We start from the raw sequence: 221,976 nt of genomic DNA, 5'->3' as shown, positions 1-221,976 counted from the left end.
ATGCATTGCTGACTTTGAGTAACTTTGATAGGTCCATGGTTCTCAACAAAAGATATGTCTTTAGAAGCTCTAAATGTGGTCCATAAGTATCCTCAAAAATCAGTACATAAAAATATATTTAAAAAACGCAAGGAAATAAACGTTAGATCGATCAAAGTAGGCTGAACTAGAGAGCGCATTTTCTCGGTTCACCGGTTCATTCATACTGAATGTTTACATACGCGTTGAGACTGCCATGTCTTTTTGTGCGTTATGTTAACATCAAACAGAAAATCAGGCTACTGCATATTAATGGTAGTAGCTTGTTTTCGTTGATATGTAGCGTTAAAAATACGTCACTTTTGAAGTATAGCCTTTGTTACAAGCCTATCTTGTTTTGATTAGATTTTTTCGGTATCGCCAGTGGGAGAAAGCGAAGATGACCAGTGGTTAGCTACTGAAATGTTTTTATTACTATTACGTTAAAATCAAAATCTCACATTTGATGCAGTGGTGCATCCTAGCGGTGAATGCTGGATAGCAGGATAACGTCAAAAAATCATACGCTCTGTCGACCAGCCTACTTTGATCTAACTAACGTTTATTTCTTACGAAACCGTTTTTATAAATATATTTTTATATATTGATTTTTGAGGGATTATTTTTACACACATTTAGAACTTTTAAAGCAGCACCTTTTTGATGAAAACCCATGGACCTAGCTCGTTTATTTACGTTATAGCCTTTTCGATTAAAACATTTTTTCAAAATGAAATAAACGCTTTAACAAAAAACGCTCTCTCAGTTTTCCCACCATAAACGCAGAAAAGTGTGAGCTTGAAAGAACCAATATATTGGAAATCGGTTTGCTCCATTTTGAAATATACGCATAGAAAAAAATGTTTTTATACAAAAAACTCGAATAACTTTTTGTTATAAGAGATAGATCCATGGTTCTTAACAAAAATGCGTCTTCAAAATCCTAAAGTGCTCGAACAAACATGCGAGAAATTAATGTATAAAAGTTATGTAAAGAATACCGATTTTAGGGACCGCCCTAACGTATTTATTAAAAAGCTATAACTTGAACTATAAGTGATAGAAAATGGTTTTTTCGGCAAAGTTGCTTAAAATATTTGCTCTACAACTTTGGGAACATTGCACAAGTCTTTACTCGAAAAATTTAAAAGTTGATATTATGAACTTTGAAATATAGGTACCAATCTAATTTACACATGGAAAAAAATCGTCAAAAAATATGAATTTTTTTTCCAAAGACACTATATATCTAAACTTAGTTTTGGCAAACATTTTGTTTGCTAGATTCGATCTGACCATTGTGCTTACACAAAAATCCAATGGATTGGGAGATGAGTCGCTCAGTATGTAATGTTACTTAAGTTTCGCTTTGCCCAGCTCAACAAGCAAATTTAGCATTTGAAGTGTGTCTACAAATATTGTTTTCATCCAGAAGTCCAAATCAAAGTTTTTCTTTACTACCTGAAATTTCAACAAAACCGGTATTCTATCGGATTACTCGGTATTGACTCATCAATACCGAAACCGGTATTTGACAGAAATGGCTAATACCGACCACCCTAATTGGCGGATACAGACGGGATCTAGCCCAAGACTACGCAGCAGCTGGAACTGTTCCCAACGGAAGAGCAGCTAGGCGTAGCTCTCTTGAAGATGGCTGGAGAGATTCGATCCGCCATTGAAGCACACAACCGCTGCACTAGGCACGGTGCCCCAAATCAGAGAAACGACTGGTATGACGGCGTATGTGAGCATTGCTGCACTCCGCACAAGGGCGAACAAGGTACGACATAAACGGGCGCGGAACAGACAGAACTCGATTTTCGAGGGGGAAAGCGCCAGCAGGAAGATCGAGACCGTGAAGAGACGGAGCATGTACCGCGCTAATAACGCACAAAAGTTCTATGAGAAGTTAAACCGTTCACGTAAGGGCCACGTGCCACAGCCCGATATGTGTAAGGACACAAACGGAACCTTCTTTCAAACGAGCGTGAGGTGATCCAAAGGCGGCAGCATACGAAGAGCACCTGAATGGTGATGTGGCAGACGACGGTGGCGGTATGGTAATGATGCTAGGAGCACGCGCGCAGGACATGCGGCTCGAATTCCAGGAAATCCAGGAGAAGATTGGCCGGCTAAAACAAAAAAAGGAATGTCGCAAGAGAGAAGTCCAGCCCAACAATTGAAATTGAATAGTGTTTTGGCTGAATTTGCTGAATAAGTGCTATATCAGCTTCCAATGTTTGTTGGAGAGATTTATTTACGGTTTACAATGAGAATGCAGGTTCTCATTGTTTCCTGGCTTTCAGAGTGATAAACTAAAGAAACCCCTGCTTGTCACTTTTATTCAAAAGAGGGAAGTCGGTGAAAACCTTACTTGCGAATCTGCCCTTGCTCCAGATAGAGCTTGGATTTTGTTGGTAAGTCCGAAAATTGTTTGGCTTAATATACTACATTTGGCTGAAGCCATCTAGTCCAAAATTACTTTGCCTAATGTTGAAAAACAGTTGACCGAATAGCTCAATTACCCGAAAGCGTCATTTGGTGTATAAGCACCGACGAAAGTGTCGTTCGGTGAATTGGTCATTTGCAGAAAATGCAGAATATTTGTTTTGCAGAAAGAACATTTTCAGCCAATTTGGCTAGAAGACTTTTGAAAGGTGTTTGGTCGAATATGTATTGGCTGAACAAACTATTAAGCCAAAACCCAAACGGCCAACAATTTTATTTAGCTGAAACAGATACGGCCGAAAAGTCACTCAGTCGATCGACCAAAAGTGTTTGACTGTATGTCTTTTACAGAAAGGTATTGGTCAAAAAGTTATGCTAAACGGGTGGATATTTTGACCATATTACCGTTCAGTAATTAACATTTTCGATCAAATGACCCTTTCTGTTGAAATCTAATTTTGTTTGTGATGTCTACATTTTGAATAATCGCTCCGGAAAATCTTAAATTTTCGTGTAAATTTGAAGAAAACTCAACAGAAACTTTCGGGATTTTCCGAACATTATTCTTAGAAACTGAAACAATTTTCCTTGGAAATTCCACAGTGCCTTTGGAAATTCAAGAGAATTATCAAAACTTCAAAGTAGTTGCCTTGAACGTCCGAAATAATTTCAAATTAATATTTTGGAGAAACTCAAAGAATTTTCGAGAGTTCATCAGATTTTTCCGACGAAATTAAAAGATTCTCCCGTTGAAGTCTTGAAACACAGAAAAAGAAAAAAGGAAAAACCTTAAAAACAAACGTTAAAATTTCCACGGCGATTCACGCCGCCGCCGCCGACCAAATTTTGACAAACGCCGCCGCCGACGATTTTCGGACCGGCGCACGCCTCTATGTTTGGGTCACAATGACGAACCCGTCCACCCCACGAAATTGTTCGTCTCACTCCCACATCGAAAGTCACATTGGTCGACTGGTGAACATGCGTCTCCACCACACCAGCTCAATTTCACCTCTCTGTGAAGGAAAGAACCGGCCAAATGCGAAAAGGAAAACGCCGTAATTTCAAAATTTCAAAATTTTATGCCGTTGACTAGCACTAATTGACGACTCGGACTAATCAACACATTTTGATGAGCTTGATGACCGTGTACTCCATGATTGATTATAGTAAAATATCAAATCATAAAATCGTAATTGCGCAGAGAACTAATTATTTGAACCATGGAGGCTTCCCAAACTCAATGTCACAGTCCGAGAGCTCCAGTATTCTAAATGGTCGATACGTTGGCTACGCCCTCACGGTCAATCGGGATATGAAGGAATTGATGATGCAATCGCTCGCCCACCTCAAGCCGAGAACACCTCTGCACCTCTACACTCTGCAGCTCATGCGGCATTTAATTTGAAACTGGGGTTAGGTTCTATGACATAGGCTTTTCAACGGTCATCGACTTTCTCCACAACTGGATTAGATTCACCCAATACCCTTACCTGGTCTCTACAACCACCGACTATGCCACACCCAATTAAGATTTTCCTGATCCAACCATGATGATAGTGATTCCAAACATCAATCAACCAGAGTTGAATTTGATTGGCTAATCTAGGACCGTAGTGAGATCAATCACCGATAGACCCATCTAGGGAAAATCCGTAAAGTACGTCACACAAAAATTAGCGATTTAAAAACCCTCTTCGTCACACTTTTGTATTAAACTTGAAAAAAGTGACTCGTCACGTGCTCGAACCCCCTCCCCCTTAGAAGCGTGATATACTTGTGGATGCCCCCTAGAGAGTTTTCTTAATCCGAACAGTTCTAAAAGTGAGGAAAAGGGAAGAAGATACGTGATAAGAGATAAGAGAGAAGGAGATTAGATAAAGGAAAAGGAGGAGAGAGAAATGTAGGAAGAAAAAAAGAAGAATAATGAAGAAGGAAAAGGAAGGAGAAGAAAAAGTGGAAGGAAGGAGAAAGAAAGAAGATGAAATGAAGAAGCAAGATAAAAGAAAAGAAAAATGAAGAAATAAGGAAGAAAGAAGAAAAGGATGAAAGAATGAAGAAGAAGGTACCATGGAGAAGGGAGAAGGAAAAAGGAGAAATAAAAAATCAAAGGAGAAATAAAATAGTAACAGAAGAATAAAGAAGAAGAATATAGAAAGAAGGCAGAAAGTAAAGCGTAGGAACAAATAAGAAGTAAAAGAAGGAAGATAAAGGAGGAAGATGGAAAAGGAAGAAAGAAGAAAGGAGAAACAAAAAAAGAAGAAATTTCATACACTTCCGAACAAAAATTTTGGTTTCGTATTTTGCCAGAATACGCATTTCGGACGAGGATTCAGAATAGCATAGCATCAAAACCTTGCACGTAATCGTAGATGGAGCGAGATAAATATATCCGCGTCATTGTAAATCTGCACAAACTACAACTAAGTGGACCGATTTTCTCCACAACAGACCACGTCACAATGTTTTTTATTTCTAAAAGTCCCATATCTGCTTAAGAAAGCACTCGGACGAAACAGCTTTCACAGATGAAGGAGAGAAAAGAACGCAATTTATATTTAATTGTTTGAGTTATTTTGAATTATATGATGGATATAGTGAATGTACGATTAAATATATGGATGAGTGCTATTCACCGAACAATTTCAATAGAAAACAAAACTATAAAAAACAAAACAAAAAAAAATATGCAACAATATTGTTTTGATCTCAAATTCGTCTGAGGCACGATGAAAACCTTACCTAGATATTTTCTAGATAGCAGGAAGTGCGGAAAAGTGGATATCAAAGTTCAGGAAGTTTAGAAAGCGATCTTGCAATATTAAAACTTGATAAATAATCCAAACCCGTTTGCATGGTGCCATCATCGCATCTAAAAGCCTGAAGAAACATATGTTTTAAATTCTTTACAATAATCAGGTGATTAATCGTATTAACTACAGACGCATTAAAAGTAGGAAGCAATAAAGAGGAAGGAAAGAAAGGAAAATGGAGGTCAATTTCAACTTTTTCTCTTCGACCTTTCTCATTTAAATTTAGTCCCTTTCGAGAGACGAAACTCGCTGGACCTTTTGTCCTTTCCGATCCTCATCGATCTTTTTGTTTTCGGCCTTTTGTCTTTCTACGTTTTATCCCTAACCCGAATTTTATTGTTTCAAAGGGATCTAGTTGTGTGTAGATTCATAAACAAATATTTTTTAGTTTTACTTAGGCCGATACAAATATTGCAATTTTCCAAAATATTGAGGGCAAAACAAATTTTTTTTAAATTATTTTTCAATTTTGAATTTTGCATCACTGTTTACAGACCAGACACTTGTCGAGTATTCAAAGTGAAAATTCGAGCATATATCTTTATTAACATGAATACTTATTCTATATCATATCAGGTCACGAATATAAAGGCACTCTTGCGATTTCGATTTCGATTTCGATATGATTTCGACACTCTATTGTTATCGATATTTGGTATTTATTAGTTGCTCGGTACACGATATAGCGTTTCGTCATCACCAGCCAACTGAGTCGTCTAGGTATTTCAAGGCAAACGTCAAAACAGCTCAAAGTATGGTACATGGTCAATCGCACCACCACAAGATCTACGATTACGTTGAGAAATAACAGTGGAGATAAAATGCATCCTGCCTCTACATCAGCGACTTTCTGAATGGGGTCAGTTAAAGCTGCCCTATCTGAAAATCATTTGCATCAATGGGCGCTACACGGATGTTCGTGATTCGGCAAATCAATTCCTTCCTGGGGTCTCCAGTAGTCTTTGTTGCCAATCCGTAGATAGCGAGTTCGATTCTCGGTCCGGTCTAGGACGCTTTCGGTTTGAAACTTTCTCGACATCCTGGGCAAAGTGAATCCATTGTATTTGCCACCAAGATACAATGGCGGACATAGAAAAGCTTTTAATTAATATGCTATAAGAATACTAAGCTGAAAACAAGGCCGAGTTCCAAATTCCAGTGAATGTAGAACCATTGAAGAAGCCCTGTAGTTAATGAACAGCAAAAAGAGACCTTCCACCTTGTTGACCTGCTCCAGAATGATGCGGAGCGTGCAAAAATAGCATAAGTTGCTTCTACATGCACAGACAAAATAGGTAAGCCGTGAAACCTCCGCCGGAAGCCGATCGAACTTGGCCTCTTTAGATTTTGAATCAGATGGTGCTTTTTGAAGAACCCTGGCTGAGACTTAAGATGCTGTTAAAAGTACTCGATCCAACATTTCAGCTATCTGTTCTTCCGTTTCTCTCCTCTACTGTCTCTAAATCTTCCGTTGGGTAACACTGTAATCCATTCTTTTCGTTTAGTCGCAGCTCACCCAAGTTGTTCTGCCGGTTTAGATAGATAGCATTCTTCACTGCCCACTTCTCTTCTACGTTGCTACATTCCAGCACATGTACATACACGAGTTCCAAGTTCTTCAACGAAGATCTCTTCAGTATTCACAGCTGGATCTTCTAGTCGGTCTATGTTAATTTATTGCCAGAGCCTCACCTCCAGCCTCAACTGAGCATGAGTTGCGAATCAGAAGATGATAGCCAAATTCACGATTCAGTCATCTTGGTTTTAATATTGACTCTTCCGAGTTTGTTTGCACTGAAATTGATTTCCCCGTCATATTCTCTTCCATGAATTTGACAGATTAACCCAGTTGTGTATTCATCTTAATCCTGCCAGCAAAAAGTCTGAGAAGTAAGTCAAACTACCGGTGTAGCCGGAGAAGGGTGATAGACTCCCCAGCCGACAATTCAATGGGCGGAAAACTGTAACAACCGGCGATAATAGCCTCCTTTACGATATTTCACGACATCTGATTGAGCAAGGGCAAATTGGTGGATGCCAGAGAAAGACGCGACATATCATCACCCCGATCCATTTGATCAACTAAACGTTGTCTTGACCATAGAACAACTTCTTCAAGTTTTGAGACTTATCCTATACGTATATAGGGACGATAGCCGGCAGGATTCCGCCCCGGATGATCTGTAGAGTTATACTATGCCTTGCATCATGCTGGAGCAAGTCAATGAATTTCAAGAGTCCCTTTATTTGGTACTGATTGACTTCGGATCGTCTGAATACAAGAAAACTTTGGGCATCCATAGAAGCAAGGAGGTCTAGATAAAACCCAGAGTCCTGTACAATGGAGTGCCAGAGGAGGCAAGGATAGATGTATTATATTTCTGTTGTTGTTGCTCATCGTAATCGACGAAACCAAGGGCCAGTAGCCCACCACCATAGCACGCAATCGACCTCGACTCAGATTATGATACTGCTCTACCAACGCAACAACGCTCTACCGAACAGAAAACTGAATAACCTGGTCTTATCCTACTCATCAACGTCAGCAAGACCAAATCGTTGGGTGAACAACCTAATTCCACGGTAGCGGGCAAACAGTGAAGAAGGTCGAAATGCCAAGCTATGGACCAAGATCAACATAGAAATGGAGATCTAATCGGTCCAGACAGTACCAAACCTCGAATACTCAATTCTAACGTGAAATCTGTTATGTTATATGGAAATGTTATACGCCAGTGAGACTTGGTGCGTAGCAGAGATCACATAGATTGTAAGTATTCATCAGTTTTACAGCCTGTCGTAGCTCACAACTGGATCCCGAATGCTGAGCCCCATCGACAACGCCACAAAATCCAATGTCAGCAGCTCCAGTGTAGGCCAGACACACGCCACGTGAGATTTTATTTATTATCAAACTAAGGCCGGAGTCTGTAGCTGCATAAAAGTCTTCTCCATTCAGCTCGGTCCAATGGCTGCACTTCGCCAACCACGCAGTCTGCGGAGGGTCCGTAAATCGTCCTCCACCTGATCGATCCACTTGCCGCTGTGCACCTCGCCTTCTTGTGCCCGTCGGATCGTTGTCGAGAACCATTTTCACCGGATTACTGTCCGATATTCTGGCTACGCCCGGCCCACTGCATTCTTCCAATTTTCGCGGTGTGAACGATGGATGGTTCTCCCACAGTGATGCAACTTGTCGTTCATTCGCCTCCACGTACCGTCGCCGTCTGCACCCCACCATAAATGGTACGCAACACTTGCCTTTCAAAACTCCCAGTGCGCGGTGTTTCTCCACGAGCATCGTCCAGGTCTCGTGTCTGTAGAGAACTACCGGTCTTGTAAGCTTTTGTAGATAGTCAGTTTGGTCGGTTGAACTCTATTCGATCGGAGCGTCTTACGGAGTCCAAAGTACGTACGATTTCCAGCCACTATGCGCCTCCGAATTTCTCTGCTGGTAACGTTATCGGCGGTCACCAGTGAGCCCAAGTACACGAATTCTTCAACCACTCCGATTTCGTCACCACCGGAAACTCGGCTCACATTGACTCTCTTGATCTTCCTATCATGTACTTCGTCTTCGACGGTTGATGACTAGTGAACTGTTTAGCTTCGCTTTCAGTTTTATGTAGGCTTCCTCCATCCTCCTCAAAGTTTCGTGCCATGATATCAATGTCGTCGGCGAAACCAAAACGGACGGACTTCGTGAAAATCGTACCACTCTCAATCCTCGCCCTTCGTATACCCTCCAAAGCGATGTTCAAAGTGACTCGAGAATGCTCTGAAACTTGAACTAGCAATCACCCGATCCATCGTCGCCTTGATCAACCGTATCAGTTTATCCGGAAATCCGTTTTCGTGCATTAGCTGCCATAGCTGGTCCCGATCGATTGTATCATGCGGTTTTGAAGTCGATAAAGATGTGGGGACGTTGTATTCGCGGCATTTCTGAATACCTGACGGGCGAACACCTGGTCTGTGGTAGAGCGTTCAACGTAAATCCCGCCTGGTACTGCCCTACGAACTCTCTTGCATGGTGTTAGTTGACGGCATAAAATTTGGGAGAGATTTTAGGCAGCGTTCAGCAATGTGGTTGCGCGGTAGTTGCTACACAGCTTATCGCCCTTTTGTAGATGGGAACACGACACCTTCCATCCACTCCCGGAACCTCAGAACCTCATCCTCCCAAACGTTGGTAATCACCCAGTGCAGCGCTCTAGCCAGTGCCTCAACACCGTGTTTAAAAGCCTCCCTGGTAGTGGTCAATCAGGGGCTTTGTTGTTTTTCAGCCGGCCGATCTCCTCCTGGATTTTCTGGAGATTCGAGCCGGAAGTCGCATGTCCCGCCCGCGTGTCTTGGTTCATTACCATACCGCCACCGTTGTCTGCCATATCGCCATTCAGGTGCTCTTCGTAGTCTGCTGCCATCTTTGGACTACCTCACGCCTCTTATATGAAGGTTCCGTTTATATCCTTACACATATCGGGCCAGTACGGCCCTTACGTGAACGGTTCAACTTCTAGAACTTTCGTGCGTTATTAGCGCGGTACAGTTCCTCCGTCTCTTCACGGTCTCGATCTTCCTGTGGCGCTTTTTTCCCGGAAAATCGAGTTTTGTCTGTTCCGCGCCCGTTTGTATCGTGTCTCGTTTGCCCTCGTGCGGTGTTAGCAATCTCGCCCGTTGCATTCTTCCTCAACCAACTGCTCACATTCACCATCATACCAGTCGTTTCTCTGATCGAGCCACCGCTTGTGCAGGGTTGTGGTGCCTCCAATGGCGGATCGAATATCTCTCCAGCCATTTCAAGAGATGCTGCGCCTAGCTGCTCTTCCGTTGGGAGTGCCACTTCCAGTGCTGCCGCGTAGCTTCACACGTCTCTGTAGCCGCCCAAGTTTAGCTGGTGGCGGACGCCTCGACGCGTGTTGATCACCGTCGAGAGTTTTGAGCGCAGACATACTGCAACGAGGTAGTGATCGGATTCAATATTCGCATGCGGTAAGTGCGTACGTTCGAGAACGTGCCGATTTGGTTTTTACTTGATTAGGTGATTTCATGTGCCTTGTGGATATTCTTGCGGGGAAGAAAATGCTTCTACCATTCCGCGGGAGGCTGGAAAGTTTATGCATCGTTGTTGGGCCTGCGAAACCTCCTGCTCTCCGGAGGGCCGTCGTTCAGGTCTGTTTAGCGTCCTACCTGACACCAGGACTTGGGCTGTGCGCTTTGAGGCACACGGTCGCTTGGAGCTTACTTGCGGATTCATGCAGCTTTTATAGAGGTTTAACACACATCCTAGGCAGGACACAACTCGCAGATGGCCGCTTCTGCGTCGATCGTCAAGCCCTTGGACATAGTCCCGCTCCCCAAAGCCACGTAAGAGCGGAGACGAAATCTACGCAAGCGCTGGACAGGAATCCGGCAGGACATCGCAGAATAGGCAGACCTGAGATATTCTGGACGAAAGTCTAACAGAGAAATAAACGAAGTCGAAAGGAATCAGACTTGGGCCCAAGTCAAGAGGAGAAAGAAGAAACCAATCCAGTTTTTTAATCTTTTTAAGTGATTTTTCTTAATATCTAAAGAGTTCATCACTGAACCAATCCCAGTGCGTATAGCCTATGTATTGTGTAACAATACCCATCGTTATTTTTACAAAGTATTAGTTTGTTTTAAACTTGTTTTGATGAATGTTTTATTTTTCATAAAATAAGTGGAACTGTAACTCAAAAAGCAAGGTTGTTTCTTGATCGTTCCTTTGCTTGGAGTAAGGTATTAAAAGGCGAATCTGCAAACAGACACCTGAGAAGGCATCTCATATGTGTGGGGGTTGAAGCGCCCAGAAGCACATAGCCCTTTACAAAAAGAAAACTATTTTCTACAGAATTGAGTTCCAGTATTTTTTATTAACATACATTTTTGTGTTAAATTCACTACTGGATAAATATTGTAAAATTCATATTATATTATCGCTTTCTAAACGTTCTTTGCTATACTTTCCATTAATATCTAAAAAAATGCAGAAGAATTGAATTTTGAACTTTTTCGTTTTCATGTTATTTTTTATCCCCCTCGCATCTTCCAAGACCTGCCGGACATAAAATAAATTTAATATTTGTATCGGCCTTATTACTTATGGGTGCAGGTTAACGAACGAATTGGTGCTGTACTACTTGATTCATTGCTGTTAGAAAGGAGCCCATACCACTAACTATCCCAATAATTATGTCATCAACGCGAAGTTGTTATTGAAGCATCTAATAATATCGGAGTGCTTTATGTATGGTTGTTGTGAAATTTTCACCCCTGCGTCCAGTATCTAAATCTATAGTCCCTTCTCCGCTTTTGTGTATGCCATTATACTGAATTGATAAATAATAAATATTAAAATAACAAAGTTTGTGGTAATAAGGACATTTAAAGTGTTACTACTCAAAACTTACGATATTTAATATTGATGATCCAAATATCAAACGGACCACCATGAATGTGTTTCTATAGCCGTTTTTGCCTTAATTGTACAGTGCAAAGGTACGAAAGGCTATCTTCACTTCATTTTGTGTGTGTGTGCACCAAAGCTGGAAACATTAGCCAGGGAAAGCCTAGTTGTTCACTATTGAATTTATTAAATATTGACCATTGTGTTTAAAAGTTATAAAGAAATTGAATATCGAACCATACAAGGATGGTGTCTTAGCTAATTGCGAAAAAGGCAGTATCACTGCTGGCATTAAATTGGGTTTTCATTTCGAAAATGAAAAATTACATCACGGATCTCGACGCATAAGCGGTATATTCTTATTTCACTATTCTCTGTAGACGTTGTGACATGCATCTTAATGGAAGATTCGCTTTAATATTAGTTTGCAATCGAAGTGATTTTCACGCCATTCAAGTGAACCATTTCAACCGTTTTATGAACCCACCGATTTTGAACGCCATTCAGAAGGCAACAATATCCTCCCCACTCGATACCCGGTAGCTTCGTCTTCAAGATTGATTTGAGGAAATGCAATCCGATCCTGCCGGCTTTCGTGGTTCGTTTCATGAAGGGAAAGAATGTGAAAGGCTGAAACCACTCGAGCGCTGAAGCCTCCCCCGATGACTGCTGAACGCAGCAGTCAGAACGGAAAATTGAAATCGAAGGTACCAACTGGAGCCTGAAATCGAACCCGAATCGTTGTTGTCGCGTCACCGACTGAATTTGAAGAGAAACTGCAAGAGGACGTTCTTTTCGTTCCGGTACCGTTTTCGAGATCAAAGCAGGAAAGATGATTGTTTTTCTAGCTGGCTGCTTCATCACCTTTCTACAGTGGCATTCTCAGTGGTAGGACAAGTGTAACCACAATCATACACGTATAGGAAAGGTAGGTACGTGCGAAATGGAATTCAATACGTCGTCGGTAGATGGTGCCACCCACCCCACGGAAGAAAAGTGCAAGGTTATAAAGGGCTCGAAGTGAGGTTTGATGAAGCCGTCCTTTATGAAGGTGGTGTTTTCTGCTTGAACCGTTGAAGTTGCTCATTCGTTCGAGGAACGGTATCCATTTGCTCTTAATGGTTCTCTGTTTTCCATTTAGCCTTCGCAGAATGCCTCTCACATATAGAAGTAAAATACGATATGATGAGATGGCGATGTTGAGTTGATAAACGGGTTGTCGAACAAAATAACTGCACAAACTACTTGTTCTACTATGTCAAAATGAGCTTTGGAATTGTAGGAATGGAAGAACTTTGTATGGAGATCAAATATACAATAAATTTGATCAATCAGAAATAAATGGTAGAAGAATAATTATCGCCACAGATTATTCATGCAGATCGATTTTGAAACATATTACAATTCCAGTTTGATGATTTCTTTTGTCTCTCGCCATGATGTCACAGTTAGCTGCTAGCGGTGACAGTAACATCAAAGCATACAAACCTGACAGGTCTTCAATACTCCGCTCCTTCGGTTCACTGTATCGTTCTTTCGAGCAATCATTTAGAACAGGAAAGGGATATTAATATTCATCCCTGTTGTTCTGACTCCGTCATCTCCGCAGAGCACGCCGCCGGCGATGCCTGTTACAAGAAACGAAGGAAATCGCTAAAAATCGGTTCACCTTCCCGCCTCCGACGACGAGGGCATGATCCGGCGTTTATTCTGGGGAAGTGGAATGGAGTTCGCAGCGTATACGTTGTGTGTATTTGGACGAAATTAAACTGTTCATAATTTATGAACCGAATCAATAGTCTGAGGGGAGGTGTCTGTAAATCTAGCTGTCCATTAATATCTGATGACGCTTGAATTAATTGACGGTGGTCGGCTCCGGATAAAATACGCACGGAGCTCGAACTGCCCTAACAGGAAATTATCCAACACCAAATTCGGCAACTTTTGTGAAATCTTCGAAAGTCGAATGATCATTACGAATTGTTAGGCACACAAAACGTATTAACGGAATGAAGTAGGCAGACTTTAAAAGAGAAAGTAAAATGGAGAAGTATTGCACATGTTTTCGTATAAGAACCCAGATAATCCACCTAGCAGTGCCTCGCATTTTTAAACAATATTTGGTTGATGATGATGATGATGATGATACACCATCCATTGTGGCACGGGAAAGATCTCATTAAAAGAAGACAGGAAGCGTCTTCGACCAGAGGTCGTACAGACTGAACACTTAGCACCTAGACAACGGACAGGACATAATAACCCAGTGGACCGGTGGAGAATTTTTCGATCACGAAAAGTTTTCTCTTTACCGGGGCGGGAATCGAACCCATGCTCCATAACCCATGCGTCTAGACGATTGACGTCGCTAACCGCACGGCCACGAAGCCCGCACGGGTTTTTTTTATCTGTTTTTGACTAGTGAGATCAAAAGTGCGCGACGCGTCAAATAAAAAAAAGTAATTATTAAAACGTGTTAAAAAATAGTGTTAAAAGTATATAATGTTTTTTTGTGTTTCTTTTTTTAGTAAAAACTGTAGAAAAATTATATTAAAAGACACGAACGAGCTAAAATATCAACTTAAGTGGTAGTAGTACGGTTAGTGATTAAAAAGGGGCTAAAAACATTGTATAAATAATCTTAATAACGTGTCTATCCTACAGTTATTTCTTAGCTTTTATGAGGAAAAAGAGTGCTTTTGAAGAAAAAAATAAGTTAAGAAAACAAAAAAAAAGAAAAGGTAAATGAATAACTAAAAATAGAGCTTGAGATTATGGTGTATTTGTTCGGTGTGTAAGGTGGTGCAAAATGGAGTATTTGTGTTTCTAATTTCCCATGTGAAGGTCCAGAACTGGGCCTTTTCTTTTGTCTTTTGGACGTCTGGAGTCCATTTAGGATTTCCGGTAAGGGACAGTAGGAGTTCCGAAGTTAGAGACCAGACCTAGGCCATCGATTACCCGCTGATCAGAAGCGAGCCACTGAAGCACCGGAATTCTCCCGACACCATCTTGGGATCAAGCTCAATCTACCACGTGGCCTCAATTGGGAAATCAGGCGGTTCTTGCTGTTTGGTGGCCAATCCGTCTCGAGAGACCTCAGTTCGGCCAACCCGCTTCATCTTCCGGCCAATCCGCCTCGAGAGCCCTCAATCCGGCCATCCCAGTTTGATGCCCGATCGGAGCCAAATCGCGTCATCAGTTCGGCCAATCCGCTTAAAAAGCCAGCCGACTCATCCGGAAAATCCGTGGCCAACCCGCTTCGTAGACGACCTGTCAGTGGTCGGCTGGGACCATAGGCGAATGATTTGTCATTCTTCTTTTGAATTAACCATCACGCAGTTGGCGAATTACATACCTATTAAAGAGAGGAGGATCATTCACTTTTCGAATGATTTATGTTTTGATCTTGCCCTATTATGAAAATCATCCGAAATTGAACTGATTTGTTCTCCATTTCCATACTGATGTTTTCTTGTTCATTTTTTCCGAGTTGGAGATGGTGCACCATTTTCACATTGGAAGTGTAAATGGAAGCCAGATTTTGGAATTCGCGATTATTACTTCTCGAATTTATTCATCCTATTGTCATGGTAAGTACATTAACGGATATCAATGTAAAATAATCGCTATAACTATATTATTTGTGACATTATTTTCAGGAATCTTTAATGCGAAAGAATGTACCGCGGCTCCAACGAACTAAAATTAAAAAAAATGTACCACGGCTTCAACAGATATATAACGAACGCCGAGACGAACGCCTCAGGAATTTCAGGATGGCTGTTACTCCTAGAGCTCTATCGGAAATCTGACGTAGCTGTTTTAAAGGTGGACGGCAACACTCATATCCGGACAGCGCCTCCAGCAATTCATGGACATATAAACGATGCCGAATCCATACCTCATGCGGTCTTGAGATTTCCCACTGTGTTTTAATTATTTTTGTGTATTGAAGTGTCGATCGAGAAAAGAAATTATAATAAATTAATGAAATCAGCAAATTTATTTCTAAGTTTCTTCCGTATTTTCACCCTAATATTCAATGGCATCCATTCTTAATTGATAATAACATCATCCGATTTCCACCGTCTTCTCATTCGTATATTATTTCAACTTTCATTCATATACTGTGTTTGACTTCATTCGGTTGTTGGATGATTCGCATACGGAGGATTGTCATCCGTACGGGTATGCAACCGAGTGCGTATCATCCAGAAACTGAACGACAATCGTTACGGGGCGGGAGCGAGTCAATTATCAGTTAATATAAAAAGAATGTTTGGGTTCAGGGTAAGTGGCTTTCTGTAACAAAGTTTACATGTCCAGTAAGTTTCATTGAAATTTGCGAGGATGCTGCCAACCAGTGGCACTGGGAGTGGGTGGGACAAGTAGGACCCCAAGCAATCAAAAGTTCACTTTTTACTTAAATTTGTTCCTAACCGAACCAATTAGTTCACTCCTGGTTCACATCGAGTTCCAAGCACCTTAACAGAACTTCAAAGTTCACTTTTACGCTCCAGCCATACAAAAAATAACTTAAAATGCAAGCTGATTAAGCCAAAACATCCCATCTTATCCGTACTTTTGGTTGCTTGGGACATGTCCTACGCATGAAAATATCTGGGTGGGACAGTCGAAGCATTGTAAGTCTTTTTCTTAGGTACAGACATTTTTGCTTCTTGTATTCACATATTGGATTTTAATTAATATCAAAATTTTACTTTTTATGAAATAATTTCAAATGAAGCCTAGAGTATTTTCGTAACCCTCAAGAGTATATTGTTTTTTTTTTTCATATTTATTTGCTTGATAGATAATGAGTTGCCTCCTCTTGGTGAGCCTACGCCAAATGGAGTATCATATAGCTGCATAAGCTATCGTGTACACGGCCTACCACGAAGCCTACGACACTTTTCGTGTTATCTACTATCTCTATTTTAACTGTTCTTGATGCTCTTTTGTCATACGCATGGGATTTGTATCCAGCCCATCACAGTCTGCCGTGTATTATGAGAATAATTACATTTAATGTTTCAAAATTAATGACTTTTTTTTCGAAAAAGTGATCGGAATCGCAGATTTGCAGCCATAAGCAGCTGGAATTTGTTTTAATGCCTTCTTGGAGGTCCAAAGAAAGTCGTAGTGGTAGTCGCTAAGCGAAACTTTGAGAAACTTTTTTTGTATGGAACTTTTAGTATGAAAAAAATTTTTTTTTTCTTCGGGTCATTTTCGGATAACTTTTCCCATAACTAACCCGTTCTTCGCAAGTCCATGAAACAAGCTTTCAGAAACTTTTGAAAGAGTTGGAAAAGAGCTACTGTAGCCGAAGATATTGACAGTTGAATAATGCATTGATTTTTCAAGAACTAAAAAGTGTCTGGCTCTAATGCCTATATCTTGATAACCATATGGCTTAGAGTGCTGATATGCTGGGGTTTAATGCTCTAAAGCATTAGCATTTAGTAGGTCAACTTGAATTACGAATCAGAGAAAGTCGATTTTTTTATTTTCGGCCACCTGATTCCCCATAGTGCGTGTGCCGCTCAAAGCGCACAAGCCCAAGTCCTGATGTTAGGTGAGACGCTAAACAGACCTGACACGACGGCCCTCCGACGAGACAGGAGGTTTGCGCAGGCCCAATAATTACGAACAATATAATCGGCAAAGACCTAGGCGACGAATAAAGGATCACGATTGGAAGCTTGGAACATGGAACTGCAAGTCGCTAGGTTTCGCAGGTTGCGACAGGATGATCTACAATGAATTACATCCCCGCAACTTCGACGTCGTGGCGCTGCAGGAGATCTGCTGGACAGGACAGAAAGTGTGGAAAAGCGGGCATCGAGCGGCTACCAAAGCTGTGGCCCTACCAACGAGCTGGGAACCGGCTTCATAGTGCTGGGTAAGATGAGCCATCGTGTGATTGGGTGGCAGCCAATCAACGCAAGGATGTGCAGGCTGAGGATTAAAGGCCGTTTCTTCAACTATAGCATCATCAACGTGCACTGCCCACACAAAGGGAGACCCAACGACAAGAAAGAAGCGTTCTACGCACAGCTGGAGCAGACATACGATGGATGCCCACTGCGGGACGTCAAAATCATCATCTGTGACATGAACGCACAGTTAGGAAAGGAGGAAATGTATAGACCGGTCATTGGACCGGACAGTCTGCACACCGTATCGAATGACAACGGCCAACGATGCATAAACTTCGCAGCCTCCCGCGGAATGGTAGCCCGAGTTTCAGGGGCATTCTCGAGTCCCTTCGAAACGCGCAGTGGGTTACGGCAAGGTGATGGTCTTTCGTGTCTGTTATTCTACATCGCTTTGGAAGGGGTAATACGAAGAGCAGGGATTAACACGAGTGGTACAATTTTCAATAAGTTCGTCCAGCTATTTGGCTTCGCCGACGATATAGATATTATGGCACGTAACTTTGAGAAGATGGAGGAAGCCTACATCAGACTGAAAAGCGAAGCTAAACGGATTGGACTAGTCATCAACACGTCGAAGACGAAGTACATGATAGGAAGAGGCTCAAGAGAGGTCAATGTGAGCCACCCACCGCGAGTTTGCATCGGTGGTGACGAAATCGAGGTGGTAGGCTCACTGATAACTGCCGAAAATGATACCAGCAGAGAAATTCGGAGACGCATAGTGGCTGGAAATCGTACGTACTTTGGACTCCGCAAGACGCTCCGACAAAATAGACTTAGATAGACATACTCTGAAAAGTCTTTAGGAACAAGTCATCGAAGACATCTTTCGATAATTATTGGTATGTACCTAGGTGAAATAAATAAACAGAACATTTATGAATGTCTATCTGAGTGCATAGTGAGCTGTGATTGCGAAGGTAAATCGTGTGAAGTGTTTGAACTTATTATTAGGTGAATCATGAATTATAGGCAACTCATTGAAGTAAGCTCACGAGGGACGTCAGGTAGATCGCGTTGAAAAAGCTTTGGAATATATCTGCCAAAGCTTCGCTGTGGATAAACAAAAAAAGAGTCAACTCCATACAAAATTGAAAAATCTGCATTTGAAATTTGAAAAAAAATGGCAGGCCGCATCCCGGTCCAAAACTTACTTTGACTCATATAATGAGGAATGGCTTGACACAGAATTTGAATTAGAAGAATTTTATCATGCTGAGCCAGAGCCAGTGGCTTCAACATCTCGTGGAAGGCTATCAAAAAATTTTGAGGATTTAAGTGAGCGTACGAAGCGCACACGGGAAAAAATCCGGAACCAAAAAGTGCCAAAATGAGTCATGATTTCAAGAAAAATGTGTGTTTTTATGTTATGAAAATACACCATGAAAAAAGATCATGAAATCATGACTCATTTTGCTGTAACGCAAGCTTGGCGTTACGTTTTCGATATTTTATGACAAAATGTGGCAAACTGAGTCATGATATCATGAAGTGTGGACTCCGGGACCATGACCTGAAGTCATGAAAACTGAATCATAATTCATGAATCTGGAATCTGTCATTTATGGTTCCGATGAATTTGACGAAAAGTGGAAATTTGGGTCATGATATCATGACGCATACACACTGAAACCATGAACTAAGGTCATGATCGCAGATACATAATTCGTGTATCCGGCATCCGTCATTTATGATTCCAGAGTGTCAGTTCAAATCTTAGAATAAAAATCATTAGTTGAATGGCATAACAGAGAAGTACGGATTTCAAGCATTTCTGATGGCAAACACGTCCACTAGTTCTGGCTCATTATGCAGCGACTCCATCGTCTGATCCAGTTTTAATTAAAAAATGAGTGCATTTGAGACCACAGAGATTATGATGAGGTAAGGGAATTGATGATAAATCAATCCTCCAGCCACAAAGTGAAGCAGGAAAATATTGGGGAAAATAATAGATGTTTTAGTGGAGACGAGCCAGCCTAGGGCTGAAAGTCTCCTTAATGAAGACACAAAAAAATAGATGTTTTAGTTACAAGATAAAGATTGTCGCTATCATCGCTGTCCGGAACATCTTTTGCTGGCGAGGATACGGCGCTAAATGTCAATGAAGGAAACATCCATACGATTTGACAGTTTCGTGCCCAACATGTTCCGGACAGCAGCACAAAGGGAACCGAAACGACAATCTTTATCTTGTAACTAAAACATCTTTTGGGAAAATATACAATGGATATACCTACTGCCATTTTTCCTCAAACTGGTAGAGATCTTGCGTTTAGCACCGGCCGGATGATCATCACGGACGTAACACAAAACAAATTAGAACACGAAGATCATCGTTTGCAGAAGGTAAACAGCTTCCTGGGTACGTACAGCGTAGTGTCGTAGTTCTGCGTTGGATTGTGGAACAGCGTGTACCAATCGCACAGGCGGCGCACCCCGCAGGAATTGATCCGCAGCTGTCAGATTGGATGAGGATGAGTTTTCCAGAAGAGTCCAACCACAGTATAGTTATAGGCACTTTTGCACTGTTTTCTGCACACTATCCCCGATGAAAACCGCGGATCCAAAAATAATAATATTTTCGTCCATAGCAAAATATTTTTGTTGACTAAATCTTATAATTATTCAACTATTTTATTATAAAATTATAACATCTGCAAGGGACGCCTTGACAGAAATGAAATAAAAAAAAACAATTTGACAAGGTTGCGTAACGCAATATGTAATATTTTGACATATTTTCATGACTCTGGGTCATGATTCCATGACTCTGAGTCATGTTTTCACGACTCAGCGTCGGTTTTCATGACTCAACTTCATGATTTCATGACTCAGAGTCATGAAAACATGGCTCAATATCATTATATTTTATTCATGAAAATACGACTAGCATTTTGATAACGCTTCTGGCACATGTGAACTTAGCTCAAGAAAAAAATCAAATGCTAATCGCCGTTTGGGTCATTATATCATGAATTGTAGTCATGATATCATGAACCAACCAGTTTTATGAAATCATGACTTTTTAGTCATGAATTCGGTTACGGATTTTTACCCGTGCAGAATAATTAATGACGAGCTAATGGATCCAAGAGAGGATACCATAGAAAAAGCGCTACTGGGAGCAAGAAGAACTGCCTACAACAGAAGTGATACGAGTATGGTGAAAGTGATAGGCCATATTTTAAAAAACCGAGATCACGCTTCCAGAATGTACACTACTCTAAGTGATTCTCATGGAATGATGTCCGATGAAGAAACTTTTGAATATTTTCTCGATTGTGATATGAGTAAATATGTGTACGAACTAGACCTGTGCGCCGCCGCCGCCGACACTTATTGACGTACGCCGACGCCGGTCAAGGTGTCGGCGGCGCGCCATACGCCGGTTGGCTCCACGCCGCCGAATTTCGTATTTCACGCCGATGTTTGGCCAACACAAAAATCATATTATGCAGTGCGTTTGCATCTGCCAAACCAAGGCAACCTATCAAGCATTAATTAAATAGCTATTATACCTTTAGCAGATTTGTTTACTTTTATCCCTGTCACTTTAACCCGCTTTGGCGTGTTAAATGTTAGGTCATCCAAAAACTTCTTGGCTACATATCTACAAATCAATGAGCGTGACGATTAACTTCTAATATCATATGTAACTTCATGTGGAATAACCTCATTCTGGTCGCATTGGTTGGTTCATCATCTTTTTAAAGGTTGGAATGATACATATCTCGCGTTATTTTTGAAAACGTCATAAGTCCAAAATAGAGGCTCTCTTAGTTTATTTCCTCTTTCGATTAATACAAAACCATATTAACATTTACATCAGATCTGAAGAAAATAGCTTTCTCTAGCGTGCTGAAGTGGAAATATTGCAATAAATACAAAATTAGTTTCGATATTAGTGAAAAAGAGGGTAATGAAAGAGAGACTCTCGTTTGGACATATGAGACATTTTCAAAAATCATGCTAGATATCTTAATTGGTCCAGTGCTTACACACTTAGTTTTTATTTATACAGTTCGGCAAATTCCACACAGCCGTTAGCCCAGCAAAATAAAAACTGATATCCCGGCAAAACTAACGTTTGTTAGCTGGTTTTCGGCAAATAATTTGCTGATTTTCAGCAATTTTGACAGAAATCTCGACAAAAACCACGTTTTCTGGGGCTCAGCTGCACAGCAAATAATTTTGAAAATTCAACGATGTGTAAAATTGCAGCTAATCCCATCAAACGAATTAACATTCGATATTCAATTATATTTTATTTAATTTTACAAGCAAGCACCGTTTAATTTTTTTTCGATTTAAAAGAATAGGTAGATCGATTGAATGTTACGTTTATTTGCATGTTCCAAATAGGGTTTCTTACCCCATTCCCGGCCTAACATGCATACGACTGCATTACTTAATTGATATTTATGACAGGAAGCATTTTTTCCTTAATTTCGTGGGCCGTGCAATACTGCAATGGGGTTCACTTCTGCTTAAAAATAGCTTTTCTTGGTAAACCTCGTTTGAAAAGCCTTTTATTTGATTTAAATTAACGAGGTCCAGCACTAATTTCAGTCATAGCGATTTCAAATCCGACCCACTTCCAAACTAGTTCCCGGCCCAAGCAAAATTTCGCTCAATCTCTCAGCATCTTACTCTCATTCTCTCTCGGGACGGTAGAAAATGCGACGTAAACAAAAATATGCACGTTCAACGTCGACATGATGCCAGATGTTATTATTTATAATAATTTTTATTTGGTTGAAAAGATATATTCGCTCATTCAAATTACTTCCAAACGAAAATTCTTACAGTCTTGATGAATTTCTGAATTTATCTTCGTGGTAATTTCTGGAGGTTTTTCTGAAGGAATCTCTGAAGAAAATCATGAAGGAATTCTACGAGGAATGTCCAAAGAAATTGTTTGAGAAATTTAAGTATGTGAGTAATTCCTTTAGGAGGTCCTTTGGAAATTGCTCTAGGAATTCGTACGGAGATATCTTAAAATTTGTCCTACAGTTTTGGAAGGGAATAGTGTTGGAAATTCCGAAAGAATTACTAGATTAATTGCCGAGGGAATGGAATGTCTTATGAAATACCTAGAAAAATGCCAGTGGAATTGTTTAAATAATTTCCGAAGGAATTTTGTAGACATTTTTCAAAGTATGTATGTATGTATGCATGCGGCTCCACCCAATAGTACAATCGAATTTAATTACCATTCTGTTTTCAATGCACTTCTGTGTGAAGGGCAAGAAACGGAGGTGGCGGACCCTTAACCAGAGACACTTACGCAAAGCCCGCGGGATATAGAGAATCTCCTAAACTAATAAATAGATTCGTAATCCTTTTTGTGCTTTCCGTGGGATGGCTTATTTGAAGAAGGGCACGTCGAATCCATTACAACTGTGGGGAAGTGTACCCATCTACATGAGTAGAAATTATTAAAAGTATTCCAAAAAAGAATTTCTAAAGAAATTCTTAATGGAATGGTCAGTATGAATCTTATATGATTTTTTGAAGGAATTTCCAGAAGAATTCCTTAAGAAATTTCTTAAGGTCCTAAGAAGTTCCGAAGCAATTCCTGGGCGGAATTTAACAGAAATACCTGGTTTCATTTGTGGAGAGTTTTCTAAAGGACTTCTTGAAGAAATTCTTGATCGGATTGCGTTTGATTTTTGAAGGTATTTTGAATGAGTTTCTTGATGACTTACCGAATTAATCCCTGAATATTTTTCCCTGGGAATTACTTAAGGTATTTATGAAAAAAAATCTGTAGAAATTTTCGAAGGAACTCGTGCAGGAAATTCCCAAAGAATTCTTGAGAATGTCCGTATATCTGTAATCTCGATATTCTCGAGTTTCGAAGAAATGCCTGGAGAACTATAGGAATTTCTGTGTACATACCAATAGCTATTTGTTCGGTAAATCCATTAAACATTTCTTCGTAAATTACTTTCAGAATTCTTTCGGATATTCCTTCAGAGATTCATTTTTTTTATTCTTTATTATAGAGATGATGTGATACTTTCGTAATACTTATATGACTGAAAGAGCCGATAGTAGTCAAACAAAATGTATTATAGAAGTTTTCAGCCCTGGTTCACCTCTTTTAAATTCATTTAAAAAATCTGTTAGAAAATATTTTCAGGTTATGTTCCGGTTATTCTTATTTGAAGGAATTTATAAAAGAATTTTCGAAGAAATTTCCAAAGGTATTTGAGCGTTAAACTTATTTTCAATTAAAAAAAAACACTTAAGCAAAGGTTCAAAAAAAATTAAAGGAATTTACAAACGAAATTTTAGAAGATTTCCCAATAGAATGTCTGAAGATATTCTCGAAAGAATTCTTGAAGGAATTTTAAAAGAAATTTTCGAAGTTCTACAGGAATTTTTGGAAGAGTTGCTAAAGGAATTTCCGGAGGAATGTTCGAAGGAATTCCAATAGGAAATTCAAAAAGAATTCCTGGAGAAAGTTCTAAATAAATTCCAGAGGGAAATTTCGAAAGAATACCAAAAATATCTTCTTAGAGTTTCCGAAGAAATTCTTCAAGGAATTACTGGAAGAATTTCTATTAGAAATTGCTAAAAAAATTCTTGGGGAATTAAAATAAAACCAAATAAAATTCCGAAGGCTTTCTCCTAAAGGGATATCCGGATGTATGTATTCCTCTAACTGTGTCCGTAGGTATTCCGATGGAAATTCATGAAGGATTTTCCATGAGTATTTTCTAAAGAATTCTTAAAGAAATTTCCGAGGGAATTCCTAAAAAAGTTTTCTAATGAATTTCCGAAGAAGTTCCCAAAAGACTCCGTAAAGGAATTTCCGAAGCAATCCCTAAAGTAATTTCCAAGGAAATTCCTGAAGGAACTTTTGAAGAAATTTTGGAAAGAATTTCCGAAGCAATACCCAAATAAATTTTCAAGGGAATTCTTGGAGAAAGTTCTGAAGGAATTCATAGGGTAGTTCTAAATTAGTTCACCGAATTCCTTTTTCGAATTTTCTGAGGAATATCTTGAGGAATTTCCAAACGAATTTCTGAAGTACTTTCCACTGAATTTATGTGTTGTGATGCGGCAATATCCTAGTGGAGGATGTAATGTAAACTTTTGCTGTGGAGATACAAGCTATAGCTATTAGCATGTTCACCCTATCAGTCTATCTGTACCTAAAATACCTAAAAAACCTAAAATACAATAAAAGCATGATAGGCCTTGCTGCGTGATTTTTGTTTTCAGCTTAAAATCATTCACGCCGATTCACGCCGCCGAACATTGCTTATGGCGTGACGCCGTCGACGCCGCCGCCGCCGGTTGAAAAATGGCCTTACGCCGCCGCCGTTCATAAATACTTCGGCGCACAGGTCTAGTACGAACAAACACATAAAAAAAATCCTGCAAGATTTCCTACTTACAAAGTGATACAAAAAATGAAAGCGATATGTTCTTCTCCGCTGGATTCCATCGAAAAAACGGCAACAAAAATACAGGTAATGAAAGATAGATCATCTCCCTTGAAATGGAATAATATATGTATTCATATTTTTCTTTTAGGTTAGAATACAATCGCTAATGCAACATACTGTAGAACGAATAGTGAAATCATTGAAACGCGAAATCAATCAATATATGGATGAAAATAACCAGGACTTCGTCGAAATGGTCCTTTTAAGTAGTTGGGGTATGGACGGATCTACGGGATACTCGCAATACCATCAATCATTCCCAGGTACGAATCAACAAGATGAGCAAAACAAGTATTTCACATCTTTTAGACAATAATCTACGATATAAGTGTGAAATATTGCAGAAATGAAATGAAAATATTTTCGGCCACCTACTTGTATGGAGCCGCCCCATAGTGACACGGTCGCTTTGGTGGGGCCTACTTTCGGATACATGCAGCTTTTTATAGGAATTTAACGGGGCCCACTGTCAAACCCCACCACATCCTAGGCAAGCCCCACAGCTCGCAGATGGCCTGGGGAGGGATCGTCAAGGCCTTGGACATAGTTCTTGCTGCCCGCAGGATCGAGCATACTCTGCATGAAAAAAAAATGCAGGATTATCTAGAGTTGACGGCTTATGTGCTACAGAGCTCTCACACAGCAGATGTTCCGCATGAGCTGTTTGAAGATCGGATCAGACTACGGTAAATGGGCACTGTGCCGTTCCTGCAAGGCTGGAACATTACGATGCAAGCACATTATTGTTTGTCTTCCTGCACCTGTGCCAGTAAGTATTGACATGATCGATAAAAATGTTTTCTGAGATTCAGATCAGTTGAATTTATGACGTGCACGAATACTCGACCAGCCGGGGGTTGGATTAGAGCTGAAATCATCCAATGGTGCGCAAAACCAGTGATGCAACTGTGTTGTATTCGACAGCACCCAATTGTTACTCCAGTGCGTATGTAAACATTCAGTTTGAATGTAAACATGTGTTGTCACTACTATCTTCGCACAAGCTGAATTGAGACAATGCTCTACGGTCTCAGAATGCTTACTTTTGTACTCCCAGGGTTCATTCACAAATTACATAACGCTAAAATAGACCATTTTCAACCCCCACCCACCCCCTCGTAACGTGTTTTGTATGAAAGGGTTCTAAAATTTGTATGGGCCGTAACGCTCGGACAGACACCCTCCCACCCCCTAAAGCGTTATGTAATTTGTGAATGGGCCCCCAGTGTCATTTTTCTTACGAGCCCACCTTATTGTCTGTGTACCGTGCTCCGGTGGATACATCAAAAAAGCAAGAGCTTTTGGGCCGAATTTTGAAAGGTAATATACTAGTGGAGTAATGAAGTAGAACTTCCATAACATGAATTTTTGTATATAGCATCTCCGAATTCAGCGATCCAGAAATACATTGCCCATTTTACATACACCCGTAATAAAAATGCAGGAAGATCGAAACAAACCTTGGTGCGAGTTGACGCTTAAATTTTTGCAGCAGTAAAAATATCTCAAATATTTTATCATTTGCAAGGATCAAACCATGGAAGATTCCCAGAACCAAAGTGAAGAACCAGGGAATATTTCCAATAACATCCGAAGGAAAACCAGATACCGTAGAATCAACTCTCGAAACACAAGTACCACGATAGTACCACATCTGAAAGTCTTTGCGAAACACGAAAATTAATCTTTGACAACAGTGCACAGAAATCACTGAAATTAACACCGCTTACTCGGTTACTGGCTAAAACCCATTAATGTGTAAAAAAGTATACATTTTTTTATTGGTCCATTGATCTGTCAAAAAAGGGGTAATCTTAAAAACTGTCAAATGGGTGAAAAAGTACCCATGTTCAAATTTTATTTGGAGAAAAAAAGTATATTTTTTTACCCATTAATGGGTGAAAAAATAGTTGTGAACATTTTCGTTTCTTTTGATTGAAAGGGAATTAAAATCAACTAACTCACGTAAAATGTAAGTAAATGATTACGATCTTCTCAATAATATCAACCATTACTGCTGAATTTTTATTTGCTAGGATTTTGTTTCTAGTTCTTCGCTTGTGGAATTTCAGAGAAAAATAAAGGCTACCATTTTGGATTAATGCCTGACGATTACAAGAAATAGTAAGTTTCTAAAATAAATCTTCTACAATGCTCTAGATTCATTAGAATTTTGTTTAACTACAGGTTATTCCACGACTAATTGATCCGAAGAAGGACCAGGTCTGGATAAACTCAAAGACCACCTGAAATGCGGGCCTCCATTGGAAGCAATCATCCTGAGACGAACCATATTGCCATTCAGGAAGCGGGCATGAAGGATTATTCATATGCGGAGCAATAATTTTCATTAAGTTCAATGTTCATAATAGTTATGTTTTCCAATAAAAAATGTATAGTCTAATTGATTTTTCATGTTCCAAAAAAATATCTGCATAAAATTCGGTATTAAAGCAAATCAAAATTATTTTGGTAAAAATGGGTATTTATTTACCCATTTTGCAGGAAAATCGCTTCGATTTGATGGGTAAAATAATACGCATTTTTTGACAGAAATATGATTTTCCCATTAATGGGTAAACCGGTCTAACTCATTAAATGAGTAGTGGCGGTTTTGGCGAAAATGGGTACCATAGTAGCCATTAATGGGTTTTAGTCAGTAACCGTGTACGGAACACCTTACAAATGTACACTCCTCCCACAATTATGGATCACTTTTGTGTTTGACATTGAATTTCTAGCTTGATATCAATAATATAACACAGGATATATTTTTGTTACATAAAAACACTTATTTTCTAACATTTATTGCAATGGTAGTTTTGCGCATTTGAAAACTTGCTGTTGAGCATCTAAAAAATATCAACATTTTTTGGTGGCTTCACAAGAAGTGGTTCCTTCATTCATAAGCTTTTAAATCGTTAAATTTTTCATATCAAAGTGAAAAAATGGTTCGTACACCAAAGTTAAGGTATGTTTTTCACAAATCACACGGAGTTTACTTCATTTTCGCTTTATTCTGTTGAAAATTGAAGGATATTAAAGTGATCCATAATTGTGACCGGAAACGAGTAGATTCCCACAATTATGGATCACTTTCCATCGAAGTATTTTCCTGAATCTAGTGATTTTCCCACATTGCCGTCGAAATTGAATTTCAATAAGATTTAGTTAAAACCAGCTATCATTGTTTCTCTGGCTTAAGCATCTCATCATAGCGTATCTTCTTTAACTTGCAGGAAACAACAAAAACGGATGCAATACAATTCCGAAGCTTTATAAAAAGCAGCATTCGATGCCCGAAAAAAACGGAAAAATCCGTAAGGCGGCAAAGCTTCACCAGGTTCCTTTCACAACGCTGCAACGTCATCTTAAGTCACCCCCTAAGAATATCAACCCTGGGCCATCAACAGTCTTGCGAGCAAATGAAGATGTTCGCTTGGTGAAATGGAGTTTTTTTTCAGTGATCACCTGTGAAAAAAATATTTGCTACAAAAATATGTCCGTTCTGAGTTCGGTAAATAACTTTTATCGGTGGCTGATATCAAGACACGTTGGAATAGCATGTTATCCATGTTCAAACGGTTCTATGAGTTGATTCTATGTTGATTCTATGATTGATTCAAGCTGCTGTGGAACTACTCCATCCTTCCACACCCCTTCTAACGTGGTTTAATGTATGGATGATCCACCATCATTTATCTTTTACTTTGTGTATTTTTTGCTGTTTCATGCTTTTATACTGTTTTTATGAACGAAGATATTTCTCACTCTAATTTAGGGATTGTCCATAAATATATGGAGGCCATATGGAGATGAAAATGAGAATATCAGTATACTGATCCATAATATGTACCAAATTGATTCTCAATTGTAACCGCTTCCAAAAGTGATCCATAATATGATTTATGACCAAGGTTCAAATATTTAGCTTTTGGCTATATTTTATTGAAATTTTATGCATGAAACACTGTGCCAATCAAAACTTGATTGATAAACGACCCCAGAACCGTTTTTACACTCAAAGTTCCAACCTCCTACTATTTTTAGTGAATTTTGAAGATTGGTTTCAACACTAATTGATCCATAATAGTGGGGGAGTGTGCCCACAAAAACACCAAACCAGCTAGCAGGTTGACTCGAAAAACTCCATCGACATTGTGCCTAGGCAGCGAGCGAAACTGATAAGAATCTGCCAAAATCTGGCTTCTCAGCGCTATTTGTACCTACTGATCCCGTTACGATCCTTGCTTGGACCCGTGCCTTCGTTTTACGTTGGACCCGTTCGCGGAAGTAAAATTCCGACAAGCGGTGGTAATCCTGCAAGAATCCACGCGCAGCAATGATCATTAATAAAAGCAAGAAGAAGGATTCTCTGGATTCTCCACTCTCTTCTTAGAAACAAGGATTCAAGACCGTCCTGCAAAAGCGCGGAAAAATAGAAGGAAGCTGGGGACTTCTAATGGTTTGTTCGGTCTAGTGGCATTCGGTCAAAATGCTTTCGGCTAAAAATCAAACGATCCTTCCCATTTTTTGCGCACATATGGATACGGATTGACAGACGTTTATTTGGTGCTTCAAGCTGAGTAGATTGGTACACAAAACTATGGCCTCTGAGGCTTTTATAAAAACTTTTAGAGTGAAATGATAGCTTGACGATAGATCAAATTCGCAAAAAAAAACTGCCAATGTCGGCAATTCCCCTAGAAAAATGTTCAATTCGAAGCTTAGAACTGAACGCCAAAGAAGCCTTTGCAGCAAACAATAAATAAAAAGCCATAGTTGGAAAATAAAATCATTGCATGAACAGATCGAATTGCAGAGCTTTCTATTGAAATGGGCAATTAGTAGTTTCCACTAATTCTGCGTCCGTATCCGATTGTGCTACACCTACCGCCAACGATTGAGTTACCAACAGCATCTCTCCAACCAACAGCAGAGAGCAGCCACTTCCAAGAGATGAAAATGCGTTGTCATGGGTATGACGCCAGGTGTTATGCAAATATAAACCGTTCCTTCCACACGGGCGGCACTGTTTTGCGAACAAGGAAAGAGGCTCCACCGTCGACCGGTGCGACAACGGAACAGGCAAAAGGTCGTCCGATTCGAACAAAAAGGAGATTCCACGTGCGCAGACACATGACACCCGGATAAATCTGGCTCTCCACCACCAAAGCTTCTATCCCCCATACCCCAGTGAGAATGTAAAATGTTTACAAATATGTCATGTTGCGTTGCGAGGATGATTCAAATTTCACTTCATCCACTCGAGCATATGCTACATGTCGCCGCCGTCCTCGTCACCGCAGCGACTAGGACGATGATGACAACACTGACGACGAGAAGAGGCGAGCTTGCATACGTCGTTCCTACCCTCAAACGAAATTTGAATTTAGCCGAGACGGGTGCGCGAAGGGATGCTTCTCATATTACCATGCCAATTTAAAGAGCGATGGATCCGGAGTCGGAATCGTTTTATTCGTCGAGTTAATTTTCATTCCATATCCTGTTGTTGAGTGGCACCTTCCTTTTTGTGCCACCCACACCTTTTCGGGATTACACAATTTTATACACAACGAACGATGAAAGCGACAGACAGCCCCGGTTTCCTTGACTGCGCTTGTAAATAACTCACTTTGGCGGTGTGGGGATGTGATATCTGTGTTTGTGCAGCATCACGATGATGAAGATAATGAATAAAATATTGCGAATATGAGTATCTTTCTCCTCCTTGAAATGAAATCCATAAATCCAACTGTCGACGACGGTGGGATATTTAATTTGCGAAATTTTCCCGGAAAAGTTGTTGGTTCGCATGTTGCAGACAACGTTCAAAGGGAAATGGATTATTTCCTGGTCTTAGCAGGGATGGAGCGGTCCAAATGATGATGTCAGACGGGTGCTTGAAAGGTGACTGTAAGAGATTGGCGACTTATAAAAGGATTCTCAGCGTGAACGAAAGGCGAGTGATACAGAGGTTATTTTCGAGGATATAAATTTGAAATCTGAGCTTAAATTATTTTTCCGCGAATTGATGTATGAAGTAAAGTGATCAATAATCCAATAAGTATAATTGTTTCAATACATGCAGAAGAATAATGGTAGCCTCCAATAAATTAAGCTATCGTCAACGTCACGCAACACGACTTTGAGGACTTGTTGTATACCAATTGGACAAAATTACGTAATGGCGGATGTAATGCATTTATTTTTATTACCGGACTAAGACTGGAGTGGCCTGTGTAATACATAAGAGTCTTCTCCATTCAGCTCGGTCCATGGCTGCACTTTGTCAACCACGCAGTCTGCGGAGGGTCCGCAAATCGTCCTCCACCTGATCGATCCACCTTGCCCGTTGCGCACCTCGCCTTCTTATTCCCGTCGGATCGTTATCGAGAACCATTTTCACCGGATTACTGTCCGACATTCTGGCTACGTGCCCGGCCCACCGCAGTTTTCCGATTTTCGCGGTGTGAACGATGGATGGTTCTCCCAACAGCTGATGCAACTCGTGGTTCATTCGCCTCCTTCACGTACCGTCCGCCATTAGTATACGTATAGGCTCGTATAGGCTCGGGAAGCCTCCTTTCAAGAGGCTCGGGAAGCCTCCTTTCAAGAGGCTCGGGAAGCCTCCTTTCAAGAGGCTCGGGAAGCCTCCTTTCAAGAGGCTCGGGAAGCCTCCTTTCAAGAGGCTCGGGAAGCCTCCTTTCAAGAGGCTCGGGAAGCCTCCTTTCAAGAGACTCGGGAAGCCTCCTTTCAAGAGACTCAGGAAGCCTCCTTTCAAGAGGCTCAGGAAGCCTCCTTTCAGGAGGCTCAGGAAGCCTCCTTTCAAGAGGCTCAGGAAGCCTCCTTTCAAGAGGCTCAGGAAGCCTCCTTTCAAGAGGCTCAGGAAGCCTCCTTTCAAGAGGCTCAGGAAGCCTCCTTTCAAGAGGCTCAGGAAGCCTCCTTTCAAGAGGCTCAGGAAGCCTCCTTTCAAGAGGCTCAGGAAGCCTCCTTTCAAGAGGCTCAGGAAGCCTCCTTTCAAGAGGCTCAGGAAGCCTCCTTTCAAGAGGCTCAGGAAGCCTCCTTTCAAGAGGCTCAGGAAGCCTCCTTTCAAGAGGCTCAGGAAGCCTCCTTTCAAGAGGCTCAGGAAGCCTCCTTTCAAGAGGCTCAGGAAGCCTCCTTTCAAGAGGCTCAGGAAGCCTCCTTTCAAGAGGCTCAGGAAGCCTCCTTTCAAGAGGCTCAGGAAGCCTCCTTTCAAGAGGCTCAGGAAGCCTCCTTTCAAGAGGCTCAGGAAGCCTCCTTTCAAGAGGCTCAGGAAGCCTCCTTTCAAGAGGCTCAGGAAGCCTCCTTTCAAGAGGCTCAGGAAGCCTCCTTTCAAGAGGCTCAGGAAGCCTCCTTTCAAGAGGCTCAGGAAGCCTCCTTTCAAGAGGCTCAGGAAGCCTCCTTTCATGAGGGTCAGGAAGCCTCCTTTCAAGAGGCTCAGGAAGCCTCCTTTCAAGAGGCTCAGAAGCCTCCTTTAAGAGGCTCAGAAGCCTCCTTTCAAGAGGCTCCAGGAAGCCTCCTTTCAAGAGGCTCAGGAAGCCTCCTTTCAAGAGGCTCAGAAGCCTCCTTTCAAGAGGCTCAGGAAGCCTCCCTTTCAAGAGAGCTCAGAGCCTCCTTTCAAGAGGCTCAGGAAGCCTCCTTTCAAGAGGCTCAGAAGCCTCCTTCAAGAGGCTCAGAAGCCTCCTTTCAAGAGGCTCAGGAAGCCTCCTTTCCAAGAGGCTCGGAAGCCTCCTTTCAAGAGGCTCAGAAGCCTCCTTTCAAGAGGCTCAGAAGCCTCCTTCAAGAGCTCAGGCCTCCTTTCAAGAGGCTCAGAAGCCTCCTTTCAAGAGGCTCAGAAGCCTCCTTTCAAGAGGCTCAAGCCTCCTTTCAAGAGCTCAGAAGCCTCCTTTCAAGAGGCTCGGAAGCCTCCTTCAAGAGGCTCGGGAAGCCTCCTTCAAGAGGCTCAGAGCCTCCTTTCAAGAGCCTCAGAAGCCTCCTTTCAAGAGGCTCAAAGCCTCCTTTCAAGAGGCTCAGAAGCCTCCTTTCAAGAGGCTCAGGAAGCCTCCTTTCAAGAGCTCTGGAAGCCTCCTTTCAAGAGGCTCAGAAGCCTCCTTCAAGAGGCTCAGAAGCCTCCTTTCAAGAGCTCAGAAGCCTCCTTTCAAGAGGCTCAGAAGCCTCCTTTCAAGAGGCTCGGAAGCCTCCTTTCAGAGGCTCAGAAGCCTCCTTTCAAGAGGCTCAGAGCCTCCTTTCAAGAGGCTCAGAAGCCTCCTTTCAAGAGCTCAGAAGCCTCCTTTCAAGAGGCTCGGAAGCCTCCTTTCAAGAGCTCAGAAGCCTCCTTTCAAGAGGCTCAGGAAGCCTCCTTTCAAGAGCTCAGAAGCCTCCTTTCAAGAGCTCAGAAGCCTCCTTTCAAGAGGCTCAGAAGCCTCCTTTCAAGAGGCTCAGAGCCTCCTTCCAAGAGGCTCAGAAGCCTCCTTCCAAGAGGCTCAGAAGCCTCCTTCCAAGAGGCTCAGGAAGCCTCCTTCCAAGAGGCTCAGAAGCCTCCTTCCAAGAGGCTCGGAAGCCTCCTTCCAAGAGGCTCAGGAAGCCTCCTTCAAGAGGCTCTGAAGCCTCCTTCAAGAGGCTCAGAAGCCCCCCTTTCAAGAGGCTCAGAAGCCTCCTTTCAAGAGCCTCAGAGCCTCCTTTCAAGAGGCTCAGAGCCTCCTTCAAGAGGCTCAGGAAGCCTCCTTTCAAGAGGCTCAGAGCCTCCCTTTCAAGAGGCTCAGAAGCCTCCTTTCAAGAGGCTCAGAGCCTCCTTTCAAGAGGCTCAGGAGCCTCCTTTCAAGAGCTCAGAGCCTCCTTTCAAGAGCTCCTGAGCCTCCTTCAAGAGACTCAGAGGAGCCTCTTGGAAGGAGGCTTCCAGGCCTTGAGCCTCCTGAAACCTGAAGGAAGGAAGGCCCTCCTTTCATGAGAAAGGCCTCCTTTCAGAGGCCCAGGGAGCCTCCTTTACAGAGGCCCAGGAAGCCTCCTTTCAAGAGGCTCAGGAAGCCTCCTTTCAAGAGGCTCAGGAAGCCTCCTTTCAAGAGGCTCAGGAAGCCTCCTTTCAAGAGGCTCAGGAAGCCTCCTTTCAAGAGGCTCAAGAAGCCTCCTTTCAAGAGGCTCAGGAAGCCTCCTTTCAAGAGGCTCAGGAAGCCTCCTTTCAAGAGGCTCAGGAAGCCTCCTTTCAAGAGGCTCAGGAAGCCTCCTTTCAAGAGGCTCAGGAAGCCTCCTTTCAAGAGGCTCAGGGCCTCCTTTCAAGAGGCTCAGGAAGCCTCCTTTCAAGAGGCTCAGGAAGCCTCCTTTCAGAGGCTCAGGAAGCCTCCTTCCAAGAGGCTCGGAAGCCTCCTTCCAAGAGGCTCAGGAAGCCTCCTTTCAAGAGGCTCAGGAAGCCTCCATTCAAGAGGCTCAGGAAGCCTCCTTTCAAGAGGCTCAGGAAGCCTCCTTTCAAGAGGCTCAGGAAGCCTCCTTTCCAAGAGGCTCAGGAAGCCTCCTTTCAAGAGGCTCAGGAAGCCTCCTTTCAAGAGGCTCAGGAAGCCTCCTTTCAAGAGGCTCCAGGAAGCCTCCTTTCCAAGAGGCTCAGGAAGCCTCCTTTCAAGAGGCTCAGGAAGCCTCCTTTCAAGAGGCTCAGGAAGCCTCCTTTCAAGAGGCTCAGGAAGCCTCCTTTCAAGAGGCTCAGGAAGCCTCCTTTCCAAGAGGCTCAGGAAGCCTCCTTTCAAGAGGCTCAGGAAGCCTCCTTTCAAGAGGCTCAGGAAGCCTCCTTTCAAGAGGCTCAGGAAGCCTCCTTTCATGAGGCTCAGGAAGCCTCCTTTCAAGAGGCTCAGGAAGCCTCCTTTCAAGAGGCTCAGGCCTCCTTTCAAGAGGCTCAGAAGCCTCCTTTCAAGAGGCTCAGAGCCTCCTTTCAAGAGGCTCAGTAGCCTCCTTTCAAGAGGCTCAGAGCCTCCCTTTCAAGAGGCTCGGAAGCCTCCTTTCAAGAGAGCTCAGAAGCCTCCTTTCAAGAGGCTCAGGAAGCCTCCTTTCAAGAGGCTCAGGAAGCCTCCTTTCAAGAGCTCAGAAGCCTCCTTTCAAGAGCTCTGGAAGCCTCCTTTCCAAGAGGCTCAGGAAGCCTCCTTTCAAGAGGCTCAGAAGCCTCCTTTCAAGAGCTCAGGAAGCCTCCTTTCAAGAGCTCAGAAGCCTCCTTTCAAGAGGCTCCAGAAGCCTCCTTTCAAGAGGCTCGGAAGCCTCCTTTCCAAAGAGGCTCGGAAGCCTTCTTTCAAGAGCCTCAGAAGCCTCCTTTCAAGAGGCCTCAGGAAGCCTCCTTTCAAGAGGCTCAGAAGCCTCCTTTCAAGAGGCTCGGAAGCCTCCTTTCAAGAGGCTCAGAAGCCTCCTTTCAAGAGGCTCAGAAGCCTCCTTTCAAGAGCTCAGAAGCCTCCTTTCAAGAGGCTCAGAAGCCTCCTTTCAAGAGCTCAGAGCCTCCTTTCAAGAGGCTCAGAGCCTCCTTTCAAGAGCTCAGGAAGCCTCCTTTCAAGAGGCTCAGAAGCCTCCTTTCAAGAGGCTCAGAAGCCTCCTTTCAAGAGGCTCAGAAGCCTCCTTTCAAGAGGCTCAGAAGCCTCCTTTCAAGAGGCTCAAAGCCTCCTTTCAAGAGGTTCAGGAAGCCTCCTTTCAAGAGGCTCAGAGCCTCCTTTCAAGAGGCTCAGAAGCCTCCTTTCAAGAGGCTCAGAAGCCTCCTTCCAAGAGGCTCAGGCCTCCTTCCAAGGCTCCTTCCGAGTCTCTTGGAAGGAGGCTTCCAGCTCAAGCTTCCCAGGCTCTTCAAGGCTTCAAGCCTCCTTCAAGAGGCTGGAAGCCTCCTTCAAGAGGCTCAGGCCTCCTTCCAAGAGGCTGGGAAGCCTCCTTCCAAGAGGCTGGAAGCCTCCTTCCAAGAGGCCTCAGAGCCTCCTTCCAAGAGGCTCAGAAGCCTCCTTCAAGAGGCTCAGGAAGCCTCCTTCAAGAGGCTCAGAAGCCTCCTTCCAAGAGGCTCAGGCCTCCTTCCAAGAGGCTCAGAAGCCTCCTTCAAGAGGCTCAGAAGCCTCCTTCAAGAGGCTCAGAGCCTCCTTCCAAGAGGCTCAGAAGCCTCCTTTCAAGAGCCTCCAGGCCTCCTTTCAAGAGGCTCAGGCCTCCTTTCAAGAGGCTCAGAGCCTCCTTTCAAGAGGCTCAGGAAGCCTCCTTTCAAGAGGCTCCAGAAGCCTCCTTTCAAGAGGCTCAGGCCTCCTTTCAAGAGGCTCAGAGCCTCCTTTCCAAGAGGCTCCAGGAGCCTCCTTTCAAGAGGCTCAGAGCCTCCTTTCAAGAAGGCTCAAGCCTCCCTTTCAAGAGGCTCAGAAGCCTCCTTTCAAGAGCTCAGAAGCCTCCTTTCAAGAGGCTCAGAGCCTCCTTTCAAGAGCTCAGAAGCCTCCTTTCAAGAGGCTCAGAGCCTCCTTTCAAGAGGCTCAGAAGCCTCCTTTCAAGAGAGCTCAGGAAGCCTCCTTTCAAGGCTCAGGCCTCCTTTCAAGAGGCTCAGGAGCCTCCTTTCAAGGCTCAGGCCTCCTTTCAAGAGGCTCAGAAGCCTCCTTTCAAGAACTCCAGGCCTCCTTTCAAGAGGCTCAGAGCCTCCTTTCAAGGCTCAGGCCTCCTTCCAAGAACTCAGAGCCTCTGAGCCAGAGCCTCCTGGAAGAGGCTCAGAGTCTCTTGGAAGGAAGGCTGGGAGCTCAGGAAGGAGGCTGAGCTGGGAAGGAGGCTTGAGCCTTGAAGGAGGCTTGAGCTCTTGAAAGGAAGCTTCCTGAGTTGAGCAAGGCTCCTTGAAGGCCTCTGAGAAGGCTCAGGGAGCCTCCTTTCAAGAGCTCAGGAAGCCTCCTTTCAGAGGCTCAGGAAGCCTCCTTTCAAGAGGCTCAAGGAAGCCTCCTTTCAAGAGCTCAGGAAGCCTCCTTTCAAGAGGCTCAGGAAGCCTCCTTTCAAGAGGCTCAGAGCCTCCTTTCAAGGAGGCTCAGAGCCTCCTTTCAGAGGCTCAGGAAGCCTCCTTTCAAGAGGCTCAGGAAGCCTCCTTTCAAGAGGCTCAGGAAGCCTCCTTTCAAGAGGCTCAGGGAAGCCTCCTTTCAAAGAGGCTCAGGAAGCCTCCTTTCAAGAGGCTCAGGAAGCCTCCTTTCAAGAGGCTCAGGAAGCCTCCTTTCAAGAGGCTCAGGAAGCCTCCTTTCAAGAGGCTCAGGCCTCCTTTCAAGAGCTCCAGGAAGCCTCCTTTCAAGAGAGCTCAGGAAGCCTCCTTTCAAGAGGCTCAGGAAGCCTCCTTTCAAGAGGCTCAGGAAGCCTCCTTCCAAGAGGCTCAAGCCTCCTTCAAGAGGGCCTCGGAAGCCTCCTTCAAGAGGCTCAGAAGCCTCCTTCCAAGAGGCTCAAGCCTCCTTCCAAGAGGCTCAGAGCCTCCTTCAAGAGGCTCAGGCCTCCTTCCAAGAGGCTCAGAAGCCTCCTTCCAAGAGGCTCAGAAGCCTCCTTCCAAGAGGCTCAGGCCTCCTTCCAAGAGCTCAGAGCCTCCTTCCAAGAGGCTCAGAGCCTCCTTCAAGAGAGGCTCAGGAAGCCTCCTTCCAAGAGGCTCAAGAGCCTCCTTCCAAGAGGCTCAGAAGCCTCCTTCAAGAGGCTCAGAGCCTCCTTCCAGAGGCTCGAAGCCTCCTTCCAAGAGGCTCAGAAGCCTCCTTCCAAGAGGCTCAGGAAAGCCTCCTTCAAGAGGCTCAGAAGCCTCCTTCCAAGAGGCTCAGAAGCCTCCTTCAAGAGGCTCGAAGCCTCCTTCCAAGAGGCTCAGGCCTCCTTCCAAGAGGCTCAGGCCTCCTTCCAAGAGGCTCAGAGCCTCCTTCAAGAGGCCTGGAAGCCTCCTTCCAAGAGGCTCGGAAGCCTCCTTCAAGAGGCTCAGAAGCCTCCTTCAAGAGCTCAGAAGCCTCCTTCCAAGAGGCTCAGAAGCCTCCTTCAAGAGGCTCAGAAGCCTCCTTCCAAGAGGCTCAGAGCCTCCTTCAAGAGGCTCGGAAGCCTCCTTCCAAGATGCTCCAGAGCCTCCTTCCAAGAGGCTCAGAAGCCTCCTTTCAAGAGCTCGGAAGCCTTTTCAAGGCTCCTCCTTTCAAGAGCCTGAGCCTCCTGAAGGAAGCTTCCGGAAGCCTCCTGGAAGAGGCTCCTCCTTTGGAAGAGGCTCTGAGCCTCTTTCAAGAGGCTCAGAGCCTCTTGAAGGGAAGCTCTGGAAGGAGGCTCTGAGCTCTTGGAAGGAGGCCTGAGCTTTCAAGAAGGCAGGCCTGAAGCCTCTTTCAAGGAGGCTCTCAGGCTTGGAAGGAGGCCTGAGCCTTGGAAGAGGCTGGAGCCTCTTGGAAGGAGGCTTCGAGCCTCTTGAAGGAGGCTTCCAGAGCCTCTGAAGGAGGCCTGAGCCTCTTGAAGGAGGCTTCTGAGGCCTCTTGGAAGGAGGCTGAGGCCTCTTGGAAGGGCCGAGGCCTTTCTTGAAAGGAGCTTCAGGCCTCTTGGAAGGAGGCTTCCAGGCCTCTTGAAGGAGGCTTCCAGAGCCTCTTGAAGGGCCAGGCCTCTTGAAGGAGGCTCAGCCTCTTGGAAGGAGGCTTCTGAGGCCTCTTGAAGGAGGCTGGGCCTCTTGAAGGAGGCTTCTGAGCCTCTTGAGGAGGCTCTTGAGGAGGCTCCTGGGGCCTCTTGAGGAGGGATCCTGAAGGAGCCTGAGGCCTCCCGAGCCTTGAAGGAGGCTTCCAGGCCTCTGGAAGGAGGCTTCGAGGCCTCTTCAAGGAGGCTTCCGGAAGCCTCCTTTCAAGAGGCTCAGGAAGCCTCCTTTCAAGAGGCTCAGGAAGCCTCCTTTCAAGAGGCTCCAGGAAGCCTCCTTTCAAGAGGCTCAGGCCTCCTTTCAAGAGGCTCCAGGAAGCCTCCTTTCAAGAGGCTCAGGAAGCCTCCTTTCAGAGGTTCAGGAAGCCTCCTTTCAAGAGGCTCAGGAAGCCTCCTTTCAAGAGGCTCAGGAAGGCTCCTTTCAAGAGGCTCAGGAAGCGTCCTTTCAAGAGGCTCAGGAAGCCTCCTTTCAAGAGGCTCAGGAAGCCTCCTTTCAAGAGGCTCAGGAAGCCTCCTTTCAAGAGGCTCAGGAAGCCTCCTTTCAAGACGCTCAGGAAGCCTCCTTTCAAGAGGCTCAGGAAGCCTCCTCCCAAGAGGCTCAGAAGGCTCGGAAGCCTCCTTCCAAGAGGCTCGGAAGCCTCCTTCCAAGAGGCTCAGAAGGCTCGAAAGCCTCCTTCCAAGAGGCTCGGAAGCCTCCTTCCAAGAGGCTCGGAAGCCTCCTTCCAAGAGGCTCGGAAGCCTCCTTCCAAGAGGCTCGGAAGCCTCCTTCCAAGAGGCTCGGAAGCCTCCTTCCAAGAGGCTCGGAAGCCTCCTTCCAAGAGACTCAGAAGCCTCCTTCCAAGAGGCTCAGAAGCCTCCTTCCAAGAGGCTCGGAAGCCTCCTTCCAAGAGGCTCGGAAGCCTCCTTCCAAGAGGCTCGGAAGCCTCCTTCCAAGAGGCTCGGAAGCCTCCTTCCAAGAGGCTCGGAAGCCTCCTTCCAAGAGGCTCGGAAGCCTCCTTCCAAGAGGCTCGGAAGCCTCCTTCCAAGAGGCTCGGAAGCCTCCTTTCAAGCTTTGAGGCAATGAGGGTCGGTTAAATCACGGGACACTTTAGTAATGAATCCCATTAACGTGTAGCTTTGGATATAATGAAAGAAGTATGCTTTTTGAAAGATAGTTCTGCGTCTAGAATAATTATCAAACTACTGACCTGATTGACGCCCTCAAGGACATTTCCGTCAATGCAGTATTAGAACGTGATCGGGGTTCTCAATATATGAAACGTAATCACCACACATTTCTCTACGCTAGGTACAAGTTTGCCTAGTTTACACCATTCAGCGAAGGTATTCAGTAACTCTTGTAACCGGCAGCAATCTTCTATTGTCTAGACACCCAAGTAAATTTTCAGGTCGTCAGCGTAGACTACCTTACGCATAAAAAATTTTTTGTTAGCGTTGCTCACGAATACATCCCCTATGATTTTTTTATTGGTTTTGATATCTTTTTTAGTTCTAACAAAGGCATTTCATTTTTCTACAATACCAAAAGAATTTTCTATGATTTTGATGCCTGATATACGGGTACTTCTGGAATATATTTCTCCCCTACATTGACGGATTCAATTCATAGTTTTACCAAATTTAGTCTTCATTGAAAGTGATGTCTCTATGCAAACACATTATTTCGATTAATTGAAATTACCAGTTTTCGTTTTCAATAGCTCATAAACCGGCATCGAAACAAAAAAGTCCAACCCGCGGCAGGAATGTATCCGCTCAGGAAAACAATTTATTGAAAACACATTTATTGTCATGATTGGATTTCAAGCAACAACTAAATATTTTACGCATTTTTCTGTGCATTTATGTGCACACACGCGGTGCCACCCGGTAAACCCATTCATTCGGGCAATCTGCCTCGGGCGAAAATCCTATTCACAAATGGTGTATGAAAAGTCCCCTGCAGTCTACCCGACCAGCCCACCCACCTCTCGAAGTCCACCGTCGGTCGCCGGCGCCCTTTTCCGTCCACAGAACACACACTCCCGCTCGGGGGAAAAACTGCTGATGGCGATGATATGATGGATTCGACCTTTCAGTGAAAAGTTGAGGAAAAAAGTATGCATTGAAAAGCCGTCGTCGTTTGTTGGCACGCGGACAACCGAGCAATAACAGAGAGAAAAAAATCGCCCTTTTATTCTGCAATAACCAATACAACAATAACAGAAAACAGTTTGGTGGAGGCGGCTGTAACGGCGGCAGCTGGAAATTCCTGCACGAGGTTGGAAAATTCCCATCATCCTACCTGTGTGTAGGCCTGGCGGGGGTTAGCGCTATCATCATCATTTCCATAAAATCGATCATTCCCGGGCAGACGACGTATGGAAATGTTCGCCTCCGTTGCTGAGATCGATTGGGCGAGTATAAGCTCGATTTCGATAGTTGGGTTGAAGTTTAATTCGCATCGCGGTTGGCGCAATTTGTGTTCGGCTGTTGCTTTTCTCATGCATGTATACTAAAGCTGAACGCGGCAGGGTTGTTGTGCAATGGTGGCTTTGGCGCTCTTACGAGTTCCACATTGAAAAGAGAATTTAAGAAAACTTTATGGTATTCTGAATGCACTGTTGGAAAATTATTTAATGTTCATCGTTCACATGTTTCCAAAACACTTTTTCTTATCATAGTATAGCTACATGGTCAAGAGCTCCAGCAAGAACTAATTTGTCTTGGGCTCCAGTGACAACGACCAAACTTTGCTAACGAATTTTTTTTCAAGTGTTTTTGCTCCCGGATTCGTCATGGGAGACTCGGTGACCGATTCGGTCGCGGGAGAAGTGCCTAAGCGCACTGCATTTGGAGGAGCGGTTCTTCTTCTTCATGCAACCAATGCCAATACATTTTCTTCCTCAATTGCCAACTGTCCAGATGTTGAGTATTCCTTACCATAAGAGTTTGTATCCATCTCATGTCCATTGTTATTTTTTCTTCATTGACGAAATGTTTAGCACTGGACTGGTTCCCCTCAAATTGTTCATTTTTGCCCTTTATCCATTTTCTGTTATCCGATGGTGTGAGAGGGTGCAGCCTCTACAAGAAATAGCGCATTGCCTCAGCTGCTGTCAGAACATGGCATCATATAAATGCCTTCAGCTCATCGTCATAGATGATTTATCGAACGATTGAGGGGCTGGGAATTAGCAAATCGTTCACCAAGATGATTCCTACAATAAAACTGCCCCATTCATAACTCCCAATGATTACTCGTGAGAGTACAGATGCAGTGCAGGATTCCTCGGCTTTCATCGAAACGAGGTTCATTACATCAAATTCCTCCCAAATCCCCAATTGACTCGGAAGTGGCCGGCGCCGGTTTTGCCTTGCATATAGTTTGGATCAGCAGTATTTACACACTAAGGATTTTTTTGTTAAATATCTTGGCTGTGCATATGCACAGCATATGTTTCGAAATGGACAAATTGATATGAATTTTCGAAAAAGAATCCACGTGTCTTGGAGGGACTCGAACCCTCAACCTCCTACTCTCTAGATAGGCGTGATAACCCCTACACAACAAGACCACTTAAAGGTCACGTTTGCGGAAAAGCCATCAGAATCCGAGTACCAACCTCCACCGCGGTTAGCTCTCTTTTTTGCAAATTGAATATCTTTCGGATGCTTGATTTGCCCAATCTCCACATGTGCTTTACTGTTGTATATCCACAGTTGTATATTCAATTTGCAAAAAAGAGAGCTAACCGCGGTGGAGGTTGGTACTCGGATTCTGATGGCTTTTCCGCAAACGTGACCTTTAGGTGGTCTTGTTGTGTAGGGCTTATCACGCCTATCTAGAGAGTAGGAGGTTGAGGGTTCGAGTCCCTCCAAGACACGTGGATTCTTTTTCGAAAATTCATATCAATTTGTCCATTTGGAAACATATGCTGTGCATATGCACAGCCAAGATATTTATCAAAAAAATGGTTTTCGTACGGCCGAGTTGCCGAATAATATGCAATTAATTGACACTAAGGATGTTTACTGAACCTGAGTATCATCTCCTGGTTCTTTGTGTAACTGCAGCTGATCTGGAAAAATTGAAGTAGTAACCGCAAGCAGTCAATCATGATCATGCTCATGCACTTTGATAATCAATTTACAATGTAATACAATTTCTAATGTATAACAAATAAAACATTATAGGGGGGTCCCGTAGCGTAGTTGGCTACACGTTCGCCTTACAAGAGAATGGTCATGGGTTCGATTCCCAGCCCCTCCACCAAACCCTCGTCAGTCGCCAGATCCGCAGCCCATACGGTGGCGTTTGGGGTACGCGCCTTACCGTCACGGCTGCCTGATGACGACTGACAACTTGTTCTTCTCGGAGGCATTCCTCCAACGTTACCCGGATTAATGGCAACCGAACAATGCAACGATCATTGAATACACGACATGAACAAACGGACACAATGGACTCACGATGAGATGGACTGGCAACGACAACAATAATGGTAATGGAAATCTAAAAATAGATTCTGTGTGGATTCTGTAGAGCAGTATGCCACAGTAGATCTCGGCACAGTAGCGGTTAAGTAACACAGAGTGCCTAACAAATAAATAAAGGAATAAAAAAAAACAAATAAAACATATTTTAATAACGCAGCTCTTAGGTGTACTCATAATTATCAGTATAGTCATCAAATACGAGTTTAGTAATTTTCATTTAATTCCACTTGTTGCCACAAGTCTATTCGCACCAGCACTGAAAGGGTGAACGAGAAGTGACCACAGTGGACAAAGAACGTCATTGCCGCCGTCACCGAGTGACCGATTGTTCCACTGTCATGCATGGTAGAGCGTTGTCGTTAGAGGAGAAATTTCGCATATCATTGTTTTCTGAGCTATATATGATTCTATACAGTGAATATCAACTTAATCGATTATATATTCTTGCTTGCTATTTCCAACTTTCAACTTAAACCATAAATATGTAATTGATGAGAACAAATTCAAATTGGATTGATTAATTACTCAAAACCTATTTTCCAATCAGCTACCTTAGACGAGATAGTTCATGTCTGCAGATTGTTGCTTAGAACTTAACCCTATACGAGCGTAAGAAGCACTAAATTATAAGTCGCATTCATTTATCTTGTTTAAGTCAATCCTAATTAGATTAACCGTTTATAGTTTTGGAGCATCCCGAATTATATACTCTGCTATTAAACTTCAGTACATGGGTTTTCTTACTGCAACAATTCTTCAAAGAATTTATAAGTATGCCTAATTCCAAGGAGATGCCGTCCCTGCTGGGCGCCAGGTTTGCTGTATGACATGTAATAGGCACGATGCAACCGGTAACTTTGTTCAATGCGACGGTTGTGACGCATGGTGCCACTTTTCATGCGCCGGAGTCGATGCATCGGTGAGCGAGCGGCCTTGGGAGTGCGCCAGGTGTGCTGTGGCTCCCAGTTTATCTGGCAAAAGTGGATCCTCGAGCAAAACCGGCTCATCTCTTGCTCGGGAGCTAGAACGCCTGAAGCAGCAGCAGGAAATAGAATTGAAACGTGCTAACTTGATGATGCAGATAAAGTTTCTGGATCAACAACAGGAATTGCTCAACAAGGCCGCTTCGAGAGACGAGGATGTGCAGCAGTCAAACCAGGTAAATCAGCAGGAACATGTAGAAAGACTAGAACATTGGGTGGCCCAAACCGGTGGCGATGCGGAAGAAGGCGCATTTGGAGGCATTCCCCAACCAGCTGCCTCACGATCGAATCACGGTGAACAACCTCTCATCATGCAACTGCCCGATTTATCGAAACAAGCTCCGAAAACCTCCGAAGCTCCGGACCCTCCGCAGACTGCGTGGTTGGCGAAGTGCAGCCATGAACCGAGCTGAATGGAGAAGTCTTTTATGTGCAACACAGGCCACTCCGGCCTTAGTCTGATGATAAATAAATAAATCCGAAAACCACTAAGAACTTTCAGACATTGGCACAGCAGACAGAGACTCGTAAAGAAGTCGCCGAACTACGCGCGCAGCTGGAAAATTGTATGAAGCGAATGGATGAAGGCCTCCATATCAGTCATCCGCCAAAGTCACAAACGCTAGTACCATCGTCGGCTAACCAACCGACACAGCAGAAGGGCGAGCCGAATCGAGGTACAGGTACCATACCTAAGTTGTACTCGAATCAATCAATTCAAGCAGGTAAGCGTCCGGCTATTTTTTACACTCAGAATAAAAACAGCACCAGTTTTTTCGATATCAGTCCTCCCGCGAACACTATCAGAAATCCACCCTCTAACTTTGAATCACTGAATGTAGGCGCATACCCACAATTTAACCCCGGTATGCCCCGAAATAATTCCATTCGTCAAGAGCTTCCCCCCATAAATCCCCATCGAGCCGTCCACGTTGACCCTCAGCTAGGTCCCACCGCTCAGCAGGTTGTAGCACGTCAGTCTTTCTCCAGAGACCTTCCCATATTCAGCGGAGATCCAGCAGAATGGCCTATATTCATCACTTGTCATAAGACGAGTTAATACAATCCCATTGAATTCCACCACTTAATTGTATCTTGACAGATACGTATTTCGACGAGACACTGAAGACGACCTTACTGTTGAGGTCGAAATACGTATCTGTCAAGATACAATTAAGTGGTGGAATTCAATGGGATTGTATTAACTCGTCTTATGACAAGTGAAGACATTCCACTAAAAAGCTCAAAATAATTTTCTTAACTATATTCATCTCCAGTTTCAACTACACTACAGCAGCTTGCGGATACACGAATGGGGAGAATATGATTAGACTCCAACGATGCCTTAAAGGAAGTGCGCTTGAAAGTGTGAGAAGTCGTCTTGTTATTCCCGCCACAGTGCCTCAAATAATAGATGCTCTGCAAATGCGCTACGGACGTCCGGAGCTCCTCATCAATAGTCTTCTTCAGAAGGTGCGATCAATTCCTGCACCTCACTGCAAAAAAATTTGACTTCTACTGGTAATGTAATCAATGAAACTAATGTAAATGCAGATCATGTAATCGTTTTCTCAATGTAACTATGCGTTGAAAATCATGCACATAAACAGAGCATGAGTTAAACCGTATGAATACATTACCTTACCATTATTACTACACTCTGTTGACAACAATACTTTATTCACCATGAAAATTCATTTATAAACCATTAAGTTTACATGATATTATGTGAACCGAAACAAAAGATGGCCACGCTTGCAACGATCTCGGTAGAATTTAAACAAAACAAACAATTCCATCACGGCAGCGGGAAACCTTCGTTTTCGACGACAGTCATACTAAAGTGAAGTTTTTCCGTTACGACTACAAAGCAACATCCATAATGCTGCATTTCATCGGTGTACTTTATCAGGCAATTACACTACGAACTACGAACTACAAATTCTTGCATTCAGTCAGATATTTCCCCTTGACGATGCGCATGCGTTTACTTAGAGCATGTAAATTTGCATTACCTAGACAGGACCCTATCACGACAGGTTTGATACTGGTGTATTTGAATCGCCATAACTCAACATGTTACTTGTTGTGTTGATCATGCGATAGTCCCTTTTGACTTGAAGAGACCTGTGATTGTGTATGCAGAATAAGCTGATATGAAGTATTCCAGAGCTTGTCTTAATATCTACTTTTCTAACTTGTCCATCTGCAGCTGGGTATGCCCTAACCACGCGTCCTCGGAGCCATCCATTACGAACACTTTCATCCACTATAACGACCAGGTCGTCGACTTTTAGCGGGCGCACCTCTGATAACCATTTAGTCCTTTGAGCGATGGTTGGTAAATAAGCCTTGATCCAGGTTCGCCAAAACTGATTCAGCATGAGGTTCAAAAGTTTCCAGTTTTTCTTCAGTGACACGGAATCGTATAATTTTGATGCATTGTTCGCGCCACTCGAGTAAGCATATGCGGTATTTCGAAAAATTTCGTTTCAGGTGGTTCGAAACGAAATTCCGCGGAATTTCGCGGAATTTGAGTATGGCGAAATCTGATTTCTTGATTTCGTTTCGTTTTGTAAAATTGCTAAAATTTCGCTAGAAGAAATTTAACGGGATTCCAGAATTTCGAAACAAATTTAAACTTAAACCATTATATTTTCAAAAATTTTGGCTGCGTAGCTGAACAAAATCTTAAAGTTGTTTTCAAAACTTCAGGTTATACAATTTTTTCTATTTACGCTTGATTCATAACCCCATTCTTAGTCGACAAGTACGTATGTAGTATTCTTCGTTTTCAGTGTTTCCAAGATTCAAATTTAAATTTGATGATATTTTTTTACTATTTGCACAATATGAATGCGGAATCGATCGAGGGACGGCAGCTAGTCCGGGAGAACGCGAAGTGAAAAAAATCTACGTCGCGTAGCAGAAATTTATTTAACCAGTGTGCAATCCATCGTGTTGATGTTGATCACTCCAGCTAGTGTTGGAGAACGGGAAATGATAAAACTAATGTCAGCATCGAAGAGCACAAAATTATTAAGTGAGGAATCGATAGTCTTGTAAAAGCTTATTAAACGAAGCACATTGATCTTGCGTTAGATTGATTTGAAACACAGTCTTCGTCTTCTTGTTTTCAAAATAACTTTGTTTACAATAAATATTTAGTCGCTTACCAAGGGGCTTCACATGAATTACCTTCTCAACTAACCAACGATTCCTTTCCCGTAGCACTCACGGAGATGCAGAGCATTCCTCGGTCTCTTATAACAATGAGTGTTAAACTAATTCTCCGCTCCTAATCCTGATAGTTGTTGACTTCGACTGTAGTGTTAATTTTTGAAATTTTCGGCTATGTCTGGTTTATTAGAAAAATATTTTTTAAAATTTTGTCCCAAAAAATTAAAAATTTGTTCTAAAAAACCAGACTGCATAGCCCAAAAATCTAAAAAATTATACAATAAGAATAACTTTTGAATTGAGAATTAATAAATTAATTTCATTTCCCAAGAATACTATTTATTGGTGAGCTGTGCATATTTGCTGTTTAACGGCCAATCATGATTAGCAACTACTATGTGTAAAATTAATCAAGCTGAGGTCTTTTGAGGTATATTGAGGTCTATTTGACTATAGCATAGCATAGCATAGTTACGGTGTACTTCGTAGATTGAACACTAGTGATACTCATGTTTTTCTTTTGAAATCCTTATTCAGATTGCTATAAGAAATTAAGGTGGGTGTAGTACTTGATTCCAAACTAGGATAAAAATCACAAAAGCATGAGGATTACTACTCCTAGCCACGCCCATCTTCACCGTAACTTGGGAGGGGAAGGAAGTGTTGATGCAGTACTTACTTAACGAGAGGCCCGACTTAGCGACACTCTCATAAGTACCACGGAGTTGGATATTGGGGAAGGTATTCGTTGGGTCAGGATTTGTCTGTAGCTGACAATGTGACCGTGTGAGAAAAAGTATGTTATATGTATGTGCGAATAAGAAGGAATAAGTTTTGGCTGTTACGCCCTTTACAAATGTTGGTCTAGATCTCTATCTGCGTGTACGCCTGACAAATGTGGATACATAATTGAGTATCCCACTAAATAAAAAAAATAAACCTAAGCATTCATTTTCTAATTTTGACTTAGCTCAACACTATAAAACCACGCTGACAAGACAATATGTAGTATGCTTCAGCATAACTACATAATTCTTAAGTGAACTAAGGTTTTAAACGAAATTTGAGTCCGTATATGAAAAATCTCACAATTTCTATATTTTTATATACTTACTGATATAAAACTAATATAAAATTGATCGGATGCGGGAGCTGATTGCCTTATCGCCGATTTATCACATGCGGCAATTTATCACAGACTGCCTTTTCTGTTATTGTAACTCTATTGGTCGTAAAACAGTTATTTGACTTCGAAAAAGTGAAATCAGAATTGCGTACAAAATGTAAAACGAGTTTAATAAAAATCCCGCGGAAAAAAAATTAAAATTTCGTTTCGTTTCGAAAAATTTCGAAATTAATGAACCTTGATTTCGTATCGTTTCGTATCGTATCGTATTCGTTTCAAAGTCTCGAAAGTAAATCTATATTTCGTTTCGTTTCGATCCGAATCAATATAGACATCTTAAATTTCGTTTCGTTTCGTTAGGAAAAAGTGTGTTATCGCATACCCTTACACTCGAGTCCATTAAAAGGAAGCTGTTGGGTGTCAGTACTTCTTGATTGGGTTCATCGAGTGGAACGAATGTCAATGGATGAGAATTGACAATCATTTCTGCTTCCATAAGAAAGGTTGTGAACTCCTCATCGTCAAATTTATCACGGTGACATAACGATTTGAAGGCCTCCTTTATAGATCGAACTTTCCGTTCCCACACTCCTCCCATGTGTGGGGCGGATGGGGGAGTAAAGTTCCACTTTGTTTCCGCATTCGTGAAGGTGGATGCAACCTTGCTGTTGATATTTTTGATCTCCTCTGCTAGCTCACGTGCTGCTCCTCGGAAATTGGTACCGTTGTCGCTAAAAATCTCTTTCGGTGATCCTCTACGTGATACGAAGCGACGAATTGCCATTTTGCACGATTCGGTTGATAAGGAATGCACAACTTCAAGATGCACTGCCCTTACAGTCAGGCACGTGAACAATGCCACCCAACGTTTAACATTTGTGCGACCTCGCTTGATGACCATTGGACCGAAATAGTCCAATCCGACGAAGGTAAAGGGGCGTATGTAGGGTTGAACTCGAGGTTGAGGCAGTGCTGCCATTTTTGGGGGAGATGGAATAGCATTATGTACTCGACACCACATACACCGCTTCACGATCTTCTTCACGATAGTCCGGAGCCTTGGAATATAATAGCGCTGTCTTAACTCATTTACAACGATTTCAACATTAGCGTGTCCGAATCGCTGATGATAGTGTAACACTAACAACTCCGTTACGTGGCATTGTTTTGGAAGAACAATAGGATTGCGAAAATTGAAAGCATAGTATGCCGCTTCAGGATCAACTCGACTCTCCATCCGAAGCAATCCATCATCATCAATGAAGAGCGACAGTTTCGATAAAGAACTTGATTTTACTATACGCACCTGATCGCTTACTGGTAATGTTGTATTCCTCTTTAGTGTTGCAACCTCGTTTGGAAATTCTTGCTCCTGAACCATTCTCCATAAACTTCTCTCAGCAGATTCGTAATCTTCCTTGGTCAGCACTACCTTGACTTCTCCAGATGGATGTCTTGGTTTCAGGTCGCAACATCTTCGAAAATGGTGAAGATATGCAATTCTCTTAAGCAAAGGGTTTAATTGAGAGAAGTTAGTGAAGTCCACAACGGAGGCACATGATATTTGCTGATGAACATTGACTATTTTGAGCTCTTCCGGAGGATCAATAATTTTGGGTTGTTTTATAATCCATTCTGTCTCCGGCTGGAGAAGGAAGTTGGGTCCTCTGTACCATTCACTTTTCGGATCAAAATCAGGCCCACGACCCCATTTTGTTGCCTTATCGGCAATGTTCTTAAATGTAGAAATCCAGTACCATTCACTCAATTCACTTTCAGTAAGTATCTCGGACACTCTAAGCGCCACATATTGCCGATATTTTCGAGGATCTGCTCGCAGCCAGGATAGGACTGTAGTTGAATCTGTCCATATAAAACGTTTGCAAATTGGAAGCGAATGGTTATGTTCAACTGTTTTCATTAATCGAACTCCGATAACACCGGCGTTAAGTTCACACCTTGGGATGGAGAGAGGCTTTAGAGGCGTAACTTTTGTTTTGGCGGCTACTAATGCACATCTTGGAACACCTCGATCTACAATGCGAAAATAAGCAACGGCACTATAAGCCTGGTCTCCAGCATCCACAAAGACATGAAGTTGCAGGGAGTCATAGCTATTTGGATCATAATCCGGGAAGTAACAACGAGGAATTGTAACTAGATTTAATTGTGGAGTCTTCAAAACCCATCGTTGCCAGTTCAAAAAATCTTTCTCGATGATATGATCATCCCAATTGACGTTCGATCGCCAAATATCCTGGAGAAGTACTCGTTCATGGATAGTGTAGTTGGAAATAATTCCAAGTGGGTCGAAGTAACTCATCACAACCCTAAGGACCTGGCGTTTGGTGGGGACAATTTTGCCAGACAGAAGAGGTAGTAGATCTTCTCGAAATTGTGCTGAAAACACAAATACGTCTTTCTCGGTCATCCATGTCATTCCCAAAACACGCTCCGTAGGTGTCATTTTCTCCGACGAAAAACTCTTCGCGACTCCATGAACGTTCTCACCTACTTTTCGAAGAATTTCCTTGGAATTGGATTGCCAATTTCGAAGTTCGAAGCCAGCTTTCAGATTGATCATCCGTACCTCCATCGAAAGTTTAACCGCCTCATCAATGGTGTCTCGGCTACCCAAGAAATCGTCAACATACGTATTGTTGACGATGGCATTAGCAGCATCAGGAAAAGCTTCTCTATATTCTGATGCATTCAAATTTTTGGCGTATTGCGCCGAACAAGGTGAACAAGCTGCACCAAATGTAGCCACATCCAATACATATATTGTCGGAGTAGTGCGAGGATCGAAGCGATACAAGAACCGCTGTACTTGTCGATCTTCTTCTTTGATGATAATCTGATGAAACATCTGACGAATATCAGCTGATACAGCGTATTGGCGTTGACGGAACTGGCATAACACTGCTAACAGAGGCGTCAGTAGATCCGGTCCAGGCAATAGGAGGGAATTCAAGGAGACCCCATTTGTTGTGGCTGCAGCATCCCAGACAACGCGTACTTTATCTGGCTTCCGAGGATTACGTACCACACCCAATGGTAGATACCAGGTGCGATTCGGGTTAGCTTTACGGAGCTCTTCGTCAGTTGCTACATGTGCATTAGACTGGCCCATGAAACAAAAAGTTGGCTAATTCCACGGGGCACCCCCCAGGATTGTGTCTTTGGGTGAGAAAACCAATCTCTGAAAATTTCAGCTCAATCGCTTGATGCATAAGCTGGCGCATTTGATTTGAAGTTTGTATGGGGATTTCAGCCAAAATGTATAGGAAAATACACCTCCGTCACTCATTCGATCTGGAAATTGGTTCTGATTGCTCGATTGACCTCAGAATTGCAAAAACGGCAGTTGGTATGCTACAGAACAAATTCACAGAACATTGTATGATGATTAAATGAACTTTTATATAGGTTTCGGATGATGCGATTCGATCAAAAAACCCAAAAATACACAAATCAGCTCCTAATAAATCAGCCGAAAATTATATAAAAGTTCATTTAATCATCATGCAATGTTCTGTGAAATTGTTCTGTAGCATACCAACTGCCGTTTTTTGCAATTCTGAGGTCAATCGAGCAATCAGAACCAATTTCCAGATCGAATGAGTGACGGAGGTGTATTTTCCTATACATTTTGGCTGAAATCCCCATACAAACTTCAAATCAAATGCGCCAGCTTATGCAACAAGCGATTGAGCTGAAATTTTCAGAGATTGAGTTTCTCACCCAAAGACACAATTCTGTGGGGTGCCCCGTGGAATTCGACAACATTTTTTTCTCCCCATAGTAATCTGGGCCAGTCTAATGTGCATACCCAAGCCTCAAATACTCCGCAATCAAGTCGTCAACTTTCCTTTTCAGCTCCGGTTCCTTTTGTAGCTTTCTCTCAAGACATTGCAGACGCTTTTCTGCCAAGTGATAATTGTTCGGCATTACGACGTCATCATTAGTCCACAGTAACCCAGTTTCAAATTTGCCGGATGGTGTGCGTTTAGTGGTTTCCTGTAGAATTCTCCGAGCGCGCTGATCCTCTAGTGATTCCAGAACTGGGCCGCTTACTCCAAGATTGTCGATGGTGAAGTAATTTTTGACAAGCTCATGCAATGAAGCATCTTGGAAACACTCGCATACATGGACCATGATATTCGCAGATTCAGTTGAACGCTTCGCTCCACCGAATACAGTCCATCCGAGTCGCGTTTTAGTTGCGATTGGTTCTCCAATCCTTCTCTCACGACGAGCCAGTGTTAGAATCAAATTAGCATTGTTTGCACCAATCAGAATACGGGGAACTGCGTCGTGGTAAGTCGCGATCGGAAGACCATGCAAGTACGGAAACTGGCTAGAAAGTTGTTTATAATCCACGCTTTGCCTAGGGAGATCAAGTTTCTTTACAGTTCGAACATCGAACATATCGTACTGAGCTTCTCCATTCACGCTCGAGATGCTCAAACTTACTCGCCGCGAAGTAGCTTCTTTTCTTGTTACATTTCCTGTCCATTGTAGACAGAGGGGAACATTTTCGCCTTCAAGGCCTAATTCGTCTGCCAGGCCTTGGTCCAACAACGTGTGACTAGATCCGTCGTCTAAAAATGCGTAGGTCTTGACGATTTTTCCGGCTGCGTGCAATGTTGCTGGAAGAATTTTGAATAATGTTGACCGTAGCGAGCAATGGTGGGTTGAGACTAAAGCTGATGGACCTGACGCAACTTCAGATTCCGCAGTGTGGATTAGATGCAACATCCTATGGTGCATTTCCATGCAACCATTCAACCCACAAGGTTGTTTTGTTCGGCATGGCCATTTGCCGTGGCCCACTAAACATCGCCTGCACAACTTCTGTTCCTCCACTAGTTTGCACCTTCCTGTTACGGTCAATTCCTTGAATTTGTCACACTCACGTATTTTGTGTCCAGTTCGATTACATGCCGGACAAGGTTTCGCTGCAAAACTCAACTGCTGCAAATCTACTTCCGATGCTCCTGGTTCTTCTGGAGCGTGTGCATTGATGAAACTTGGCTTGTCTTTCCTTCTTGGCCGCATATCTTCTAGATGGGGGAATTCCGTAGGAAAAGAAACGTCACACGCAGCCGTTTTGATAGTTGACATGTATTCGCTGAAAGCTTTAAGTGACGCGTTTGCAGTTGATCTGGAATGTAGTCCCCATTCAAGTCGCAGATTAGGAGGCAGTTTCGATACCAATTCTGAAAGCAGCATAGGGTTTGATAGGTGAGTTTGAAGATTGGCAGCTTCCATGTACGTCACAAGATTATTGACTTCACGACCGAACGTAATAATAGTATCCAATTTGTTCATATTCGGGTGAGGTGTATTCCTAACTTTCATCAGCAAGCAGTATACTAACTGATCAGGTCGCCCACATTCGTCGCGTAGCGTAGACATGATGCTTGGAACCGCAGCTGGTAGTGTAAGAATGCTTTGCACCTTTTCTCTAGCAGATCCAACAAGCGATTTTTGGAGCCTGGCCAAATTTTCATCAGGCTGTATTCCACACAATTGAGTGGTTGTTTCAAAGGCTTGTCGAAACATAGGCCACTCCAAAGGGTCTCCTGAAAATTTTGGCAATTCCCTCGGTACCACCTGTCTAGCAGCAAGTTGCTGTGTGCTAATAACAGCTACTGGTTCCAACAACGGATGCTGATTTACTGATTTACTTTGTGTACAGGAAGGTTGATCAAAAATTTGTTGTGGACAGTCTGACCGATCTTCACCATGATTGTGTGGGTTTGCCTGTTCATCGTGTTGGCCAGCCGATGATTGCATATAGTTGTATTGCCGACTGTTATGGTTGCTCAGATGTCCATTCCACTCACCTTGTCGGACGTGTGTTTGTTCACAGAGAGAGTGAGTTCTGCAGTGCGTATTATATGATGCACATACTGTAGCATGATGATGCCTTGGAGCGGGTATGGGTTTACTACAATGATATCGTTGCATAGTTGGATCAACAACGTGATGCGACTGTTTTTCTAATGTCGATGGTAAATCGACGAATACTTGTTTACGTCCCTTACATACAGGTCGATTTGATTCCGATCTCCGTTGTGTTGCTACAGTAGGTGATTCCGTTTTCTCCTTATGGTTATCCACAGCAATTGATTCCATTATGCCGCATGTATTAGTCGGTGGAGTCAACACTAGTGCTTGACCAGAGGACGATTGTATCGGATCACGACGTTGCAGATTACGGACGGAATGGTTGGATGGTGTATGTATTACATTGGACAAGTTTTCCGTTGTCAGCATCTGTACACGATCATGTGACAGTTGATTTTCTTGCGCGAAATCGTTCAGTTCATAACCCTGAGCACTAAGTCTTGCTGCTCTTCGATGTTCAATCAGAAGATTCGTTGATGTTGAAATGGGTGTTGATTGGACATTGTATATGCCTGTTTTAGGAACTGCCCCTGTTTGTGATGCTGTGTTTGGTATCTTCGCTGGTAGTTCCTTCTCGACCAACTGCAGGCCACCCACTGCTCCTTCGAGTGACAAGTTTTGCTCCGATACCCAATCTTGTAGTAATTTATGACGGGATGAAGAAGTTACAGAATTCTGGCTGTTCGTATCCAAACTCTCAGCTTCGATTTCAGCTTCGAGTTGATGTTTCTGCAACAGGTAAGCGCGATCTCTTTCTGCTTTCTCCAACTGAATACGATCCTCTAGTGCTTTTGCTTCCTGAAGTTGTTGTAGCCGCAGACGTGCGTTTGAGCTCGATGATCTGAATGATCTCGACGATCGGCGACACTCGAGACAGTTTTTGCAAATCCAAGTTTTTTCACTGATTGACGCTTGCACATCAGCGCATCGGAAGTGCCACCAGTTGCTGCACTGGTCACACGCAACCATGTCGTCGACATGAATGGGTTGATCGCATCCCCCACAGCCCACAGTGGGCGCAGCAAGCCAAAAACGTGCGTTTTTTGATTTGCGTGCAAATGGTTGATTTGGCATAGGTGGTGTCTTCGGAAGAAAATTTTACCAAAAAATAAGCTATCTTTTGAAGATTAGGGTGACCTAAAAATTCGCCTGTTAGGGTGATCCAAAATTTTTTTTTTCATCTTCTTTAAAAAAATATTGAGTCGCTACAAAAGTGATAGAGCATTAAAATACAAACAACTTCGTAGAATATACCAACTCTCTATTCGTTAACGGTAGCGAGCTATGATGAAATTTCAAAAAATCGTGTTAAAAACCAGTTTTTTTCAAGAAAACTTTTTTTCTGATTGTTTTTTGACATGGACTTTTTCTACAAAATGAACAAGTACAACAAATCACACGTTTGCCTAAATTTTTTGGATTTTTCGGAAGTATATTAGAGAAGTTATTGAACTTTTTCATATTATATAATGCAATTTTGCTATGTCCATATCTTTAATTGAGGCAAAAGGTGGCAGATCAAACACCAACCATATTAAAGTATAGACATCCAACTACCAAACGCACTCTATTTTATTAGGAGGAATTCGGAGGAAATATTGATTTGACACACATTAAGGTGACTCAAATTAGTATAAAAATATGTTTTTAAATATATTCATGGACCACCCTATTCTTTTATTTACCTTGAAACACTAATGCTATGTACATATTTGCACCCGAATTGTTAAACGTTTTGTCTTCACAAACATTATTAGAAAGTTTTTGGAAAAAATGAGTGGGGAAATATGTATATCTGAACTGTTTTTCATGCATTTTCTCATTCATCACCGCAATTTGCTTAATATCGTTCAAACGATTACAATATAGATGGAAATGTGAGCAAAGCATAAGGACTTTGAGAAAAATGAAATAAAGCTGATTGATATGCCAAATGCATTCTGTTATAATAGAAGCAACTTGGAGGAGCTATTGGTTTGATTTACATAAAAATGACTCAAGCTTATATAAACATGGTAGAACACTATCGTTGGGAATAGTCACGTTTAAATACTTTTTGAGAGCAGATTCCATTTCGATCTGCTTCAAAGCTGTAACATTTCCTAACTTTTAATGTACGAAAAAGGTACAAAAAAGCACAGACAAACAGGCGTAACTCTTCATATAAATTGTTCAAAAAATTATCGTCATACCTTTTTCAGAAAACACTACTGCCATCTATTATCAGAATCGCGAGAAACACAGTCGACCATGATTATTTCCGATTTGACGTTTGCTCCTAACGCATACTTATATGAATCATCATCATCATCGTCATCAACACATAACACATTCAGCAGCATATAAACTAATCAAATGTCAAAGCGATTGAACACTAGCACCTCTCTTGGCACAATCGCGTAACACAAATGAATTTCATATCAACCGTTAAACACGTGAACGATTTTGAAATGAGAAGTGTTACGTCTATTTGTCTGTGATAAAAGCAAAAGAAGTGCCTAAAGCATGTATAAGAACGATGTTAAACTCATTTATGGGAAAATGTATGAAAAATGTTTAGATATATTTCCCAACACATTAAAAAAAATAATTTTGTCCTGTCAAAACGTTTACCAATTTGGATCCAAATATGTACAGATCATCGAGCGAAATAATTAAAATGATTAAACGATAGGGTGGTCCATGAATATATTAAAAACATGATTTTTGAGTTAATGTTTGTCAAATCAATATTTCCTCCGAATTCCTCCTAATAAAATAGAGTGCATTTGGTAGTTGGATGTCTATACTTTCATATGGTTGGTGTTTGATCTGCCACTATTTGCCTCAATTAAAGATATGGACATAGCAAAATTGCATTATATAATATGAAAAAGTTGAATAACTTCTCCAATATACCTCCGAAATATCCACATTTTTTAGGAAAACGTGTGATTTGATGTACTTGTTCACTTTGTAGAATAAGTCCATGTCGAAAAACAATCAGAAAAAAAGTTTTCTTGAAAAAAACTGGTTTTAATACGATTTTTTGAAATTTCATCATAACTCGCTGCCGTTAAAAGATAGAGAGTTGGTATATTCTACGAAGTTGTTTGTATTTTCAAGCTCTATCACTTTTGTAGCGGCTAAATTTTTTTGAACGAAAATGAAAAAAAAATTTTTTTTGATCGCCCTAACAGGCGAATTTTTAGGTCACCCAAATTATCCTTATTTTTGATCAAATTTTCTTCCGAAGACACCACCTATGTCAAATCAACCGTTTGCACGCAAATAAAAGAACGCACGTTTTTGGCTTGCTGCGCCCACTGTGCAGCCGTGTGGTGAAGTGGATACGGATGCCATTGAGCCCTTTCCACTCATCATATTCGTTGCAATTTTCGAGAATGTGAAAACTTGAATGTGAATGTGTGAATGTGAAAACTGAATTCACTAGTCAACAATTATAGTTCACTTGACCTTTGAATAGGAAAGTAGGAGAAAATAGTAATATTTAACTAAGCAAAACTTATAATAATTCCACCATGTATTCACCACTATTGTTCATATAGATAGAGATTGTTTTGACATATCAGCTTATTCTGCATACACAAGCACAGTGCTCTTCAATTCAAAAGGGACTATCGCATGATCGACACAACATTACTCTTTGGGCAACATTGGTTTCAAGAAGTAAAGACGGTAGAGTGGTATCAGAACGGGATATCACTCTGTGAACCTGAGTTCGATTCTCATGTTAACCATTTTTTATTTATATAGCATAAAATAGAACATGTAAATTTAAAACAACACAAAAATTTGAGATGATAAGTGATGTAAAAATAAAATGAAATGTAAATTTCTATCGTTTATCATGCTCCAATTATGTGCATGATTTTTGATGTAAATGTGGTAGGTACATGATTCTTTCGAACAGTGAGAGCCAATCGACTAGAGGGACTCGTCGACTACGGGACCGCAAATCAAGCATTATGTGACCATATTGTAGCAGCAAACAAAATCAGCCACCTATCAAATCCCACGCTTCTCCATGAATTGGTCGCCAAATTGCCATCGGACCAAAAGATGATGTGGGCTGGTTACAAGAGAGGCGTAGGCATTGGCGTAACTACAGGGGGGTTAGGGGGGGGGGGCTATAGCCCCACCTAGGATCTGGCGAGCCCCCCCTAGAAAATTTGTTACTTTGTATAAGTATTGCTCATATCTAGTCCACTGATTATATACGGGGGTAAATGCAGAGAAAGGATTGTCTTCAATATCCAACCTCTCTCTTCGAAACACTACAGCAAGTTGAATCTATTCGCTCAAGTTTTTGAACTTCGAGCAATTTTTATAAGGCTTGCTCATGACAAAATCTGGACCCCTCAAAATACGTTATAACTTGTGAAATACCAATAGAAATACCTCATCAATTACAAGTACTTAATGGATAACAATTCCTTGAGATTTTCAAGTTTTTCCAGGGTTTTGTAAGTAATTGTTATCTAAATCGAGCGTATGATCTTAACCTTCCTAACTAATACCAATCCTAAAAGCTGCTCCGCATACTTTTTAATTCTCTAAACTCCTATTGTCACTGCAGCAATGCAACCAGTGAAAATGTCTCAGTAGGCGTGAAACAGACCTACTGAGAGAAAAGATGTGTTAAATGTTCCTAAGTGTTAACAAATGCTCTTATACGTTAATTTGTTGCATTTTTTTTAAACTAAATTGAAAATTAACGACTAATAAGTTGGAATGGGATCTAAAACAGATTTTTTTAAATCATCCTAGAAGTTATTCTAACAGAAAAGAAAGGTTAGTTTGTTGTGGTCAGATCGCCGTTTGAAAGCTCGTAGGAAATGTCAGGCCACTGAATTGAAAGCGGGCGAAAAGAGTTTGACTAACTAATTTATCCAATATTTAATTTATAATATATTCTAGGTTCGAAGCAAATCAAAAAATCCTTTAAAAATCAGGATCGTGTTTCACATTCTATTTACGGCGAGCGCAACACCTATGGTTTTCTGGTGGTCCTATGGTTTCTTCCTATGGTGGATTTTGGGAATTCTACGACATTTCTTGTAACAGGGCTGAGCGTCGATGAACATGAAATACTTAAGTCGTCCATTGATATCTAGTAGACCAACTTGCGAACAATATACATCAGTTGAATCGAGCGAAAATGGTAAACTTTCTGTGTTATGAGAGTTCAAATAGAAAAGTTTAAAAAGTTAGCCCCCCCTAGAATTTTCCATTAGTTACGCCAATGGGCGTAGGTCAGGTCGATTTGCGGAGCTTTTGTGATTACATGCAGCAGGTGATGGAAGATGCAACGACTGTACTTTCGTGAGAATCAGATGTAAAACGCAGCGTCGGGAAGAAGTCTGCACGCTATAGAATGAAGCTGAAAGGATTCCTCAGCTCACATGCGTGTACTACCGAAACGTTTGTCACCAAGCCGATTGTAAATGTTGAATGTGTAAACTGCAGTAAAATAGGTCATCGAATACGTGAGTGTCAGGAGCTCAAATCGCTTAATGTGGACAATCGATGGCGACGGATCCGTTCATTAGGAGTTTGCCAGAATTGTCTATTCAGGCACGGACGTCGCTCTTGCAGAGTTAATACACGCTGCGGAGTCAACGACTGCCAGTACCGACATCATCCTCTACTCCATTCGAACCAAAGATCGTCCTCCTCAGGGACAGATCAAGTAGCGGAGAATTATACGCATAGTCAAGTAACATCAAATATTCTTTTCGCAGTAACGCTGCACGGAGAGAACGGAGTTGTAAACACATTTGCATTTTTCGACGAAGGATCTTCCGTGACTCTGGTAGAAGAAAGCCTAATGCACAATCTGGGAATAAGTGGAAGTCCATCACCACTTTGTCTACGCTGGACCGCTAACGCTAGTAGAACCGAGAAGAATTCGCAGATCGTGTCAGTTACTATTTCTGGAGCAAATACGCAACAAAAATATAAACTAGTGGGTGCACAAACAGTAGCATCACTAAATCTGCCGACCCAAAGCTTCCACTTCGAAGACGTCGTGAAACGTTTCAATTATTTGAATAATCTCCCACTGCCTAGCTATCACAATGCTACTCCAAGAATTTTGATAGGCGTGGATAACCTACAGTTGGCAATACCTCTCAAAATAAGAGAAGGAAATGGATTCGGACCGGTGACCAGCAAAACTAGGCTTGGATGGTGCGTCTACGGAAACGAGAAGCAAAGTCACATGGACGCCTATAATTTTCACATCTGCGGCTCTAGCATCAACGAGAAACTTCATGAAACTGTGAAACAATTCTTCACGATCGAAGAAGTTGGACTGTCAAAACCCATTAAATCTGCCGATGACAACCGAGCGGAAGGACTTCTTCAGAGTACGACCAAACGAGTGGGTGAAAGATACGAGACAGGGTTACTGTGGCGCACCGATCACGTTGAGCTGCCTGATAGCTATCCAATGGCTGTCAGTAGAATGAAGTGCATAGAGCGGAGAATGGACAAGAAGCCGAGCCTGAAGCTGACAATTCATCAGAAGATTCAGTGGGCTACGCCCACGCGTTAACAAAAGATGAGATGGCCACTGCAGATCCGAGGAGGGTATGGTATCTTCCACTAGGGGCAGTTACAAATCCGAAGAAACCAGATAAAGTGCGTATCATCTGGGACGCAGCAGCGAAGACGGATGGTGTTTCTTTGAACAGCCATCTCATGAAGGGACCTGACCAACTAACATTGTTGCCTTCTGTACTATTCCGCTTCCGACAGTTTGGCGTAGCAGTAAGCGCCGACATTCAAGAGATGTTCCACCAAATACTAATAAATCCAGATGACAAACAGTCTCAGCGATTCCTGTTTCGGTTCGACACTGGCCAAGCTCCTATGGTAAACGTCATGGATGTGGCCACATTTGGAGCAACCTGCTCACCTGCTTCCGCACAGTTCATAAAGAACTTAACAGCTAAAGAATATTCATTGCAATATCCTCTGGCAACTCAGCGTATAATCGACAACCACTATGTCGATGACTATTTGGATAGTTTTGGGGATTCCGAAGAAGCAAAAAAGATCGCGGGAGAGGTACGGTTAGTCCATCGTAACGGTGGATTCAATCTTCGGAACTGGAACGCCAACAGCGATGCGGTACTGAAGTTTTTAGGAGAACAGTCTATTGTAGAAGCTAGGAACATTAATCTGGCCGATAAGGATCATGCAGAGCGAGTTCTCGGCATGTTATGGACACCTAAATCTGACGAGCTACTATTTTCGACCCGAATGAGTGACGAGGTTGCTACCCTAATAGGAACCTCTATCCGACCAACGAAGCGCCACGTGCTACGCTGTGTGATGTCATTGTTTGACCCATTAGGACTGCTGGCCACGTTTCTTATTCATGGGAAGGGACCGGAATCGATTGGGATGGTCAAATAGCAGATCTAGAATTCAAGCGATGGCGCGATTGAGTTAAAATGATTCAGTTCATAGACACGATTCGAATTCCGCGATGCTATTTTGTATCTTGTAGCCTTCGCTGCATGGCTTAGATTATAAATCATGAATTGCTAATCATTTAAGACTTTTAAACAGAATCACGCCAAAATCTAGCCTAGCACGATACGATCATAGTGCGGCGTCATTAAGCGCCTGCGTGATTAAAGTACTCAGCGAACAGCTCCGAAGGTCAAGTTTATTTGAAATCCGCCGAAGATGTTGAGAGAGAAAAGGTCGCGGCTGAACCCGAAACATTAGCGAACGCCTTTCAATGAAGTTCGCGGGAAATGCCGAATTCCTGTTCGGCAGAGATCATCATTCCTAATGTGAGGGTAACGGCTTCAAATTCAATTTCTCCCAAACCGCCAACTGGAGCAAGTGTCGAGCCTTTTTGTCCGTGGTTCGTTTCTTGTTGAAGTGTAAGTTAAGCAACGTGTTAGATTTTCTTAATTTAATTCTATTTATTTTGTTAAGTAGTGCCAAGTTTGCTTAACAAACGTAGTGTGTGCGTTAGGGTCAGTTTTGTGCGTTTCTCGAAGAAATTGTCCAGCCAACCGCTACGTTTGTCTCAGGCAACTGCGTCACACCGCCATCGTTGGGACGGAAGATTCCCGGCATCCGTCGCCGGAGGGGGCCAACCCGTTTACACGTTGGTCCCAATTCCAATCGTGGTCGCCAATTGCCACGCATCGTCGCTGAGAGCGACTGCCGAGCGGCCGACGACCCCCCCCCCCCTGTGGGTGAATTGGCCACGTCACCAACGGCCATTCATCGCTACGAACGTTGATCGATTCCCGCCGTCTACCAGGAGCGCAGCAGTACCGGTAGGCGAACAACAGTCGGTGAGTCAAGCGATCTCTTTTTTGTCGAGTGGGGCGTCCGGTGAGGACGCCTCGGAGGATTTTTTTGTGCCGACCGTAGGTCGATGACTGACTGAGTCAGGAATTTGGACGCGTCCATGAAATTGTGAAGTTGGATGTGGAATGGACGACAGTTGCACTAGTGACGTGATTAATGATCGACCCATCCAACTTCTTTTGATAGTCACCCGGGTGTGAAGCCTTTCGTTGTTTTGTCGCATCGTAGTCGGATTTGTGAATGGACGATACACAATGTATGAGCACATGTAGATAGCTAGAAAGAATAGACAGAAAAAACGCACACACAGATAGGACAATCGTAGTTAGTACATAGTGAAATGAACGAAATACCACATTAAGCATGCTGTTTCAATAAATTATGTACCCCGCTTTACCTACCTATAAATAAAATGGCGTCTTCGTTGTGAAACCAATGGGTTATTGTTAGAAGTGCTACGTATAGTGTTAAAGAGAGAAAGTGTTTTCCCGTTGCTTCGGTTCGTTTATGTTGTTTTTGAATGTCTTCCGCGTGGCGGAATTTGACTGTTTGCGCATGCTCTTCCGCGTTGGTTGCGCCTCTGGTGGACTTTAGTTGAAGTTACCAGTGATGAAAAGAGAACGTGCAACATAGCATTGCTGGTTGCAACGTTGGAGGGTATGCGTGATTTCATACCGTACTTTGGAGAAATAGTTTGGAAGTTTTGAGATTTATGCTGAGGTGTGGTAGGGTAGTTTCCCGAGTTTTTGCGTAGTCAGTAGGCGGGCTGGCTCGATCTCCTCTTCGGAGTTTTTCAAATGGACTCGCCCTGAGGCAGTCTCAACCGGGCAAATTTAGACGCGTCGTGCGGTCTCCGAATGGAGTGGCGCTTAAGCCGCACGATTTTTAGAGCATCGGCCAGCGCCGACTACAATCTGCTACGTATCTAACATACAAGAACGCTCAAATCCATGTCCAGTCGCATACTGCTGCGTCATCTACTATCGTGTGATGGGCATCGAAGGGTATGGACGTTGCTCATTGGTTGCTGCGAAGTCGAAAGTGGCTCCATTGAAGCCCATGTCTATTCCGAGGTTGGAACTACGATGTTGATGTTGATGGATGTTGAAATTCGTTCAAGATAATCACTCTCTTAACATAACGAAGCGATATTTGTGGACCGACAGCACAACAGCTCTTTCATGGATCCGATCCGACCCCAGGAACTATCGCCCTTTCGTTGGTCATCGAGTAGTTGAAGTTTTGGAGTCTACATCCGTAGATGAGTGGAAATACGTCCCGTCGACATTAAACCCGGCAGATGAAGGAACCAAGTGGGGTACAGGCCCCTATTTCAGCCACGACAGTAAATGGTTTGGAGGACCAGAGTTTCTGGCCTACTCAGAAGAATACTGGCCAATTACACCCTCTACAATTGAAAAGGAGAGAGGGGAGTTGCGTGGTTCTGTTATGTATCATCATGTGATCGAACCTATAATTCAGTTCGACCGATTCTCACGATTCGAAAAGCTTCATCGCACCGTGGCTTATGTCTTACGATTCATGAACAACCTGAATTCCAAGCCTTACAAAGTAGTGGGCGTATTGCTGCAACTGGAACTGGATGTCGCAGAAGCCGTTATCATGAAGCAGGTACAGTGGATGAAGAAATGACTAATCTTACAAAAAGAAGTTCATCGGAGGAGTGGCAGGTAGAACACATACCGAAGACCAGTAAATTACACCATCCCGTACCGACATTAGACGAGAGAGGAGTTATGAGACAAAATGGGCGCATTGGATTGATTAGCTAAACAGGCCTCGTACAATCAACGGAACCCTGTAATTCTGCTAAAGGATAGTATTGTAACCACACTGTTGGTAGATAAGTACCACAGAGCGTACAAGCACGCGAACCAGGAAACCGTAGTGAATGAAATCCGCCAACATTTTGAAAGACCACGACTACGAACGACTGTGAGAAAATGCGGGCGTCAATGTTTGATCTGTAAATTTCGAAAGGCCCAACCGTCAACTCCACCGATGGCTCCCCTACCGGCGGCCCGACTTGCCGCGTATTGCCGCCCCTTTAGCTACGTTGGACTAGACTACTTCGGTCCGGTTTTAGTGAAGCAAGGTAGATCAACAGTCAAAAGGTGGATAGCACTCTTTACGTGTCTTACCGTGAGTGCTATTCACCTGGAAGTAGTCAACAGCTTAACAACGTCATCCAGTGTTTCGGCTGTATGAAGGTTCATAGGTCGGCGAGGAAAACCAGTAGAGCTCTACAGCGACAATGGCACGAATTTCCAAGGTGCTGAACGACTATTACGGGAACAGATCGAGAGCGGGTTGTCATCAACTTTTACAAGCGGAAATACGAAATGGCTGTTCATTCCCCCGGGGGCCCCACACATGGGAGGCGCCTGGGAAAGGATGGTGCAATCTGTAAAATCTGCTTTAGGCGAGGCCTATGGGGATGGGAAGCTCGACGATGAGGGTTTGAGTCCACTGATAGTTGAGGCTGAGAGTGTAGTAAATGCTAGGCCGTTGACGCACCTACCTTTATACTCAGAGGAATCGGAGGCATTAACTCCCAACCACTTTTTATTCGGGAGTTCGAGTGGAATAAAAGTACCGGGACGTGACGTAGCTTCTCAATCTGTAAATCTTCAGCGTACATTCGCTTCCATTCAAGACCATTTGGATACTTTCTGGCGACGATGGCTGCGTGAATATCTACCTGTCATTCGACGGCAACCAAAGTGGTTCTCAAATGCAGCCAGGACAATTGTAGAAGGAGATCTCGTTCTCATCGTAAACGAAGGCAAACGGAGTGAGTGGATCAGAGGACGTGTGGAGCGTGCCATTCGGGGACTGGACGGTCAAGTTCGGCAAGCCATCCTGCGGACCGCGAACGGAACGTTGCGGAGACCGGTGACTAAGCTAGCCTTGCTAGATGTTGAAAAGGAAAGTGCAGTCTTAACAAATGAGAAGATGCACCCGGTGGAGGATGTTGCCGCAAGTCTATTCGCACCAGCACTGAAAGGGTGAACGAGAAGTGACCACAGTGGACAAAGAACGTCATTGCCGCCGTCACCGAGTGACCGATTGTTCCACTGTCATGCATGGTAGAGCGTTGTCGTTAGAGGAGAAATTTCGCATATCATTGTTTTCTGAGCTAGATGTGATTCTATACAGTGAATATCAACTTAATCGATTATATATTCTTGCTTGCTATTTCCAACTTTCAACTTAAACCATAAATATGTAAGTGATGAGAACAAATTCAAAATGGATTGATTAATTACTCAAAACCTATTTTCCAATCAGCTACCTTAGACGAGATAGTTCATGTCTGCAGATTGTTGCAAAGAACTTAACCCTATACGAGCGTAAGAAGCACTAAATTGTAAGTCGCATTCATTTATCTTGTTGAAGTCAATCCTAATTAGATTAACCGTTTATAGCTTTGAAGCATCCCGAATTATATTCTCTGTTATAAAACTTCAGTGCATGGGTTTTCTTACTGCAACACCACTTCGTTTTGTTATCTTTATAGATACGTTTTTCGATCTCAACTGTGAGTCCGTCTTCAGTGTACGATAAGAAACAACCTCTTGGTTTTTTGATAGGACGAACATGGGGGCCATAAGATACAGTTTAACTTACTTCCTTTCGGGGAACAACCTCCTATTAAAAAACGAAATAAAAATCGCGCATTACCTCCCAATCATAACTCGGGCTCATGATTGAAAGCTTTCATTGCCAGTTGTTACATGAATATAACTTAGTGAGATAACTTTTTATATGTCGATGCATGTAGAAAATTGGACATGGAAAGCAATTTCTAGATTAAAATTGATTGATGTTGTCATCATTCTAAAACACAACCACAACATGCGTTCGTCTTATTCATAAAGTAAATTCAATCTATGTCAATAAATCGCTTTGCCGCATAACGATGGTTAAATGATGAGGTTTGTTGGCAACGTTGTTCTACAACTCCCTACGGGTCGATGCTTCACTCGTTTCCACTTTACAGCTCAAAGCCTTTGCAACATTCTATCGTTAATAATTATGTATTTCCCTTTTCTGAAGGTTGCCATTTCTCTGCTGTGAAGGAATACGTCCTTGTCAAGCCATCATTTATCTAAAAACGAACTAGAAATCATCCTGATTTCTAAATCCTGATTTCCGTTCAATGGTATCTGTATGGACTGGTCCTAATGTTGTTCGTAGCAGAAGGCGATCCGTTCAATCGAAAGAAAACAAGTTCAATACTTGAGATTCCTCTTGCCAACGTTTGCAATCAGATATGATACACTGCTTCTTTCATACTCCATATCCACTGCCACTGTGTAGCAGACCATCGTCATCAGTCAGCTCTCGGAATGTATACAATATTGTGCACAGTGAGTGTCATTGAAATGAGGAAATGGAAGCTTCGACAAACAAGCAACTTGTTTCCGGTATCGACTGAAGCATATTGTCTGTCCAAAGGAATAGTTTTCCATTCTTCAGATGATGAGCTCTTTGAGAGCCGAGTAACAAAGTCAATATAACTTTTGAGTACGATGGGTGAGTATGTGTGACGGAAACGGTGATCCACTTCCGGTATAAATGTGTAAAAAGTACAGAGAAAAGTCCTCGTGATGATTGGACAAAAATCTGGTCAATAATTGAACAACATAAAAAAAGAGTACTTTTGCACACTTTGTGCAAAAGTATTCACGTTTTTACGTCATTTGTTAGCGTTTGGCTCTAAATCACTTTCGAATTTTTTTGACGTCTTCATCATACAACAAAATTGTACCGAAAGCGGAAAGACCCATAGAGTTATAAACCAAATGAAGAGCTGCGCAAGTGTCTGTCTGTCCGTGTAAAAAGCTAAGAAAAACATTAGACAACTTTCCATATAGTAATCCTTAACCGAATTTCTCGCAACAAGTTTCATTCAATAGGGGCAAAGTAGCAACAAGAACGTCCGCCGTGTGAAATGGCAAAATAAAAACTGATGGAATCATCCCCAAAAATCAGAAAGGTTGTAAATTCGGTTGTCGTCACTGAGAAATTTATCTGCTAAACCTTCTTCTTTGGCCGTTCCCAAACACTAGCAGCAACAAAACCAAACGCAGAATCAATAAGCCCATTGCCAGTTCTAGCAATTGCTAGAACATGAGAAATGTATGGAAAGATACAGAGGAGGGACGGAACGTTCCTGGGATCAAACCCACAACCTCCTGCGTATAAGGCAGAAGTGGTAGCCATACGACCACCAAGCCCGTTTTAGTGCGTCGCAGTATGTATTTATGCAATCCAAAATTTAAATACAATAGGGATTGAAGCTTGGTGATATTAAAGGTTATAAAAGTTTTGCATCAAATTGTTTTGAAAGTCATGTTAATCTTATTTACTTATAAATGTATTTCGTTTTTCTAATAAGACTTAACACAAAACTGGACAATGGCATTTCGGATAATTAACAACTACAGCGGCACATCTTCGTAAATAAACGTGTATCATTTATTTGAATAAATTTTCACTCGGTACCATCAGTTCAGAGGTTTGGAAGTAGAATTTGATTTCGTGTGGCCATCTTTGTGTTCTGGTATTGGTTTTGATTTAAAATGTATTTTTTGATCACCGATCAGATGTGTGAGATTCTTGTAAAATATTGGATCTTTTTTCCAATGATCGACACATTAGATTGAGAAGAGTAGCGTTTTTAAAATTTTTTTTTTATCTGAATCAACACCGAGACATATCATAGGTGTAGAAGATTCCATGTTCATATTAAAAACGATGACAGAGAGGTGCATATACCAGTCGTTTCGATACACTTCAGGCAGTAACGCTGACGATTAATACATGTATACTTCTTATTCATATATATAAAAATGTAGTTTTTTTTTACTAAAACTTTAGTATTTGGTACGTAATTGCAGTTGTATGAACGATTTATTTATACCGGGGGTGTGTGAGGGAGTATAGACATGTGCAGCGAAAAAGAAGTTCACCGGATTGGGAATACACATTTAAAATTCTCCTAAAAGTAAACATTCCTAAAAACACACCTAAAGAAGCGTTTAGCGAGAAACATTCAACATCAAACATCTACTTTATGGTTTTTTGCTACATTTTCTTCTTTCATCTTAATATTCTTCGGTTGATAACTGCAGCAGATGTACACGACGGGTTTTGGTTATTGTGTCAAAAGGCTTAAAAGTACAACACAACACTTTGAATTTATTTCCGCTTTAATTCAACTGTTTCCTATGCCCTAGGTTTAATAGGAGTAGAGGTTGCATACATATGTTACACGTATTCTTTTAGGATGGTCCAAACTTGAGGTTCCCGTTCCATTTGAGTTCTATAATAGCATTTTCTAATTCCAGCTCAATCGATTACGTTTTGCACAATACGTGGGACCGTAATCTATGGAAAGGCACAGGAGAAACAGTAAAAGCTGTTCATGGTTTACAGAGGAATGATTGGACAGATAGAGGCCATAATTGCACAGTGAAATACGAGAATCAAATTGGTAACCAACTAACTTTTCCAACAAGATTTGAATAGTTTTCATTTCAATTTAATTTGTAGATTTATGTTTGCAAAATAATTCAGATTCCACACTTTCTTATGATTATAATCGATTGAGCTTCAATTTTAATGAACAATGACAAAAAACCTTCAATAAAACCCTAAAAAGTACAAGTGCCTCAAATTTGTTCCATCCTGGTATTAGCGTGCATATAAAATGGAACCGAATCGTCGCTAAGCTATCACGCGGCTCCATGGAATTGATTTCTCCAGTTCTTGTTACATTATCCTCACCGATTGCCGCGTGCCACTGGTGGGGAGGAGATGTGACGCTTCCGGATACGAACCCGTCACCGAACCCGGGGCCACGTGGTCTGCCAGCTCTGCGGTGACTGGCATTGTTTGGCCGCTGTCTACAGTTCGGTACTCATTTCGCCAACAATTACTGTGCCCTGTAATTACGTGAATCAATAATGGGGAGAAAAAAGAAAACGAGAGGAGAAAGAGAAAAAAAAATGGACGGAATTAAAAACGGTTAGCTGGCCACTTGGTGACAATTATGTTCGCTCATATGGGAAACAGTTTATGGTCGTGGGGACGGGGATCATTTTTTTTAATTAAAATTTGTTTAATGTGCAATTTTAATAAACCATTGGCTGACCACGAAGCTGAAACGGAGCGATTTTCATTTCAATGGTGGATTCGGTGGAATTGGTTATTTTAAATTCAACAGATTTTATATCCATGAACAAACAAAACTTAAGAGAATAGTCTGTTTTTCTTTATTTAGTATTGTGATATCTAAACGAATCTTGTTGGCTTCTCCTAGAACAATATATGAATAGTGTATAACAATATAACTTTAACCCAAACTATCTTCCCGATTACATTTAGCTTGATGACGAAAAATAACACAAATTTGCATGGTGCTTAGTCCACTCGTATCACACATTGCTATCCCTGTAACCCTTCACACTTAGGATTATATTATAATTATCACATCCACATAGCATGGAACGTGGATTATGATTGCCTTTGGTCGCGTCTTTCCTCATCTGGTATATAGTCCAGATGGTTAGTGCGTCAGTCTAGATGCGCTAAATGTGGAGGGTCCTGGACTCGTCTTTGACCGTATTTTTCAGTAAGGTTGCTGAAGTTGTCGAAGTATGCAACATTTTACTTCTCGATGGGGGAGTGTAATATTAGATTCAATGTAGACACAAACACATAACCAGTTCTTATTTCCTCGTGACCGGAGACCCAATGCAAGGGCCTGCCGTTTACTTAATGCAATCTGTGCATATGTCACAAATTATGGCAAACTGTACACGAAACTAATTCGATATTGCAATAAAATGAATACAAGCAGTGGTCAAAAAGTCACTTCTGGGTCAGTGAAGCCGCTGTATTTGAAAAGCACCAAAAACCACTTTCATAATGATGTTTTCGGCGTCGCTCCGGATGCAATTCAAGTTTCCATAGGCACTTCGTCCAAATCTTCACAAAAAAGTATGTTTTAGAAATTTCATTTAATTAAACAGGGGAAATATTCGACAATTCTAAGGGTCATTATTGAGAAATCCAACTGGAAATTCTTGAGAGTTTCCACTAGACTGAACTTCCACGAAAAAATCTTCGGCAATTATTCGGGAAGTGTTTCGGAATTTTTCGGAATGTTGCCCTGCCAGCGTTGGAACTACTTTTATTCGCATTTTAAAATTTAATATAGAGAATTCATCTCATGGCTCCAATATTCATTCCATTAAAAACAAATCAAATTGATGTGATTTTTTTCAGCAGCAAAACTTGTGATTTTTTTTTTGGCAGTGAGCACGAATGTTGACAGAAAGAAGCGACAAAATTGGTGCTGTATGGCGATGAGATATGGAGATCGGGACAGTTCCAGTTCCCCTATCTTCTTCTTCTTAATGGCATTACATCCCCACACTGGGACAGAGCCGCCTCGAAGCTTAGTGTTCATCAAGCACTTCCACAGTTATTAACTGCGAGGTTTCTAAGCCAAGTTACCATGTTTGCATTCGTATATCATGAGGCTAGCACGATGATACTTTTATGCCCAGGGAAGTCGAGACAATTTCCAATCCGAAAATTGCCTAGACCGCAATTTCCAATCCGAAAATTGCCTAGACCGGCACCGGGAATCGAACCCAGCCACCCTCAGCATGGTATTGCTTTGTAGCCGCGCGTCTTACCGCACGGCTAAGGAGGGCCCCCCAGTTCCCCTATATGGGACTACTAAATAACTTTTATGCTACATCTTTCCATGAATGTCAGTGTCATTCTATCGATAAAAATAATTAATTTTTTATTGTTTTTTGCCATGTAAATAAAAGGTTTACTCATGAAATAAAAGACGTTGGAGACCACAAAAGCATGTTGTACTTTTGCTAATCTGCAACGTAGTTTCCGTTTCGATGAGACCAATGCAAGTGATTTTCGGGCCAAGGAAGATTCTTTGTTATTTAAGGTGAGAAACATGTTTCACCCTTCAACAATTTTCTGCAGAGCTATCCTTGGAAGAGAAACGAAAATCGTGCCTATCGGACGAAATTCTTTTTTCGTTTCACCACTTTTTCGTCTCAGAGATTTTTTTAGTAGAACTATCGTCGAGCACGTTTAGAGGTAATCATATCATCTACCAGAGCTGCGGCAACAAACACGAGCTGAGAACAGCTTTCATAGTGATGGGCGATATGCAAAGGCGCGTGATCGGGTGGTGGCCGATCAATGAAAGAATGTGCAGGATCAAAGGATGGTGATCGGATCAAAGGCCGGTTCTTCAACTTCAGCATAATCAACGTCCATAGCCCATACTTCGGAAGCACCGATGATGATAAGGACGCATTCTACGCGTAGCTGGCACGTGAGTACGACAGCTGCCCAAGCCACGACGTCCAAATCATCATAGGAGATTTGAACGCTCAGGTTGGCCAAGAGGAGGAGTTTAGACCGACTATTGGAAAGTTCAGCGCTCACCGGCTGACGAACGAAAACGGCCTACGACTTATTGATTTCGCTGCCTCCAAGAATATGGCCATTCGCAGCACCTACTTCCAACACAGCCTTCCGTATCGGTACACCTGGAGATCACCACTGCAGACAGAATCACAAATCGACCTGATTGATGGACGGCACTTCTTCGACATTACCTACGTCAGGACATATCGTGGCGCTAACATAGACTCTGACCACTATCTGGTGATGGTTAAACTGCGCCCAAAACTATCCGTCATCAACAATGTTCGGTACCGACGACCGCCGCAACCTGATGTCGCCACTGCATACGCGCAGTATCTCGAGGCAGCGTTGCCGAAAGAGGGTGAGCTCGATGGGGCCCCTCTTGAGGACTGCTGGAATACAGTCAAAGCAGCCATTAACGACGCAGCGGAGAACAACGTCGTGTATATGGGACGAAGTCGACGGAACGATTGGTTCAACGAAGAGTGCAGACAGATTCTGGAGGAGAAGGACGCGGCGCGGGCGGTCGCGCTGCAGCAAGGTTTCCGGCAGAACCTGGAACGTTATAGACGGAAGCGGAGACAGCAGACCCGCCTTTTTCAGGAGAAGAAACGCCGCCTGCAAGAAGCGGAGTGCGAGGAGATGGAACAGCTGTGCCGTTCTCAAGAAACACGCAAGTTCTATCAGAAGCTCAACGCATCCCGCAAAGGCTTCGTGCCGCGAGCCGAAATATTCGGGGATAAGGATGGGAGCATATTGACGGACGAACATGTGGTGATCGAAATGTGGAAACGAGGAATATTTGAATGGCGCTGAGAGTACAGGCAGTGAAAATCAAAGCAGCGGAGCAGATGACTACGTCAGTTCAGCGGACGATGGAAGCCAAACAGCCCCCACCTTGAGGGAAGTTAAGGATGCCATCCAACAGCTAAAGACCAATAAAGCAGCTGGTAAGGATGGTATCGGAGCTGAGCTCATCAAGATGGGCCCGGAAAAGCTAGCCACTTGCCTGCACAAATTGATAGTCAGATTCTGGGAAACTGAACAGCTACCGGAGGAGTGGAAGGAAGGGGTTATATGCCCCATCTACAAGAAAGGCGACAAGCTGGAGTGTGAGAACTTTCGAGCGATCACCATCCTTAATGCCGCCTACAAAGTGATATCCCAGATCATCTTCCATCGTCTGTCACCATTAGTGAACGAGTTCGTGGAAAGTTATCAAGCCGGCTTCGTTGACGGCCGCTCGACAACGGACCAGATCTTTACTGTACGGCAAATCCTTCAAAAATGCCGTGAATACCAGGTCCCAACGCACCATCTGTTCGTTGATTTCAAGGCGGCATACGACAGTATAGACCGCGTAGAGCTATGGAAAATTATGGACGAGAACAGCTTCCCTGGGAAGCTTACCAGACGGTGGATGGTGTGCAAAACTTTGTGAAGATTTCGGGCGAACACTCCAGTTCGTTCGAATCGCGCCGGGGACTAAGACAAGGTGATGGACTTTCGTGCCTGTTGTTCAACATTGCGCTAGAAGTTGTCATGCGGAGAGCCGGATGTAACAGCCGGTGTACGATTTTCAACAGATCCAGTCAATTTATTTGCTTCGCGTGGACATGGACATTGTCGGCCGAACATTTGCAAAGGTGGCAGAACTGTACACCCGCCTGAAACGTGAAGTAACAAAAGTTGGACTGGTGGTGAATGCGTCAAAGACAAAGTATATGCTTGTGGGCGGAACCGAGCGTGACAGGGCTCGCCTGGGAAACAGTTTTACGATAGACGGGGATACCTTCGAGGTGGTCGAGGAATTCGTCTACCTCGGATCCTTGATAACGGCTGATAACAATGTCAGTCGTGAAATACGAAGGCGCATCATCTGTGGAAGTCGGGCCTACTACGGGCTCCAGAAGAAACTGCGGTCAAAAAAGAATCGCCACCGCACCAAATGTGTCATGTACAAGACGCTAATAAGACCGGTTGTCCTCTACGGACATGAAACATGGACAATGCTCGAGGAGGACTTTCAAGCACTCGGAATATTCGAGAGACGGGTGCTTAGGACCATCTTTGGCGGTGTGCAAGAAGACGGTGTGTGACGGCGAAGAATGAACCATGAGCTCGCCCAACTCTATGGCGAACCCAGTATCCAGAAATTAGCTAAAGCCGGAAGGGTACGATGGGCAGGACATGTTGCAAGAATGCCGGACAGCAACCCTGCAACGATGGTGTTCGCTTCCGATCCGGCAGGTACGAGACGGCGTGGAGCGCAGCGAGCGAGATGGGCAGAACAGGTGCAAAACGACTTGGCGAGCGTGGGGCGTATCCGAGGATGGAGAGATGCGGCCTCGAACCGTGTATTGTGGCGTCAAATTGTTGATTCAGTGTTATCTGTTTAGAGGTAGACTAAATAAATGAATGAATGACAAAAGAGTCTAAATGGCAAGGCATTAGAAGCAGTGCGAAGTCGACTACTGTTACCGTCTGCGGTACCCCACATAAGGATGCTATACGGTCGACCAGGAGAACAATTGCTGGATATGCTATTGGCCAAAACGCGGAAGGTAAAAGCGCCGAAAGCTGATCGCATGAATACGTTTATCACATTAGGGATGGTTGTGCAACAGCTAATTGATCATTTGGAGGCGTTCAATCTGCAGGACCCCTTTGATAAACCCGTTGGTGATACAGGAGTTGGTGGAGAAACTTCCGGCTAGCACCAAAATGAAATGAGTAAGACACAAAAGGCAGATCACAAGAATGATGCCCCGCACTCTATCTGATTTTCTGTCCGAAATCGTTAGAAATGCTAGTGATGTTGCTATTTCATAATTTTTTTTTTTTTAAGAAGATCGATTTTTTATCTTGGAACATTTTTGTGACTTGGAATTTTTTTCAGATGATGAACAATTTTTTCATCGAACTTTAACACCGGACGATACGCAAACGTCAAAAATAACTCTCTATGCAAAATTTGAGCTAAATCGGATATGATTTAGGGGTGCTCAAAATTAATCAAAAGTTTTTTTTTCTCACAAGGGGGAAATAATTTTATTGTTTTTTGATGCCAAAGGACTCAAAATGCATGAAACTTTGAGATTTATTCTTTTGAAAAAAATCGACTTTTTTGGAACTTCGAAAAAATGTCTTATGGTGAAAACAATTTTTCATCGAATTTAAAAACCGGACGTTACGCGAACATTTCCTAAGCTCTAAAATTTGCCCTCACGCAAAATTTGAACTCCATCGGACACATCAAAATTTTGATTTTTTTGTATCTTGATCTTCACACGTTGTGTTTTGAATTCATGCGGTTCCTCGTAATAATAAACGTGATAAATAAACCTCGGTTTAATAAACATTGCCTAGCAATCTGATAATTTTCACCGTAGATCTGATCTCAAGAGTTTTCAATGTTACAAAAAATTCAAAACTTTGATAGCAAGATTTTGAGCACCCCTGAATTATGTCCGATGAAGCTCAAACATAATTATCAAAGTTTCATGCATTTTGAGTCCTTTGGCATCAAAAACCAAAAAATTATTTCCCCCTTGTGAGAAAAAAAAGTTTTTTTTGATTAATTTTAAGCACCCCTAAATCATGTCATTATTATTATTATAATCTTTATTAAAGAGGTTTTTAGCCCAAGGCTAGTTCACCTCCGGGCAAAATTATGTCCGATTTAGCTCAAATTTTGCATAAGGGGATATTTTTGGCTACGAAAACGTTTGCGTATCGTCCGGTATTAAAATTCGATGAAAAAAATTGCCATCATCTGAAAAAAATTCCTAAAAATGTTCTAAGTGAAAAAATCGATTTCTTTGAATTTTTTTAAAAATTACATCAGGTCTCGATGTTTCATGCATTTTTAAGTCATTTGGTATCAAAAACAAAAATTCGATTTTTGACTTTTCCTTTATATACGAATTTTCAACTCTAACGTGAAATCTGTGCTGTTATACGCTAGCGAAACATGGTGTGTATCAGTGGAGAACACTCAACGGCTGCAGGTGTTCATTAACAGATGCCTGCGGTATATAATTCGGGCCTGGTGGCCTCACAACTGGATCTCAAACAACGAGCTCCATCGTCGTTGTCACCAGAGGCCGATAACAACAGAAATTCGGGATCGGAAGTGGGGCTGGGTCGGCCACACTCTACGTAGGGGCGGAAACGAAATCTGTAAGCAAGCATTAGACTGGAACCCAGCGGGACATCGCAGCAGAGGCAGACCCAGAGGCTCATGGCGGAGAAGCCTCAATAAAGAAATAAAAGAAGTCGACCGAAATCTAACCTGGCAACAGGTTAAAGCGATAGCCGGGCATCGCTCAGGATGGAGATCTTTCAAGTCGGCCCTTTGCACCACCGGAGGTGTACAGGATCCATAACTAACTTTGGTCCCCCCTTGGGAAAATTTTAATGGGTAAACATTTCAAAATTTTGATGAATTTTAAGCACCCCTAAATCATGTCCGATTGAGCTCAAATTTTGCATGGGGTCATATTTTGGGGTAATGAAACTTGTGAGCAATGTCGTTTTTTGAAATACGATGACAAATTTTTTCCCATTCATTCTATTGGCACCCTATCAACACCTACAGGATCTTCCGGTGGTAGATTATGAAATGGAGCCACCGAAGATTCTTGTAGGTTTAAAATATAGAGTCGCAGATTGGAAAACCAGGGGAACCAAACGCTGTGAGATCTAAGCTAGGATGACCGTCTATGGCTCTAAAATTCATCTGTCATCTGCCAATTTCGAGAACATGGTATAGGTTTTGGTGCTGACATCCGGGAGATTCGACCCGAGGACAGACAAGCGCAAAGTTTTCTTTGTTTTTCGGACAAGTTTTCGTAATGGATTGCGCTATATTCGGTGCGACCTGTTCACCCAGTCAAAAAGTGTTCGTAAAGCATAATAACGCCACTGTGAGTCACAGTTTCCGAAAGCATCGATAGCAGTTGCCAAGGAACACTACGTGGATGACTATTTCGATAGCGCACACGCTGTAAAACTTCCTGTCGTGTGTCCCATCTACAAAGGGCGATAAGCTGGATTATAGCAACTACCGCGCAATCACATTGCTGAACGCCGCCTACAAGGTACTCTCCCAAATTTTATGCCGTCGACTAGCACCAATTGCAAGGGAGTTCGTGGGGCAGTACCAGGCGGGTTTTATGGGCGAACGCTCCACCACGGACCAGGTGTTCGCCATTCGCCAAGTACTGCAGAAATGCCGCGAATACAACGTGCCCAAACATCATCTATTCATCGACTTCATTTCAACCGTGATATGATACAATCGATCGGGACCAGCTATGGCAGCTAATGCACGAACATGGATTTCCGGATAAACTGACACGGTTGATCAAAGCGACGATGGATCGGGTGATGTGCGTAGTTCGAGTTTCAGGGGCATTCTCGAGTCTGTTCGAAACCCGCAGAGGGTTACGGCAAGGTGATGGTATTTCGTGTCTGCTATTCGACATCGCTTTGGAAGGGGTAATACGAAGAGCAGGGATTAACACGAGTGGTACAATTTTCAATAAAATGCGGTGGGCCTGGCAGGTAGCCAGAATGTCGGACAATAACCCGGTGAAAATGGTTCTCGACAACGATCCGACGGGCACAAGAAGGCGAGGTGCGCAGCGGGCAAGGTGGATCGATCAGGTGAGTAATGCTCGCTGAAACCGGTCCACTATTTGCACGAGGTTCTTAAAAATGCCTAAATTTATATTCTTTTGAAAGCTTTCGGCGAGTATATTAAGGATCCGAGTTAAATTCATCAGAAATATGAATCCCTCTACAGAAGGATACACTCTTCCTCTTTCCAACGATATGCTGATCTCTATGATCGGTTGAGAAATGTTGGAGTTATGACAGTTTCGGTAAGTCAAGAATTGACAAAAATCGAGGGGTCCATTAAAATGATTTCGTGTATAACTAACGAGGGGTCCAACTTTCTGATGAATTTAACTCGGATCCTTAATATACTCGCCGAAAGCTTTCGAAAGAATATAAATTTAGGCATTTTTAAGAACCTTGTGCAAATAGTGGCCCGGTTTCAGCGAGAATTACTCAGGTGGAATTCCTTGGGTGTCCAATTCCTCGGTGGCTCTGCAACAGCTGGGTGAAACACAAATGAGCGAAGTGATAAAAGGACAGACACCGAACGGGTTCTAGGAATCGTATAGAGTCCTCCCAAAGATGATTTCACGTACGAATCTTTACAACTGCACGTATTTACAGATGCAAGTTGGAACCGTGTACTATCCCACGGCTAGAGTTGATGGCAGCCGTTCTCGGTACTCGACTGGTGGACACTATTAAAGAGAGGCACAACTTTGTAACAATTTAATCATCCCTAGCCGTATGCTTCGTCAAAGCTCCAATCAGCAAGCTGACGCGCCACCTGTTTCTGAGATATGAGACTATTGAGGCTTTCGCGTTTAAGGTCAAACTTTGAGTTCCGCTAGATCTCATTTAACTTTTTTTTCTTATAGAAAATTGATACCTCACTCTAAACAGGCGCACAACGCATTTGCCGATTTCGCATTGATTTTTTTTGCATAAAAAAATACAATAGCTACCTTCTGTAAATGTGGTGAGCTAGGTTTGGAGAAGCCGAATGTTAAAATGAATAAGAAAACACTACCGATACTGTTCCCTCAAATCCTATTTATATTTAAATATTGATTTATTGTGCGGATTCCGGGTTTTCTGAGTTTTAGAAACGCGAAATCTCCACATTATCTCGGTGGCTCTAGTCCATAGCAGAGTATTTTATAGTTATTGGCCTACAATCAAAGCGAAGCCTAATTCATAGTGCAATTTATTTTGAGTTTTACTACGGTAATTGTAAAAGTTTATTAAATTATTAAAGAGAAGTCGTGACCCGCACCCATCGGTCACGATACAGTCAGCGAAACGCTTAAGAGGAGTCCAGAGCTAGACGGACGATTACTTCACGCCGAACGCCTAAGCATAGGCGAACCAGGGACGTTTCCCAGAAAGGCGATGATCGTCGAACGGATATCATCGAATCGTCGGTTATGGCCGCTACATCCCGAGCTCTAGTATCAGGTTAGGCTAGGGTTAGTAATCTAGTATTAAGCTAAAGTTTTGTGAAACCCAAAAGGGAAAAGTTATAATTAGGTTTAAATATGCATCCGATAAGCGCTCATAAAAATTAGATTATTTTAAAAGGTTTGAATGCATCAATAAATCAAGCATGCCTGTAAGCATTTTGCCTTTGGTCGAAAGTAATTGAGATTTTTATGAGATTTATTTCGAATTAGGAATCCGTCCTTTATCGAGTAGTATTTTTTCATTGATTGTGCTTGGATTAGATTATGGAACGATTCTTTGGCTGACGTTGGAAATTTTGAACAAAGCGAAGTGAGGTCGTGTGTTTGAATTCTATCAACTTGCCCGTTTTAAGAGTCTCAACCGGGTCGAGACAAACAAGCCTCAGCAGCCTCTCTAAGGAGAGTGGCGCATAAGCTGTTGTTGGTGGCAACGAACAGTAAGCATATGTTTCAACTTGAAGATGCATAGCGGCTATCTGGGGACTGATTCGCGCACGGTTCATTCATGGATTAAGTCTGATTTGTGGCGCCCCAAGATTTTTACTGCTCTTAGAGTCGGTCACATCTTACATCGAACTATGGCTTCTGACTAGCACTGGGTGCCAACCAAACTAAATGTAGCTGTTGAGCTCACTAAATGGAACATTAGTCTTCAGTTAGGTCCAGATAGTCGATAGTTTCAGGGGCCACAGTTTTTATACCAGAATTTCTTCCGTTTGAAGTACGATTCCCGATAATTATTCCTAGAAAACATCCGATCACCATGAGGTTAATGAAACATTATCATCAAAAGTTCGGTCACGCAAATTGGTGCATGTAAAAAAGTTACCCAGGAAATAGGCGTAGACTGCAGTGACACCTTTACTGATTTAATCTACCATTGGCACCACATATGGGAGGAGCCTAGGAAAGGCTCGCTTGTTCCGTCAAGGAGGCAATGAAAGTATTTGACGATGGATGGACGTTGACAGACGAGGTTTTACTGACAATGTTAGGTGAGGCAGCAGATTTGATAAACTTCTGTCCATTATGTTCCACAAGAGTCGGCCGAGTCGCTGAGTCGTTAACGCCCAACCATTTCATTCGTGGACTTCCGTTAACAGGCAGAGAAATCTTAAAATCTACAGGCGGAGAAGCACAGGCACTTCGAGACAACTAGGTACAAGCGATCACAAAGACTTGCAGATAACATGTGGAAACGCTGGATAGGCGAATATCTTCCATAAATAAGTCACCGATCAAAGTGGAATTCAGAGTCGGAGCCAATTGTTTAAGATGAGATAGTATTCATAGCCGACGAAGACAACCAGAAATGTTGGGTACGAAGAGTTGTGCAGCAGTTGATTCGTGGTGCAGATGGGCGCGTGCAACAAGCGATGGTGCGCATAATAAAAGGATTATTTAGACGTCCGGTGACAAAGCTGGCGGTACCCGAGGTCAGATCAGTGAACTCTGGCTCTCGCAAGAGTTACGGGGAGGAGCTGTTGAGGTACCGCGCACTGGCAACACGATCAACAATGCGTACCTATACATGAAATGATAGAAACGGAGATAACCTGGAGATATGATTAGGGTCTTGTATACAGGAGAATAAGAAAAGATAAAATATAACAGAAAAAACATAAACAATTTTTTGCCTTTCTCGTACAACAAAGTTGTACCAGAAGGCTATAATTTCACTCCAAAAGCCAAATTTTTATAGAAGGCTCGGAGACCCATACCAATACTTATATACCAATCGACTCAGCTCGAAAAACTGAGTAAATGTCCGTCTGTGTGTGTGTGTGTGGATGTGTGTAGCCCCGGGAATTTTTTTGTTAAACACGTTTCATATAGAAGGACTTGACCGATTCGAGTGCAACTAGTTTCATTCGACGGAGAAACTTTCCTAGTTGGACACTATTGTTTTTGTTTCTGTTCTCATTCTGTTTGAAATTTTTTTTATTTTTCTTTTAACAAATACGCTGTTTACATGCACACTTTAAGTCATTAATCAATTTAGCCGTGACGCAATCCATTACTCTCATAATAGGGTAAAACGTCCTATCGTTGTGGTATGTCCTAATGTTGCGGTAGTGTTAAAGTAGTCCATTCTGGATATAATAGCATTAAAAACAATTGTGGGTACGCTAAAACTCTTCGGATTAACGACTAGAACAGCTTTTGTTTGACAAAATTCCGTTCAAAATGATGAAAAATCAACATTTTTCGTTATAAAATTGAATCCTTTGAGCCTATTATTGCGGTAGTGCTAGAGTCCTATTGTTGCGGTATCGCTCTCCATAAGAATTACCTGCAATACCGCAACAATAGGACTGACCTTCAAAAAATATCGCAACGATAGGCAACTGCGTCCTATTATTGCGGTAGTTTGTTTTTATTGTGACAACACAATTGACGTAATATTTACGAAACTATAGTTAACGAGCATCCTATTCAACTACTACAATGTGGAAATCGACCAACAGGTAATTTTTGAAGAATTTTTGAAATCAATTTTGTTTTGACACGGTGCTTAACCCCTCCATAATAGGTCGTTTTACCCTAATTGCTTAAAAATTACTCAATTATTGAGTAATTTATAAGCAGCGTGATAAGGTTGCATCAAATATTTTAACCGCCAAGATGTAGGCAATTAGCACAGCATTTACAACATTAATTCGAATCCAACATATTGAATCGAGAAAGAATCACCACTTGGGGATAAATTTGGGTTTTTTATTAAGTTCTTCAGGAGGTTTTGTGGAATTTCTTCGGGATGTTCTTTGAGACTTTTTCGGCAAAATTTGAAATTTCTTTCTGAAACGCTTCGGATTTTCATTGGCGAGGATATTCTGTTTTTTTTTATTTCAGGAAAGTCTTCGAGATTTTGTGGGCAAAAACTTATCGTTTTTTTTTCGGTATCTCTTAGGCAAATTCTTTTCATCGGAATTTCCACGGATTTTTTTTTATGCAGAAAATATTAGAACTTTTCAGATTTTCCTCGGCAAAACTCTTTGGAATTTCCACAAGCAAATTTTTTGGAATGCGATTTTTTTTCAGGTCAATATTCAGAACTCAGAGTCCAGAAATTTTGTTCAAGTTCTTTGGGAAATTCTTTGAAGTTTGCACAGAAATTCTTCGGCATTTCTATAGAAAATAACTCGATATTTCTTTGAAATCTTTCTCTGAATGTTTGTGGAATATGAACGGAAAATTCTTTGAAATATCCTCAAAAAAATATTTGCTCTATTTTTTTTTTTTTTTGAACTTCCTCTGGAATTTCTCGGAGTTTCTTCAGGAAATGCTTCGGATTTATTTTCGGAACATTCTTCTCCTCGAAACTCTGTGTCTCTGAAAATGTATCGGACATTTTTTCAAATCCTCCTGTGAAACTTTGCAATTTTATCGGGAAATTGCTCAAAATTTCCTTTGAAGTCTTTCTCCGAAAATTCTTTTTTGGTACTTATGCGGGAAATAATTCGGGATTTTTTCGAAAAATGCTTTAGATTTTTCTCGGGTAAATTGTTCAAAATTTCTTCAAGAAACGCTTTGGACTTTGGTTTTTTTTTTTAATTTCTTCGTGTATTTTTTTGTTTGAATTTGTTCACCAAATTATTTTCTGCGGAATTTCGTTGACAAAGTTCTTTGGAATTGAAACTATCTGGAATTCAACGAGGGTCAGATGGACCCCTGGCTAATCCCCTAGACACTGGTCTAGCCACGGTGTCCGTCTGGGGTGGACTTTACAAGAGCCTCTTTTGAGCGATAGTTAGATTTCGTTACAGGGTCGTTCATTTACCATTCGAGTGAAGGAAAGATTTCATTAATTTCGGTGGACTTACATCCCACTTACCCTTGATTGCTGAGCTAATATCTGTTTTACAATAGAACACTGGGAAACAAGCATTTAAGACAAAAAATAATTTCGTTGGGATTTCTAATAATTATTACCTAAGTCAATTTAGTTCAGTCAGACCATACATTTTATCATTATATTTTTCTTAATATTCGTTTTAGGCTTTTCACAGGGGATCATGGGGCAAATAATAATAATAGGGATATAGTTTTCAATACTTGCGGTTTAATTCACAACCATTCTCTCACATGCATATCGTTGCGGCCGATTGATGAACGGTGGTCGACATAGGTAGGCTTCCTCGGTGGCGGTGCTGAACTTCACGTTGGTACGAAAAGGGCCAATCAAGCTTGCAAAACCCGGTAACACCTCGGGTGACAGGGTGTGACACATTGACCATAATTTGACGTAGGTCATCGTTCCGATTTTGTCCGAGGAGCGGTACACTGTGCACAATTTGTTCATATGTGGTCTATTCGAGCGAGTGACACCACATGAGCCAACGGGGAACAGTCTTTGCAATACACCACTATTGTTCTACACACGTTTGTATCACATGGGCAGGTAGATACAAATCAAGTCACACAACCCGTCGGCTCTGACCACTTTTACACAAAATTGCACCACGGCTCGCTCGAAATAATATTTCATGTACGAAAATGATCAATGCGGGCCTAACTCGATCAGCAATGGCAAATATGGCTTTATGGTGTCTTGCACTGATCGTTCGTGATGCCGCCTCGCAGAGATCCGCACACACTTTTTTTTTTTTCTAGGAATCCACTCGTGATGTATTTAGGCTGTTCTTTTAACACTTTCACCTAGTTTTAAGTTCGAGCTAGTTTGTAAGTTGTAGTTAACTAATTTCTAGAATTTAGCTATAAGACAAACTAACACGGAACACTACCGAAACGCGTTGAACGTGCGAAATCGGTTCACACCAAGTCTTCACTCCTTCGGACAGATAAACCAAGAGAGCACGTTTATCGTTTTGGCCTATTTATACCCATTTTCGTATCTCATATTCCGAAAGAAGTCCATAACCGCATACAGCATCTCAACGGTTGGCAATATATAGATGATTGCGGACATTTGACGCAGTTGTTTTGTGTTAGTAATAACCGAGGGTTTTGGTTGATGACTTTTATAATTTTGAATTTAAATGTTATTTATGATGGTACTCGAAAATTTGGACGATTACATGCAAAATCGTTACAATGTTTTATCTATGCGCTTGTTCCTTTTTGTAATAATGTTTGTACGATTTAGAAGTAAATTGTTACAACATAACGAATAAATCGACGAAATAAATAAATATATCAATACAAAAATAAAACAACCAACAAATAAATAAATGAACGAATAAATAAATAATTGAATGAATTAAGGTCATCAACCCGGAGGTCTAAAATAATCTGTTTTGGTTTAACGACAAAACTGGACTCATACGTCTTCTTTTCTTAACGCAGATTATTCTAAACAACCTTTAAAGTTTATTAGTAATTTAACAATGGAATATATTATTTACAGTTTTTTTTTTTGACATGAACCAAATTGGCTCAGCAATCAGTGGTTTACATTGTAACCTCAAAATGGTGGGTTACAGAATGACTTTTGGATTTTTTTTTCGAATGTCTTCCTTCGGTAAAACTCTTCGGAACTCGTTCGACAAAGTTTATCAGAATTTCCTCACAAAGCTTTTCAGGACTTCTTAAACAAAACACTTCGGAATTTGTTTTTCTAAATTTCCACGGCAAAGCTTTTCTGAGTTTCCTAGGGTAAAATCATTCGAAATGTCTTCGGAAAATAGTTTACTTTTTTTTACAACAGAATTCTTTCGAATTTCCTCTGCAAAGTTCTTTAAAATGTCTTTAGGAGCCCCTTAAAACAATAGTAGGAGGTAGATTCAGACTGAAGCTAATAAATCGTACTTCGACAATCAAAGCAAAAAAAAAACATATTAACATATTTGATAGAAAATACAATTGAATCGTAGAACCAAACTTAATTCAAAAATAATACCTTAAATATTTCAGTCTGTTATCAAAATAGTTCCCTTGTTCCATTTATAGAGCACGCGCCTAACCACCTACTGCTGCTACTAACATATTGATCGTGATGACTCGGCATGTAAACGATGACTCTGCGTTAAATTGTGCTTCTTACACAAGCGATCTTATCGATCGCCGTCTGCTGCATGTAACTAACCATCTTCAACGCCGAATAAATACGTGCCTCCGGTGCATTTAGAATTAGTAATTTTCGACACTTGACTCGGAGAGGACCTTTTCGAACATGGAGCTGATAACGCTGGTCTTAGCCAGTTTCGTCTGTCTTTCCGGAATCGTTTACTACTTCCTGAGACGTGAACAGCAACAATGGTCACGGTTGGGTGTTCCGACTGCGAAGAATCCACACCTGATTTACGGAAATATCCGAGGAATATTCCAGAAGGAGCACAGCTGCAAAGTTCTCCAACGGTTGTATTGGGAGTTCAAGGGGCGTGGGCTAAAGATAGGTGGAATCATGAACTTCTTCCAGCCGGCGGTTCTGGTGGTTGATCCGGAGATCAGCAAAAGTATTCTGGTTAAAGACTTCCATAAATTCCACGATCGTGGAGTTTTCGTCGATTCGGCAGGAGATCCTCTGAGTGCTAATTTGTTCAGTCTGCAAGGTGCTGAATGGAAGGCGATGCGTACGAAGATGTCGCCGACGTTTACGTCGGGTAAAATGAAGTACATGTTCGGATCAGTACTGAAGGTGGCAGATCAGTTGAAGGAGTATGTAGCGGAGAACTGTGCGAAGGAAAATATCGAGCTGAAGAATATTCTGCAGCGGTTCACAATGGACGTGATTGGTAATGTGGCATTTGGAGTGGAGTGTAACTCGATCAAGAATCCAAGCTCCGAGTTTCGGCTGATGGGTCTTAAAGCAAATGAGTTCGACGGGATAACGTTCTTTAAATTATTCATCGGAGGCACCTACAAAAACTTTGCCAAGAAGATCAAACTTAAACTCATTAAGGAAGACGTACAAAACTTCTTCATGAATTTAGTCCATAGTACAATCCAATACAGAGAAAAAAACGGTGTGCGGAGGAACGATTTCATGGACCTATTGATAAGGATCAAGAATGATGGGAAGCTCAGCAATGAAGCCAATTCCGGTGGAGAGGGAATTACCGTCAGTGAAATTGCGGCACAATGCTTCATATTTTTCACCGCCGGATTTGAGACTTCCTCGACAACTATGAACTTTTGTCTCTACGAATTGGCCAGAAATCCGAAAATTCAGGATCGACTTCGGCGAGAAATTGAAGAGTCGATTGCGATGGACGGCGGAGAGTTGAAGTACGATACCTTACTCAGAATGTCTTATTTGGATCGCGTCGTTAGTGGTATGTGCCAAAAATGTCTACTTTACGATTTCAATGAATATAAAATTTGTCCTTTAACAGAAACCCTCCGGAAGTACTCCGCAGTGGACAACCTCTTCCGGATGTCCAACTCCCCGTACACACCAGAAGGTTGCGATTTCACCATCCCCGCTGGCACTATGTTCCAGATCCCCGTCCATTCGATGCACCACGACCCGGACCATTTCCCGAACCCGCAACGCTTTGATCCGGATCGGTTCCTCCCGGAAGCGGTACAATCGCGGCATCCCTTTGCCTATCTTCCATTCGGAGAGGGACCTCGCATTTGCGTTGGAATGCGGTTCGGGCAGATGCAGACGAAGATTGGTTTGGTTACATTGCTGCGGAACTTCCGGTTCGCTCCCATGAGCGAAACTCCAGATCGTTTGGAGTTTGACGAAAAGGTGTTCGTGCTGACGCCTAAGACAGGAGTATATTTGAAAATTGAACCGATCGGAAATGTGATTCCAATCGAACGCGTGCCGAAGGTTTGACGAGTTTCATTATCAGCTGATTTGAGCTTGTTAGACCACGACAGATGTGCGGACGTTTGCAAGTCAGGCTGTTTGCATTTCATATCATTATTGACATGCATCGTCGCTTAGTGGCGGAATGTTTATCATTGACTGCAGTTTAGCATTACGGTAGATTACGTTGCTGTCAATTACAGACATGCGTGAAATTTATGAACTGTTGTGACAATAAATAACAAAACGGAAATGTTGCCGGTTACCCACAAAATCATGACTGAGCCATGCAGAAAGGGGATGAAGCAAATATGGGACTGCTGTACCTACTAATACGTGTAAGGGCATTTGTGGTTCAATAACACTTCTATGCTTTGTTCGACGGCTAAATTGTTGACGTAATGTTTGTGGGGAACAGATAAATATTTGCCCTGTATTTCCCTAAACACTCTCATTCGCAAATCTAAAAGGGTATCGCGAATAGAAGTGCACTGTAGCATCTAATCGTGTCAATGCAGTGTTCATCTTCCTTCTTTTCATATATAAAAATGAGTTTGCATTTCCTTTGAGGCAATATAACTCACGAACGGATTGACTGATTTGTACAGTTTTCTCACTAATCGATTCGTCTTGGGATCCGCTGTTTCCTCTCCAAACTCCGGGAAGAATTCCCCTACGATTTCTTGGAAGACTCCCCCTCCGAATTTTCCTCTGAATTCCTTCCGAATTCCCGAATAAAATCTCCTCCGATCTCCCGGAGAAAATGTCCAACGAATTCCCAGAGGTGTGCTCCCTGGAATTCCCGGAGGAATACCCTTCCAAATTTGCTCATCGAATTCCAGGAGAAACTCCCCTCCGAATTCTTGGAGAAATTAATCTTCGAATTTTCGAAGGGAATACCTCTCCGGATTCTTGGAGTAATTCCTTTCTGAATTCCGTTCCAAATCTACGGAGGATTTTCACTCCGAATTTTCGGAGGAATTCCCCTCTGAATACCCAAAAGTATTCCCCTCCGAATTCGCACCGAACTTCCCACCGAATTTTCAAAGAATTCCCCCCATTTCAATTAACGGAAAGATTCCACTTCGAACTCTTGTATAGAACCCTTTGAACTCCCGGAAAATGCTCGAAAAAGTTGCCTTCCGATAGACTTCATTAAGAAATATTTAATCTAATTTCCGATGTATTCCCTGGACAAATTTCCAAAGGAGTTCCCGAAAGAATTTCTAAAACAATTTCTAGACGGATTTTATAAGGATAAAGTTTCGAGAGGAAATTTTCAAAGAATTTTCGAAAGAATTTCTGAACAAATTCCGGGAGGAATTTTCAACAGATTCTATTTAAAAAAATCTTGAAAACTTTCGAAGGAATTCCGGGAGTAATCTCCAAAGCAATACGTGGAGGAATTTCCAAAGATATTCTTGGAAGAAATTAAGATGGAATCCTGAGAATAAATTTGTAAGGAATTGTGCAAGGAGTACTTTGAGGAATGTCCGACGGAATACCTGGAAGAGTTTCCAAAGGATTTTCTGAAGGTGTTTCTGAATGAATTTTTGAAGGAATTTCTGGATTCGACGTGAGTTTTTTGCATGCATGATTTTTTCCCAGAAATTTCTCTGGAAGTTCCACCGAAAATATTTCTGAAAGTTCCTACGGGATTTCCGTCGGAAGTTCATCCAGGAATTAGCACAGCATAGCATAGCCTAGTGTACCTCGTAGATTGGACACTAGTGATACTAATGTTTTTCTTTTGAAATCCTTATTCAGATTGCTATCAGAAATCAAGGTGAGTGTGGTCCTTGATTTCAATCTAGCATAAAAATTACAAAAGCACTAGGATTACTACTCCTGGTCACGCCCATCTTTACTGTAACTTCGAAGAGGAAGAAATTGTTGGTGTAGTACTTACTTAACGAGAGGCCCCCGACTCAGCGACTTATGAGGGTAAGTACCACGGAGTTGGATATTGGGGAAGGTATTTGTTGGGTCTGGATTTGCCTGTAGCTGTCAATGTGACCGTGGTAAATCTTACACAATAACAAACCACGTCTTCTTCTTCTTCTTCTTGGCATTACATCCCCACACTGGGACAGAGCCGCCTCGCAGCTTAGTGTTCATTAAGCACTTCCACAGTTAATAAATGCGAGGTGTCTGAGCCAAGTTACCATTTTTGTATTCGTATATCATGAGGCTAACACGATAATACTTTTATGCCCAGGGAAGTCGAGACAATTTCCAATCCGAAAATTGTCTAGACCGGCACCGGGAATCGAACCCAGCCACCCTCAGCATGGTCTTGCTTTGTAGCCGCGCGTTCTACCGCACGGCTAAGGAGGGCCCCAACAAACGTACCTTCGGAAATTTATCCAGGAAATCCTCCAAAAGTTGATGCGGGAATTCCTCGAAACTCTCTACGGAAGAACCTCAGGGAATTCTTTCAAAAACTCCTCTAGGAATTCACCCGGAAGCGTCTCTGGAAATTCGTCCAAAAGTCCCTTCAGACATTCGTCCGGAAAATACTTCGATGATTTCTTAGGAAGTTTTCGGGAATTTATTCGGAAGTTCCTCCGGGAATTCCTCCGGAAGTTCTTCCGGAAGTTCCTCCAGGAATTCCTCCGGAAGTTCCTCCGGGAATTCCTCCGGAAGTTCCTCCGGGAATTCCTCCGGAAGTTCCTCCGGGAATTCCTCCGGAAGTTCCTCCGGGAATTCCTCCGGAAGTTCCTCCGGGAATTCCTCCGGAAGTTCCTCCGGGAATTCCTCCGGAAGTTCCTCCGGGAATTCCTCCGGAAGTTCCTTCGGGAATTCCTCCGGAAGTTCCTCCGGGAATTCCTCCGGAAGTTCCTCCGGAATTCCTCCGGAAGTTCCTCCGAATTCCTCCGGAAGTTCCTCTGGGAACTCCTCCGGCAGTTCCTCCGTGACTTCCTCCGGAAGTTCCTCCGGGCAATTCCTCCGGAAGTTCCTCCGAATTCCTCCGGAAGTTCCTCCGGGAATTCCTCCGGAAGTTCCTCCACGAATTCCTCCGGAAGTTCCTCAGGAATTCCTCCGGAAGTTCCTCCGGGAATTCCTCCGGAAGTTCCTCCGAATTCCTCCGGAAGTTCCTCCGGAATTCCTCCGGAAGTTCCTCCGGAATTCCTCCGGAAGTTCCTCCGAATTCCTCCGGAAGATCCTCCGAATTCCTCCGGAAGTTCCTCCGAATTCCTCCGGAAGTTCCTCCGGGAAATCCTCCAGAAGTTCCTCCAGAATTCCTCCGGAAGTTCCTCCGGGAATTCCTCCAGGGAATTCCTCCGAAGTTCCTCCGGGAGGAACTCCCCGGAAGTTCCTCCAGGAACTCCCCGGAAGTTCCTCCAGGAACTCCCCCGAAAGTTCCTCCAGAAACACCCCCGGAAGTTTCTCCAGGAACTCCCCAGGAAGTTCCTCCAGGAACTCCCCCGGAAGTTCTTCTAGGAATTCCCTCGGAAGTTCCTCCGGGGATTCCCTCGGAAGTTCCTCCAGGAATTCCCTCGGAAGTTCCTCCAGGAATTCCCTCGGAAGTTCCTCCAGGAACTCCCTCGGCAGTTCCCCCAGGAACTCTCCCGGAAGTTCCTTCAGGAACTCCCCCCGAAGTTCCTTCAGGAACCCCCCCCGGAGTTCCTCCAGGGACTCCCCCCGGAAGTTCCTCCAGGAACTCCCCCCGGAAGTTCCTCCAGGAACTCCCCCGGAAGTTCCTCCAGGAACTCCCCTGAAGTTCCTCCAGGAACTCCCCGGAAGTTCCTCCAGGAACTCCCCGGAAGTTCCTCCAGGAACTCCCCGGAAGTTCCTCCAGGAACTCCCCGGAAGTTCCTCCAGGAACTCCCCGGAAAATCCTCCAGGAACTACCTCATGAGTTCCTCCAGGAACTCCCCTGGAAGTTCCTCCAGGAACTCCCCTGGAAGTTCCTCCAGGAACTCCCCCGGAAGTTCCTCCAGGAACTCCCCCGGAAGTTCCTCCAGGAACTCCCCTGAAGTTCCTCCAGGAACTCCCCCGGAAGTTCCTCCAGGAACTCCCCGGAAGTTCCTCCAGGAACTCTCCGAGAAGTTCCTCCAGCAACTCCCCCAAAAGTTCTTCCAGGAACTCCCCGGACGTTCCTCCAGGCACTCCCCTGGACGTTCCTCCAGGCACTCCCCGGAAGTTCCTCCAGGAACTCCCCGGAAGTTCCTCCAGGAACTCCCCCGGAAGTTCCTCCAGGAACTCCCCCGGAAGTTCCTTCAGGAACTCCCCGGAAGATCCCCCAGGAACTGCCCCGGAAAATCCTCCTGGAACTCCCCCCGGAAGTTCCTCCAGGAACTCCCCGGAAGTTCCTCCAGGAACTCCCGGAAGTTCCTCCAGGAACTCCCCGGAAGTTCCTCCAGGAACTCCCCGGAAGTTCCTCCAGGAACTCCCTCATGAAATCCTCCAGGAACTCCCCGGAAAATCCTCCAGGAACTACCTCATGAAATCATCCAGGAACTTCCTCGGAAGTTCTTCCAGGAACTACCCAGGAAGATCCTCCAGGAACTGCCCCGGAAAATCCTCCTGGAACTCCCCCCGGAAGTTCCTCCAGGAACTCCCCCGGAAGTTCCTCCAGGAACTCCCCCGGAAGTTCCTCCAGGAACTCCCCCGGAAGTTCCTCCAGGAACTCCCCCGGAAGTTCCTCCAGGAACTCCCCCGGAAGTTCCTCCAGGAACTCCCCCGGAAGTTCCTCCAGGAACTCCTCCGGAAGTTCCTCCAGGAACTTCCCCGGAAGTTCCACCAGGAACTCCCCCCGAAGTTCCTCCAGGAACTCCCCCCGAAGTTCCTCCAGGAATTCCCCCTCCAAGAACTCCCCCGGAAGTTCCTCCAAGAACTCGCCCGTAAGTTCCTCCAGGAACTCCCCCGGAAGTTCCTCGGAAGTTCTGAAGTTCCCTGAAGTCCCGGAAGTTCCTCCAGGAACTCCCTCATGAAATCCTCCAGGAACTCCCCGGAAGTTCCTCCTGGAATTCTCCCGGAAGTTCCTCCTGGAATTCTCCCGGAAGTTCCTCCTGGAACTCTCCCGGAAGATCCTCCTGGAATTCTCCCGGAAGTTCCTCCTGGAATTCTCCCGGAAGTTCCTCCTGGAACTCTCCCGGAAGATCCTCCTGGAACTCTCCTGGAAGCTCCTCCTGGAACTATCCCGGAAGTGCCTTCTGGAATTCCTCCGGAAGTTCCTCCAGGAATTCCTCCGGAAGTTCCTCCAGGAATTCCCCCGGAAGTTCCTCCAGGAACTCCCCCGGAAGTTCCTCCAGGAACTCCCCCGGAAGTTTCTCCAGGAACTCCCCCGGAAGTTTCTCAAGAAATTCCTCCGGAAGTTACTCAAGAAATTCCTCCGGAAGTTTCTCAAAAAAACTTTCCGGAAGTTACTCAAGAAATTCTTTGGCGTCAGTAGTTAAAACTATTATTTGAGGTAGAATCGATCATGACAATGACAATTAGTCTGAAACAATGAATGATTTGATTAAGTAATTCCTCCCGCTACTCAATGGAATATTTTTTCAGTTGTTTTTTAGAGAAATTCCTCTAGATATTCCGTTTGGAACTTCCTTTTAAATCTGTATTATCCAATCCTAATGAACTTGCGTCGGATGTTGCCTATGAGCTTCACTCAGGAATTATATGAAACTTTGGCATTTGCAATTCTGCAAGGCTTTCAAAAATTCTTAAAAGAATCCTTTCAGGAATTCCTCTCAATATTTTTAATAGAATTCCTTTAGAAAATCATCCATGAAGTTAGATTCCTCCAGATAGTGCTCATTTACCTTCCTCAGGAATTGAAACGGAAATTTCGCCAAAATTTTTTTTTCGGATGTTTCTCAAGGGGTTCCTAAAATCCTCCAAAAATTATTTTGAAAATTCATCCAAGTTTTTTATTAATTTCAAAATCCACATAGCGGGCTTGGTAGTCATATGGCTACTGCTTCTGCCTCATACGCAGGAGGTCGTGGGTTCAATCCCAGGTCCGTTCCATTCTCCTACTTTGTATCTTTCTCTTTATTTCTCATGTTCTAGCAATCGCTAGAACTGGAAATGGACTTCCATACCGTTTCCATTATTATTCCTATACCTTCAACTTGAGTATTCTAACGGTAATCTGCTAGAATTGGAAATGAACTATAGAGCTCGTTTCATACATCCAATTAGAAATTCCATCAGTTACCTTCTCCTATCTATCACATTGGCAGCTCGTTAACCAAGACGAAACCTGCCTCACGAACCTATCCCATAAATTCCAACAAATTCCGCATGAACTCGTGGCAAGTGCAGAAGTACATTCGGCTTGCAGTGGGCGAGTGATTGCATCATCCTTTCCTCCCCCTTCCCCCCCCCCCTTTCATAAATTGACTTGCATTCTGACGTGGCAGGCGCCAGTATGACCTAACAAATGAGATTACCATTACTTGTACATTGAAGATGAGTGCTAGTCCCAAGCAAACCTCTGTTGGTTCTCTGAGCAAGAACAGCTAATAATTCCAGTAGTTCACTTGGAAATTCCTCTAAGAATTTCATAGAAAATAGTTCCAGAAGTTCCTTTGGAAGTTTTTCAAACAAATTCGTCAAGTTATTTCTCGAATAAAATCCTCTGGGAATTCTTTTGAAATTTGTGACCTTCCAGTGCCAATTTTCAGTTGCATTCCACACGGTTAAACCATCTTTCCATCCAGGAGCTCTTAATTGAAAATTGAAACCAACGAAATTAGGGCACACGAAAACGTGATTGGTGAAAATTAATTTTCAATTACAATTACCGTCACCAATTGGTCGATTGGTGATTTTAAATTCGTGAACCCGTGGCCGCAGGGCCAGTTGATTTTCACGGGTCCCCAGCATCCCCGGCGATGCACTGTGACTGACGTTTAATTATGATTAATTTCAATAATTGACCGGGCGCGATTGTGGCTGATTTTTTATTTATGTACCACCAACGGCGCCCGATTGATGTTAGGGTGCGAAATGAAAGGAAATAGCTGTCAATATTGGCGTGTCCATGAAAGGAATACCTCGGCTATTGTGCATAGGAAAATTGTTCCGATGAGTAAACCAGATGAGCCGTGGCAAACAGACACACACACACGCTTGTTGTCAGCCTGACCCAGGAAACGCCATGAAGCTTAGTGCGAAAATGGACAAGTTTTGATTTGGCATTTGTATGACTGATTTAGTATGCATTACGGGAATGGGTTGTTTGGCTGGGTGTTAATTTGTACGGGGAGTGGAATATCAACTCATCAGGATTGGTAAACTCAGTAACAAACTGCTTGCTCATTGTGTGAACAAGTTTCAATTTTCCGTTTTGTTTACCGTACCCTTCTTCGGTAACAAAGGGATACGATGCGACTATGCTTGACAAATAGAAGTCTGTATGCATTCTAGTTATGCAGACAGCCGTAGTGGCTCCGAGTGGTAATGCGAGAGATGTTAATATGAACAGTTCTTTCAAATGCTCGGTATACCAAAAACTAAACAATTGGCAATAGAAGAGAATTTATTGTAACTCTAATGAAAAGCACTTGAAAATCATTTTTAAACAATAGGCAAGCAACCAGCAGAGTCAAATTTCACGCCGAAATACTTGGGTCGTTATCTCTCGCCCCCGTATGGCTCAATTACTCTTGAGTACCTTAATACTCGGAACTTCCGTCTTGCCCCACTCCAATCGACATTATCATACAAACAATAATCCATTTTTGAACCACGGTGCCTTCGATCCATGCCTTTGTATTTGTTTCAAAACTGTAATTAATTATTCAACCGATACCGTACTCCATCATCATCACCATCATGGTGCTCGTTATGTCATCAACATGAATATCTATTAACTTGGTCCAACCCGAATCGCACTCCCCCGCCCCGGGGCATCATGGGGTGGTGATTGTTGGGTTGCTTTGCGTTTTCCGATTGGATTGGGCTCCCGGGGGCATTTAGAGGGTTTGCTTTCAAAGTCATCGACGGCAGAGCGGTGATGATGGAGTCGATTGTGTATTTAGGATGATGTTGGAAATTTTCCGGTGAATAAATGTGTATTTATATTGGAATTTGATCGGCTGTCGTCACACATGTCAGTCGAGTCACATGACATTAGAATGATGTTTGCTATCGGCGATGGTGACTGACGAGCGGGTTGGGCGGGTGGTTGATTACGAATAATTAGCTGAACAAAAGTGTTGACCGGGAGCAAACTGACCAATTGCAGTTTGACGCATGTCAGTGACCGTAATGTAGGAAAACATATTGCATTTGATTTTGGAGTCCATCCGGACATGCCGTGATCTAATCTGGTTATATAAAGAAGATCTACCAAATATATTTTAAAAAGTCTGAGATTATTAGAGAGTGATCCTGTTAAATTGTTCGAAACATCCAGGTTTTAGGAAAGATGATCAATGGTACTTCTAACGAACACTTTTTTCTCTATCTTTTAGAAAAAATGGACCAAAATGTTTTGTTACAGAAAATTTGAATGCGGAGATTGGGCCAACCTTGGGCTGAAAGTCTCCTTAATAAAGATTAAAAAAAAGAATGCGGAGATTTCTGCAGTTTGCTGTCGAGAAATAACGAGAGCTGATTTGGAATCCTATGTTCAAAGTTATGCAAAGGTAGTGATGATGATGCAATAACTAGTAAGCTGGGTTTGCAGAAATTGCTCTTAATAGATAACAAACAACGATAAAAGAAAGGCAAAAATTGTTCCTAATCATAACAAGTCATGATAACAATTTTATAAAACTTGTATACAATTGCGAAAAAAAAAAGAATCGGATAAGGCAGCCCCCACAGAGAAGTGATGATTTTCGTTTTTTCGCTCATTTTGTGTTGAAGGCCGCACAGCTGTGTGAACAAGTTGAAATGCATCATCAGAACCAGTGCTGCCCGCGTTTGGAGCTTTTTAAAATAAATTTATCATGGGGTATACTGCCGTCATACGCATATTTGTCCCATGTTTGCTGGGATTTCCTATATACATGGGACAGTTATGCGTATAAAGGCAGTATAGGCCTCCGAATCAGTGCTTTATGATGTTCCAGCTATACAGGAGTTGGTCGGTTGGTTGAAAAAATGAGGAAACGATGTTAGTGAAGTCGGGGATGAACCCCACCCCCTCCTGCTGACTTTGATGAGATTGTGATTGAGGAGCAGAAAACTTACAACTCTGTGAAACCGTCTAAGACGAATTAAGTACTTTCCATTTAATTCCACCAGTTAATTTTCGTTATCTTTGCAGATACGTATTTCGACCACAACTGTGTGGCCGTCTTCAGTGTCTCGTACTTGACTCGACTTGGTCGAAGTCGAAGTCGAGTCAAGTACGAGACACTGAAGACGACCACACAGTTGTGGTCGAAATACGTATCTGCAAAGATAACGAAAATTAACTGGTGGAATTAAATGGAAAGTACTTAATTCGTCTTAGACGGTTGAATGCATTCCACTAAAAGAGCTTTATATATTTTTCTGAACTCTGTGAAGATCATAGAGGCTCGTGAGTGGGTCCTACACCCAAGTTAAGGTGCCCTCCATCTTTGAGGAAACAGATGAGGGCTGATAAGTTAGGGGTATCGTCAACCAAGGCATCTCGAATGCTCGTCGGGATTCCATAATTGGCTCGAAGAAATTCAAACTTTGTCACATGTTCATCTGAGTTCTGCACCTTGCAGATTTCACAAAATTGTTTGGAAGGGCCTTTCGCCGAAATAATGTGAAGAACGGGTGTGACCCCGTGGCGCTCACGGGGATGCAGAAGATTCTTTATTATCTTGTAGCAATGGGTGTCAAACTAATTTTCTTCTCCTTATTAAAAATTGACTGTGGCCGGCATCATTATTGGTCTCGAATTATAAAAGCTCCAAAGCATGTACAGTTAGAATAGTTTTCTAATCCCAAGAAGTCTATTCAATTGGTGAGCTGTACATATTTGTTTTGTTTCGGCCAATCACGAATAGCAACCACGAATTGTACTATTAATCAAGCTAAGCTCATGCGGTGGCAATAAGCAAAGCAGCGGTTTTCTTAGAGGTACCCTTAGAGCTTCCGTGTTATCTCCTCTTTTAAGCGCCTCGCAATGGAACGGTTCATGTTGGCTGTGGAGGAGTTCCAGCTCCTAGCTTCATGCTAGTGAATTCTAACCACTGTGGGAAGACTGACACCGGTCATCGGGTGCAGAATCCGATCCCCTTGAACAAGGAGAGGGATCCTGAGATCTCTGGGTGTGGCGAAACTGTATACGAAGACTTTAGAAAATAGCCGCCTGCACCCAATGGCGAAATGGGACTCGGCGTAGGAGGCATGTTTTCAAAAAGTATCAAAAATTCAACCGGTCAGTAACAGTAACAAGTGAAATTGAAGCTTCTTTGTTCGAAAAACTTACTTGAAGAAATCCTAACGTGCAAATTCATGACAAATGTTCAGCTTCTGATTTTTAAGAATTTAACGGTAAATCGCACATGGGCAATTATTAAGCATATGCGGTATTTCGAAAAATTTCGTTTTAGGGCATTCGAAACGAAATTCCGCGGAATTCCGCGGAATTTGAGTATGGCGAAATCTAATATTCTGATTTCGTTTCGTATCGTTTTATTTCAAAAATTTCGACAGAAAAATCACACTTTTAGCGAAATTAAACGGAATTTCGCGGAATTTCGAAATAAATTTCTAATATTTCAAATTTTCATATAGCAAAAAAATTCGGCTGCGCCGCCGTTAAAACTCTATTCGAAATTTTAAACATATAAATTCCTTCAATTAATCTCACCACGTACAGTAGCCGTTTGATAACTGCACTATGTTTACTTTTCAGTTAACGAATGTCGATCGATAACTGCAACGCATTCTAGACGTCAAACAGTTGTCAATCGACGTCAGATGCAATAAAAGTGCATCTAAATGTGCAGCGCAATGCAGCTGTCATTGAGTTTGACATCAGTTTGAAGTTTAGCGGTCCGATAACTGCAAAACTGTTGAAACTATCGAATTGCAGTTAAAAAGCATTGCAGTTCAATGACTTGCAGTTATCGAACGTCTACTGTAATACAATTCTGTATCTTCAACAGAAACGCAGCTTTCCACTCAAAAATGTCTACAATGTTTTGTTGAAAGTAGTCAAGTATAGAACGATGCATATGTGTTGATTTAAATAATATTGTTCAGGGGAGTAAACATAATTTGTACATCTCATCGTTTTGGTATGCTCTATTTTTATTTAAGTAGACTATGTTGTGTAATATGTAATGTATTATGAGGCGATTGTTCGATCTGTGCTCTTCGATAACCGAAATACTCCTCACTGGTCTACAGAGTATAGTCCGTTTTTTTTTCGTTGTCTTTTGAAAGTATTCAGTTTGAACAACCATTGTTTAAAAACAGTGAAATGGAAATAGTGATGTTTCAGTAGTTTTCCTGATTTAGATCTTTGCCGATTTAAGAATGCTCCACATTCGGGCGTTCTCTGATATCTCATTTATTTCAGATCCTTCCGATTGAGATCATTGTCATGACTTAAACTTTTACCTTAAGATATTTTTGATTCCATATATCATGGAAATCTGGAATTTGCTCGCATTTTCTAGATCCTGCAGATGCAGACTATTCATACGCTTCAAAATTGTATTGATTTTCAGGGCAGTTTGTTGTTAGTTTGGACGTGCTGCCAGTTTTAAAAGTTATTATTTAGCAATAAACGTGAATAAACCTTTCATTTCTCTTACATAAATAATGGATAGGAAGGAAGATAAACAGAGAGTTTTGAAAAATATTGTTTGGAAGGTTCTGAACCAAATTAATTTGGCTACACTGGCGACTACCTCGTCAGAGCTACCGACTGAATAGTAACAAAGCAGTCTCGATTGAGTTGTTACATCATGTCCTAGCTTTCAGCAAACACGTATCTATTTTTTATTGCTAAAGCACAGAAAACAGTTTACTTTACAGCAGCAAATAACCATTTTTTTAACGGAAGTCTGTTCTTTATTTGCTGAGCTGCAGAAATAAAAACTGGCTTGTGTTCTTTAATATTGCGAACATTGTTTAGATACTCAAAATTACCTTCTTCCTATAACTTCGGTAGACCCTTAAGACCCTCAGCTTCAGTAGACTAAAGTTCCAAGATACTTAAGAGAATATAGTTAAGTATTCAGATCTGTTACAGATTTCTTTACATTCCATTTCCAATGGGTTGAATCTTCAGGCTTTACATGGTATGAATGGTTTGAAGAACGTTTTCCGGGCCGCCAAGCAATGTGAGGCAAATAGGCTGAACCCGGGACAGTCCCGCATAATCCGGGAAGTTTGGCCACTGTAACCTAATGCCTACATGCAGATAGCGTAATGGTGTTGCTAGAGTAAACGCATTCCACCTCTATTATAGTTAGGGTTGACTCCCACCGCACCGTTTATCTTCCGAGGCTTTATCTTCTTGAAAAAAAAGTGATGGATAAAAATCCCCTCACGATAACCATAAAAATGCTCTCTTAATATTCCAACAGGCTTCAGAAAAAGCCGAGTTTTCTACTGCAATCAACAGCATACTTTCATATTTGTTGAAAAGACCATTTTGAAAAGCTTTACAGACTGAAAATTTGATGTTGATTGAAATGGAGGGGTGGCACTTTGAATCTGTAATATTTTTCAAAATGGTGAACAATATGAAATGTGTTAATTGCAGTTGTAAAATCGGCTTTTTTTAGCTGTTGGATATATCAAGCGATGGATATTTTTACGTTGTTTATGATGAGGGTCATACTTTTGAACATGGTGAACAGGTTCGAAGCTGATCTGTTGCTGTTGCGTCCTTTTGTAAAAATAAGCAAAATTCTTCTGTTGCGTCCTTTTGTAAAAATAAGCAAAATTCTTCCTATGGCATTTGAATAACAATATTTTTCTTTAAAAATATTAAATAAAACTATTTTCATCGCGGATTTTTCATATGCAAAAAAATGAATTCTATAAAAATTCCGCGGAAAAAAATTTAAATTTCGTTTCGTTTCGAAAAATTTCGAATAAAATGAACCTCGATTTCGTTTCGTTTCGAAGTCTCGGAAGTAAATCTGAATTTCGTTTCGCTTCGTTTCGAATCAACAAGACCATTTCTAATTTCGTTTCGTTTCGTTTCGCCAGGAAAAAATGTGTTATCGCATACCCTTAGCAATTATATTACTCAAATTTCCAGGGGAAAAAGAGGAATAATAATATAATAAATTAACAATCATTTGTCATAAACTGAAGAATTTTATAGAACAACGACTTTTGGGGGAAACAGTATTTTTATGCACTTAAAAGCTTAAAAATCACTTCAACATGGACAAAACGTAAACGGAACGAATCGCAATGTTCACAAGACTTGTAGAGGACACCAATAGCTTCCGTATAGAGGTTGTTGGGATAGTTTTTGACGTTTATATCTCATGTTAGATTTTTTCCAAAATTAAAAATAGCCCAAAACACTAAATCGACTTGAGCCACCTCAAATTTTTATCCGAATTAGCTGAAAATTTGACAGGAGACTTATTTTAGCATAAGATTTGTGATTCTGGGCTGACCGGTTGAATTTTTGATACTTTTTGAAAACATGAAGAGGTCTAATGCGGAGGTACTGGTTGAAGACTGAAGAGAGTATGCTGACAAGCTCCTGACGTGCTACACAAGTCAGCTCCAGCCCGTACAGCTGTCTGCTATCAATAACCGCTAGGCCGATACGATACCGAGTAGCCCTGTTGTTTATCCTATGTGGTCCTAATAAGGTTTTAGCAAAGTTAATCCTCGATATGAACGACTGGCCAAGGACGAGGCTCCGGTTTGGGTTCACCTGTCCATTTATCTTGAGACTTAGGGCGGATATACTTTGGCAAAGATGTGTTCTCTACGTAGGTCCTTGAGGCAGATTAGAAATTCCAGGGACACTACATCTACGGGTCAAAGGCGCTTTGGATTACGTCTCGTAATCCGGCGAAGTACGAACTAATCCCTTGCCACGGGCGGAAGATGTGTGTGAAAAGTTTTTCACGTCGTCTAAGGTTAGCCAAATTCTCACGACCATATTGATACACTGGAGGTCAGCTAGATGGTCCGGTAATCAGCGATGTCGCACGAGGATATACTGTTTTATAGCTCAGAAGGATGTGACTGATCCGCCATTCGTCAGGAAAAGCTTGACTAGTCCAGGCTTGATTTACGAAATCAATACCATTTTTGCGGTAGAGCAGCGGTTCTCAACCTGGGGTTCATGCACTCCTGGGGGTACCTTCGCTGACCCCAGGGGGTAGCTCGGACAAAAATGCGTAATGGCGGATGTTTAACAGTTCCAACGGAATCCTTTCAATAAAGATCTGATTGAGACAAAAAAAAAGTTGAATGATATGTTAAGAATAAGCTTCTGAGCTAAAATATAAAATCTGATGGTTCAGAAGCACCACTTAAGAGGCTTAAGGGCAATTCTCACGGAAACCAAATTTGAAAGTACTCGCAAGATACTCGACAGCCTCCTTTTAAAAGTCCTTTTAAGAGTCTTTTTTCAAGAGATTCGAAAACCTTCTTTCAAGAAGCTCAGAGCCCTTCTTTCAAGAGACCCGGAATCTTCCTTTCAAGAGGCTTGGAAGCCTCAATTCAAAAGGTTCGGAAGCCTCCTTTCAAGAGGCTTGGAAGCCTTCTTTCAAGAGGCTCAGAAGCATTCTTTCAAAAGGCTCGGAAGCCTGGTTTCAAAAGGCTCGGAAGCCTGGTTTCAAGAGGCTGGAAAACCTGGTTTCAAGAGGCTGGAAAACCTGGTTTCAAGAGGCTCGGAAGCCTGGTTTCAAGAGGCTCGGAAGCCTCCTTTCAAGAGGTTAGGAAGCCTCCTTTCAAGAGGCTCGGAAGCCTCCTTTCAAGAGGCTCGGAAGCCTCCTTTCAAGAGGCTCGGAAGCCTCCTTTCAAGAGGCTCGGAAGCCTCCTTTCAAGAGGCTCGGACGCCCCCTTTCAAGAGGCTCGGAAGCCTCCTTTCAAGAGGCCCGAAGCCTCCTTTCAAGAGGCTCGGAAGCCTCCTTTCAAGAGGCTCGGAAGCCTCCTTTCAAGTGGCCTGGAAGCCCACTTTCAAGAGGCTTGGAAGCCTCCTTTCAAAAGGCCCAGACGCCTCCTTTCAAGAGGTCTGGAAGCTTCCTTTCAGGAGGCCTGGAAGCCTCCTTTCAAGAGGCTCGGAAGCCTCCTTTCAAGAGGTTGCAAGCCTCCTTTCAAGAGGCTCGGAAGCCTCCTTTCAAGAAGCTCGGAAGCCTCCTTTTGAGAGGTTCGGAAGCCTCTTTTCAAGAAGCTTGGAAGCTTCTTTACAAGAAGCTCGGAAGCCTCCTTTCAAAAGGCGTGGAAGCCTCCTATGAAAAGGCTGGGAAGCCTACTTTCAAGAGGCTCGGAAGCCTCCTTCCAAGAGGCTCAGAAGCCTCCTATCAAGAGACTCAGGAGTCTCCTATCAAGAGGCTTAGAAGCCTTCTTTCAAGAGGCTCGGAAGCCTCATTTCAAAAGGCTTGGAAGCCTCATTTCAAGAGGCTCGGAAGCCTCCTTTCAAGAGGCTCGGAAGCCTCCTTTCAAGAGGCTCGGGAGCCTTTTTTCAAGAGGCTGTGAAACCTCCTTTCAATAATCTTTGAAGCCTTCTTTCAAGGGTCTCAGCAGCCTTTTTTTAGAGGCTAAACTTAATTTGAATTGGAAAGTTGCACGGAATAACGAAAATTTCAAACAACTTTTTGGATAGAAACCATGTATATAATGGAGAGCAGGGCCAGACTTTGCCGGAAGGGGGTCCGGGGCCACAGCTCTCCGAACCTCCTCAAAATCAGCCTCTGATGGAGAGCCATATGTCCCGTTGGTTTTCTGGTCCGTTTTCATATATCTGGTGCGTTATGATAATTTTCATTACGGCGGTAAAAATAAGGGGTACCTCAATGAATGCAAAAGTTCGAAGGGGTACCTCTCAAGAAAAAGGTTGAGAACCGCTGCGGTAGAGGAAAGGTTTGCTATCCCATCTGAACCAAAGAATTCTCGTTGCTTCTGGCAAGAGTGAAGGAAACCACGGCGAGGCCGGTTTATTGGAGAACCTAGCGAGTCCACCGACATTCGAAAGCTCTGCAGCGTTAGTGCTGGGTAGTCACTTACCAATACGAGTGATGAAAAATATTCCCCGAGTGCATTGGCTACCTCCGGCGGATAGTAAATAGTATAGTCATGTGAAGATGGGTGAAGATCCAAGCATGCCACTTAGCGCCCTGACTTTCCTCCAGAATTCGGCAGTGGATTGATTGATGGAGTCGAGGAAGTTCTCCCACTGCTTCCTTTTGACGTTTTGGATGACTTTCCTTCTGCTCTTAACCGCACAAGCGTGTTGTAACAGGTCTGAGGAATGGTTGGAGCAGTGTCGAGGACGATTTTGGATAAGTTGTGCAACGCGTATCGGATGCTTCTAGCAAAGGACTCCCAGCGACGCCATCGCGGCCTTGTGGAGATGGTAGAGAGAGAGGTATTGGCAGTGACCTGCATTGGGAATTGGTTGCTCCCATAGATGTCGGAAACAACTTCTCACTTCAATACGGAAAGGAGGGACCAGCTGATGGTAGTCGCGTCAATACAATGGCGGTGGCGGGACGAACATTTAAAAAAATGGGTAAACCTCCCCAAGTCGGGTGGTGGGCAAACGGGAGAAGGGGTTCCACCAATGTAACGATGTCACTTACCTACTTGTTGATGTCGAGAAGCGTTCCACAGGAGAGTTAAACATTTACAATGGCCGCCCTTACTTTTCGCCGTTCAATGTGCAAAAACGATCCATAAAAGAATGAAAAACGATCCGTAACTAACATCTGAATGTTCCATAAAACGATACCATAAATCCATAAAATAGTTCGGGAGATTCCATAAAAAATAATTTTATGATCCATAAATCTTTGAAAAATGATCCATAAAAACTATATTTTGATCCATAAAATTTCAAATTTGCGCAATTTTATTCTGCTGATGATCCATAATTTCAGTAATATGATCCATAATTTTGGTCATATGATCCATAATTTTGTTTATATGATCCATAATGCTTGGAAAGAAGGCCAATGAAACTACATTAATTGATCCACACATTTTATAAAATCTATGGATCATTTGCCAAAATTTATGGATCATATCACCAAAACTATGGATCATTTGAACCAAGCTATGGATCAAATGGCCAGAGCTATGGATCATATGTCTAAAATTATGGATCATATTACTGAAATTATGGATCATCATTACGATAAAAAAAAATGCGCAAATTTGAAGTTTTATGGATCAAAATATAGTTTTTTATTGATCATTTGTTCATGGTAAAATAGCAGGAATTGTATTGCTTTTCTTGACTATGTTAATGGAACATATTTTCCCATTAATTGCTAAATTTTAGTTTAGTTATGGATCGAAAAATATTCTTTTTGGGATCTCCTGAACTATTTTATGGATTTATGGTAGCGTTTTATGGAACATTCAGAAGTTATTTATGGATCGATTTTCGTTTTTTTAAGGATCCGTCTTTATTGTTTATATGCAAAAGTATGTTTTGCCATTTTCAATGTCAATACGTCGGACACGGAATTCAACGACTGGTGTTCGCTAGCTTGAAGAAAGTCGAAGGAGGATTCCTATCGCCACAGGGTGTCAGATATATCTGCCTATCTGCAAACCCACTTGTACTTGCCTCCGAGGGTCGATCGATCCATGGAGACTGGTGTCAATAGTTCCAGGTAGAGGAAATTGATATTTCGTTGAAAAAAAGATTGACCTCCAGTGTGTCTTGAGTGATCGAGCCTGGGTGACTAAGCCTGAAGCAAGGGCTGACAAAAGGAGCTGGATTGGATTTGATGAAATGCTAGCAGTGATAGGACTTATCTCTCGGGTTCAAGTGCCCGAGGAGCCTAAGACGCTGGATATTTTGGGACTCACAACCCGGTTTGATTTCCCCGGGGTACCCAGAAAGCTATCGAAGATCACCTACAGGAATAGAGGGCATGGGATGCTCAAGAAAGCTCATTGTACTCACAGCGTTTGTACTCACTGTTCGGTAGTCTTGGTTGGCCAGCGTGCTGCTTGCCCGTGGATTGCGCCCCTCGTCGTTCGTCGGAGAAGAAAAAAGCGTTTCTATAACACCAGACAGGGATTGCTTTATTTAATGAGATGAGCGTATTACTTATACGTTCTCACAAAAAAATGGGCTCGCTTTCAAATCCACTTCTATACAACATCTTCATGCCTGCCGTATCCTAACGGAACTATCTAATCTGTACTTGTACCTCTTATTCTATAATAACATGTACGTGTAAGTTTGAAAAATGATATCAGCATTTCCATATAATTGTAAAAAAGAATTGCTTGCTTCCCACGGAGTCCTCCGAAAAAACGGCGTCTCAGCTGGGCTGGGCTATAATACGTCCATCTTTCGGCACCGGGGGTGTTTCTTAGTCCACACTGGTAGATGACCCAAGACGAAAATCAGCTGTCAAAAATCAGTTTTAAGAAATAGAGCCTTGATTTCTTCAGCAAAAATGTTCAAAATTAACTGCCCCATCCAGGGAAACTATTGCATAGGTCAGGTTACGGGCACCACGATGATCTAGAGCATCCAAACTATCCTTGAGTTGTAATTTTTATGTTCCTAGGAATCAGCAGCAAACTTTACCATATTCTTCTTAAATAATTTCAAATAATTGAAATTGAAACGCTTAATGATAAAATCCAGCGGTTGCCCAGCGTTATAACAGATCTTTTTCAATATCTACGATACTCCAAACCTTCCTTGAATTCAGATCTTAATATTCAAATCGATCAACAAGAAGATCTACGATGTCGCAACTACTTTTAAGAGTTGGAACAGCTCCATGGGATTTCGTTACACCATTACATACCAGCTACAGAATTCATTTGACACTTGACTCATCACTCTGTTGGTGTTGTAGACCTCCAATATCTGAACTCAAGAATGGTTTGGAGTACCTTAGATATTATGAGAATGTTGATTTTTTCTCTATACTGATGTAATAATGTCCCATGGGGCTTCACCAACTAACACACTAGCTCGGAAACCTATGATTCGCTCTGTTGGTCTTGAAGATCTCCAATATCTGAACTCAAGAATTATTTGGAGTACCGCAGGAACTCTGGGAATGTTGAGATTTGTATATACTGGTATAATGATGTACCATGGGGTTGCTCCAACTAACACACAACCTCAGGACCGCATGAATCTCTCTATTGGTGTTGTAGACCTTTAATATCTGAATTCAAGAATAGTTTGGGGTACCATAGCTATTCTGGGAATGTTGAATTTTTTTAATACTGATATAATGATGTCCCATGAGGTTTCTACAACTAACACACAAGCTCAGTAACCTATCAAGCACTCTGTTGATCTTGAAGATCTTGGAGTCTGAACTAAAGAATGGTTTGGAGTACCGTAAATATTCTGAGAATGATGTATTTTGTACATACTGGTGTAATGATGTCCCATGGGGCTTCTCCAACTAAACACACAAGCTCGGGAGCCTATAAATTACTCTGTTGATCTTTTAGACCTCCAAGATCTGAACTCAAGAATAGTTTGGAGTACCGTTGATGTTCTGGTAACACTGCGATTTGATAAAAATAGTTTAATTATGTCTCAAGTACCATGGCCAACTTCATACTAGGATTTAGGCCCCGTAAAACGCTTTGTTGTTTATGTAGATCATCCAGGTCTGGACTCAAGAAAAATTTGGAAGCCCTAGAAGATCTCAAAAAAAAAATGTTTCCCCCCATATTTCTACTTTTTTTATGGTTTATCCGTTTTTGAAGCAGTATATCCAAAATTTATGTTGAAAAACGAAGAAAAATACATCCGTATTGAATCGATTAAGCAGTGAAAAAGGACCGCTACTCTACTTGTTTACCACACGCTGGGTTTGTGGGACATTTCTCGGGCTTTTTGCGTCGGGTGTTTTTTTTATTTTGGAAGTTCTGGGGAACCAGGAGGTCGCTGGGAAATTTGCGGCTGGTAGCTGCGACAGATAAAAATACGATAGGCAGAGTCTTAGAGGAATGAACGGTAGATGGAAAATAATTAGTTTGAAGTGAATCGTGGCTCCGATATCAGAATTGCGTACTTTATGTAAAACCAATTCAATAAAAATTCCGAAGAAAAAATTAAAATTTCGTTTCGTGAAATTTCGAATTAACTGGATCTTCATTTCGTATCGTTCAGAAGGGCATTTTTGGCCAAATGACCTATTCAGCTAAACGACTTTTTCGGCAAAATGTCGTTCGGTCGAACGTAATACGTTCGACCGAACGACATTTTGCCGAAAAAGTCGTTTAGCTGAATAGGTCATTTGGCCAAAAATGCCGTTTGCCCGAATGGATATTTGGCAGAAAGGACATTTGCGGGACAAATGGCTATTCCTGCCAAAAGACCATTTCTACCAAACTGCATTTTCAACCAAATCTATTCGGCCAAACGACATTTTCGGCTCAATGACCGTTTCGGTCAAACGGAATTTTCAGCCAAATGACCTGTTACAGCAAATAATTCTTTCGTCCAAACTACCTGCTTGGCTGAATGTCCTTTCCGGCTGTACGTCGCTTTCGGTCAAATAATTTTCGACACAATAACCGTTCCGGTCAAACGACCAACTCAGCTGAATGAAATTCGGCTAAAAGACTTTCAACTTAACGTGGTATTCGCCCAAGTGGCATTCGAATAAATGGGTTTCCGCTAAATGACTTTCGGCCTAATGACGGGCATAGGCCACAAGGCCGAAAAATGTTCCAAATTTATAATTTGGCCGAAACGCATCAGGCTAAAAATGTCGTTTAACCGAAATGGACATACAGCTAAAAATTTGGTCGAAAAAATCGTTCGGCCAAATAGGTCAGTTGACCGAAAATGCCGTTGACCGGAATGCCAGTTGGCCAAGAAGCCCGGAATGGTCTATTAATAGAAATCATGATCATATTATCCGTTCAGCAAATAACATTTTCGGTCAAAGGATCCGTTCAGGCAAATGACATTTTAGCCAACTGGCCCTTTCTGTCAAACGACCATTTCAGCCGAACGGCATTTGTGGCCAGATGGCTTATTCGACCAAAAAACTTGTTATGACAAAAGCTTTGGCCAAATGAAATTTGCAGCCAAACCGATTTTGATCTAATAATCGTTTCATTCATTTCGGATAAATGGAATTCGGCTATATGACTTTCGACTTAAAGTGTTATCTGGCCAACACTCAACTGTAGAAATCCGGAACAATTTCCCGTGAAAGTGCTAAAAAATGCTCATGTAAATTCCTAAGAGTTTTCCATAGAAATTCCAAAAAATTGTGCTTGGACATTCAAAATATCTCTCCAGGGAAAATCTGAGAATAATTTCTAAATTAATATTTTTGAATTCTTTTTGGCGGAGATCAACAGATTTTTCAAAATTTTCGAAATTCAATAGATTTTTCTCTCAATGATTTGAAAATGTTCCGAAAAAAAACGAAAGATGAACGCAATAAAAAATTACACTCCGATTCACACCGCCACCATCGCAGGCTGAAATGGCCTGCGGAGTGATGCCGAAAGCACCGCCGCCGCCGACCAAAATTATGACAAACGCTGCCGTCGACGATTTTCGGACCGGCGTACACCTCTAATTCAAAGTTTTTTTTATACTTTCAGCCATTTTTAATATAATATAATTTCCAGACTTTAACTAAATTAGTACCAAATTATTATCTCATAGTTGTACATGTCCAAATGATGATGTCCAAATTATAGTTTTACTTATGTTGTATAGATTCTTAAATATTTAAATGACGATTTCTGATTCCTAAATGGTCGGGGTTCAGCGAAACAGCACCAAGCGCTTTTTTGACTGACTTTTGATATTTTATTTGTAGAATGAAAATCAAAAGTAATTCATATCAATTATTTCAAACATTTTTTTCTGGATATCCTTAGTTATAGGGTGGAAGGATATTCGATACGATTTGTGATCAATTGGATCTGCTACACGAAATTCGGGCACTAAAATGGGTAATTTTTCATCGGCGCCTGGTGCCATTCGGTTGAACCCCGACCAAATGTGAGAGAGTGTATTATAGCTAAAGTGAATGTGCATTTAATGAATAAGAATAATAGAATTTAATTGAATAAAAATAATCATCGCTGAATAAACGCCACAAAATAATAAACAAACATATATGTATTTGGTAATAAAGAATGGTAAAATTGTCTACTATGCAGGTATAATTATGAATAATAATGGAACCACCAAAGCAAAATGTCCACCACCGATTAATGTGTGCATATGTTCAGTTCGCTACTTACCGTCTACTCTGAATGATAGGTGTTAGTATCAGTTCTAAGCTGGATGACCGAATTCCCGCCGTCGTTCCTTTGCGGTCGACCTTACTGTTGAGAGAATTTTTCCTACCGATATCGTACCCGGTGCCGGTGCCACCGATAATGGAGCCCGGAGGAGGGCCACCTTCACTACTACCACCGTGCGAACCGTTCTGCAGTGACTTTTTGGCAATGCGGTACTGGGGATCGCCGTCACTGACCACACTGGCCGGGGATCCACAAGTTGGATCGGTACCGTTGCTGACTGCCGGCGTAGCGGGACCGTTGCCACCGACACCAACAACACCACCACCGGACTGTGAGGGTGGACAGATTTATTTTCGTTTTGTCACGGAGTGCGAAATGGAGAAAAGAGACGAAGCGAAATTGAAATATTTGAACCTTGTCGGAGGAATTTTACTTCACTGATGAAGCGCATTCCATGCAGCATGCCTTTGGATCGGGGTTTCTTTTACGAGTCGGGCAGCATTCGGGACAGCGTGCAGATTTGGGGTTTTGGTATCGGGGAATTTAGGGAAGCGACGTGCAAAAGTTCGGTTTATTGAAAACATATTGTCATGCTTGAAAAGTAGCTTGGGGTATAAGGTATGTAAATAGAACGTAAAAGTGTCAACTAAAGGAATCAAATCAACCTCAGCTGATTGGAAGAAAACCGCTAGAAGTAAATCAAATTATTCTTTTTTTACTTACATAACATCGCAGAGGATTACATACGACAGCATCGACATTATTTGAAATTCTACGATAGTTTTATCGAACCATTACGAAAAATCCTCCTTCTTAAATTATTTTATAACGAAAAACTGTTCAAGTTTTCCACTGTAATTCCTCTAAAGTTATCTATGATTTTGTGAAGTTTTTCAAAGAAATATTATTTCTAATTTAGAAATAGTCCTACACTGCCACAAAACTATCAAGTTACACGATCTACTCATGGTTGAAATCAAACATAAATAGGACGGAAAAATAAATTTGGAATAACCTTCTATCGAAACTTTTGTTCAACCATTCTCCACACATAATTTAAATCATATCTGATAACTGTAAAGGATTGAAATTTGACCCGATTTCAAAAATTATAGATAAGCGTACAGACGAATCTTGTTGGTTGGAGGCGAGATTTCAAAAACCATTGGCGACAATGCATAGCTCTACTTGACTTATTTTTAAAATCAATCTCTTCTCTTGATTTGGAAAAAAAGTGGTGCGGTTTCAGCAAAAACAAAAGCATTGTGCATGGGTTGCAACCGTCACAGTTTGTATACAACTGCTCTCATAGTTAATTTTTCATAAAAGGATTAAATCCGGAAATTTATTGAAACCGGAAGGATTTACATAAATGAGTGTTTTACTCTGCTCGTTTGTGAAAAAATAATAAGAAACCACTTGGAATAATTCAAAACCTAACGAGATTCTACTCTTTCATTCAGAGAACTAAACAAAACTTCCATGTCATTGACATGACCCAAATCCGGGAACAGAATGCTTGATATCCATCTCATTTCGTTTCATCACAAAAGAAGCACACAACAGCTCTCTACCTCCGAATTCGAAATCCAGGCACATTCGTCTGGCCCTCTCTTGGCGATACTTTCCACTGCGAACAAAGAAAATCCAGGTAAACACCGCTTCCCAAGGTACAATTTTCACCATAATCCCACCGGTTGGAAGCTTGTGCATTGCGTAACATGTAAGCCCTGTTCCATTCATTCACTGCACTGTCGAAAGTAGGACTCAGGGTAACTACAGTTCAGTTCTGTACAGGCAGGGGAGGATTGTCTGCACTCAAGCTCGCTCCACTGGTGGTCTGCGATGATCCGATGTTGTTGAGCAAATTGTATAAATGCACAAAACTCAAGAATGATTTGTGGATATTACAGAAACTCAAGGATATTATAATTCAGTTATATGTGCGTAAAACTTTGGACAAGACATCATCATAAATACCTAATTTCCATGTGGAATAAATTTTTAGAACGGATTAATTTTTTGATTGCCATGCCAATGCTTGACAATTCAAAAGTATTGAAAAACATGTCTTTAGCAATTTGTAAAAAAAATTAAAATGGTTGAAACGTTCGAAAACCCCAAAATATCCATACGGGCCCACCCTCTCGCTACCACAGAAAACATTGCTTTTTTTGTTCCACCCACAAACAATGGCCGAAAGAACACATTACGATCCATCAAGCGAATAGCGCGAAAACAATAAGCACTAGGTATCCAGAAACGTTGCAAAGTGTTCCTGACGTTGCCCCCTCCATTTTCCTTCGCGTTTGTTGTTTTTTCCTCTGTTTTGTTCTGTAGCGTTTTCCGTCCTGTATGGCTGTGCAAGGCTGCGGAAAGATGAGGAAAAATAACAGATGCAGAAAAAAGTGCATTCCCAGATTGAGTTGCTTCCCCGGGGCCAGGAAGGGGTGTAGATGAATATGGAAATTGTACCAAACATGGTTGCGGTGGCGTCGCGGTGGGATACGTTCGCGTCGTCGGACGGAATGAATGAATGGGAAAACAAACGAGTTGGGGGTGTACCCATTTTTTTCCTATCGAATTCCGTGAAAATGGTGAAAGAATGCATGGCGTATAAGAAAAAGTGTCCGTTGATAGTGCCATCCGATGGATAGTCACTTAAATGTACAACATGTATCAGTGAGTTTAAAGGATTTCTAGTTTGTATACCTCTCCTATATCAAACTTAGTCAGTACAAATTCGTTAAGGTTTTGGGAGCATTATTGTTCTGTATTGATAATAATGGCCTCATATTCCCGACCTATAAGAAAGAGCACTGACTAGAGTGTAATGTAGAGTGTAATGTAATGTAGAGTAATGTAGAGTGTATTACAAACGTTGCATCCCTTTAAACTCGGCGTACAAAGTCCTATCGCGTATTCTATTTTACAGACTGAGGCTATTGAGGACTGATTAGTCCTTCGTCAACGAATACTAGGCAGGTTTTCGTGCGGGCCGGTCAATAACGAATCAGCCGTTCAGCAGAATCGCCATCTGCTCAGTAATCTCAAAGCTGATTCAGTCAAAAGAAATGAGTTGTGTCAGATGATGTATGCACATGTTTTTCCGACGAAACTGATTGGGTTGAGGTAACGCTTGATGGGTGGTTATAAAGTATTCGGAAACGATTTGCTCAAACATCCCTGGGGGATTCCCTTCGGGATGGCTGGAGGATTCTTTTTGGAATCCCTAGAGGATTCATTTAGAGTCGCTCGCCGATTTGCTTCGGGATTCTTCGACATATTACTCTGTAATCCTTCGGCGAAATGTTTCTTCATCCCTGTAACATTGCTCACGAAATACCTGATACATTCATATTGGAATTCCTGGAGGATTTCCGGCGGAATCCCTGGAACATTCGCATCCGAATCCTTGGAACATACCTGTTCAAATTCCTGAAATATTTCCGTCGGAATTCCTAGAGAGTAGAGGATTCCTGGAACATTCCCGTCGGAATCTCTGGAGGATTCCCATCGACATCCCGGGAACACTTGGAATTCCTGGAATATTCCCGTTGGAATCCCTGGAATATTCCCGTTGGAATCCCTTCATGATCGCAGGAGGTTCCCTTCGGTATGCTAGGAGGATTCCCGCCGAATTCTCTGGGGATTACCGTCGGAATCCCTGGAACATTCCAGTTGCAATCGCTGAAGGATTCACATCGGAATCCTTGGAGGAATGTTGCTATATTTTATTTTTTTTTTCATTTTAAATAGATAGAATATTTTTGAAATATGCAAAAATATCCACTGCCTACCGGCGGGAACCTGACGCTAGTCGAACGCTACTACACTTAGACGCAATAGCCATACGCTATCAATTTGAGTCGTTGTAGCAATCATCGGCTGGTAAACAAACACACTTCGATACTATGGGCTACAACAGAAAGCAAGTGCTTGAGAAAAGAGAATATGAATGAGTGTGATTGATTGCCTTAGGTGATTGGACCGTTTTTATCACATTACCACTGATAACTTGATGAGGTGGAAAATTTTCGAGAATCTTTGAAATGAGGCTTACTTTAGAGAAAATAGATGAAAGAGCTATAGCCCCCGCTAGGAATAGGAGGTAGTAACGCCAAAGAGAAAGTGTCAACCGTGAGCCGAAAGTCGTGTGGCTGAAGTGGACATGCGGCCGAAAATGTCATTCAGCCGAACAGGTCACATGATGCCGAAAAATTCGTTTAGCCGAATAGGTCACCCGGCGTCGAAAAAGACGTTTGATCAACAATGTCATTTTGGCCTAAGGGGCCGTCCAGAAACCAAGTGGTCATATATGGGGGAGGGGGTTTGCAAAATGACCACGATAAGCCACATGGGGGAGGGGGTGTTGCTCTCGAACCACGTGGTCTTTTTATACGAAAAGTTTTGGTGAATAACAATAGCGGTGTAAAAATACAAATCATTAAACGCAAAGCGCATCTTAGAACCGATGCCCACGTAGCGTCTTTTCAACTCAGCGTTGAAAAGACGTAGGTGTCATCGAAAATAACTCGGTAACCCAGCGTCGGTCGCAACGTCGATGCGTATCTGCGTTATTTGACTATCTTAGCCTTAGCCCATTTCCATAAAAAAATAAACGAAAAAACAGGATGCGATTCAGTCTCAAATTCCACAAATAAAATTGGAAAGGAAAAATGGGAAAATATTTTTAAAAAATCCGCCACGCCACCGCCGCAGATGGTTTTTGGCATCACGCCGCCGACACTTTTGCATTAGCGGACTGCAGCTACAATTTTGAAAAATGTTCATGTTTTTACAATAATTCAAGAAAAAAAACTTCAAAAGAATTTCTTGTGGATATTCAGGAAAAATCCAGTAAAGAAATTGCCTGTAAAAACTTTGACTTTACTTCATACAATCCTGATAAAGTGCTGGCATTCCGAATGATTTTTGAACAATTCTCTGTGAAAAATTTTGCTTGGAAATTTTGCTACAAATTGTCAATGAAAAAAAAAAAACAACTCCAGCGTAAATTCCGAAAAAATTTTCAACAATAATAAATTAGCACTTGTGAAAGCAAAAACTGCAATTGTGAAATAAGAATTTTTCATAAAGAAATCAAAATGTTCCACGAAAAAAGTTCAAAATTTTCATGAATAAATCAATATTAGCAATAAACAATTACAAAATTTTCACAAAATAGATATTTTTCTACACATAATCTCTATATAATAAAATGAGATTTCCTTCCTGACGATTTAACTCGCGAACAGGTTGACCGATTTGCAATATGTTTTCCCTAATCGATTCGATTTGAGATCCGCGAGGTTTGTGTAAACAAAAAGTTAGTGAATTTAACGGGGAAATGTAAAAGTCATTAAAATACAATTTGGTCAGCTTTTGAGGAAAAGAAAACAAACGCACGGAAATTGACCTAGAGTGCGGTGCTGCAAATAGTTCATTGTGACATTTGCAACACCTGGGCAATGCTACATCAATAAAGAGCAATAAAAAATAAGAAAATAAGAAAGAAAAGCAACCAAATTGATAAAATTTTCCATGAACTTCAAACGGGTTAATAAGGGAAAAATGCTTAATTTTATTGCTTTTTTATATTCTTTGATAGAAAATTTCCTTTTTTTTCAATGCTCATTATTGATTTTTTTCATGGAAAGGTTTTAATTTTTTGTTAAAAAAATATTTATTTTGTTGAAAATTTTGTAATTTTTTTTCTAATATTGATTTATTTATGGAATGTTTGTATTTTTTCCGTGGAACATTTTGATTTCTTTATGGAAAATTCTTCTTTTATGTTTGTATTTTTGGTTTTAAAAGTGTTAATTTATTTTTGTTTTGTGGAAAATTCTTAATTGTTTATGGAAATTTTGCATTATTTGTAGAAAATTTGATATTTTTTTATTGCTAATTCCATGATTTCTTTATTGGAAATTTCCTAATTGTTATGGAACTTTTTTTAAATTTTTTAGGCTGAGTTTTCATTTCAGTTGATATCGTATCTTAGAACATCGACTCATGGAAGGCCTTGAAAGTAATAAATGAAATCGCATCGGCTCAATGGACCTGCTGGACCTGCTTAGCGATGCACGGATATATCGCTCAGGACTTGGTTAATCGGATCGTTTCAAAACTCCGTAATATCATGTCTTGGGACATTTTGTTTCTTGACATGATTTTTGATACTTTCGAGGATATGTACTTCAGAGCAGTTTGGCCTATGACACCCGAAAAAAGTACGACTTTTTAGTTCTTTCTATACTAGTGTTGGCAAGATCGAGTGGAAACCCCTGAATATGTACGTTAAATCCTTGTAAAAAATCGTCCTGAGAGGGTTAAATACCAAAATATAACAATAAATTCTAGAATACCAAAAGGAACCCAAAGATATTAAAGACTGTAGATTTAAAATGAAAACTTGCATTTTAGGCCAAAACTGTATAATTCAGGCAAAGGAATATCAAGGATATTGTGTTACGGTTCTGATTAAAATCATAGCTTGGCATAATGAAGAGTTTTGAGATTCTGAATAAAACTTATATGCCCTTAGAAAAACCTTCAGTTCAGTTCAGATGCTTCGCTGAGGTTAATATATCTTAAGAATTTCCAGTACTTCAGAGCTACGGAATGTCCCAAATACTCTTAGGAATCTATAGGGATATTCAAGGATGAACTTCATAATTATTTTAAAAAAATCACCAATAAAGAAATTTAAAAAAAAATATAGGTATATTTTGGAATATTTCTAAACCATTACAAATTTTTTTCGAAATTTTTAGAACAGATTCGCGAGTCCACATTTTTTTGTATCCTCCTGATGCATCGAAGGTGTGCGAGTTCTAGATATACTAATACCTGATACACATTACAATATGATAACATAATCAAAATTTTCGAATTCATGAAAATTTATAATTTCCATGCTGGGTTTAGTTTGATTTTGAATCAGTTAAAATTGTCCATCTTCAAAATTGATCGGATTAACCATATGTTTTAGTTATATAAGGTTTTTAAAAAAAAATACTTGAAAAAAACCACGTGGTCAAAGGGGGGGGGGGGTCTGCCAAATGACCACGATAAGCCACATGGGGGGAGGGGGGGTTAAAAATCTTCAAAAATATGACCACGTGGTTTCTGGATGGCCCCTAAAACGTCGTTTAACAGGAAAAGTGCTCAGGCCGAAAATGTCACATTGTACAAACTCATTTGGCCTGACGACTCTTTTAGGCATGTAACTCGTTTAGAAAGTGATTTTTTAGAGCTTATGGCTTGTTCGGCCAAACGACCATTTCGGGCAAACGGCATTTTCGGCCGAATGACATATTCCTTCAAACGACTTTTTCGGCCAAATGATTTGGCCAAACGATATGACGGAAACCCATCTAACTGAAAATGTCATTTGGCCGTAGAGTAGAGTGGGGCAAGAGTACACAGATTTCAATCGATCATGTGACTCTTATGAAGCCAGCTTCTGTATTGCAAATTAATGTCGACAATTCGTATACTCTTTCTATATGTTACCCAGCGGAAAAAATATTGAAATTACACCCAGGTTTTTTTTACACGGTTTGGTTTTGGTCGTTTAAGACCTTCAGCGTCAATGGAGCAATGAGTTAACCCCACCAAAAAATTCACGAAAAATCAAAGAAAATTCAGGGGGTATTTGAAAAGCTATAAAAGTTCAGGTTAACCGAGAAATCAATGAATTCCAACCGCATAAAAAAACCTGGGTGTATTGAATTTCGTTTCAGTAGAACCTTTATGGTAAGACAAGTGAAAAACGCGCTATTACCCCACGCACCGGTGGGGCGAAGAGTGCACATGATGGTGGGGGCGGGGGTTGGGGGAAAGAGCATGCAATTTTCCTATCATGTGTTTTAAGTATATATTAACACAAATAAGAATTAATAACATTTAATTGATGTTCATTAAAAGTATATTATAGAATATTTCAAGATTACGTAATAAATAATAATAATAATAATTAAAGATTACGTAGCTCCTGCCCCACCAGTTCCTGCGTACTTTTACCCCACAGTCCCAAAGTTTGATCAGTTAATGGTTTTGATCTTAAAGAAATCCAACCGGTTTGGCGTTTTGCACCATAAAGTACTTTATACAATAGGTTATCGAAAAGGTATAATGTTGACCTGATTAAACGTAAATATGGTGATGGAATACTAGTAGCGAAAACATAATTTCTTTCAACCAGCACCTTTGGCCCTGTCCTATTACACATAACAATAGTGAGTCAGAATACCTGTCAAACTAATGCAGTGCTGCTAGTTAATCTTTTTTATAACTTTAAAAAATCGTAAACGTACTCTTACTCCACTATACTATACTTTAATGGACATACGACCGAAATATTCGTTCGGCCAAACTGGTCATTTGACTCAAGAGGTCAGTTGGTTGAAAATACTGTTTGGCAGAAATGGTCGTTTGGCAGCAATGTTATTTCCTATGCTCATTTCGAAGGACTTTCCATTGACATCCAAAGAATTTCTCGTTGAAATCAATTTTTCGAGCTAAGGAGGACCGCTGCCCATAAACCACGTAGACTCTTGAGGGGGGGGGGAGGTGTTTCGAAAAAGTCTACGATGGTCTACGAGGGGGGACGGGGGAGTATACCAAAAGTCTACGTAGACTTTTTTATTTTTATTTTTATTTTTTTTAAACGATTTATACAGCAGCTTTGAGCGAAGTTCACTAGTTTGATTTTTTTAGGATTTTTCGGTTTTTTGCAACACTTTACCGAAATAATCTCTTGCGTTTCGCCATAAAAATGTTATGAATTTCACCAGGAAAGTCTTCTGTGTTGAGCAGGAAAATTCTCCAAAGCATTCTTTAAAAACTTTCGAATTTTTTTCAAAATCTCACTTGGATTCTATTGCAGATTCCACTAGAATTTCTTTTGATTTTTGGCAGGAACTTCTTTGCAAACTATGGAAATTATGTCGTACTTCAACAACGGATTTTTTTTGAATGTATGTACAAAGGAAGCATTTTGAAATATCCAAGAAAAAGTTTTTGGAATGCCCAAAAGATATTCTTTGGAACTTGTAAAGGGAATTCTCCCAAATTTCCGCAAGAAACTCTTCAGAATATTCACTGGAGATTTTCTGGTAAGTACCCGATTCTTTTTAAATTTTAGAAATTCTTCTGAATTTTCGCAAGGAATTCTTTGAACATATAAATAAAATTATTCGAAATGCCCGTGGAAAATTCTTCGTAAATTTCTTTGGCAGTTCTATTGCAAAATCTTTGGAAATTTCGTTGGAATATTTTCGGTATTTGTTGAAAACTTCCACGAGAAATGATTTGAATCTCCAACCAAACACAGTTTGAGTTTCCACAAAAGAAAATATTTGCATTTTTTCAAAAGTCTTTCTAATTTTCATGAAAATTTATTCGAATTGTTTACGAGAAGTTCACAAATATAACTTAAAATTCTCCATAATTTCCACAAAAAAATATTCAGAAACTATTCTTTGGAATGCCCAAAAGATTTATTTAAATTTCCTCAAGAAATTGCTTCGAATTTGCAAGAGAAATTAAAAAATATCGTAGGAAACCATTCTAAATTTCCACGAGAAATATTTCGGAAAATCCGTTTGAACTTAAAATTATTTCGGTAAATAATTATAAATTTTCATGGAAAGTTACTCGGGTTTTTTTAACAGGGAAGCAAAATCTTGGGATTTCAACAGATGATTATTTAGAGGGATATTGCAGGGAATTTTCAAGAAAAGCATCCGAATTATCACGGAGAGTTCTTTGGAGCATTTCAAGGTTATCAATTGGGAAATTTTACGAAATTTCCACGCAAAACTTATTGGAATGTAGACTTGACATTCTCGGAATTTCAACTCGAAATTTTTCTAAATTCTGAAAATTCTTCGGTTTTCACAATTTTGAACAGGCTCATAGTGGCTTAAATCGTATTTAGCGCGTTTATTTAATAGCACCTGTATTATGTGAATTACAGTAATGGCGTCCTCAAGACATTTTATCAGTTAGTCAATGCGCCTCTTTGGAAGTATTCAACCTTACGGTCAATCCCCTTAAAAGCGTGATGAAAAATATTGTTTTTCCGCTTTACAACATGTGATGTAATGCCAATAGGAAGAAGAAGACTTTACAACATGGAAGGTATATGTCTTAGCGAGAGTTGAAGCAAAAGTTCTCCTGAAAAACTTTCTCGAAGACCCCAAGTTCGTTAGTTCATTACTTTCGGAGATTTATTGCTTTTTATACCAACAAGTTTTGAACATGTTCAATGTATAAGTATGGAGGTGCATCAACTCTTTGTGATGAGTGATTGATTTCTACCTTACATAGTAGGAAATAGTTTTTGATGAAACATTCCTTACATTCGCTGGCAACTCTACAGTTAAGGAATTAATTTTAAGTTCATTACTTGTACTTTGTTATGCATATGAGATTGACTGCCACGATTTTCCCGGTGCCAAAATGCAGTTAAATAAAAAAAATCCAATAAAACTTTTATAACTTTTTATTTTTTAAGTTTTTGAGTCACAATAACCACCACGGCGCATTTCAATATTATCTTAAACTTTTTAGAACATGCGAAACATGTAGAAATGAAAATGAAAAATATATGAAGAAAACCACATTTTAAGGGGTTGTCAGCATAAAATGTAAAAAATCTTCAAAAGTAACTGATCTACGAACTTGGTGTCTTCGACAAAGTTTATCAAGAGAACTTTTGCTACAACTTTTATGAAGAATCAAACCTGATATGTTGTGAAGTGGAAAAAATCAACTTCACATCTCACTTTTAAGGGGATTGATCAGTAAGCTGAATACATCCAAAGAAGCTCATTAACTTACTGATTAAACCATTACGCCAATTGCATAATAAAGGAACTATTAAATAAACGCGCTAGAAACTCGATTTTAGCCACAGTGCGGCGTGGAGAATTATAATGTCGGCGTAGCACCAACTTAGAATTCGGAAGTCGGGACTTCCGAACCGAACTTTCTTCCGAAGTTTTATCTGTCAAACTAATTGATGCGTTGTTTAGCACATCTTTAGGCGAATCCAGCGCATTACTTCCGGGAAAGATGCTTGTATCTGTATCTTGTATCCGTGTCGGCGATGATGGCGCACACCTCTAGGAGGAATTGAAATCAACAGTAATTAAATAAATTGGTTTTGAGATTTGATTTCAGGGGTTATCGACAGAGGATTAAATTTGATTTCGTTTCGATTTGATTTTTGTTTTGTTGGATTTTGTTCAGTTTGATTTTGTTATGTTTGAAATTTGAATTTTGTTGTAATGTTTATATGGAAATGGATAGCTGAATTGCTCAAAACGTGGTTGTTTTCCATATTTTCCCAATCACATATGATGTTTTGTAAAATTTGGAAAAGTCTACGTAGACTTCAAGGTGTGGGGAGGGGTTTCGGAAAAGTCTACTTAAGTCTACTAGGGGGGACGGGGGGGGGTGAAAAAGTGAAATTTCGGTCTACGTGGTTTGTGGACAGCCCCCTTGAAAGAAGTGCAACATTTCTTTTGTATACAGTGAACACTCCTTAACTCGATGCTCTGTAACTCTGTATGTTCCCTTACTCGATGAAATTCAAAGTCAAAAGTTCCCTCCGTAAGCCGCTACCTCCCTCACTCTCTGTTCTCGATGTCGAAGTAATTTTATGTATATGCTTCCACACTAAAGAAATAGAATTTGATTGGAATAGTTTTGAGTGGCGACGTGGATTAAACTGAACTTAGTTTTAGAGTTACTTTATAGAAATAATAAGTGCAATAAAACTGTACATAAACTGTACACCCGCCTGAAACGTGAAGCAACAAAAGTTGGACTGGTGGTGAATGCGTCAAAGACAAAGTACATGCTTGTGGGCGGAACCGAGCGCGACAGGGCCCGCCTAGGAAGCAGTGTTACGATAGACGGGGATACCTTCGAGGTGGTCGAGGAATTCGTCTACCTCGGATCCTTGCTAACGTCTGACAACAACGTTAGTCGTGAAATACGAAGGCGTATCATCTGTGGAAGTCGGGCCTACTACGGGCTCCAGAAGAAACTGCGGTCGAAAAAGATTCGCCACCGCACCAAATGTGTCATGTACAAGACGCTCATAAGACCGGTTGTCCTCTACGGACATGAAACATGGACAATGCTCGAGGAGGACTTGCAAGCACTCGGAGTATTCGAGAGACGGGTGCTTAGGACCATCTTTGGCGGTGTGCAAGAAGACGGTGTGTGGCGGCGATAGATGAACCACTAGCTAGCCCAACTCTACGGCGAACCCAGTACCCAGAAGGTAGCTAAAGCCGGAAGGGTACGATGGGCAGGACATGTTGCAAGAATGCCGGACAGCAACCCTGCAAAGATGGTGTTCGCTTCCAATCCGGCAGGTACGAGACGGCGTGGAGCGCAGCGAGCGAGATGGGCAGACCAGGTGCAGAACGACTTGGCGAACGTGGGGCGTATCCGAGGATGGAGAGATGCGGCCTCGAACCGTGCATTGTGGCGTCAAATTGTTGATTCAGTGTTATCAGTTTAGATGTTAACTAAATAAATGAAATGAAATGAATGAAGTGCAATAAAAATTGATAATTGAATGAAAAATTTAAGCTATAAAGCTATATAAAATGGACATTGTTTTCTAAAACGCTTTTTTCAAGCCAGGAAAAAATCCGTTGCAACATCCCATAAGAAATAAGACGTGGGAAGTAGGAAGTGAATTGAGAAAAGTGAAGGGAAAAGTGAGAAGTAGTTAGTGAAAAGTGAGCAGTAAGAACTGAGAAGTGAAAAGTAAGAAGTTAGAAGTCAGAAGGAAAAAGGAAGAGAAGAAGAAATTCGGGAGTAGAAAAGGAAAGTGAAAAGTGAGAAGTGAAAAGCTAGAAGAGAGAAGCTAGAAGTGAAAAGTGAAAAGTAATAAGTGAGAAGTTAGATGTGAGAATTGAAAGGCGAGAAGTGCGAAGTTGTAACTATGTTACAAGATTAGACAAAATATTCTGTTTCAGTTCGATTGATCAACCTTTCCGTCTGAAGTAAGATTGATTCAAATCAGAAGCTACAGATCGCAGCCATATTCTGCCGTTTTATGACATTCGCGCCTTCTCGCGGTGGATAGCCAAATTATTCTATTACCTTATCCCGATACAATTTTTATGCCCACTCACGATATTAAATTATTTGTTTTACTCATGAGTTCAATTTTAACGGCAATTGTTTGAATCATTATAATAGAATAAAGCTAACTAAGAAGTAAGAAACCCAATCAAAAGTCTTTCCGATTCGATCAGTGATTAAAAGCGGACGTGGTCCCAAAAGTTTGTGGAAGTATAGAAAGTTGAAAAGTGACTGTTAGCTGATTGAAAAAGTTATGTGAGTTAGGCTCAGATCGAACGATTATCCTAAAATTGTATTATTGCTTTTTTAATTATTCTAGTAATTATTCGGAAAATTATTTAAAAAACGTGGAAAAATAGTAGGCCCAGTGAGTGGAAACGAAGATTTCCAAAGTGAGTTGGTAAATCCGCCATGATGATGAGGTAGTTTAATTAGGATTTGTGTCACTTTTCTAGATCTTAGAATAGATTAAAGCTGTCGCCAAACCAGCTAAATTCAGAATCTGCTGCTCGAGGCTCAGGTAAGCTCGTGAAAAAACTAATGACTGAGTCGGAGGGAGAATTTTGTGCCGTCTATATTGTGTATTTGGTGCTAATCGATTCGTGTGTGTCTTCTTTTTTTTCGTGAAGGAATCTAAATCCTTCACGCGAAGGTGTTCCTGCCGGGTTCTAGAACCGGAGGTAGGTGTAGGAGGATTCGACCATTCCGGATCCTCTGGGTGGATCCAGAAGCCTTGGCGGTTTGTAGGCTTTAAGCCTCATCGTCGGGCCAGTGGTTGCACCTACGGGCCAGGGAGAACACCACCTCTCCCGAGAATCGCTATTCGGTAGCCAACAGCCGGACGCATTCTCCCTTTCTCGTTGGCCTCGAGACAGCTGGCAGATCGACGTCCAAACGATTTGCACGAGGTAGTGTCGGCGCACACTACAGCACCAAGCGAACCACCCACAGCATCGCTGGGTGATCTCTAGTCGACGGGCACCGCCACGTTGGTCATCGTGCGAAGGACACATCCTACAGCGCGAATCGACGCACCGACATCGTACCCACTACTACACGGACAGCCATCGTCGCTCCGGCGGCACGAAACTGCGTTCGTCGCACACGAACATCACTGGACAGCCATCGTCGCGTCGGCGGCACGATTCGTTGCCAACTCACAGCATTCGTCGCACACGCACCATTAGACCACTTCGTCGCACCGGCGGCAAACTCGCCACCAACACAGCTAGCAATCGTCGCACCGGCGGCGTACTCAGCCGAAACTGCTCCGCTACGCCTTCACCGCATCCATCGTTGGACCAACCTGAGCTCGAGCTGAGCGAGCATGATTCAAGGTCAGATCTATCTATACTATATGTAAACAGTAGAGTAGAAAGCGAAAGGGACCAAGCCTAGAAGCACGGCCGTGCACAAAATTTCAATTGGAGTCAGTTAAGTAGAAGCTAGAGGATTTGAGAACTTGACAATACACCTGTGAATTGAATGTTTGCTAAATCACTTTAGAGGAAGGAAGTTTTTGATTGGTGGGATTAGTGGATTTTGGGTATTTTGGAGGATTTTTGCGTCCTTTGCCGTTGGGTTGAAAATTGTGGTCGGATAGGTCGGACTCGCTTTCGTTATTTCCGCGTGTTTTGATGGACTCGCCCTGAGTCTCGCCGGGCATACAAATATTGCTGCTTCACAAGCAAACGATTTAATCGTCTGCTTGGCGCTAAAGTGAAGTCAGTCGAAGGAAACCAGAATCGAATCCAACCGATCTTGAACCGTTTCAAAGTGAATGATGAATACAGAAATAATCATTACTTCCAACTTTTTCTTCCTTAATTTTTCTCCATTTCTTTATTTTCCTTCTCCCTCTACCTTTTCTCCTCTTTTTCTTTTTTTTCTCCTCCCTTTTCATTTTTCTTCATCCTGTTCTTTATTTTTTTCCCTCTTCTTCCCTCCTATTTTCTTCCCCCTTCTTTTTTTTCTTTCTCCTCCTTGTTTTCCTTTCCTCTTCCTTTCTTCCTCCTTCGCCCTTATGCTTTTAATTTCCTTCTTCCCTCTTCCCTATAGGGCACTGCACGGACTGCTTTGTCTCTTTCTCGCTACAAAGAAATTAGAAAACAACAAGGCCAGTAAACGTCAAAATTTATAAGGAACGAAAGAGAAAGAGATGTTTCCGTGCAGTGCCCTATTCCTTCTTTTCTCTTCTTTCTTCGTCCTCTTCTTTCCTTTTTCCTTTTTCTGTTTGTCTTATTTTTTCACATCTCACCACAAACTTCTCACTTCTCAACATAATGCTTCTCATTACCCAATTACCATCTCTCACTTCTCACCTCTTGCTTCTGGTTCCGCTCTTCTTATTTCCTACTTTTCCCTTCGCAACTATCATATCTCACTTCGCACCAGTCACTTTTAATTTCTCACTTCTTACTATTATTTATTTCTTCACAGAATCACTTCCATTTATCAGTTCTTATTTCGAACATCTCACTTGTCATTTCATTCGCTTCGAAACTCTCAGTTCACAAAATTGTAACTATTCGGCCAAATAGAGTTTGACATTTGGCCAAAACCCTGAAGCATTCTACATGCTATGAAAAGAGTTTGATATTTTGAAATAGAAATATAAATGTGTTCCCTATCTCGATACCTTCTGAGATGGATGGTCACTTCAATATCGAGTAAGGGAGAGTTCACTGTATCACTTATTATTTACAACCTCAAAAATTTTATCGTTCGTTTTTAAAATTTCACATATGAACTGATTCCTAAATTTGATGATTGTAGCTTGTAAGCTCAATTTTTGGTGTCTTGTTGAAGGATATGCTGCAAAGAATCTCCCGATCAAATATGTACGACAAAAAAATTTACTATACTTTTTTCGGGAAAGATGCGGATCTGGTATCATGTATTAAAATCTATTTTTTCTACTTTCCGGTATTTAGTGCGGTGATTTGCTGGAAATTGACTATTTCAATGTATGGTGAAAAATTCGAGCAACTATACAAGTTTGATAAATTTGTTATCATGGCTTGTTATGATTCGGAACAGTTTTTGCTTCTCTTTTATCGTTGTTCGGTATCTATTGAGAGCGATTTCTGCAAACCCTGCACTCTGGTTCAGTTGGATATGGCATCGTACCATTAGGCGAAACATGTGATGTGGTACGAAGACAACGATGCTGTTTTTGTTCTAAAGGATACCAAACTCACCAAAACTTCGCTCAATAAAAATAACTCTAGGCTATTATGAAGGGCACGCTCAGAAAAACGGGGAAAGTCTTCAAAAACGACGAAGATTTCGGTTGAATGACGGCTTTCGACCAAATGGTTGGTTCGGCCAAATGATATATTCGGCCAAGCAACTTTCGGCCTAGTGGCCTTCGGCCGATAGACCCTTCCCTTGGTTTTCGGCCGATTGACCCTTTCCCTTATAAATATTTTTCATAAATGATGCTTCGTGTTCCTTCCCCCAGCAAAGTATCAAAAAACCGCTTGGTGCGGTTGGGGTTCTGCAAAGTTTTCAACAGATTTCTGTTGACCTCCTATCTAGAACATATATGTGGGATTGCTGTTCCAGAACTTCATAAAAAAGCATTGGAAATTATTTTATTTTTAAAGACATGATTGGAGCTGTATTTTTTTCGCGAAGAGATGAATATATGATCTGTGAGATGGAATTGGAAACATATGTTCTCTTTGTTCTGACTAATGCCATTTAGTACTTCGTAAACATTTATCTTCTTCTAAATGGAGCCTTATGTAGCTTTCATCAAATTTCAGAACTGCATACCAGCTGGCAATCTATATTAGATGACTGAAGCACACATTTAAAAGTATATATACACAAATTGGGAAAAAAGAATTCAAAATACGTTAAATCATTCATCGTGCAATTACACTGTAGGGCCTGATGAAATTGTGGTAAGTGCATGCAACTTCTAATAACAAAAATAAAAACAATAGGGATTCAATAATATGGAAATGCTAATTTTATCTTCCAAACTCATGTTCATGATAGAATTAGAGGCGAAAGTATAGATTTGATAGTTCCGTTGGGATACGGCAGGCATGAAGAATATTTCATAGAAGCGAATAAGAATGTTTTATGAAAGCGAGCGGAGGGTAATATTTGTGATGGTATAAATCTCACGACCTTCCTTATGCCAAGTTCCCGTATGAAGAGGGAGGGAAGAGTATCAGTGTGGAAGCTGATATCTTTCCACTGTTTATATCCCTCCACGAAACTATCAAATCTTTTTTTTCGCGTCTAATTCTATCATGAACATGTACGTCTAAGTTTGGAAGATGATATTAACATTTCCAAATCATTGTAAATCATTAACCGAAGAAGTAATACACTCATATCATTAATAGGATAGGGATTCAACTTGTAACTCTGGGAAACATGCAGGGACATCAAACGGATCGCAACAGCTATTTCAGGCAGACATTCGAGCAGGATCAAAACGGGATCACGTGCACAAGCAAACGTACTCAAAACGATGGTACTCACGTTCGCTTGATTGGGAGGATTACCCAGCGGACTACTTCTGCTGTTTTGATTCTTATCCATATAGACCAAGGGACCCTTACCGGCGGATGATCTTTTGAGATTTCCACTGCTCGGGCTGTTGGTAATCGGAAGTGGTGGCTGGTAATTATTATTGGCAATGTTTTGCGCACTTGTGGACGTATTCAGAAGTCCTTTGAATATTTCCGTTGGGCTGTTGTTATTATTGTTGTTGTTGCTAGTTCTGCTGTTGTTATTACTATTGACAAAGCTACCATTTTGTCTAAGTCTTTCGACTCCAGTCTTGTAATTTTCCAAATAGTCCGTTTTGGTGGACGGAGTCATGATCCGTTTGCTACCTCCATTACCATGCCGATTGAAGTTATGAATACTCGTAATGTACTGTTGCTGTCGGTGGTAGTGCTTAGGCCGGATCGGAACCCCAATGTCGGACTTGGTTCCCCTAATGGAACCCAGCCGAGAGCTGTCCAATCCGATACCACCACCAGCAACGGGATGGTTACCACCGAATCCCGGTGACTGCCCGGTGGTACAGCGGAATCCGGTTCCGTCGTAGTAGTAGTGATACGGCGATGTCGATGACAGGGTCGCGGCCGAGTCGATATAACCGTACGAGTTCAACCCATAACCAGTACTAGTGCTAGTCCCAAAAGCGGTTCGACCTCCTGCTTGGTTACCGCCGTGACCACCGGGGTCACCCCCGGAGGTCGGAGAGAAATTTCGTGTTAGGCTAAAGGTGTAGTGATTGTTTTGAAAGTGTGTGTTACTGTTATTAATTAGGCGACTGTTGGATGATGCCGAAGTGCTATGTACACCGGGAATCGCGACCTTCTGCTGCCGGTTCGGGCAGAGCGGAGGCTTTCTCGTGGCGGATGTTACGGTGTTTGCACAGCAACTACCGCTATTACTCACGGGATGGTGGTGGCTCTTCATGTTGTTCGACGAAGACGATTTGGTATGCGCTGAGGTTACCGAGGCTCCAGAAGATTTGTTGGTACCGTACTTGGCGCTGTCACTGGACCTGAAAAGCAATTTGTGTTTAAGATGCCTATAAACGTTCACATGTAGTTTACCTTTCGGAAGAGTATTCGTAATCTTGATCTGCACCTAGACCATGATCCGTATGTGCATGACTATCACGAAGTCCATAACTGTCCAGCGGACTCAAGCTCGATGCCGATGTAGAGATAAAATCACCCATACTCATGCTGGACATCATTCTGCAAAAGATTCTCGTTCATTTATACCCAGAAATCGTCAAAAAGATCGCTGAAACATTACCTGATCAACCCCGAATTACGATCGTAGTCCCGAGAAGAACTGATCGTACTGGCGGACCGGATCGATCCGTTGACTGCACTCATGTGCTCGTTCACATTCTCCTTCGGGTATTCTCGTATCCGATCAATCCGCTGGTGATCGTGATGACTAGTTTTGTGTACCTTAAGGGCATTGGGTTTTTTGGTAGCATTATGGTTCGTTTCCACCACGGTGTAGGGTATTTCTCTGAGCTGATCCTCAGTCATACCGGTCGTGTCGACGAGATCAAACTGCAAGTGCTTGGTCAGTTCGCTGGACCAAATCTTCTCCGACGGGGAACGATGCTTCCGATGCCGTCGACTCCGATGATGGTGGGAAATACCCGAATCCGGAGTGGAACCCTTGATAACCTGGCTACTCTTAATGACGGCTGCCTTGTGGACGTTGTCTGCTTGTTTGCGTTGCACTTCGAGCCACTGTTCTCCGGAGTCGACCAACTCAATCGACTCCGTAGATCGTCGATGACCGGAATAGCTGCGATCGCGACTTTCCGTATCCGAGCGATTGCGACGATTCTTGGAACGATGACGACGATGTTTACGATGGGAGTTATGCGATCGCCCGGAGCGACCGGACCCGCGGGACATCTCGCTTTCGTTGTCGGAAACACGGCGGCTGCGGTGACGGCGTCTGCGCCCCGATCGAGATTCGTTGGACGAATGACTTTCCACCGAACTCGATCGCATTCGATTGGTATTGTTGACAGGGGCACTCATACGCGTGGAGGCGGACCGAACCGATTTCGGGCTGGAATTGATTCCGAAAAGTCCCCGCTGTTGGGAACGCATCCATGGTGCACTTCGGGTACTCCGAGGAGAATCTGGGGGCTGAGGATGCCCTTTGCTGCTACTACTAGTATTCAATACAGCCGGTATGCTGCAAGTAGAACGATAAGGGCTGTCATACCTGTAGAAGAAGGAGAAGAGACGGAAAGAGGTGCACAAACAGATGAAAGGAAAGGGTGAAATAGAAATAAAGATCGACGACACTGTGAAGAATACAAGAATACGTGTATGAGGCAGGTTGCTACTCACGTCTGAGCCGGTTGAGGTATCGAAACGGTCTTGATCTCCTGCTGAATGTATTTTGGTGCATCAAAAATTTTCTCCTCTGGTTGATCGTCCACGATCCGTCGAGGTTGCCTTCTTGAGGGCGTTCGGGTGAATGCTGGTGGGGCTCGTTGTTGCGCCAGGACTTCTTTTATCTGCTGTCTTTCAGTTCGTCCACTGTAAAAGATATTTTAAATCGATATCTCGGTCCAATGATGTAATTAAATTTCTGAAATCGTGAGATAACAGACCTGTACCTGAATTTGGAGCTCAACGAGGTCAAGCTCGCTGCACCGGATGTGGTCTGCATTGGAGCAGTTCGAACCAGCCGGAAAAATGAGTGATGCTCTACACAGCATTTCCACAGATGCTTGCAGGCACTCTTTTTTGGTGTTTCGAAGCCATATGTACTGATTTCGTTCTGAGGAGAAAAAAATCCAAATCAGTTCAAATGCCAGTAACAAGGCCGACTGTTACTCACATTCTTATCACAGACCCGCAACATAAAATAGCGCCCTTTGAAGTAGACTTTGGCTATCCGAGGCCAGTAGTAGTGCGCTACTGTTGTCTTGTTTCGTAGCACAACGATTCCTCCAGGTGTTAGACCCAGAAAATATTCTACGCTATCTTCTCCCTTCCAGAAAAAAAGAGAATTGTATTGCTACAAAGAAGCACGAGTCCGAACTTTCTAACTTACCAGCACCGGATGCAAATCCACTCCGTACATGTCGTGCCACTTGACTTTGTCGAGGTAGTTAAACTCGGCCTGCGAGGGAGCCATACCCTTGAGCTGCACATGGAACTCATGGATGCGGCTTTCGATTTCCTTGGTTTGGTTGTTGAGTAGCCGGAACTCGGACACGTACCCGGGCGGATGCTTGCGGGGGTCATAGTCACCCAATTCAGCTGCCAACCGGAAACAACCGAAGTACAGAATCAGTTTTATGTTGCCGTTCTAAATTGGATTTACGCTGTCTGTTCTTACCTTGCACTACATAGGCGCCCAGCTCGGCAGCTAGTTCGAAAGACACCGGTAACCGGCCCTGGAGGATATCTTGCTTGACCTGCAGATACAGTTGGTACCTATATGGACCAGACGACGATGGCAACGAGCCATGAAAACAACAATACTGTTAATCACCCCCGAAAAAGTGCTCTACCGACCCGAACGGACCGGAGCGGGTCGAACCGATTTATGTCCAACTGACGCAGCTGACCATCGACCGGATACTTACCTCGTAATTTCCTCCACCAGCTTGCACGGATCGCAGGCGTAAAATTTCACCCCGAAGTACAGGTCGAAAGGTTGCTTGCCGCCCTTCAACTGCCGGGATAGTCGGGATGCTGGATCCAGCCAGTGCTGCAAGTAGTAAGGGAAGAGTGTGGGTGAGTATAAAGACAATTTATGGCATCAGCATTGCTGAATCGGTTCGTTAAATTGGGACAACGTACGGAGCGTATCGAAACCACATGTACATTGGCCGTTGGGTGTCAGAGTGGTAGATTGCCATTAGGTTATTTATTTGGTTTATTAAGTGGCGTTTGTTTACTTACAGGAATCCGACTGCCTTTTTTTCCATATTCGATCAAGAAATAATTTGAATTATGTACCTTGTGAAAGAAGTTATTTCAGAAAAACATCCTGAATGTCAGGAATATACCAAACTTGTTCAATTATGTTTCCACTGAATTAGAAAAATGGATTCAAAAATTTATCTTCGACAGGAATTTCGAACTCATCATAAGAAGATCGTTTCAAAGTTTTGTATACAATTTGCAACTGTATATTTTTATATATGGTATTGATAGGTATTCCCGGTAGGCTATTACGCCTCGATATATCGGAAGTCGCAATCGCATTTTCAAGTTCAATTTCATCTAGCTGCATCGTAAATTCTCGAGTAAGCCCACGTGATTACGGAGGTGTTTTGACAAAATAATGTTTGTATCTTTGGTCTTTCAAGCCTGTGCTGGGAATAAGACCCTGCCATCCGTAACCCTACCGATTAAAATGCTTTTAACAATAATTTTACCATTCTAATTCATACCTGAATTTAAATCAAGCCCATTCAAAATTAATTTAAACTTTAAATTAAAGATAAATAGAAATCGCCATAACAGAATAACTTGACATTTCAATAAATAATTAATCTTCAATATAGACGCCTCTATCTATTCGCAAAAACACTCGGAAAATCAGTCAGAGTCTTGCGGATAAATTTCACTTTTCGCGTACGACAGCCAAATCGATAAATACAATCAATGCATTTTCTTGTCAACCACTTGCCGACGGCCGCCACTAACGATACTAACGCCATTATATTTTCTTCAGCCACAACAATACGAATAATTTTTAATGTAGCAGCTCGCTCCAATGTCCAACAAGTGATTATGGTTTGTACTTTTAAAAGATGACTGAGATTAAGAAAAGGACCGATTAATTCTCAATACACATTTGAAATAACCCACAAAAAAAAAAACCAGAATCTTGCGAGGAAGTTTTACTGGCCATGAATTTGCCATAGACACAGTACAGTCTTTCACAACTTCCTAGCATAATGTTGGTTCTGACAAGAACCTACATATTTATTTTCCTTAATTGGTTTCTTCAACCACTATCAGGCACCTCTCAATAGTAAACCTTGCGAGAGAAATTTGATTTAAGAATTGCTTCCATTAATGAGGACTGGTGCGACCGCCACCCGATGATTCGCCGCTCCGCCATCGATGACTGCCAGTGAAATCGCTGTTATCTGCTGCAGATAGAACCGTTGCCGAACGCCGTCGACCGGCCTCCTTGAAATTTTGAACGAAAATGACGTGCGCGTGAAATAATGCTCTTTTTATGCACCCATCCCACCCAACCCATCTGGCAGAAACCCTTTTGGCCGAACCGGCCATGCGGCCGAATAGGTCAATTGACCGAATAGTACATTTGGCCGTAAAGGACATTTGGCCGAATAGGACATTTGACGTCCCACATCGCTCTTCTCACTTTGAAAATGTGAATTAAGGAGTGCCAAACGACCCTTTCGGTCAAATGACTTTTCCGGAAAAATGACTTTCGGCCTAATGGTCTGTTCGGCTAAATTGTATATTCGGCTAGTGACCTTCGGCCAAATAGCACTTCACCAAGAAAAATAAAACGGTGGGTCATTAGCCTCGCCCTAACAGCAGCATCAATTGAGATTTTCTGTGAGTGGTCGGGAAGCAGCTCTCAAGTCAGATTTGTCTCACAGGATTCAACCTATTGAGTGGTTGCTTATAGGGATTGAAGATATTATTGAAAAGAAATCGGTTCTTGTCACCATTATATCCGGAAGAAAGTGAAGGTGTACTGTAGGGTGGCTCAAATTAGTATGGCAAAACTTTGTTCAATTTTTTGATGGGCCGCCCTCTTATTCAGGTCTATTTGATGCCCTGATGCTCTGGACAAAATTTCAGTTAAATCGGTCAACGTTTGGGCGGTGTTAACTCGTTGGAAGTTTATATGGAAAAATGTATGCAGAAACATCCAATAACAGTAAATTGCAGCTGGACTACACAACTCACGATAAAGAACTATGATACTCATTCAGATCTTGGAGAATTTAATACAGAATGTTATGCAGAAAACCGCGAGAAGATTCGAGTTTGCTCGGCTAAGTTATCAGCATTTCTCTGCAGTGGGGTTTGAGCAAATTTCGTTTCTTTTACCTTTGAAAAGAAATAAATTCACTCCTACAACACTCCAGTAAAATGCTAATATCTTTGCGTAATAAACTCTAATCTTCTCGCGGTTTTCAGCATAACATTCTGTATTTTATTTTACAAAAACTTAATGAGTATCATGGTTCTTGATCGTAAATTGTGCCGTCCAACTGCAAATCATTGTTTTTGGATGTTTCTGCATACATTTTTCCATATAAACTTCCAAAGAGTTTAGCACTGCCCAAGCGTTGACCGATTTGGCTGAAATTTTGTCCAGAGCATCAGGGCATCAAATAGAACCGAATAAGTGGGCGGCCTATCAAAAAAATTGAAAAAGTGTTTTTTGAGCCACCCTAGTGTACTGTGACTTATCAAATGTGTGGCCAGTGAAATTTTCTCGCCAGATTCTGAGTTTGGTTATGTACTGTTAGTGGTTTGAAGTGGGTATTATTGAGATAAATAATAAAAAGACAGCAACCCTGCAAATATGGTGTTCGCTTCCGATCCGGCAAGTACGAGATGGCGTGGAGCGCAGCGAGCGAGATGGGCAGACCAGGTGCAAAACGACTTGGCGAGCGTGGGCGTATTCGAAGATGGAGAGATGCGGCCTCGAACCGTGTATTGTGGCGTCAAATTGATGAATCAGTGTTATCTGTTTAGATGTAGACTAAATAAATGAAAAGGGTAATTCGCCAAATGTTGAACGGCTAATTTCTTCGGCTATTGTTGAACGCACGTGCATTGCTTATGGGAGTTCAACAATAGGCGACAAAATAAACCGTTCAACATTTGGCGGTTTCCCCAAATTAAAATGAATCATACCCTGATTTCTTTAGTGGCAATTTATTAATTTTTATGGAAAATTTCAATTTTATTATGGAAATTTTATTTTGCTGCCTTATAAAAGAAATGATCCGAGACGAAATACAAAAAAAACTTAGCGTGGGTCGTAGAATCATGGCCTCCAGAGCGGAGGCTATCGGCGTTTATTCGGGTATTGCTGCAGAAATTAATTGGCGTCTCAATCGATTTGATTCTCACCAGCGTGAATCAACCTTATTTTCAAGATTCTGACTTTGGTTTTATTGCCCAGGGGCGAGAATAATTACAGAGAAAGTTGATCTGAGACAAATATTCATCACAATACAAAACACAATCACTTGGCGGCAGACAGTTCGTCGAACGCTGAAATATTTTTTTTCACAAACGGCGGCCAAAAACTTTCTTCATCGGTTTGGCGGTGGTCGGTGAAAATTTTCTCGCAAAATTTTGAGTTTGGTTCTGTTGCTATAAGTGATTGAAAATGTACATTAATTCGATTTTTCAGGACCACCATTTGTTAATCTGAGTCAATGTTTCATCATATTTCAAAGCACAATCGCTTGACGAAGGCAAACAATTCGATCGTAACGATGCCGTCGGCAGCGGAATCAAAAGCCTGTCGGAGAGAAGCGGTGCAATGAATTCATTCGTACGGTGTGGTAACTGAACAAAATTCGGATGTCGTCCGAAAACAAATTTCTGCAACGATCAGCTGCAGACGGCCACCAATACTGACGCTATCTAATATTATTAAGTCATCGGACGAGTTAACTCATTGAAGCGTTTTTTTTTCGACACGTACTTGAGACGTACGGCAACATTCTGCCGTCGCCAATCAATTATGCTTTGTACTATGAAGAAAAATTTTCTCGGATCAACCTTCTGTTATGAATACATTTTTGGAGGCATTTTCCATAGTGAAAACATATTTGAGGGCAAACACCAAACGACAGTCGTCGTAAGGACCGATACTGACGCCATCGATTTTTCTTCAGTCATCATGTTAATAAATTAGCTGCATTGCACAATGGTCGGAATCGTCGAATTTTACGACATAATTCGATAATTCATAAACAAGCAGCACTAGAATTGTGACGTCTTCAGGATAAATGGTCTTCAAGAAAATATCTATTTTCGGTGTAAGTTGTCATTAGGGTGGCCCTGTGACAAATTTTGTGAAACGTATTTTTTAACCTTCCTAGTGCATTGGGGTCTATTTTGGCCCAGAGATGATTTAAAAACGTTGTAGCTTTGTAATCAAATGAGATAGGGCGTTGAAATTTCCTGACTTTTCCTAACTTTTGGAAATGAAAATTTTGGGGAGATAACCAGCTATCAGCGACCTCTAGGAACGTCACAACAAAAAAAGTGACACATTGTGCATTAGCGGGTCAAAAATGACCCCAAATTGAATTCGCTCCCAAAAGTTCATTTTCGAACCGATTCTCAATCTTTTGGAACCAAATTGAAGGTATGGAATCCACGGATGTCGCTACGGGCAGATTTTTGCAATTTGGTCATTCTGGTTCCCAGGAATCGATGTTGAAGGAACATAGATTCTTAGGCCAATTTTTGGCGTGATTTCTTGCCTCTCGAAGGGTGTCGAAGTCCTCCAGTAGATCCGGAACGTCCGTAAAATGGCCAATTCATGAAACTTATTATAAAAAAGTGCGGTTTTTTCCAAAGCTTTTCCTCATAGTACTTTGAGTAACAAATTATTGTGGTGACCCATTTGGTGAACCTGGGTGGCCACCGGAGGTCCTCAATAGATCCGGAACGTCCGTAAAATGGCCTATTCATGAAACTTATCATAAAAGGGTGCGGCTTTTTCCAATGCTTTTCCTCATAGTACTTTGAGTAACAAATTATTGTGGTGACCCATTTTGGTGAACCTGGGTGGCCACCGGAGGTCCTTCAATAGATCCGGAACGTCCGTAAAAATGGCCCATGCATGAAACTTATCATAAAAGGGTGCTTTTTCCAAAGCTTTTCCTTATAGTACTTTGAGTAACAAATGATTGTGGTGACCCAATTTGGTGGACCTGGGTATACCGGAGGTCCTCCAGTAGATCCGGAACGTCCGTAAAAATGACCTATTCATGAAACTTATCATAAAAGGGTGCGGTTTTTTCCAAAGCTTTTCCTTATAGTACTTTGAGTACCAAATGATTGTGAGGACCTATTTTTGTGGACCTGGGTGGCCACCGGAGGTGCTCCAGAAGATCTGGAACGTCCGTAAAAATTGTCAATTCATGGAATTCGGCTTTGGGACAGTTCGTCGAATGACATTTCGTCGAATGACGTTTAGTTGAATGACATTTGGTCGAAAGGACATTTGGTCGAAGGAACATTTAGTCGAATGGACGTTTGGTCGAATGGACATTTAGTCGAATGAACATTTAGTCGAATGGATATTTGGTCGAATGGACATTTAGTCGAAAGGAGATTTAGACATTTCTGGTTAAATAATCCAAAAGATACAAGAATAAGCTGGTTGGAGGAATTCAGTGGACATGAGGAATTTCAATCAGCAGCTGAAGAAGCGAGTAAGGAAGCCAATGAGGGTTTTTCATCTGAGCTAACAGAAACTTCTGGAGACCTGTTGGATTATTGAAAAATTGCAAACCTTCAGAAGTAGCAAAATATATACTGCCGCTTACCGCAAGTCGAGCACATCTGTATATGGGGCTCCATGTACAGATGTGCTCGACTTGTGGTTAGCGGTAGTATACCCTCTATTCTATTTTCGGCACATGGTCTAAAACCAATGATATCAATGTTATTTTGCTAATACTTCATCGTAGTCGGCTTTAGAACATTCCGTTGATCGACATTTGGTCGAATGGAAATGTTTTTTTATTCTTTTCATTGATACTCTTTCTTCGACTCAATATGTATACAATAATTAGTTCAGTATAAAATGGTCTTTCAACCATAATTCGTTAGTTATTGGCCGAAAACTTAATTTCGACCAAATGATCATATGACCTAATCTGCCATCACACGCATATTCGTCCCATATTTGCTAGAATTTCCGATGTACATGGGACAGTTATGCGTGTAACGGTAGTAATGTATATTCGGCGTCATGTGTAATGACGAAACATCATTCGACTACATTTCTTTTGACCAGGTGGTATAGATTCAATGTAGTCGGTTAGAGGGGTTCGCGGAAGTCAATATCCAGTCGAGAATAATATCGCAATATTCACCGTTTTCGTATTATTTATTCTTTTTATCAGCCCATCATTCTTTGGACAATCTTAGAACAATAATTATATGACTTTTAGGAATACCGCAATAAATCATTTATTTTTTAATTGTTATTGGCTTAAGTTCTTTTTTTTTCAAATATCCATTCGACGGAACGTCATTAGACTAAATGTACCAAGATTATCAATTCGAAAATCCACTTTCGACTAAACGTCATATAACCAAATGTACGAAGATTCTTTCAGAAAACTGATTTCGACTAAATGTCAATTCGACGTAGTGTCCTTTCGACCAAACGTCATTCGATCAAATGTCCTACGTCTCTAGTGGGTTAAAAATCATTTTCGACTAAATGTCCTTTCGATCAAACGTCCATTCGACGTAATGTCCTTTCGACCAAATGTCATTCGACTAAATGTCATTCGACGAAATGTCTTTCGACGAAATGGTATAGATTCATGGAATTCATCCTAGAAGTGCGCGTTTTTTCCAAAGCTTTTCATTATCGTACTTTGAGTAACAAATGATTGTGGTGACCCAATTTGGTGAACCTGGGTGGCCACCGGAGGTCCTCCAGTAGATCCGGAACGTCCGTAAAAATGACCAATTCATAAAACTTATCATAAAAGGGTGCGGTTTTTCCAAAGCTTTTCATTATCGAACACTGAGTAAAAAATGATTATGGTGGCCACCGGAGTTCCTCCAGAAGATCTGGAACATCCGTAGAAGTGGTCAATTCATAAAACTCACCATGGAATAGCTGAATCACCGAACGCTGAGTAATAAATGATTATGATGACCCTTTTTGAAGGACCTGGGTGGCTACCGAGGTCTTCCGAAAGATTTGGAACATCCGTTAAAGTGGTCAATTCGTGGTGAATGGTGAATATCGATCATGGAAGCAAATTATGCCATACTTGAAAATATTTTCTGGGTTAATGTGATTGTCCTTTCAAAAAAAATAGTGTCATCATCTTAATTTTTATGAATTGACTATAATTACAGATTTTTTGATCTTGCGGAGTTTCATTCGTGACTACACACGTTCCTGAGAATGGGTTACAACGATCATCCATTACTCAGGATACGAAAATAGGAAAACTATGACAAGTTTCATGAATTGACCGATTTTACGGACATACAGTGGGCAATCCATGCGAATTGGTTACGATCATTTGTTTCTAAAATTAGGAAAATAAAAAGGTTTAGAAGAATAGTGTGCTTCATCTTCTATGGAAAACACGCCATTTCTAAGGTGGGTTTTATGAATTGATTTCTTTTACGTATGATACGGACATTCACGGCAATAATTGCATGTTCAGAGTACGACAAGGAAATTAAAAAAAATAGGATCTTCTAGTATGTATTACATAAATAAACCACTTTAACCGATGTTCCGTATCTTCCGTAAGACCTCCGGTAGTCACTTTGGTAAATAAGAACGGGTCACGACATTCCTTCGTATCTTGCTCAGAGTTCGATAATAGAATTTTTTTTTAAAGTTCGATAATGAAAAGCTTTAGAAAAACCGTGCTCTTTTATGATAAGTTTCATGAATTGACCATTTTACGGACGTTCTGGATCTTCTGGAGCACTTCCGGTGGCCACCAGATCCACCAAAATAGGTCACCACAATCATTTGCTACTCAAAGTACTATGAGGAAAAGCTTTGGAAAAAAACGCGCTCTTCTATGACGTGTTTCATAAATTGACCACTTTTACGGACGTTCCGGATCTTCTGGAGCATCTCCGGCGGCCACCCAGATCCATCCAAATAGGTCACCACAATCTTTTGCTACTCAAAGTATTATAAGGAAAAGCTTTGAAAAAAACCGCGCTCTTCTATTATGTATTTCATGGATTGACCTCTTTTACGGACGTTCCGGATCTTCTGAAGGACTATCGGCCATATAGGTCCATCCAAATGGGTCACCACAATCATTTGTTACTCGTAGTTCGATAATAAAAAGTTTTGGAAAAATCCGCGCTCTTATATGATAAGTTTCATTAATTGACCCTTTTTACGGATGTTCCGGATCTTCCTGAAAACTACGGTGGCCACCCAGTTCCAGCAAAATGAGTAATCACAAATCATTTGTTACTCAAATTACGATAATCAAAAGCTTTGTGAAAACTGCATTCTCCTAGGATGAGTTCCATGAATTGACTACTTCACCGAATGTTCAGGATCTTCTGAAGGACCTCCGGTGGCCACGCAGGTCCATCAAAATGGGTCATCACAATCATTTGTTACTCAGCGTTCGATAATTAAAAGCTTTGGAAAAAAACCGCGCTCTTCTAGGATGAGTTCAATGAATTGACCACTTCTACGGATGTTCCGGATCTTCCGGAGGGACACCGGACCGTGAAATAACCAGGAATTGTGTTGATCCATGGAAATGGACAATGGCTACATTCTAATAGAATTATTGCTACGCAAATTAATGAGCATTTCCAAAATCACCCTTCGAGAGGCAAGAAATCACGCCAAAAATTGGCTTAAGAATCTATGTTCCTTCAAAATAGATTCCTGGGAACCAGAATGGCCAAATTGCAAGAATCTGTGGAATCCATACCTTCAATTTGGTTCCAAAAGATTGAGAATCGGTTTGAAAATGAACTTTTGGGAGCGAATTCAATTTGGGGTCATTTTTGACCCGCTAATGCACAATGTGTAACTTTTTTTTAATGCACTAGGAAGGTTAATCATTCGAGTTAGTTACAAAGTTGTAAAAAAATAAATTGTAAGCATTTTTATTTAAAAAATAATAACTTTATTTCATATAAGTTGATTTATGACAAAAATTCTAAATTTAGATAGCGTGGTCCCGAAAAAAAACAATTTTTGAAAACTGTCATTGTATCGCTTTACGGTCTGGGGATAGCGCTTCTTTTGGTTACATAAGATTGGTGATAACTTCATTTTGAACCATATTATAAGCCTTTTTCATCCAAAAATGTTATTTTCTAAGCATTCTAGTGCAATTAATAGCAAATATTAGCAAAAAAAATCAATCCTGTTCTGAAACTATACATTCAGGCCCATCAAATCTTTTTTGTCCATATATGTTCACTTTTTTTGGATGATCGTATTAATTTGTGTATATATATCAGCAATTCCATGTGAAACACATATGTCATCATTCGGATTTTCACAAGCGATTATGCTTTGCACTTTGAAAAAGATTCATCTCGGAACGCTGCTCGGGCTGACACTGACGCCATGGTTTTATGAAGAAAGTTCGTTTAGAATCAACTTTCACTTGTTACTCTTCTCAACAATGCGCATTCTGAATCACTCACAGCACATAACCGAACACAGAATCACGTGAAAAAAAATCACTGGAGAATTTGCGTTTGCGCTTTAGAAAAATCATCTGAACTTTACCTTCTTTCCAAATATAATGATGGTTCTGAAAAGAACCGATTTATTTTCAATTATGTTCCTCACAGCAACCATTCGACTGCGCGACCGCCATTCGATGGTTCACTGGTACAGACGCTGTCGATTGCCAAATCCGCCGACGATCACCTTCGAAGCTGATTGGTACACGGACGTGAAGGACGCGCTGATACTGTTGTGATCGCCACCGTAGCTGCACACTACCACTGCTGCAGCAGTCGTTGTCACTGGACTCCTTGGCGCTCTGGTCCGCTCTCCGAGAAATCCTGAATGGAAATAACGCGCGCACGCAAAACACGTTTTTTTTAGGGGAAACGAAGAAATTGGCTAAAATGATGGTACCTTACACCAATCTGATTTCCGTGTTGGGGATGCATGAACAGGATTGCTTAGTTCTGATTTTTTACCGAGTGTTAGAAAGAAAATAAATTTCCAATAGTTTATCGTTGGTTGATAATCAAAAGTATCGATGGAATTGGCAGATTTCTGGAGATTTTCCGAATCGATTGATAAGAAAATCTCGAAAATCCATCGAGAGATAAAGACGCTACTAGTTTTTGAAATCTCTCCTAATTTCGTAGCGATCTCGATTTTATAATCACCGTTTCTCACCATGTATCCGAGTCTTCCCCATAGACATAGTTCGCGTGACAAGCACATCGTTGTGAATGGAAAACATAACACAAAATAAATATAAAAACATTCAAACAAAGTGTAGTGGATAATATTGGAATTAGGAGTAACCAATCATTGCCTTAGTCTATTTTGTGCCAAGATAAAAAGTCAATGCATGATGTTCGAAATTGATAAAAATAAAAAACGTTCGAAAACAATGTTTGTTCAATTCAATATTTTCAAACAGTTGGGAAGGGAAATCTTTCCATGCCAATTTCTTATTCCCGCAAACTAAACGTGGCACTTTCTATGGTGGTGTGGAGCAGTGTTGAGAAATCATATTCGAAGAAACCACTAAAACGCGCAACCGTCATTTTTGTTTGCGAACCAAATATTGCCATACCTATTTTTTTCCTCTGCTCTGCTTATACTCGTAAACAAAGCAAGTGCCAGAGAAATGCAGCAGTAGATTCGCGCAACTGTGGCGACGATTACACACTGTTCTAACTCGTGAAGCGAGTATTTTACCACTGTCTGCCAGGATGTGTACTAACACTAACATTACCCGTCATGTTGAGTAGAATTGTGTGAGAAGAAAATGTTTCAAACGCTCCAGACTCCAGTTCCAGATATGTAAAACAAAAGGGACTGATGTAGAAACAGATTTCTAAGTGCATTTAGTAGGGTTATTAATTCTGTGTATCTGTCATGGTTTGGTATTTTTGGCTGTTTATATCACCGCATTTTGCAAAAGCTGTTGGATTGGAATGGGTTTGCTGTTACTTGAAAAAAGTGATTTGGAGCTGCTGTAGTACAGGGCTTCCTTCATTATCGCTAAATGTACTGAGTACTTATTCCATGGCTACTGCTGATAAATCCGGATCCTATGCTTTTGCCGGATGTGCTGATGAGTTGACGATGGATACGTCATTTTCAGAAATTGCTCAAATAGCTCATCAGTATAGTTGTTTGGCTGTCAGAAATAGTTAAACCGAGAGTGGAATTACTAATCAGAACTTATGAATATTTTTCAAACTTCTTCCTCATTTTCATGTAACCAAGTTGTTAAGTTTATTCACTTGCTAGATTCTTGCGTTAATGGGATGCCAGCAAGACGAATGGAACTATTGCGACTCTTAATGATCAGGATTTCGCGACGTGGGACGCCCAAACTATATAGATTCATTCTTTGCGTTGGTGGTCCACCCCCAATAATAAGGTACACTGGGGAAGTGGAAAAAGGGGGAAGTGTAAAAATCGTCTCGAAAAATTGGAATTGTACATACTTTACAGTTTTTACCACATCATAACATTATGCAAGAATAAACTTTGATGCACACACTAATACTATGTTGAAATTTGTATAATACATACACTAACACGGTTAACGCTTGAACTGTAATGTAAGGTTTTGCGAAAAGTTGATTTTTGCATTCATAAAATCAATTCTTATTTGCACCAATTGTCCCTTTTTCAAGTGAATATATATCACAAATTACAATTACAATACAATTGAACTAATCCCATTCAATTTGTAGTGGTTTGTACCATGAAAGCAAATAATTCAAAGATTTTACACTTACCCCAGGTATCAAACACTGCGGGGGAAGTGGATAATGCTCTAATTACGCAATTTTTCTTCCCTTCAGGGTTTATTTCGATATCTGTGAATCTTAGTATGTTCCTTCTTTGTTATCATTGTGATTCCAGTGGTGATTGGACAAATATAAATGAGAAAATGCCTGATTAATCCACCTACCGGTATTCATGCCTTTCACATGTTTTACATATGAAAAAAATGTATAAGAAAGTTAAAAATAGCACTGATAGGTAAATATATTCTATAATTCACATTAATTTTTATTCATAACAAGTATCGCCGTTGAATGCAATTTTTTTGCGAACAAATTGGTTAAGGACAAGTGCTTAAGAATAGCTGATAATTTTGTACGTGCTTTGCGCACACACATACATACAAATACGCACATACAGACATCATCTCAATTCGTTAAACTAAGTTGATTAGTTTATAACCATGTAAGTCCCATTTTTCCTATAAAAAGTTCATCTTTGGGTCGAACATATAGATTTTACGTTCACTTAGTGTTCGAGAAGGCAAAACCAGCCCTCCCTAGCTATTACGAGAATTCCTTGAGGATCTATTCCGTTAAGGTAATGAAATCATTCCACAAAAGATACTCAGAGTAATTATTGTATTGATTTTAGTTATATGTAACTACTCATCACAATTGAAGATCAAGGTAAAATGGGTTTTCCACTTATCCCATCCTACTGGGTTAAGTGGAAAAACAACTCCTTATTTTTAAATCTCTTTCCACAAATTTCTAGCGACCAAAATGATATGAATTACCGCACAGTTGGTGCAACATTGACTGTTTTTGATAGCCCATTTTGATTGAACCCATTTAGATCATTTAAACTGGTTTTACACTAATTCAAACATGCACTATCGATTTTTCCTTCTCCACTTCCCCCAGTGTACCTTAATGGTTTTATTTTGGATCGGAATAATCACAGATCTTCGTGGTGGGACGCCCGCATTTAAAAATTTATTCCACTGCGTTTATGGGACGCCCGCAAGCAGAACAGTTTTATTACATACCGGAATGATAAAAATTCAAACGTCCGCATGCAAGATTTCGGTTACGGTTTTTCAGTGTTGTCCTACACTCTGTGCAAAAAGTTTTGCTCTTTGATTTTACTCCATCCAAACGATTTCATAATCTTAACTTAGTATGTGCAACTAATAGGAGGATACCGTCGTCGGGGATGAAAATGGGTCAAATGGAGGTGAGAATGGGTCGCTGTTTCAACCACTTAGAATGCTTGTAGATTAGATTGAATGCATCTGAGAGCAAGAAGACTAAAATATAAGAGACCTTTTGAACGATTTTGCTGTGCGACCTCCAGACTGCGGGTGAAAGCGATGACCCATTCTCATCCCCCAGGCCCATTATCACCCCCGATGGCGGTATTTGAATTTTCTTAGTCATGCCCAGCCAACACAAAGTCGCATATGCTAGCGTATGAATGTGCAAAGTGGAGGCGATAAAGGCTCATTCCTCCATTTGACTGCACGCAAAGTGCACGTATATGACCTCCACTTTGTACATTTATTCGCTATGACATACGATCTTGTGTTTACTGGGTGCAAAACTATCAAAGAAAATGCACGCCAGACCCACAGGAGCGCGCGAGCCACACTCCGACTCCAGTGAAACCACTCCAGTGTAAAATTAGCACAGAGTGTAGGACAATACTTACTAGTATTTGCTGCTGTTTGTTTTATATTTACAGTTACACAGTGAAATAAACTCAAAGAAAATAGATGTAGTCAAGGATGTGGTAGTAACAGTAGGAATTGGTACTTGCAGAAAATCGGCATAAGAATTTTATTGCAATTTTTCACTCTTGACAAAATATGTTTGAAGGGTACCTTGTGCTGTGATCATATAAACAATTCAACTGTTTGAAATACAAAGCGTAATAAGGCGAGGGGGGCCAAATTCACCAAATTTTTGCGTGGCAAACAAACGAAATACATATGTCCCGTACGATTTCTGCAAGTCTTCTGTAACCAGTAACCAACGAATATGATTAAAACAATGGGTCGGTGGATTATCAAAATAACTGTCGGACTAATTCAGATAAGATTAAGAAAATCTTACTTTGGAGTGAGTCCGTATGTGGTTTGGAGACTCCACTGGACTAAGTTCTGAAGAAATGAAATCAAACTTGAACTTATTCCGATCAAGAAAAATTCAAATCAGATATGACTTGGGCAATGGGCGGAGGCTTAATGGAACTACTGGACTCAGTTGAGTCAATGGAATCCATCTTCGGAGTAAGATGATCAATAATCAAAATCCTAGACCTGAAAAAAATATTCTGGTGTGGGTTTTTTGATTGCCTGAATCGCTATTGGACCTAATCGGATCAAAATAAATCCAACTTTGGGTATGTCGGTGCTTTGGAGACACCACTGGACCTATAGTTGCGTTATTGAAACCAAGCTCTGTTAAGTTAATCGATGTTTGGAATCGGACCTAGTCCGAACAGGTGTGGCTTGGTTGGTCGATGGTTTGGAACCACTAAATTGGTATCAGTTAGGTCAATAAAACTCAACTCTGAAGTTAGTTGGTTAGATGATCATAATCTCTATAGGACCTAGTCGGATCTAGGTAAATTCAATTCTGAGATGTGTAAGGAGGCACTTCTGGGCAGAATTTAGTCAATGAAATGGAAATATTGCCTAATTCCAGATTTCGCCGCCGCCTTAAAACTGGCGCCTTTGGTGAGTACCATTCCAGTCAACCACATGCTTTGGCACTGGAAATAAGAGAACCGAAAGTCTCTGACAGACGACTTCGTTACACAAATTGAAAACATCTAAACGAGATGCCCTGCGTAAGTGTAAAAGGTACCGTACTGTCCTGCTCAGTTATCGCTACGTCAGGCTTAATCTCAAGTAATAATAAGCCATTCAAATATGTTTTGCTTTTCTCGTATAACAACTAAAAGCTATCATTTAACTCGAAAAACAAACTTTTTTCTATAGAAACCCAAGAAGAAACCTATTAATCGCCCTGACGCCAGTTCGACCGAACGACATTCTATAGGCTAAATGATTCATTCTGCGGATCGTCTTATTCGACAAAACGAAAGGTTCGACCGTTAACCTTAAATCCTGTTTGGGTTATCTTTTGATCAGATTGATTTCGGCACAATTATTTTGCTTGGCTAAATAGCATATTCGGCCGAACAATGTTTGGACAAATGACCTTCAACCAACTGGCTTTCGGCCGAATGTTCTATGAGCTAACTTGGTAAGAGTCACAGTGTAGCACCTTTTTGTACACATGAGAAAAAAGTAACTCTGCAACAGTCGTATCCTTAAGGCTCAAATTACCGTCATCCAGTTATTGACGAGAAAGACAGCCACGTGCTCGTACCACCCCCTGTAATAAAACCACCCACCGAGGAGAAAAAGCAGCTTCCAGCTGGATGGGGGAAGTATTTTTGTTTCAAAACTGCATCATCCAATAGCTTAGACATAACTATATCCGATAGATGCTTCATTTGGTTGTATTTCGCTTTAGTTTAAAAAAAAAACTGCCTTTTGCAACATTTTTTTCCAAGAGGGGAAATCAACGATTTACTCTCACGCTCTCTCATATATAAGAGAGCGTGAGAGTAAATAGTCGATTTCCCCTCTTGGGAAAAAAAAATTGCAAAAGGCAGTATTTTTGAAAACTAAAGCGAAAACTTAAAAACTAAATACAACCAAATGAAGCATCCACCGGATATAGTTATGTCTTAGCTATTGGATGATGTAGTTTTGAAACAAAAATACTTCCCCCATCCAGCTGGAGACTGCTTTTTCTCCTCTGTGGGTGGTTTTATTACGAGGGGGTGGTACGAGCACGTGGCTGTCTTTCTCATCAATGACTGGATGACGGTAATTTGAACCTTAACAGTTTAACGGACTATGTTGTTTCATAACAATTACCAACAATAGGTCAGTAGACATGAATCACAAAATTATTTTTTTAATATTGAGGATTTTTAGAAAAATCGTCTTACTCTGGGAAAAATCGTCTTACTTTTTGATTACTTCCTGATTTTAATCGATATTTTGTGAATGTTTTGGGGTCTACTGATTGTTTTAGTAAATCCAAAGACCAGAAAAATTCAAAAACAAACCATGTAAAAAGCGATTCCATTGTACAAAAACACTGTAGCAGAGATACGAAGTTACAATTTCTAGACCGCAGAAAAACTGTATACATATACTTTCACAGCAATGATTCTCGTACCACTCCAACACTCAACGGGTTTTCCTGTCATTGGGCTGACCACCATCAAAACAAAGCACTTGGCCCGAGAGTGGACGTTCCGTCGTGGCCAGGCCATCCTCATCATGCTCCGGAGCTTCGACAGCTTCCGAGCGGTTGCTGTTTGCCACAGTACTTACCGTCTGATTATCCTGATCTATGTAACGTATTCCGAAATAGGCAGTCTCAATCAGGTTCAGTCTTGCGAATACTACATCTAACAAGGCTTGTCCGGGCAGATCGTCCTGTGGTAGAAAGAGAAAGAGAAGAAAATACCGGATTTAGATTAATGGTGCCTCGGTTTTGAGAGCGTAGTTCAAGAGTCGGTCGGTGCGCAAAGTACACAGTCGTCATTTCCGCTTGATAGTTTTTTTTGCTTGGGTATGCCATGACGATGGTGTATGTACGATGGATTCTATCATCAGGATTAATGTTCACACCAGAATGGATCGGTTTTGGTTGGCGGAAAGTTGATGGTTTTGGTTTTCTGGAATTGTGATGTCGAAAATATGCGAACAATGTTGTGGATTATGGTTCTGTTATTGAAGCAATGTTTAAAAATATGTGCTGCTTTGGAATGAAATAGGATTAGTTTCTGTTGTTTCTGTTTCTGATGGTATTATTTTACATATTTGTACTGTTTTCTTTTTTAAGTATAATTAAGATAGGAGCACGTAATTTTCCAAAAGTACAAAAAGCACGACATAACCAAACAACGTTCACAAAAGTGTAAATTTGATTACGAAGCAAATGGACAAATAGTAAAAGTAATTTAACTTATACATTTATGGGATCGACAATAATGTCCACCATATATTATGCTGTGTTGATGAATTGAATTTTATATACCTAGGGGAGGAGGTTCGGTTGTGGGCACCGTCCGGTTATGGGCACCCCTATGTATCTTTTGACAAATAAGAGATGCTGTCATTCTGACAACCGTCATTTGTTTGCTATAATAGCATGATGTTTTGTGCTCAATATCAAACCGGATGGGCATCTCTGCTTTGAACTAGAAACAAATAAATTTTTCGTACAAGAAAAACAACACGAAATTTTTTTTTGGCCTTTTTCAAAGTGTCATAAATTAAAGGATTTAATTCAAAAAGTGAGTTCTAATGCGTATTTACTCAGTAAATTTAATCTATTTGGAGGCCCAATGTCGTTTGCCATCAAAATTTTAGTGCGAATTTTCTTTCTTCACATTCCAAAAAAGGCTGCGAAATTCGGTTGTGGGCACCCTCATTTTATTGATAAATCATTCAATATCGTTTAAGTTGTCCCTCAACTTATTTTTAATAACGTTTTTATAATTATTTTGTCATAATTGTTCGAAATAATGAGTTTATTTAATATTTTTGATCTTTGGGCATGTCTAGTTATTATACACACACTTTTTGGAACAAAGCGATTTGCTTGCAACAAGTTGCATTCAACGGGGAATTGTTTCCTATTGAAAATTGTTTCCTATTGAAAATTTGTCAGATCGGACTATGGAATCAAAATTTAGCCAAAATATTATTTTTTGAAATGAACGAGAAAGGCACTATTGCCGCTAGGGTGATTTTCAGGTTTTTTTTGACTGTGATGCATACCAATAAAACGTAAATCAATGAAAAATTAAAACCCATTTACCTAGAGTGCTATTTAGACCTTTCTTATGTGATTTTTCAACATCCTCCTTAATGCACCGAGGGAGGCATACTCACTGCTAGGTGAATTGATTTGAGTTTTTTTAGCGTCTCCTGGCTTTTAGAATGAATAAACTATTCCTTGTCTTTAAATCTGGGTGGTTTTTATTCATGCTTCTTTATTTTTAGCTGAGTTTTCAAGGGTGCCCACAACCGAACCACGAAATGAAAATGTCCAAAAATGTCAAATTTTCTAAATTGTCAATATTTTTTTTCTAAATCGATGAAATCATATTAATTTCTTTGCTAGTAGTAAGGTTATAAGTTTAGCTTTCGATTGCTATGCAAATGTCGACATAAGATCAACCAGGGCCAAAATTATGGACCAAACACAAAAGGGTGCCCACAACCGAACCTCCTCCCCTACTAAACAGTATAGAACAACAACTTCGAGAAGTAAAGCAGATAAAAACATGAATTTAAGAGATTTTTTTATGTTATAGTAAATAATCAATTATACTAAAGTGTATAAGCCACCTTTTATGGTTGTGTAAAATGCGTAAAACAGTCACTCGCTAGAAGCTCAATTCCAATAATTTCTCAATAACCACAAACTTTCCCCTGTGGAATTCCAAGTTGCGCCAATCATTTATCATTGTTTCCCTAAGAAACATCACTCGATTCCAATTACCAGAATCAATTGGTCTCGCAACAAGTGCTTCTGCCAATCGGCTGTGTTGCCGCGTCATGAAAAGTCAGATTCAATCAATTTCCAAACCCCAAGAAGGAAAACAACCCGGAGACAAACGAATTTCCAGCGTACTGGCTGGCTTGTTTGAACAACCGTCGGAAGAACCAACAAGCTCAACGACATCGATCCTTCCTGGAAATCAATCAGGAGGTCGGTCGATGATGATGGTCATCACTTGTCGGCTCTGTCACCGGCCACCATCGTCCTCGAAAGCATCGTTCTCCATTATATCAGGACATGCTCATCTTGACTGGTGGTGGTGGTGGTTGTGGTGGGTGCCCGTTAGTGACTCCCCCTCTGCAAGATAAAGTTCAGTTCAAGTTGAAAGGTTAAACGACCCACACACACAGTGCCGGACGACCAGCACGTCGTAACTAGTCCCGACACAAAAGAGTTGTGCGGGCGGTGAACATTTTCCGACATTATCTTGCTTCGCATTTGCTTGGCTGCTCTTGAGACACTCAATTACTGACGCTGGGACGGTTTCGGAGGAAAACTTTTTCGCTTTTCATAATGCCATGCGTTGTCGTGGGATGGCGCGAAGAGACAGTGCTGTGGAAGATGGTGATAGATGGTCGGGCTTGACTATAAATTCCTCAGAATAATTTGAGTATTTTGATAAGAAAAAAAAAACGAGAAAAGCAATATGATGCAATAAATGTAACAAAAAAAATGAACTGTAGTGACTAAAAAATAATTTGCCAATTGGAACTATTTCGAAGCAATCGATTGTCAATTTTAAGTGATGAACTTTGTTAAACTTAAAAATCACTCTAATAAAGGAAAAAAAATGTCAATTTCAGCCAATCAGCAACCGGTACGATTGTGACAGAAAATCGGTACGATTTTTAATGACTACTTGGAACATCCTATCTTAGATTTCAAGAGTCGTGAAGAAAGCCATGAAGCTCGAACTGAAATCGATCTAGAGTGCGACGCTGCAATCAACTAGATGATTGACAGATCAAAAATGAAACCCTAGCGAGATCGGGCAGGATCGCCTAGCTTACAATAAAATAACAAAATAAAGAAAAAATATGTTAAGCTCTTCTAGTGGAATGTATTCAACCTTCTAAGACGAGTTTAGTACTCTCCATTTAATTCCACCACGTTTTGTTATCTTTGCAGATACGTATTTATTGCCATTGATCATGTGTCTAATTTAAGACTGTACAATTTTGGTGCAGATTTATCAAATTAAAGTCCATTTTTCGTCATTACAAAAAATAGCGTGTGCAACTCGTTACACAACTCGATTTTTTCAGCACTTGTAGTATTTATCCAACTCCGCAAGCTTCGTTGGACAAAGTACAACTCGTGCTGAAAAAATGCTGAAAAAAACTTCAAGACTTATCTTTGAAATAAGCATTCTTAAATCTAAACCAAACGAGTTACTTTTCTAGGTATGAAGTAACTGATGTTCCAGTTAACAAACAAAAACTGTATGGCTCGACAAAATCGACCAAATATATTATTCCCAAAAAGAAAACGGACAACATTTTATATCAACTCATTCGGTCAATTGTTGAAGGATTTCCACAGTTATGAGGTTAAGGGATATCCGATACGATTTATGATCAATTGAATCTGGAAAGCGAAAGTTTCGGTAGAAAAATGGGTAAATTTTTGATGACGCTTGGTGCGATTTGGCAGCGCCATACCCTGCGCGTGACTACCGGAGATAATTGGATCTTAATAAGGCCGTTTCAAGTATTTAATTAACTTTTTGTCCTACTGGTCTCCGAAAGATCGAGAGGGGATCCATAAAAAATAAATATTAAAATAAAAAAAATCCAAAAACTCCTCAGATTTATTAAAGAATGTTTTGAAAATCCTCAAAATTTTCCGAATTTTATTTTATTGACCCCTCGAAATCTCATTTTTTGGCAAAAAAAATCCGAGGGGGGGGGGAGACAAAATGGATTTTAAATATTTGTATCGGCCTAATTAAAATATAGAAAGTTACTTATTTGGCGAGATTTTCAAAATGAAATTAAATAAAAGTATCATAGCAAATATAGAATAAAGGTGTTATGTTGTGGAAGTAATGCCATCAAGAAGAAAAAGGTTTGGAATAGTTCTGATTGAAATCTATTCTAATTGATTTGCGGTCTAGTCTAGCCGGTTCAATCCGGATTATTTTTGCACCTCATTTCAATATATTTTTTTGGTTATGCCAGTTCTAAAAATGATACAAACCATAAAAAAGTATTTGTAAGTGGAAAAATATATTTCTAGATTTTCTAGACAATCCAAACCGTTCTTCAGTTTTGATCTTGATGTTCTACATGACCAACAAAGCGTTTCGTGGGGTCTCGGTGGTAATTCGAAGTTGGAACAGTTCCTTGGGCCATAAACATTTAATCAATAAAAATTTTATCAATAATCCAAACTATACTTGAGTTCTGATCATTGTCGTCTATCTCAGTGGTTTTCAACCTTTTCCTTCATTGGTACCCCTTCAGACGTTTGCATAGCTTGAGGCACCCAAGGATTTTTTTTGAAAATTTATCTAGAGGTATTCAAAAGTAATAATAATATGTATGTACAGGGATTGCACAAAAAGTTGATATTGGTAAAAAATTGACGAAACTCAATGCTTAAAATAATCCGAATTTGATAAAACCAAAACCATCGAACGTAGAAATTCTTCTAGTTTTCTATCCTTTACCTAAATCATCGATTTACGTACATTGGAGATTTTCTTTGTTTTTCGAGGGTATGTTAAAAATGCATTTTTTTGCTTATCATTATTTGTAACGTGAACTTTCATAGTAATTTATGATTTACCAAGAATCTAGAACTAATTTTCCGGCTACCATTATAGCTACATTTCGAAAATCCGTTATCGAAAATGTTTCTGTAATCAGTCTCTCGTAAAGCCATGATACCTATATGCGGACTAGAAGAATTTCTGCTTTATCTAAATCGGATTATCAACTTTTTGTCTGTCTGTCCTGTACATAGATTGCTTATTGTTTTGTAATTAGTGTGCAGCCTCTGAGGAACTCTTGGGCCACTATGGACTATTTGAAAACCGTCATCCATGTGGCCAGATGTGACGATATTTCAATTTTGAAGAAAACTTGCGCAGCATTTCTCCCTTATAGTATGTTAAAATCGACGCCCGGTTGTCACAAGAAGTTTCGTAGGGGAACTGTACCGGTTTTGGCCATGTTCCTAATTTGGCCAATTTTGCAAATAACTCCAAAAATAAAGCAATTCGCAAGGGTTTTATTAGTTCCAACAAAAGATATATCCCTCACGGCTCAACGCTGCTTTCAACTGATCGATTATTTTGGAAAAATATGTATTTTTCAGGGTTGGCCAAATTAGGCACTAAGTTGGCCAAAACCGGTGCACTTCCCTAGCTAGTTCCTTTTGGCAATAAGGACGTGATGCATGTTATAAAATCTGTCTCAAACTCTACTGACAAGTACTAGTTTTGCCAAGGGGTCGTACACTAATTACGTAAGCACTTATGGGGGAAGGGGGGTCTGCCGTTTTCTTACGCTCCATATAAATAAAAAATGATTTGTTTGGGAAAAATCTTACATGGGGAGTTGCAAAACCCAGAAAAATGCTTACGTAATTAGTGTACGGCCCCCAACTACAAAATAGAAATTATGATTTAGTAAACATGCTTATTATGTTTGAAAATAATTTCCAATACTTATATCAATTGATGGACCTTTTCCAAATGGGTGTAATAGATATTGCTCATAGGCTTTTGAACAGCGATTCTAGAATCTCTCCATAACTCAAGCTCTAGGATTGTGCTCTTCATTCAGGACGACAAATTTTCTCAATAGAACAAAACGATTCCGTTCTATCTGGTAGTCAAATGAACAAAATAAACAGAATAAAGTAGTACGCCGTATTAAATTTCGAGGTCAATCATAAAATTAGTTTTTTTTTGCAATTTTAATACAACATCCGCCATTACGCATTTTTGTCTCAGGTACCCCCATGGGTACATGTACCCCAGGTTGAGAACCGCTGCATTAAGCAAATTGGCATTTTCTTATATAAGTGTAGTGTAGAATACCAACTTACAAATTATTTATTTTGATAGCGTGGGCTTCGTGGTCGTGCGGTTAGCAACCTCAATCGTCAAGACGAATGTGCTATGGGGTGTTGTTGTGATTCTTCGCTCCGGTAAGGAGAAAACTTTCGTGATGCGAAAAATTCTTTACAGGTTCATCGTGGTGAAACTGAAGTTGACCCCGGGAGTATTTACTAATTTGTCTCAGACGAGAATGGGCTCAGCTTTCATGGTTCCTGGACGTTATTTGAATGAGTGTGTTTTCGACTGATGAAAATCAAAAATAAATTACCTTATTTCATTTATTCGATAACTCAGCTGGAAAATAAACCGGCAGGGGCATTTTGCTGCAGTCTTAGCGGCCTTGATGCTAGAGAGGCTTCGACGAACGGAGCCTACACACTTATTTTTTTCGCCGAGGCCGGCAAAACAAATTGCCGAGAATCCAACAGCTGAGAGCTCGGTAAAAATCTCGTTAAAAGTTCAAATTGCCGGCTGGGCTGCAAAACGTGAAATCATGCCAACTGTCAAAATTTGCTGGGCATATCGGTAATTGTAGTACCGAAAATCTCGGCATATATTTCTACTGAGATTCAGGAAATTATTGTTTTTCTTTTATTTTTCAAGAAGAATACAAAAAAAATCAAATTTAATTTGAAACGTAAATACATTTATTTCTGAAACAAATTACCCTAAATACATGCTTAACACTTCGATGTGTATTCATTTAATTAAACAAACACCAATTTTAAACAAAAAATTAAAAATGCTGCATTTTATGCCTTCTTCAATACGTCGTATTTAGCATATTTTAAACATAATTTATCAGTTGTTTGATTATCACTATTTAACAAAAGATTCTCCTCACGTGCAACCGTTGACACCAATGCACATTATTCCTACTCCGGCGCTTAACGCTTGGTTTATTGAGTAACAGCACAGAGATCTCTGAAAAAATATATTATTTAATTTTACATTTTACTATATGTACAAGGGATTCAATCCTGGATTAAATTATTCAATTACTATCAACTTTTTTAGCTATTAATCGCCCAGTTTATGATTGAAAAAAAAAACTTACATATAATGTTATCTGTCGGCAAGCAACCACGTAGCTGACTTAGGGCAGGGGATACCTTCACTGACTTTTTAAAAACTTTTTATTACGAGAAACACTAACTTTATTTACTACACTTCTTGCACTGACCAGAGCACTGATGAAAAAGAGGCCGAGCCACGCTGTTGCTGGCAGTTTTATAATATAAAACTGCTGACTCGGCGATTGTTCCGGCACCTTCGCTGATTGGTGCATACACGTGGCGTGATGCACCGTACGATTCGCTAACGGCTCCCCTTCCAGTTGGAAGCCGGGTTCCTTCTATAGCTGCGGAAGAAGCGGGATGCTTCTCGACTCGGGATGCTCCTCGGATGGATTATTTCGCTTTATCTCCTCTGGTGTGTTCGATGCGAAGAGTGTTTTCAAAATGTAGAATTTAAATGTCATGGCTATGGCTGTTCCCAATATGATGATCAGTAGCGTTGTCGCTGTTGCGGATGTTATCCACCCGTAGATATCTAGTTTCCAATGTATGTTTTCTGCTGTTAGGTTTAGGAGTTCTAAGTGGTTGCGATGCTCTAAATGCAGTTCCTGTAAATGTGCCAATGGAATATGGTTTATGATTTTGGTCGGATTTACCTTAACTCCAGTTATTGGTGTGAAGGGTGGTATCTCCACGTTAGTACTGGAATATTCAACGTCATCCAGTTTTAAAGTACAGTGTGAATGCTGAATGAGATTTGGACCACTGAGGGACCTGGTAGCTGAACAGTTGGATGTCAAAGTTATATTGTGTCCGTGGATTACAATATTGCCATTAATCTTCCGTATAATTTTACTTCCATAAATACGTTCTATAGGGCAATCAGCTGTTTTCCGGAGATTAACTTTTGCATACACTCTGTGAGTGGTTCCAAACTGCTACTGGAACATACAAAGAGAGCTCTGAGCTTGATACATGGGACATGCGAGATGAGTGGAATTTGTCCTTTCAGATAAAATGGTGCTGGTACATGAATGCGGTAACCATCTTCAATTACTGCTTCGACAAAGTTGAGCGTATATAATGCTCCTTCGATTTGGGGTATTTTGAGTACGTAGATGATGTTATCTTTGTTGAACATTGCGTAAGAGCTTGCAATATTCAGAATGCTGTCCACCGAGTTAAGTCCAAAGTCGTTGTTGCGAAGGATTCGTTGAATGGCTTCTAATTCTCCTCCTTGGATGATGCGGCTACTTGGTATGCTACGTCTGGCCAGTGTAAGAGATTCCTCGACGACTTCTAAATAATATAATAGTTCATCTAATTTGAATACAAAATTGAGTGAATCGAAACTTTTGAATGTAACGTTTTCTAACTTCTGCGCATTATCTATCAGAAAATTGAAAGTGTTTGTAAGATTCTTCATTCGGTTTTCAAATAAATGATTAATGTGTACCTGATTATTGTTTGCGACTATTAAGGAATTTATAGAGCTATTGATAACTTTCAAATCTTCCGCATCAGGACTCCCTGATACGTATTTCCAAGCCCTACCGAGTGATTCCCATCTCTTGAATCTATTCTGAGGCGTAATTCTATCGAATGTCAGATTGATTTTGTCTATCTTTTCCTAATAACTTGTTCGAAAAGCGAATCGGTTAGATCAAAACTGTTAACTGCATAATTGAACAAATCTATAGCTTCCTTGACATCTGTCAAATTTATAGGATGTATTATTCTGACGTAGTTGTTGCTAATCCTGGCTTGTCCTAGAGGTATGATTGCTAGAGGGTTGTGGGTCAGATCGTATATACGGATGTCTGTCCAAGCCGTTGATGTCCAGAGAAGGACACATAGTCTGAAAAGGAGTCATGAGAGTAACGTCTCGTAAGTTAAATTATATTTTTAAGTTTTTCTTATGGATTTTTATATCTGTAGTGTCGGTAATTGTTTTATCGTTTTGTTCCTTTATTTCGACTAATCTGTACCTATGACCGTATGGGGATGGTTTGGCCTTTGTTTTAGCAAGAATTTCCCTAGTTCTTATGTCCTGATACCCTTTGTCTGTTTCTACTATTTTGCATTTTGTCTATCAGCTTCTCTAGCAATATTGTCTTTGGCGGTTTGTATAATGTGTTGTTTTGTCATGTTAATATCCTTTAAATCCAGCGACGTGGGTTCCCAAATATTATTTGTCTTGGTGTCAAGTTTGTTGTCGAGTGCTTGGCATCATTGTATAAAGCTGTTATTAAAGATAGTCCTTGATAGAGGGTCAGATTGATAATTTTGCGTCGGTTCGCTAAATACATTTCTAAAAGAGTGTTGTGGAACCTTTCGATGATGCCATTACTATTGCTGCTACTGGCATAGTGAACGGCAACACCGTTTTCTTCCAAGAATGTTCTGAAATTTTGACTTCGAAATGAAGTAGCTTGATCACAGGTGATCGATTTAGGTATCCCGAAAGTTTTAAAATATTTGATAAGGGTTTCGGATAGTTCCTCGCTGGTTTCGTTGCAGATTTTGTAGATTTGGGCAAATTTGGAAAAAGAATCAACGATTGTTAAGAACTTCTCTCCTTCTTTAATATAAACGTCTATGAAAATATTCTCCAACGGTTTATCATATGTTCTTCTCGTGATTGGAATTTTGAATGGATGCCTTTCATATTTAGCAAATTTACAATCCTGGCATTCCTTCGCGAAAGTCTTAACAATCGATAACATCTCTGGGAAAAATACTGACTGACGAACTTCTTCGTAATTAAGCTTCCAATTTCTATGGTTGAAATTATGAGTTTTACGAACAAATTCATCTTGGTCTCTTTTTGAAATTAAATCTGGTAACTTGAGGTTGCAGAATTGGATTCTCATCCCTTTGAAATTGTTATGTATGATTTGTGAGCAAGATTTCGCAACTGTTGGTGGAGCAAAGATTCCGTTCGTTATTCCAGGAGCTAGATAATTTTTAAGGATTTGCATTAGTTGGTCCTCCGTATAATCATCCTGGTGGAATATGTGCCTGCTAAAACCTGGAAATACAGAATAAGAAATGTGAGGGGACTTTTTCTTGTCTTGGGATATATGCATAATGAGTTGGTTTCTGAACTTATTTACTATGTCGGGCCCATAGACAGGATCATTTTCGTATAATTCATTTTCCAATACAGTTTGTAAATTCACTTCAGATTCTTCAATTCGCGGTATTCTGGATAGTCCGTCAGCTACCACGTTTTGTTTCCCTTTTTTGTATATCAGTTGGAAATCGAATTGTTCCAGATACAGACGTTGGCGAGTTACTCGACCTGTGGCATCTGTCAATTTGAGTTCCTTTGTTAGAGGCTCGTGATCTGTATAAATGGTAAATTTCATACCATGCAGATATAGCCTGAACTTTTTGGCTGCAAAGTAAATAGCCAGAAGTTCCTTGTCTGTGGCAGAGTATTTCTCCTCTGCTCTCGATAAAGTTCGCGAAAGATACGCAATTGGTCTTTCGTGCCCGTCTTCCATTGTGTCAGGACCGCTCCGATCGCGTGATTAGACGCATCGGTGGTCAAAATGAACAGCTTTTTCTAAATCGGGATAAGCAAGTAAGAGTTTCGTGCTCATGATCTCTTTAAGCTCACTAAACGCCTTTTCATATTCAGAATTAAGAACGATAAGTTTATTCTTTCCCCGAAGCATGCTTGTCATTTGCTTCGCAATATTAGCAAAACCCGGTATAAAGCGTCTGTAATATGAAACAGTACCTAGGAACGATTTAAGTTCCTTCGGTGTTTTCGGAAGAGGCCAATTTTGACTGCCTCTACCTTGTTTGGGTTAGGTTTAACCCCTTCTGTTGTTACGACATGTCCTAGAATTCTACCTCCTTACGTAGGAATTCGGACTTGTCAAACTGAATTTTAAATTTGCCTCTTTCAGTGTGGTCATAACTTTCTGAATATCCTTCATGTGTTCTTCTTCCAGCGAGCTGGAGAAAATAATGATATCGTCCATATAGACGAAACATCTTACTCCAACATGCTTACGTAGCACAGAATCCATAAGTCGTTGAAAAGTCGCGGGCGCATTCCTTAACCCGAACGGCATTCGCACAAATTCATATTTTCCGCTGTCGACATTGAATGCCGTCTTCGGAATATCAGCTGGGTTTACCTCTATCTGGTGGAAGCCACTAGCTAAAACAATTAAAGAAAAATACTGCGCTTTCCCTAAGCGGTCTAGAATTTCGCTTATCTCGGGAATAGGATAACGATCCGCAGGTGTGACTTTATTCAACTTCCTATAGTCAACAACAATGCGATACTTTTGCACTCCTGAATTGTCGGCTTTCTTCGGAACGACCCAAATGGGGAGGTCCACGCAGAAAGAAGACTCTCGTATGATACCGGAGCTCAACATTTTCTGAATCTGTTCGCTCACTCTTTCTCTAAGATGGTACGGGTATTTATACGTTCGCTGATGAATCGGATTACTATCGGAGGTTTCAATTTTGTGTTTTACCTGGTGGGTGAAGTCTAATCTCTGTCCTTCTTGGTAGAAAATACTTTTGAAAGGTTGTAATGTTTTTGCTAACAGTTTAACTTCCTCTTTACTTAAGTGATCCGCGGGGAAATTAAGTTTTGAGCAAGTTTCATTTTTATTGAGGAAAAATGTTCGTTATCGAGCAGTTTAACTTCGTTCAGTTTAGGATGTGTAGTGCTGAATACATGCACGGCGGCACTGTTGTCCCTGGCGGCATACAATGCAGGTTGTAATGTGACGCCGGTTGTTAAATTAATTTCGTCTTCAACGATAAATGCTCATTTGACGTAGTATTTATTTCTACTACATTTTCCGTTTGTTCGTGAAAGTTCCATGAACTCGGGTAGTATTTTGAAAGTTCAAAGTTATGCTTTCCAATCATCAGCTGATGATTGCCTGAATCTATTTTCGCTTTCATTTCTGCCAAATTTTCATAGCCAATGAGGCCATCGAAAAACTCATGAAATTTGAAAACGTGGAAGGGTAATTTCTTATTCAATACACTGGGAAAAATATTCATATGGATCATTCTATCAATTATAAACTTGCCATTCTTATTTGTTATAATCGCGGGTTTGTCTGTTATTTTAGAGTTACGCACATTTTCCGGATTTATGTACGATTTATTCGCGCCCGTATCAACTAAAACTTAAGTACACCTTTTTAGACCGGCAGCGAATGTATGGAATAAAATTGTTTACGTTGTTGTTTCCTGTTCCCTGTCGTCGTAAAATTTGAATCATCACTCTGCACTGCATTCACGTTTTCATCATTTTCTTCATCGTCACTGATATCTACGTCGACTTCGTTGTTGTTGTGTTCTGCGCGGGGCTTAGGTTGATGCACTTTTCTATACGCAAATTTATTACCGTTCGCATTAGTTTTGCCATAATAATTGTTGTTGTTGTTAGAACCACTGCTACCGGGCTGACTCTGGGGTTTAGATTGTGAATGAAATCTGAACGGCTTAGATCGGATTTCAGCATTTTGGTTGATGCATACGGCTTCGTATGCTTCTTCTAACGATTGCGGTTTGGATTGCCTTATGATGGAGGCCAGGGGTTCACCTATGTTATCGAGGTATTTTGCAACGCTTAATATGTCTATTATTTGTTTTTCCGAAATTGGATTGGATGACAGATTCGCCTTCAATCGTGTATTTATCTCTTTACATTCATTGTAAAATTTAAGGTGTGTTTTGTCTTTACGATTTATATTAAATAATGCTGACACATTAGTAGCAAAGTCTCGGTGGTCCCCATATTGCTCGAGGAGCACCTGTTTGATACCGCTGATGGTATCGGGATCGCCGTTTGCGCATACTACCGCGCGGGCATCCCCTTTAATTTTATTTTTTATTGCTCTAAGATACATAGAGCTAATTGAGTCGGGCTGGCCGTTAGCCCCTTTGATTTTGAACATCTCGTACAGCTCGTCTACTTCACGTAGCCAGCTGGAGAGTTCCTTCTTATTACCGGTGAATTCCGATAAGTTTTTTATTGGGTCGGGAATAGAGAATTTGCTGCTACTCCCAACCGTTAATAAAATTCTTAGCTGTTCTAATTCAGCTTTAAGTGCTTCGATTTCGGAGGCTCTAGTTTCGGGCATTTTTGCAATATAAATAATATATCAAGTATAAGTGTAAATGAAAAAATGTTTTACTTACAGTAGCGAAGGCTGCATCCACGGGTTCTCTGCTGCTCGTTGCTGTGCGGCGGGATTTTCCACTATTTAAACACCTCACTAACTATCCCACTTCTGACACCACTTAGGGCAGGGGATACCTTCACTGACTTTTAAAAACTTTTATTACGAGAAACACTAACTTTATTTACTACACTACTTGCACTGACCAGAGCACTGATGAAAAAGAGGCCGAGCCACGCTGTTGCTGGCAGTTTTATAATATAAAACTGCTGACTCGGCGATTGTTCCGGCACCTTCGCTGATTGGTGCATACACGTGGCGTGATGCACCGTACGATTCGCTAACGCTGAATCTCTTTTTTTTTCCTTTTGTCCTTGTTACAACTTCGATTTTGACATTTCACATTTTTCCGAATCTCGGCAAACATATTATTTTACCGATTCGGATCGCAAAAGAGATAACCGAATTTCGGTGCTCAGTCTTCTTAACCGATCTTCGGCAATGCGAATATAGAAAAACAATTTAAATGTCAAACTTGGATAAGTAAAATAGTAATTTACCGACCAAGTTCGTCATTTTGTATTACCGAAATCAAATCCAGCGTTTAAGTGTCATATATGGTCGGGCTTGGTTTAGTAGAATTCCCGATGATTCCAACAAGTCAACATGCCCCGAATGATCTGCGCTTTCCTCACACTGAAGCTGGATTGGCGTCGTCGTGATTGTCATGGAGGATTTTTGGGCGACGGGCCGTGTGGAATGGAGCTTTGCTTAGATGGATACTCATAAAAGATGATGAAGCAGACGAATTTACACGCTGAGGCGACACCGATGGGTTCGTGAGCAATAATGGGCCACAGCGATCGGCAAAGGGCTTCACTTGGCATGAGACCGCTGTGTTGAACTATGGTTTGGTGTGACGGATCCCATTTCCTACCAGCCAGGGGTAATACCACCAATGAATTGGATGAACGACACTGCCTGTATCGTTCATAAATAATTAATCGTCACGGTACAACCGAAATTTTACAGAGTTACCGTTAATACAGTTCTACGATCACCGGACGCTTTCTATCTGCGATCCTGCTAGCCAGCAAGAACACTCTAAAATGTCTCAACGCGTGCTATCATACCTCTCCCTCTACTGGGTCCCTTTCCCATCGTCCCATTTCTGGTCGTCGTTATCTAGCACCTCTTTTTGCTTTTTGTCAAATTCTTCGTCATTGCTTAAGGACATGCTACAATGATGAGCTCGTTTTGAACCCATTTATTTTATGTCAAAACGCGCCGCTGCGCTTATCATTGTGGCCGGAGCCTTAGCGTTTGCACTTGCCGCTGTCACTAAATTAATGTTTAAACAGGCCGTTCACTCCTAGTTTTATGATAGATTTCGTACGACATCTAAAGTTAGCGTTCAGTAATAGTGGAATGCGGGACGTTTTCCCGGACACCAGGCTATACGGGACAAGTATAGGCTAGATCCGGGACTGTCCTGCATAATCCGAGACGTCTGGTCACTTTCAATTAAGTTCAACACAAATAAAACGAGTTTAGCTAAGGATGGACGATCTACCCTCTTTGGCTTATACAGGGCAAATGTGTTCATTTGCAGAAGGCATTATCTCCTTCCTTCGCTCTGCACCGGGCAAACGTGATTATTTAAGGACAAGCCTCTTGGAATTCAAAACTAAATGCACTCTGTCATGTTACAACTGCCATTTTTATTATCCCACGCATGCTGCGACGTAGCAAAGCTGGAATAACAAAAAAAACAGTTGTGCGTGGCTTACGTTTTGAATGGTGTGCCCTCGAAAACGCGAGTGCATTTAGTTTTGGATTCCGGGAGATTTGTCTTTAAAAATGAATTATCTCTTTGATTTGTCTTATACCGGTCAGATGCCATCATTCAAAGAAGGCATTGTCTTGTCCCTTAGGCTGTCACTCAGTGGGTCTATGTTCGATGCTCATTCTGACTCTCTTTATTCCCCACACCATCATACCGAGCAAACGTTTTCATTTAAAGAATGCTTTATCTCCTCACTTCTCCTTATAACGGCCAGATGCATTCTATCAAAGAAAGCATTGGCCTTCTTTCACGACTTTGTTTTCTTCTTCTTCAATTGCTCTACTTTCCACCTCATACTTGACCTACTTTTCAACTTGGTGTTCTATTAGCATTACCACGATTAATAAATTGAAAGCTATGCCCAACAGTTGCATAAGCATGTGGCGAGTACAACGGATACACTATGCTGAAGGATCCAGTTATGTTTCCCACCTGAAAGTATCCTAGGCCCTGACGAGAATCGAACTCGCAATCTCCGGATTAGTCATCCTATGCCTTTGCGCACATGACTAACTGGATACCCTTCGCTTTGTACCGTATTCAAATAGAAGAGGTGACCATTCGGGGAATTGTTATTCGGGGTATTTGCATTCGGGGAAATTACATTCGGGGAATTGGTTTTTGGGGAATTGTCGTACAATCGTTGGGTAACAATTCAGCATATTATGCAGTACAAACTTCATCGCCTCCTCTGTTTTGAATCTAATAAATACCGATATTTTATAGGCAGTTTTCAATAATTGCTGATCCCCTTTTAATGATTTAATAAAACGTGCCATATCAACCAAAGGTTTCCACCTCACTACCCCGAATGCCAGTAACCCGAACGCCATTACCCCGAAGGCCACTACCCCGAATGGGACAGTACACCGAAAACCATCACCCCGAATGGGACACTGTGCTATACACGCATCGACCCAAAACATCTTTCCTCCATCAATCAGCGTTAGCAATAAAAACACAAAGAATGGTATGTCAAATCAGAATCATAACAGAATAGGTCAGGTCCGCATGGGTACGAACGATGGCCTCGGTGCAACATGCGTAAGCAGTTTGCATCGAGGCACTCGATTGCACTTTTACTCGCTGGTGGTCGTCCGTTTGGACGACGCGCTTAGGCTCATGTTCTACCAAATAAGTTATTGCCGAAATATTGTCACCGCCGCCCCAGGCGTATATCTATCTATCTCTTTTAGGCATATGTACTTACATTGTAATAATCGATTGAAAACCCAAATATGTATAAGGAACTTCGGTTCCAGTACCAGGATAGTCTTGTTCTGACTCCAAAGCTATGCGTTTCAATACACCTCGGTGTACACTGAAATCTCCCTTTAGCAACCTGATGCTCAGGCACTGCTAACTTCATAGGAATGGCTTAAGGTCGGGAACAAAGAAGTATCAGAAGTTTTTGATCCGAACGCATAGTCCCCGGACGGACTATGTGAACACTACCCCGAAAACGTTTGGAATCTGTAGTATTCTATTATTATGTTCAACACCAACAGATATCGCAAAATGACAATCTTTGCAAAGAATAAAAAATAGATATACTTAGGGTCTGTCTCATTTGGAGAATTAAACTTAAAAGTGACAATTCGAAAATTAAAAAATCACCACGTTATAAGAATGGCTGGTGCTACCCAGCAATTCCAATAGGACATCGATGGAAAATGATTCTATATCTGTCAAAAGTAATCTTGCTCTGCGAGCAGGGTTATTTGATAATTATTGAAATGTCACTTTTAAGTTTAATTTCATTTTAATTATCCAATTGAGACAGACCCTTAGGGGGAATGACGGCTTTGGCAGGTTTTGTTCTATTATTGGGGGGGGGGGGGTTATGACTGACTAAATTTGGCCTAATTATTCTTTGCATATCAAAGAATATTGTGGCCCAATTTCATAAAATTTGGTCGACAAAAACCCCTCTGCCAATAATAGAACAAAACCTGCCAAAGCCGTCTTTCCCCCTAGATAAATGCATTACAGATTCTGTTCAACCAACAGTTTTGATATTTCTTCTAATTAACTTGAACTGACATTCCTGTCATTATGACCTGGAAAAGTGCTATTCTAAGAAATGGAGTAAGCAGGGGGAGAAGGTGGGCACTGAATCCCTACCCCAACATGTGCGACATCTGGATTTGGTTCTAAACTGTAAACAACAGTGTTAATTCTCTACCACCTTTTTGTTACGGCGAGGCAATTTGTATGCACACTTTCGTTTTCGATATTTTATCAAAATTAAACACTCAATCATGCAGCAATTTAACAATGTGGTATGCTTGTGATACCTGCTTGATTATAGGGACTCGAAAAAGAATTTATTTGCAGTAACTAACCGAATATAAAATGTTCACATTAACGATTGCGCCCTAACACCGGTTCTAAGCTTCGATGCAGAGTACACGAGCTTTGTTCGCCAGTGACAGGCGTATGAGGCCCTTGGGAGTAAGAGAGCCTTTTTTCAGTAAAACGCGTTTTCTCCGTATAAGGAGAACGTAGGAGATAATGCCATCTTGAAATGAACGAGTTTGCCCGGTATAAGGTACACAGGGTAAATATTACCATCTTTGAATGAAACGCGTTTGCTCGCTATAAGGCACACATAGGAAATAATGCCTTCTCTAAATGAAGGCGTTTGCCGGGTATAAGGCAGACAGAGGAGATAATACCTTCTTTAAATATTTTACCGGGATTATGCACACAGAGGAAATAATGCCTTTTTAGAAGTAATGCGTCTGCACGGTAAAAGGCGAACAGAGATGATGCCTTTTTCAAGTCAACACAGACAGAACGGGGACTCGAAAGATCCCGTCTCCCAACTTAAACGTAGGGCCGGGATGACTGAAGATCGCTAGCTCGACTACGATGAAAGAGATAAGGGCTTCCTTACGGCTTGTGGCAGGTATGCATCCCGGAAAGTGATGCCGGTATTGAAGACAATTTACTCCATCAGCAAAACTTCGTTCGAAAATATCCAGCGGGTCGTCGAATTCCGCAGCAGGCCTCGGACGCCAAAAAAATTCTTAAAACCTGTCGTCAACGAACTCCCTGAACAACACTCCTCTAGGCCATGTAGATGAGGACAAGGCTTTTGCCTTCAGTTCAAAGTCCTTTCCGATTTTGAAGGAAACAAACGATAGTGTACTGATGTCTTTTCTTTTGGCAACTATTCGAGTAACTTTCACATCTTCAGTCACAAGACGCTTTTCAGCTAAAACCTACCTGTTCGACCGACACATCCCTTGCGATTCGTGACAGGTACAACCAAAACTTAGGCCTAGCCGTTGGAACGGTAGCGATTTCCATCGACGGAGAGGGAGTGCTTCCGATTCCTAGTACTAGAGAATGCTTACGTTTGGCATTTTCATCACCGATCATGGTGAAAAGTCTCCGACTTCTGGTGAATCCCGGTGTTAGCACCACCCTAATTCAAATGCAGAAAGACCCGAAAAACCTTTTTGGTAGGTAGATTGATTAGGTGTAAAAATGGCTTAATTTTTGGTAGGCGAATATCATGAAGTAGAACCAGAGTAGGAAGAATTCGTAAAAGTAAACAAACAACATACATATTGCGTTCAGTGGAAAATTATTAAGAGCTATCGTGATTTTTTAGTTTAATTTTAGTTATAAAAGGCTAGATATCTCACCGGCCTGGTGGCATTCGGTAAAATGGCTTTCGCTCGGATGGGTTCCGGCCAAACGACCCTCCCCCGTAATTTACACACTGAGTAGTATTGATTGTTGTTTAAAGCATCTGTACTCCAATACACCCGATTCTGTTTTTACACGGATTTTTTTTACACGGCATGCTCCATTTTGCATGATTCGTCGAGAAATCATAAAACTTTTTTTACACGGATTTTCGAATTTTGAACAGAAAACTTTTTTTTTTACACGGAACGCATCCCCCGTGTAGAAAAAAAGAATCGGGTGTAAACTTTTGATTCTTTCTTCGTTTAGGAGAACTTCAAATTGTTCTTTGAATATACATATTTAAAATACTGCACACTTTGTTTTCCTTTGTAAAACAGAGAAGCCCAATTTAGATTTCTCCAAGGACGCTGGGAGTCCACGCTGCGACTCGGACCGTCTATCAACACTTCGTCATGAGCTCACGTTTAATCATAAGGGGTACGAGTTGTATACTTTGGAGCAATGCAACACCGAAGGGCTGTGACAACGGGTAGCTGTTTTAAATGTTCCGGAAAAATGTGTTTTACACTCGAGATTCATTATAACAGTTAAAAAATCCACAAAAATAGAAAAAAATCTAAAGGTATTTAAAAAAATAGAACTCCATCGGTTCTACCTATGATTGCTTCAACGGGGCTCAGCAATCTTCAAGGACATTTTTATTTGGAACATCTTCCTCCATCAGCGCTATCATGAGGACGATCACGATATGATCCAGAAACGACTGTGAAAATGTTCACGTTTGAAATTTTTTTTTTCGTGTATGCTGCAAGTGAGCAAAGGTGAAAACTTCTTTTCGCTATTGCCTGTCGTTTTCTTTTGAAGCTATGCGCCCTCTATACAGTTTTGGAATTGAATCCCAACGCGATTCACCTTAAGGTGCTACGTATGACCGTGCTTTTAGAAAAATGATATTAATTAGTTGTAAGCTGTTTCCGTTTTCAGCTTTTTCTCTTTGATCTTTCCAATAGTCTTTTCTGCTAAATACCTCCTGCTGGTCGAACTGCCGAAAACTGAAAACGACCTGTTTGAAAAAAAAAATACCTGCTTTCCATAGTGCAAGCTACTTTTACCTTCTCCTAACAAGAACCACCACATAACGAGTCAATTTCCCAGAAACATCAAATTATCACCAAGTTCAACCCACAAAAGGAAACTCATCACTCAATTAGCACAACTTCCAGAAAGTCGTGCCCGGCAGTAGTGGTTATGCAGGTAGTAAGTCAAAGTTCGGCGCCCACTTCGTCGAAAAACCTCAATTAAAATTATCTCCCGTGGAATCAATTAGGGCGTAGCGAAAGCCGGAGACGACGATTTCCCACGTCACAACAACAATCCCGCTTGCGCTGGGCACGAAGGCAACAAGACTCCATATTGGGCCGTACTCATGGACCCGTACCCCCAGCAGCATCCGAGTCACCCACGCTCATCGTTGGCGTTTGGTACCAGCAGCAGTCCGCGATGAAAACTTTGTCGTTATCAGTGCAAATTAACTTTTCTCCACTATGTAGAGCCGTGGTGCACTCGAGTGGAGGAAACGCCAGAAAGCGACCGGATCCGCCCTCGCATTCAACGGATCCAGTGTCAGAACGTTCGCCGGCTCGCTCGCTGCTGGGTGAAGCGGCAGGCCATTCAGCGACAGTGCCAGTGCCAGTGGTGTGCGCAGAGCTTCGACTTTATTATGTCGTTAATCTTCTTTCAAGACTTATTGTCCGCTCATTTTTCACAACCACGAAGTAGATCGAGATATATGCACAGGGGGATATGCGGCTACGGCTGAGCTGTGTTTTATTTTGTTACTGTTGTGTCGTTTTTGCCAGGAGATGGTTAAGCAGGATCACCCCTGCTGCGATTTTCGCCGAGCGTTTTCCCGCATTTCAAAGTTGTTCTCAGGATTTTTGTTACACTGGACATAGAAAAAAACACTAGAATTCGAAAGAATAAACTGTTTTTTGGGTTCGCTATTACTCAAAATGAGATAATAGAATAGAACTACCTTTGACTATTTGAATTGAAAAATTCCCAATGAGTAAATCTTCAAATTTAAATGTTTTACCTAATTAGTGACGAACAGTGTAGCGCTCTTTGGGCTATTTGAACACCTCTTTGTCGGCCGTCGTCGCCGGACGAAGTATTATTCAGTTCATGAAAGGCCAATAAATTATTCACTTTTTCCGCTTTGGCTTGTTCTGGGAAGAAGGGGCGCTTCCGTTATCAGATTTTTCCCGAGCGCAGTAGATGGCGGCGAGAGCCGAGTCTCTTCTGGGAAACCCTATGATGGAGTGGGTTCTCGTTGAGGTTTTACTTCGTGGCTTGTTCTGAGTGGGCACCAGTACAAATCACCCACTCGAGTGTTCCGCTTCATTTGGCGCTCTTGACTTTTATCCCAATTGTATATTGCAACCTACTTCTCACCCCTTATGCTCAACGTTGCCCACCTGCTCAGCCCCTCACAACCCATAATTAATAGCAATCAATGATACCTGAAATTACTTCCAATCTCTCTGTGCTGGAAGACGCACAAGACTTGATAAATTGGCCTCTTATTCGTCAATGTCACTTTATCCGTAATTCATTTATTTTCCCCAGACAACAGGCCCGGCCCTCAGCTTAGCATGGAGGTGCGCTAATAAGTCGTCAGCAATGTGATCCACGCATAATTTTCCACGTCATTAAAGAAATCGTCCGGATCCAGAGGCATGCATCACCGGTGGCTGTGAGGAGCACTTTTTCAACTTCTCAGACGACTAGTGCCCTTGGAAGGGCGAAAAAGACTTTTAACCTCTCGCCGGCCGTGCCATCGTTGAGCGCTTCGAAGTGCGATGATGAATGGCGAATAGCGAATTAAACCTTAATGGATGCGGCCGCCCTCAAATTATGAGTCAGCTTATGGGAAAATTCATTTGGACACGGGTAATGAATCCACCGGTGGCACACCCATATCGGGGACTAATGAGATCGGAGTTTAATTGGACTAAATCTGTAAAAGTTTTTAGAGTTGTGAAGTACGTAGGTTGCATGTGGTTACAATGATTCTGAAAAGCGCTGGTATTTTCATATGGCAGGGTCACGGGAAGTAATGTTAGCCTCGGATGTAACGTTGGCTTATCACACAAATCGACCAATAATTTAGCGATTATGCATCGTTTTGTAGAAAGATATGTATCACTGCTTTTTTATTTACAAAAATTGTATCAAGCATATTTAAGTAACGCTAGATTCATGCAATCCATCAACTGATAAACGCAATAAATTTACCTCTGCAGAAAAATATCAAGGGTCAACTTTGACATACCCTGAAGACTCAGATATCTGAAACCTTGGTAAGATTCTGCTTCTGATAGCATGCAAATAAATCTGGCATGTTTGAATCCTAAATCACATTGTTTGATAGTTCTGAATACTCAGACAAGTTGAGCCATCCGGAATTATGTCTGTGAATAATTTTCAGGAATACGAGATGCTCAAGGTACTCCAAAACATTTTCGAGTTCAGCTCACGGTATCTACCGGACCAACCAAGGTTTTTGCAATGTCCTCTCGTGGATATACACCCAATCATGCATCATGCAAATCCAATTTTCTTGAATACGAGATGCTCCAGAAACTCCAAAACGTCTTGGAGATCAGCCCACGGTAACTATTAGATCAATCACGGCTTTTGCAATGTCCTTATCGTTGGTATACACTCAAGCTGTTTGAATAGACATACACGCATCATTAGAAGCTTATTTTCTTGAATGCGAGATGCGCATACGAGAAACGTTTTGGAGTTCAGCCCATGGTATCTACCGGATAAATCAAGGCTTTTGCAATGTCCTCATCATCGGTATTTACCCAATCCGGTGTAATAAGCATATGATCCTAATTTCCATGAACATGAGATCCAATGTCCAAGCTGCTCCAAAATAATCTTGAGTCAAGATGCACAATGAAAATAAGGATAACCTGCGATTTGTTCTGCGTACACGAACTTCAACTGATCAGATCAAGTACAATCAAACCTCCATGAGTCGATGTTCTATGATTCGATATCGACTCATGAATGCATTATGCCATATTAAAAATATTTTCTGGGTTACTGGAATGGTCCCTTCAAACAGCTCTCCAAGGATTTTCTCTTCCACATCTCGATGTTTCCATGTGTCGGTTTCCAGAACGTTTTATTGAACCTAAAAGGTCTGCAATAGCTTGTATGAATAATGATTGTAGTCACGGCATACAAAAACAAGGCAGGCTCATCACGTATGTAAACATTCAGTTTGAATGTAAACATGTGACGTCACTGCTATCTTCGCACAAGCTGGACCGAGACAATGCTCTACGGTCGCAGCATGCTTACTTTTGTACTCCAACATGTGGCGATAAAATATGCGTCACATTCGAAGTGTCATTTTTCTAACGAGTCTACCTTGTTTTCTGTATACCGTGGATTGTAGTGATATCAACTCAATGGACCTACTGGGATATCATATCATTACCATTCAGAAGTTGGTTCATTGGATTGGATAGATCACATGATCCGAGCTCCAAAAAAGTCTATAATACAGCCGATCTCCTATGAGTCACTAATGAAAGGACCATTGACTCAAGCATACATCGAGATGTGGAATAGAAGTCCCTTGGAAAATTGTTCGAAAGAACAAGTAACCGAGGAAATAATTTTAGTATGGCAATTTTAGTTAGTCGATATCGAGTCGAAGAACATCGTATTATGGAGGGCCTACTGTAGCTTGTGAAAATAATGAATGAAATCGTATCGACTTAATGAAACTGCTTTGATGTTTTGCGCTAAACGGATACATCGTTCAGGACTTGCTTCATGCCGGTTTGAAGAACCATAAAGGACTCTAGTAGCTAGTGAAACTATAGCGTAAAATCCTATCGGCTTAATTGACCTACTGGGCTGTTTAGCGATGCACGTATACATCGTTCAGGACTTGGTTGATCGGGTAGATCGTATGTTCCGAACTCCAGGCCGTTTTAAAGACCCTGAAATAGGTTACGATAATTCAAAACTCTATGTCTTATTATCACAAAGATAATTTTGGACATATTATAAGCTTTGGACATTTTGTGTCTAGAGATATTTTCTGATGCATTCGGGGATATGTATTCCAAAACAGTTTGGATGCCCTAGGACATCCGAAAAAAATAATAATAAAATATTAACACCTTTTTAGTTCTTTCTATACTAGTTTTGGCAGGATCGAGCGGAAAACCTAAATCTGTACGTTAAATCAATGTAAAAAAGGCGTCCTGAAAGGGTTAATTAAGAGATTGTTCAGAATTATTGATGACTTTTGACTACTTGACTTGATAACCAAACATTAGGAAGCCACCTATTGGTATAATATATGAAGAAACGATAAATGTGTTCAAGTACAGCTTATTAGGCTACGGAGCAATATACCCATTTCACATTTTTTTTCACATTTACATTGTTTATGCAAACACGACAATTGTTGAAACTGTTTTCTTTTAGCAGCCCACCGATAAACTCGTAGTTGGTTGGGACAGCTTTGGCTGTAATAAATTTATTATAAGTTCATTTAATTAGCCTTACAATTTCAGTTTACTTACAATTTTAACAGTATCTCTTACTAATCCTCTAGGTTTAACTTTTTTAGAATAGGTGTTGGTATTGCAACTAGAGAAATAAATTCAGTTTTATAATAACAAGTTTTAGGTAGTGGGTAATAATAATAGTTTTAAGGTAATTTAATTTTAAGGTTTTACACTTACATATTGAATATTGTAGTAAATTCTCAAATATTTCGGAATACTATTAATAACTGGAAAATTACTGGCCGATCGAGTACAATAATCTATAAATACCAAATTTGCATAGTCACTGACGTTCTGCTTCATGTGACATCTATGACAGTTCGTCATTCGTTGACGTTTTCCACTGCGTAGCTGTCGAACACAGTATATGCCCTGCAGTTCACTATTAACGGTTGAGCGCCGACCGGTTCTCGTCGTCACAACAATATCGTATTGAATGTTGCAATCTCCTGTCTGTTCATTACATGAAAAATGATTCGATGTCTGACAAAAGTAAGCTTGTTTTTTTATCTGCTCCTCTGCGAGAACACCATAACTAAGTCATTAATGTACTCTATCCCAACAAAGTTTGTTTGTTTTTCATCGCCACTATAATTGACCAATCCTCATACCACGGGTGTAGCCAAGTGCGAAAACAACTTCTTGCAGGTTGGTCAGTGGCTGCGAACTTATTAATATTAATTAACTTTGTTGTTTTAACAAAGGCAATCGAACAAACTCGAGCGAGATCGTCGACCTGATATAAAGAAGGAAATAATTGAAAATTGTATATGTTAACATTCGTTCCACAGTAATTCAAACTAAATTCAAATCTTTTTCCAATTGAATTAATTAAAATACTAAGGTTTCTCATTAGCAGGTGTAGTTTTTGACCAAATGGGGATTCTTACGATAAATTACTAACGCGGCCTACCGTGTTCAGAAAATCATGGAAACTAAACTTTCAAACACCTGGTTCTCAGGCGTCTTTTGACCGATTTTCACAATTATTTTACGAATGTCTTACTCATGTCATCTAGTTTTACCATACTGGTGAGTTATGATTTTAGGGATGCTATTTTTTCCCTAGAGGGGCGTGATTAGGGATGTTTTTTTTTTCAAAATATAGTGAAATTTACTTTACAAGATTACAGGTTCAAAAAATTACACTTACGATTACACTTACACGATTACACTTACAGGTTCCAAAAATGTTTAATAATACTATTCCAGCATTGACTATACTATGTGTGAACAATATGCTTCTTCTGGACATCCCTAGCGACTGATGAAAGATGATTTGCAAATTTTGCCGAAGAAAACTACGGAAACCCATGCCGATGAAAACGTGTCATGTCCATGTTAGCTCGTAAAGCCCATATGTACGATTCCACTCAGTTTTGCCCAAACCAGATGTTCAAGGTTCTGCAAACTGTTCTGATGTTTGGATCAATTGGTCTACCATGTCAATTACGCTCGATAGCTGTCTGGAATCTAACAGTCATGATCTTTTCAGTCCGTAGAGCCCACGTTTATGATTCCCAACCAAGATATTCTCAAACCAGATGTTATATGCTCTCCAATCTGTTCTGGAGTTGGATCCAGATCATCTACGCCCGAAAGCTATGTGAAATCGACCAGTCATAACCATACAAGTCCTTAAAGCCCCTGCGTATATTATTCAACTCAGTTTTACTCGAGCCAGATATTCTCGGTTCTCAAAACTATATTCTGGACTTTAAATCAATTGGTCTACCAGGTCAACTGCGCTCGAAGCAAATCTGACAGCAACCAATCATATCCATACAAATACTGAAGGCACACGCGTATGATTTGAAGTTCAGTGATACCCGAACCAAATGTTCTACGTTTTCCAAACTGTTCTGAAGTTTGGATCAATCGGTAGGAAGTTCCTTCAGGAATTATTACTGGAGGCCCTGCGGAAGATTTCTCCAGAATTTTTTTTTATTTAGTCCACATCTAAACAGATAACACTGAATCAACAATTTGACGCCACAATACACGGTTCGAGGCCGCATCCCTCCATCCTCGAATACGCCCTACGCTCGCCAAGTCGTTTTGCACCTGGTTTCATTTGCCATACCGCTAAATGTCAATTACTGAACGGATAATAATCAGCAAAATAAAATTTCCACAAATAATGCAAAATGTACATCAACAATTAAGAATTTTCCACACTCAACCGGTGGTTGATAGATTTTCTAACAATTCTGTATAAGAATCTACCAAAACCTGTATAAGGATTGGGCATATGTGAAATTGTTAGATTCTTATACAAAAAATGTAAGCTCTCAAACAAAAAATGTTAGAAAAGCTTACAAAATTGCTAGATTCTTATACAATACTTGTACAAGAATCTAGCAGTTTCGCATATGCCCAGTTGTTATACAGGTTTTGGTAGGTTCTTGTACAGAATTGTTAGAAAATCTAACATCGGCCGCTTGGGTGCACAATAACAAATAAATTAGCACTTTTTAAGGCAAAAATTGCAATTAGAATTTTCCATAAAGAGATCAAAACGCTCCATTGAGAAAACACAAAATTTCCATAAGTAAATCAATATAACAAGAATTTCGTAACCTCTCTACTTTTTAAGCTGATACTGGCCTTTAAATCAAAATTCATCTCGCCAAACTCCATTAAGCCGAGCCAAACTGAACGTTTATCTGAAACTATTATCAGGCCGAAAATGGTTTGACCTAAAATGTAGTTTGGCCGAAAGCGACATACAGCCGAAAAGAACATTCGGTCGAACTGGTAATTTGACCGAAACAGTTTTCCCTGAAAATGCCGTTCAGCCCAACGGGTATTACAGCCAAATGTCAATTACTGAACGGATACTATGGTCAAAAGTGTTCATCCGCTTGGTCAAATGACAAATGATCTATTCGGTCAAACGACAACGTCTGTCGCATCCGGCCAATGGAATTTTCTTATGGAAAATATACAAAGAACTTTCTGTAGAAATCCAAGGAAATTCCTTAAAATCAGTTCCCGATGAAAACAAATCCTATCTTTTCTGTGTGCGTGTAAAAAACAGATGATCAAACGTTAGCAAGCCTTATTAACTGACAAAAGTTGGAATAAAGTACCCTGCGATGTTTTGCGTTTGTGCGTTTTAAACCATATTAAATCACTTAATTTTGTTTTGTTCGTCATACAAGATCGAAAATATCGAAGAAGCATTTTTAATCTGCTTTTAAATTTCAAACAATGTTCCTTTTGATTTTAAAGTAGAAAAAAAACCTGACGCGTTTTATATACTTTTTTCATTTTACGACTAAATTAATCTAGATTGAGAAAGTCAAAGTTGAAGCATCCCTTCTACCAGTTACAAGCTCCTTCAATTATGAAGGATTTTCTGTGTAAATTTCGAAGAATGCTCAACAGAAACTTAACAGGAACATTCAGCGGATATTCCGAATATTTTTCTGTAGAAATTTGGAACAACTTCCCGTGAAAATTCTGAAAAGATTGTCATGTAAAATCCGACGAATATTTCGCTGAAATTCAAAACAACTTTCCTTTGGAAATCCAAAGAGCTCCTCTGGGTAATGTTGGTCAGACTTTTCAGGCGAAATTCGAAAGATTCTTCCGTTAATGTTTTGAAAATATCCCAAACTAGCAATTCTGCTGAACGACACTTTCGGCTGAATATCTATTTCGGCCAAATGGCGCTCTCTGAACAACGACCATTTCGACCAAAGGGCATATTCGGTCAACCGTTTTGACCAAATGACATTTACGGTCAAATAGCTTTAGGCTAGTACATGGTTTATTCGTTATTTAAACGACATATCTGGTCAAACAACTTTCAGCCTTGTGGTCTGCGGCTGAATGGCTTTCTGCCGAACGACTTTTTTCCGTTCAAAAATTTCATTTCTCTGCATTTCAACGAGAAATCTTCGCTATTTCCACTGGATTATTTTTCTTAGTTTTTACTGAGAGTTTTTTTTTACTGAGATTGCATGGAATTTTCAAGAAAAATCGATGATTTTTCGAAAAAGTTCCATGCAATTCAAAACATTCGAAACATTCTCTGGAGTTGCAACATGATGTTGTAGGGATCAATCAAAAAATTCTACGGTAATTCCAATGAATTTTTACAATTTCCACTTCAAATTCTGCGGACTTCCTTTAATCGGAGTAGGAAATTATAGATCAGTGGCGTGACAAATTTTAAGAAGGCGGCGCGCCGATGCGAAAATGTCGGCGGCGGCGTGGCGCGGCGGCGCACACCTCTAGAGGTAGGGATAGGAGTTGCTGGGTAAGAGGCTAAGGACCGCGAGATGGGGCTATTTTTTTCCTTCAGGTACGCGAAGTACCAATGGTACGTTTTAACCAGCATTTGCCGTGAAGTTCCTCCTGGAATTACTCTGGAAGTTCCTCCAGGAATACCTCCAAAAAGTCCTCCAGGAATTCTTTCGGAAGTTGGTCCAAGAATTCCACCGAAAGTTCCTCCAGGAATTCCTCCGGAAGTTCCTCCAGGAATTCCGCCGGTAGTTCCTCCAGGAACTCCGCCGCAAATTCCTCCAGGATTTCCGCCGAAAGTACCTCCAGGGTTTCCACCGGAAGTTCCTCCAGGAATACCTCAAAAAAGTCCTCCAGGAATTCTTCCGGTGGTTGCTCTAAGAATTCCGCCGAAAATTCCTCCAGGTATTCCTCCGGAAGTTCCTCCAAGAATTCCTCCGGAAGTTCCTCCAGGAATTCCTCCGAAAGTTCCTCCAGGAATTCCGCCGTAAGCTCCTCCAGGAATTCCTCCAGAAGTTCCTCCAGGAATTCCTTCAGAAGTTCCTCCAAGAACTCCGCCGGAAGTTCCTCCTGGAATTACTCTGGAAGTTCCTCCAGGAATAGCTCCAAAAATTCCTGCAGAAATTCTTCCGGAAGTTGCTCCAAGAATTCCGCCAAAAGTTTCTCCAGGAATTCCTCTGGAAGTTCCTCCAGGAATTCCTCCGGAAGTTCCTCCAGGAATTCCCCCGGAACTTCGTGAAAGCCTTGTTTGATTCCATAGACCATTTGATTCATACTCCAGGACAATTTGGAGATCTTAAAACATGTCATATACCTGGACTTGAGATGCAAGTGAAAGACAAATACTCGGAGGACATAAGTGGGTTGTTACCATGGTTAGGGACACAATGGAATCCTTTTTTGATTCGGTAGACCATTCGATTCAAACTCCAGCAGAAGAATTTGGAGAGCTGACAACATCTCATATGCCTGGATTTGCGACGCAAGTGAAAAAAAAAATACTCGGAGGACACAATTGGGTTGATACCGCGGCAGACCATTTGATTCAAACTTCAGAACAATTTGGAGACCTTACAACATCTCACATGCCTGAATTTGAGACACAAGTGAAAGACAAATACACGGAGGACATAATTGGGTTGATACCGTGGCTGGGGACATCATGGAAGCTTTGGTTGATCGGAAGAGCATTTGATTCAAACTCCAGGACTATTTGGAGATCTCACAACATCTCATCTGCCCAGATTAGAGACGCAAAAGAAAGACAGATACTCGGAGAGCATAATTGGATTGATATCGCGGCCGTTGACATCAGGAAGCCATTGTTGATTCGGTAGACCATTTGATTCAAACTTCAGGACAATTTGGAGGTCTTAGAACAACTCATATGCCTAGATTTGAGACGCAAGTGAAAGACAAATACTCGGAGAGCATATTTGGGATGAAATCGTGGCTGAGGAGTCTAAATAATTCTTGGATGAGTTTGGTTTAACAGATCATATAGGGCATGAACCATTTTTAAAAAGAGATGACAGCCCTTCGGTTACGCGGGTAGGCCTCAAGACCTATACTCCAGGAAATTTTTGGATGACCTGGAATGGAACAACTATTGAAAGCAAATGATGAATATACAAAGCATCTATTTTGATCTTTCTTTGGGTTTCTAAGAGTGCCTTCTTATAGGCCTAATTTTGGATGTCAATAATGTTTCAAATTCTTTTTACGTCACGTGCCGTAAGAAGGAGGCCGTAAAACGATGCGACGTGTGATGTGTGCTAGATCAAAAATCAATTTAAAAAATCAAATTGAAGACATTCAAGCCAAATGTAACATATATTCTGAAAACTCATATGTGACTATGTACATTATGTGGAAGATATTGATTTGAAAAATGTATCGGAGGTAACCACTTTCCCTTGGATGGGACTCGAACCCTCGGGGGCCCTCCTTAGCCGTGCGGTAAGACGCGCGGCTACAAAGCAAGACCGTGCTGAGGGTGGCTGGGTTCGATTCCCGGTGCCGGTCTAGGCAATTTTCGGATTGGAAATTGTCTCGACCTCCCTAGGCATAAAAGTATCATCGTACTAGCCTCATGATATACGAATGCAAAAATGGTAACCTGGCTTAGAAACCTCGCAGTTAATAAATGTGTGTGTTAATAACACTAAGCTGCGAGGCGGCTCGGTCACAGTGTGGGGATGAAATGCCAAGAAGAAGAAGAAAGAACTCGAACCCAAAGCCGCCTTCAGTACGCTAGACTGGTGCTTTAACCAACTAAGCTACGAAAGACCTCCTGCGTGAGAATGTGATCGCAGCATTTTTCTTATGAAGATTTTATTTAAATCCTGTGAGCTTAAGGAGCTTAACAAGCCTGCTTCAGTAAGGAGTCAGGTATCTCACTTCATTCTTCTAATTTCTTATTTCTCTCTTTTTACAGTTAGAAGTGAGAAATGAATAATAACAAGATTTGAAAAGCGAGACGTCGCACTTCGCATTCTCACTCCTCATTTCTCACTATTTCACACCTTTCACTTCATACTTCGTAAAATGTGAGAAATTGGAAGTTCTCGACCAAACGACATTTTTCCCGTGTTGAACGTGATCGTAATCGACATTTGAGATCGTTTATTTCGTTCAGCCAAATAAATATATCGGATATATAAGAAAAAAACGGGCAATATGCTCTACATAAGCAAAGACTGCTCTCATTTCTAGACTGCAACGATTTTAACGGGTATTTTCGCTCCATGCAGCACTTAAACAATGTAGCCAGCTGATGCCATATTAAAATTGTAGAAAATAAAACATATTTATAATATTAACATTTCCAAAAATACCACATTTTGTTGCCGGAAGGCTCATGGGGCCTCTTTCCCAAAACCGTTCGGCCATATGACATTTTTGGCCAAATGGCTCTTCTGTTAAGCCATCGTTCCGGTCAAACGCTATTTTCTGTTGAACGACATATTCGGCCGTCCGATGTTTTAGGCTAAATGCCTGTTGAACGGTTTTGACCAAATAGCCTTTTCTGCCTAATGATTTATTCGGCCAAACGAATTTTTCCTGAAAATGGCTCTTCCTGCCAAATTACCATTTCGTCCAAGCGGCATTTTCAGCAAATGACCAATAAACTTGAGCCATATTTTAGACGTATATCCAATTTGGCCTAACAGTTTAATTGACCAAATAACCTATCCGGCATCACTACCTTCGGCGAATGACTTTCAGCCGAACCTTTTAAGAAATGAGTAATTTCGTTGTATTCGAAAGCTATCTCAATAGCCTTGGAACTACAGGGGATGGACAAAATAATTAGGATAGGCAAATTTTGAATGAAATTAGATGTGTTGTAACTATCTTAGTTGTTAGTTATCATCCGATTCAGGGATGCCCGAACTAGAAAATTAATGCAGTTTAACGGTATTTCCATGGAACCGACTATGGCCACCGGATTCCGGAGATATTCCGGGTTTTTCGGAGGTAGGTTCAAAACCGTAAATTTGAGGTGGATATTAAGAGAAGTTGTGGTTGAAAATTGAATAATATTAGTAACCACAAATGAAGTAGGGCTCTTGCTGATTGGAACCATATATTGAGATTTAGAATCGGACCAGAATCAAGTGAGATATGGCCACTTCTTTATAATCGGTTCCGATCGATACTTATCAAAGGGGTCAGGCCACAACTTCATTTGAATCTCGCTTTTTGATAGATCGTCCACTATGATTTTATTCTAGAAGGCTTCTTATGTGTCAAGAACAAAAAACCAATTGAATAAATGGATCTTGGAGTCGCTGGGATGTCCCCAGGGAACCTGTGAATGGGGACATTTAAGTTTTAGCACCAAAACCAGTCGTTCGACGGCTCTTTTTTCATAGTTTTCGATCAGGAAGCGAAGTATGAATATAAAATGGTCAATTGACGGTTCTGACCGCTTCCAGGACCTACGGATTGGCCTCGGGGAACCTGTGGAAGGGGACATTTTAGTTTTACCACCAAAACCAGCCATTCGACATCTCTTCATTCATGGTTATCGATCAGGAACCGAAGTAAGAAAATAAAATGGATCATTGACGGTTCTGACCGCTTCCAGGACCTACTGGTTGCCCCCGAAGAACCTGTGGAAGGGGACATTTTGATTTTTACACCAAAATCAATCATTCGACAGCTCTTCTTTCATATAAGAAAAGTATGAATATAAAATGGACCATTGACCGCTCTTAGGACCTACAGATTCCCCTCGGAAAACCAGTGGAAAGGAACATTTAAGTTGCAGCACCAAAACCAATAACTCGACTGCTTTTTTTCTTGGTTTTTGATCAGAAAGCGAAGTATGAGTATAAATTGGACCATTAATGGATCTGACCGCTTCCAGGACTTACGGAGTGCCCCCGGGGAACTGTGGAAAGGGACATTTTAGTTTTAGCACAAAAACCAATCATTGGACGGCTCTTTTTTCATGGGTTTCAATCAGAATGTGAAGTATGAACAAGAAATGGGTCATTGACGACTCTGACCGTTTTCTGGACCTACGGATAGCTCACGGGGAACCTGCCTACTTCATACTTCGCTTCCTGATCCAAAGCCATGAAAATAGAGCCGTTGTATGACTAGTTTTGGTGCTAAAACTAAAATGTCCCCTTCCACAGGTTCCCTGTCCAATCTGCAGGTCCAGAAACCGGTCAGAGCCCTCAATGGTCCCTTTTATATTCATTTCTCGATTCCTATTCGAAACCACAAGAAAAGAGCCGTCGAATGGCTGGTTATGATCCTTAAAATAAAATGTCCCCTTTCACAGATTCCCCGGGGCCATTCCGTAGGTCCTGGAAGCGGTCAGAAGCATCAATATTGACCATTTTATATTCATACTTCGCTTCCTGATCGGAAACCATGAAAAAAGAGCCGTCGAACGACTGGTTTTGGTAGTAAAACTAAAATGTTCCCTTCCACAGGTTCCCCGGGGCCAATGCGTAGATCCTGGAAGCGGTCAGAGCCGTCAATGGACCATTTTATATTCATACTTCGCTTCCTGATCGAAAACCATGAAAGCAGAGCCGTCGAATGACTGATTTTGGTGCTAAAACTTAAATGTCCCCATTCACAGGTTCCCCGGGGACATCCCAGCGACTCCAGGATCCGTTTATTCAATTGGTTTTTCGTTCTTGACACATTAGAAGCCTTCTAGAATAAAATCATAGTGGACGACCAATCAAAAATCGAGATTCAAATGAAGTTGTGGCCTGACCCCTTTGATAAGTATCGATCGGAACCGATTATAAAGAAATGGCCATATCTCACTTGATTCTGGTCCGATTCTAAATCTCAATATATGGTTCCAATCAGCAAGAGCCCTACTTCATTTGTGGTTACTAATATTATTCAATTTTCAACCACAACTTCTCCTAATATCCACCTCAAATTTGAGGTTTTTAACCTATTACCGAAAAACCCGGAATATCTCCGGAATCCGGTGGCCATAGTCGGTTCCACGGACATACCGTCAAACTGCATTAATTTTCTAGTTCGGGCATGCCTAAATTGTCAAAATCGGATGATAACTAAGATAGTTACAACACATCTAATTTTACTCAAAATTTGCCTATCCTAATTATTTTGTCCATCCCCTGTATTTCCAGGATTTCCAATAAACTCAGAACTATAACTGTATTTCTCTTTCCCTCAGCCTGATATGTTTTCAAATTACAAAATTCAGTCATTACGGCATTTTGGCCTTTCGACATGTTGTCTTTCGACCTTTTGTCATTCAACCTTTCGAAGGACTGTTTGTCCTTCGACAAATCGTTAAAAAGAGTGAAGGCAACGAGTCGCACCCCTGATATTGGAAACCCCGAGGGTATTTAGTTATGATGAATCATGAAAACCTTTCTTATTGGCTTGGATGTATGTGATTCAAAAATTATGAATCGAAGCTGAATGAAATTAAAATTTCCTCATTAGTGTGCTAGCATAATTCGAATTCACTTATCCCAACCAACAAGGAAAAAAATAAATACTGGAGAAAATCTGCCAACTTTTAATGAGCAGTATTCGACTACCATACCTCATGGGAAACGTGCTAAATTAGGCGGTACGGGTTTGCCGCTTATTAAAAGATGCCTTTGATTTTATCCAAATTGCAGACTCTATACGGATAATAAAGTATATTTTCCCATAAACAAATATATGTAAACTAGTTACTTACATAATCTTACATAATCTGGAACTGTCAATCCCTAACTCGTCTCTACAGCTTTATAAAAAATCTCTTGACTCCAGACTCCCTTTCTACCTAATTAGTACATGACGTCTGCATCACGTGGAAAACTATAAGAACTGTGTTGATGACTTGGAAATGATTAGCAGGAGGTAATGAATAACACACGGTTGGTTGGCATTTACCTTCATTTGTTTTATGATGCAATTAATGTGATATAAGTTATAATCAACTCAGTTGTAGGATAACGAAAGGCACGACGAAGCTGTTTTCGTACGCAAACGAACTCGTTGAAGGCGATGCAAGGCTGATCGTAACTCTGTTTGCTACTCAGATCATAGCCGCAATCGAGAATAGGTTACTAATTTAAATCGCATTAGCTATCAAAATCCTCTACCGTTCCAAGATTTCTATCCTAAAATCAAACGATTCGCCGGAACCAAACACACAACAATAAACCCAAGGATTAGAAAAGGTTTAATGGGCTGCGTCGACAAAGTTCAAAATTAATGACCGAACTTTGTCAGTACCTACCTATGCGGTACAGTCTGCGATGAATAGAATCGAACTTTTGGGGCGACTGACTATGGCTTCGTCCTGAAGCTGCCAGACAGGTAGAATAAGAGCGACTTGCGTTGCGAATCAGAAGGACGTCAACCGGGCGGGGACGGTTAGGTTGCACGCAACACCGATTACTAACATACAGATCAGTCGCCCAGCATAATAGCTTTCGCGTGTCTGGAATCGAGAAATTATTGCTTCATGTCGGAAGCAGAATAATCTCGTCGGGGACAGGCAATGTGCTGGTTGAAAAGAAAAACACCGAAATGCTTCCTGTTGGATGACACAGATGTTTTGGATGGAAAATTACGAGAATTGAGTAAAGTAACATCGCTGAGCGTGTAAAAGAAAAGTCGTAATGGTTTACCTCTAATTAAAAAAATCCGACTGAATTGAAATTTATTACCAATGTTGGATAACAATATCTACGAAATCGTGATTTTTGCACTGTTTCAGGAATTTTAAAAATCTCGTGTTTATAGCAGTCAAATTTAAACAAAGTGACCGCAGCACCGGTTGTAAAAATTCCCATGCGGATCGTCTAGTACGCGTATCCTTAAGTTTTTTTCTTGTTCCAAACCGTCCTTGATCTGTCCGAGCTATCACCTCCGGCTACCGACGGCACATTACCTGAACACGACTCATTACACCGCATAACCTGATGCGTGTTCCCGATGCATCAGGTACACAGATCTGATAGCATGTTCATTCCAGTATCAGCACTCATCTCTCAACCGGCGACCACGACGACGACCCCACAGGGAGAGCAAGGATCATTAGGCTGCCACCCCGCCGGTCAGTTGTTAATTTATTATCGAAATCCAACGCAATGACCATGGGGAATGTTGATCTTATCGGCTCATCGGTCTAATTGAAACACAATGTGCTGCACCAACAGAGACGATCGATCCCGGTCGCAGCTATCGCGGTGCAAAAATATCGCGTGACATTCTTCCGTGGCGCGCGAAGGGATATACCTGCTGGATGCTGCTGCACAATGAATGGGAGTACCCCAAAACTGCCCCCGGTCACTCCCTTTTCTCTCATCCCGAATGTACCGGGGGAGATATTAATCATCATCATCGTCGCCGTGGTAGTTGCCATCGATGCAGTTAGTTATTGTTGTTGTCGAGTGCGAACCAGCGAGGTGGTATAATTAAATAAATCATTAAAAACCGTAATAAACTCGAGTGCAGCACGGGCGGACGGACTTTGGTCATTAATCTGTTGCCGGTGCCGGTTCTCGCTGTCGTGGTTGATGTTATTGAAACATGTACACAATCGTCGTTTCAATAAATAATGCTCTAATTGAGGCGATTTTCATCGCGTGCGCTCAGATTACGGCCCCTCGGTTCGTCCCAGTGGGACTCATTATTTTGGGGTTGGATTGCTTGGATCGGTTTGCGGCTGCCGAATGTGATTCGCGGACGTAGCGAAACAGTTCTGCAAATGCATTTCGTGATGGAGAAACAAAACAGAAACAAAAGTTATGAACTTATTCCTTTTGATTTGGACGAGCCCTGAGTTGACTGTGCCAAAAAAGCGATGCCATGCTTGTTCAATTCAAGTAGCACATCGCGCCCTACAGTCTATGAAAGATTATTTCATTATTATTTCTACGTCTGTGTTTTCTATACCGGGGTACAATTTGCGATTGCGAAAAATTTAAAAACGTCACGAAAATATTGAATATTTTTTGAGCAATTATTCGTTCAATGAAGAGTCAACGCTTCGTATCCGATGAATTGTAATATTTATATATAATTATTTATTATCGATTGATTCGTTTATCGGCTTTATCAGTCAGTCCTACTCAAATTATGAGGGAGTAGATCAGTGATCCCCAAAGCGCAGCACGCGGGCCGCATACGGCCCTCCAAGGCTTTTCCTGCGGCATAGACGATATGTAGGCCAACAACAAATATACTTCGATGTTATCGCCCCGGGTTTTGATATAGCAAATTTGTATTTAATCGCAGATTTAAAGGAACTCAAGGTTGAAATACAGATAAAAATAATGCTGAGTTGCTCCGTAATAAGAATGCTTATATTTTTCAAAATAAGTTAGGCTTTTTCAAAACTGAACTAGAATTTGGTGGATTATTACCTCCAGAAAATACGTTCACTATCAACAATGGATTCTGTTCAGAGGACCATTCGAATTATTTTCAGAATCGAAAACAGATTCAGTCCAGAACCTTCAATCGGATTCTATTCAGAATCGCAAACAGAATCCTTGGCGGACTCTATTTGAAATTTCAAACAAATCCCGAAAGGATTCTGCGCCGAATCTCGACCGGAATTCTGTTCAGAATCGCAAGTGGATCTAGAATCCCAAACGGATTCTGTTTAAAACTCTGATCTATTCAGGATTCTATTCAGATTCCCGAACGATTTATCTACAGAATCTCAATAGAATTCTGTTTAGACTCCCAAACGGTATCTGTTCTCAACAGAAGAGTAGAAGCACCCCAGCTGCCAACGAGATAAAAAGTAGAATCATGGAAATGTGGCACAGGAAATGAATTTTATATTTGTCATAAAACAAGAATTAAAGAAGTTAAAAATAACCTTGATTAATCAACCTGGCGGTGATAGTGCCTTTCTCGTGCAAATAAAAAGTAATATTTTGGCCATAACTTCCGAGTCCATAGTCCAAATTTTCAATTGGAAACTATGGGACAGAACTGAATACGTTGAATGCAACTTATTTCGAGTAAATCAAAGTTTCGGATTGATCCTGCGCGGAATGATGTTAGAAAACTTATATTTAGTTGCGCTGTGAGAAGCAGTGAAGTGCAGTAATAATCGCGGGGGGTCCTTCCCGTGATAATTAACATGTTTCTTCAAAGAGTCCTATGCATTTCGGCTCGATATATGGCATAAACCAGCAGTTTCGTGCCAATTTAATAGCCGTCCGCGGTTTGGTGGGTTCATCACTGCACTTTACTTCTTCTCAAAAGGTATTGAAAAAACAATTTTTTACACACTTATCCGCACAGGAGCAGCCCGACATGTTGATGGAAGGCAAATTAAACTTCACTTTTTGGATTAAGTCACTTGTTTGAAGCGAAAAATTAATATAAACTGCAATTTTTTCCCAAAGAAAACGATTAAAAACTGATCGCGGAGCGAATGTAAACACCGGTACCGATAGCAGCAAACTAATAAACAGGGTGGTTCAAAACTGATTTTGCTCAGCCACGCTAAGTCGATTATGTTTCATATTTTGGGTGTCGTTCGCTGGTTTCGGTCAGTTTGAATAGGGGCTTACCGTGGGGCATCGAAATCCGTACATTTAAGCACCTTAGTATATGAAAAAGTCATTAGAAAATAGGAATCGAATGTAAATAAAACGTTTGTCATTGACACAGGAGCATGAAGGCCTCTACTTTTGAAGTGTGTCACATTTACTCCTTAAAAACTACGACAAATATGATAAAATAATGAATAAATTCAACTACTCTCGATTCGAAATCCGTCCACCGTGGACGGATTTCGAATCAAAGGATCAAAATCCGTACAGCTATTTTTTTTTACCTAAATATTTAAATTGAAGCAATCTGATTGACTAAACTACCACTGTGAGTAGTTCGATACGCACCTTGAGAAGCTATCCCTTCGATTTGTATTCCGCTCATCTTATGTAATGATTCGCAATAAGCAATTAAAGTACAGTTGCTTTTGGTGCAATTATGCTCTACCCGAAAACAAAATGGCGTCAAAAACTCCGCGTTTGGTGGGTGGAGATTTGTTTTTGATTTTTGTTGTTTTAATTTCAAAGCCTTCTTTCCATTTCTATGCCCTAATAGTTTACTGCAAAGTATCTGAACAGGATAAGATAAATTATTTCTACATTAATTACTTTTAACCCCCTTTAATTTGTTGATATCTCATGAGGTGGACGGATTTCGGTGCTGTACGGATTTCGGTCCCGCACGGTACCGTGCACAGGTCTTTTCAGGTGTATATGGCAGTTGATATGGCGAGGTTGAATTTTACATTATTCTGATTGTGGCACTCCATGATTGGGCGCTGGCGAGGGGAAGACCATATGACTGGATGTAATTCTAGAGCTTTAACTCCTTCCCTAGTAGCACTCTTGCAGAGTAAAATATGGTCTTCAAGAGCGTTATAAAACTTAAATTGTTACTTGGGTTAGACAATGCATATTGAATGAACGTTCCAATAGTTGGGAGTCGATTTTAATCGAGGTTGTAAATCTTTAGCATGAGAATAAAGTCCCAAATACAATGTCGGCGGAACAGAAACGGAAACTGCAAAGTTGACAGTTAGCCCATATATTTTCTGTCAAATTTGCCGTTTCCGTACCGCTGACATTGTGTTTGTGTAATTCAACAAAATAGCCAGATTTTTTTCTGTGATATCTATCGCACCAGGAGCAGATACTTCATACAAAAAGTAAGATATGGGGATGAGCGGAGTATGAAACGCTATTTCAACGTATCTTTCGTAAGGGGCTGTCCACAAACCACGTAGACCGAAATTTCACATTTTCAAACCCTCCCCTCCCCCCTTGTAGACTTTCGTAGACTTTACCGAAACCCCTCCCCCGCCCCATTGAAGTCTACGTAGACTTTTTCAAATTTTACAAAACATCATATGTGATTGGAAAAATATGGAAATCAATCACGTTTCCAGCAATTCAGCTATTCAAATCCATTGTGAACATTACAGTAAAATTCAAATTTCAAATATAACGAAATCAAACTGAACAAAATCCAACAAAAAAAATATCAATCCAAAACGAAATCAACTTTAATCATCTGTCCATAGCTCTTGAAACTAAATCTCGAAGCCAATTAATTTCATTTCTGTTGAATTTGATATCCTATAATTCTTCGTGCCGGTTCAAATTTGTAGAAAACCGAAGAATTTTCTGAATTTCGAAAAATTTCGGGTTGAAATTGCAAGAATGTCAATCATACATTCCAGTTTTCATCCATTCAAGTTGAAAATCCCATGCAATACCCCTTCAAATAAACATCCGTTGAAACACCAAGTTTTTTTTTTAAATTCCAAAAGTTTTCCTGTTAAAGTGCCGAGTAATTTTCTGTGAAAACTTTAAATTATTTCCCGTGGAATTTCAGAATGGTTACCTACTGTTTTGGCTCAAATTTCGAACATGGCTCATATCCCAAACACTGGCGTTTTAGCGCCCTGAAACTTAATTTTTCATTAGTTTTCCATACTGAAGATCAATATTGCAAAAGAATTCAAGCTTCTATGGAGAAAATTACATAAATAACGCCAAAAGCGAGTGTTCGGGATATGAGCCAAAACGGTATGATATTTTGAAATTTCTCTTGCATAATAGGAGCGATATCCTGCGGAAATTTGAAAAAAAAAAAATCCTATGGACATTCCAAAGAGTTTTCCGAATAATTTTCGGTGGAAATTATGGAGAATTTTCAGTTGAATTTTTGAATTCATTGAATTTATCGTAAAAATTTCGAATAAATTTTCATGAAAATTACAAATGCTTTCTTACAAGAATTGCAATATTTTTTTGTGGAAACTTCAATAGTTTTTGGTAGGAAATTCAAATAATTTCTCGTGAAAGTTTTCAACAATTTCTTTGATAAATGTTGAAGATTTTCTATCGATATTTCCAAAGAATCTGCATTAGAACTGCCGAAGAAATTGCTGAGAAAATTTCTAAGAATTTCCCATGGACATTTCGTAATTCCTCATGAGAATTCCGAGAATTTCCGATATTAAGAAAAAATTCACAGGGACTTTCCAGAAAATCTTTAGTGGAAATTCTGAAGGGTTTCTCGAGGAAATTTCGGAGAAATTCCCTCATAAGTTCCAAAGAATGTCTTTTGAAAATTTCAAAGACTTTTTGTTGGATATGCCAAAATGCTTCCTTTGTAAATTCTAAAGAATTTTCCGTTGAAGTGCGACATAATTTTCCGTGGAAATTCTAAAGAATTATTTGTAGTTTCTAAAGAAGTTCCTGTCGAAAATTAAAAGATATTTTAGTAGAATCTGTAATATAATCCAAGTGGAAATTTTGAACATTTTTCGAAAATTTCTATAGAATTTTCAACACAGAAGAATTTGCTGTTCAACTGTAGTTCAGACTATTACTTCAGTGAAATCCATAAGATTTTTCTGGAGAAATTCGAGAGATTATTTCGGTAAAGTCGGCAAAAAACGGAAAAATCTAAAAAAAAAATCAAACAAGTGAACTTTGCACAAAGCTGCTGTATGAATTGTTTTCAAAAAAATAAAAATAAAATAAGAAAGTCTACGTAGACTTTTAGTTTACCCCCTCGTCCCCCTTCGTAGACTAACGTAGACTTTTCCGAAACCCCTCCCTCCCCCTCAAGAGTCTACGTGGTTTATGGACAGCCCCTAAGGTGCGTGCAGTGATTTCTCTGGAATGTTGCTTTCAGCTATGTGGGTTCTCTCTATTTTTTAGCCAGTCACAGTGGTTCGCTCTAGAACAAAGGGTGGCCAAAACCTCAAAATGTCCCTAAAAGTTGGTTTTATGTTTGTATCATGGTATTTCGATGCTTTTTGTCACATACAGATTTGATCGTGTGTGTTGGAAGCATTACTTTGGTAATATATAGCCGTTTTTTGGCATCTCTGTGAATAGCAAATACTTTCATTTTACATTTAAATTCGGTTTTTGAAAACTGATCGCTACAGAGACGATCTCACATGCCATAAAACTAGTTAGTACTATTCCATTTAATTCCACTATTTGATTGTTATTTTACTGATACGTATTTCGACTCCAACAGCAACGCCGTCTTCAGTGTTTCGTACTTGACTCAAGTGGTGGAATTAAAAAGGGTAGTATTAACTCGTCCAAGTAACACTCGGCAAGTGAAGATATTCCACAAAAAAAAACTCTAAATAGTTTTCCTATCACAATAATTGCTAGCTAAATACTGGCTGTCCATGTGCTAAGACAAGATAAAACAAAAGATGATCTATTTGTTCACAACGTAATAATATATTTTAAAAGGTCAGTGGACAGTGCTGCGAAACGTTGTTTCTTGACTAAAGTTACTGTTGTCGTAGTAAATTCCATGCAAACTTCAAACGGCTTGTGCTCTGTTTAATTACAATCAACTCTCAAAAATTTGAAAGACTATCGAAATAGCAAATGTTAAACGATAACATAACAAAGACAAATATAGTAGTAGTGTGTGATTTGATTGATAGAATCGCGGTAGTTTTATTCATCTGTTATGCTTGTTCAAATAGTTGTTTCGGTTCAGCTTTTCAGTTCAAATATCAGTACCAACATTGTCTATTGCTGGCAAGGATAGTTTAGCTTGAGCTCAAACATTAGAATTTGAAACTATTTATAGGTAGAATCATTTTTATTGCAAAGTGATGAACCATGCTAAAATCCAATACTATGAGTTTTCATATGCTCTAGAAAAACTTTCAGCATGATTACACATTTCGGATTAATAGACAAAAACAAAATCCCAACAATAAAATCCATGTGAAAAAAAACTCAAATTGAGAGTGTCTCGGATGCCAGGAACAGATTTTGGAAGTAAGACACTAATAATTAGAAAAAGGCATTTCTAAGGCTCTTGTGAACAAAAAATACGCATTTGTAAGGTTTCAATTAGAAACAGACCAAAAAATACTAAGCACATTTCATACAAAAACGTTAAAAAAGCAGCTTATCGCAACTTTTCGCAAAACAAAATAGTGATTAATATAAAGCTATTGCTTTCAGCTTTGTAATGAGCATAGAATCATTATGTGCACTCATTGGCGCATATACTTTTGGATCACTTCAATCAAAAAAATGTAAGTATTTTAATTAAATTTGTATATAAAGTTAACTTAAGTTGACTTCTGTCACCTATATTTGACATAGGCATACTATTTAAGATTCTGATAATGAAGTCTTGAAATAATATTGGGGTTAGCGATGTAATTGAAGCCGTACGACGTTGATCTAAACGCATTGTCAAACAGCGTTTTCAATTAGAAATCAACACTCACGTTCAATTAAAAATGATGTAACAAAGTCAAAACTTATTCAACAGAACTTCTTCAAATTTTGAATTTAAACCACAACAGTATCCTATAAAATGAGAAACATATAATTCCGACCGAAACACGAATATCGATTTTTGAGGTTTCGGCTGCCTTCGAACTATTGTGCAGTGTAATGAAAGGTTTAGTTTCCCATAATAATTTTCATACAAACTTGAACCGGCTTGTCCTCAATCAGTTTTTGTTCAAATCGGCTTTTGGAGGACAGTCGGACCATGGGATGAAATAAAGTGAGCGTGGTAGAGCTGGGTCTTTTGTTTATTGTCTTTATTAATGAGGTTTTCGGCCCATCTGGAGCTGGGTCGTTTTTTGAACCACCCTACTAATATTCTTTGTTTTTTCATAAATACGACACCAATACTACTACAGTATATGACAGTTTGTATTGTACCAATACTTTCAAAGCTTTATGTTGGTACTCAACCCACCATCACTTTAAATTGGCACGTAACTGCTGATTTATCCCAAAGTTTGAGCCGAAATACATAGGATCCATTGAAGAAATATGTTCATTATGACGGGAAGCAAATCCATAAGCGATGAACAGGTTAGTAATTTGAATATTGGACTGGTAGAGACGTGGAGAAAGGTACTAGGGTATCTGTTCCCATATTAATAACAGCCCGTATATTAATCTCAACCGTCGATAAACCAAATAAAAAATCAATTTAATTACAATTTCTCACATCGTATGTACACAATAACGGATGGAACACATTCTTGAATGTTTGGAATATTATTCAAGATTTTGTTTATGTAATGTTTTAATTCACAAGAATCAAATTATTAAAAGATAAAATTATAAAGCACTTTTTTTCATTTTCCTACCTCTGAACTGATGGTTTGATGCACTGCTCGTTTGCTACTAGCAGATTCATCTGTTTTCACGCCGTTGTTTTCCACTCAATTTCTTGTCACCACAAATGTATTCTTTCCAAATTCACTTCACAACACATAAAGCACATCACATTTTCACTATAAATATAAATATTCTTGAAAAACCAACGCGATTTCCTATAGTTTGATATAGGTTTATTTCGAACGACGTCTAAATTATCCTTGTCCGTATTCCAAACTGTTTACATGGCTTGCAGTACTCTCAAGGGTTGCCGACCTAGATTTTTATTTAAAAAATGCTTGAATGAACTTTCACTGTGAAATTCAACTCTTATGTTTGTAAAATAAGGTATATCGAAAAAATTATCTATTACAAACATAAAATTAAACTGATAAGTTGAAAAACTACAACAAAAACTGCAATCTTGTAATTATATTTCAACTCAAATACAAAACATTGACGAATACGGCATCACTGCAATCATATCGTTACGTATACACACAAGTAATAGTGTGCGTATTTTATGTTGGAAACAGTATTATTGATATAGGTACAAGCATAGGATTAACTGTTTTTGAATGTTATTGAAATAGGTACATGGCGGTGATGATGTTTTTTAGCTAAAAACTTCTAGAATGTGATAATAATTTCATTTTTGAAGTCACCATATTGATCTCAATTAAAAATTACGTGAGCTGAGCATAATTATTCTCATGTTTCTTGATTATTGGGTGAGAAATCAATGCATTTCATATGCGCATTGCCTTATTATTATTGATATAGGAACAGATACCCTATCATGGTACTATGTCCTTAAAATAAATGGAGTCCTAAAATTAATGTTTTCACTTGTCATAAGACGAGTTTATACCATCCCATTGAATTCCACCACTTAATTGTATCTTGACAGATACGTATTTCGACCTCAACAGTAAGGCCGTCTTTGTTTTTGTTTATTAATGTTTATTAATGTTTTGTTATCGTTGAAGTTGCTTTTGTTTGATTTTATTTTTTGAATGAAAAGATGAAATAAAGAAAACTAATCATTATAAGGTACACCGGGGCAAGTTGAAACGGTTTTTTTCAAAGTTGAAATTCGAAGTGCTGTAAACAAATCAACCTTTGATAAATTTTGAATCCGTTTGCGGTGTTTGCTAGTTCGGATCAAAGATTACACATAAGACTTGTATACTGAAATAATTTGTTTATATGCATCGTTTCAACTTGCCCCGTGTATCGAGGCAAGTAGAAACACTGCACTTCATACAGATATAAGCTAATTTTGCTAATGTTGAAACTCAAGAAGCACGAGGTCACATTCCAAATGTTGATACTCTTTTACACAAAAAAAAAACAAACTTTCATATGGTCAATTTAATTTTCGCACAGAAAAATATACAGATAAAGAATATTATGTCATTTTTTAAAAGATAGCCGTTTTGCTCAAATATTACTTTTTTGTACTTCTCCATATAAAACAAGTTTGAAAAATTCAAAGTCGGAGAAAATGACATGGTACTCTCAAGCGAATAAGGGTAGTATACAACAAAGTCACAATCGTATTTTCAGAAACCAAATTCTGGAGAACGCACTACGCAGAAAATTTATCAGATTGATCCTACTGGTGGCAACTCAAATTACTATTCAGGATGGTTCATTATTTGATTCACCGGAATGTTGTGCACTTGATTTATTCGGTTTTTGCTTCTTTATAAATTCACATAAATTAACCAGCGTATCTCTCATAAACTCCTCGATTGGAGAAACAGGGGCCTGGGGAAGTGAAAGGCGGAGTTAATGAAATTTACATGCTCCATGTTTTTTTTAAGTCAATGTGTTTGTCCGTAGTAAGCGTGGTTCTGATACAGGCCCGAGATCTTCGACCGATAAAACTGTTTCGGATGTGAAATGAAAAAATGAACCGGCACTTCAATCTCTCTTGAGCCGCACGTTTGGTCTTTCTCGATGGGCAGTACGCGTAACTCAGTAGTAGCTCGTTGAAAAACTCCTGCGGCCGTGCGCACATTTGCTACCCATACAACGTCGTCCTTACCGGGGAAAACGGATACGATTCGTCCCAAAGGCCAATGCATTGGAGGCACGTTTTCACGCTTAAGCAGAACCATCGTTCCAATTTTAATTTTATCTGGAGTTGCCCGCCAGTTGGCAGGCCTGAGGTGAAGCAATCCGATATAATCCTTAGACCAGCGTTTCCAAAGGTCCTGCACAAATTTGTGCATCGCCTGGTATTGTTTTAGTCTGTTGGTGGGAACGCTAGTGTAGTCAGGTTCTGGTAACAAAAATTATGACTCGCCCTCAAGAAAGTTCCCAGGAGTCAAGGCATTAAGATCTTCAGGATGGTTTGATAGTGGAACAAGGGAGCTAGAATTTAAGATGTTCTGGATTTCAGCAACAGCAATACGGAAATAGTCGATTGAGTAGGCAGTTTGCTCCATGATTCGGTAGAAGTGGTGTTTGAAAGCCTTTACAGCGGCCTCCCAAAGGTCACTAAAATGAGCGGCTCGTGGTGGGATAAACTTGAACTGGATTCCTCTTTCTAGCAAAACTGTCTGCACGGCTGATGATGTGAGTTTCTATTGAAGCTCTTGTCGCATCTCCCCTATAACGTGAGATGCGCCCACGAACGAGGTACTGTTGTCGCAGTAAATATATCGAACACGACCGACGCGACTCAAGAACCGCAGGAGTAAGTCCACGCACACCGACGACGAAAGACCGACGACAAAGTCGAGGTGGACTGCCTTTACCATCATGCATATGAAAACGGCAACCCAAACCTTCACTGTAGCGCCTCTTCCCACAAGCGGACGAACGAGAAACGGCCCGCAATAATCAAGCCCAACGCTTTCAAATACCAAGAGGCCCGAAAGCCTCCTTTCAAGAGGCCCGGAATCCTCCTTTCAAGAGGTCCGGAAGCCTCCTTTCAAGAGGCCCGGAAATCTCCTTTCAAGAGGCCCAAACCCGGAAGCCTCCTTTCAAGAGGCCCAGAAGCTTCCTTTCAAGAGGCCCGGAAGCCTCCTTTCAAGAGGCCCGGAAGCCTCCTTTCAAGAGGCCCGGAAGCCTCCTTTCAAGAGGCCCGGAAGCCTCCTTTCAAGAGGCCCGGAAGCCTCCTTTCAAGAGGCCCGGAAGCCTCCTTTCAAGAGGCCCGGAAGCCTCCTTTCAAGAGGCCCGGAAGCCTCCTTTCAAGAGGCCCGGAAGCCTCCTTTCAAGAGGCCCGGAAGCCTCCTTTCAAGAGGCACAGAGGCTAGCTCTCGGGAGGCCCGGAAGCCTCCTTTCAAGAGGCCCGGAAGCCTCCTTTCAAGAGGCCCGGAAGCCTCCTTTCAAGAGGCCTGGAAGCCTCCTTTCAAGAGGCCCAGAAGCCTCCTTTCAAGAGGCCCGGAAGCCTCCTTTCAAGAGGCCCCGAACCCTCCTTTCAAGAGGCCCGGAAGCCTCCTTTCAAGAGGCCTGGAAGCCTCCTTTCAAGAGACCTGGAAGCCTCCTTTCAAGAGGCCCGGAAGCCTCCTTTCAAGAGGCCCGGAAGCCTCCTTTCAAGAGGCCCGGAAGCCTCCTTTCAAGAGGCCCGGAAGCCTCCTTTCAAGAGGCCCGGAAGCCTCCTTTCAAGAGGCCCGGAAGCCTCCTTTCAAGAGGCCCGGAAGCCTCCTTTCAAGAGGCCCGGAAGCCTCCTTTCAAGAGGCCCGGAAGCCTCCTTTTAAGAGGCCCGGAAGCCTCCTTTCAAGAGGCCGTTTTTCAATATCTGATAATGGCTGAATGGAGTAAGCCGAAACGTTATTAAAAAACGGAAATTGTGTATTTTTCATCACCGATTAAAATCAACAAACCAGAAAATATAAAATATAAAAAATATTAAAAAAAATAAATAAAAAATATATAAAATATATTCTTTCAAGAGGTTTGGAAGCCTTCTTTCAAAAGGCTTGGATGGCTCCTTTCAAGATGCTCGAAAAGTGATTCCGAAGCACCCCTGTCAAGAGGCTCGAAAGACTTCTTTCAAGAGGCTCAGAAGCCTCCCTTCAAATGGCTCGGAATAAGCTTGAATACGATAGGAAGCGCACTGATTTTTATTTGCTATTTTTTTACTCCCTTGCATAAAGTAGAACGAAGTTTTCCAATGATTGCGTGATCTGGGCAGTCAACAAAACACGATAGAACGCTCACTTGCCAATTAATTAAAAAGAAAAACATTGGCGACCAACAACCACGTGTTTTGAATAAGTGTTTGTGATGCCACTCGGAAGGAGACAAACGACACACCGTCGATGGTGGCTTGATCGAAAATCTCTTTATTTCGTCTAATTTTTCTTGCACGTTAACTCACCTTCACAACGCAGAGTAAAGTACTCTGATGATTGCGCGATCGTACCATAAAGGTGAAGAAATAATGAATCACTTTATGCATGACAACGTCAGAATAATGACCAAAAATTGGCATTTGGAACATTCTATCTTATGGATTTCCATAAGAATTTTTAAAACAAATAGAAAAGGAATCATAAAAAACTTGATTACTTTTAGCTTTAACTGTATTACAATCACTTGAAACAGATCCGCGAAAAAAAAATTCATTAAAGCACATTTTCTAGTACCTTGCGTGATTCAACGCATTAGACAATATATGGAGGTGCATTAGAGTAGCTTGTTTGGCGCAGCGATCTGTCACATGTATGGAAAGCTAGAGGTCCGTTGAGAGAACACTTAGGGTCGACGGATCGAGCTCAAATTTTGCATTTATTGTTACAAAAATAAAAATAGTATAAAGATTACCAAGAAACGTATTGATGAAATTGCTAGATATTTTCTTTGTTAATACATTTCGGAATTCAAGTGATGAGTTACCCTAGGGCTGAAAATCTCTCTAATAAAGACATAAAAAATCGGAATTCGAAAATGCCCTATAAGAATGTCCAACAAACCCAGATGTGCTCCATTGTATGCAATGCCCGGTTTTTCGAGTTTGTTACGCAAATTTCAATAAATTAAATTTCATGTGATGCCTTTCAAATTTTCAGATAATAAGGCCCATACAAATATTTAAAAACTATTTTGTCTCCCCCCCTCTCGGATTTTTTTTTGCCAAAAAATAATATTTTAAGGCGGCAACAAAATAAAATTCGGATAATTTTGAGGATTTTCAAAACATTCTTCAACAAATCCGAGGAGTTTTTGATTTATTTCACTTTAATATTTATTTTTTTATTACCCCTCCCCCCTTTTACCTTTCGGAGACCTGTGGGACAAAATGGTAATTAAATATTTGTAACAGTCTAATATAATAAGTAATAACCCTTTCTACCCATTTCACTCACGTGTTCAATACTGTAAACATGTAACCATATGCAGAAAATACAACTAATTTTATTCTCTATCATTTTGTCTTCATATAGGGGAACTGTTCGGCACTTCATTCCATAGCTCCTGTTTCCATCCCATCAAAAACAAAGCAATGAAAAGGAATTTGGTTTGTTTCTTATTTTTGTGTTTTTTTCACCAGTGAGCACGCTCTTTAGCAAAAAGAAGCGACGAGTTTGGTGCTGTATTTCTTTGTTTTGCGATGAGATGAATATATGTTCAGTGAGATGGAAAACGGAACAGTTCCCCTACTTGCAGTGAAAATTTCTGACACAGTTTTGATTCACGGCACCGTCGGCACCGTAGCGAAAAGAAAAACTTATTAGGTAGTAACCGTATTTGAAACGCTTTAGAAATAACTTTTTTTCTGAAAATTTAAATGTAGATTGGTATGAAAGCATACATAAGAGATGATTTACAAAAGCTACAAAACAGATCGCCTAAGGTTGTCCACTTGTCCCAAACTCAGCTATAGGATTAAGACGAACAACAAATGAGCCCATTTTTTGACATTCAGATTGCTCGGGAAGCTGAAAATCCTAACGTGTTCGATGAGGAAGTGCCAAAACTATAAGATTAATATCAATATCGATTACATCCTGCGTCCTTTTTGCTTGTGTACGCGAAAACGACTGTACTCGGTGAAATATTTTTTTTTGTAATGGACTATTTACTGTGCAATTATTATTTTGTTATTAATATTTATTATTAATCTTCTGAAAAGCTGACAAGCTGACGAACAGGCAGACCAATTACTCCTTTCAGAAACACTCCATTGTTTCCCGCCTAGAGTGCACTAAGCTCATTAATAGTCGATCCGATTAGCCACGGATCCTGCTGATTATTCACACGCAAGCGCACCAAACCTTCTTTCGAGCTAGTTGATGACCTTCATCGAGCCCATTCCCACTGAAGCGGTTGTGAAAGCTTCTGACGATCGGCACAGGTACAACAATAACAGTCAAGAACCTCTGGAACCAATAAACCAACAACAAATCTATTGTTCGATTATGGTATGCAGATGCACTTCTCCCTTGATGAGGTCCATTCACTTTAACGATGAACGCAACGATAACTGCACCGAACGATGGAATCTGCAATCGTCACGTCTCAAGAGATCGGACGATAGTGCCAAGACGGACCACATAATCCACTGACCGAATGCCCACCTCTTCGGAGGTCAACCCCATGACAGTCGTGATTTTGCTCGACTGGTTCTCGCCAAAGCAGGAAGTTGAAACGCCAAATCCCGGACCACTCCTTCCACAGAATGGGAGGAGGTGAGGGCGATCACGACGGTGCGCGGACGCGGCGATGAATAATGAATCGTTGCTTATGATGTGTTTATTTCCCACTGATGACTGCAATTGAGCAAATAGCGGTGGCGGCAACGGCAACGCAAGAGGTGACCGACCAATTGCATTGCAACGAGGTGGGCAACGAAGAGATTTATTTCTCACCACGAGATCGGCGCACGGTGCCTAGGTCTATGGAGCTAGACCTCTAGACGGTCGATGATGAATCATTCGATCCGACAAGATCAATCTTCTAAGCCGAAGCATCGCTTTGCGGACTATTGGGCCGGGAAGGCGCACCTTCCAGCTAAGAACACAGAGTTTGGCGCACCACACCGCAGCGGGGTGTGATCTGGGACGATTGATTTGATTTGATTGAGCAAGTGAAGGTTTTATGGGGGCATTTATATGTTCGATTGCGATCATTGCGATTATTATTGCGCCCATTTAGTTCATGAGGTCAACCATGACAGGAGGTGGTTCAAGCGGTCAAAGATGATGCTGGTAGGTGAGGGTGTTTGCTGGGAAATCGAACAAAGAATTGATTGCGGTCGATTGAGAAGATTAATCGAATGGGTATGTGGCAATATGTGCGTTTGACTCTTGTTAGTTATTAGAACAAAGAGCAATTGGTATGAAAACTGGAATAGAATAATTCGCTTATCCCTAAAATGACAAATCGGAAACATTATAGTAACACCTCACTGCGGATTGTTCCAAATAACCAATTTTTGTCCTACTGCATACATCAATTTATTAAATTCCAAAAAAACTGTTTCTTTGGTGAGAAGTTGAAATAAGAATCTTTTCCAAGATAGTTAAAGCGAAAATCGTTTTGCAGATGAACTCAGCGAAATATGCTTGATTGGCGTGAAACATTGTAACAACTTTTTGTTCTCCCTTCAGCAAGTTGTAACTCTTGCGGATAATATTTACGTTGTATTCACTTAACGAATAACTTGTAGAACAAAAGTTTCACGGGAATTCTTTTAGTATTTTTTTTCATCTCCCTTGCGACTAGCAACTTGCATTCAACTCAAAAGCTAGTAGAAGCGATCGGAACAAAAGTTTTCACCTAACCACCAGCAACCTATACTTGCCTCCCATTCACTCAATGAAGGTTAGGCTAGTTCAACATTGTATCTACAAGCATTGGAATGATACTTTTATATTGTTTCAATATTTGTCAATGTTGATTCATTGATCATGTCCCTATAACTTAGATGCAAACCTTTCTTCACCGATTGATTACAATACATAGCCCAATAACATCTTTGAACATATTTTCTTCTTAAATTTTGGAACAATTTTTCAATCTACGGATTAAAATTCTAATTGAAATTCAATGAGACACCATCAAATAATAAGAACTTTTTTCTTCAAACGACAATGCATGGACTAGTCTTCCCGATGCATCCTACCTAAAGAACCTGTTCCGGAGACGGAGGAATTAGTGTGGAATCTGTGCAGAGTTAGAGTTGTTGCAAACTTTCCGCACCCCACTCGGGACCCCGCTGCAGTTGCGACTCCTACCGCACCGTGCGCTTCACCGCACGAAATAATAACCAAACAATTTTGTGTGCAGTTTCCGAGCACAGCTCGGTAGAATAGAAAACTCTCTTCACGTCATTTTTCCATCCGAACTGACTTGTTGGATTTTTGTTCGGCAAAGTTAATAGGTATCATATTCGCGGAAAAGCTGCTCTCGCTTACTCACAGCAGAGTGGGGACGCTTCCAAGCGAAAGCATCAGGATCAATTTTTAAGTTTCTTGCAAGAGGTTCAAGTTTAGTTCGAAGTTGCCGGCGAAGGCCAGGATGAGTTGAAATTGAATACAAGCGTTCCTCTCGAAGCGTGTCAAGGTGGATTCAAAACGAAAACCTCCCATACTTTTTTTGTGTAGTGACTCGGACTGGTTGAATATTTGCATGAATTATGTTTAAAAAATTATTTAAAAATTCAATCGAAAAAAAGATTTTTCACCAATTTTATTTCCCATACACAACTCATCAATTCCTCATTCATAGCTCATTCAGAAATAAACTTTCAGACTATCGGAGTACGGAATTGAAGCACAGGCAAATAAGATGGCAGTGCAATTACTGATGTCTGATAAAATGTTTAAGTTTCAAAAAGCACATTGTTGATCGTCGTCTTCTAGTTTTTGACGAAAGTGGTTAGGAAGTATTAGCTAATAATTTAGCCGTCGTTCAACCGATTTTGGTATCAATCGAGCGACGAACTATTTAAGATTTTGTCCAATAAAAACAATTAATTATAGGCGTCAAACGAATGGAAATTTGAATATCGCCAAGCACTGCAAAAAAAGATAAACCAACGAATGTCGTGAGTGCATCGCACACACAGACATCAAAATCGTGCAACTCACGGGCTGGGCTCTAATCCTCAATTCAATCAAGACTGCACGGAGAGCAGACACGGAAGATACACAATGCTCGGACTGTCGTTTGATTGTGTTTTTTAGTGATTAGTTGACTGTTGACTAATGTGACCAGCAATCGTTCTGCGAAACGCGGGACGCCTATCTGGATTGCACCACTGGCTTGAAAATGGATCTTCCAAAAGTGCTTTTTGCATAGATTTAGGCCCAAAAAAAATGGAAAAATATTTGTTAGGCTGTAGAAATTGTACTAAATTTGTAAAAAAAACGAAGCTGACAAATACAGCGTGACATCTGGTCACATTACTGCTGGCCTATTGCAGGGCCAGGATTTTACGAAAAGAAAGAGTTTGATCTGAATTTTTGTCTCAAGATTCTGATTTTAGTTTCGTTGCTGTTAATGATTCTGAGCTCAGTAGGGAATGCATCTGTCTGGCATACTGGGGTCGTGAGTTCAAACCCCACCGAAGGAAGTGATTGGCTCATAGAAAATTGCCGCCGGTAGCAGAATCACAAGCATTCGTCGGAGGGAGACATATTTTAAGATTCCAACGTTCAAATCTATGAGTGACCGATTGAAAAAAAAAACAAATGAACGTTGACGGGGCAAATCCTTGATCTTTGGGTTAAAATGAGTAGCGGAGTTTGGGGCAAGTGAGCCACCCGGCATTTATTCAGTAAAATATCCATTAAACGACCCAGTCATTACACAGCTAGTTTCGATCGTATTACCAGACATAGTGTACGGAATTTTGTATAGAATTGTCAAATCTCCTCTTTTTTATGATCAATTTTATAATGAGCATTAAAATTGCGTGCAATTTTATAATATTCCAGCCAATTCAAATAAGTTGTCAGATTACATACAAACAAAACATCGAGAAAGTGTACCTACTAGAGGCCTGAATAAGAGAAACGCGGATAGGTATGTGCCGCCAATCGAACCGTCAAAAAACAGCATCCAATCGAGCTGGAGACCTGTCAAGCAACCAAAATGTTGGCTCAAATACTGAAAACGCTAAATTCGATTTTATGCCATTTTTAAATAAACAAATTTTACATAAGTTTGCAATAATATATGCCAGTTATTTATAGATTATGAAATGAAATTGCATTGTTTATTGGATTCTATTGTTAAGTGATGTGGACACATTAAATAGCGGATTGTGAGATTTTATCTACATAAACCATTTCTTCCTTTTCATGTGTTGTTCTTTGATGAAGAAGAATGAATGCAGTGTTGGCAGAGTCATATTTTCTATCCGCGTTTCTCTTATTCAGGTCTCTACCACCTACTATGTTCGTTATTTTTCTCGAGAGTGAAGCTGTCAAAAACGTAAACACAGTCGTTGCGTTCACAGTAAAGCAGGATGGTGCGTAAATATCATCGAATTTCGTCCCGAAAAAGTTGGCCAGCGCCCAGAATGGAAGCGGCAGTGCGGTCCGTGACCGAAAAAGGTTCTTCGGTGAAACGAGCTGCTGAAGAACACAAAGTTCCAAGAAAGACACTTGTCAAGTACCTGAAGCTCAACGAGAACACTCCCGGCGCCAGCTTGGAGATGAGTTTGGATCGTTACGAGCCTGTTTTCAACGCGCGGCAGGAGGAGGAATTGGTTAACCACATTTTGGAGCTTGAAAAACGATGCTACGGAATTGGTTCTCGTGATGTGCGCGGTCTTGCATTTGAACTAGCGGAGCGCAACAACATAAACCATCCTTTCAGCCGAGACACCGAACTGGCCGGTTGAAATTGGTTTTATGGCTTCCGAACCAGGCACCAGGAACTTTCTCTCAGGATTGCAGAACCCATGTCAGCTGCTCACCTTCAAGGATTCAATCGAGTTGCTGTTGACAAATTTTTCGGTCTCCTTGAGGAAACAGGAAGTCCACAAAAGTTCCCCCCATTCAATGTGGACGAAACATCAATTTGCACGGTAAAAATAAAAACACGGTTGATTATGTATTTTTACTTAATTTATGCTTCTATGACCCAGGTACAAACCAAGAAATCATGGGTTCTGGCGATACGAGGAAAAAAGAAACTTGGTAGAATAACATCAGCGGAACACGGAATCATGGCAACGGCCTGCTTGACCATGTCCGCGAGCGGAATTTTCGTCCCACCTTTTTGAAAGAGCTCGAATAACGGAAGGCTTGAAGAAGGGCGCCCCATCGGAAACATTGTTTCATTGCAATAAAAATGGATGGATGACGGGTTTCGACTTCGACAAATATTTCGATCACTTCCTAAAACATACTCGACCAACTGAATCGAGCCCGATATTGTTGCTGCTTGATGGTCACAGCCCACATTCTAAAAACATTGCGTTTTTGGAAAAGGCAAGTCGGAACCACGTAACTGTTATCAGCTTCTCGCCGCACTATAGTCACCGGATGCAACCATTGGACGTAACCTTTATGGGGCCATTAAAGACACATCTCTCATTAAACATGCAACGCAACAATCGCAATTAACGGATTTGCCAAGACGGAATTGGTTCCCCGGAACATGCAAGTGTTCAGTGACGATCTGTTTGCACCTACTGATGTTACCGACATAGACCTTTCATGCAGCAACCCGATTAACGTAAACGGCACATCAGCTGGAGATGGTGTCGAAGCTTGCGGATCGCCTGACAAAGAAAACGACGAAAACCTGATGGCATTCAGCAGTTATGAACCTGTGGATTCGGTTGCTGCAGTTGATGATAAAGAAAACTGTCCGCCTGGAACCTCGCGTGCTTCACACCTGGGAGCTGCGGATAGAGTCAAAACGAGTGTCAAGGAATCTCCAAAGTAAGCTGTCAAAAAGTATCCATCGCATAGAGAGATAGTATTTGTGCATTTTGAGCGCAGCTGAGAGAGTACACGTATAAATCAACTCATACTAAATGTAGCTCATTTTGAACAAATTTCAATTTTCTGGCGTCATTTTAAATATATCGACGGATTCAAAATAAGTGGAGGGTATGAATTAATTTAATATTCGACACGTTAATTTATGCGATGCAGTAAATTGACGAAATCTTTGTAATTAAGTTTATAAAGATAAACACAATGATAATTCAATGTGAGAAAATCGTAATGTGTACATTGAACACCGAGAGGAAATTTGCGAGTTTCAAGCAAAATATCTTGAGTCCGCAGCTCCCAGTCCGCAGCTCCCAGCTTCACACGAAGGATTTGCAGTTTCTCCAGAGGCCATTCTTCCGCTACCCAAGACACGAACCCGAAAGGTGACCCGAAAGAGGAAAGAAAAGGCAACAGTGCTCACATCAAGCCCGTACCGTACGGCTTTGAAGGAGTCCCAGGCATCGAAGGATATAGAAACTATCAAGAAGGCCAACAAGACACGTCAGAAACCCAATACAAAGCATTCCAGGAAGCGCAAACGTGTTGATGACGACTCACTTGAAGATTTCTTATGTGAATAGCGTGTCATGAGAACGTCCATTAATTATGTGTCCATTAATCCAATAATGAAGGGAACGTCCATTAATTATGTCACGCAGAAAGTGATAATTCACACAAAAGTCGGCATATACAAATAGTTTATTATCATATGTTACGCGGGATTCAAACCCCTCCTCCCCACCATGCCGCACTTTTTGTATGATAGCTCAAAAAACTGTGGTATTGACCATCACGTTTCCTACCCCTCGCTCCTTATGCATGACATGATTTATGGACGATCCCAAACAACCATTTTTTACGTTGCTCAATATTTGCATAACACTTTTGTAATGTAACGAAAACTGTTATGTCAAAAATATTTATTGAAAATTTGGTACGTACCATAAAGCCGTTTTTTCAAAGTCACACCCAATAACGGTAAACTTAAAAATGTATGAAAACGCTTCCTTTTGGATACCCCCACCATCTACCTGCTAAAATTAATTCATTTTTCCTTTAAATTCTTTGATATTATCTAGGTCAGCGGTTCTCAATCTGGGGTACCTGTACCCCTGGGGGTACCTTCGCCGGGCCCAGGGGGTACCTCGGATAAAAATGCGTAATGGCGGATTTTAATCAAAACCTATTGATGAAGTTTTGATAAATGTATAATTTTATTTTTAATTCAAAATTTTGTCTTATACATAATATGCATGGCGATCAGTAACTCAAAGACTATACACCCGATTCTTTTTTTACACGGATTATTTTCACACGGATTTTTTTTACACGGCTTTTTTTACACGGATTCTCGAAATAACACGGATTTTTTTTGCACGGTTTCTCGAAATAGCACGGATTTTTTTTACACGGTTTCTCGAAATAACACGGATTATTTTTACACTGATTTATTTTACACGGAACGCATCCCCATATTAACAAAGAGCCAATGACTTTTTTACACGGATATTTTTGCACGGCTTTTTTTACACGGTTTCTCGAAATAACACGGATTTTTTTTACACGGATTTTTTTAACACGGCACGCATCCCCCGTGTAAAAAAAGAATCGGGTGTATTTATTTATTTTTTTTTAATGCTTTCCTCAACAACCAGCACAGTGTAAGAAGGGCTTGAAAGCAAAGATCAAAAGGACAGAACGACGAATGAAAAAATTTCAAAAATCTTCTATGCAATCTACCTGATCGAAATAAAATGTTGAATGATATGTTAAGAATATTCTCCTGAACTGAAATTTAGAGTCTACACGTTCGGAGGCCTCCATTTTAAAGGCTTTTTCCGAAAAGCACAGTTGCTTCGAAAGCCTCCTTCTTGACAGCTCGGAGGATTTCTTTCAAGAGGATTGGAGGACTACTTTCAAGAGGTTCAGAGACCTCCTATTAAGAGGCCCGGAAGCCCCCTTTTAAGAAGCCCAGAAGCCTTTTTCAAAGAGGTTCAGAAACCTTCTTTCAAGAAGCTGGGAAGCCTACTTTCAAGAGGCTCAGAAACCTCTTTTCAAGTGGCTCGGAAGCCTCTTTTGAAGAGGTTCGGAAACCTCTCTTCAAGTGATTCTGAAGCCTTCTTCTAAGAGGCCTGTAAGCTTCTTTTTGAAAGGCCCGGAAGCCTCCTTTCAAGAGGCCAGGAAGCCTCCTTTCAAGAGGCCAGGAAGCCTCCTTTCAAGAGGCCCGGAAGCCTCCTTTCAAGAGGCCCGGAAGCCTCCTTTCAAGAGGCCCGGAAGCCTCCTTTCAAGAGGCCCGGAAGCCTCCTTTCAAGAGACATGGAAGCCTCCTTTCAAGAGGCATGGAAGCCTCCTTTCAAGAGGCATGGAAGCCTCCTTTCAAGAGGCATGGAAGCCTCCTTTCAAGAGGCATGGAAGCCTCCTTTCAAGAGGCATGGAAGCCTCCTTTCAAGAGGCATGGAAGCCTCCTTTCAAGAGGCATGGAAGCCTCCTTTCAAGAGGCATGGAAGCCTCCTTTCAAGAGGCATGGAAGCCTCCTTTCAAGAGGCATGGAAGCCTCCTTTCAAGAGGCATGGAAGCCTCCTTTCAAGAGGCATGGAAGCCTCCTTTCAAGAGGCATGGAAGCCTCATTTCAAGAGGCATGGAAGCCTCCTTTCAAGAGGCATGGAAGCCTCCTTTCAAGAGGCCCGGAAGCCTCCTTTCAAGAGGTCCGGAAGCCTCATTTCAAGATGCCCGGAAGCCTCCTTTCAAGAGGCCCGGAAGCCTCCTTTCAGGAGGCCCGGAAGCCTCCTTCCAAAAGGCCCGGAAGCCTCCTTTCAAGAGGCCTGGAAGCCTGCTTTCTAGAGGCCCGGAAGCCTCCTTTCAAGAGACATGGAAGCCTGCTTTCTAGAGGCCCGGAAGCCTCCTTTCAAGATGCCCGGAAGCCTCCTTTCTAGAGGCCTGGAAGCCTCCTTTCTAGAGGCCCGGAAGCCTCCTTTCTAGACGCCCGGAAGCCTTCTTTCTAGAGGCCCGGAAGCCTCCTTTCTATAGGCCTGGAAGCCACATTTCTAGAGGCCCGGAAGCCTCCTTTCTAGAGGTCTGGAAGCCTTCTTTCTAGAAGCCCGGAAGCCTCCTTTCAAGAGGCCCGGAAGCCTCCTTTTGGAATTTTTCTTCCTTGCAAGCTAACGTTCAAGAGGCTCAGAGCCGTCCTTCCAAGATGCTTAGAAGCATCGTTTGAAGTGGCTCGAAAGCCGCCTTTCAAGAGGCTCGAGCTTCTCTTCAAGTGATTAATTATTTGCGAGCGTCTTAGGGGAAATGTTACATGGTTAAACGACTATTTTCTTCCTTTTACCAACTTTATGGAGAGTCATATATCCCGTTAATTTTCAGTTCCATTTTTAATATTTTTTATATTATTTTTATTTATTATGAGGTACACTTATTTTCATTTACAGCAAGAAAAAAATAGGGGGTACCTCAATTGATGCAAAAGTGCGAAGGGGTACCTCTCAAGAAAAAGGTTGAGAACCGCTGATCTAGGTGGCCGTCTTGCCCCATATGGGTGGCACTCTTGCCCGTAGCCCAAAAAACTCGTTATTTATAACCATTTTTAAAACGCCTCAGAAATAGATTTTTTTGCATTTATTTTTTCTGGGACTTAATCATTAGTGAAAATATAAGTGTAAATTGGTATTGAAACCATATCCGAGTTATAACAAAGAGTTTTTCAAAAGTTACTTAACAAAGTGCTTAAGGTGGCACACTTGCCCCAAATTCCGCTACATTTCCATATTTTCGATTCCTTTACACTATTCGTGGCAAGAATTCATTTTTAGGTTATGTGCAGAAGAAAATGAAAATATATTTACACAAGCCTTTCCACTACACCACCATTCCTTTCAAAAGAAGGTTACTCTGAATTTTTTTTCTTCATATATCTTAGCGACGGCAAAAAAATAGTCGTTATTAGGAGTTTCACAAGCGCGTTGGAAGAAGAGAGTATGTATTCATATGGATGGCGTTTAAAGCGTTTCAGCCGCAAATCAGTAGTATCAATGACAAAGTGGTAGATAATAGTCTAAAGAAGCTATTAATGACTAATGCTTCTATTATGTGGAGTCGAATTGATGCATTCAAACGACACTTCTATGAGAAAGTCTACAAAATCACAAATCTCGTTTGATGCACCTCTTAATTTCTAAGGATTTGGGAGAAAATTGGTCAGATTTAAGATATTCGTTGAAATAGAGAGGTGGCACTTTGAATCTGGAATACTTTTGAAAATGGTGAACAGGTCTAGTAAACATATTCAAAATTTCAAAATTAAATAATCCGCATCACTCGTCTTAGACGGTTGAATACATTCCACTGAAAAGAGCTTAAAATATTTTTTCTGAGTTTAAAAAATGTAAAACAACCAATCCCGTGCATGCATCACAAGCACATACATCAAAATCAAGCAACTTGCGGGTTTGAATCTAATCCTCAGTTCAAACTAGATTTCACGCAGAGCAGACGCAGCGGAGCGGACACAGCACCACGAAGGCGTTTTTTTTTTTGTTGGGGCGTAGAACCACTGCGTCCATTGAGTTGAACTTTTGTGGTATACCCCTGATTACTCTTAACTATGTATTCGCATCTTGTAGGTTGATCACCATTTGTCAAGTAAACAACCTAAGACGCGTCTTTTTCCAGTCCGGTATAATTGAGTTAATAAAACCCACTACCTTTCCAGGATTTGCAGTCCAAATATCTCCTGGTTGCATAAAGCCACTATTTAGAAATTTAGATCTACCCTTGTACAATGCATCGCAACTGCAAAGCAGATGTTCCGAGGTTTCACGTTCCATGTTACAGAAACGACAGATATCATTCTGAATCTGGCCAATATTTTTCAAGTGATATCTGCTCGGGCAGTGTCCGGTTATTAGGCCAGTGAAGGTGCAAGGAGCTCTCTTGCTGAGCTCCAAGAGCTTTTCTGTTACTTTAACATTCCCCCCTGTCATAAGACGAGTTTATACAATCCCATTGAATTCCACCACTTAATTGTATCTTGACAGATACGTATTTCGACCTCAAAAGTAAGGCCGTCTTCAGTGCCTCGTACTTGACTCGACTTGCTTTAACATTGGGAATTATAAATCTCTTTGATTGAGCACACTTTTCGGCAACCAACCAGTTGGTCATCAACCTTTGTGCTTCCCAGGATTTCAATTCCATTTTTATAGTACAGTATGATATACCGCAGAAAGGTTCTGGGCCAATAAACTGAGTGTTTGAACCTCGTTTTGCAAGCTCGTCTGCCTTTTCATTACCTTCAATGCCACAGTGTCCTGGAACCCAGTACAGATTTACGGAGTTCTCTTGGCACACTTTTCGCAATGAAAGAATGCAGTCCCAGACAAGTTTTGATGTATATTTAAAGCTACTCAATGCTTTGATTGCCGCTTGACTATCTGTGAAGATACAAATATTTGCATATCTATATTTCTTCTCTACACAGATATTAGCACATTTCATTATAGCAAAAATCTCCGCTTGGAACACAGTTGGATAGTTTCCCATTGCCACTGAGATCGATATCCCAGGGCCGAAGATTCCTGCTCCCGTTTTTGTTCCTATTTTTGAGCCATCTGTGTAGAATTTTATGGAACCGTCCCGAACAGTGGGACCTCCGACTTCCCAGTCCATACGTGATGGCTCACGTATGTAATAAGGAATGTCATAGTTCTCCAAGGCGTTGGTAGCAAACCAAGTAAAAACCATCGCATTGGTGGTGGTTGTCATTCAACCTCAATGAACCAGCATTTTATGTGAAAAAATGGTTGATTACTAAGGGTATGCGATAACACACTTTTTCCTAACGAAACGAAACGGAACGAAATTTTAAATTTCTATGTTGATTCGGATCGAAACGAAACGAAATATGGATTTACTTTCGAAACTTCGAAACGAAACGAAATCAAAGTTCATTTGATTCGAAATTTTTCGAAACGAAACGAAATTTCAATTTTTTCCGCGGAATTTTGATTAAATTGTTTTTACATTATGTACGCAATTTGGATTTCACTTTTTCGAAGTCAAATAACTGTTTTACGACCAATAGAGTTATAATAAAGAAAGAGGCAGTCTGTGATATATCACCGCATTCTCGCCGCATATACCATTAGCGATAAGGCAATAATCCAGCATTTATGCCGCTTGCATATCAGAAAATATTCAATAAATAGAAATTGTGGGATTTTTCATATACGGATTCAAATTTCGTTTGAAACCTTAGTTCACATAAGAATAATGTAATTATGCTGAAGCATTCTTCATATTGTTTTGTCAGCGTGGTTTTATAGTATTCCATAGAAACATTTTAAGTTTTATAGTGCTCTTGAAAACCTTAGTTCACTCTACAAGAGTGTTATACAACCAGCATAAATCCAAAATGTTACAAGGGTTGAGCTAATACAAAATCAGAAAATTAATGCTTAAATTTATTTTTTTATTTAGTGGGATACTCATTTATGTATCCACATCTGCCAGGCGCATATACAGATAGAGAATTGATATTTGAAAAGGGCGTAACAGCTAAAACTTATTCCTTCTTATTATTCGTCTACATATAAATAGCATACATTTGCTCACTAGAAGAATCCTGTGCACCTTTTTAAAATGCACAAAGATATGTACTGCAGATTGAATTTCACAGACCCATAGTCTTATGTACAAGCAGCTCGCCGAACTGAGCTATTGTCTGTGTATCCTTGGCATATGAGAACAGCTGCTAAGGTCAGTATGAGCTAAAAGCAATCATAAGTAAAAAACTTTCAGCAAATTTTAGTGATCTATCAATCCATTCTGGATTTTTTTTGCAAATTCCATGCGAAGATCTAGAAATGCCCACAAATCTTCAATGTTCCTTACATATTGCGGAAATAGTCAAATAAGAGCTTAGCTTGATTAACTGTACCAATCGTAATTGCTAATCATGATTGTCCGAGAAACAGCAAATATGCACAGCTCACCAATTAAATAATATTCTTGGGATAAAAAAAAGTTATTCTTATTTTATACTTGCTGCGCAGTTTCCAAATCATGACTAATAACGATGCTGGTCACGTCCTTACAGTAAATTTAGGATTAGGAGAGGATTTAACACCCATTGTTATAAAACAACGGTTCTCAACGGTTCAGGTACCTGAAATCTAATGGAATATATGGTAATGGTTCTCCATAAACTTTTCTGAAATATTAATTTTTTTTAAACTTCCCATTTAAAATTAAGTTCTTACATCAAGAGACTGACTGTAGGAAATGTATTGACTATTGAAAGCTTCCGAGCATATTGAAAAAAAGGCTTTCGAGCCTCTTGAAAAGTGGCTTCCGAGCCTTTTAAAAAGTGGCTTCCGAGCCTCTTAAAAGGTGGCTTCCGAGCCTCTTGGAAGGAGGCTACCAAGCCTCTTGAAAGGAGGCTGCCAACCCTCTTGAAAAGAGGCTTCCGAGCCCAGTGTTGGGAAATGTACAGTAAAACACTGTGATTATGCGAATGTTTACATTTTATCCGGTCAAATTTCAAGCACCGCACAAACCGAAACAGTTTTCAAAAAAAAATGTACGCCTCATTGTGACATTTTTTTACCGATGAGGCAAACTGTTTGTATGTTCCTGCCTGCTGCTGCGTGAGAGTCGAGCCGTCGGTGCAGTCAGCAGGTTTCTTGTTTCAGTTCGTGCGCAGCGCAAACAGAACAGGATCGAGTATAATTGCCTGTGGCGCAAAGCCTAGAAAGAATGCTAGCCGTTGGTACTAATTTATTAGTTCTAGTCTCTAAAATGAGCAAGGAGTAAAGAAATAACCATTTACCACCAAAAACAGTTATACGTCGCGAAATGAGCGTACAGAAACATTAATTGTGAGGAGAGAAAATAATAAAATCATGTGCTGACTGGCGTCTGCTTGGTGGTGGCTGCTGCTGCGGCTGCCGTGTTTTTGTTTTTCTTTTACATCGTGGCAGAATGAATGATAAAAAGAATTGTCAACCGTTCCCGTCCCTGTCCGAGCCTCTTGAAAGGAGGCTTCCGAGCCTCTTGAAAGGAGGCTTCCGAGCCTCTTGAAAGGAGGCTTCCGAGCCTCTTGAAAGGAGGCTTCCGACTCTCTTCAAGGGAGGGCTTCGAGCCTCTTGAAAGAGTCCTTCCGAGCCTTTTGAAAAGAACTTTCCGAACCTCTTAAAAGAAGGAGGAAAGAAAAAAAGAAAGTTTAAAAAAGAAAGCTTAAAAGAAGATTTCCGGGCCTTTAGAAAGGAGGCTTCCAACCCTCTTGAGAGTAGGCTTCCAAGCCTTCTAAAATGAGGCTTCCTTGAAAAGATCCGAGACTTTTAAAAGAAGCAGAAATAAAAGAAAATTTCTTGAAAAACAGCTTGGCTTCCGGGCCTTTTAAAAGAAAGTTTTGAACATCTTAAAATGATGTTTCATTTAAGGATGTTCAAAAACTTTCTTTTAAGAGGCCCGGAAGCCAAGCTGTTTTTTATGAAATTTCCTTTTATTTCTGCTTCTTTTAAAAGTCTCGGATCTTTTTAAGGGGCTCGGAAGGGATTTTTGAACAGGCTCGACAGCCTCATTTTAAAAGGCATTATTTTAGGTGGCTTCCGAGCTGCTTGGAAGGAGGCTTCCGAGAAGCGTAGAAGGATGCTTCCAATTCTCTTGCAACGAAGCAACTGAGCTTTTCGGGAAAAAGTCTTCATGTTTTTGAAATGGAGGCTTTCGTATCTGTAGACTCTAGAATTTAGTTAAGAATCGTATTTTTAACATATTATTCAACATTCTGTTTTGATCCGGTAGATTGCAGAAAAGATTTTTCAAATTTGTTCATTCGAGGTTTTGCCGTTTTGATCTTTTGTTCCACATCTCTTCATACATTGTACTGGTTGTGGAGGACAGGATTCAATAGGCTACGATTTACTGATCGCCATGCATAGGATAAGGGAGGTATTTTGGACTACCAGTTCGACGGCTCATATTTTGGACAACGGAATTTGCACCTCTTGGTGGTGAAAAATAATAACCCCCGTAAGGGTGGTCCAAAATACATCCTTTACCCTAGTATGTACAAGACAAAGTTTAGAAATAAAAAAAAACAAAACTTTATCAATAAGTTTGGATTAAAATTGTCATTCATCCGCCATTAAGGCTTTCATCCGAGGTACCTCCTGGGCTCGGCGAAAGTACCCTCAAGGGTACATGTACCCCAGGTTGAGAACCGCTGTTATAAAAGACCGAGGAATGCTCTGCATCTCCGTGAGTGCTACGGGAAAGGAATCGTTGGTTAGTAGAGAAGGTAATTCATGTGAAGCCCCTGCATTAGGCTTAATATTTATTGTAAACAAAGTTATTTTGAAAACAAGAAGACGAAAACTGTGTTTCAAATCAATCCAACACAATTCAATGTGCTTCGTTTAATAAGCTTCTATAATACGATCGAATCCGCACTAAATAATTCGGTGCTTTTTCGATGCAGACATTAGTTTTATCACTTCGCGTTCTCCCACACTAGCTAGCGTGATCAGCATCTACAAGATCGATTGTACACTGGTTAAACAAATTTCTGCTACGCGAGGGAGATTTTCTTCACTTCGCGTTCTCTCGGACTATCTTCCGTCCCATGATCAGCAGCAACACGATCGATTTCGCATTAATATTGTACAAATAGTATAAAATATCACAAAATATATTAGAAACACTGAAGAAGTTTTATAGAAGAAAACTAAATACGTATTTGTCTACTAAGAACGGGGTTATGTAGTAAGCGTTAATAGAAAAAATTGTATAACCCAAAGTTTTGAAAACAACCTAACGATTTTGTTCAGCGGCGCAGACAAGTTTTCTGATTATATAAAGAATGGTTTAAGTTTAAATTTGTTTCGTAATTCCGCGGAATTCCGTAAAATTTCGTTAGAAGCTAGTTTTTTCTAGCGAAATTTTTGCAATTTTACGAAACGAAACGAAATCAAGGAATCAGATTTCGCCATGCTCAAATTCCGCGAAATTCCGCGGAATTTCGTTTCGAACCACCTGAAACGAAATTTTTCGAAATACCGCATATGCTTATTGATAACAAAAATGTAGTCTGTTGCGATCCCGCGCGATGCAGTGGTTATGGTGAAAATTTATTCCAAATGGTGGCGTTATGGCGAAAAGTCATCGAGTGGCAGTCGGACAATAACAGCACGAAGTGAAATATAGATGCAAGGTTCCGACAAGCGTTTGGTTGCAGTTGGTTATTGGAAAATCGCACTAGGGAAAGACAATTGGTTCTTCCCAGCATTTTCTGGACAGAAAGGATTGATTGCAAAAATGGACTGTTTCGGTGACATCGCCGTGGTTGCTTAGTTGCTGTTAGTGATTCCATCCAACTCACTTCTTCTGCTACCGAAGAGCAACTTTCTGTCGTCGCCAAACTATTAGGTTTTGCACTTCGAAGAAAATTAATCTCGGATCAACCTTCTTTTGTATAAAATGGACCGGAAAAATCGATTTCATTTCCAACGACTAACAGAAACAAAGCCAAAGCTTACTTTCTGCCGACGACAGCCAAATCGATAAAGACGCTACTTTAGAGGAAAATTTCTACAGCAACCACCCACCGGCGTCCGTCGCTCAGATCGACAGATGTCAAGCGATTATGTTCGTCTTGGGTCAAATTTATTTTGTTACTCTTTTCAACAAAACATATTTTGAATCATTAACAGCTCATAATCAATTTCAGAATCTTGCGAGAAAATTTCACAGAATGCTCTGAATTTCCAGACTCTCTCATGCTTCGGAACCGCTCTCTGTAGAATCCCGATCAAAATGGCTCCTGCGGTCCGGAAAATAGCTTTCTTGTATCTAATGAATTAATCCCATTAGCTCTGTCCCTTCGTTGGTCGTTATGAGTGCACATCATCTCTAGCAGCACACATACTCCATATAGTATACTGCAACATGTATGTAACCATTTTAGTCTAATTTGTGCTGCTCGGGATATTTACACCCGTAACAGATCGCAAAGGGGCGGGGCTAAAGGGCCTACTTTATTGAATGCAAGAAAGCTGCTTTCCGCCGCGCGCGATCCATTTTGATCGGGATTCTGCTTATTTTTCCTTTATTTCGCTTTAGAGGATGGTGTCTTCTAGGATTGTGATGTTCTCCACTGAAAGCCAGACGAGTGGCTTCAGCGACGATACGGCTGTCAAGTCGTGTTAATCCCACTGTTGGAGAACATAGTCTGCCAACTGGGAACTATTACTCGGCTTCTTGATCCACTTGATCTCCGAGCAGTTTGCTCAATGCTAATAAAGACACACAAATTATGAGGACAAATACCATCCATTTCTTGAAGCTACGTGATTATACGTAACCTTTTCGTACAATCCCAGTTGGCTGCACCTTTGAGTTTTTTACATTCTAATTAGGTACAAAAGTTTTACTTTCTAATTAATTATCTTTCCCGCACAAAGCAGAATTAAGCATATCAATGGTCATTCGGCTATTTGTAAAAGACACGAGCAGACGAGCACTAAATTCCTTTTGCAAGAACTCTTCTTAAAAATCTGGAGCATCCCTCCTCCAAGAATTCCTCCAAATTCTTCAATTACAGCCCAATCTTCATAATCAACCGACAAACGATAAATCCAACATCGTGAATACACGTTTCATGAATGTCTTGTTAAAGCCTATGGAAAGTGCCCAAAGCATGACGTGAAAATTGTTATGGGAGACGCTAAAGCTCAGGTCGGTTGAGAGGACTTTTTCCGTCCCATAATTCACTCCGTTACCAATGACAACTGCCTACGGCTAGTAAATATCGCTGCTGCCAGGGGGATGGCCATCAGTAGCACCTACTTTGCACGGAAGAATATCCGAAAGCACACCTGGAGACACCCAAATGGTGAAACTTGCAACCAGATATACCATGTTCTGGTGGATGGGCGCCATTTCTCGGATGTTACCGATGTGCGGACATTCAGAGGTCCGAACATTGACTTTGATCACTACCTCGTTGACAGTAAAATTCGATTACGGTTTGTTAACTGTGTCGAACGAAAAATCACAGCGAACGATGCGTTACAATATCCAGCAATAGTCGACGGAAGGAGTATCGGCTGAGTACCGCCAGAAGCTCTAGGAACGAATAAGTGCAATCAACGTTAGCGACAACATCAACGATCCATGGAGCGGTGAGCACAACAGCACGAGAAGTGGTAGGCACTGCACAGAGGCGATCCAGGACGGGTTGGTTCGATGTGGAGTGTCAGAGAGTGACAGATGAGAAGAACGTTGCCAGAAGCCGGATCGAATAGAGATCGGTACAAGGAAGCAACAGCAGCCGAAAAGCGAACCCATTGCAGGAAGAAGACAGAATATGAAGAACAAGTGATTGCGAGGCGTAGGAAAAATGGAGCAGAAGGATATGCGGAGGATCTATGAGTCTGTCAATGGCGTGCGGAGAAAGACAGCGCCATCTCCCGTCATGTGCAACGACCAACCAGGGAATTTGCTGACAGATTAAACCGAAGTGGCTGCCAGGTGGAAGCAACACTTCGAGACTTTGTTGAATAGTGGAAGTGACGGTGCATCGGCGAACAGAATAAATATTAGCGACGATGGACAAGCTGTGGAGTCGCGGGAAGAAGAAGAATTGCCTGCTAGCTGGTTGGACGGCCTCATTTGCCCTCTCTATAAGAAAAGGCACAGATTGGAGTGCGCCAATTATCAAAAAATAACCCTCCTTAATTCGGCGTACAAAATTATGTCCCGTATTCTTTCCAACAAATTGGGACCGCTTGAAGAGTCCTTCGTCGGCAAATACCAAGCAGGTTTTCGTGAGGGCCGATCAACGACGGATTAAATGTTTACCCTGAGACAAATCCTTGATAAATTCCGGGAGTACAACTTGCAGACACATCATCTGTTTATTGATTTCAAGGCGGCGTACGATTCAGTGCAACGGAATGAATTATGGCAAATTATGCTTGAACATGGTTTTCCGGCGAAACTGATACGGCTGATTCGTATAACGTTGGACGGATCGAAATCAAGTGTAAGGGTTGCGGATGAAATATCGACGTCATTTGTTACCTTAGATGGATTAAAGCAGGGTGATGCACTCTTGAATCTACTGTTCAATATAGCGATCGAGGGAGCGATTAGGAGAGCTGGTGTGCAAAGAAGCGGTACCATTAGCACAAGATCGCATATGCTCCTGGGATTTGCAGACGATATCAATATTATCGGGATTGATCGCCGTGCCGTGGAAGAAGTTTTTGCGCCTTTTAAGAGGGAGACAGCGAAGATTGGACTCACGATCAATACCAGCAAAACGAAGTACATGGTCGCTGGCAATCAACGTGGGTTCATTAGTGGTGGTGGTGGTAGCGAAGTGTTGCTGGATGGTGAAAAATTTGAAGTGGTAGAAGAATTTGTGTATCTTGGAACATTAATGACGTGCGATAATGATGTTACCCGGGAGGTGAAAGGCGTATTGTAGCTGCAAATTGGGCTTATTACGGGAAATCGTAACCAGCTTAAGTTCTTTAGTCTGCAAACGAGAACAAAACTCGCACTGTATACTACTCTAATTCTTCCGGTGGCTTTATACGGCCATGAAACATGGACGTTAAAAGCGGCTGATCGGAGAGCTTTCGGGGGGTGTTTGCTGCGGACAATACTCTGCGGTAAACAGTAGAACGGTATCTGGGGGCGTTGCATGAATCACGAATTGTACCAGGTGTATAAAGGGCTGGGTATTATCAAGTTTATACAACACGGCAGACTACGATGGGCTGGTCACGTTGTTCGTATGCCGGAAGAACGTCAAGCGAAGATAATATTTAGTAGAGAACACGGAAGAGGCCGCAGGCTTCGTGGAAGGCCGCGTACACGATGGCTTTTTGCAGTTGAAGAGGACCTGAGGGCGCTCAATGTTCAGGGCGACTGGAAGCCATTGGCCCAGGATCGAGTCCAGTGGAGAAGGATACTCAGGAAGAGCTCACTTTCTTGACTTCAACTGTAAGGCCATATTATATGTCTTGTACTGGACTCGACATGACGTTCTTTGAATGCCCTGAAGACGTTGTGGTTTGTGATTTAAATATGAATTTGTTATTAACTGTGTATGAAAATCCGGGCTCGTGATGGACTGTGTGAAGGACGCTACCGAAACGATGCAAGTTGTATGCAGCATTCGAGAAAGGTAACACATTATTTAGCTGAGTTTGTCAGAAATTAATTGAGCACTTCCCGCGGAATATATTTTTTAATGTCTCTTTATTTCAACTTCTGTAATATTTTATTTGAACCAAAAGCCAATTAAAAATTATCCATTTAATTGTTACATCATACAATTGATCAAAAAATGTGTCGGATGTTTTTAACGTAATAACTTGGGGCATTATAAAAGAAATATTTAACTGAATTCTTTCCTCAGGTCAGACAATAGAATATTTGGAGCGGTTTCGCGGAGCCTCGTCCAATTTAAAAACTGTTTAAATCAACAGCCACGAGGATCATCCCCTGGGCAAATATCCAAAATCGATTTTTTTAGGAATGGTGGCAATGCATATTAGTTAATGCAAAACATGTAAAACAATAGAAAAAAACTTTGTTGTACGAGAAAGGCAAAAAGGTGATCTACTCCTCTGATGAATGGCATTTTTTTTTTCAAATCATTATATGATGCATAAGAAAGGTATCATGGCCGCTAGGTGGATTAATCTGAGTTTTTCGTATTTTGGATCGTTTTCACGTAGATTTTTGTCGTTCCAAACAAATATTTTTCAAGTTGATATTTCGGTAAGTGAAAGCGATTTAATTTGCGCAGTCAATAAAGTATTGAAAGAAATAACTGAATTTTCAGAAATCGGCGGCATTCGTCAATTTGGCCCGTAAGTCAGTATTCCGCTCGGTCCAAAGTTGCATGTCGTCAACCACGCAGTATACGAAAGGTCCGCAAATCATCTTGACCGCGCGCACCACATCCGCACTGTATCCGTCGGATGTCTAGTGAGAATCATGTTCACCTGGAGAAATATTTTTCTTTTGAACGCTGCATAACAAACTACTTTTTTTTTAAATAAATGAACATACATAACAGACTTTTATTTTGCTGGACAATGGTGAGGTGTCTCAATTACATTTTGTTCGTTAAATATTCATTAGAGTACCAATGGAATGTATGGGAAAAAATGACCATCAAATGTCATCTCCTCAAAAAAAGTCCGCATGCAAAATTTCAGCTCAATCGGACTTCATTAAGGGTTTGACCAAAGCGGTCAAAGTTTGGCTTTTTTGAAACACGAAAATTTCCCGAGAGGAGGGGGGAGAAATCGAATTTTTATTTTTGATGCCAAATGTCTTAGAAATGCATGAAACGTCAAGATCTGGTGTTATCTAAAAAAATTGAAATAAAAATAACTTTTTGGGACAGAAAATGTTTGGGACTTAACATTTTTTTAGGAATCGAATTTTTTATGCCAAATGTCTTAGAAATGCATAAAAAGTCGAGATCTGGTGTTATCTCGATTTTTTTTTGAGAATAAGGCCGATACAAATATTTAAAAACAATTATGTCTCCCCTCGGATTTTTTTTTGCCTAAAAATAATAATTTTGAGGAGGCAACAAAATAAAATTTGGATAATTTTGAGAATTTAAAAAAGAATCTTAGATTTTTTTTAATTTTAATATTTATCGTCAGGGAGCGTCAAGCCCTTGAACATAGTCCCTGCTGCCCCCAAAGCAGCTCAGTGATGTTTGACATTTCATCATTGAGATTGAAACCAAGAACTCTGTAAGCTGTTGAACTTTTTACTGACAAGACTATCGAGAACTCAGTTAAAAATAGATAACTCGTTAAGCAAGTCCGTTAAAATAAATTAAGTGTGGGAATCATTATCTAAGCACTAATATTCTCCTCTCCAACTAATATTACTCCTCTGCGTAGCATCCGTAGCGACGCAGACGATTCGTTGGTCTCTATGAGGAAAGATGAGACCGACAGGCATTCAATCGCAACTTTTCTTCGGAGTGTGGGTTCGGTTCCCACCTCAGTTCCAAAAATTTGGTAACAAAAAAGTATACGGCACAGCCAATGGATGTTGCATGCTGGTCCGTTGTCTTTGCGAATGCTGAGGAAGGGGAAGGATCGTTTGTTGAACACCTACTTAAGAAAGATGCAGAGAACTCTACGACCTCTCATAGGTCCCACGGGATGTTTTGGGATTGTGTGGAAGATTATAGCAGTAGAAATCGTTTTGGTATAACGTGAAACACAGAAATAACTAAGATAGAAATACAAAGTAGGAAAGGGACGAGCCTGGAATTGAACCCACGACCTCCTGCTTATTAGGCAGAAGCGATAGCCACTAGTCTACCGAGCTCGTCTCAACTTCCACATGAATCAACACAACGAAAAAAAAATTGCCTTATAACGAGGCTGATCTGTACTTTTTTTTTTCTTTTCTGCAAAATCTGCTGTACAATGATTTCCAATCATGTTGCAGAATTTATGTAACGAGAAAAGTAAACGCGCACCTCAACATGAATCCGCTGGAATATTTCCGTCGCTATGCTGTCGAAACTACACTAAAGTGAAAAATTTCATTCTCCAACCAAGTTGTGCAAGTTGGCTCACCAGACTCCTGTTTATGAGTTTCTCGTTAGAGTGCAAATTTGAAATTAATTTTCTTTGTAAGAGGGGGGTGTACGAGTGCACCGTTTTTGCATATACACACACACGTGAGGGGAAACGCTGAAATACGAAACTTTTTCGCGGTGGTTTCGACGCGGCAAAAAGGAAAAACTTTCCCCCCGGTGCGATCCAGTTTGGAAACACGGAGGGTAGACTCTGTTCTGTGCATTCTCTCCATGCCGGTCGATGATGGTTCAACATTGAAACAAGTCCCTTTTCGTCGAGCTGTTGAGTCGGTTCGTTTCGTTCAATGTTATTCCAGCAGTAGTTATTTCAAATATTCAAACTTCCACTGACCAGGTTGAATAATCCCGGCTCGGGAACCCAAAGCAAAATATTTCCATTTGAATGCCAAAGTTGCTCGGAGCAAACAAGATGCATCTCTTCCCATCACCAACTTCAATCGAGCATAGCAGGGAAGGTCCTTCTGTGGACCGGCACCAAGAGTATCGGTTGGTCATATTTACACTCCGATGGTATGAAGTTTACATTTAACTAGACGGCGGTGGGTGGAGTGATGCACACCACCCTATAGCACTTGGAACACAATCATCGCTGTTCCACCGTACTCTGACTGGCTTGCTTCTATACGACTGATGTACATATTTAGATAGGTGGGATATATTCAGGAGTACGAGCAGACAGAAAGCTGCTTACGTGTTCATATTATATTGATTGCAACCGCAGCATAGTCTGAAATCTTGTGCAGGGAAGTGAGCTCTTATCTTAGTCGATGTGTGTTGTCTAGAGTAAAAGTTTCACATTGGATGCAGAGCAGGATTGACGTATTGGCAGATATCAAAACGTAAACTTCATTACATTTCTCAGTTTGATACAGTAAACATGACTACATTTATTGTTTGTATTCACAAACTATATGAATTACTGTAATCTGGATGCAACCCTGGCTTACCTTACGCAACACCTCATTTTGCTAATGCAACAAACCCATCATACCATCGTCAACCAGTAAGCAGTTTCCCTGTTGATCTTTTGCCCGAAGTAAGAGTAATTTGAAAATTACGTTCTTTCTCGTGATAAAAGAATTTGCTACCTCAACTTCCTTGATTATCTTTCTATATTGGTTTCAACATCAACAAAAGGAAGAAAATATTTTTTCACATAGTTTAGGAGTAACCCCTTTAACCCATCGCTTCCAATTTGCAACACAATTCATCTGAAACAGTGTATTTGACGAAGACAAGAATGGAATCGACACTTACGTGAAACCGTTCAAACCCTGTTTCTCATACCCCTTCATCGACCTAACCAATGTTCATAAAACGGGAAGCAGACTGTTGAGAGGCAATAATAGTAAGTGGATATTAATATTATTTATTTGTCTGGATTCTCGACTGGTTTAAACAATGCATCGTCGTCTTACTTGCAGCGTTGTGTGGGCAGCTTCGCGTACGCTTTCCTCCAATCAGCTAATAGAAGGCAGAACTTTGCTTCAAGGATTCTACTGTCTAAGTGGGGATGGGATGTGATTCAACCATGCGAATACTACGAACCTGAAAGGGAGAGATGAAGAGAGAAGAAATTATTAATCAATCTGTTTGCTGGTGACAAACTTCAACTATGCATATAGAACTTTAAGGATAGGTACTTGAATCACACAGAAATGGGGTGTCACACTACTTCATCGATGACGGGATTTCCGAAATGGGGAGAAATGTCTACATATGTACTTCTAGAACAAATCTGTTCGAGATCGAAATAATTATATGAAATTTACATCTAA

The 221,976-nt window shown here is 41.0% G+C and overlaps 3 protein-coding genes and 1 pseudogene across 3 annotated transcripts; 1 reads left to right on the top strand and 3 right to left on the bottom strand.

The window, feature by feature from the left end:
* Positions 1-68,199: 68,199 nt before the first annotated feature.
* LOC134204614 (uncharacterized protein DDB_G0287625-like) lies at positions 68,200-221,647 on the bottom strand (the record flags this gene model as incomplete). The annotated part of the gene is made up of 13 exons (XM_062679411.1): positions 68,200-69,690; positions 109,340-109,671; positions 126,968-128,006; positions 128,059-128,205; positions 128,267-129,211; positions 129,340-129,531; positions 129,612-129,775; positions 129,836-129,988; positions 130,052-130,260; positions 130,340-130,437; positions 130,590-130,714; positions 147,093-147,197; positions 221,617-221,647. Coding segments are annotated over 13 exons (3,550 nt in total), but the record flags the coding sequence as incomplete, so codon positions are not given.
* LOC134204619 (probable cytochrome P450 6a14) lies at positions 85,413-87,282 on the top strand. The gene is made up of 2 exons (XM_062679413.1): positions 85,413-86,540; positions 86,601-87,282. Exons 1-2 carry the CDS (start codon positions 85,439-85,441, stop codon positions 87,050-87,052), a joined length of 1,554 nt encoding a protein of 517 aa, XP_062535397.1. The 5' UTR covers positions 85,413-85,438; the 3' UTR covers positions 87,053-87,282.
* Positions 154,758-156,034, bottom strand: LOC134204613 (uncharacterized; annotated as a pseudogene).
* LOC134204612 (uncharacterized) lies at positions 159,606-160,708 on the bottom strand. Its single transcript, XM_062679410.1, has one exon. The coding sequence runs from the start codon at positions 160,548-160,550 to the stop codon at positions 159,606-159,608; it is 945 nt and encodes a 314-aa protein (XP_062535394.1). The 5' UTR covers positions 160,551-160,708.
* Positions 221,648-221,976: the final 329 nt, after the last annotated feature.

This window comes from Armigeres subalbatus, unplaced genomic scaffold (genome assembly GCF_024139115.2).
Source record: "Armigeres subalbatus isolate Guangzhou_Male unplaced genomic scaffold, GZ_Asu_2 Contig750, whole genome shotgun sequence".
Taxonomy (NCBI): domain Eukaryota; kingdom Metazoa; phylum Arthropoda; class Insecta; order Diptera; family Culicidae; genus Armigeres; species Armigeres subalbatus.
The sequence above is the reverse complement of the archived record's forward strand: the minus strand, read 5'-3'. Positions and strand labels throughout refer to the sequence as shown.

Bases quoted from the DNA above. Each gene is read 5' to 3' on its own strand.
- LOC134204619 (XM_062679413.1), top strand. From the start codon at position 85,439: ATGGAGCTGATAACGCTGGTCTTAGCCAGTTTCGTCTGTCTTTCCGGA. The intron at 86,541-86,600 runs GTATGTGCCAAA...GTCCTTTAACAG, and splicing joins TTTGGATCGCGTCGTTAGTG to AAACCCTCCGGAAGTACTCC.
- LOC134204612 (XM_062679410.1), bottom strand. From the start codon at position 160,550: ATGCCCGAAACTAGAGCCTCCGAAATCGAAGCACTTAAAGCTGAATTA.